Genomic DNA, 263,091 nt, shown 5'->3' with positions numbered 1-263,091 from the left:
TACCGGGTTATTCCAATCCCAGGATTTGATAAGCCTCAATTGCCCCACGAGTCCCTCCTGGTGGAATCTACTTTGAAAAAATATCAGGGTTCCAGTGTATATGCCTCCACCCCTCCTGGCAGAGAGGGAAAAACCATGGATAAATTTGGTAAGCGCCTTTTCCAAAATGCCATGTTAGCCAATAGAGCCAACAACTACACCTTCCACTTCTCCTTCTACATGAAGCATCTGGTGCAACAGCTCTCCTCCTTACAGAAATACCTTCCTGAAAGTAAGGTCCCTCTTTTCCAGCAACATATTTCCAGCCTCCTCCAACTCAGGAAATTCATGGTTCGCTCCATCTACGACTCATTTGAGCTGACCTCTCGTGCATCTGCCATGGCGGTGGCCATGCGACGTTTGGCATGGCTGAGAGTCTCTGACCTGGACATTAACCACCAGGACCGTCTGGCTAACGCACCTTGTCTGGGTGATGAACTCTTCGGAGAGTCCCTGGACTCAACAACCCAGAAACTCTCAGCACATGAGACCAGGTGGGACACTCTGATTAAACCTAAAAAGAAGACTCCACCTGCTCGCACCTACAGACAGCAGTCTTCCTACCAGTGCAGGTTCTCGGCCAGACCTCTCAACCCGCCTCAACAGCAGCCTCGACGACCTCGTCAACAGCATCAATCTCAGGCTCGCTCACAGTCTCACCAACCTGCCAAGCCTCTCCCTCCGTCAAAACCATCTCAGCCCTTTTGACTTTTTCCTCCAGGGCATAGCCAGTCTCCCATCATCATTGCTTCTTCCTCAGCCTATCGGAGGTCGCCTCCAAATCTTCCTCAGCCGTTGGGAGGTCATCACATCAGACCAATGGGTCCTCAACATCATTCGCCACGGCTACTCTCTCAACTTCCAGACTCTTCCACCAGACAATCCTCCCGTAGAGTCTGCTTCTCACTCCTCCCAAACCCCCCTCCTCCTGAGGGAGGTCCAATCCCTCCTTCTTCTCAATGCCATCGAAGAGGTGCCTCCGGCCCAAAGGGGTCAGGGATTCTACTCCCGCTACTTCCTGGTTCCCAAGAAGACAAGAGACCTTCGTCCCATCCTCGATCTCAGGGACCTCAACAAGTGTCTGGTCAAGGAGAAGTTCAGAATGCTCTCCCTGGCCACGCTTTACCCTCTTCTCTCTCAACACGACTGGCTATGTTCCCTGGACCTCAAAGTGGCCTACACTCACATCCCAATCAATCCGACTTCACGTCGCTACCTACGGTTTCAGATACAGCACCGTCACTATCAGTACAAAGTGCTACCTTTTGGCCTCGCTTCATCGCCCAGGGTGTTCACCAAGTGCCTTATTGTGGTGGCGGCCTTCCTCAGGTCTCACAACCTCCAGGTGTTCCCCTACTTGGACGATTGGTTGGTGAAAGCACCTACGTCTCCACTTGTGCTACAAACCACTCATCACACCATCTCTCTCCTCCATCTCCTGGGGTTCGAGATCAACTACCCCAAGTCGCATCTCCTTCCCACACAGCGACTTCAGTTCATTGGAGCAGTTCTCGACACCACACTAATGAGGGCGTTTCTCCCCTCCGACCGTCAACGGACCCTGCTCCACCTCTGTCGTCAGGTGCTCCTTCATCACTCCATTCCTGCCCGACAGATGATGGTCCTCCTGGGCCACATGGCCTCGACGGTCCATATGCTTCCTCTGGCGCGACTCCACCTCAGGACACCTCAATGGACTCTTGCCAACCAATGGTCACAGACCACGGATCTTCTTTCTCATCCCATCTCTGTGACATCGTCTCTTCAGCAATCTCTTCAATGGTGGTTGAACTCCTCAAATCTTTCCAGGGGTCTACTCTTTCATCTACCCCCTCACTCCATGATCGTAACCACGGATGCCTCCCCCTATGCGTGGGGAGCTCACCTGGGAGATCTACGCACCCAGGGACTCTGGACCCCTCAGGAGCGTCAACATCACATCAATTTCCTGGAACTCCGAGCCATGTTCTATGCTCTCAAGGCCTTCCAGCACCTTCTCTGCCCTCAGGTTCTTCTCCTGTGCACAGACAATCAAGTCGCCATGTACTACATAAACAAGCAAAGCGGCACCGGATCTCGCCTCCTTTGTCAGGAGGCTCTCCGCATCTGGACCTGGGCCACAGCCCGCAATCTCTTCCTCAAGGCTGTCTATATCCAGGGCGAACAGAACTCCCTGGCCGACAATCTCAGCCGCATCCTTCAACCTCACAAGTGGACTCTGGACCCTTCAACACTCCACTCCATCTTTGCTCGCTGGGGCACTCCGCAGGTGGACCTCTTTGCAGCACCTCACAACCATCAGCTGCCCCAGTTCTGTTCCAGACTCTTCTCTCCTCATCGTCTGACCCCAGATGCATTCCTGCTCGACTGGACGGATCGGTTCCTCTATGCCTTTCCTCCACTACCTCTGATGTTGCGGACATTATCCAAACTCCGCAGGGACAGGGCCACCATGATTCTCATCGCTCCTCGGTGGCCTCGCCAACACTGGTTCTCCCTCCTGCTTCAGCTCAGCTCCATGGAGCCCATTCCTCTTCCTGTGTTTCCTACTCTACTTACGCAGCAACGTCAGTCTCTACTGCATCCCAATCTGTCTTCGCTCCACCTGACAGCTTGGTTTCTCTCGGGCTGACCTCTCCAGAGAATCTGTCTCAGCCTGTCCGTCGCATTTTGGATGCCTCCAGGAAACCGGCCACCCTCCAATGTTACCATCAGAAGTGGACTAGGTTCTCCTCTTGGTGTCTACTGCATCATCACGATCCCACCTCATTAGCGGTGGAAACTGTACTGGACTATTTGCTCTCTCTGTCCGATGCTGGCCTCAAGTCTACCTCAATCAGAGTCCACCTCAGTGCCATCACTGCGTTTCATGAGCCTATCCTCGGAAAACCTCTCACGGCTCATCCACTGGTTTCCCGGTTCATGAGAGGCCTCTTCAATGTCAAACCGCCTCTGAAGTCTCCTCCTGTCGTCTGGGACCTGAATGTGGTTTATCAGCCCTCATGAAACCCCCTTTTGAGCCTCTTGCCACAACTTCGCTCAAACTTCTAACCTGGAAGGTGCTTTTCCTCATTGCCATCACCTCTGCCAGGAGGGTTAGTGAGATGCATGCACTGGTCACCGATCCACCGTTCACTGTTTTTCACCATGACAAGGTGGTTCTGCGTACCCATCCTAAATTCCTTCCCAAGGTGGTCTCGGCTTTTCACCTCAACCAGTCCATTGTGTTGCCTGTCTTTTTCCCTAAACCCCATTCTCATCCTGGGGAACAGGCGTTGCACATGCTGGATTGTAAGCGTGCCCTTGCATACTACCTTGACCGTACCAGGGCTCACCGCTCGCCCCTCAGCTCTTTCTGACCTTCAATCCTAACCGTCTAGGTCATCCTGTCTCTAAACGGACGCTTTCCAACTGGCTTGCTGCCTGTATCGCGTTCTGTTATGCTCGGGCCGGTCTCTCACTGGAAGGTGCTGTCACGGCCCACAAGGTCAGAGCTATGGCTGCTTCTGTGGCTTTCCTCCGTTCCACGCCCATCGAGGAAATCTGCAAGGCTGCCACTTGGTCCTCAGTTCACACGTTCACTACTCACTACTGTCTGGATGCCTTCTCCAGACGGGATGGACACTTCGGCCAATCTGTGTTACAAAATTTATTTTCCTAATGGCCAACCATCCCTCCTCCCTCTCTGTTAGCTTGGAGGTCACCCATGCGTTAAGAATATGCTGCCTGCTTGTCCTGGGATAAAGCACAGTTACTTACCGTAACAGGTGTTATCCAGGGACAAGCAGGCAGATATTCTTACGTCCCACCCTCCTCCCCGGGTTGGCTTCTTAGCTGGCTTATCTTAACTGGGGACCACGCTCTCCTCCGTCGGGCGGGAAGGCACTCGCACATGCGCGGTGCAGCCAACTAGAACTTTCTAGTTAAAAAGGTCCGTACCGGGGCTCCGTCGGTGACGTCACCCATGCGTTAAGAAACCCATGCGTTAAGAATATCTGCCTGCTGTCCCTGGATAACACCTGTTACGGTAAGTAACTGTGCTATCTGGTTCTCTCCTGCAAATCGAGTTTTCTGCTAAGATCCTGGGAGTTCTTTTTGACTCCTCACTTTCTTTTAAGGATCAGATCAGCTCTGTGATTAAGAAATGTTTTTTTTCAATCTATGCATGTTGAGAAAAGTTAGACACCTTTTTCACCAACACCACTTTTCCATTTTGGTTCAATCGATTATTCTATCTCATCTCAATTATTGTAGTGACCTTTACCTCGGCATCACAAAAATCTGTCTCTCCAGATTACAATTGGTCCAGAATACTGCTGCCAGGCTGATTTTTGGGAAGGGTAAGTTTGATCATGTGACACCATTGGTCTTCAACTTTCACTGACTCCCTGTGTATTTTAGAGTCCAGTTAAGTGTGCCTGTGTTGTTTTTAAAATTATTTTTAGTATTTTTACTCCCTTAGTTTCTTTATCTTGGAATCTTTATAGATTCTCTTTTGCAAGAGGCGATCAACAACTTAAGCTTTCCTGCCCATCTAGTAAAGGTATCAAAAGAACCAAGATTTTTGGCCTCTCTCTGACCTTCAAGTTCACACAACTTTGGAATGATCTTCCACTTTTCCTGAGACGTTCTGGTTCTCTTTCTTCTTTTCGTAAGGCTTTGAAGACTGTTTTGTTTACTAAACACTTTGGTAATTTAATTATTTTTGAGGGGGGTCACGTGATGTCGAGCTGCTGAGCAGACGTCGGTGGGGTAAGCTCCCGATCCCTTTCCCACCATCAGCGTGCTTTGGACCCCGAGAGCCGCGATTTTGCTTCCGCGGTTTGGTGCTTGGATCGCTGTTGCCTTCCACCTGTATTCTTTAGCGGGATTGGGGCTTTATGACCAGCAGATTGCCCTGTCGGGAGAGGGATCGCGGCCGTGCGGGTGACTCCAAGATGGCCGACCGCGAATCTCCCCCCCCCCCCCACCGCTCCCGGCGCCGACCGCGTGGGTATCCGAGATCGTAGCGGAGGTAAAGCTTCTCCTGGAGGGATCTCTAACCATGAAATTGCAGCCAATTGTGGACAAACTGGACTCTGTGGATACTCGCTTGGAACACTGTAGGGCGAGTTTTCCTCCTACCAGCAACGTCTCACTGCCTTGGAGGATCGAGTGCAGCAACGTGAGGGGGACCATCAGCAACTACGGGCTCAGCTTGTCGCCATGGAAGTTAAGCTTGAAGACCTTGAGAACAGGTCCCGCCGGGGGAACCTGCGACTGGTTGGCTTGCCTGAGTCAGTGAAGGATGGTGAGCTCCATTCCTTTTTAGAATCTTGGCTGCAGCGCACTCTAAACCTAACAACAGCGCATGGTCCCCTGAGAATTGAACGTGCTCATCGTTTGGGCCCGCTGGGTGAGCCTGGCTCGAGAGCTCGCACCGTCATACTTAAGTTGTTGAACTCAGCCCATAAACAAGAGATTCTGCGAGCTATTCGTACTTCGGGCCCCCTGATGTATGACAACTCCAGGGTGCTGTGTTTCCAAGATTATTCTCCAGCTTTGCAAGCCAAACGGAAGGAATTCACCCCCATCTGTTCCCAGCTGTTTCGGATGAAAGTTCCTTTTGCTCTGCTGTATCCTGCCCGCTTGCGGATCAGACATGCTGGTCAGACCCGTTTCTTTACTGTGGCGGCTGAAGCTCTTCGATTTCTACATTCCATGCAGGCACCAGACCCGGCTCCTTGACTGCTTTGGATTTAGTTATTCTGTTTTAGGTTGGAGATTGTTTGGAGCACAGAACCCTATGTACTGCCTCAGCTTGCTGCCTCCTGGGGGCCTCAGCGCCTGGCGGCCCGCTCACGCAGTGGCCTGATTGTTGCAGAGCCTTCTTTTTGCTGGCTTGAAGGCCTTGCTATGGAGCCTGGGGCGATGGATTGCTCTGGACTTATTTGGGACATTTTCTTTTCCTTCTTTTCTGGAATGTGTGGATGGCTGGGGGGGGAGTGCCTGTTTGTGTTGGAGGGGATGCTATGCTCTTTATTGGAGGGGGGGGTACTCCCTTCTTGAAGTTGTTGACCGGTTGAGGGAGTGGTGTGCATGAGTCGGATAAGGGTGGGAGTGTTTGAATGTTGGGTGGGTGGTTTTGGTGGTACATATGGAGGCTCTTTTGAGCCATTATGTAGTGTTTTCTAGTGCATTACATTGTTATGACTTGTGGTTGTCCATTTTTGCTGCCCAACCTGCTATTGGACATCTTACGTGTTGTTGGAATTGTTTATGTATTGGTTGGGTGGGATTCAAGGGTGCTTTCATTTTGTGTGTCTATAGGTGGGATTGATCTGAGTGGCGGGGGGTGGTTTCTTGTAGGTATAGTTTGCTGGGAGGGGGAGTTGGGAGCTGATCCACAGGACCCTTGGACCACTAGTGGGTCGCATGAGGGATGGGGAAAGGGTGGTGGGGGGGAGGTGTGGGGGGGTGGGTGGATATGCTGGGGTTTTCTTTTGTTCTTTCTCTTTCCTCTCCTCTTTCTCTTTCTTTTTCTTTCCTACTTCTCTTTTCGTATTCCTGGTGCCCTGTATTTGGCCTTTTATCCTTTGGTGGATGCTCGGGTCTAGATTGAGGTTCTGGGAGCTGGTCGCTGGCTGGGACGGCCTTGCTCTCGGTTTTCTTTTTGGATTTTTGCCTGATCTTTGTCTTTATCCTTTTTCTCATGAAGCCTCTTAGATGTATTTCCTGGAATATAAATGGTGTCACTTCGCCTATTAAACGACATAAGATTTTGAGAGCCTTGAACCGTCAGAGAGCTGATTTGGTCTTCTTGCAGGAGACGCATCTGTCAACGGCGGAGCATGCTAAACTTCAGACCTGGTGGGTTGGCCATCATTTGGGGGCACCTGCGAATAACCGTAAGGCGGGGGTTTTGATTTTGATTCGGAAGGGGTTACCCTTTGTTATTCAACAGCAGTGGACGGATCCTGGAGGTAGGTATATCATCGCCAAGGTGCTATTTAATCGTCAGCCCCTGATTCTTTGTAATGTTTATGCCCCTAACAACTATGACTCTCGGTTTTTCTCCTCACTTATTCGCCTTCTTGGTCAACATTCATTTGTGCCTTTGCTTGTGGGGGGGGGATTTCAATTGTGTTCATGACCCCTTGTTGGATAAATCAATTCCTGCTCCCCAGGATCGGATGCATCCCACTAAGGGTATTTCTTTACTTTGCTCATCCTTGGACGTTATTGATGTTTGGCGGACGCTTCACCCAGGGGAGCGTGATTATACTCACATATCTAGAGCTCATGCTTCCTTATCCCGGATTGATTACTGGCTGACCTCTAGCACTTTGTTTTCTCAGATTGAATCGGCCACGATTGGTTCCTTTGACGTTTCCGATCATGCCATGCTTTTGTTAATCTTGCATTTGGATGTCTCAACACCGGGTTCCTTCCGTTGGTGATTTCCGCTCCGTTTGTATCAGGACCCGAAATTTCAGGAATTCCTGCTTCAAAAATGGTCTGACTATCAACTCCATAATATTGAACATCGGGCTGATTCTACGCTTTTCTGGGAGGCTGCGAAAGCGGTACTCCGCGGTGAGATCATGGCATATTCCAGCCATCAACGTCGTGCTCGGGATAGGGAGCTTTTACAGTTGGAACGTAGGATTGGTAACCTCCGTCGGCTTTATAGTCAGTCTCACGCTTCCTCTTTGCGCTCCCAGCTCTTAGCCTTCCAGTGTAAGCTTCAGGAATTGTTGCATGCTAGAACAGTCAAGTCGCTCGCTTATTATAGATATCAATTTTTTCGCCATGGAAATCAACGTGGGGCGCTTATGGCAAAGGTGGTCCGTCGATCGGCGGGTCGTACTCATATTTTGCAACTTCGATCGGCAGGGGGGGATATGGTCAGGACCGATACCGAGATTAATGCAGTGTTTTTTGACTATTATAGGAAGCTTTATTCACAACAATCTGATTTAATGGAAGGCACGGCATATTTGGATGGCCTTCCCCTTCCGTGCTTATCTGATAGGGCGGTAGCTAAACTTAATGCCCCTATAACGGCTGAGGAGGTAGCAGGAGTTATACAGAAGGGGTCCTTGTTAAAGGCCCCCGGACCAGATGGTTTCCGGATGGAATTCTATAAACTACTTCCTACATTAGCTCCAGTCTTAGCTGATACCTTCACAGCAGCCATTCAGCGGGGTGCCCTTCTGGACTCTCTCACTTCGGCTCAAATAGTTGTGCTATTGAAGCCCCATAAGGATGCGGCCCTCTCTTCCTCTTACCGCCCCATTTCGCTGCTGAATGTGGAGGCCAAAATGTTCGCCAATGTTTTGGCTAATCGATTGGCTTGTGTTCTTCCTGATTTGATTGCTTCCCCTCAGGTGGGATTTGTGCAGGGGCGTACTAGTGTGAAAAACATTAGATCCATATTGGCGTCTTTGGAATTCGTGGAGAGAACCCAACTATCTTCTCTATTGGTCAGCTTTGATGCTGAAAAGGCCTTCGATCGGGTCTTGGAATTTTTTATTTGAGGTTTTAACTCGGTATGGCATAACGGGTTTTTTTCAGGATGCGATTCGGGTGCTTTATCATTCTCCTACAGCTTTTGTCTGGGCCAATGGACTTTGTTCTCCTTCATTCCCCATATGTCGTGGCACGTGTCAGGGCTGCCCCCTTTCCCCATTGCTCTTTGCTCTGTCGTTGGATCCCTTGATCCGTGATATTCAGCTTAATGGAGCTATTTCGGGTATTCGAATTGGTTCTTCCGAATTTAAAATCTCGGCTTTTGCGGACGATCTCCTGGTCCATATCTCGGACCCCGCAATATCTCTTTCCAATCTGATGGCCACTTTTCAAGAATATGGAGACTATTCTGGTTTTAAGCTTAACCTTGATAAATCTTTGGCGTTGGCCACATCCTCGGTTTTGCGGGACTCTTGGCCTGGACCCTTTCCTCTTCAATGGGCTTCTTCCTCGTTTCGATATTTAGGGATTTTGTTGACGCCTCGTACTTCCGCGTTATATCGTTTTAACATTGATTCTTTGTTCTGTTCTTCGGCTGAGTGTTTTGCTCGTTGGTCTCCTCTTCCTCTGTCCTTGTCAGGCAGGATCCATTTGTTTAATATGGTCCTTTTTCCAAAATGGCTTTATACTTTGCAGTTGCTCCCTTTATGGCTCTTGAAACGGGATATTACTAAATTACATTCTATGCTTTCTTGATTCTGTGGGGGGGGACGGCGACCACGGGTGGCGTTGTGTTATCTGTTCGGTGCGTGGGGAGGAGGAGGACTGGGGTTACCACATTTTCGGTTATACAATGCTGCTTGTTTGATGCGTTTTCTGGGGGAGTGGCTTTTGGATCGCCAGGATTTTACTCCAAAATTCTATGAGAAGGAATTTTTTGCACCTTGGCATATTCTGTCCTTGGTGCACACGCCCCGTTCTGCCTTGCCGGCGCCACTTCGGGGGAGTTTGTTGTTGCACTCGCTACGCGTTATTTGGTCTTATGTGTTGGACTCCTGGAATGGTACTCCCTCGATTACTAGATACTTACCTATTCAGGGGAATCTGCAATTCAGCCCCGGCATGGAGACTGCTAGTTTTCGTAAATTGGCATCCCGGGATTTCACGTTGCTTACCCATGTTCTCCAGGCTGATGGTTCTTTACTGTCCTAGGATGCTCTGGTCCGGTCGGGTGTTTTTTCTGTGGGTGACTTTCTTGCGTTTCGGCAACTTCATCATTATGTTCGATCCCTCCCCCGAACTGCCTTGGCTTTTCCTATTGAGGACAGCGGCACTGCTGGATCCCTATTTGGAAGATGGGTTTACAGTTTCTGGTCTTTATAAGGACTTCCATCGATTATTGGGTCTGACTGACCGTGCTGTCCTACACACCCGTTGGTGCCAGGATCTGGGGATAGCACGGGACGCTTTAGATCTCCCTTCCTTGATTGCAAGAATCCCGGGAGTCTCTGTTAATGCAGATCTACGGGAGTGTCAGTTTAGGGTACTTCATCGGGGCTATTTCACGAAAAGTCAGTTATATTATTCGGGTTACACGGATTCTCCTTTATGCCCTAAGTGTCTCCAGCAACCCCATTCGTTTATCCATGCCTTTTGGTCCTGTGTGAAAATCAAACGTTTTTGGCGGCAGGTTTTATCTTATGTGGAGAGCGTTTTGGGCAATGCATTACCTTTCTCTGCAGCTGGTCTCTTGCTGGATAAGTATGAGGCCTTCCGTTTATCTGATTCGGGTCAGCGGCAGTTTATGAGACGGGTGGGTGTCTTGGGGAAGAAGGTAATTCTATCTGTTTGGATTGGAGAAACTTTACCATCCTTTTGGGACTGGAGGAATCGTTTGCATGCTCTGCTGCTGCTGGAGCGTAAAGATGCGTCTTATAGCTTACGACGAAAGCGACTCTTTCTTCGGATCTGGGATTCTTACCTTTTTTCATTATCACCACGGGCTAGAAGTGACATTCTAAACTCCTTGTGATTTTTTCTGAGACCCGGGCTTGTTTTCCATCTTTGAGGGGCGCCAGGTATACTTCTCTTTCTCTTTCTTTCTTTTTTCTCTCTTTCAGTGTTGGAGTTAATCATTGTCTTTGGCAGTGGGCTATCTGAGTCCAGGAATAACTGCACTACAGTTATTCCTGCTTCAGATTAGGGGGTTGGGGGGGGGGGGGGTTTGGGTGGGATTGTTGGATCTACTATTTGGTTTTTGATTGTTTCTTCTGTTGCTGTGGTTATTGCACATTGGCCTATCCTTTGTTATTTGATAATAAAAATTGATTCAACATAATTATTTTTGAGATCCATTCAATATGTTTCTTTTAGCTTAATGTAATTATTGGAAACCGAGTTGAGCTCTCTTAGATTGAAGTCTCGGTATACAAAACCGAATATTAGATTATGTTACCCTTCAATGTTACCTTTCTCTAAAATTTTGTAGTTCTACCCTCGTTTTCTGTATGTCTGTCTATAAAATTTGTTATTGTATGTATAATTAAGTGGTTTTTTTGTTATCCAGATTTTATTATATTTGTAATTTGCTTTGAAATTAATATTATAAGCATTTGCATCAAATTTTAATAAATATGAAACATTGTGGAAATCTTGAAAACCTGACTGGGTTGTGGTCCTCAAGAACCATGATTGCCAACCCTGATCTATATGGTTACTAAAGTTGTTGTGTTTGGGTGTTTTTGTTTGGGATTTTTTTTAGAATAGCTGTTATTTTTACCCAGCACCGATACCATGCTCACTAGTTTATAGTTTCTTGAATCAACCACTGAGCACTTTTTAAAAATTGGTGTTACATTGGCCACTAGTCTTCAGCAATAACTATTATTGTAAATAAGTATCAGCAAATCATATAGAGGAGCAAATAATCAGTAATCAAAACTACCTACAAAAATGTTTGCTAACAACTTTGAATTGGAGGAGAATACCACATGGCTTAACCTTTAGAGAAAAAAATTAATGAAACTTCAAAGCGCCCATAGCAATCTACCATCAATTTATTAATCTGCTCTTACTCATGGAGTCCTGTTATATATCATTGGCTTTTTTTTTTTTTTTTTTATTTATTTATAAATTTCAAATTTACAATTCAAGATGAAATCTTGTACAGAAAGTGATTACATCAAATGAACAAAGAAATAAACCTCATAAATTTACATAGAAAATGAAAATTTTTTTTTTGTATAATCTCTCAAGTCCACAATTATGATCCATGATGTATATTGAACAGAACTAAAAGAAACTTATTTCATTAAAGATAAGCTGTACATGGTAAACTGATATTCAGGCGTCTAATTTATTGAAGCCCTCATTCTTACCCCTTCTCCAGGCGGGACAAGGAGAGAAAGGCCGTTAGCTGGTTTGGCTCAAAGAAAACATATTTCTGGGAATTATAGTGAACTATACACTTGCAGGGATGACGAAGATAAAAAGTTCCCCCTAGAGCCAAAACACCAGGTTTTAATATTAGAAACTCCTTTCTATGTCTTTGTGTATCTCTTGCCAAATCTAGGAACATCTGTATTTTTAGATCAAGAAACTTTTTCTCTTTATTTTTAAAGAATAATCTCAGAAGCCAATTCTTATCCATCGTAATAGCCAAGAAAGATAGAGACATTTGAAAATTTCTCCAGGAATAATAACTTAAGATTGATTAATTTTCCACGGATCTCGACAGTGACTCCAAGAGAAATGTTAAAAAGGTATATGCTGGAGATACTGGAAGTATCGGAAGATTTAATGCCTCCTTTCACCCAGGTCTATTATCTACCTAATAAAACTCAAGATCTTCAAGAAGAAAAAATTCAGGGACCAATTGATGTATCAGCTTTGCTTGAATTATCTGATAAAGAAGTTGCTACACCTGCTACATTGATTGTGACCTTGGCTATTACGATGGATAAGAATTGGCTTCTGAGATCATTGGCTTTTTAATCAAAAGGGCATCGGGAAAAAATAGAACAGAGTAAAAACTCCATCTATTGGAGAAATTCTGTTCTAAAAAACAATGTCCTAAGACGATAACTAGTAATTCCTTCCAAGTCAAAGCAAAAAAAAACAAAAATGAAGCAAACCACAGTTACTAAATATGAAAAACATGGGAGGTAACTTATATACAGTAGGAGTCTACCAACAGAATAAAACAGCTTGCTAGACTAGACCATTGGCCGTATTGCTCTTGTTTCATTGCTGGTTGTACATGCCCATCTGGGCCGTTTGCCATTCTCAATAAATATTTTTTTTTTAAAAACATAAAACAGCTTGCTACTTATCTTCCAATCATTGGAAGTTTCTCACATCATTGTCAAACAATCCTACCATTGCTGTAATTGTCCATACAAAAACTCTCCTCCTTTATATGAGGGAACTCAAAAGAGGGGGACCCCATCTTCCATTACCCCAACAAGGGCCGCTTGTTTTGCATATCATTCAATTCAAACATTTTTGTAGGTAGTTTGATTGTTGTAAAAAAAATTACATATTACTAGTAACAAGTTTGCAATTTCATGTTTTAATTTGTTCAAAAGTCAGGTGAATACCATCTGTTCCTGGTGATTTTGTTACTCTATTACATCTTCTGAATTTACAGTGATTTGCTCAGGATGCTCTGGATTATCACTATCAACAAAGGTTCCATTATGGCAATTAGGGCAGTGTATCTTAAACTGTGTGCCTTGAAGAGATTCCAGGTGTGCCATGAGAAATTCTAGAATTTTACTTTATTTTAAAAAATTCCCTTCATAAGTACACTAGAATAGATGACATGTATGTCACGTATGCAAGGGTCTGTCAATGTTATGAGTGCGTGCATAAGGATACAACTGCCCAAACAAGCTTCATTCATTGACGTGATTGGTCCTTAAAAACTAACGGCAAATAATTTTAGTTTTATATGCAGTAGTTATCCTAACTTGAGCAACAAAGCAGTCAAAGCTTTGTTACCGTCTGGATCTTCTTATCTTTGTGAACTTGGATTTTCAGCTCTGACAAAAATTAAATTAAAAAAAAAAGAGAACGACTGCAGATGGTGGATGATGAAATGCTTGTTGGCTTGTTGAGCCACATTTTGAGTTAATATGCACTCAAAAACAACCTCGCCTATCGCATTGATTAGCAATTCTATCTTTAATTTTACCATTGTTACAATTACCCATAAGTAGCTTAAAGAACTTTAAATAAATAACTCAAATTTAATTTTTGTTGGTTTTTACAATTTTATATTTTCAGTTATATAATGTACTGCGAAAAAACATTTGTTCCATTTAGTGTGCTGGAACTAAAAAAGTTTGAGAGACGCTACATTATGGGGTTGACATCAACATCTTAATCCTCAGTAAATATCAAGCAAAGAATTATGACTTTCTCCCATTTTCTATACCTCCTTGAACTCCTTTAATAATCTCATGAGCTTTTTCTTTTGGATATATTTGAAAGAGATTTTAGCTTTCTCCACGTTCATATAGAAAAATGAAGGCTTATCTAGTCTGCCTATCCATACCATCTGCTATTCCTTCCTGTCCCTTAGAGATTGTGTACTTATCCCAAGCTTTCTTGAATTCAGATACATTTTTCTTCACCAGTAGGCTATTCCATGCATTCATCTTCCTTTCTGTGGAAAAAGTATTTTCTCAGGTTATTTTTTAGTCTGTTCTCTTTGATCTTCATCCTATGCCCCCTCATTCCAAATCTTCCTTTGAGTGAAAAAGCTCATCTCACATGCATTTATGCCACATAGGGGACTTGAAAACGGTTTTCACTGTTTCTGCTATTAGATTTTTTGGTCCCCCTCCTAAAATCCTATTTTTAATTTTTTTTTTTATCAGTGCTGAAACATTTTGAAGTTGTTTTCTGGTGCCAAAATGCTACCATAGCATTAGATTTCATGATTTTTTTCTAAGTTCTCCAACTTCTTCAAAACACCTCATTTTACCTCAAAACAGATAGAGATGGAGTCCTCAGACCTTAATACCCCTATATCATACCTTATTTGTGCTGGATGGGTGTCAGAAGAGCACCCTTGCACAATGCAAACTCTCAAGTGACACGGAGTAATTCCTTGTTTTCATTTTCAGTGTTAAAAGATGTTTTTTGGATACAATTTTATCTTAGGCTGGTAGCTGGGGCAAAACCTTAAGTGATTTGCTCCAGAATTCAAGATCTTATCAAACATTTAGAAAAATCTTTGAAGACTTATTTATTTGATAAATTTGTTTAAGAATTTTCAGTCATGTATCGAACATGCTTTGTATCTCTCTGTGTTTGGCAGATTCTATTGATGTAAACCACTCTGAACTGTTAAGATACTGTGGGTTATAAATAAAATTTTATTATGTGCTGCGCAGCATGGAAAGGAGGGACAGGAGCTTCAGGCATAGCCCCTCTGCAGTCCTCAAGGGCTGGAGAAATGCAGATGGTCCCATCGGGGGAAGGGGGGGAGAAACACCTCCTGGAGCTCCGGGAAAGTAGTACTGCACACCCTAAGGGCATAGAAGCTACGCAGCCTAAGAAAAGGTGGCTACCCCATATTAAGTGGAAAGTAGAGTTGCCCTCTCTGGCCTTTATCCCAGAGTTCATTAATACCATTCCAACTCTTGTATCCCGCAAATGTGAGCTAGGAATCATTGTGGCTTACATGATATTAAAATTGCTACATAAATGTAGACACCTTACAGAAAATTGCATGGAAGATATGCAGGTGACGTGGGAATGGATCAATGCATTGAGGAGAAAAGGTGTGTTTTCAGTGCTTTAATCTCTTTTGGCAGGCTTATGTACAAGGCCAAACTCCACCTGTCGGGTCCACTGGCAAGTGGCCCAGCATACAGGCCCCACTAGAGCCTCAGAGCATTTCTTCTTTGAGAGCGGAGGCTGTTCTGGACTCTGATGGTCCATCTGAAAGGGATGAGAGGTCAAATTTGATTCCTTTACTGGAAATGTCATTCAGGGCTAGATGATAGCTAGCTCCGTGCAGACGAGAAGGGGCATAATTTTTAAAAAGTCTGTCCTTTTTTGGCCTAAGGCGTTAGTTGCAAAAAGTCAGCAGTAGAAAAATGTCCATTCTCGAAAAAAATGTACAAAATGTGGCTTTTTTTGATAAAGGCCTACTTCTATGTCCAGGCGTTTAATCGCCCAGATTGCCAATATGTCTATCTTTATAACATATTCCTGACCAAAATTTCACCCAAGTCCCAAACGCCCAAAACAAGACCTTTTAGGCATAGAAGGGGCCAGTCCTTCGCCTAACACCACGATTCTCTAACCAGCGTATGTCATAAGCACCGGTTAGAGAATCCCCCTATCCACCCCTGAAAGTTTGCTGGCATGAGGAATGCCCAGTCCCTCCTGCCAGACACCTCCCCACCCCCAAAAGATAGGCAGCCACCAGATCCCCTAGCCCAGGGGTCTGCAACCTTTAAGACATAAAGAGCCACTTGGACCCGTTTTCGAAAAGAAAAAAAAACTTGGAGCTGCAAAACCATTATAAAACAAATCTAACACTGCATTTATTGTTTCTTATCTTAATGCTATATACAGGATCACTAAATTGAAAATAAAATCATTTTTCCTACCTTTGCTATTTGGTGATTTCATGAGTCTCTGGTTGCACTTTCTTCTTCTGACTGTGCATCCAATCTTTCTTCCTTTCTTTCAGCCTCCTGTATGTTTCCTCTCCTCCAGACCTCATTCTCTCCCCCAACTTTTTCTTTCTGTCTCCCTGTTCCCCCTTCTTTCTGTCTCCGTGCCGTCCCCCAAGCCACTCGGTTTGCTGCCACCGCAATCGGGGAACAGCCCCCAAGCCACCGCCGTCCCAAGCTTTCCCTGCAGAAGTGTTGCGCTGACCAGCATTCCGCTCCCTGACGTCAATTCTGACGTAGGAGAGGAAGTTCCGGGCCAACAAGGCATTTCTCCTCATTCCATCCAGCCTGAGCCCCATCTCTCCTTGATCCAGCATTTTCCTTCTGTGTCTGTCAGAATTACCATTCCACCTATTTTCCAGCATCACCCTTCTTTGTGTCCATCTCACCTATATCCCTATCTCACCACTTTTTCAGAATCTTCATTTGTCTCTGTCCTTATCTTTACGCCATGTTCACCATTTGCCCTTTCAATGTCTTTATCTCCCCCCACACACTTTTTCAGCATTACTTCTATGTCTCTATTTCACCTCCTCTTCATGTCCCCTCTGTATCTCTATCCTTATTCAGTAGGTCCTGCTTACCCTTTCTCTTCTTTGTGTCACTATCTCCATTTTCAGCTTTCCCCCCTTTTCCTTTGTTACTGCACCCTGTAGCCAGAATCTTTCCACCCTCCCTCCACTCCGGCCCAGCCCAGTATGAAATATTTCCTTTTGTTTCCCTCCCCTCTCTCTTTCTCTCTCTCTTCTGCTCCCTCACCCACGAGTCCTGCATCTGGCCCTCTCCCTTCTACCTGCACCTGGCAACACCCCCCTGCTCCGCGGCTCTCTTCAGCAACTCGTCAGCAGCAGTGATCAAGACAAGCTGCCGACATCGAGGCCTTCCCTCTACGAGTCCCGCCTTTGTGGAAAAAGGAAGTTGAAACAAGCGGGATTCGCAGAGGGTAGGCCCCGACGTCAGAAGCTTGTGTCGATCGCTGCTGCTGAGTTGCCGAAGAGAGCCGCGGAGCAGGGGATGTGGCCGGAAGCAGGTAGAAGGGAGAGGGAGATAGGAAGGCTGTAGATCTCCGGAGCATGACACCGACCCCGGCCAGGATGATTTCTTTTTCAGGCACCTTACAACTCCAGCGTCGCGGGGGAAATAGCCATGCTGAGCAGTGAGCTCAGCACTACACAGATGAAAGCCTTGCTTGCTGATTGGTCCGGCGGGGCGGGGCCGCCGGACCAATCAGCAAGCAAGGCTTTCATCTGTGTATGTGCTGAGCTCACTGCTCAGCATGGCTATTTCCCGCCGCGACGCCGGACTTAAGCTGCATGCCTGCGTGACACACTACCGGAGCCGCAGCAAAGGTGGAAAAGAGCCGCATGCGGCTCTGGAGCCGCAGGTTGCCGACCCCCGCCCTAGCCCAACCAGACCCCCTACCTTTTTTAGTTGAACGGACAGACGGATGCTTCCTCCTTCCAGTAGGCCTGCCTTCACCCAAACAGCAGGCCTTCACTTTCCCAGTGCATCATGGGATGCACCGGGTAGGGGCCTGGGCCTACCTGAATCTTAGGCCTGTCTCCCACGGAATTCTGGGATGCGCTGGGAGTGGCCTAAGATTCCGATTGGCTAGATCCCTTATGCTACCCCCACCATAGGAGGGGCTTAAGGGATCTGCCACTTCCAGCGTATCCCAAAATGCACTGGGAGGCAGGCCTAAGATTATGGGTCCAGGTGCCTAAGGCCCTCTGGTGCATCCCATGATGCACCAGGAAGGTAAAGGCCCGCCATTCAGGTGAAGGCAGGCTGGACGGACAGAGGAAGCATCCGGCTGGCCGGCCAACTAAAAAAGGTAGGGGGGTCTGGCTGGGCTAGGGTGTGGGGGTCCAGTGGCCGCCTACCTTTTGGGGGTGGGGAGTGTCTGGCAGGAGAGACTGGGCATCCCTCCTGCCAGTAACTTTCAGGGGGTGGGGGAGAGGGTCCGGCAGCAGGGACTGGAGCGATCCAGTTGGTATCTAAGACTGCAGCCACGGCCTCCTTCATGGCACATGCCTGTCATTCCAGGCTTCAAAATCAAGACCTAGTGGAGGCTCAGCCCCTGCCACAGCTGGTGTTAACTATGTAGTTTGATTGTTATGGACAAATTGTTTTGTTAATTGTTGTGTATATGCATTTATTTGTTTTATGAATGTACATTTTGTAACCCACCTTAGATAAAGGCGAGCTAAAAATTATACTAAACTACATAGCAGATGTGCTCCATGATATAATCAGAGACATGGGGACATATTCTATCTCCATCTGTCATGTGGGTGATTCAACCTCTAAAGCAAAGCAGGCTCCCGTACAGGGACAGATGCTGTTTGGCAAGGGCCTAGATGATCTTATAACCAGTGTTCAAGATTGCTGGCCAAGATCTTTACCAGACAGCAAAATCCAAGTAGCCAAAACTGGAGGTCTGTATATGTGTTACATTGCTCTCACCAGTACTCCAAAGGAACCTCTACCCATTTAAGGTACCAGACAGAAATTCTCTGAGAACTTGAGAAGGTAAGGTTCACTTTCCCACTCTACAGTGCTAGCCCAAAAGCCACAGTGATGCCAACCCTCCCTTCTGAAGATTGAAGGTCAGCTCTTGGACTATCTGGAGGCATGGGCACAGACAGAGGGGCATAATCGAAAGGAACGTTTAAGTCTGTTTTCATATAAGTCGCAAGTTGTCCAAAGTAAAAAAACAGCTTAGGACACATTTTTGAAAATATGTCCTAATTTTTTTTTTTCATTTCAAAAATCATCATACGTATACGTCCTGCTGATCTGATTGTCCAAGTCGCTAAATCGTCCATCTTTATACCACATTTTTGTCCAACTTTTCGTCCAAGTCAAAAACACCTAGAACAAACCCTGTTGGACATAGGAGGGGTCTGCAAAGTGATGGACTGAACACCCAGACATGGCACCTAAGTAATGGGGTACCTTACAGGGCACTGCTGTGAACTTCACAAAAAGGGTGCCATGTCTTCATCTCACTACAACTCCCTTATAGGTCATGGTGAGCCCCACAAACCACCTCCAGAATCCCCTAGACCCACTTATCTACCACCCCAATAGCCATTATGGCTGCAGGAGCCACTTCTATGCCAGTAAAAAAGGGTTTTGGGGTATATAGGGGAGTGCACATGGTGCTCTGCAAGTGACTGAAACAAAAACCGTGGATACAGATGTTCTGGAGATAATTTATTAAACACTGACATATAAAACCATGAAAATTCAATTTAAAAAGTACAATGATAAAAAATAAAGTGATAAAAATCCAACCGGACCCTACACGGTCCGTGTTTCGGCAAACACGCCTTCCTCAGGGGTCCAATGGTTTGCAAACTCACATATAAAGAATTGGACTGAAAACAGTTTATTGTCTTTAAACATGTGAGCAAAGAACACCGCAGACAAGTTGAAGTAGTACTTTTTTAATTGAATTTTCATGGTTTTATATGTCAGTGTTTAATAAATTATCTCCAGAATATCTGTATCCACAGTTTTTGTTTTTTCTTTCATCGGTGGATTGTTTTCACTGTAGATCATTGGGTCCCCATTTTTCTTTGTTGCTCAGCAAGTGACTACCACTAAGACTCCAGTTAACGGACTGATGTAAATATTAAAAGTAGCAGTAGAGGAATTCTGGAGGACACCATAAAGAAGTTCTTGTGGTTCTGAGCCGTTAACACTGTCCACTATAAAAAAAAAATTAAAAAAAATCTTCTCATGAGGAATAAATATCAGCCAATCTAATGCTAGACTCTGAACACCCACTACACTCAGGGCACAATTTTATAAGAAGCCGCTTTAGGCACCGTTCAGCGCGATTCAGGTAAAATTGGGTGCTGTTTAGTGAATCACGCTACAAAGCACCTATTTTGGAGGCGCCCAATAAATAGGCCAGCTCTAGGCACAACTAAAATGTAGGCGCCCATATGAGCGCGTAAGCACACTTTAGAGTAGCGATTCTGTAACAAGGCGCCTAACACGAAATTATGCCCACGCCTAACATGCATAGTGCCTATTTTTTTGAAGGCCACCTAAATTTTTAGAGGCGTCTTGTTACAGAATCGCTCTTTCATGATAGGTGCCTATGTTTCAATTAGTGCTGATTAAAAAGCTTAATTGAGCTTGTGATTCAATTTAGATAGGCGCCTCCTAAATAGGTGCCTGTTACAGAATTTAGGCCTCAATCTTCACAGAAGGTTGTCATAGTTGACTGTATTGAATACTGTGGATAGAATAAGGGGAGCCAATAACCCTGACCCTCCTTATATTGTCCATCAAGGCCACCATGATTGACTCGGTACTAGAGCAAGCCACACTGCACAACATTGAGCTCCTGGAAATCCCCTAAGGACTCCAATTGCTTTGCAACCTTAGTCTCCAGGACTTTATATATTTAAGTATTTATATACTGCTTTTAGCCTATGCAGTTTACATTCAGGTACTCAAGTATTTTCCCTATCTGTCCCGGTGGGCTTACAATATATCTAATGTACCCAGGGCAGTGAAGGATTAAGTGACTTGCCCAGGGGTCACAAGGAGCAGCACAGGGTTCGAACCCACAACCTCAGAGTGCTGAGGCTGCAGCTCTAACCACTAGACCACACTCTCCAGGTGGTAAGATACTGCTGCTGTCCCTGTCCATAAAGTCATGAAATCATACCCCTGGACATCTTTGCGTGGCACTATTACTGGTAGATTTGTGATGGGCTTAAAATAGGACACCCTCTATCTTTAACAAAGGGATACTGTAATTTGAGTCAGCTTGAACTTCCTGTTTGGAATGATAACCTAATCCACCCTCTGAAATATTCCAAGGCTGCTTCTGGCAAACACTTAAGCCCAGATTCAATAACCAGCGCCGTTGTTGGCGGCCGCCGATCACATATCAATCATGTGACAGCACCGGGTACAGAAGCATGCCTCTGGCAAAGGTAGGCCCTGGAAATGTAGGCCAGGTTTTCCAGGCTTACATTCTGGCACCTACCTTATTGTGAATCGTGCCTCCATAGGCACTTTAGGCTGGCGTTAGCTACACCCACAGTGGCATTCAGCGGCCTAAAGCACCCAAAAGAGATGGTGGAGGAAACTACCATTCTAGGATTTAAGGGAAAATTGGATGCACATCTTCTTGCAGGACACATTGAGGGATACGAATGACTAATGTATGCATCACGGTACGCCTGGCTGAGCCTCCGCGTGTACGGATCACCGGACTGAATGGACCCCAGGTCTGATCCGGTGCAGGCATTTCTTATGTTCTTATGTGATTTTTTTAAAATTTTTTTTTTTTAGGCACTGGTAGGTGCCTTGAAACGCAGTTAAAAAAGTAATTTAAACAATGTTTTATACTGAACATGGGTGCCTAATAAAATCTGTGCCAGTTAGAGAATCTGGGCCTTACTGTATAAAGCAGGCCAGAACAGTATCAAAAAATACAATGGCCTTTTCCATTCTATTCTATTGTGTTCTATTCCAGAAGCTTTATAGCCTGCACTAATCTCAACACTAGATTTAAAGCAGATAACACATCATAAAATTATACAGCATATGTTCTTAATACAGCAAATACAGCAATAAAAGAAAAACTTAATGAAAAGTAGAAGGTCTTCAAAACTTTGTGAAAAACATGATAAGAAAAAATTTTCCTCAGCTCCATAGGAAGATCATTCTATAACTTAGCACCCAGATACCCAAAAGATTTATTAGTTAGGAATTTCAAATTAATAGATTTCACCAAAGGATAGCCCAATTTCAAAATCGCTGAAAGCAAGAATTCATTTGATTAATTGGAAAAGATAAGTAACTTATCAACCCCTCTAGTCCAGAACATCAAAGCAAATTAAATTCCCCACTGCCACCCCCAACCACAATCAATTTCCTTCTTTCCTTCTAATGTTAAGCCCCAGGCATCAAATGTTTCCACAGGTACCTTTTATTTTGTTTGAGAAATAGCAAGCCAATTCTTGACAACCAACTGCCCTTGAATGCCCCCTCCCCTTTATTAAGTCTCTTACTAAAAAAAAAAAGGAAAGCTATTTCTTACCAGGATAATGAGCTTCCAAATGTTTGTCTGTTCTCCTTTGTCTTAATTACCCTTCAACTGTATTCTTTAAACTCCTTCTTCTAATTCATTCCCTAATCTCCACTAATCAAAATTTCTGCTAACTCTCTAATCTAACTTTTTATTTCAATTCATATGCCTCTTGATATAGTTTATAAATCTTTTTATTCTTACTGTGTAAAGGACCTATAGTGGACAAAATATCTTCCATAAACCTATGAACACACCTGGCCATATGTAATAATAATAATAAATTTATTCTTGTATACCGTCCAAAGTTCCAGGCGGTTAACAGCAAAGAAGAACTGTACAATCAGTGAAAGATGCATCAAGTTAAAAAAAATGTGTGATAAGTTTGTTAAATAACTATGTAATTTTCCTCTTATCAAACAAGTGTGTTTTTAAAATTTTTCTATAAGCATTATAAGAATCTGTTTGACAAATAAGCAGGCTTAACCAAGCGTTCAGTTTGCCTAGTTGAAAGGCAAATGTCCTATTCAAAAATTTCTTGTAATGACAGTTCTTAACTGAAGGATACATAAACATTAACTTATTACGAGTATTTTTCAATGAGGTATAAAAATTAAATTGAGAGGCTAGATATCCTGGAGCCAAACCAAAAAGAGATTTGAAACAAAGACAACTACATTTAAAAAGAATACATGCCTCAAAAGGCAACCAATGTAATTGCCGATAAAATGGGCTAATGGGATCATATTTCTTCAGGCCAAAAATTAAACGCACTGCCGTATTTTGTACTAATTGAATATGTTAGACATTTTTCTTAAATGATGCAAGATAGATAATATTACAATAATCGAAGACAGACAGAATTAAAGACTGTACCAAAATTCTGAAAGAAACAAAATCAAAATATCTTTAGATAGTTCTGTGTTTCCAGAGGATCGTAAAACATCTTTTTATCTTAAGGTGGTATGATCCTCATATGTTAGCTGTATATCACATGAAGGAGCAAAAGCCAGAAAAAAAAGTTAGTTGACATAAAAAACAGACTTTATTAATAATAATCTGAACTAATAAAAAAGGGCATTGAGGCCAGATTATTAACAAAGTCAGTTTTTTGTAACAACTATTACTTTTTCTCCCATAATCCTCTCCCTCCCTCACCCAATCCACTGGGTAAGACCGACACAAGTGTATAAAGAAGCCACTGCTTTACATTTCCTCCATGTATCTGTTATCTTGGCTTTATAAACCCACCTTTTATGCACTGTATGTCGAAGTATGACAGACATTTAAGAATGGATTTCTAAAATGGTCTTCAAACAATTGTGAAGGGATTTTCGGTGAGAGTGTATTCTGTCATCTAGTGGCTATAATGCAAATTGCACTCATATCAGCTCAATTTTTGACGTGCATTGAAAGAGCTCTCTAATGCTTTTGAACAAAGCTGAGTTCTTTCTTTCAAAAATTATGTGGTGCCTTATCCATAGATAAAAGATTTATGGGACAAATTAAATTGTTGCCTTATATTTTGAAAGGAGTTTATTGTGTATTAACTAACTGCAAATTATAACATCTCCTCATTTGCCACTTTTCAGGATAGAGCAAAGTATTCTGTAGACTAGGGCTAAAATCCTGTTTACCTCTAATAAGGAGAAAGGCTAACCTAGACCACTTCCAGTCTTGTCTATGATGCTTATGTTTTCAAACTCTGCCTGTGGTGGTGAAATAGATACTAGATTTAGCCTCTAGGGGTATCTGATGCCTTCACATGTAAATTGAACAGTGGATTTAAGGGTGCTGCCCACCTAAAAACCAGTTTCAGTGGGCTATAAATCAGCATTCTATAGATTTTCAATATGGTGTAATGCACATGTCAGATTCTACTTGGTGAATATATTGTAGTAAAAAGGCTCCTTCATATACTTTCATCAGAATTTTAAGGAGAACATGAGGCATTTTCTGATTGCAAATTTATTTACCTTTCAAATATCTGTCCATTCTTTTTTTTTTTTGTAGTATTGTATATATTTGTGTGGGTTTATTGATGTATGCAGGAGTGTATGTGTGCCTGCCTGCCTATCAATGTTTTTTGGTAGGTGACCCTCCCTGCCCTCTTCTCTGCCCCTCCCCCATCCACTCCTTCCCTACCCCCTCTGCCTCAAATGCATGCCCCTTCCCCCTACCTCTTTAACTTTCCCAGCACGAGCATCCACCCCAACCTGCTGCTCACACTATTGTTGGCTCTTCCCCTGATGTCACTTCCTAGGTGCAGGTCCAGGAAGTGACATCAGAGGAAGAGCTGACACTGGCACAAGCAGCAGGTTGGGGTGGCTGCTCATGTCGGGAATGTTAAAGAGGTACGGGGGAAGGGAATGGGCGTGCATGCGTGGTAGTGGTGGAGCAGTGAAGGAGCTGGGGGGGGAGAGGAGGACAGGTGCCGGCACCCCCACTAAGATGGTGCCCAGGGTGGACTGCCCCTCCTTACTCTGCCACTGTTGCTAAATGACCATCAGGCTTCAGATCTTCTGGCCTATAGTTTTATTATTGAGCTACCAAACATGTTTAGAATATGTATTAGCTGTAAATAATGGGTGAGGAAGCAGAGTAAGAACCAGGGAGACCCAGTTCAAATCCTACTGCCTCTTAATTTTCCATTGCCTCAGGTATAAATGCAGACTATAAGCCTTTCAGGGACAGGAAAATCCCTACTGTAGGGATGGAGGTCTGATATGTTCTAATACAAGGCAAGATCAGCATACTGACCTTTCGCCCTTGTGTATGAATACTGAATCATTCCTCATCCCTTCTCCCACGTAGCACCTCGTGACAGACTGCTGAGGCAGCCCCCCTCCCCTTTAAGGAGTATGCATTATAACCTTTGGACTGTCACATGCTTATCTTATTTGAGCTGTCCTTATTTGGAAAGGACATCAGTTGACAGGCATTGCATTGGCATTGCATATGTGCAAAGACTCAAGCTCTGTCCATGTGTTAATCAGGCCCTTGTCTAAGTGCTGAGTTGGAAGATGATCACGAGGTAAAAGCACGAGGTAAAGGGAGGGTGATCACGATGTATAAGCATGTACCTTTCTTTGTATCCACAAATGTAAAAGCATGTACCTTTTGTACCCACCAATCATGAGATGTGTAAACGAAGGAGCTACTATGATGTCATTAGCTTAGAAGCATAATAAAAAGGGACTCGGAGCTAGCCCCTGGCAGCGCCTCCATCCCGACTCTAAGACTGCGTGTGTGTGTTTCTTGTGTGACATCCCTACACCCTACTGTTCCTGAATGTTCACTTTGAGTTAGAACCAATCGTATAGTAAGGGGAGGGGGTAGACCATCCCAAACATCAGCACCTCTCCTTTCCTCCGGCCTCACCCTGTACCTCTTTAAATCTTTGCTAGATGTGAGCAGCTACTCTTATCTGCTGCTTGCGCCTCATTCCTTCTTCTGACATCACTTCCTGTTCACAAAGACTATGAAGTGATGTTAGAGGGAAGGATGAGGCTGGTGCAAACAGCAGGTAAGAGATACAGTTTCTCTAATCTCTCACTGTACGGCAACTCCTCCAGCCCCCTAACCATTTTAGTCGCTCTTCTCTGGACCCTTTCGAATAGTACCGCGTCCTTCTTCATGTACGGCGACCAGTGCTGGACATAGTATTCCAGGTGGGAGCATACCATGGCCCAGTACAGCGGCATGATAACCTTCTCTAATCTGTTTGTGATCCCCTTCTTAATCATTCCTAGCATTCTGTTTGCCCCTTTTGCCACCACCACACATTGCGCGGATGGCTTCATTGACTTGTTGACCAGTACTCCCAAGTCTCTTTCCTGGGGGGGTCTCTCCAAGAACTGCACTGGACATCCTGTATTCGTGTACATGCATCACCTTACCCTTATCCACATTAAACCTCATTTGCCATGTCATGGCCCATTTCTCAAGCGTGTTTATGTCACATTGCAGGTCTTCGCAATCCTCCTGCGTCTTCACTACTCTGAATAAGTTCATATCGTCTGCAAATTTAATCACCTCACTCGTCGTACCAATTTCCAGGTTGTTTATAAATTTGTTGAGCATGGATCCAAGCACTGAACCCTGCAGCACTTCACTCGTGACACTTTTCCAGTCTGAGTATTGTCCATTTACCCCCCACTCTCTGTTTCCTATCCGACAGTCAGTTTTTAATCCACGTGATTATTTCACCCTCGATTCCATGGCTCACAATTTTTCGAAGTTGAACGCCTTCTGAAAATTCATATATATGATGTTGACTAGGTCACCCTTGTCTATCTGCCTGTTTACTCCCTCAAAGAAGTGCAGCAAGTTCGTCAAGCAAGATCTTCCTTTTGTCGAAGCCGTGCTGGCTGGTCCTCATCAGACTGTGTCTGTCAAGGTGATCAATGATGCGGTCCTTTATCAGCACCTCTACCATCTTTCCCAGTACCGAGGTCAGACTCACTGGTCTGTAGTTTCATGGATCTCCCCACAAACCTTTTTCTTGAAGATCGGCGTAACATTCGCCACTTTCCAGTCTTCCATGTCTACCATGTGGGTTCGCTCTCTTTGCTCTTCTTCCTGGATCACCATGCTGCAAGATCACCATCTCAACAACTTCACCATGTGCTGTTCTGTGACGTGGCAGAGGGAAGGCCTCAGTGGGGAATGCCACAAAGCAGCCCATTTAGAGCGCTACCGCTGTTTTAGGAAGCCTCAGAGTGGAGATATGTCAAGTTTCACCAGGATGGGGGTTGCTGAATTGACGAGTCTGATTTTTTCGGTGAATCGAGCAGCACTAGTGTCGGGGATGGAGTCGGGGAGTATCAGGGACATTTGGAGGGAGGCTTTGGGGGCCAATCTTAACTAGGGGCTTACTTTTGGGGTAGGGCTTATATTAGGAGCTAGGACTTATTTTCAGGGTACTTTAGTTTCACTGTTGTTTCAGTTACCCATACATAGCTTAAAGAACTTTAAATAATTCTCCAATTTAATGTTTTGTTGGTTTTGCAATTTTATAATTTCAATTATAATGTGCCGTGAAAAACATTTGCTCTGTTTGTGCTGAAGCTAAAAAAAAGTTTGAGAAACACCGATTTAACTTCTGTTGTTCAGGATGTTTGTGAACATTTCCCTCATGCAGCCTCTAGATGGCAGCATCTTCACTTAGGTTAGTACAGTACAGTACTTTGACAAAATTAATGCGCATAGATTGAACCTGACATAAGCACAAATCTACTGAATCAGCACAAGTTTGAAACTTGTGAGCAATAACACCAACTCCAATACTTCAGTCCTGGCTCCTCTTCACTCATACATTCTTCCTAAGATTTCATAGCTCTATTACCTTAATGAATAAAAGTTTGCCTTTTCTTGTGTTTTGTCATATTTTGGGCAAGAACAAGGCTCTCATTAGAAAATATAAACACCCATAAGGAAAAACTAGTTTATGAAAGACTGAAAAAGAAAGAAAGCTTAAAAACATGAAATCTAGAACCCATAAAAGAAGATATCACTAAGTGCAATTCAGTTGTGTAGCTTTTAAGACTACAAATTATATAATTGGCACTGACGGATCCAACTAGGATTCTCATAGTCCTTGAAACTTTCTTCCCTACAAAGATTCAGATGTGAATCAGAGGCCGACTGAATTTAGGTTTTGGTTAAGGTGTTGAAACTGACCCATAATCCATTTTCTGCCCAGTTTTGGTTTTGACCAAAAAGTTACTGCTCTGGTTTTGGTTTTGACCAAAATTGACTGTGTTTTCAATGGAAGCTGAAAATTTGTGCTTTGTCTCCCGTCCTCTCCTCTGAACAGAAGTTGCCTTCCCTCCTGCCCACTTGTAGGTACCCTCCTAAGCTGCAGACCCAGGCAGTCTAGAGTTGTAGTCAGGGCAGGAATAATCCGCAGTCATTCCTACCCATGCTGGCTCTGCTCTCAAAAATGGCTACCATTACCTCTATTGGCAAATCTTGTAAGAGGTCATGTTATTTTGGAAGTGTGTGTGTGTGTGTGTGGGGGGGAAATCACTCTTGCCCTGACTATACCATTAGAGATTGTAAGGTAGTTGGGGGGGAAGGGGGAGCTACTCTGCATTCTTTTTGTGTACATGTGTAATGCAGTTATAATTTTGGATGGTAGTTTATATGGCAACAGAATGATATAAATAAATGCTTTTGAAACAAAAGTTTAGCAAGAATTTAAATCTAAATTTAGATTGATAAACTCCTTGTGAATTAGCCTCTTGTGGCACAAAGTCAACCATTGTAAAAGCACTGTACCTTTTAGTTTCAGTCTTCATTAGTTAAGTTCCTGGAGGCACAGGCAATTTTGCTTGGAGGTAAAATATGGTCTTTTATTATTTATACGGAGGGTGAATCAAAAATTAAAGGCAATTGTCAAATGCAGCACATGTTCTCGTACATTGACTGTTGGATAGTTCGTCCACACGCAGTTTAGCGCTCAGCCTTTACTTTTGTGGCAGCCAAGAGGTCACAAACGACCCTCCATTGCAAGATTGCACCATCAAAGCACAACATGCAGTAGGAAATTCACAATCGGATATTGAGACAGTATGGACATAGCACCATGAATCAACCAAAGGTTTATGAGTGGGTAAAAAAGCGTGAAGAACAGGTGTAACCGACGAAGGTCATTCTGGTCGCCCATCAACATTACACATACAAGAGTACATTAACAGGGGGGATGCCTTGATTAGAGAAGACCGACAGATAACGGTGTCTCAATTGGCTGCATATTTGGACATTAGCTATGGATCTGCATTTTTCATAATGCATGATGGCTTGGGATACAGGAAAGTCTGTGCACGATGGGTTCCCAAACAGCTTACTGATTTGCACAAGCAACAGCGTGTTGAGGTTGTGACCCAGTTCCTGATATGGAATGATGGAGATCCAAGTATTCTTGAGATGATTGAGACATGGGTACATCTCTGTGATCCAGAGAGTAAAAGACAAAGCAGATGAAGTCAAGGAAGCGGTGCTTACCTGGCTTCGGGAGCAGCCAAAAAACAACTCTGCAGGAATGCAGAAGCTAGTTGAACAATACAACAAATACCGTATTTTCACATAGATAACGCGCACCCGTGTAAAACGCGCACACGGGTATAGCACGCAAAAAACACATATTTATGTACATAAATTTTTATATACCGCGCACACCCGTATACCGCGCATGCTGCCCGACTCTCCTTTCGCACGCCCCGACTCTCCTCTGGAGACCCCGACTCTGTTTTCGCCCGCCCTGACTCTCCTTTCCTCCTTGAAGTCCTGTCCCTACCCTGAAAGCCTGATGCCCCCCCCGACGTCCGATTCACCCCCCCCGCAGGACCGCTCGCACCCCCACCCCGAAGGACCGCTCGCACGCACCCGCACCCCCACCCTGAAAGACCGCTCGCACCCCCACCCAGAAGGAGCGCTCGCACTCCCACCCCGAATGACCGCTCGCACCCCCACCCGAAGAACCGCTCGCACCCCCACAGCCTCACCCCCCTCCCCCATGGAGAAGCTGTCTACCTTGTTTCCGGATGCCAGCGAGCCCAGCTGTTTTCTCTGCCGGCGATCCCGCCCCTTCTCTGAGCCCTGCTGCGCTGCTTTTTCTTCCGGCGGTCCCACCCTTTCTCTGACAACAGAGAAAGGGCGGGACCGCCTGAAGAGGAAGCAGCGCAGCACAGCACAGGGCTCTGAGAAGGGGCAGGACCACCGGTAGAGGAAGCAGCTGGGCTGGCATCCGGAAACAAGGTAGACAGCTTCTCCATGGGGGAGGGGGGGAGGCTGTGGGGGTGCGAGCGGTCCTTCGGGTGGGGGTGCGAGCAGTCCTTCGGGGTGGGAGTGCGAGCGCTTCTTCCGAGTGATGAATTGGGCGTCGGGGGGGGGGGAAACTATGTAAAAAAAATTTTGTACAACGCGCAAGGGTATGCGTGGTTTGTAAAAACCATGTATAACGCGCGCGTTATATGCGAGAAAATACGGTACATCATCTTGCATTGGAACAATGTGGAAAATTGATATGTTCATTTCCTCACAGTTACTTCTATTAAAGACATTAAATATATTTTGCCTTTAACTTTTGATTTACCCTCTTATTATTATATGTATATATTCTGGCTTGGGTGCCATTTGGGTGATTCTGAAGAATTTCCAGGCTCTGTTGGATATGATGAAGATGAAAACTTTTAATCAAACATGTCATGTTTAGAAACTAGTTTCTATGAGAAAGGAACTTACAGTGATTGTTTTCAAGCACAAGTACTGATCAAGCTTATAGTGTTAGTAGGGAAATTATATTGCAATGAAATAAAGTGTATATATTTTAAAAATGGGAAATATATTGCTCGATTATAGTTTTTCATATCATATAGTCCTCACATTCAGTAACATCAATGTGCTTTTTCTATTTTGGATGTTCACACTATAAGATCAGTGTCTGGTCTTCTTTACCCTATTTCAGTAAGCATCTATATCAGTGGTTCTTAAACCTGTCCTGGGTTTTCAAGATATCTCTAATGAGTATGCATAAGGCAGATTTCCATGCCTGTCACCTCTATTATATGAGCCAATCAGGGCCTTAGGACCCTCCCAGTGCATCCCAGGATGCACAAGGAAGGGGAAGGCTCACCACTTTGATAAGGCAGGCCTGCAAGCAGGAGTGAGAAGGCATCCTTCCTGCCAGCCTTCATTAGAAGGTACGGGTGTAGGGGGCAGTATCAAGGGGGGTTCAGTGGGAGGAAGGATGGGAGGTGGTATCGTGGGAGGGGCAGGGATGGGGGAGCTGTGGAAGGGGGATCTGTGGATGGTTTGGTTTTTTATTTAATGGTTGCCAGGGCCTTTACTTTGGGGGAGCTGTTGTAGCCTTACTTTCCTGTCAGTGCCTGAGCCAATCAGTGTTCAGGCACTGACAGGAAAGTAAGACTACAGCAGCTCAGACCCTGTTGGTAAAGTTTGCATGAGGAAACAATGCATTTCCTTGCTGTGTATTACACAGAGTGCTCATTAGAATACTAATGAGCTCCTTGAAATACATTAGCATAGAATACTCGGTGGCTGCTACTGACGATCAGTAGCAGCCACAGAGAACCCTTTTGTGCATCGGCAGGAGAGTTTCCTTGCAAGTAAGACTGATTAACTCATATGTTTTCCTGGTTTTTACTTCTTATGTCATGTCTTATGGGCATCCCTCCTGCTGATGATTATTGGGGTGGCATGGTCTCCGGGGGGGGGGGGGGGGGGGGCAGGCATCACTCCTGCCTCTCTTTTTTGGTGGGGGCTGTCATAACTTTTTTTTAATGGGGAAGCTGTTTTGAAATTGGACAACTTGTTGGCCCCATGGCGACCTACCAGATTTTAAGGACACTTTTAGTGCATCCAGGTCTCATAAGAATTGCCACTGCTGGGTCAGACCAGTGGTTCATCATGCCCAGCAGTCCGCTCTCGCGGTGGCCCCTAGGTCAAAGACCAGTGCCCTGAGACCAGCCCTACCTGTGTACGTTCCAGTTCAGCAGGAACTTGTCTAACTTTGTCTTGAATCCCTGGAGGGTGTTTTCCTCTATAACAGACTCTGGAAGAGCATTCCAGTTTTCTACCACTCTCTGGGTGAAGAAGAACTTCTATGTTTGTACGGAATCTCTCCCCTTTTAACTTTAGCGAGTGCCTTCTCGTTTTCTCTACCTTGGAGAGAGTGAACAACCTGTCTTTATCTACTAAGTCTATTCCCTTCATTATCTTGAATGTTTCGATCATGTCCCCTCTCAGTCTCTTCTGTTCGAGGGAGAAGAGGCCCAGTTTCTCTAATCTCTCACTGTACGGCAACTCCTCCAACCATTTTAGTCGTTCTTCGCTGGACCCTTTCGAGTAGTACTGTGTCCAACTGTTGAGGATGCCCATAGGCATGGTGCCAACTTCTCAAAAGGATTGAAGGTGCTAAATTAGGGTTACCAGATTTTCCCAAATGAAAATCCGGACCCATGGCCATGTCCCCAGACCCTCCTCATTCTGCCCCCCCCCCCCCCCCAGCATACACGCATACGCAGATGCAATGATGTCACTGCGTTGCATACGCGGATGCCCCTTCCCAATGCGATTTTACAAAATGCTTTTCAAAACCTGGACAAGTGTCGGTTTTTGAAAAGCCGTCCGGACCCCCGTCGATATCCTCGAAAAGGAAGACATGTCCGGGGAAATCCAGATGCCTGGTTACCCTATGCTAAACCCAATGGAAATTACCCCTCCCTTGGCACAGTCGAGGGCGCTTGAGCTCCTACTCACCCGCAGAGCTCTTTTCTTAAAACAACTGAGTGCTAAAATCAATAGAAATTACCCCTTTTTTGACCAGTGAAGGAAGCGGTTTGCTCATTATTAGGGGCCCTAAAGCACCGCTGGGAGGTTTTGAATTTGGAATAAAGAAATTAGGACAGCAATCAGCAGCATCGGAACTGGATAACACGGGCGGGGGAGGTGTACGGTTGCAAATTGAGATGAACAGAATGGCGTCAGGTTTATAGCTTTCAAAGGCTGTTAGGGCGCGATTTCCTGTAGTATGCATGCGAATAGGATATTGAAAGAGGTGAATCCAAATCACGGGATGTCTACTTACATATTTCACAAGAATAAACTACCGGAGCGCCGTCTACAAAATGATGGCTTTACTTGCAAAAGTCGGTAAAAGCTGAGGAGCAGTTTGTAGTTTGGGGCTGGATTCGAGGAAGTTGGGGCGTGGTTTAGAGGAGATGGGGCGTGGTTTGCAGCTTGGGGGCTGGGGCAGAGAAGTTGTGGGCGGGCTTCGAGCCTCTCCGTTTGAATGTAGCGCGGGGTCTCTGCGTTTTTAGCGCGCTGGGCGTGGTTCTGCTCTTGCTGTTGTGTGGATCCGAAGCAATTTGGGACCCAGCATTTGGTGACAGTGACTGAGCTGGGAGTAGCCCACATCGGAGGGGGGGAGAGAGAGAAAAGCGAGACTGCAGAGTGCGTGGTGAGTACTTTCCGGCATCCAGGACGGGACCGAGGCAAAATACAGGGCTTTCAAACCTAAGGCAGTGAGGCGGGTCCGAAGGGCTCTGTAGTTTGTTTTCAGCTTGGGAACTTCGGTTTCGCACTTTCTGTCCTCCTTTGCAGTGCATTATCCCTAGACTGGTAGCACTGGGATAGATGTGTTCCCCATCCCCCAAACTCGTTTAGTTAGAAAATACTATTTTTTTCTGATCAAAATGTCTTGGATTTCTAATGATAGCGCCTTATTTTTGATTCATAATACTTTTCGTGGAAAGGGTGGTGAAGGTGATAGAGATTTTAAAAAAATGTATCTGAATTCAAGAAAGCTTGCGACAAGTACGAGGGGCATTCAACAATTTATCTATCTCAGTAGGAAAGAAAAGTGTTAAAATTTTTTTTTTTTTTTTTTTTAATATAGTCCTGTGATAGTGCCATACACCTTATCCACTTTTCCTGCAATGACTGCAACCCCTTTATAAAGAATTATTCTGTTTGATCTTCAAACCAGGACGTCACATTTTCTTTTACATCTTCATCACTTGAAAACCACTGTCCGCAGAGAGATTTCTTCAAAACTCGGAACAGGAAATAATCTGAGAGAGCTAGGTCAGGACCGTAGGGTGGATGGTTCAGTTGCTGAAACCCACTTTCTCAGATGGCGGTCTGCGATGGTTGTGAAGAAACAGCATACCTTAGGTGACCATATGTCTTGTTTTGGATGGGACCGTCCCTTTTTCAGACCCCCTGTCTCGTCCCCACACACAGCTTTGGGACGCCGAAATGTCCCGTTTTCAGGGACAGTGTCCCGAAGCTGTGCTCGGGGACAAATGAACAGGCGATCACTTCCTGTCCCTACCTACCATGAAAAAAAAAAAGCCTCCCTCTTTCCTTTCCCCCAGTCCGCTGCTAGCTTACTTCCCTGCTGCTGCCTGGCTGGCCCAGAGCGTCCTCTCTGACGTTGGAAAGAAGACTTCATGTCGGCTTTAGCAGCAGCAGGGCGGTAAGCTAGCAGTGGACTGGGAGAAAGGAAGAAGGGAGGCTTTTTTTTCTGTGGCAGGGAGGTAAGGAGGTAGGCAGGCAAGCAGGTTGGCTTTGGCCAGGGAAGGAGGGAGAGATGTAGACAGGCAAGCAGGCTGGCTTCGGGGGGGGGGGGGGGGGGAAGGCAGTGAGAGGGACATAGGAAGGAGGCACTGGGGGTAGTAAAGATATGGGAAGGAGGCACTGGGGGCACTAAGGACATGGGAAGGGGGCACTAAGGACATGGGAAGGAAAGAGGGAGGAAATAGAAAGGGACAATTCTTGGGCCTGAGTACAGAAAGAAAGAAAGAAATGAAAGAAAGGATGCACAGTCAGAAGGAAACGTAACCAGAGACTCATGAAATCACCAGACAGCAAAGGTAAGAAAAATGATTTTATTTTCAATTTAGTGATCAAAATATGTCAGTTTTGAGAATTTATATCTGCTGTCTATATTTTGCACTATATTTGTCTATTTTTCTATAGTTACTGAGGTGACATTGCATATTTTAAAGTCATCTGCCTTGACATCTTTGAAACCCCCAAATATAAATGATAAATAATTAATATTTTCTCAGCTTTGTAGTTTTTAAAAATTTTATGGTTACCATTATGAATTAATAAGATACATGAAAAATGAATGGAAGAAATTGGGGGCGGGATTGGGGGTGGGGCTAGGGCAGGATTGGGGGCGGGACTGACAATTAATAGATGTCCCCTTTTGATGAAAAAATAAATGGTCACATTAAGCATACCTGTTGTGAGTGTCCCTTGTTTTTTCTTCTTGATTGACTCTCACAAAGCGATCATTGTGTTGGTATAACTCTCTCCGGTTATGGTTGTCTTGGGTGGCATGAACTCCAGAAGCAAAAGTCCTTCATCATCCCAGAAGACAGTTGCCATGACTTTGCCTACAGATTTTTCTTTCTTTTTTTTTTTTTTTTTGGAGTGGGGGATGACTTGTGCTTCTACTGCATTGACTCCATATTGGACTTGGGGTTTCTGTGATAAAGTCTCATCTCCAGTTACCAAATGAGGAAAAAAAATTACTTGATCATCATGGAGTATCTCCAAATTCTCCTGACAGCACTGGAGCCTCCAAGTTTATTTAAAATTTATTATACCGCTCATCAGTCTGATGAACAGTGTACAATAATAAAATCTATCAACATCATACATACATAAACATCAATGTTAAAACTTAACAGGTGACGACAGGGGGAGTTAGTATAAAAGACAAGAAACCAAGACAAACAGGAACGAAAGGCAAAAGGGAGAACTACAAAATTTTTCTAAGAAAACAAATAAGGGTCGAACAATAGGTGGGGAAATGAGCTCTCTAGGGAGAGAAAGAGAAGATTAGCCCTTAAAAGGGCATTTATATTTCAAAAGCATGCTGAAATAGAAATGGCCTTCTGACATGGCATCAGCATTCTTGGAACCCATCTTGCACTATCCTTGGACATGCCCAACTTTTCATGAATTATTTTCCAGACTGTACATGCTGAGATGCCCATTTCTTCAGTTATTCAGGAAACCTTAATTCATCTGTCAGACAAAATTAAATCCTCCACTTTCTTGCACATTTCTATGGAAGTTGTTTCCACAGGCCATCCAGTGTGAGGGTCATCTTCAATGGCCTCTTTATCTAACTTAAACTGCTTGCTCCAAAAAAATTTACTTTGCAGGATGATGGGGCATAATTGCCATAAACTGCAGTCATGAGTTAATGGATCTCATTTGGCTTTTGTCCCTTCTTTTGTGAGAGATTTTATCACACTGCTCCAAATCCAGCAGCTTCATACTTGATTCTCATGAGGACTCTCCTGACATCCTGTCTGTTGGAATGTTAGACTCGCACTGAGCCACAACTGTGCATGAGTAACCTTAAGTCATGTCACAACATGCACAGACTTGTTTCAACACGCTTGTTACTTTTTCATACATGGGTAGATAAATTATTGAACGCTCCTTGTATGTTTGATCTCTAAGGGAGAGGAAGAATTAGGTTAGGCAGGCTAAATAAGCCATATGGTCTTTATTTGCCTTAATTTTTCTGTTTCTATGATAAATGGGTATTTTTCTGCAGCTAGTAAGTTAATGTAGACTTTAATGTCAAGAGGTCTTAGATTTGGGGTATTTAATCCCTACATCCCTAGCATATGAGGGTCTCACTTATTTGGCTTTTAACCAAAGAATCAGAATGGGGAATGTTCTGTAAAAGACTCATTGCTGATCTATCTGTAAATGTTATCCTTATTGTTTGACATTTAAGGTAAATGCAGTGTTACAGTATGTTTGAATGACACACTTAAGGCCTGACTTTCCTGATAAAGCTGTTTATTTAATGACAAAAGGCTGTGGTTTGCTGTTAGGAATAGTTTCTGACTGGAATGCAGACTGAGTTAGGAAAATCGGTCATTGAAAATAATGGCCCACAGTGGCAAGAGTAGCTGTCTGTGACATTTGGTATGTAAACAAGTCTTTGTAAAGTGTATGCAATCTGTAACCCCCTCCCTCCCCCCAGAACTCTGCTTTGTGAAGATTCAATGGGATACATCACACCTCTCATCTCTCCAGTGATTTGTTACTCTCTGAATATTTGAGATTCAACCCTTCCCTTAAAGAGAAAAGTTAATAAGACCTAAGGATGACTGTTTGGGGGAGGTCACGGAGTAGGGAGGCTTTATAGGAAGTCTGGTAGTGGTATATTCCCACCCCACTAATCTTATGACTCCATGCTTGCCACCTCCCCAGATGGTCATAGCAGTGCTCCCAGGATAGGGCATTTGTGTTGGGATTCCAAACCTGTTCTGTTTTGAGCTATCCACAACAAATGTTCATGAGAGAGATTCACATGCGCTGCCTCCACTGCATGCAAATTTCTGTCGTTCTTTGCAGGAGACCTGATCTGCTGGAGGTCCTCCAGGACAAGCTCAGGAACCTCTGGAACAGGGGCTAGTGGTTCTCCAGTCGCTCAGTGTGACCTCCCTACCTCTTGCTCCAAGTGATTCACATCAATATTTACCTGAAGATTTTTTTTCTCTTCTCCATTGCTGTATCTGAAGATTAGCAAACCCCCCCACCCCCCACACACATCACCGATTCTAATTTTCATGCAAAGCCCACAAAAGATTTAACCCCTTTTTTACAAAGCCGCATGGAAACAGTCCTGAAGCCCTTTAAATCCCTTTGGGGCAGTTATTTCAGCGGCCTGTGCTAAACAGTTTAGTAAGAGAGGCCTTAAATTAGGTATAATGCTACTTTTTTATACAAGGTGTCTTTTTTTTTTTTTTTTTTTTTCACCAAAATGTTTCACATACTGCACTTAGAAAAATCCATTTAGACAGTTTACATTAAAAAAAAAAGTGTTGAAAAGAACTACAATATTTATAATATAGAAGGAGTAAATAATGATAATGGTAGGTCTTGGAGGGCAGGGGGAAAAGAAGGCATTTATTGGAAGGCCAGATTCATCCAATCCTGGCAGAAAAAACAAACTTAGAATGCTTCGGTGAAGAGAGACGTTTTCAGGCCTGTTTTAAATTTATCCCCCTTTTACAAAACCGCACAAGGGGTTTTTAATGCCAGCCAGCACGTTGAATGCTCTGCGCTGCTCTGACGCTCATTGAGTTTCTATGACTATCGGAGCAGCGCAGAGCATTCAGTGTGCCGGCCGGCACTAAAAATCTCTTGCAAGGTTTTGTAAAAAGGGGATGGAGGGGTTAGTGAGAGAGGATTCCAAGCGAAGGTGTAAAGAGAGTGCATTCCAAGGAGAAGGTTCATTGATACTAAATACGAGACTGGATGGTCTCAAAACAAAGTTGTTGTTTTTTTAAATTCTTTATTGATTTTCAAATTTTGACAGTGCAATACAAATATATTAAACATGAGCATTATACATAATGCACTTACAATACACAGAATTAATACATTACCAATCCTTTTTTCCCTCCCTTCCTCACATAACTAACACTGCATATGCATATATTATTGCAATATTATAGATAAACTAGTATTTAAGCCCGTTACATTAACGGGTGCTAGAATAGATGTGTAGACTTTTAGTACAATGGGTCGCTGAAGCGTTTCTTTCTTTCTTACTTTATGTTTTTTTATCTCTCTCCCTGCCTCCCTTTCTTTCTGTCTCTGTCCCCCTGTGTGTCTCTGTCTCTTCCCTGGCCCCCTGTCTTACTGTATCTCTCCCTGGCTGTCTGTCAGTCTTTCTTTGTTTCTGTATCTTCTCCCTTCGCGAATGTGGGGCAGTTGTATGCGGGAATGCGCACTCCTTCCGACCACAGACATACAGAACACGCAGGTAGGAGTGCGCATGCGCCGCTTAGGGTTTTATTATCTTGTCATTAAGCCTGTTACATTAACGGGTGCTAGAATATATGTCTGTCTGTCTCCCTCCCGCTGACTCTGTCTCTCTCCTTGGCCCCCTTTCTCTGTCTGTCTTTCTGTCCCTCTCCCTGCCCCTGTGTTTTTCTTTCTTTCTGTCTCCCTCCCTCCCGCTGTCTGTCTGTGATTTTTCCCCATTTCCCTGTGCAGCAGCATTTCCATCCCACTTCCCTATGCAGCAGCAACAGCATTTCCCTCCTATCCCCCCCCTTTCCTGTGCAGAAGCAGCAGCGGTATTTCCCTTCCCCTCCAAGTCCCTGTATAGCAATAGCAGCATTTTACCCCACCCCCCCTTTCCCTTCTCTTACCGCGATCTGGCCTGCTCCGTTCGGCCCCTCCCCCTTCTTTTACTGCCGTTGTTCTGCTGATCTGGCATGCTCCTGACCCTCCCACCACCGACAAACCTCCGAGCTCCAGCGGCGTAGGCAGCACTTTAAACACGCTGCTTCGCGGCCTTCTACTGCCGATTTCCTCTCCCGCGTCTGTCTCTGATGATGCCATCAGAGACGCGGCAGAGGAAATCGGCAGTAGAAGGGTGCGAAGCAGCGTGTTTATAGTGCTGCCTACGCCGCTGGAGCCGGGAGGTTTGTGGAGGGTCAACGGGCGGAGCGGGGCTGCTCTCCACCACTCAGTTGCTGCCACTGCCCCACAGGGCAGTGGCAATCCCAAATACCTTCCCCTGCCCCCATCCCCCTGGATGTGTAAGAAATCTGTAAAAAGGGAAATGCCTGACACTCATTGCAATTCAACATATACATTTAATGGGATCCATACCTTATTGAATATCATACTAGACCCCAAACACTCCGCATTCATTCTCTCATATTTATACGTGGAACAAATATTTGCCCACCAAAATGTGTCATTCAGTCTGTTGTAACTCTTCCAGTTACGTGTAACAAAGTTTTTGATAGGTTGGTTCTGTAAGACGGTTATGCTGTGAGTTGGATGGGGCAAGTTGGATGGTATTGGTATTTATAGATGTGATAAGTAAGAGGGAGATCCGGAAAATTAAATAAGTCAGAGTATCTTGTGTATAACGAGCAACAGGGAGCCATTGTTCAGAATGGAGTAAAGGAGTAACATGACCAAATTTGTGGACTTTAGTAATTTAAGCACACAACTATAAATAGCTCAAAACCCAATTTATGATGATTCTGTTTCCTGGAAACTTTTTGTAGATGAAAATTACAGTAATCTAGATGCGAGATAATACTAAATCAGAGTTCTAGTAAGGAGCCAACCTTAAAATTAAATTAAAGAGAAACTCAAGAACCTAAAGATTTAAAAAATGTGACTAACTTTATAGTTTTGAGGTGTCAAACTGAGGCTTAAATGTAGCCATTTAATTTAGATAATGGTTACTGTGGATGGGCAGACTAGATGGGCCATTTGGCCTTTATCTGCCGTCATGTTTCTATGACACTAAGCATATGAGCCAGTATATCTGCCTCCATTGTGTTTTTGTAAACCAGGCTATAACGTTTGTCTACCCATAGTTCTATTACATTTAACAATGTTTCAGTTAAGAGCAAATGAAGATGATATAGAAGGAGCATAAATCTAGCTCTTCCTCTTATGTATCCAATTAATGGGCTATTCTTCTGCAATTTGACTTGACTTCTCTAAATATGAAATAGCTGAGCAAAAGATAATGTCAGGTTCGCAAACAACAATGGCATTTTTATTTTCAAACTTCCTCTCCCACAGCTTATTAATTTGCAGTTGGCAGTTTTTGTCCTGAGAAGGAAGCTTTTTTTATTTATTTATTTTTTTTTTAAGAGTAATGGGGGTCATTTTTAACCTAAACTTAGGGCTCCTTTTACGAAGCCGTGTTAGCGGCTTTATCGCATGCAACTTTTTAGCGCGTGCTAACCCCTGTGCTGGCCGAAAAACTACCGCCTGCTCAAGAGGAGGCGGTAGCGGCTGGCAAATTAGCGTGCGCTATTACGCGTGTTAAACTGTTAATGCGGCTTCATAAAAGGAGCCCTTAGTACCCTCTTGGGTGGCAGACGAGTGGAATACCCTCATCTCTGGTTAGCAAAAGAAAGAACTTGATGGGTCTTTGTGGTCTTTAGTTCTTCTGTGTAGGCTTTCCTTTAGAGAAAGCTTAACTTGTGGTTTTCTGCACAAAATTGAGTTAGTCCTTACTGGATTTCCTGCTGCCAGCTTGTATTGGCGAAATTAAAGCGCCTAGAGTCAAATCAATCTCCTAAAATACCATGAACACAAGTAGGGCTGAAGCTGAAATTGACATTTTTTGCTCCTTTATCCTGCATGATTCCAGTGGTTTTCTTCCAAATTATTAAAAAAGGGATGGTTAACAAGACCAAGAATGTTATAATGTCCCTGTATCACTCCATGGTGCGACCTCACCTGGAGTATTGCGTTCAGTTCCGGTCTTCTTATCTCAAGAATGATATAGTGGCACTAGAAAAGGTTCAAAGAAGAGCGACCAAGATGATAAAGGGGATGGAACTCCTCTAGTATGAGGAAAGACTGAAAAGGTTAGGGCTTTTCAGCTTGGAAAAGAGATGGCTGAGGCGAGATATGATTGAAGTCTACAAAATCCTGAGTGGAGTAGAACGGGTACAAGTGGATCAATTTTTCACTCCATCAAAAATTACAAACACTACGGGACACTCGATGAAGTTACAGGGAAATACTTTTTAAACCAATAGGAGGAAATATTTTTTACTCAGAGAATAGTTAAGCTCTGGAATGTGCATTGCCAGAGGTTGTGGTAAGAGCGGATAGCATAGCTGGTTTTAAGAAAGGTTTGGAAAAGTTCCTGGAGGAAAAGTCCACAGTCTGTTATTGAGAAAGACATGGGGGAAGCCACTGTTTGCCCTGGATCAGTAGTATGGAATGTTGCTACTCCTTGGGTTTTGGCCAGGTACCTAGTGACCTGGATTGGCCACCTTGAGAAGGGGCTACTGGGCTTGATGAACCATTGGTCTGACCCAGTAAGGCTATGCTTATGTAACCCTCAAACTTGGCTCTGTTTCTTCTTAAATTGTGAGCCAAGTATAGGACAATTAAGCCATTTTAACATCACTGATGAGATTGGCTCTGAGGCATTATGACATCACAGTCTCAGCTCTGGAATGTTGCTCTCATTGGGGTTCCAGAATCTTGCTATTCTTTGAGATGCTGGAATGTTGCTACTCCTTGTGTTTTGGCCAGGTACTAGGGACCTGGATTGGCCACCGTGAGAACGGGCTACTGGGCTTGATGAACCATTGGTCTGACCCAGTAAGGCTATTCTTATGTAACCCTCAAACTTGGCTCTGTTTCTTCTTAAATTGCAGTAAATAGTCCTGTCCAAGGGTAGACAGCTGGCCTATTTTTGCCCCTTTTTTTTAACCTAGGGGTTCTCTTTATTAAGCTGTGGTAAAAAGTGGCCTTAGTGTGCTTTAGCATGTATTTTTCCTGCGCACTAAGGCCACAGCACTAAAATAGCCAATTTTCTCATTTTTGTATTATGGCCAGGCGGTAATGCTGCCATTAGTGTATGGCCATTTAATTAAAAAGAAAAAAAAAATTCCCAAGCACTTACTAATGCCTATTGTGTAGGCTGTAAGGGCTCACTAGGTATGGAATGGAATCATTTCATCGTGGCCGTGATGGATTGCGCCTCTCCTCCTTGCGTCGGTGCCTCTCGTCCTCCCCATCCCTCCTCTGCTGGTGCATCTCCTCCTCCTCTGCCCCCCTCTGCATAACCTCTTAAAAAGTTCCAGCACATGCACTATTATTCTCTTTTCCATCTGCCAGGGGTTGTAAATTTAAAAGATTTCAACAACGTCTGCTGTCCTTTCAAGCGACACTATGGGATAAGAATTTGACTTAATTATGTCGACTGACTGTTCAATTTCGATGTTTCATTAAAACATTATCTTTTTACTGAATACTTTGAAAATTAGGCATGCTCTGCCTTTCTTCTCATCTTTTGTACTCATAATCTTTTGTGAACCGCATAGAACTGGGCGGTATTTGAGGTATAAAAGTGAGTTTTCTCGTATGTTATCTTCATCCCCTGCTCGACCGGCCTTGGCTCCCTTCTGAAGTCGCCTCCTAGTGGCAGGACCAGGATGTGACTTCAGAAGGAAGCCAAGGCTGGTACGAGCAGGAGGTTTGAAGATGCTGCTCACGCTGGCAAACTTTTTCAAGAGGTATGTGAGGTGTGGGATGCTCTTAGTTTTTTTTTGGGGGGGAGCATACCCTCCTCACAAGAGGTCAGGTGCTGCCATGGGGGAATCATTGTTGCCTATGCAGCGATGAAATGACCGGGTTGAATTGTCCTAGACCCCATTAGGTAATCCTGTGCTAACCAGTTAGTGCGTGGTAATGTAGCCATGATTAGCGCAGAAACGATCACTGTCCTCCTCTCCGATATGCCCCTTTCGAGAAAAAAATATAAATATTTTTTAGCACATGCCTTTCTGACAAGTTACTACAGGACCCTTGATCATGGTACACCATTTTAAGGTGCAGTAAATGTCTGGTAGCACTTAACGTAGCTTAGTAAAAAGGCCCCCAAGTTCTGAGGGGGGGGGGGAGGGACGAGAGAGAGCCATCCCTGCTATGTGGGTCCAGCTCTGGCGTCTCTGTGGTTTCTTCTGCCCTGGTTGTGGGAGGGAGTCTGGTTGTGTTCACTATGGGAAAATAGCACAAGCTCAAAACCTAGGTAAACAAAGGTGAAAATCAAAGCATCCTGTTAGACAGCACACGTGTTTGAACAGCAGGGAAGAAAACAGTTCTGTTAACGGCTGCGGCGGGGAACTGAAAGCAAATAGTGCACATACACGTTCTTTCCTGAGATTCTCACCTTAAGCTTTCCTTTGCTCTCCTCCATAGTCCTTCCTCATACATCACTCGCGGTGTCTGGCCCTGATCTCAGATTCTAGACTTCTGACCATTTGGGTATAAATCATCGATGATACCGTGCGTTAACCTGTTGTGGTTGTTGTCTGCATTTTAATGTGAGGCAGGTGGAAGCTTGCTTTTCTTTTCTGTAAGACAGCCCTGGAGATAATGGATTCTCCCATAGATTGTGTTGAAAGTGTGAGTGGGCATTGCATGCAAGCCCAAAGGTGAAAAAGCTGTGAATGAAATCGAGGGAAACTATCGAGTGTAAAGCTAAATACGAGCTACCAAGGGCTGTGCGTTTGGTTTGTTAAAGTGCCTCCTTGCTACTTCTATAGCTTCTCCAGTTTTGGTCAAGGATTTTGTTCACTGATAGCTTTAAAAAATGTCTGTATCGCATCTCCCTTGTCCATCTTCTCCTCCAGCATATACATATTCAAGTATCTTCTCATATGGCTTATGGTGCAGACTCCATACCATTTTGGTCACTTTCCTCCTTTTCATGTCCTTGGCAAGATACGGCCTCCAAAACTGAACATACACTTCCCCCTCCCCATTTGCGGTTTCTGTCTGCACTCGCGATTTCACATAATTGCGATTTTTTTTCTGGGGAGGGGGAAAATAAAAAAAAACACATATTTTTTACCTCCCTGCCGCCTTCCCGGCCTTACCTAGTGGTCTAGCGGGCTTTCAGGGCAGGAGCGATCTTCCTACGCTCCTGCCCCATGCAGATCGCTATGAGGAAATGGCTGTAGGGAGTTCCCGTCGTAGTCTTGAGAGACTATGGGAACTCACAGCAGCCATTTCCTCATGGCGATCTGCACGGGGCAGGAGCATAGGAAGATCGCTCCTGCCCTGAAAGCCCTCTAGGTGGGGGTGGGTCGGAGCCGGATAATCGCGGTTTTTCGCCATTCGCGGTCCGGCTCTGCCCGTATCCCCCGCGAATAACAAGGGAGAAGTGTCTTACCAAAGAGCTGAAGTGTCTTACCAAAGAGTTATCGCCTCCCTCTTTGCAGGTAGTGATACCCTTTTTATTGTCTGAATATAGGACTGATTTGAGGATGACGTAGTCCGTGAGCTTTTGAAACTGCCTGTGCATGTTACGTGTTGTAATGAGAAGCAAAATGCCTCAGCAGCGTTTGCTTTATCAGTGTATTTCAAATCATGTGCCGCGGCGAGATTCCAGGTGTGTTGCTAGAGGTGCATCGTGTTGGCGAGTCAGCCAGCCACAATTCCCTACCGGCGTATCTATTTCAGGATTAAGAAGCTCGGGGCCCTGTCCGGAGGACCTCCGTGCTGCATGTGTAGACATCGATGTGACGTCGCACAAGCACGTGATGTAATTGTGTCGAGCTGCGGCACAGTAGCGTCCTGCAGAGAGATTCTGGGTGTACCATGAGAAGCGCGTTGTATAGGTGAGTCAGCCGGCGGCCTCTGCTGCTCTCCGGCACCCTCCCCCACTCCCTTTTAGGGATAATGAGCTCAGGACCCCATCTGGAGGGCCTCCGCGCACGTGCGGATATCGACATGATAACGTTGCATGCGCGCGTGACGGCGACATGCCTGCGCATGTACATGGACCCTCCAGACGCGGCCCCGAGTTGAGTGTGCTGCAGCTTGGAAAAGTTTGCGAGACACTGTAGAGCAGTGGTTCCCAATAGAGAATGACATGGTGACAAAATTCATCACCGTTCCCGTCCCCGCGGATAAACGCGGGAAATAATCCCATGTCATTTTTCTAGTGTCAATTTCAACCTCAGTCCATCTACACCAGCATTCTTCAAAGCAAAGCTTGCGGAGCAGTAGTTGTGGCCATTCATACTCTCATTCTTATGTGAGCAAAGGATAATGAAGCCATTGTGACATCACTGATGTGATTGGCTCTTAGGCACTGGTGGAATGAGGCATTATGACATCACAATATCTGCTCTGGATACCAGAGACTGTCATTCTGTAGTGTCTATCTCAACTTCAGTTCTTCTACACCAGCATTCTTCAAAGCAAAGCTTGCGGGGCAGTGGTTGTGGCCATTCATACTCTGATTCTTCCCTCTCTCCTTAAAGAATGACATGAAGATGGTTTCCCGCGATTATCCGCGGGGACGGGAACGGTGATGAATTTTGTCACCGTGTCATTCTCTAGTTCCCAACCCTGTCCTGGAGGACCACCAGGCCAATCAAGTTTTCAGGCTAGCCCTAATGAATATGCATGGAGCAGATTTGCATGCCTCTAACTTCCATTCTATGCAAATCTCTCTCATGCATATTCATTAGGGCTAGCCTGAAAACCCGATTGGCATGGTGGTCCTCCAGGACAAGGTTGGGAACCAGTGCTGTAGAGTGAGATCTGCTTTAATTCAGTCTGGAGAGGGGTGTAAAGGCGTCATCCCTGCAGATAAAGTTGGCGGGTTTTGCTCGCACATCATTGTGTGGTGTCTCTGTAGAACCTGACTGTGTCCCACGCCGTGCTACTGCATGGCTGTGTTGCTCTTGTGGCCCGTCACTTGTGGAGTTGGACTTTATTGTGGAAATCGCCTGTTGTCTCCCTTGGACTGCTTGTGACCTGGAGAGGCTGTGAATTCTTTCCACGGTACATTTGGAGGAGAAGGAAATGGAAACAGCCTGTCATCTCAGCTCTTTATTTGGTTATTTTTGTGCACATTTTTGGAAGACTTTTTTTTTTTTTCCCTGTTCACTGCTTCTTTTGAGTGCGTTTTGAACACACGAATGGGAATATCTAAAAATATAATTTCGTCCTGCTCCGTAATATGTTCTATTTCTATAGAAGTCTTTCCATTTCTAGACCCTGTCTTGAGTCAAGAATGTGTCATGGGGAAAGGGTGAACATCGCTGCAGAGTCACAACCTCCACCATGCAGTTCCAGCTGCCCATCACATCAGCTAGCTTTCATATCTCCAACTATCTCCTAGGCTTTCACTCTGCTGCACTCATAACCTGCCTACCAAGCGGCTGGTTTTTAGCTGTTGCCCAGAAGTCTGTTGCCTTTCAGCCACAGCCAGCTCGCTAACCAGTCTTCATGAAGTGCTCAACTGCTGTACCACGTTAGCCAATCTCTACCAGCACGTAGCGACTCCATTTTTTCCCCCCCTCCTTCCAACACATGCTACCAGAAGAGCTGGTCTATTATGCCAAGCCACCTGCTTGGCAGTGAGTTTGCTGTACTGTGCCCAAAAGTCTGCATATCTCTGTGTTATGGTCCCATGTGAGCGATGTGGGAGTTTGGGAGCTATGTGACTCAAACTTTCTAAGAACTACCTGACATTGGAAGGTTACAGCTTTTCTGGGTATGATGTCATCGAGGAGGGAGTAACTAGAATCGGGACTTAGGCCTCTGTGTCACTGCTTAGGGGATGTTCTTGTACACTGATTGGCTGTTGCCTGTCTTTAATGATTGTCAGGGGTGCAGAGCAAGCTGATGTAAACCAGCTCTCTCCTTACCGCCCCCCCCCAAACACAAACTAACTTACTTCATACATTCATTTTCTATACCATTCTCTTAGGGCAGGGGTAGGCAATTCTGGTCCTTGCGAGCCGGAGACGGGTCAGGTTTTCAGGATATCCACAATAAATATGCATCAGATAGATTTGCATCTCAAGGAGGCAGTGCATGCAAATCCATCTCATACATATTCATTGTGGCTATCCTGAAAAACTGACCTGGCTCCGGCTCTCGAGGACCGGAATTGCCTACCTCTGTTCTAGGGGAATTCAGAATGGTTTACATGAATTTATTCAGGTACTCAAGCATTTTCCCTGTCCAGCCCAGCGGGCTCATAATATATCTAATGTTCCTGGGGCAGTGAGGGGATTAAATGACTTGCCCAGGGTCACAAGGAGCAGCATGGGTTTGAACCCACAACCTCAGGGTGCTACAGTATGTGCATTCCCATAGCTTCTTCTGCTCTTCCTCATATGCAGCTGGATGCTTTGTGTATAAAACTACATTAGCCATGTGATTTCAGTAGTACCGTTCCCCTCTGCTCTTGGACTTTTATTAACTCGCCTGCACCTTCCTTCCTGCCTATCTTGTATTCTCATTGACTAGACACCTTTCTGTAACTGCTAGTGGGGAGTGGTGTTTTGGATTTTTACCTCCTGCTGCTCCCTGCAATTCTCCCAAGTCTTTCATACTCTAGCTCAGATCAGGCACAATGAGGCTGCAGGAAATTGAATTGCCGAAGCCAACAAGCTTTAATTGAGGTCCAGCCTGTGACCATAATGAAGGTGTCTGCTATGAGCATGGGGGAGAGTGTAACACTCGGCACCCTGAGATAGTGGGTTCAAACTAACGCTGTTCTTTGTGACCCTGGGCAAATCACCTCCCCCCCCCAAAAAAAAAAACCAAAACAGGCCTCCTAATGACATCTGTTAAAAACAAGCTTGTAAAGGAAATGGTAAGAAACATTAATGATGAAGGCTGAACATTTTTAAACGATGTGAATAAAATGGGTTTTGCAATTCAGACTGATGTATAAATGTATAAGAACATAAGAATTGCCGCTGCTGGGTCAGACCAGTGGTCCATCGAGCCCAGCAGTCCATCGAGCCCAGTGCCCTAACTGAGACTAGCCTTACCTGCATACGTTCTGGTTCAGCATGAACTTGTCTAACTTTGTCTTGAGTCCCTGGAGGGTGTTTTCCCCTATGACAGCCTCCAGAAGAGCGTTCCAGTTTTCCACCACTCTCTGGGTGAAGAAGAACTTCCTTACGTTTGTACATAATCTATCCCCTTTTAACTTTAGAGAGTGACCTCTTGTTCTCCCTACCTTGGAGGGGTGAACAACCTGTCTTTATCTACTAAATCTATTCCCTTCATTATCTTGAACGTTTCAATCATGTCCCCTTTCAGTCTCCTCTTTTCAAGGGAGAAGAGGCCCAGTTTCTCTAATCTCTCACTGTACTGCAACTCCTCCAGCCCCTTAACCATTTTAGTCTTTCTTCTCTGGATCCTTCAAGTACGGCAACCAATGCTGGATGCAGTATTCCAGGTGGGGGCGTACCATGGCCCAGTACAGCGGCATGATAACACCTGGCTCTTGTTGGTGCCTTGATGAATGTGGGTTTGTTCTGTTATGTGTGATTTTAAAAAAGTTAAACATTATTGAACTTGAAAAGAACCCAAAAGAAAAAGCCGTCGGGTGCTTTGCTTATTACCAATTTATATTGCGGTTTGTTTTAACCCTTACAACTCATGGGCCCCTGAAGAAGGCGTGTTTTCCAAAACACGGACCATGTCGGGTCCCAGGGTTTGTAAAACAAAGGGTGACAATAGTTACCGCATTTTATATTTGGTTTAATAAACACAGCCTGCATCTTGTACATACTGTCTGCAGTTTTTTCTTTTGTTTTGTTTTTTACTTGCTGTTCTTGAATTGCAGACACCGTTGGATTTCCTTGTTGTTTGCCATATGAAACTCTGGTATCATTCTGTTTTTGTCGCTATAAGGTCTATAGGAAATGTCAATAGTGTGGGAAATGCAAAGTTACCTGGGAAATGAAGTCAATTCAAAACAAAGTGCCTGCCATATGATAGACTGCTATGTTTGATGAAACAAATGTTATATATATCAAAAAGCAAATGACTAATTTGTGAAGGTTATACTAATCTTGAAACGGGAAAACCATTTTTTTTTTTTCATATCTTAGTTAAAGAAAGGTGAACTATTTTGTGTAAAAGAAGAAGATATGGAAAAATTATGTCCTTACCTGATCATTTTCTTTCCTTTAGTCACAGCAGATGAATCCAGAGACTAGTGGGATTATGTCCATCAACCAGCAAGTGGAGATAGAGAGCACTGAGTTGTCCTCAGCTATATTGGATGCACAGCCTCCTGGCCATTCAGTATAGGTCATCTCGGAGCATTACATTACATTACATTAGGGATTTCTATTCCGCCATTACCTTGCAGTTCAAGGCGGATTACAAAAGGTTAATTTAAAAAAAACAGAGTTACAATGATTAGCAAGAGAGGTAAGTTGTAGATCTTATAAACATTTAGCGGGTTGTTGAGGGTGAGGTGGTTTGTGAATGAGTTAATAGGTGGTCATAGTGGAAGTTCTTTTGTTATTATTCGTGCAGTAATGGATAGGTCAAATGTCAGTTTTAGAGTTATTAAACGGTCGTGATGTTATTGCTGCTTCAGGAATTTCTTGAAAAGTGTGGTTTTTAATTCTTTTCTGAACGTCCTATAGTCTGGGGTGGTCATCAAGAGGTTGGAGATCTTGTTGTCCAGCCTTGCGGCTTGGGTGGCTAGGAGGCCGTCGTGTAGTTTTGTTCTTTTTACTTCCTTGATTGGGGGGGGTATGAATGGGGAGTGCGTTTTTCTGTGTCTTGTAGTGGGTGCTTGGATGAGGCGATTGTTCAAGTATGATGGGCTGTCTCCGTGTAGGGTTTTAAATAATATGCAGTAGAATTTGAATTGGATTCTTTCTTGGATTGGGAGCCAGTGTGAGTTGATGAAGGCTTCAGTGATGTGGTCATGTTTTTTCAAAGAGTAGATGAGTCTCAATGCTGTATTTTGGATTGTTTGGAGTTGTTTGATCGTAGTTGCAGGGCAAGGAAGGAAGAGGATGTTGCAGTAGTCCAATATACCTAGTATTAGGGATTGTACTATAAGTTGGAATTGTGTTCTTTCAAAGAATTTTCGGACTTGTCTCAGATTTCTCATGACTGCGAATGATCTCTGAATTGTTTTATTTATTTGCGGTTGCATGGTGCAGCATCTGTCTATGGTCATGCCAAGTAGTTTTATGGTGGTTTGGATGGGATATTTGATTGCGTTTATGTCTAAGTTGGTTGTGGTTTGGATCTTGTCATTTTCGAGAAGGATGAATTTTGTTTTGTCTTGGTTGAGTTTAAGTTTGTGATTTTTCATCCAGGTTGTGACTGTTTCAAGTGTTTGGTGAAGTTTGTCTGTCATGGTAGGTTTAGAATGATCGTATGGGATGAGGATGGTGATGTCATCCGCATAACTATAAGTGGTTATGCCCAGATTGTCCAGATGCGTTCCTAGAGAAGCAGTGTAGAGATTGAAGAGGGTGGGGGATAGTGGAGATCCTTGTGGTACGCCGCAGGGGTTTGACCAGGATTCTGACTTTTCTTTGTTTGATTTTACACTGTAGGTTCTGAGTTTTAGGAATCCTTCAAACCAAGAGTATACTTTATCTGAGATGCCTATTGCGTCTAAGATCTGTAGAAGGATGTTGTGATCCACTAGGTCGAATGCCGCAGTTAGGTCCAGTTGTATGAGAAGCATTTTTTTCCCTGTACTAAGGTGTTGTCTGACGGTATCCATAAGGGAGCCTAGTAGTGTCTCTGTACTGAAATTTGTTCTGAAGCCTGATTGCATGGGGTGGAGTAGGTTGTGGTCATCTATGTAGTTGGTGAGGAGTTTGGCTACTAGGCCTTCTATAATTTTGACATATAGCGGAATTGAGGCTATAGGTCTAAAGTTAGCTGGGTGGTTTTGTGGTGCTTTTGGGTCTTTTTGGATTGGGGTGATGACGATTTCGCTGAGGTCAGCAGGGAATGTGCCTTCTGTGAGCGTGAATTGAATCCATTGTAGAATTATGGTGCGGAATTTTACACTCGAGGTGGTAAGGAGATATGAGGGGCAATGGTTGAGGTCACAGGAGGCATGGCTGTATTTTTTGTAGAATTTGTTGAATTCTGACCATTGTATGTTGGGGAATTGAGTCCAAATTCTGTCTGCTGCAGATGCCTCTTTTCCTGAAGGGTGGATTGTGATTGGGTTTTGATGGGATGGGTTAAGGATGAGAGTGGCTCTGGTGTTGGTAATTTTGTTCTTGAAGTGTTCTGCTAAGAGGGTGGGTGATGGTGGAGGTGTGTTCGTGGTGGTTGTGTATGGTTTGGTGTCTGTTAATTCTTTCAGGATTTGGAATATTTTTTTGGAGTCTTGGGTTTCCGTGCCTATGAGATTAGTATAGTAGCTTTTCCTCTTATCCCTTAGTTGATTTTTGTATTGTTTGTTGATTTTTTTCCATTCGGTTTTTGTTTGATCTTGGTTCTTTTTTCTCCATTTTCTTTCTAATCTTCTACACTGTCTTTTGAGTTGGAGTAGTTCATTATCAAACCATTGGTCTGATTTCCTGCTGGTTCTGGTTTTGGTTTGTAGGGGGGCCAGATCATCAAGGATGTTGGTGGACACATTTTTCCAGTGGGAGATGAAGTTTTTTGGGTCGCAGTCTTGGATAGTTTCGTCTACATTTGACCAAAAAATGGTTGGGTCGATATGTTTGCGTGTGGTATATGTGGTTTTTTTTTATTGAGGTGTGTGTTTGGTCATGGTCCAGTTTATGTTGAAGTTGTATGTGTAGTGGTCTGACCATAGGGAAGGGGACCATGTTCCGTTAGGAGTTTGGATTGCTGGATTGGATGGTTGGTGAGTCATGAATGCAGCAATGTCCAGTTGATGACCTTTTTCATGGGTGGTTTGTGGATTTAGGATCTGGAAGGATAAGGCATTGAGGAAGGATAGACAGTTGTTTGCTGGTGTGGAGGTTGTGTCTTCTAGGTGTAGGTTTAGGTCTCCTAGGATGAGGTTATATTCTGCTGTTAATGAGTTTTGGTAGATGAAGTTTTCAAATTCAGGTCTCACTGTGGTCCAGTTTCCTGGTGTTATGTAGCAGAGCAAGCAGTTTAGTGAGTTTTTTAGTGTTGGGTTTGTGAGATGACACGCTAGGAAATCCATTTGCGGGGTGGAAGTTTTTTCAAGTATGTTTAGAGTTAGGGAATTCTTGATTATTATTGCTAGTCCTCCTCCTCTTTTTTTTTCTCTGCAGGTTACTGTTATTTTGTATCCCGGCGGGCATACTTCTTTTATTCTTGGGTCTGTGTCTGAGGTTAACCAGGTTTCAGTGAGGAATAGGCAGTCAAGTTTTTCTGTTTTTATCCAATTTTTTATGTTTTCTGTTTTGGGTCCTAGTGCTCTGATGTTAACATAGGCACATGTAAGGGAGGTCGTGTCAGTCTGGGGAATGTGTGTTGTTTCCGGGTATATGAGTGTTGTGGGAGATGGATGAGATTTTGTTTTCGGAAGTGTTGATCTTCTTCTCCAGGTAACAGTGATGGAGTGTTGAGTGCTGGTGTGGTGGTTCGAGTTTCTTGTTGTGATTATTCTTCTGTTGGGGAGTTGGAAGTTGGTTGTACTGGAGGATGTGGTTGTGGTGGGTAAGTTGTTTGCTGCTGCTTTCCAACTAGAAATGAGGAGGATTATCAAAAGGGTGGCTAGAGTGTGTGTATGCAAGGAGAACTTCATTTTTGATGACTGGTTCGGAGTGTTAGGTAGAAGGAATGGTTCTCCCTTTGAGTCCCAGCTGGATCGGGAGTGGCTGGTTTTTTCGTGCTGGGAGGAGTGGGAGGAGCGGGGATCTTACGCTCCTTACCTTATGTTGGAAGTCGGCAGGAGGTCCTGTGGAGTGGTCTTTGGGGCGTAGGTGTTCCCGGTTCCTAGGTCCGCACGTGCTCCTCTCAGGTGCTCCACGAAGGCGCTCACTAAGGCGCAGGCGCCTTTGTCGTGCGCCTTCCAAAATAAACTCTGTAAACTCCTTTCCCACACATATGATACCTGAAAAAAAACAAAATTCAAAAACTGAAAGAGCAACCACTGGAGAAAAGTATGCCTGACATTCACTCAAGAGCGACAAAAGCTGAAACAGGGTGGGCTCTGGATTCATCTAATGTGACTAAAGCAAAGAAAATTATCTGGTAAAGACATAATTTTTCCTTCCTTGTCATTAACAGCAGATGAATCCAGAGACTAGTGGGATGTAGCAAAGCAGTCCTAACGTAGGGAGGAAAGTAAACACCATGTCCCAAATCCCAACATACTGACGGCCACGTCATAAGTAGCCCCACACCCAGACTACCACTATGGACACCTAGAGGCCAACCAAGATAACTGTGAAAACTTCCATGTTCAATTCATGCCACGCAGCATTCATCCAAGTAGATACTAAATCACAGAGTGAATGTACCCTACAATTAGAAAGAGGCTAACTCTCAGAACACATGTGAGCAGGCACAAACCAGTGCCTGAGTGCCTTATGCTGTGGAAACCACAGCTACAGGGTCCTTCCATGAACAGAATGAGTGTCGTACCTCTAATGATGCACAAAAACTCCTGTCGATTGAATCCGCTATATTTTGCAATGCCCCAAGTCCATGGCAAAGCCATGACATACAGAAAAAAACCACAACAGTATAACAGACCCTCTTCCCCTTGCAAGGATCTAGGGCCTGGAGCCCATAACAAAACAAAAAAAAAAAGTGAAGGATCGCAACCTAAAGAAGAGTCATATCAAACTACTAAACAAAAAACACTCTGAAAAGAGGTGAAACTGCTGAACAACTTCAAGAAGAAATCTACACCCACTAGAGAAAATGAGCGAATCTTGTTTCTACCCCCTACAGCTTAGTCCCACTGAAGATTGCCGAGCTAGACTCCAGCAACGACTAAGACAGCTGGTGGGACTTAGAGAAACCACTTGAACTGAAAAGTGAACACTTGAACCCCCTGAAAAGAAACAAATTCAGCTCCGTGGAGATACGTATGGACTAGCCAGACCATATCCGAAGGGAGAGAGTAGAATGCAGACCATCTACTCTTCCTATGCTATGAAAACGACAAAGTATGAGCTATATAAATTCGCTGAAAAGAAACCGGTATGCTGGAACCAACGGGAACAGCCTCAAGTCCTAGAGAAAATGTGGAGAGAAAGTAGAACTGAGTCTCCCCCAGACTCCCAAGCAAGATATCCAGAAAAGGATGAGAGAAAGATGAGACCACCAGAAAAGTGTGGAACGAATAAATGCAGCCGAACTGCTACAGAAAGAAATATCTCTCGTTTCAACTTCTGAGGCTGGCAGGTCTAATTCAGGCCAGGCCCCTTCCTCTCGTAACAGTCCCCCTGACGAAGTCCAAATGATCGAAGTGGTGGTGGCCTCTTACTGGATAGAGACAGAAATTCAGTTATACCCCCAAGCAAGACGCCAGGCCACCTGAGCATCCTCTCACCCCATAGCCACCAGGAAATACACAGAGAAGATTCTCCTGGCCTTACCTAGGTTGGGTTAAGAAGATCAAGCTCCCAAGTTGAACAAAATTTGCGTAGAACACATGAACCTACATCCAATGCGATATAGAAAATGTAAATCAGAGAAAAAAGGAATATTTGGGCGGAAAAAAAAGAGCTCAGGAATAAGGAATCTGGTCCGAACCAAACCACCATAACCAAAGGATAGAAGTGGAAGCGGTTACACAGGTAAGCTAAAGTAAAAGCCCAAGAGGCAAAAACAGCCTGACTAACACCCCTGACCATACTGTTAATCAGAATCAACGAAGACACTGCCCTGTATCAATGAGAGGGAAGAGAAGAAAGCTCAAAGCCCTCTATATAGTCACCATGATGCCTAGTGAACTGTCAAAAGACAGGAGGTAACAAAGTCTGTGATGAACGAGTAGGGTGAGAGAACACCTCGCAGCCCAGTGATTCAGTGCAAAAGATACGGGAAGTTGGAGTACAATGAACCGAGGCAGCTACTGCTTCTATAGAGGCTGGTAGGTCCTCGAGCCTACTCAGTCTACTCGATAAGGACAGTCTATGACTATCCCAGCATGCAGCGGTCACCAGGAAAAGTGTACTGAATAGACTTATTAGATAAAAGCCAGAAAACCTGAATGTCCCTGACATGCGCTGCCACTCTGAGACCTGTAGCCAGAGAAAGGGTGCCTGACATCATCCGTTCTCTATTTTTCGGATCATCACCAATCGATTCTTCTTATTTCCCTAGACTTATCTTCAGCCTTTGACACTATAGACCACCATCTTCTCTTAAATAGACTCGGATCATTGGGAATAACCGATGTTGTCCTTCAATGTTTCAGTCTTATTTTTCAGAACATTCTTCAAAAGTGATATTTAATAATTTATCCTCAAATATTATTGCAACTAGCTTCGGGATCCCACAAGGATCAATCTTATCTCCCCTATTGTTCAACATATTTTTGGCTGCTCTGTTAACCCTTAGTCAATCAGTTGGGTTTACACCATTTGCTTACGCTGATGTCCAACTTTTGTATCCTTTGTATCCCAAGATCAGCTGAAGAAATTTCAGAAGTCAACATGAAATTGTCAAAAATATCCAAATGGTTACACGATAACAAGTTGGCCCTTAACACATCTAAAACGGAGGTTATGCTATTCCCATGCAGGGAGGGTCAAAAATTAGGAGCTAGTATAAATATAAATAACAGTATGATTAAAGAAGTCACCAAGGTAAAGATTCTCGGGGTCTTTATAGACCAGAAATTGAGCTATTGTGATCAAATAAGTTTACTGGTTAGGAATTGTCTCTATAGGCTAAGGCTGATTAGATCACATTCCTGGATGAAGCATCTCTAAACATCTTAATGCACTCCTAAGTCATATCAAAAATTGACTATTGTAATACTTTGTATAAGAGAATAACTCTTAAAGAAATACGCAGACTACAAATTATACAAAATACGGCAATAAAAATAATCACTAAAAGGAAAAAATTTGATCACGTGACTCCCCTTCTGAAGGAAAAACACTGGTTACCTATTAACCATAGAATCACATACAAAATAGCATTACTCTCTCATAAAATTTTAATGAACAAAGCTCCTGCATTTTTAGAAAGATACTTAATCCCTTATCTAATATAATAAAATCCTAAGTGCACATGCGCACTCTTACCTGCGTGGTTCCGTTTTCCATTTTCCATGATCTGTAGGTCCCCAGCAGGCAAGAGTGTGCATGTGTGCTTCGACTCCCTCCCTCACTGTAAGTTCGCCGCCGTCGTCACCCCCTCCCCCCCGTGCACCCTTTCCCTGCGCACACAAACCCCCATTGACCCTCCCACTGCGAGATGCAGCGGCCGCATCACACTAAAGACACTGCTTCGCGGCCTTCCCGTGCTCTCATGCGGGCGCTGCTGGAGCCAGGAGGTTTTACGGTCGTCTTGCAGTGGCAGGGTCAGTGGGGTCGGCTGCACGGCGGTGATAGTGGCGGTGGGGGAGGAGAGGGTTCTACTGCACAGGGGGATGGTGGCAGGCAGGTTGGCTTTGGAGGGTGTGGGAAGGACAAAGTATGGAAGGCAGTGAGGGGGAGCAGGGAAGAGGTGCTGCTGGACTGGGGAAGCAGGGAAGAGGGACCAGGGGAGCAGGGAAGAGGTGTTGCTGGACCGGGGGAGCAGGAAGAGGGACAGGGGGAGCAGGGAAGGGGGTGCTGCTGGATAGGGGGAGCAGAGAAGAGGTGCTGCTGGACAGGGGGTGCAGGGAAGAAGTGCTGCTGGACCGGGGGAAGCAGGGAAGAGGTGCTGCTGGACCGGGGAAGCAGGAAAGAGGTGCTGCTGAATAGGGGGAGCAGGGAAGAGGTGCTGCTGGTGGGGGAGGGGAAGAGAGTTCTACTGCACAGGGGGATGGTAGGCAGGCAGGCAAGCTGGCTTTGGAGGGTGGGGGTGGGACAAAGTCTGGAAAGCTGTGAGGGGGAGCAGGGAAGAGATGCTGCTGGACCAGGGAAGAGGTGCTGCTGGGCCGGGGGAGCGGGGAAGAGGTGCTGCTGGACCAGGGGAGCAGGGAAGAGATGCTGCTGGACAGAGGGAGCAGGGAAGAGGGGCAGGGGAGTACGGAAGAGGTGCTGCTGAGCAGGGAATTGGTGCTGCTGGACAGGGGGAACAGGGAAGAGGGACCGGGGAGCAGGGAAGGGGGTGCTGCTGGACAGGGGGCGCAGGGAAGAGGTGCTGCTGGACGGGGAGCAAGGAAGAGGTGCTGCTGGACCGGGGGAGCCTGGAAGAGGTGCTGCTGGACCGGGGGAGCAGGGAAGAGGTGCTGCTGGACTGGGGGAGCAGGGAAGAGGTGCTGCTGGACCGGGAGAGCAGAGAAGAGGGACAGGGGGAGCATGGAAGAGGTGCTGTTGCACAGGGAAGTGGGTTGGGGAGGGAAATGCTGCTGCTGCTGCTGCACAGGAAAATGGAAGGGGGAGGGTATGCTTCTGCTGCTACTGCACAAGGAAGTGGAGTGGGGAGGGAAATGTTGCTGGTGAGAAAAGGGGGCTGGGGCTGAAAGGGAAAAGATTGGAGAAGGGGGCTGTGGGGGTAGAAATAGGTTTGGAGCTGGAGCTGGGACTGAAAATAGGGAACATGTGAGAGAAGGAGGCTTTACTAGCTCCCGTTAATGTAACGGGCTTAAACACTAGTATTCCTATAAGATCTTTAAGATCGGAAGAGAAATCACTCCTCCTAGTCCCCTCATTAAGAGTCATCTACTCTAGGAGAGACACGATCTTCTCCGTCACAGTTCCCCAAATCTTGAATTCATTCCCAACTAATATAAGGGAAGAAAAATTACTTGGTAAGTTTAAAAATCTCCTGAAAAGTTGGCTTTATAAGGACGCTTTTAACTGAGTTACGCATATTTTTATATCCCCAGGATACTCATTAAAGTAATAGCAAGATCTATAAGCGAAAATTGAGCGGGTAATCTTTCCCCCATCCTTTTGTTTCACTACCTCGCCCTGTTTGATTTGATTTACAAATTGTACTTAATCCTTTTTTATTTCTCCCTTTTGTGTTGTCTGGTACATAGGTGTTTGAGCAATGTGTGGTTTTATTTTGTTACCCCAATTTTACTAGTTCTTCTAAATCACATTGAATTAAGATTTTGCGATCAAAATCAAAACTTTATTAAACTTGAAACGTCAAACAACTGTGGCTTCACTATCTGAGTCATCAATGTCCATGTCCTGAAGATCTCGAGGCAGATCACCCCGGGAATCCTGAAGGAGACAAACAGAAGACACACCCACCCTCCATTGTGTGTAGGAGAATAAAGGCCCTGCACGGAGGCAGACAGCCAATTGGCACAGTATATACGAACGCTCTGGGTCGAGCGCTTGTAAGGTGTCAGTAAAAGGAGTATAGAGACTAGTGTCCAGAGCAGAGCTGCAGATCACTCGTTTTGAACGGTGTCAGGTCAAAACCGCGAAAGACAAAGGCGCGCGCCGACAACTGAGCGCAGCGTGGAGGTGTGCGCCGAAGAAAATAACTTTTTAGGGGCTCCGACGGGGGTGTGTGGGGGGAACCCCCCCCACTTTACTTTATACAGATCGCGCCACATTGTGGGGGGTTACTGAAAACTTCACTTTTTCCCTAAAAACATGGAAAAAGTTAAGTTTACAGTATAATGAGGGGGGTTACAACCCCCCAAACCACCCACAACGCCGATGCGATCTGTATTAAGTAAAGTGGGGGGGCTCCCCAACAAAAACCCCCGTTGGAGCCCCTAAAAACTGTCATTTTCTTCGGTGCGCGCCTCCGTCTTGTGCTCAGTTGTCGGCGCGCGCCTTTGTCTTCCGCGGTTTTGTCTATGAACTTTTTGAACCATACACCCTTGGCTGACTACTTGACATCGTAACCTCATGACTCCTTCATTGTATGTTCTTCTCTCGTCGTCGAGGCCTGTTCTTAGCTTCTAATTCAGTGTCCCCAAGATGCTTGAGACAGTACAAGGCATTACAGAGAGGAGGAACTAGTCTACTATACTAAGAATGGCACAAAGAACTGGATGGCGTTCAGGGGATTACAGGACTTAAGTGAAGTCTACGAAAGCAGTGCAGAGATGGCCTGAGCAGCTCCTAACTGTAACTGAACTAAAATTTAGCTTTGTATACCAGGTATTCAACCAAAATGGAGCTTGACTCGGTTAACACTCCTCCATACCCAATAGATCCTGTTAGTAGGACACTGAAGTGAGAATTGTGCTATTTGCATGACTCTCTCGTTTGCATGTTTGTTTTGGATACTGTTTGCCCAAAGCTAGCCAGTGTCGTACAGTGCTTTGAATATGATGCTATGTGAATCTTGGATCCGTAAATGGTGTGTGTGTGCATGTGTGTGCTCTTCCCCATCCCATGCTGCAGGAGCTGAATGCTGTGGTTGGAAAGGTTGTCTAAAACAATCATTTCTTTTAGAGATAAAAGCTGAGTTCACTGTTCTCTGTACAGCATGCGCCACCGGACAATGCCTTCTCTATTCCCCATGTAGAATAGCAGTATTATGCCTGTAGTCATGTGACTCTGCCTATTGTATGCTGTTCAATCTAGGACTCATCCAGAGAGGACTCACCCTTTCGTTGCTAGAGACTGCAGTAATTTTGGAAAGTGGAAGGGATCTAACACCACAGGACTTGAGCGTCACGCCTCACCCTCCATCTACTCCAGGTCCCGTTTTCTTTCTCTCTGTTTCTCCAATGAGGAAAACAAGGTTTTGTTCTCTCTAAAGTTTTTCTTAAGCTGTTAGTTCACCCTTCCAGATCAAAGGATTACTTTTTTTCTAGTCTTAGGTATGACTCCCCATGAGGGAATGCTAAAGAGAGTAGGATTCTTCAACTTGGAGAAGAGACTGCTAGAGGAGATATGAAAGAAGTCTATGAAATGCTGAGCGGGACTGAATGGGGAGATGGCAATCACTCGTTTGTTCTTCACGAACGTACAAGAACTAGAGAACATACACTAACGGACTCTTTTACAAAGCCGCGCTAGCGGCCCCCGAAGCCCATAGAGATTTAAAGGGCTTTGGGGCTGTTGCCGCACGGCTTTTTAAAAGAGGCCATAAAGCTGCTAAGTAGCTTCTTTAGAACAAATTGGAGAAAATATTTCTGCAATGTATAACTAAGCTCAGAGAAAGCGGTAAAAGTGGTTAGAGTAGGAGAGTTTTAAAAAAGGTTTGGGAAAGTTCCTGGAAGAAAAATCACCGTAAATGGTTTATTGGACTTGGGGGAAAATCCACTGCTTATTTCTAGGGTAAGCAATGTAAAATTTGTTTTACTCTTCTGAGATCTTGCCTGCATTGGCCACTGTTGAAATGGGATACTGCTCTTTTTTTTTATTTTTGTTTTTTAACCTTCAGTCTATCCCAGTATGGCGGTGCTTATGTACTTAATGTAACGCAGCCCCTCCATGACATGTTTGAACTTTAGTTGGCAGAATACTGCTGAGGTTTTCATTGCTTTCTACAGCTCATAACACCTGGACCCCCAACTAGCTTACATAACTTCTGAGATCCTAGCACACTCGGGCTCTTCCATGCTTTGTCCTAAGGGCTGCCGCGTGAGCGGACTGCTGGGCACGATGGACCACTGGTTTGACCCAGCAGCAGCAATTCTTATGTTCGCATTATGATGCAATAGTGCTGCTGTTTTGTAGGCCGGATTAAATGGGTGAGCCAAAGCAGCGAAACAAAGGACTTAAAGCCTGCAGTTTAATAACTTACACAGTTCTGACCAATCGCATCCCTTTATTTCTCTCACCTTTCATTGCCTACTGCTTAGGAAAATATTCGTATTATAAAACAACACCACAAAAATGAATGTCATCAATAAATGTAACTTTCAGTTTTGTAAATACCAAGCACACAAAAACTCACATTAGTGCACCGAAAACTGTATTTATTAAAAACTGAGGTAGAGAAAACTACTTGCACTCTCACTTTGTCGAAGGAGGTATTTTAGCAGTTTAGGGTATGGGCAGTCTGTATGAGAGTTAAGAGGGTGTGTGCAATTTCTAGTACAGGCCTCATTCCACAGTGAGGCTTGCTGCCATTACTCTGGTCTTTGTTTTTCCAGCTTGTCTCTGTCAGCAAATCAAATAGCTCTGTAATATGTGAAGCTTTCCTCTTCTGGTGGGAGTAGCCAATCTCTTGGAAGTTCTGGATGCCAGAACCTTTTGCATGGGTGATCTGTTGGTGGTGTATGCATGTATTATTGTAAAATGGGGTGGTGTATGTGTGATGAGAAGCTACTTTTTCAGCCTGGAAAGTAGTTTTATAACAGGGTGCCTAGGTTAAGTGAGCTATTTGTTTATAAAATACTCGTGGCAATCCCACAGAGGTTGTGCCTGTATTGTAGGCACAGATACTACACCTGTTCAATAGCAGATTAGTGACGTAGGCATGTAAAATGAAGGGGTTTTATAATCTATGCATGTACTTAACAATGTTGCTCTTGCTCCGCCCAGATTGCCTTCCCATCAGTCCTTAAGTACGTATGTTTATGCCATCACCTGAACTTTTATGCTTGGTGCATAAGAGCCATGTTATGCGTATATATTGCCATGAAGGATAATTTTGTGTAATCACTCAGAAGACACGCTCCTGAGTGTGACCTCTTTAGTGTTTTTCACCGGGCAGTGAGTATATCCTCCAGAGGACTGATATTTGCAGATTGGGATCAACTTCAAGTAGGATGAAAATATCATAGGCATAGGTAAATAGCAATTCAGTAGGGCTCATTGCATAAGATTTAAACATCGTCGTGTAAATATTAAAAAGAATAGGTGATGGCGGGGAGCCCTAGAGACCTCCGCAATCCGGTGACCATGCTGAAGATACTGAGCCCCCAAAGTTTACCATATAAAACCGAAGTGAAAGAAATCCCTTAAACCAGTTGAGTATTTTACCCTCCATGCCCATGTCTGAAAGCGGTTGAATCAAAATTTGATTAACTACATCAAAAGCTGCTGAAAGATCGAATTGGTAATAGTATAGCATATCGATTCTGGGACGATAAATTTTGAATCTTAGAGATCAATGGTGATGATAAGATTTCCGTACTAAAATCAGATTGGAAACCATGTTGCAATGGCAACAGAATAGAAAGTTTTTCTAGACAACTTGATAGTTGTTTAGAAACAATTGACTCAATCAGCTTGGTTAGTAATGGAATGCTGGCGACTGGGCAGTAATTCATCAGAACAGAAGAATCTAGATCGATACCTTTCAGTAGAGGAGTAAGAACTATAAGACCCATGGATGCAGAAGAGTAGCCATTTTCTAAGAAATAATTTATCGTGGTTAACCAGGAAACAGCTTGGTTGGAAATTTCTTGAAAAATATAAAATGGAAATGGATCCAAAGAGCATTTACTTTGTCCTAGTCTATTACGTAAAGTTCTAACCTAATAGGAAATACACTGGATTTTAAGTTAAAATATTAACAAATATTCCAAAGCAGCATTCAGATTCTGGGGCACAAACACACGCATGTGCAGGGCATTCGGATTCCAAAGCAGAGTTCGGATTCCAAGACAAAATTTACTAGAAAAAAAAGTTCAGATTCCAAGTCGTTCGAGTTCTGGAGCATTCGGATTCCGAGGTACCACTGTACTTTTCCCTATGTAGACCTCTGTTAATTCGGTGTCAGGTCAAAAGCGCGCCGGGACAAAGGCGCGCGCAGACAATTGAGCGCAGTGCGGAGGCGCGTGCCGAAGAAAATTACTGTTTTTAGGGGCTCCGACGGGGGGGACATGGGGGGAACCCCCCCACTTTACTATCGCGTCGCGTTGTGGGGGGTTTGTGGGGTTGTAACCCCCACATTTTACTGAAAACTTTACTTTTTCCCTGTTTTTAGGGAAAAAGTTAAGTTTCCAGTAAAATGTGGGGGGTTACAACCCCCCAAACCCCCCACAACATCGCCGCAATCTGTATTAAGTAAAGTGGGGGGCTCCCCAACAAAAACCCCCGTCAGAGCCCCTAAAAACAGTAATTTTCTTCGGCGTTCGCCTCCATCTTGCACTCAGTTGTCGGCGCGCACCTTTGTCTTCCGCGATTATGTCTATGAACCGTTAATTCTGAGGAGAAGCTTTGCTTGCGCTTCCACTTCGAAGATTAGCATAAAGAATTTATATGTACAGTTGCCGCTCCACCTTTTCTTTAGCACTCACCCGATTTTAAAGCTAATAGGCGTGTGCTTTCAAAAATCTACTACAAATGTAAACCCCTTCCCATCCTTGTCACTGGGACATCTCCTTTTGTTCTAGATCAAGTTGCAAGTGTACAAACCATATGCCCATAAGTTCACCTGTATCCTGAGGGGCTGGTGGCTGAAAACCTGACACCAGCATTAGAGGCAATTGGTATCGGACTAGCATGCATTGCACATCACTGTGTGCAGAATGTTCAAAGGGCTGTAGTGCTGGAAACTTGCGTGCCAAAGGTGGCTACAAATTGTATTTCAACGTGCTCAAACAGATGTCAATGAGGTCATTTGGTATTCCCTTCCAATGGTCACAGAACAGTGCAGAAACAAATGCTGCCCTTAATGCTAGAAATTTTCTTTTAGATCGGGAATGGTGTTTAAGGTTTTGACAAGAGGATGTCTTCAGAATTTCTAACTTTAAACTGCCGGTTTAGTTGTCTTTTAGAAGCCGAAAGAATAAATGCTGATAGTGAGAAACAAATGTGTGAATATAAGCAAAACAAAGTGCAAGCACATATTGGCACTATTCTTCTGTGCTTAAATGTAGCTCTGGTCTCCTGCCCCCGCCACATGGCACTGGGCTCCGGCCAGTTCCTCAGGTTTGGGGGGGGGGGTCCAACTGACACCAGGATGTACAAAAAGAATGCTGAATAACAGGTGGTGGTTAGTCGCTCATAGACTCTCCCACTTGAGCTTTGGCTTAGGCCAGACAAATATCCGGTAGGCCAGAGGATGGGCAACTTCTGGATTTCACTCACCCCACCAAACTCTTCACCATCCGCTTGGATAAACGACAGCTCGGTCCAAGGTATAAGTGAACCAAACTGGAACTTTTATTCATAGTTGATTAAAGAACAGTCTTTAAGCTATTTACACTCACTCCGTGAAAGGCAGATACTTTGGTTCCATCACAAAATTTTCCCCTATCACCTCCAATTCCCTTTAGTCTCTACTATTTACAGTCTTGTCAGTTCCATGCCAAATTACTCTGAGAGTCTTCTGGAAAGAAACAAAAAGCCAGGATCACACTCCCTCGGTCTCTTTTATAACCTCCCCCTCCCTCCTGGGAAAAGGGCCTCCATCTTCTCCCATAGATCTCCTCTAGCCATAGTAAAGATTCAGTGACCACCTGAAAAATCCTCCACCACTGCTTTTACAGCAGAGGCAATTTTCAGGGGGTTCACATAAATATGAGGGTTCATAGACAATGGCGCGAAAGACAAAAGCGCGCGCCGACAATTGAGCGCAGCGCACACCACTCTAAATTACAGTTTTTAGGGGTTCCGACGGGGGTTTTTTGTTGGGGAACCCCCCCCCAGTTTACTTAATAGACATCGCGCCGGTGTTGTGGGGGGTGTGGGGGGTTGTAACCCTCCACATTTTACTGTAAACTGAACTTTTTCCCTAAAAACAGGGAAAAAGTTAAGTTTTCAGTAAAATGTGGGGGTTTACAACCCCCCACAACGCCCCCACAACGCGGCGCGATGTCTATTAAGTAAAGTCACGCCCCCCCCCGTCGGAGCGCTAAAAACAGTAATTTAGAGCGGCGCGGCGGCGCGCACTGCGCTCAATTGTCTGGGCGCGCCTTTGTCCCGGCGCGCTTTTGACCTGACACCAAATATGAGCCTTTCAAGTGACAACAGTTTTTGAAAAGCTTATATTTAAAGGTACAGAAGAGTGGCGCTGAGGTAAGCTTGCAGCTCTAGTCTTCCCTGGGCATGCACACAAGAGCTGTTCTTGCTGCGAAACATGTTTCTCCCCCTTGCTCTCGGTTTCATAGCTCTCAGACAATTTGAATACCATTTCCTTTGGGCATTGGAGAGCTGGGTTTCTGCACTGTTCTTAAGCTATAGGGTCTGTTCTGTTGGCTTTAGCACTGAAACGTGTTTGTTTGTTTTTTTCTACTTCGATCTTTATTAAATTTTAACATCTTGCAAAATAATGTAATTCACAAACATATTTGTACATACACTAAGATTCTTAACAGGAACATGTCATTATCTATCCATCCCTCCCTCCCTCCCTCTCTCCCATTTATCTGGCAGGACAATCAGTCAATCACACACACTGTCTAACGAGACCTTCTAATGGGCTCCCTACATCCTTAAATGTGGCCATATTCCCCGATCTTTCAGCTATATTAGCTTCATATCTACAAAATAGACATAGAGGGGCATAATCAAGCTGTTTTTTTATTTTGGACGACTTGCGAGATGGACGTAAACAGAATTAGACGTCCCTTTTTAAGACACATTTTCGAAAGATACGTCCAACTTTTTTTAGTTTTGAAAATCGTCTAATTATACGTCCTGCCGATCTGATCATTCAAGCCACTAAATCGTCCATCTTTATACCACATTTTCGTCCAACTTTCCGTCCAAGTCCAAAACGCCTAGAACAAGCTCTGTTGGACGTGGGAGGGGTCTGCAAAGTGATGAACTGCACATCCAGACATGCCACCTAAATAGTGGGGTACCTTACAGGGCACTGCTGTGAACTTCACAAAAAGGGTGCCATGTCTTCTCCTCCCTATAGGTTACGGTGAGCCCCCCAAACCACCTCCAGAATCCCCTAGACCCACTTATCTACCACCCCAATAGCCCTTATGGCTGCAGGAGCCACTTATATTCCAGTAAAAAAGGGTTTTGGGGGTGTATAGGGCAGTGCACATGTTTAAGTATTAATGCAGTGATTACAGGGGCTAATGGGCATGGGTCCTCCTCTTTATGGGTCCCTTATCCACCCCCAAGACGACTTAAGCTGCCTCTGTGCTGGACGACTAGGCTTTCCTATGCCAGGCGGCCAGGTAAGGATGGTCTGGAGGCTGACTTTTAAAGTTGTGAATAAAATTTTTATGGGGTGGGGGGGTTCGTTGATCACTGGGATAGTATGTTGGGGTCTGTTTTATGTGTTTTCAGTGTTTATCTGGTGACTTTAGGTGGGTTTATGTGACTTAGACCATGTTTTACATGGTCTAAGTCACAATGTCCAAGTTTCGTCTAGGCTCTGTTGTAAAACTTTCGGTTATACATGCTGTATGACTAAGTCTAAGCCAGCCCACGTCCCGCCCAACTCCCGCCCTCGACACTCCTCCCAAAATGCCCCATTTAGCTTTGGTCGTTCAGCGGCACTATGAAGGCCTAGGTCGTTTAGAAATACGTTCTCAAGACCTGTTTTTATTATCGGCTCTTGGACGTTTTTGAGAAATGTTCGTCCAAGTGCCGACTTAGGCCAGTTTTTGGACGTTTTTCTCTTTCAATTATGAGCCCCATAATGTCTCCCACCAAAAATGAAAGTTCAAAAGTGTGAAGTCTTTCCAGTTCCTAACTATTGATTGCCACTCCAGACAGTATCGAGAACAGTTCATATTTGTTTACTGCCAATAAGGTCGCTGAAGTAGTGCGTGTTACACATATCACCATGCCATATGAAAAAGGTATACAAACTTCCAATATACTTTTGTATTTTATTCCACATTTCATGCCAGAATGTTTGAACCAGTGGGTTGAGCATCAGGGCCTGAGTGTACGGTTCTGAGAAAGCTTACGTAGCTTTGCTCACACCGCACTGTGAGCATAAGAACAGTCGTACTGGTCCAGTCCAGATCACAAGTACCTAGCAAAAGCCCAAATAGTAGCACCAATCCATGCTACCGATTCCAGGACAAGCATTAGCATACTCCATGTCTGTCTCAATAGCAAACTATGGACTTTTCCTCCAAGGACTTATCCCAGCCTTTTTTTAAACCCAGCTCTGTTAACTGCTTTTACCACATCCTCTGGCAATGCATTCCAAAGCTTAGCTATTCTCTAAGTGAAAAAAATATTTCCTCTTACTAGTTTTAAAAGTATTTCCCTATAACTTTGAATGTCCCCTAGTCTTTGTAGTTTTTGATGGAATGAAAAAATTGATTTGTTCCTCTTGAGACTACAACCACCCGAAGGAGAGAAAATTATTTTCAGTGTATTTTGAAAGTGCATTGAGTCTTTTAGTGTCAATGTATTAATTTTTTGAGAGTTTTGTTTCTGTATGATTTCAGGGTGTTCTGGGTTTTTATGATGCTGCTTAACTGATGTGAGTTTTAGGATGCTGGATTTCAATACACATGTACAGTGTATGCATGGGGTTAGGAAATGCTCAGTTTGGAAGCTGCTCTCTTAGAAGAACTTATTACAAGAATTTGTGATGTGTTCTACTACCGGAATACTGAAAGCAAGGTACACAATGATTTACCAGCATAATAGTTCTGGTATGTTTTGATCTAAATCTTAATTACTGTTTGAGTTACGTTAATGTCCATGCATGCATTCTATGCTGAGGGTAGAGGATTCCCTCAGACTTGGCAGTCTGTAAATGTTCATAACTTGATTTAAATAGGAACCAGAATTAAAGTGACGGTAAACCAAGATTGATAAGTGTTAAAAAACTACATATTAACAATAAAATGGTAGCATCAAGACATCTGAAGAGAGCATCGTGGGTTAAAAACGGAGTGATAGGGTGAGAGAATCATGAGCAAATGGGCTATTGCTTGTGTGGCATGAGTCAGTGAAGCCCCGAGGGAAGATGTGCACGACACCCTAGTTTGTTAGCCAATGGCTTTGTGGAAGAGAGAAACTCTCATCGGGTGAAGAAAGCTTGTTAATATTCATCTGATGGTTTCACTGAGAGAGCCCCTCCGCCAAGATGCAGAGCAGGCATAATCTTTTATAGCCTAGATTTTCCTATGTAGGTGGGAATAGAGCCAGGGGCTATTTCTTCCTCATTCTGAGATCATCCTGCTCCTCTTTCTGCTTAACTCTCTCCTTCTCTCTCTACCTCCCTTCACTCATCTTGCTTCCTCTTCCAAATCACAAATACAATAAAACCTTGGATTGCAAGTAACTTGGTTTCCAAGTGTTTTGCAAGACAAGCAAAACATTTTATTAACTTTTAACTTGATATACAAGCAGTGTCTTGCAATACAAGTACATACAGTATACACACGTCACATCATCACAACTGAGCCGACGGTTCTCTCTGACGCTGCAAGAGTGTAGTGACTGTTCTAAACGAGCAAAGTCTTGCAAAACGAGTGCATACAGTATACACGCGTCACATCACAACTGAGCCGATGGTTCTTCTCTATTTGATGCTGCAGGAGTGTTGTGACTGTTGTAAATGAGCAAAGTCTTGCAATACGAGTACATACAGTATACACGCGTCACATCATCGCAACTAAGCCGATGGTTCTTCTCTCTCTGACGCTGCAGGAGTTTAGTGAATGTTCAAAGTGAGCGAGGTCTTGCAATACGAGTACGTACAGTATTTTGCATTAAAGTTTTTGGGGAAATTTGCTTTGATATACGAGTGTTTTGGATTACAAGCATGTTTTCAGAACGAATTATGCTTGTAAGCCAAGGTTTTACTGTATGGGGAAGTCTGATTTGTATTTGGGGGGGGGGGGGAGTCGGATCTGATACTTTACTTCAGTTTTTAAAGAGAAAGTTTCCCTTTCTAAAATAAACTAAAGAAAAGTATAAGCCCAAACCTGCACCTACTATTTGTTTGGGTGATTTTTTTTTTTTTCTTTTTAGGCCATTCCACGCATATATGACCAGAAGGGTAATTAACATAAACCAGAGCACATGGAGTGAAAAGGGAAAGTAATCAGAAGATAGGAAAAATACTTAAGAATACCTGATTATTATTCAGTGTATTGCAAACTACTTTGGGTGAATCTCTTCATGAAAACGCGCTTAATAAATCCAAATAAATAAGTTTATTGTGGTCTTGTCTAGTGAGTCTCATGCCAGCTTTCCAGAGTCACTTCTGAGCTCCAGTGGTGGTGGTGATGATTTCTCCAGCTGCACTATTTCTCCTTGACTGCTTTTAAATGATGATGGTTATTTTCATTTAGATATAATTATTTATTTATTATTATTAATTTTTTTTTTTTTTTGCGTTTAGTTGCAAAACATTCCCCTGCTGAAGGGGAGTTATTTATGTTTGACCACTTTTTTGTCACATAAGCCGTTCCTTTTGGATAAGTCTATGGTGGTAGGGTTATCTGTTGTCTGGATTTCTTTTTGAGGACTCTGTTGGTAGTCTGGTTGGCTTTTAAAATTTACGACTTTTGTCTGGGGAAAACTGGACATCTAGTAACTACACTCGCACACCTATCTGGAGTCTTCCTCCCTCCCCTCCTCCCCCCTTGCAGTATCCTGTGCTTGCTCACTCAATGCTGCTGTAACTTTTCGTTCTGTCGGCAGCATGCGTGAACTAAACACGTTGCCTTGGTCAACCCGGAAGCTTTCTCTCTGCAAAAGAAAAGCTTCCAGGTTGACGAAGGCAGCTTGTTTAGTTCACTCACTGCTGATGGCACAAAAAGTTTGCAGCAGCGCCAGATAAGCAAGCACCAGATCCTTGGGGGAGTTGATAAGAAAGATGCTGGACTGCAGGGATAGGAAAGGAAAAAATCTAATCCTAATCTAGTCGTTAGTTTATATACCAGGTCATCTCTCATCGGAGCTCGACTCTGTTTACAAGAAGTCAAGAGACTAGAATAAACATAAAATAAGGAGAAATAAATGATAATAAAAATTAGTTTAGTCTATCATAGAAGGAAATCTTGCAATGTTAGCTTACCTGCAGAACCTACTAATTGTTAATTAGATATTGTGAAAATAGCAGGGTTTTTAAGGTTTTCCGAAATAATTGCAATTGGTCTATCATTCTAATAATACCAGGAAGTCCATTCCAAATCTCTACCAACTTGAAAACATAGGACTGACAAAGTTTCCAAGCAGATTTAATTCCCTTGAAAGAGGGAAACGATAATTTGCACTTCTGTGTATTCCTCAAATAACAGGTTCTATAGGGAATCAGAGGATCAAATATTCCATAAAGAAGTTTGAAAATGAATGGGCAGATAGAGATACCAGACCACGAGAGGAGAGGAAGGGAAGGGAAGGAGAGAGAGCTGTCAGACCCACGGGAGGAGAGGAAGGGAAGGAGAGAGGTTCCAGACCACAAAAGAGGGAGAAGGGAAAGGAAAGGAAGGAGGGGAGAGAGATGCCAGAGTGTGGGAAGGAGAGGAAAAAGATCCCAGACCACAGGAGGGGGAAAGAGAAGGAGGAGATGGTACACAGGGATGGAGGGGTGGAGAAGGAGAAGGGGAGAGCAAGGGAGAAGATAGTGCAGAGGGTTGAGAGGAGTGGGGAGAGGTAAAATGGAAGAAATGTTTATGGATAGATGGGTTAGGGGAGAAGATGGTACACATGGATAGATGGGAAGGAAAGACATGGAAAAGTAGATAGGTTTGAGGAGAAGGCTGAATGTTAAAAATTAATGCCAGAAAATTAGGGAAGAAAATGAAGGAGAGAAAAATAGCAAATAGATAAGAAACATAGTTAAGTGGAAACATAGTTAAGAGCACAGACAGAAGGAAGTACAACCAGGGACTGGGAAAAGATGAATAGAAAAATAAAATACAACTGATTTGCTCTGTACTCATGAATATATTGATATGTTTTCTTTTTCCTTGAAATTAAACTACCTTTGATAGTGCTTGATTCTCTCTCCTTAATTGTGGACTATTATCATAGTACAGCTTATGTTAATATTATATGTAGTATTTCTTAATTGGATATTGTTATTTTCCTTATCAAAGGTATTTTCTTTGATGTTAAATAAAGACAAATTAAAAAAAAAATCACCAGATTTTTAAATTTAGTGATTGAAATTTGTCAATTTTCAGAATTTACATAGAGCTGTCTATATTTTACACTGTTCAGGAAGAAATGTATTTCTTTCTATTTCTCTGGGGTTGTACCGCATGCAGAGCCTGTCATCTTAGGGTTTTGTTTGTATATATTAGGATTTTGTGGTCCTGTATTTGCATAGGGTTTATCTGTATTCTGCACGTATGACCAAGGCCAGGTGTTCTGGTAGGAATGAATGTCGTGAAGTGTTATTAGTGTCATGGCCCCAGGTAGGCTGATATTTGTTGGCAGTTTGTCTGGGTTTTGGAAGGCCCTGAGCTCGGGGCCGTGTCTGGAGAGCCTCTGCCAATGTGCGGATGTCGACAAGATGTGCATGAGTGTGATGTCAATATATTGCCATTCACGCATGCGCGGGGGCCCTCTAGACACAGCTTGGGGATGGAAACACGAGGTTTGTGTGGGTCAGGACCAAGGGCAGAATAGAGCAGGGCTGGGGGTAGAACTGGGCAGGTTGGTGCAGACTGGGGTGAGGCAAAGTGTCTTTTTTTTTTTTTTAGAGGAAATCTGGTAACCCTATATGGTGGGCTCCTACCAAGCTTTAAAAAGAATGGAACTGAAACAGAGGTGGGGCACCCTGTGGCCTGCTAGCCACATGCAACCCACCATTGAGTATTATGCGGCCTGTGAGACCATGGGAAATATACACAGAAAATGTGTCTAACCAGGGTTTTAGCAATTTTAAATATAATATTTTGCAAATATTTTCAGAATAACTTTTTTAGCAGTTTGTTTCCAGTTAAATTTTTACTTATCTTGAGTCATATCATTAAAATGACCACTGGGGAGATTTAAAGATGCTGGCTCAAAAAATCCAATAGGAAACGGAGAGGTCCTGATGTCACATTTTACACAGAGAGTTTCACCAGAACACAGACCATTGAATATCAATATTTAGATCCATCGGCTCTACAGAATTAAGACGATAGATCATCTCTGTTCACATTGAATTAATCTCCTGTTGCGATCTCCTCTTTGTCAGAGGGCTGGAACATGATCAGTCATGTTTCAAATTCGTCTCTGCACAAATACAGCCTTTTTCATTTCCCCTGAAGAAACTGTAGGTGAAACACAGAAACTCTGTAGGGATATATACAGTAAGTGTTGTAATTCATAATGTAGTAAGTGCAACACTGAATGATATTCGATTGAAGATAATATTGAGAAGTGTCTGAAACTGATCAAGTTACTGGAGGTTTTTGACCTATGATTGAATTGAGGTTTGGGTATAGATACTGCAGAAGGGTGTTCATTGGTGCAGTCTGATCCACTCAGAGGCCTTTTTATTTTTTTTTTCCTCCTCTAATTAAAAGATTAAGAAAAAATAAGCTCAAGAATTATGTTTTGGTCTTATTGATTCTACATATGATGTGTGTGGATCCATTTTGGGGGGAAATATAGATGCCCCCTCTGAAAACACATTTTTGAAAAATAAAGCATGCTTAGCACACGGGAAATGGCAAATTACTTGCAAATGCTTAAACACATTTTGTGGTAAGTGCTTTCCCGTACACTGAACATGCATTAGAGCTTAGTGTCCACCAGTAAAAGGGCCCCTTAGATTGTAAGCCCTCGAAGGAGGGCAAAATATCTAGTGTACCTGAATGTAACTTTGTGTTGAATTACTGCTGAAAAGATGCGAGCTAAAAAAATGCTAAACCCTTCTAAACCTTCTGCTTGGGTTTTACTTGCTGGTCTTGGATGAAAGGCAAGCATTTGGATTAATTGCACTGAAATCCATGCATGCTGTTTTAACAGGTGGACACCCAAAAACCCATTGATGCAATTACAAGCAGACATATTTCAGGTGAATAGATCTTTTATTGTAAACAGAGCTCAGTATTCATTAATGGGACCAACCCATGGAAAGGAAGACCTAGAAGAGCCATCAGAAGACAGGGAACAGATTACCCTGCATGTCTTCAGAGACTGAAGGAATGTTAATTGCTACTTGGACTAGAGTCTTATAACCGGCCCTTGATTACCTTGGGAAAACCAAATCTGAAGGTGGAGGTTGAGAGATACTAATTGCTTTGTGTGTGTGTATTAAGTTACCATGCCAAAGCTCATGTTACCTCTTTTTTTTTATTAGTACAGTATTGTATTTGAGACTCCCTCAATCTCTTGCTGTTTTTTTAATTATTTGGAGGCATTTTTTTAAAAAAATCCTTATTCTGGCTGAACTTGCACTGCTTGATATTTTATCAGACAAGCCTGCGTTGAAGAGTTAAGTGAAATGTGGATGAATAATTGCGTGGGGTTGGAGAGGGTTATGGTGACAGTTTGGCATTCCTGAAATTCTCACCTTTATTTTGGGCTGGTTTGGATGGTTGTCTCAGCTTGAAAGTGTCTTAAGTTCCCTGTGATTTTTTTTTTTTTTAAATCTCCTCATTATAGCTTAGGTATTGGTCTGGTGGAAAAATATTTTGATGATTTGGGACACCAGCCAAATATTTAGAAACTATTATGCTATTATGTTCTTTTTATAATATCTTTCTTTTGTTTAAGCATTTTCCCTAGTTCTTTCTTCTTTGATATCTTTCTTACTGCCTTTTGGAAGAAATCTGCTTTTCCCTTTTCTATTTTGGGATATCTTCCCTCCAGTCTCCCTCTGGGCCAACCTCTCTTGCCTATATTCCCATCTTCCAGCATCCCCTTTTCTTCTGGACCCAATGGCAGGGAAGCCATGTTTCAGGTGTCGGGCATAGTTTCACCTTAGACCAGTGGTGGCGAACCTATGGCACGCGTGACAGAGGGGGCACACGCACCATTGCCCCAGCACAGAGTTTGTTACTAGAAAGCCAGAGGGATATGGGGCTGGGCTGCTCCCCTCCCCCTCTCCACACGCTCCTGAGGACATTTCTCACATCACCCGCCCCTCTGCCCAGCAGCCCAATGGGAGCTCTTCCTTCCCTGTCTGGGTTGGCTCACATGCGGCATGAGGATGCAGCACGGAAGGCAGCCTGTTGAGTCTGTTGCGAAGGTGATTCCTGTGATGGGGTTGGAGAGGAGCTAGGTCGGAGGGGAGCATAGCTCACAGCGTGGCATAGCAGAGGGGAGCAGATTGTCGATTCAGGGAATATCCATTTCTTTAGTGTTAACTAATAGTGCTAGCTATTTTTGGTATAGAGATAGATTTGTATTGAGTGCTTAATTTTTTAAAAATTTTGTGTTTGTATCATTGAAAGCTCTGTTTTTGTGTTTTTCTTTTAAGACAAAAGATGTTAATGTATAAGTTGTTTTTTCTAAACTAAAACCTCAGTATTCAGGTTAAATTGCCAAGTTGGTACTTTGTGATAAATAAGTGGGCTTTGGGTTACAGTTTGGGCACTCAGTCTCTAAAAGGTTCGCCATCACTGCCTTAGACCATTGGGCTTTATGGCTGGAATGATTGTTTATTGAAAGCTTCTATTGACTGGGGAGTCAATTCAGAGTGATTTACATGAGCTTCTATAAAGGTGTTACAATACAGAGTTAGTGTTTTCTGAGATGGTTTTCAAAACAGACACATTTATTCCATAATCAATCATTCTACATATATGCACACATTTATACCATAATCATCCTATGTATATATACATATAATACAACACTTCTCTCTCCGTATTTGCTATGATGGGGGGGGTTAACAGAACCGCAAATACAGAAAAACCGCAAATAACTTTTTCATATGTTATTCGCTGTTTTCTATTAAAAACCATCGTGAATATGGTGAAACTGTGAATAACATGGTGGGATACTTGGCCTGTTCCTGAAGGAGAGGCAAAACACATAAGAACATAAGAAGTTGCCCCCGCTGAGTCAGACCAGAGGTCCATCTTGCCCAGCGGTCCGTTCCCGCGGCGGCCCATCAGGCCTAGTGCCTGAACAGTGGTCCCTGATTAATTTTGTAACTTACCTCTAATCCCATCCCTATAATCTACCTCTACTCTTATCTGTACCCTTCTATCCCTTTGTCTTCCAAGTACCTATCCAAAGCTTCTTTGAACCCCTGTAGCGTGCTCCTGTTTATCACATCCTCTGGTAGCGCGTTCCATGTATCCACCACCCTCTGTGTGAAAAAGAACTTCCTGGCGTTTGTTCTAAACCTCTCCCCTTTCAGTTTCTCTGAGTGCCCCCTTGTACTTATTGATCCCCTTAATTTGAAAAATCTGTCCCTGTCTATTTTTTCTATGCCCTTCATGATCTTGAAGGTTTCTATCATGTCTCCTCTAAGTCTCCGCTTTTCCAGGGAGAAAAGCCCTAGCTTTTTCAGTCTGTCAGTATATGAGAGGTCCTCCATGCCCTTTATTAGCTTAGTTGCTCTTCTCTGGACTCTCTCAAGTACCTCCATGTCCTTCTTGAGGTATGGCGACCAGAACTGAACACAGTACTCCAGGTGCGGGCGCACCATAGCACGATACAGTGGCAGGATGACTTCCTTTGTCCTGGTCGTGATACCCTTCTTAATGATACCCAACATTCTGTTTGCTTTCCTTGAGGCCGTGGCACACTGCGCCGACGCCTTCAATGTTGTGTCTACCATCACTCCCAGGTCTCTTTCAAGGTCGCTCATCCCTAGCGCTGATCCCCCCCATTTTGTAAGTGAACATCGGGTTTTTTTTCCCTATATGCATGACCTTGCATTTCCCTATGTTGAAACTCATTTGCCACTTTTTGCCCCATTTTTCCAGTGTTGTCAGATCTTTTTGGAGATCTTCGCAGTCCTCCATGTTATTGACCTTGCGATATAGTTTGGTGTCATCCGCAAATTTAATAACCTCACATTTTGTTCCTATGTCCAGGTCGTTAATGTATATATTGAATAGGAGCGGTCCCAGCACCGACCCCTGTGGAACTCCGCTCGTGACTCATTGCCAGTCTGAGTAATGTCCCTTTACTCCAACCCTCTGTTTCCTGTCCGCCAGCCAGTTTTTGATCCATCGGTGGACCTCCCCTTGCACCCCATGGTTCCATAGCTTCCTTAGTAGTCTTTCATATAGCACCTTGTCGAAGGCTTTTTGGAAGTCAAGGTAAATGATATCTATGGATTCCCCTTTATCCACCTGGCTGGTTACCCCCTCAAAGAAGTATAATAAGTTCATGAGGCATGACCTGCCCTTGCAGAAGCCATGCTGGCTCGACTTTAGCTGCCCATAGTTGTCGATATGTTCCCAGATGCTGTCTTTAATCAGTGCTTCCATCATCTTTCCCGGGACCGAGGTCAAGCTCACCGGCCTGTAGTTTCCTGGGTCTCCCCTTGAGCCTTTCTTGAAGATGGGCGTGACATTTGCTATTTTCCAGTCTTCCGGAATCTCTCCAGTTTTTAGGGATAGGTTGCATATTTGTTGAAGTGGCTCAGCTATTTCATTCCTTAGTTCCTTGAGTACCCTTGGGTGAATGCCATCCGGACCTGGCGATTTGTCGCTCTTTAGCCTGTCTATCTGCCTGAGGACATCCACCTTGCTCACCTCTAGCTGGACCAGATTTTCATCCTGCTCTCCTTTTACGATCTCCTCGGGCTCCGGAATGTTGGTTGTGTCCTCCCTCGTGAAAACTGACGTGAAGAACTTATTTAGCCTGTCAGCTATCTCCTTTTCCTCTTTTACCACTCCCTTTCTGTCCCCATCATCCAAAAGTCCCACTTCCTCCCTTGCTGGTTGCTTCCCCTTAACGTACCTGAAGAATGATTTGAAGTTTGTTGCTTCCCCTGCCAGTCTCTCTTCATATTCTTTTTTTGCTTTCCTAACCACTCGATGACACTCCTTTTGGTGTTTTTTGTGTTCCTTTTGGTTCTCCTCTGTTTTGTCCTTTTTCCATTTTTTGATTGATGCTTTCTTGTCACTTATCGCCTTTTTCACTGCATTTGTTATCCACACTGGGTTTTTTGTTCTATTTTTTTTGCACCCTTTCCTGTACTTGGGGATGCACAGGTTCTGTGCTTCGTGCATTGTGCCCTTGAGTAGGATCCAGGTATTTTCTACGGACTCCATCTTCCTTGCGCTGTCGTTGAGTTTCTTTCCCACCATTTTCCTCATGGCATCATAATTCCCTTTTTTGAAGTTAAGTGCAGTCGTTGTAGTTCTTTTCACCTTTGATCCAATTTCTAGCCTGTACTGGATCGTGTTGTGATCGCTGTTTCCTGGTGGGGCTAGTACCGCCACCTCCTTAGCGGGTCCCCCTAGTCCGTTGAGGATTAGGTCAAGAGTGGCATCACCCCGTGTTGGTTCCGTGACCAGCTGTTCCATGAAACAATCCCTCGTAACCTCCAGGAATTTGGTCTCCCTTATGCAGTTTGAGTGCCCAATACTCCAGTTTATTCCCGGGTAGTTGAAGTCTCCCATCACCACCACACTTCCGCTTTTGCATACCTGCCTCAGTTCAGCCTCCAGATCCTGGTCGATTTCTTCCGTTTGTCCAGGTGGGCGATAGTACAGACCCAATTTTATGTCTGCTCCAGTTCCTCCTGGTAGCTTAACCCATAGTGATTCCAAGTCGTCCGCCCTTACTGTTGTTTCCATCCTGGTTGAAGGTATGGAATCTTTTATATATAGCGCTATTCCTCTACCCTTTTTGTGTGACCTATCTCTCCTCTAGAGTTTGAATCCTCATCCTGTAGAGTTTGAATCACATCCCATTCATTGTCATCAGTCCACCACGTTTCTGTGACTCCAATTATGTCTAGGCCCTTTTTGCTGGCTAGGACTTCCAGCTCTCCCATTTTAGCCCTTAGGCTCCTAGCATTAGTGTGAAGAAACTGCTGGGAATCGGCGATTTCTCTATGCAAGCTGATGTAATTTGGTGGGAGAAGCCAGCAAGCTAAAAACCGTGAATAATTGAAATTGCGAATGCTGAAACTGCGAATACGGAGGGAGAAGTGTAGTATCGTATACTATATTCATAGAAAATCCTACTTATTTGTATGCATAATGCCTGTATCATGTTCTATATTTATCTTAACTAGAATTATCAGGATGTATGTAAATCTATCTGTACTTTGTTTATCATATCCTCAGCAATTCTGGATATCGCTACTGTGTTCACTCTATCGTGTTCCTACTGGGAACTAGCCAGCTATCTCCTCTATGTTGCACTATTTGTTAAAGCAGTCTGTAAAGAGGATGGTCTTTATCCCTTTCTTGAACGTTCCAGTTAGAGGTCTGCACGGGAACTAGGATCGTGGGAATCCTGCGGGTCCCGTGGGGGTCCCACGGGAATCCCCCCTAACCCACAGGACTCCCACGGGGACCCCCCTCTAGGCAATGGGACTCCCACGGGGATGGAAGGCTTTGGAAGCAGGGTTCATCCATATAATATAATGGACACGTCAGCCTTAGTAAAAGAGGGGGTTTATAAGTTAATTACCTGAACAGAAAACAAAAAAAGGGTTCCACCAAAGAGATTCCACAAGGAAAACAGCAGCACAAACACAAAAGAAACTGTGGAATTGATGATCCTGTCAGAAGCAATTGCTGCTTTTTATGGGGATGGGCAGGGATGGAGGTAATTCCTTGCGATCGGGATGGGTGGGGATGGAGAGGATCCTGGTGGGGACGGAGAGGATCCTGACGGGGGGGGGGGGGATTTCTGTCCCCATGCAACTCTCTAGTTCCAGTGTCTTTTCTCAGAGCTTAAGAGTAATTCAGTTCATCCATGAGGTCCTAATGCTACCCTTCCCATGCAGTCTGGGGCTGTATTCTGTACCTTTCAATTCTCCAAGCATATGCTTGCATAGAAATGGTTCAGTTTCCATTGAATCTGACCACACAAACAGCATGGGCACTAGCAATGCAAATTATGTAGATTTCCGAGTTCTCATGTTTGTTATCCTGCCCATTATGGTGTAGCAGGATTTTTTTTTCTGGTTTTAGCTGCTTTATGGTATGTGCACCAGCCTAGGCATTGGGCTTCCCCCTGCAGCCACCAAAGCTAAAAAGATATTTTTTTTAAAAAATGCCAGAAGTTTCTCGCCACACTTATGCAGAGATAGGAAGGGGTTTCTCTAACTCAAACACAGTGATTGCTTCTTTTCCTGTAACTTTTTTAAATGGAAACTTTCCACTTTTCCCCAGCTGGGGTTTATATAATAAGTCCATCCTTCAAGTAACAGCAGAAGAAATGAGTCTCATTGTAGACTAGAGCTTTTTTGCATAATCCCAGCTGCGACTTTAATTAGATTCATATGTGGCTTAAGTGGATACACCTGGCTTTCTTATTCATCAAGGGACAGCTGGACCGAGAATTTAATTTTCATTTCTGTATTGATACTCCATAGAAAAATCCATCCATGCGGACTACTATGGCGTACTCTTAACCAAATGACCTTTTCACTGTTGGAGCCTTGGTTCCTATATTTGGATATTTCACTGTCCAGTAGAGTCCTTGCAGTCTGTTCCTGGCATAGTTTCACATACCACATTCATTCAGAAAAAAATATTTTGGATTAATTTATGATCGAGCCTTCGTGGGAACCAAAGCTGATTTGTTAAAAGCAAATAAACCAAACCCATTAAAAAAATTTTTCTCATCGCGGTCTCCACAAACAGTTCCTTTCCTGTCCCCAAAGTCTAATTCTTCCAGGCTTTGTTTTATATTTTTCTGACAGATAAAATAAGGGGGCGTCAAATTGCCTGCTGCTTTCTTTAGTGCTTCATTTAGATATCGGGTTTCTCAATTCTGAATGTTAGAAATCACTAACCATAGTTTTCTGAAGGAGGCTAATATTGTTCTCTTTAAATATAATACATATAAGGAGAATTATAAGAGGGGGCAAGGTAGGAATAATGAGTATAGGGAGAGAGGGCTCAGATTCAGATTAGAGAATGACACAGGGACAAATTTGTCCCCGTCCCCGTAGAAACTCAGTTCCCCCGTCCCTGCGAGTTTTGTTGCTGTCCCTGCCCCATTCCTGTAAGCTCTGTCTTAACCGCACAAGCCTCGAACACTTATGATTTTAAAGTGTTTGAGGCTTGTGCAGATGAGGACAGAGCTTTCAGGAATGGGGCAGGGACAGGAAAATAACTCACGGGGATGGGAAAATTAGTTCCCACAGAGATGATACACACGGGGGGGTGGGGAGGGGAGATAGAGACAGGATAGATATCACTACTGTGACAACACCAGACAGCCAAGAGAGAAGCACTGAAAATATGTCATGCAGGAGGTGCTTCTGTAGTTCTTGGACTAGTGGTGGGTACATGTACTGCCTAAGGATGCCATCTAGGAAGGGGGAGCAACAGACTGTAGAGGAGAGAAAAATTGAAGCAGGTGATAAATGAAGAAACACAAACGGGATGAGATCCAGAAAAGAGACAGGTCTATTGTCCATTCCCTTGACTCATAGCTTTATTTTTCTCCCTGGATTTACAGGACTGCGAAAAGTCTTGAATGTTTTGAGGAGTCCTATGATTTTACATAATAACATAAGAATTGCTGCTGCTGGGTCAGACCAGTGGTCCATCGTGCTCAGCAGTCCACTCACGTGGTGGCCCTTAGGTCAAAGACCAGTGCCCTAACTGAGACTAGCCTTGCCTGCGTACGTTCTGGTTCAGCAGGAGCTTGTCTAACTTTTTCTTGAATCCCTGGAGGGTGTTTTCCCCTATAACAGCCTCCGGAAGAGTGTTCCAGTTTTCCACCACTCTGGGTGAAGAAGAACCTCCTTACGTTTGTACGGAATCTATCTCCTTCTAACTTCAGATAGTGCCCTCTCGTTCTCTCTATCTTGGAGAGGGTGAACAACCTGTCTTTATCTACTAAATCTATTCCCTTCATTATCTTGAATGTTTCAATCATGTCCCCTCTCAGTCTCCTCTTTTCAAGGGAGAAGAGGCCCAGTTTCTCTAATCTCTCACTGTACGGCAAGATTTCTAGGACTAAGACCCAGATTCTCAATACATTAATGCCGACTGGACAAGGGGTGTTTGTCAGTGTAACAGACTGCTAGAAAGCCTGTGTTGTGATTCAGCAGGAGAGAAGCCCATTCTTTCTCCTGCTGCATCACAAACCCCTCCCCTGCAGCGAGAGAGATGACCACTCTCCCTGCTGCTAAGAAATGCCTGCCGCCACTCAGCAGCAGGCACCCCCTGCAGCGGGAGAGATTCCCACTCTCCCCGCTGCCAAGTGACCCCCCCCTCTTGCCAAAGAACACCTTGCCTCCAACGCCCCCTCCTCCTTACCTCTACATAGATGCACGGAGGGTGGCTTCCTTCCTCCCAGCTGGCCTGCCTGCATCTTCTAAAATGGGCCTTCCCCTCCCCGGTGCATCTTGGGAAGGGCCTTATACAACCTAAGCCAATCAGAGCCTTGGGTCCCTCCCTGATGCAACCCAAGATGCACTGGGGTGGAGAAGGCCCATTTTAAACAATGCAGGTAGGCTAGCTGGGATGAGGGAGGCCGCCTTCCGTGCATCTATGTGGCGGTAAGGGGGAGGGGGCAGTGGAGGGTTGTTCTATGGCAGGGGGAGTCACTTGGCAGCGGGGAGAGTGGGCATCTCTCCCACTGCAGAGATGTGCACAGCTGAGTGGTGGCAGGTGTTTCTTGGCAACGGGAAGAGTGGTCATCTCTCCCGCTGTGGGGTGTGTGTGCGGCTTTTTGGCAGCGGGGAGAGTGGGCATCCCTCCCGCTGGTTTTGTTTTTTACGTGTTTTTTTCGGCACATGTGCCCATCACTATCACCAGTGATGAGCACATGCAAATTTAGCGAATCTTCACTGCTGTCCGCTGACCTCATCTGCATGTGCGATTTTTTTTTTTTTTTTTAGAATATCTCACTTTTTTTGAATTTGCTATCAAAATGGCTGCGTTAGCAGACTGTTGCTTTTTAACTCAGGTTTTTTTTTTTTAATGAGAATCCTGGCTTCAGAGTCCTACCACAGTGTCTGAAGGATTCCACCACTGGAGGGGCTGAAGATGCTTCGGATCTCTCTCTACCTTTCTGGAGGTTTCAAAATTCACAGAGCATTTTATCTTATTTGTAGAACCTCCCTTAGCCTTTTCAGACCTGCCTGGACTAGAGAAACAGCCTTGTGTGCCTGAAGACTGTCACTTGGATGCTTCTAAAAGCTCCAGTATTGAAAGAGGGAGACCATATTCTTACTGAATCACTCTCTGTAGACTCCCTGGTGCTGTGTGTGATACAGGTCAGTAAAAACAGATTTTGAAGTTCCAGGGAAACTAGTGTTACAATAGACCGTACTAATAAACAGTGATTTGGTGATGCTAATAAAACAGCCATGTGAAATGGTTAACATTATAAACCTCATTAAGGGGACAAAAGAAGCTAGTACATTCCTTCCTTTCGTCCTTTTATTTATTTATTTATTTATTTTTTTAATGAACCCACTTGTTTTTATGGAAGCAGCAGGATCCCTGATCTGGTACCTGAAGCTACTAGGCCACAAAAGTCAGGAATATATGTGAATCCTGTAGTCCTAGTATCTGGTTTGAAGCTTTGTAAGGCCTTTTGGTTAGAAATCATACGCTTGTTTCTAATAATTCTATGGGATCCTGGCCTGCAATAAATCATGTTGAGTCTCTCTGGAGGCTGGAACAGACTTAACTCATCATGAAAGAAGTTTGTGGTATGTTGGGAATTCTGTCTGATTATAAGCCCTGTCTGCTTTTTCCTGAGATGCTTTAATAAAGGCTTGTGTAGCATTTATTTTATATTAACCCTTTATTTGGCATTGTTGCTCGGAAGCAACATGTGTTTCTATGGCTCTTAAGGAAGATCTGCATCTCCAAATGCCTGTTACTTGGCACTGGTGCTCTCATAGAAACATGATGGCAGATAACCATCCAGTCTGCCCATCCGCAGTAACCATTATCTCTTTCTCTCTGAGATACCACATGCCTATCCCAGGCTTTCTTGAAATCAGACATAGTCTCTGTCTCCACCACCTCTTCAAGGAGACTGTTCCACGCATCTGCCACCCTTTCTGTAAAAAAATATTTCCTTAGATTACTCCTGAGCCTATCACCTCTTAACGTCCTATGCCCTCTCATTCCAGAGCTTCCTTTCAAATGAAAGGGACTCGACTCATGCACCTTTACGCCACATATGTATTTAAACGTCTCTATCATATCTCCCCTCTCCCGCCTTTCCTCCAAAGTACAGAGATCTTGTTTGTCCCCCAAACACCTTATGACCAAGACCACGTACCATTTTAGTAGCCTTCCTCTGGATAGACTCCATCCTTTTTATATCTTTTTGAAGGTGCGTCCTCCAGAATTGTATATAATATTCTAAATTAGGGCTTACCAGAGTCTTATAAAAGGGCATCAATACCTCCTTTTTCCTACTGGCCATACCTCTCCCTATGCACCCTAGCATCCTTCTAGCTTTTGCCGTCACCTTTTCAACCTATTTGGCCACCTTAAGAACATCACATACAATCACACCCAAGTCCCGCTCTTCTGTTGTGCACATAAGTTCTTCACTTCCTACACTGTACCGTTCCCTTGGGTTTTTACAGCCCAAATGCATGACCTTGCATTTCTTAGCATTAAATTTTAGCTGCCAAATTTCAGTCCATTTTTCAAGTTTTGCTATGTCTTATGTATTTCTCACCTAAAACCTAGGCAAGTTATAACATAACATACATCAAACTAATCTCCATTTATATTAAGTTACGTAAAGCAGCCGTTTTCACCATCTGCCAATTAAAGGGTTAAATAATTTTCATAAAATTCCAACACATAGGAATACAAGAACATTATAATAATGTGTTTTGTCTGCCTTTGATGTGGCAACAAGTGTCTTGTCTGCTGATCAGACTCCTACCATCTACAATGTCCTTCCATCATGTACCGAGCTGCTGAAGCATCTTACTGTTACTGTAACAGATTCATCCATTGTTGCTGGCATTAAGGAGCATTTCCAACATTTAATACACTTTCCTGTTCATCCACTACACAGCTGAGGTTCTCTTCTATACTCATGTCTGAAAGACAATCCAGTTACCTTCTTAGTTGATGTAAAAACATAGGCAACTGAATCTTTGGAAAGGTTGTACCAAAACCAGATCAAATTGGAAGGTTCCATTTGTAATTTCTAAACAGTTGTATGGAATATTGTCCCTTTTTATACTTTAATATAAATATTTAAATATATCATGTGTTTGAGGCGTGTGCAAATGAGGACAGAGTCCGTGGGCATGGGGATACAGCCTGCAAGGACGGGATGGGAACAGACTTTGTTCTTGTGTCATTCTCTAGCCTTGAGCATTTTGCTGGGTTTGTTCAGTGGTAGGTGCGCCCCTGCATCCTACCTTTTACTGACAGCCCCCGTTCCTTAGTGAACTGTGCAGCAATGCTGCTGAAGCCAGTATATATATCCTTAGGTGTCTTATAGAAATCTGTTCCTGATGGGACAAGTTGTCCCACACTGTCTGCTATATCAACATGAAATGGATCTGTGATCTTTTGGAAGGCTATAACATAACTCAGCAATCCAGTTTCAATATTTAATGTAATCTAGATAAGATGAAGATAACTATTATGATAGCAGTATCGTGTAGCATGTTGTACTTAAAGCATAACTGCATCAGAGCTGTTAACTGTTACATCTTGCTCAGGTTGTGCACGTTGAACTGAAGATTATATGTCAGAGGTGTGCACAGTGTTAAAAAAGTATGGAAAATGTAGCTCTCCTAGTGGTCTTAACCTGGATATGCAATAAGTTATCCGTGACCACCTTGATGGTGTATTCATTGAACACTATACTGTAATGCTGGTGTTGGCTAGCAGAAAATTATGAAAATGAAAAATTACTACAGTTGTGTGGTTTTGCTGGTGCTGCCTTCATCTAGCTAAGGCCCCCTTTTATCAAGCCGCGTTATGGGTTTTTTTTTAATCGCCGGCCACTGCAGTAAAAGCGCCAACGCTCATAGAATGCCTATGAGCATCGGAGCTTTTACTGCAGCAACCAGCGATGATAAACCCTAAGACAGCTTGATAAAAGGGGGGTCTCTATATTAGTCTGCATTCATGGTAGTTTTCCTTGAAATTTATTCATCAAGAATTGGGAACAATTTGACCCCAGATATAATGGATTGATTTTATTTTAAAATGTATTTCTCACCTAAAAGTTAGGCGCGTTATAACGTATATAAAACTAATCTCCATTTACAGGAAAAATTATCCCATGTCATCTAATAACATACTTCTAACCCATAAAATAAGACAAAGAATATTTAACCCAAAAATGCCTGCAGAAGTTTTAAGTAAGTTTTGAAAATGGTCAAAATTCCTACATAAGCGCAGAATATCTGGCATCTCATTCCATAATTTTGCCAGAGCTTCTGAAAATGCAGACTGACTTGTAAATAATATATATCCATTTACATGTGCCAGGTTCCCTTTTCCAATTCTGAATTAATGAGTTGCAGGCCTCTGAAAGTCTCTTCTATTGTGAGTTTGTCCTTTCAAGTTCTAAATACATCCTGCTTAATTGAAACTCCTGTTGTTCCATGCCAGAGAGTCATACCTCATTTGAACAATATGAATGCTTGCCTCTTTTAATTTTGTGAGTCAGTTAGCCAGAAAACCACAGCTCTCTGCTTTACTGGTTCCTGCCTCTATGTTCCTGCATGGTCTTTGCATCCAGTGTCTGTGGAATTTCCTCTTCCATCCTACCTGTTATCTTTCTGGGGGTATCTCCAGCCACCTGCCAACAATAACCCTTTTCATACTGATCCTTCTGCACTCCCTCATCTTTTAACATTGCTTCAACATCAGATAACTTCATTTTCAGCCGTGTGTGCTTAGCCTCCCTTTTTTTTTTTTTTTTTTTTTTTTTAGTTCAATTTGTTTATTTAAGTAATAAAGTAAAGGAAAAAAATTACATCATACAACCAAGAACAGCGGGCAGAAAGTGGCATTAGACAATACATCATTGCAGAAAGTAGAACATCCAAAATGTACAGTAATTAAGGCAATATAAAATCATAGAATTAAAGAGATTGTAAGTATTCGTCAATGGGTATCCAAATATCACGTGTTGGAATTTAATTGCAATCATTTCTTGTTGGTATAGAGAAATTGCATGCAGATGTACTCAACTTTTCAGTTTCAAGCTTGTTCCTGTTCATACTGTCTACATTTAGGGGGTAATTTTTATAAAGTATGTGGTAATATAAGTAATGTAAATTGGCTTTTAGGTCAGGCAAAAACGTATGTGTTGACGGGAACACTCGTATTTTAGGTATTGCCAGAATTGTAGTTTGGGCAGAGTATGGGCAGTATAGAGAAGTCCGCATCTTGAAAAAGGGATGAATTGTTGATTGGGGGGGGGAGGGAACTAGGAGCACTTGGAGAATTACTGGACGATGTTGATCCACCGGAATGCTTGTTTAAATATTGATGAGCCAATTTGCATGGCAGAATCGGAGACTGCTAGGAAGATCGGAAAAGACCATGGTAAGCCATTTTGATAATCCGCTGCTAAAATACATGCACGCTAAACTGTCTGGAACCAGTTTAGCGACCGCGCTAAAGACAACCTTAAGTTTTGAGAATCTGGCAAGATAGCTTAACTTTGCTTCATAAGACTGAGAATTTGAATACATTACATTACATTACATTAGTGATTTCTATTCCGCTTGTACCTTGCGGTTCAAAGCGGATTACATAAGAAGAAGCTGGACATTTCCAGGAGGGTACGTGACATTTAGGGTAAGACATAGTTACAGAATGAGTAAAGACTTGGTAACATTGGTAACATTGGATGAAAGCAGTTATATTACATTACATATCAAATCTTTTTCCAGGCGTTGGTAGGTAATATGAATCGGTAAGTTTTTTTTTTTTGTTTTTGGTTTTTTTTTTGGTCGGTTGAGGATATGGTGTCAGGGAGTGGGTAACCTGGTCGGTGTATGTGGAAGAGGAGATTAGGTGTTTTGAATATGCTTTTTGAAAAGTAGCATTTTGATTTCTTTGCGGAATGCTTTGAAGTCAGATAATAGTCATTTGTATTTTTCTGTAATTAGATTATCATCCACAGAAATCTTCTGTAATTATTTGAGGCACATGGGCCCAACCCGACCATGTGCCCAAGGCCCCGCCCCCCAGGAGGGACCTAAGGCTCCCGGGCTTATTCTGATTGGCCCAGGCGCCTTAGGCCCCACCAGTAGGCGGAGCTTTGGGACGGATGGGCCAATCCGGCCTCATTCCGTCGTTGGCTGCCTGCCGGACAGGCGGGTTTGGCTTCCGTCTGTCCAGCCAACTACACAAAGGTACGGGGAAGGGGGGTGGGGGTGTCGTGGGGGTCGGCCAGGGGGGTCGCGGGTCGGCTGGGGGGGCGGTCGGAGGTTCTTGGGGGGGGCGGTCATTGGAGGGTGGGGGGTTTGCATCGAGGGCAGGAGGGCCTGGGATCCCTCCTGCCCGTAATGTAGTGCGAGGTGGGGGTAGGGGTCGCCGTGGCCAGGAGGGTTTGGGCTCCCTCCTGGCCTGAACAACTAGCGGGGGGAGGGGGTCGCCAGGGCCAGGAGGACTTGGGCTCCCTCCTGGCCCGATATTGTCGGGGAGTTGGGGAGTCGGCGGGGCAAGAGGGCTTGGGCTCCCTTTTGCCCCGATCGTGTCGGGGAGTCGGGGGGGCAAGAGGGCTTGAGCTCCCTCTTGCCCCGATCGTGTTGGGGGTGCCGCGGTTGGCTGGGGCAAGAGGGCTTGAGCTCCCTCTTGCCCCGATCGTGTCGGGGGTGCCGCTGTTGGCTGGGGCAAGAGGGCTTGAGCTCCCTCTTGCCCCGATCGTGTCGGGTGTCGTGACCGCCAAGAGGAAGCAGCAGGACACCGGTAGGAGCTTCTACATGATGGGAGGGTCAGGAGGCTGTGGGGGTGCGAGCAGTCCTTCAGGGTGGGGGTGCGGGTGGGAGTGCGTGCGAGCGGTCCTTCGGGGTGGGGGTGCGTGCGAGCGGTCCTTCGGGGTGGGGGTGCGAGCGGTCCTGCGGGGGGGGGGGGGGAATCGGACTCGGGGGGGGATCATGCTTTCAGGGTGGGGACAGGACTTCAAGGGGAAGAGGAGAGTCGGGGCGGGCGAAAGGAGAGTCGGGGTGGCCAGAGGAGAGTCGGGGCGGGCGAAAGGAGAGTCGGGCAGCATGCGCGGTATACGGGTGTGCGCGGTATATAAAAATTTCTGTACATAAATTTGTGTTTTTCGCGTGCTATACCCGTGTGCGCGTTTTACACGGGTGCGCGTTATCTACGTGAAAATACGGTAACAGAAAAAAACCAAGTTTGTCTCACAGGTGCAGACATTGCACATCTTATCCTCCAAGACCAAATTCGTGGCCATTGAGATGCTGTAATTTGATGCTTGATCTCAATGCTCCAAATGTCCCGAAGACCAGTTTTTGGTTTTTTATTTATAAATCCAGATATTAATTTATACCACTGTGCGGCCTGGTGTCCCAGGAAGTCCACCTGAAAGCATAAGAACTCCAAACTATATTGATTAGTGAGATTTTTCCATTCAGGGAACCCCGCCTGAATGGCCTGCTTCAGTTGCATCCATCTAAAACTTTGTGAATTGAGACTATATTTATGTTGTAACTGTGAAAACTCAAGCAGTTTACCATTAGAAATAACATCTTCTAATACACGTATTCCTGCAATCATCCCATATTCTAATACACGTATTCCTGCAATCATCCAATGCTTCCAGATGACTTTAAATCCGCCGATTTGAATCTTGGAGTTCAGCCATATAGTTTGATTTGTTGATTTGTTAATTGGAATAGGTGTTAAATTGCTCACATATCTTATTGTTTTCCATGTGTCAACAAGTAATCTATTTTCTTTATATAATCTAGGCATTTTGATACTAAGTACATGGCATAATCGCAGAGGAAACATGAGGCGCCATTCCAACCAAAACCAATCCGGGATATTATCAACAGACTCTGGGAGGATCCAATACATACCCTGGCGCATAATATAGGATTGATGATACCTATAAAAGTTGGGAAAATTTAAACCCCCCCCCCCTCTGTAATCGTTTTTTGTAGAGATACTAAAGCAATTCTAGCCTTTTTACCTAGCCAAATAAATTTTGTTAGAATACAATTTAACTTTTTATAAAAGGATCCCTGAAAAAAAACAGGTAACATACTCATTTGATAACAAACCACATGCAAAATCATCATTTTAATAGTTTGGACTCTCCCCCACCAAGACAGATGTAAAGGATTCCATTGCTCACACATTTGTTACCTTCTTTAATAAAAAGTTTTCATTCACTTTCATTGTTTCTTCCAACGTGTTTTTTTATCCAAATACCTAAATATTTTATTCCGTCCTCTTTCCATAGAAAGGGGAATGTATCAAATAATCCTTTTGTACAATGGACATTAAGTGGAAGAACTTCTGATTTACTCCAATTTATCTAGTATCCTGAAAATTTTCCAAATTTCTGTATCAATTTTAATAAGCTTGGAATGGTTGTTTCCGGATTTCTCAAATGAAGCAGTATATCGTCTGTATAAGCGGAAACTTTATATTCCCGATCTGAATAAGGAATACCCTGTATCTCCTTCGCTTGCTGAATAGCTAATAACAAGGGTTCTAATACAGTATCAAAAAGTAAAGGAAACAAAGGACAGCCTTGTCTAACCCCCCTCTGCAGACTAAAACGCTCTGAGAAATTATTATTAATATATAATCTAGCAGCAGGGAGAATTGCTTCTAAATTAGACAACATAGCTGTTTTGAAAGCTTATTTTAGAAGAAAAAAAAAATTTTGTTCTTTGCTCAGAAATGTCAAATACTGCCATCTGTGGCTAAGTCCACACAAATGAGAGATAAAGCTATTCTTTATGTAAGTAGGAAGCTTCCATTGGGAGCCATTTTCTACCTTAGTAGCTGGCTTTTTCCCATCCCATCCTCTTGTGTTCTTTTCCTTTCTCTGCCCCATTCCTGCAAGCTCTGTCCTCATCTGCACAAGCCCCATAAAGCCAAGGAGTTGAGGGTACCCACAGTGCTGGTGTCAATGTAGCACTTCCTGACCAATTCCCTCCCTCCCCCCCGAGCTCTGATATCAGGTCTCCTAAAGCAGGAGCAGCAGAAGCAGTGGACAGCCAGCAAGAGGCAACTCTTAGGACAGGCTTTTTGTTGCCAGAGCGCTGCTGCTCTTGCACAGTCAGTGAATCGGAAAGCCCAATTTTTTAAGAAAACGAATCAATTCAATAATACGAATTGGTGAATCGATGCAAATTTGGCAACACTAATGTAAACTAGTCATTTGATTTCTACCTTTGTCACATCGCTATGTGTCTGCCATTTCTAGCTTTCTAAATTGCAATAATACATTCAAACCTTGCTCATCTAGGTCTCCTTTTACATTTATCCACCACCCCCCATTTATATGTTGTGTTTGCTTATTCATACCTAAACTGAGACACATCAGGTCCAAGTTCACTCCTGATATTTTTATGATGATTGAACAAACAATACTATTTGCCCATGTTGATTATTGCAATATAATTTATTTGGGTTGCAAAGAAACCATTCCTGCTTTCATGCTATTAGCTTCCCTTCTCCATGTTCATTTTCCCTATGGTATCAATAGCCTTCCTAGTTTCCCTTAGCTCCTTTGTTAGAGAGTTCCAACTTACAAGCTATTGCCATTCTAAGTAATATCTTGGTTATTTTATTTCAGTTTTGTTCACTAATTTTTCAGTAATAGCTCAAGGAATTACATCCAGGTACACTAGGTTATTTCCATGTCCCTGGATGATACAATCTAATTTTTTTTATCTGAGGCTAAAGAGCAGTGGTGGAATTTGAACTGGCACCCCTAGATATCAAGCCCAGTGCTCTAAATACTAGGCTACTCCTCCACATTCCTTCTCTCCCCATAGCTTTATCTGATAATCCCTTTTCCTTGGTGATATATGTTCTATGTAAAATTCTCCATCAAGTTTCCTGCAAAATGTTATTTGTCTCATATTGATAAATGTTGCTAAATAGCTACTCTTTATCTGTTGCATTGAGACTTACCCCCCTTCTCTTTTCTTTTCAGTGACTTCTAATAATAATGCCTTACCTGGAGGTAGGGGAGGAGATGTGTATTTGAGATATCACACCTATTAAATGACAGGCACAGACCTTAATTCACTTCAAAAGGCTGGTCCATAGCCCTAAAGCCCTTCGTTCCCAGATCTGAAAAAAGTTTTTCTTAACCCTGGTAAGAATAATGGGTTATCCCATCTTTAAGAATGGAGATATCTTATAGGAGGACCAAGAGGCTACATCTTTGCTTCATTGGGCTGATTCTCATCTGATTACTTTTTCAGCAGTGCACATTGCTGGGGTTCAAAATGTCCAGGTGGATTTTCTCAACAGGCATTCTCTCTGTCCTGGGAAGTTTGAAATGGCCTTTCTCCTTGTCATGACTCATTGGGAGGGGATTCGCCTTAAGGATTGGATGACGAGTCAAAATGGTAAAGTTCTCAATTCTTTAGCCATTGTAAGGTTGGAAGGTTTGGATATCCTGGTCAATCTTTTGTTGCAGATGAGGATCTTCTGTGTATTTCCTCTGTGGCCAATTATAGGCTAGATCCTTCAAAGATTACTCTCATCCCAGCCTCATGAGGTACTTGGAAGCTACTAATAAGTTTAGGAAATGACAGGTTAGTAGTTGTTTTTAGTGGAGTTAAGAGATGCAGTGGCTTGAAAAGTCACTGTTGCCCATTTTGCTTAATGAAGTTTTCTTCTGCTTTCATTCTCAAGTGCAGGTTGCCACCTAGAACATGGAGAGCTCACTCAACTAGAGGTGTGAAGACTTACTTCTTGGGTAGATCTTCATGTAGTTTTTCCAATAGATATTTGTAGGTCATTTATTTGGCCCACCCTTCATAAACACTATAGGTTGGATGTTGCTGCCAAAGAACTTGCATTTTTTTTTTAAGCTGAGATGCTTAGAGCTAGAATATGGATTGACAAATTTTTCCTCATCCCCACAGGAACTTATTTTCCCATCCCCATGAGTTCTTTTCCTGTCCCTGTCCCATTCCTGCAAGCTCCATCTTCATCTGCACAAGCCTCAAACACTTTAAAATCATAAGTGTTTGAGGGTTGTGAGGTTAAGGTAGAGCTTACAGGAATGGGACAGGGACAGTGACAAAACTCATGGGGTCAGGGAAATTGAGTTCCTGCAAGGATGGGGTCAAATTTGTCCCCGTGTCATTCTCTAAACTGGAGCTTGTTTCCTCCCCACTTTAATGGATGCTTTGTTAATCCCATTGGTTGTGGACCAATATAATCTGATGGGGATTATAACGAAGGTGAAATTTTGGTCTTGCCTGCTAATGTTCTTTAAGTCCCAGTAGACCAGTCCAGACTTCCCTCTCTATATTACTTTTTCTATTGAGAAGACAATATTTTTGTATTTAATCTGTTAATATTTCCTTTACAACCTTGGTTTCTTCCATTTAATGAGGAAAATTAAGGGAAGTTGTTTACATTGCTTCATTATTGGAAAAACTGCTGAGCTTGGACTGCATAGTTCCCTTTATAGGGCAGGGTTGTAACTGATTGGTCTCTGTCTCCATCTGCTGGCTTATGAGCACACCACATTGGTTCTGGACTGGTTTGATGAGACTCAAAGAAAGAAAATTAGCAGGTAAGACTAAATTTTACTTTACAAAATTGTGTGGCAGTATATACAGTATACATAAGTATGAGGGAGGACAAAGATGGCTCGGCCCAAAATTGGACCAACTGCCCACCTCCATCCTACTGTCCTCTGGCCCCACTCTGCATCTTGATTATTCTAGTAAAGTTCTGGGAGTCATCATTGCCTCTACACTTTCCTTCAACGACCACCTCAACTCCCTAGTAAAAAAATGTTTCTTCAGCCTTCACATGCTGAGAAAAGTGAGATCCTGTTTCCATCAAAAACACTTTGCCGTCCTTGTCCAATCCACCATCCTTTCCAGACTGGACTACTGCAACTCTATCTACCTTAGCCTAACAAAGAAAAACCTTCAAAGACTCCAGCGGATTCAGAATACCGCTGCTAAGCTTATCTTCGCAAAAAGCAAATTTGACCACGTCTCACCGCTTTTATCCAAGCTCCACTTGCTTCCGATTATCTCCAGAGTCCACTTCAAATGTGCCTGCCTCACTTTCAAGATCCTACACGGTATCCTCCCTCTCTTCATTCCTCTTTCTTGGAACTCCTCTAACCCCAATTCTGCCAGATCCACCCAAAAACTGAAACTTTCCTTTCCCTCTCTAAAAGGCGTTTCACTTGTAGGAAAACTAGGTTCCTCCCTCCCTTTCATAATCACTCAGCTCTGGAACAACCTTACCTCCCCTCTTAGGAATCTGAGCTCCCTCCAACTCTTCCGTAAACATCTGAAAACCTGGTTATTCTCAAAAATGTAACTCCTCCTCCCTCTCTGGTTATTCTAGTCCTCTAAATTTTCTCTTCATTTTGCCTCTTCCCTCCACTGGAGTTCCTTTCTACCCTAACTCTTGTTAACCGTGTCAAGCTTTACGAATGTAGAGATGATGCGGTAAGCAAACCTAAGGTTTAGATTAGATTAGATCGTTTTGACAGATTAGGAGTGGAGTTGCAAAATTCTCATAAAATAAATGAGTACACATGTAGCATACATACAAACATTTACAACAACTTTAGCAAAGATGTAAAAGTTTGCATGCTACTACAGCTTAAATCTGTCTTTATAAAATAAGCTCCAGCTGATGCCTGCAGAAGCTAGCAATGGGAAAAACAATATGGAGGAAATCACTGAAATAGTAAAACATAAAATAAAATTTAAAAACCCCTAAACATCCAGTAATCACTGTAGAGCAGGGATCTCAAAGTCCCTCCTTAAGGGCTGCAATCCAGTCGGATTTTCAGGATTTCCCCAATGAAAGCAGGGGAAATCCTGAAAACCCGACTGGATTGCGGCCCTCAAGGAGGGACTTTGAGATCCCTGCTGTAGAGCATTAATCACAGCGTACAAAACATATTGCAAGAAGACTTGACCGTGCACCTAAAATAAAAAGGAACTATCCTCCGTTATGACAAATATACAGTCAGGAGCTGAGAACAAAGCATGAGATGCAATTTAAAATTTTTAGATTCCTAAAGCTCACAATTTGCAGAAATGTTTAAATTGTTTGCTGAGGTCCTACATATTGCACATACACATGAAGAGCTGGCTAGAGTGTGTAAATAGGATAGTTGGTATAAGAGTAATATCTTTAAAACCACAGCTAGTAATAATAGAAATTGTAAAACTATGCTGACAGAATGAAATGCTGATGCACTGAGGTAAGAGAAACTGGAACTAAGGTAAGAGAAACAAAATCTAAAAATTTAAGACTGGGGTATTAAGATTTCTTGGCAAAAGTATATACGCTGATTTTGCTGCTGTCAGTAAAAAGTCATTGCATGCACAAATAAGAGGGGAAAGCATGCGGAACATAGCTGATGGAATTTTTTCCAACCCCTCCCCCCCATATGTACTTGTGTGTCTTTGACTTGGAGGAGAGAGGTCAGCTTGAATGGTGTGATTACAAAACATTCTAGTGACTTGGGAAAGAATAATAAACCAAATGTGATAATATATCAATCTATTAAATGTCACAGACAGTTTGTTTATTGGAAGATTCTATACCACTGCTAAGGATGAATTTTACAATTTAGTTTAACCACAAGTTAACTGTGGGACAGAGCCATGGCCATATTAACAGTATATTGAGTTGTTGGCAAACAAAAATTAGTATACCCCTACTATGGATCCTTTTACTTATTTTCCTAAACCCTCTCACCTTATAGTGCAGGGGTGGATAGCTTTGGTCCTCAAGGGCTGCAAGTGTTCAGGATTTCCCCAATGAAAATGCATGAGATCTATTTGCAAGCTCACTGAGTGTCCCCCTGAGTCTGTACCTGAGGCAAAGATGAAAATTGATTTTCCCAGTTTCCCTGGTTCTTAGCCTTCTGTGCTAACCACTAGTCACTCCACTTGAAGCATGTGTTTGCAGAATCCCCTTTCTTGCTCACAACCTGCTTCTGTCATGTACCCAGAGCTAGGCCCTGCCATTTTTCTCTCATTGCTTCTGCAGAGGGAGCCATAAATGAAGATCATAGGAGGTTTGTTCAAAGGAGAGAAATGGGCAGGGAAAGAGTGCATGTAAGTCTGTTTAGGGAAGGGGGTTATGAGAAAAAGAAGTAATTGGGGGTCTGAGGTAGGGGTCCATAAATTAAGGCTGCCAACTGGTTCCAGATTCACAGGATAGAGTTTAGCCCAGTGCATGCTGGGACTTGTAGCTTTGCTTTTATTAGGGAATGCAATGGAACTACATGGCCCATCATTCAAGAGAGTAAATCCAAGACCAGATCAACCCTGTCCTGCAAATCTGGATCCAGTTGGCAGCCCTACTGGAAATGTATACGTGCCTCAGGCCGATATAGTGTTGATCCATCCTTGGAGCTAGGGGCACTAAACGTTTTCTCTCATTTTGTGTCAATGGGAAAACAGATTAGCACGTCTGGCCCTTAACCAGCACCTGTTTTTCAGACAGGAAAAAAATAGCTATAGTCCAGTCCAATTTTCCATCAGGTGTTGCAAGCGATCAGAGAAGAGGGATTGTTTTAGGAGATATTGGACATGTCTCGCCAACTCAGAGCACTGCAAGTGGTATGCACTATGGACAAGCCCTGCCAAGTATGATTGGGATGTGGAGGGAGTTACCTTGTGCTCAAGACACTATTTGAGTGGTCCAAGGGCCCAGAAAATGAATAACTGCTTTCCTGGAATGGTTTCTTAATTTCTCCTTCAAAGGGAAAAGTATTTCATCTGCGAGTACAGATTTCTAAATTACTTTCAGTTCTACTTCAGCTGTTTACTTTGCTGCTGTCCCATAGCCAGAAACTGAGTCATTTTATAACCGGAGATCTGTGAGGAGGATCCAGTAGTAAACACTGGCAGGAGACGAGAAGCAAAAATTACAGGGAAGTGCATCAGAAAGGAGTTTGCCTAAAATAATAGTTTAATATAGTTGGTGTCTTCCTTTTTTTTTTTTTGGAAAGCTAAAGTTGAAAAGTGCATGCTTATGTGACACAGTGGCATGGTTCCTCCTATTACAAACTTGTGCATGGCTGTGGGGCTGTTTTATCTTGTGTATGTGGTGAGAGGGTGTACCTCCTGGGTATAGAAGTATTCTGGTCCCCCCCTTCACCCCCATGCATTTACATACTTGGGTCTTCCATCCCTCTTCCTCTTTTCCCTTCCCTCTCCCACACTCATTCTTTGCCCTATTTTCCAGCCCCACTCCTCCTTTGGCCTACTGGTAGAGTTGCTGCCTCTGCAGCCAGAGGTTGTGGGATTGAATCCCAGGGCTGCTTCTTATGACCCTGGGCAAGTCACTTAATCCTCCATTTCCCCAGCTACCAAATAAGTACTTACCTGTGTGTGTATATAAACCGCTTTGAGTAGGTTGTTGAACTACAAAAAGTCTCAATTCCTTTCACTCTTCCTCTCTTCTTGTCAATCCCCCCTACCTCGCCTCTCACCTTTAATCCTGGCCGTACAGATCTTGGCTGTTGCCTCTCTTCACACCTCTGATGGCAAGAGATAAGGAATGCCCACTGGCAAGCACCACTCTTTTCCCATGGCTATGGTCTCTTCATTCTTGTGCCGGTGAGCAATGAGGTCCCAGTCAGCACGCATCGTCCCTCTTTGCCACAACCCTTCCTTCCTTGTACTGCTGATGGGGTATAATCCCCGTCACCCTGTTAAATATAGCAGTGCAGCAGAAGTTAGAGGCCCTGCCATAGACTTCTTATGGTGGCAGGGCCCAATTGGTCTGCCATGGCTTAAGAGACAGACCAATTGACCTTCCCCTGCAAGCATTACGGTTTAGGTGAAACGCACTTAAAATTTACAGATGTAGGTTTTAGAGGCTGGTAAGATCATGACCTTTCTAAAAGAGATCCAAATTATGTCAAAAATTTGTGTTTTTGTTTCTTATGAGGGGAGGGGCTTGTCAAGGATGGAGAGCGAGTGTTCCTGCTTTATAGTGCATCTCCATGAGGGAGTCACGTGATGCAATGAGCGGGTAAAGACGGGTGTTTTGCTTGCTCCGTGGCTACCTGGCCATATCGCTTAAATTTCTTGCTTTTGCAGCCGTATTTGGGGTAATTGCTCTCCGGGTGCTTATTCGGATTATATGGACAGATACCTCACACACTCTGAAACTCCTATGTCGGCTAAATCCACCAAAAAAGATCGCGATCGTGTGAGGCCGCTGGAACCTAAGATGGCGGAGGCCATGCCAGCGACGGTGTCTCAGCTGACAGAGGCAGCCGTGAGCGATATCAAGACCGCTGTTGCTGGGGCCGCAGGTAGACCATTTATCTTCTCAAATTACTCACCTTGAGCAAATTTTGTCTGAAGCAGCGATGTGCACAGTGCATCTCCATTTCCATATTGCGCAGGTAGCTAATGCAGGAGCCCTTATTGCCTACAAACTAAGTGGCGGTAAGTGCTTCCATGATGATTTTTTTTATTTTTTTATTCTTTATTTATAATTTTTAGCAATTTTACAAGAAAATAAACTTCTTGTCAAGCAATACAGTACAATTTTAATACTAATACAAGCAAAATAAAAAGTGGTATAATTAATTATCCCTCCTTAGACCACAATTACAAGGGGGGGGTTAAGCAAAAATCAACCAAAAAACTTGAGGCTTATTAAAAGAAAATTATTCAAAAGAAAGGCTATAACATTATACTTTACTTGCTATCTCTTTTAACACTGGGTCAACTTCAAGCCATCTTTTTCAGCTCCAGGAAGGATTTTTAACTGATCAGGGAGAAAAAATACATACAGTGGTACCTTGGTTTACGAGTGCACCGGTTTGCGAATGTTTTGCAAGACGAGCAAAACATTTGCAAAATGATTTGCGAGCGCCCAACCCCCCCCTCCCCCCGCCGCCATCGGGCACCCCCCACCGCAACCTGAAGTCCCCCAGAGTCCTCTTCTTACTTTAATGTAGCACAGGCATGTCGGCCTCCTCTTCTGTGCTGGCCTTGAGCATGTGCGCATGCTCAAGGCCTGCGAGTTCACGTTCTCTCCGAGAATCTCTGATAGAACGTGAACTCGCAGGCCTTAAGCATGCGCACATGCTCAAGGCCAGCACAGAAGAGGAGGCCGACATGCCTGTGCTACATTAAAGTAAGAAGAGGGCTCTGGGGGACTTTAGGGGCGGGGGGGGCCCGATGGCGGCGGGGAGGTGCCGGATCATGGGGGGAAGGGTGTCGGATCGCGGGGCCTTCGGGGAGAGCAGCGCTGCTGGCCTCGGTGGGGGGATGGGAACGTATCAAAGCGAGTTTCTATTATTTCCTATGGGGAAACTCGCTTTGATAAACGAGCATTTTGGATTACGAGCATGCTCCTGGAACGGATTATGCTCGTAATCCAAGGTACCACTTTTAAGTTGTGCATATTTTATAATGCACTTACAAGGATAAGCTAATAAAAAGGAGGCTCCCAAAGCTATTGTTTTCTGCCTCAAAGACAAAAACCGTTTCCTTCTCTCCTGGGTAATTTTTGTAACATCCATATATGCCCATACTCTTCTCATAAAACAAAGATTTTGAAAACCTAAAATATAACTTCATAAATGAGTCCAGGTCCTGTTGAAAAACAAAGGAAATCAGTAGTGTAGTTCTCTCCAGAACAAACAAACCAAAAAAACTGCAGACTTGGTACACGATGCAGGCAGACTTTATTATGACAAATAAATCTTTGATTAAAAACCTTTTACCAGGTAAGGGACCCAACACAGTCCGTGTTTCGGACAAACCTTCGTCAGGGGTCCACTTTTGATAAAAAGGAAAATTATCAAAAGAAAAAAGCCTTGGATAAATAGCTATCTGTAGCCGTCACCACCATTTTCTTTCCCGGCGTAACCTACCGCCCCCTCTGACGCAACGTTACGCCGGGAAAGAAAATGGTGGTGACGGCTACAGATAGCTATTTATCCAAGGCTTTTTTCTTTTGATAATTTTCCTTTTTATCAAAAGTGGACCCCTGACGAAGGTTTGTCCGAAACACGGACCGTGTTGGGTCCCTTACCTGGTAAAAGGTTTTTAATCAAAGATTTATTTGTCATAATAAAGTCTGCCTGCATCGTGTACCAAGTCTGCAGTTTTTTTGGTTTGTTTGTTCTGGATTGTCTTTCACTGCAGACAGTTGGACCTTGGTTTTTTCCTTTGTTTTGGTGTAGTTCTCTCCGCCACCTCGGAAATAGATTATTCCAGGATTGCAGATATATTATTCAAATCTGTCTGAGGAACATGTATCTTCTCTCCTTCCATAAGCTCTGGGGCAGACTTTTTAGGCAATGGAAGGTAGTAAATTTTGTTCAATGGTGGAATATGTTCAGAGGAATAAGATAAAATTTCCATTGCGTACTTTTTAAACATCTCATATGGAGAAATACCCAGAGTTTTAGGAAAGTTCAAAATCCTCACGTTTAACCGTCGGTTGAAATTTTCTATACTCTCTATTTCCGGTGTAGCAAAACATTGTCTTTTATTGCAGCAGTCTTATAAATTTGCAAAATTGTACTTCATTTTGTATTTTAGTTAAAGTATTCTTAGTCTAAATATTAGTTTGCTCAGATTTTTTTATGAAATTATCCAACTTCATCCCCAAGGCTTTTACCTCCTCTGAAGTCTTCCTGGTCGCAATATCCACTTTCTGGAGTGTCTTTAATATGGCTACCAAAGTGTCCTCTATGTCAGGGAATAACTCCCCAGAGCTGGCAAACATCGGCAGAAGCTCATCTGCCATGGATCCTTCCTCCGCAGGAACCTCAAGTGCATCTCCAGCCACTGTGTTCTCCGCTTCCAGGGCAGCAGCGTCAATCGGACAGGGAGGCGGGACATCCTGTGTGAATGAGAGCAAGATCTCCATCACCAACAGGATCAATCGCCCCTGAATCTCTCCCGTAGCAGGGCTAAACTTACCCGTTCTCTGAGCAAGTGTCGCTAGACACTGCTCAATCGTTCGCTGAGTGTGGGCAGCCGCGGGTGTTGAGGTAGGCACCCTGACGCTGCCCTTTCTTTTTGTATTGCGGCATAACTAAAAGGAAAAATTTTCTCCACGAACGAGAGCGTTCTCAATGTGTCTAGCTTAGTGCTGCCATCTTGGCCACTCCCCCTGCTCGCTTCCATGATAAATTTTTTAAAATTGGCCATTAGCACATGCCCATTACTAAACAAAAAATTAGAAAATTTAAAGTTTTTACAGCCACAGTAAAAATGGCCTTAGCACATGGAAATGAGGGTATGCTAAAACCATTTGTTACTACAGTTTATTAAAAGCATCCCTTAATAGGCCCCATACTGTATGTGCATTGTACCCAGTAGCATAACCACAGGAAGGCCAGGGCTCACTCAGTTTGGACTTGGGCCTACCCAAAATTTTATCTCCTTTAGCTTGGCTGGCAGGGCTTCTAAAGCCCCACCAGCCGAAGACCTCCCCACTGAAAGAATTCCTGGCCCAGAGCATTGGCCAGCTGTAGGTTACTCCTGCCCTTGCACATGATCAGTTTTCACGCTTGTGTGAAACTTAGCTTACACGCACAAAGGCTGTTGGCAGTGGCTCTAGGACAGTGCCAGCAGTCGCCCAACATATAAACTCGTTGGCAGAGAGGAGGTCTTCGACTGATGGGGCTTGTGGATCCCCACCAGCACAGGTATGCCGTTTATCTTGGGGTGTGCCAGGAGGAGCAGCAGAAATTTAAATTTGGGTTTCCTTTAGTTGGAGGGGGCGGAGATGAAATATTTGACCCCACCCTAAATCAACTGCCTGGCTCTGCAATTAAGTGTACCTACAACAAATTGTTTGACATAGTTGTGTTTGGAGTTAAATTATATTAAAATGCTACTTTCAAAATGCACTAGAAAGAACAATCCCTTTTTTTTCTTCTTCCTGTATTACATGATCATGTGAGTCTTCTTACCCACACCTCATCTAATACAACCTATTAAAAAGGAAGTTGTGAATAGCTTGCAATTTTTGCTGTGTAGAGTGGCTTACTTAGCCTTAGCAGCTAATTTTTAAATGTAAACAATCTGTATTTACTTAATAGCGTTATTGTACATGAGGGAAATATGCCTGTATAGCTTGCATCAGCCATCTCTCCTGTTGCTGGGGTTTATATAAAAAAACAACCATATGAAACTTTTTATCTTCTACAAGTCCACTTTTATTGGACTTACTTGTTTTTAACCCCACCCTTTTGTTTATACCTTTATATCTTACTTTTCTTTCAGCATTGTAGTTGTCCCCTTCTTTTCCACTCGTACCCGTTTGTCCAGTCGTGTATGTCATTGTTTTTATCTAATCGTGTATGTTTCTTTTGTTAGTTATGTTAAATTATATTATATGTTTCTACCCTATTTTAAAATGTATAACCATCTTGAAATAAATGATAAGGTGGTATATCAAAATTTTAATAAACTTGAAAACTTTTAAATAGTGCTGTCACAATCAGTGTTCCCGCTAAGCTGCGCTGGGGTGCGCTGACGCACAAAATATTACCTCGCAGCGCACAAGTTTCTCGTCACAGCGCACACAGTGTAGAGCACAGTTCTTCAACCGCCGGTCCGCAAACAAAATCTTGCCGGTCCGCGAAGGATTCGGTCCCCGCCGCAACGAAAGGCCGGCGTCAGCTGACTTGCAACTTCCTGTTGCAGTCGCTGTGCCGGGACTCCTGCCTTCGCCGGGACTCCTGCCTTCCACCGCGTTTGCCTCCTGCCTTGTCTCCGCACCTCCAGACCAGCAGCGGCAGCTGTGTATGCTTTTAACTTCGGCACAGAGCTGCCCCTAATCAATAGTTTAGCGCGGTTTCATAAGGCAGCCTCGGGGCCTTTGCTAGGCCGGCCCACATCGCATCATCGAAGCGGGCCGGCTATCAAAGGCCCCGAGGCTGCCTCATGAAACCGCGCTAAACTATTGATTAGGGGCAGCTCTGTGCCGAAGTTAAAAGCATACAGAGCTGCCGCTGCTGGTCTGAACTCTTGGGCCGCTGAAGGAGGGCAAAAAGCAGCTGTCCTGGAGGTTTCCCTTCCTCTCGCCTTTACAGGTTCCTTTTTTCCACCTTTTTTTTTTTCCTTCAAACGGCAACGGGCCCCAGCATCGACATCAATCAAGTAAGTTCCACTGTCAATCAAGCGGTTCTGCTCGGCCAAAGCTTCCCCTGTGACATGAGCCACCCTCAGGGGAAAGAAAGTGACCCACAAAGGTGAGGGGAAGGGGGGCAGATGATGGAAGTTGGGGGGGGGAGAGAGAGAGAGAGAGAAGGGGCAGATGATGGAATGGAGGAGATGAGAGAGAGAGAGAAGGGGACAGATGATGGAAGTGAGAAGAAGGGAGAGAGAGCAGAAGGCAGATGGATGTCAGTTGAGAAGGGAGAGCAGATGCTGAATGGAAGTGGGGAAAGAACACATACTGGATGGAAGGAGGAGATAAATAAAGGGGGAAGAAAATAGTAAGATAATGGAGGGGTGAGGGAAAGGGGTGACAAGCTGTGTGTAGACACAGTGAAAAGAGGGAAACGGGACTAAATAGTAAGAAAGAATTTAATTTAGATGGAGGCAGAAAATAGAGAAGGAAGACCAGAGAAGAAAAGGGAAGAGAGAGCAGAGAATGATCAGATCTGAGTGGAGGAAATGAGAAGAGAGATATGCTAAAAACCACAGGGGGGAGGGAAGGATAGAGATGCCAGACCATGAGGGGAACAGAAGGAAGATGATGGATGCTAGACCAAATTGGGGGGTGGGGGGGGGCAGGAGGAGAGATGGCAGGGAAAGACAGACAGTGAATGGAAGGGGCAGATGCTGGACTGAAGAGACAGAGAAGGTTATCATGCTGCTGTACCGGGCCATGGTACGCCCTCACCTGGAGTACTGCGTCCAGCACTGGTACTTTAAGAAGGACACGGTACTACTCGAAAGGATCCAGAGAAGAGCAACTAAAATGGTTAAGGGGCTGGAGGAGTTGCCGTACAGCGAAAGATTAGAGAAACTGGGCCTCTTCTCCCTTGAGCAGAGGAGATTGAGAGGGGACATGATAGAAACATTCAAGGTACTGAAGGGAATAGACTTAGTAGCTAAGGCAGGGAGAACGAGAGGGCACTCTCTAAAGTTGAAAGGGGATAGATTCCATACAAACGTAAGGAAGTTCTGTGGTAGAAAGCAACATATTTATTTGGCTCATAACTTGCTGGCGCCCGATATTTTTAGCTCACAGTGAAAAAAGTTTGCTCACAACACCCGCCCGCTTAGAGGGAACACTGGTCACAATACCAGCAGTTCTGGACCAGTCACTGATTTTTGTTGCCGAAAGCCAACGCCGCTCTTGGAGAATGGCTCAGCAATTTTTAAGAATCCACTGCAGTGCTCATTTTAATATTGAAGAGCCCATTTGCATGGCAGTATCGGAGACTGCTAGAAAGCTCGCTAAATGCCGAGATAAGCCGCTTTGATAATCCGCCGCTAAAATGCATGCAGGCTAAACCGTTGGAAACCAGTTTAGCGACCGCGTTAAAGTTTTGAGAATATTGACCTAAGTGGGCAATAGGTATGCATGCTGTAGAAGCCTATGTATATTTTTAGCCCCATAGATGTTGCCAATCCCGGGAAATTGCTATTTAGCCCAATACCTGGCTTTGAAAGCTGTCCTCCAAAAAAAAAAAAAAGTGTGTTGTAGAATTCAGCCGATGCAGCCATCCAGTTCAGTAAATTGCTTTGCCCAGTATCTAACTATAATTAGGTACTTAAACTCGTTCAACCATTAAGTGGCATTGTGAGAGTGAGGGCTGAACGCAGAATAAGCTGTCATTAGGGAGCATCCTGCTGTACAGATGTCACCTTCTCAACCTTTTTACACAGGTTCAGCTTGCAAACCGCTATGAGCCCCCCTCCCTCGCTTGGAGGGGAGCACACTTCTTTTTGCCTGCCAGTCTCCCCCCCTCCTCCTCGCCTGCGTGCTTCATATTCCTAGAGGTCCTCCCGCCGAACGGACTCCCAACTCCTCCCCCGTCGCCCAGCCCTCCTGAAATTGGCAGCCTTGAAGCTGTGGCAGGAACCGCTTGTAATGAAATTTGTTTGTGGCTTTCCTCGGCTTCTGAATCTCATTAGACTTCTTGCAGGTCTTTTCTCCTGGACTATGCAGCTGCTTTCTAGGGAAGCCTGCCAGCTCCCGTACTAAAGTTTTCTGCTGGTGCTGGACTCTGTCCTGTAGCTGTGGTCGTTTGCAAGGGCCGTGTTAACCACAGATTGGAAAAGCGTTTCGGGGTTTTTTTTGGTTTTTTTTTTTTTTTTTTGCAAGCTTCCGAGCTGCCCGTTTTCTGGAAAGCTGAACCTGCCCAGCCCCCCTCTCCTCGGGCTGCTTCTGCTGACCTTCCAACCAGGAGCTTGTCTCGCTCAGATCCTCCCAGCTGTGGGACGGGGGACGTGTCTCGAGCGTGGGAGCCTTTCGCGTGTGGTGCTCCGGTCCTGCTGCTCTCGCTCTATAAATTGGTCTGCGGCCCTGGGAGAGCCCTCCGCCTGGAACACGAAGGTAAAGGTTAAAGTTGTAGCTCCTCTTTCGCGGTTTGGGGGAAGTCGGCAAGCTCGTTCGCAGGGACTGTGAGCTCCCTAGGGGGCGTTCGAAGTCGGACCCAAGCGCGCGGATATTTTGCCTTTGAGGTGTGAACTGTAGTCCCGGTTTTCACGTTATGTATCCAGTTTTCTAGGAAACTTATGAGAAGCCTGCTAGTGCGTTTTCGGGGGGGAAGAGGTCCCCCCCCCCTTTATAATGCACTAGAGGTGTGAGTATAGCCCTGGAAACAGGTGTAGGCCACAATTAGTTTCACATTCCCGAGAATCAGTGCTGTTTTCCTTCAGTCGTCTGTTCTATAGCTCAAATAACAAAGCTTTGACCCCTCCCCCCTTTCACCTCTACCTTTGTCACATCTTAAGGATTCAAGTAGGCACATGCAGGCAAACCGGGGGTGATTTGTTTGACCTAAAGCCCTGTTTGTGCCAAGCTCTATAGTAGATAGGCAACTAAGGTGAGGGAAAGGGGATCTAAGTGAAGTGAGAATGTGCCTGTGCCCATTCCCAAGTCCACCTGAGTTCAAAACTCTGAAGGAAACAGAGGTACTAGTTCGGTGCTTCCCAAACTTGTATCCAGTATGACCCAGTTTTAACACTTAGAAATTCATCATGTGACTTTGGATGATGAGGATTTAACCCCCCCCCAAAAAAAAAAAATGACAACTTCATTCTCCTCTCTCTGTTTTTCCCAAAAATGAATTCAGCAGCAGCAGCAGTCAGCATAGACTGTGATTACTGTGAGATCCCAGTACTGTGCACTGGTTTTCAGTTAGAGCGGTGGCAGGACCTGTGAACATGCACTTATTGCCATTTCTGGGCATAGGTCACAGTGGAGGCCCAGAGGAAGGGGAACAGCCTGTTTCTGGGACTCATGTGACATCCCAATCCATAGTTTGGTAACTACTGTCAAAGGCAAAAAATAATTGTGTTGATACTATGGGGCAAATTCTATAAGAAGTGCCCAAAGGTTAGGCGCCAATATAGGTACCGTTCAGCGAGATTCAAGTACAGTTGGCTACTGTTTACTGAATCACGCTGAGCGGTGCCTATGTGAACAACTATTTTGGAGGCGCCCAATAAATAGGCCAGCTCTAGGCACAACTAAAAAGTTAGGCAGCCATGCGAGCGCTTAAGCATGCTTAAGAGCAGCGATTCTGTAACAAGGCGCCTAACATGCATAGCGCCTAAGTTGTTTGGTTTTTTTTGAAGGCCGCCTAATTTTTTTGGAGGAACCTTGTTACAGAATCACTCTTTCTTGATAGGCGCCTAAGTTTCAATTATTGCTTATTTAAAAAGCTTACTTGGGCTTGTTCAATTTAGGTAGGCGCCTATCTAGTTGGGCACCTCCGAAATAGGTGCTAGAGAATGACACGGTGACAAAATTCATCACCGTTCCCGTCCCCGCGGATAACCGCGGGAAACCATCTTCATGTCATTCTTTAAGGAGAGAGGGAAGAATCGGAGTATGAATGGCCACAACCACTGCCCCGCAAGCTTTGCTTTGAAGAATGCTGGTGTAGAAGGATTGAAGTTGAGATAGACGCTACAGAATGACAGTCTCTGGTATCCAGAGAAGATATTGTGATGTCATAATGCCTCATTCCACCAGTGTCTAAGAGCCAATCACATCAGTGATGTCACAATGGCTTCATTATCCTTGGCTCACATAAGAATCAGAGTATGAATGGCCACAACCACTGACCCACAAGCTTTGCTTTGAAGAACGCTGGTGTAGAAGGACTGAGGTTGAAATAGACAATAGAAAATGACATGGGATTATTTCCCGCAGTTATCCGCGGGGACGAGAACGGTGACAAATTTTGTCACTGTGTCATTCTCTAATAGGTGCCTAACATTAGGCACTGGTTACAAAATTTGGGCCTATTTTTTAAACTGAGGGGCTATTTATTAAGATGCAGTTTAACACAATGTTTGCTACGGTACATGTTACTGGATTGCGAAACATGCAGATCATAACACAGCTCAATACTATGCTATTCCATAGGCTCTGTTATTCATTGAAAGTTTTTTTTTTTTTAAAGAAAGGTCAAATGTGGGGTTAATGTCTCCTAGGAGCAAATTAAAGGGCCTGGAGGTTTGACCCTCCCATCTTAATTTCTTAAAAAGAAGAATGGTTCTCACCCAACCCGGACCCATATGCTCAAAAAATTCACCATGCCTTTAACGATCAATGCTAACTGGTTTAGCGTCAAAGTATTTCAGCTATTGATGCCCAAAATGGCTAATCAGTCTTTTCTGTGGTTTGTAGTAACCTCCAATAATTGTATGTAAATGATTACAACTATCTCATTAATATTAAAATACACTCTGACCGATGCCCAGGTGATGCACAAAATGAAGCACCAGCTTTTAATGATCCAACATTAGCACTGAAATACATGTATTAGAAGCATGTATCGGTAGGTCTGGGCCACTATTGCATGTGGAAATTCATAAAAATGCTTTTTATGGGATTGGGGACCATATAATACACTTGTGTTAAAAGCACGTCTCATGCGCGTCTGTTTAAAGCATATACTGGCTGGTCTGGGACTTTTGATTGCATATGGAGCAAAAAGCATATATATCTTGCGATTTCGCGTTTGCATGGTTTGTTAGTTTTCCACCCCTTCTTTTGATGTGCTCATGTGTCACCTTGACCTAGCTACTCTGCGCATGTGTCAGTCACTTTCTCCTATGACTGATCAAATGGGATTACGACAGACAAATCCACAGGATTTTAACTGCGATTTTAGAACATCTGGCTCCCAGACCCTTTCTCCATTTACAGATTCATAAAAAATTCTTTATTTTATCTTATATTTATATACCATTATACAGTAGCTCTAAGCAATTCACATATTAAAAGGAAAAAGCAGTCCTTGGAAATTATAGTACATAGAAACGTGATGGCAGATAAAGGCTAAATGGCCCATCCAACATCCACTATCTCCTCCTCTCCCTGAGAGATCCTGGATTCTGCAGATGGGCAGACTGGATGGGCCATTTGGCCTTGATCTGCTGTTAATATGTTTCTATGAATAGTTGCTAATGACTGCCTTTTGTTTTTCCTTTTGATATATGAATAGCTTAGAACTACAATGGTCATAACGCTATTTAAATGCAGTAAAACATTGGTTTACGAGCAAATTCGTTCCAGAAGCATGCTTCTAATCCAAAGCACTCGTATATCAAAGCGAATTTCCCTGTAGGAAATAATGGAAACTCAGACGATTCGTTCCACAACCCACAAACTTTAATACAAAATACTATACGTCCTTGTATTGCAAGGCCTCGCTCATTTAGATCAGTCGCTACACTCTTGCAGCGAACTATCGGCTCAGTTGGGATGATGTGACGCATGTAGACTGTACTTGTATTGCAAGACATTGCTTGTAGATCAAGTTAAAATTTAATAAAATGTTTTGCTTGTCTTGCAAAACACTTGGAAACCAAGTTACTTGCAATCCAAGGTTTTACTGTATTGTAAAATAACAAATTTTGTAGGAATCTGTAAGTGGAATGAAGGGACTGAGTGGGGGGGAAATGACACTTTTGTGTTAGATTTTAATTCCTAAAAAAAATTTAATACTGAGTCCCACTGTTGAGCCAATCACATCTCAAACAAGCTCACAACCTTTTAATCAGTATAGTATTTATTTTAGGTGCCACCTTCCCCCCCCTATCAACACTTAAGGGACAGATTCTGTAAGAGTTGCATAAATCGGCACCTACATTAATTACCTAAATGAGCTTTAACAAGCTCATAATCTGAAAAAAAAATAATTAATTGGCCGATAGGCGCCTATCCAATTCTATAAAAGGGAGGCCCCTAAATGGTCGTGTTTGGGGGCAGAGATAGAGACAGGCGCCATTAGGCACAATTCTGAAAAGGACTTTGGTGCCTGCAATTTAGGCCAGTAAAACCCTGCCTAAGTTTTGTGATAAGCACCATAAAGCGTGATTCTGTAAACGGCACCTAAGTATGATTGACGCATGGCCAGCGCCTTTTATCAAGGTGCCTGCCGATTTAGGCTCTGTTTGTAGAATCTGGCCCTTAATGCATAATCCTTGGGATCACATACTCTCTCAAAAAGCTGTTTCTGTTTCCCACTTCTTAATGTATACTTCTAAGGGAACCGTTACCCTTTAAATCATTCACTCTCGAGCATATGTACTCAGGCTGATAGGAGGAAGAAGCCTCAGATCCCCGTTTGCCGCCAGAATTTATCTTTGCTTGTAAACTGGAAAGGGAAAATACCTTATTGGCTATTAAAAAAAACCCAAAACAACAAAAACCTCCTTCCTCCTAATGTTTTATGAACTGATACTATCACATTCTAATGAACTTTATGTGCAAATAAAGCACGTTACTTAGGGCTCCTTTTACTAAGGTGTGCTAGCAGTTTTAGCGGGCGCTACACGCTAACGCCTCCATAGAGCTTGCGTTAGTATTTTTCGTTTAGCGCATGGTTTGCGCGCGCAAATCATCAGCGTGCGCTAAAAACGTTACCGCACCTTAGTAAAAGGAGCCCTTAGCTTTTGCATCTATGCTCCCAAATCTGTTTAACGTTGTCCACTGGGCAACATTGTACAGCGCTGCATATGCCATTCAGTGCTATATTTTATTTATTTAATTAATTCAATTTCTATCCCGTCCTCCCGGGAGCTCAAAACGGGTTACAAGCTAACATTCACAGTAGGTTACATTGGACAGTACGTTTGGCAATACAATACCATACAATACAGTAACATAATGACAAGGCTGGGCAGTACAGTAACTTAAGGACCACTTGGGGTGGAGACATTCATAGGAAATTCCTGGAGAGGTATTACAGTAGATTGGGCAAGAGGGTCCCAACTAGTGGTTGTTGGCAGGAGAGAGTTTAGAGCGGGGATCTCAAAGTCCCTCCTTGAGGGCTGCAATCCAGACGGGTTTTCAGGATTTCCCCAAGGAATATGCATTGAAAGCAGTGCATGCACATAGATCTCATGCATATTCATTGGGGAAATCCTGAAAACCCAACTGGATTGCAGCCCTCAAGGAGGGACTTTGAGACCCCTGGTTTAGAGGGAATTGTTTGCGGTTGGACCTTTAGTTGAAGAGAAAGTGATAACTAGTAGTACTGTAGTAGACTTTGGAGTTGAAGACTATGGAGTTGGGATAATGGTCATTATCGGTTAGAATGCTGGGGATGGAGGGGGGGGTTGTTTTCTCCTAAAATTTCCCTGCATCTGTGTAGTTAAATACGGGTCTCAGAAGTATGTTTTCTTTATACCATTCCTGAGGCTTTTTTTTTTTTGCAGGAGAATATTTATTGTAATAATTATGATGGGACCTGTTCTGCTATTTTAATTTAGAAGAAGGATTGATTGGAGGGGAAGTTTAGTACTTATTATGATGGGTTACTTGGTGAAGAGGTTGGTAGAGGAAGAAGTTATCCTTATCCAATGACACACATGATCTGTTGTCTGAACTGTACCTGCTTTCTGTTGAAGAAGGGGCGAAAGGGAGGGGGAGAGAGGAAGCGATGTTGCTGTTCTGTGTGAATGTCTGTCTCCTTATTGGGGGGGGGGTCTGAGATGAGGAATTTTGTGCTGCTTAATCAGAAGTTGAAGGTTGAATGATGAATCCCATTCAAGCAGTGAATACAAATAGTGGACTGCAGTAAGCTGTAAATTTACAGAACTAACGTGGGTTGTTTTTTTTTTTTTTTTTTTTTGGGGGGGGGGTTGTAAGCTGCATTCATGCAACAAAGCTTTCACTTGCGGCCTCTTCTTTGGTATTGGTGATCTTGGAGTCTGTCTGGGTTGGGGAAGTCACACAGGGCAGTCTGTGTATTGGAATGTATTTTCCTGAGGTCTGTGTGTCCAGCCTCCTAGAATTAATTTGTGAAGATGCATAGCAGAAGGGATCCCCTTTGGGTTAGGTAGTAAAGCAGATAGTGGGCTTTATTTGCTCAGGATTCCTGAAATTGGGGGTGTTTGCAATACAGGGGCTGGGCTTCTGACCTCTTCAGCTGACTGGCTTTTCAGCTCAACCGTAAATAGCCTTGGGGTGGTCAGTGGGCTGCCCAGGAAACAGACGTTTGGAATGAGAGAAACAGCAGTAGCAGCACATTTTTCAGAGCTTATCACAGAGGGAATGGCTGGATCTGAATTGCTTCTGACTTTTGGTTTAGAAAGGACCACCTTCCCTAGTCCTGCTACCTCCCTCGCTTACAGCTCTTTACTGAAGCTCTTTCTCCTCTCTACTTGGGATGTTCATATTTCTTTACCTGGTAGAAAGCATGCTATGATAATGTAGATTAAGTTCTGTAGGGTGAAAACTATAAATATCTCTACAATGCTGTGTGTTGCTGGTAGTTAGTACAGTACTTTCCCTGGTCCTTGGTTTGAAGCAGTGGTGTCACAAGATCAAAACGGTTAGAGGCAAAAAAAAAAACCCAACAAAAAACAAATAGTCCACCGTCAGAAAACAGAATTGGAAATAATCAAGAAAACAAAGCAATATGGTAGAAAGCTTTTAATAACATCATATAAAACACAGCATTCCAATTACATCATTTTCAATCTGAAAAAAATCAGATCATGTTGCACCTTATTACCAAAGACTACATTGGTTACCAGTCGAGGCCAGAGTCAGATTTAAGTTTGAATGTATATGCTATAAAGTCTTTAGCACCTGATTATCTTGTGGATCATTTTTTATTCATTAATTTACAGCGCCCGAAACGTAATTGTAATTTGTTTGCTTTTCCATTGGTAAAGAATCGTTTATACAAGAGCTATTTTCAACAACTCCTATCTTTTGAGGCAGCTTCTTGTGATAAAGAGTTTGTAAATCTGTTAGTTAGCTCTGTCTCTTACCAGCAGTTCAGGAAATTTTTGAAAACCCACATATTTAAGAAATTTTTGTAATTTCTAGGTCATTTGTTTTTATTATCACTGTTTCAATTTTCTTTTGTAAACCGCATAGAATGCCTAAGGGTACTGCGATATATACCATATTTGCCGGCATATAGGATGCACATATCAATTAAGTGACATTTTTTATTTTTCACCTCTGAGGTTCTGTTGATTCCTACTGCTAATGTTTTGTGTGTGTTTTAAAATTGAATTGGAGAGTGGAGATCTATTTTTTCTGGTTATTTGGAGTATTTGGCATTTTCAACTATTACATTGGGTCATATTGTATAAAAGCTTAGACACTGATAGGGCAGTGGAAGTGGATGACACCAAAAGGGCCAACATGCTTCTGCAAACCTTGAATGAAAACTAAAATCCAAGAGCAGGAGAGCTATGATCATAGGATTGCTTGCATGTACTGCACTGCTGCTAAGTTTGGAAGTCACCCCCGCACCCCCCACCCTTAAATCCAAGTTTGAAATATTCTTGCTTTGTTCATTGACGTTATGTGGCATTCACTCATGTGAAAGGCTAGCTATCTACCATGTGTAAATATGGATTTTAAAGTCACTACATGTGGATTTCATAGGGGCAGGTTCTGCTGCTACTAATAATATGCTACTCGATGGACCCAGCGCTATATACAATATGGATTCAATTCCCACTGCAGCTCTTTGTGACCTTGGGCAAGTCACTTAACCTTCCATTGCCCCAGGTACAGAACTTATCTTTTGAGCCCACTAGGGACAGAAAAAGTATATGTAAACTGCTTTGATTATACCCACAGGAAAGCGATATATCAAGTCCATGACCCTTTATTCTTTACCCTATCTCTGTCCCTAGTGGACTCACAATCCTGGTGTTTTGTTTTTGTACCTGGAGCAATGGAGGGTTAAGTGACTTGCCCAGGGTCACAAGGAGCTTCAGTGGGACTTGAACCCAGTTCCCTAGGATCTCAATCCCCGCTGCGTTAAACGTAAGGCTATTCCTTCACTCTTGGTGTAGTGAATTTGTAAATTGCATGTACTTCCCATTTTACAAGGGGAATCTAAGAATTTAAAGTAACTTCCCTGTGTCATTTACAAATCTGAATTTCCACAGGATTAAATTGAGGCTTACTGAAAGATTCTCAAAACTTTAACACCGTCGCTAAACTGTTTTTCGGCAGTTTAGCCTGCACACATTTTAGCGGCGGATTATCAAAACGGATTATCTCTGTCTTTAGTGAGGTTTTTAGCAGTCTCCAACAATGGCATGCAAATGTGCTCTGTAACATTGACATGAGCTCTTCGGTGGTTTCTTAAAAATCGCCGAGGCGTTTTCAAAGAGCGGCATTGGTTTTTGGCAGCAAAAAGCAGCGACTGGTCCGGAGGTGCCGTTACAGTTTCAAGTTTTAAGTTTCAAGTTTATTATTTTTCTTGATTAATCGCTTAATCAAATTCTAAGCGATGAACATATTAAATAAAGTCAAATAAGGACAATACAGTACAAAACAAACTTAAATAATAACATTGGGTAAAAACTAATACATACTATTGTATATTCATGACATAGGGTAAGTTAAGGGTTAGAAATACAATTGATAAAGAAAAGTAAAACAAAGGAAAAGTACATTAGGGGAATCAGTTAACATCTAGCTTAACACAGTAAAAGAACATCACTAAATTAAAAACTATTTAATTAAATATTAAAAGCATCTTTAAAAAGAAATGTTTTCAAATTGCTTTTGAATTTTCCTAAATCCTGCTCATTCCGCAGGTAAATGGGAAGATCGTTCCAAGTTTGAGGAGCAGTTACGGAAAAAATAAATTGACGTCTAGTGTTAATAATTTTAAGTGATGGAATGGTTAATAGGTTTTGCTCATTAGACCTCAGGGTTCTATTTGAATGATAAGGAATTAAATGTTTAAATATGAATGCTGGGGTTTTATGAAGAAGAGATTTAAAAACAAGCAGACAGAGTTTGTACGTTATCCGATGATTAACTGGAAGCCAATGTGCATCTATCAAAAGGGGTGTAACATGGTCATATTTTCTAGACTTAGTGATGAGTTTGATGGATATGTTCTGAATAATTTGAAGTCGCTTAATTTCATTTAGCGATATCCCCTTGAATAGGGCATTACAATAGTCCAATTTAGAAATCACTAAAGAATGAATAAGAATGTTTATTGATTTAGGACATAGGAATTTTGCAATAGATCGTATCCTACGTAATCTGTAAAATGTAGATTTAATTATAGTGCTAATATGATCATGGAAATTAAGTTTTGAATCAAAAGTTACCCCTAAGATTTTTATATTGTTAACTATTTGTAATGGTAAGTTTTTTATTGTAATAGGAGCAATAAGAGTAGCTAGCACTTGTACTTTGACTTTGGCTAATGAAAAAAAAATGTGTATCTAATATATTTTAAAGTGGAGGGTAGTAAAATCACGCTTCAATTGAGTTTTTGGGAGAGACAGGCATGTTTCATGTGCACTTGTTAAAAACCAACGTTTCTTCTTGAGCACTTGTATGATATCCTTGTCTTGTGTGTTTCTGGTTGTGGGTCTAGATCAGGGGTCTCAAAGTCCCTCCTTGAGTTGGGTTTTCAGGATTTCCCCAATGAATATGCATGAGATCATTAAAAACAAATTACAAGATTTACCTGAATTATAGTAGTTTTTTTGGAGAGAAAGACTTGTTTTATGCGCGATGGATAAAAGTCTCTCTTGCTGCCAGCGGGAGAGTGTGGGGTGTTATTATTATTTTTTTTAATGGTGTTTTTTTTCTGCGCATGTGCCTATTTTAGTAGTGTTATACTGAGTAGTTAATTTAAATGTTGTTAAATATACATAAATGTTATAAATATATATAAATATGAAGTGCATATAGTACTTATCTTAGTCCATATAAAGTGCATATAGTACTTATCCAGCCCCTAATATATTGGAATAAAAATTTGATGTTTAGGCTGGATGCAAGCATTGGAAGATAACTTTTTGCCAGTTTGTTAGGTCTTACAAAATCTGGCACTTGGGCAGTGGAGTAGCTATTTTTCCAGGTGGTTCATGTGAAATGGCTGCTCCTTTTCTAAATGTCAGCAAATACTTGTGTATTCCTGCATGTCTTAAGTATTTTACCAAAAGATTTGTGTTCAGTGAGCCCTTTGTAAAATACCTCTTAAATTTTGGACACCCCAACTTTGATGTCCTTTTTTTTTACCTAAAACATCCTGTGCTAAGGAGGTTTTCTATCTGTTTGCTTGCTTTTCATGTCTATTCAGATTATACACATCTGTGTTTGTGTGCCAGAACATATCAATAAGTTTTACAAAAATCAGGTCTCTGTATTAAAAATAAAATAAAATTTGAAAGTCATTTGCTTCCAAATGCAGCTTAACTAGAGTTGGACACTGCCTGCAGGCTCCTTGCTTATTAATGATTTACTAATCCAGACTTGTTCCTGCTGAACAGTTAGTTGCTTTTGCTTTCATCCATTGATATTTGTAAATCTTTGAAACCGTACTTAAAAACTGACTATTGAAATGCTCCCCATTGTTTAATTATGAGCCACCTTGAACACAGTTTTTAGTAGACGGATCATAAATTTTATAAGTAGAGGAAAAGTCAGTTTCTAGTACCGTATATACTCAAATATAAGTCAATCCAAGTATATGAAGAGGTAACCTCCCCCCCCCAAAAAAAAAAAAGAGGAAAAAAGGTTGACTCTAATATAAGACAGGAGGGAGTAAATATTCATGTGCCGTGCCAGAATCTGTGCTCTGCCCTGCTCCCCCTCATTTACTGCCCTGCCAGGCTCTCCATCCTGTCCTCCCTCCCGCCCTGCCATGCTCTCCACCCTGTCCCTCGGGTCTCGTGAGAACTTATGGCAGTCATTCGGCAAGCGCTCAGCGCCGGGCAGGAGCACAAAATCTCACTCATGCCCAGTACCCTGGGTTGTAAGAACTCGAGGTGGCCATTCAGGGAAAGGCTCAGCACCGGGCAGGAGCACGGAAAGCTCGCTCCTGCCTGGTACACCGCTGGACCACCAGGGATTCAGAAAGGTATGCGTGGGGAGGTGGGAGGGAGGTAAAAAAAATTGTCAGAGTTGGTTGGGACAGGAGATTGGAGGGATCCCTCGTGTCTCGGTCCTCCCCACCAGGCCATATGGCAGGCTTGGCAGAGGCCTGCAACAAGTTTGGGAGGGGGCAATGACCCAAATATAAGCCAAGACCCCCCATTTCTGGGCCCAAAAATCTCAGCTTATATTCCATTATATAAGGTATATTGGTCCTTTTTTTCCTCCTCCAGTTAGTGCTTTGCAGGAAGAGACTAGACTTTTCAAGTGCTACTCCTGGGGGAATTCTTTGCAAATGTTTGAAAATTCTGTGATTTTCATTTGTATCTTTTTTTATTTTTTTTTTGCACAAAAGTTCCCTGTCTAAGGCCTGAAATTTTCTCTTGTTTCCCTCTTCAAGCTCCACTCTCTCCAGTGGCACAGATGCTTTTGTCTGTTCCCTTTCCCTATCCCCCTGCCCAATGGCACATTCTTTGCTCCTCTCCTTTCATTGTACTACTGGAGCTGGTTCTCCCCCTCCCCAGTAGAGATTGTGTGGCAGGAAGAGGAGGAGGAAGTGAACCTTTGCACATGAGGTCACTTCCTTATCCTCTGCTGGTTTAGACTTGACTGCTTATGTGAACCACAGAGGAGGATTAAGTGACCTGATGAGTAGTAGCTGTTCACTTTCTCCTCCTGCCTTGTGATCTCTGCTGGGGAGGGGGAGAGAGACCCAATGCTGGCACTGAGCAGAATCCTGCATGTTCTATGGGGTGGTCAAATTCTGCACTGCGTGTTTGCACAGAATTCCCCCATAAGTATAAAGTAAAACCAATCTGGGATTGTAGAATTGAAAAATGCCTTTTTAAAAACTTTTTTCTATTTGCTCAGGGCAGGGCTGAAGGTAGTAAGTAATGTAAGCAACACTTCAACCTTTTTGACTTTTTTTTTTTAAATCTTTATTAATTTTCAAATATTAACAGTGCATTGCAAAAATTTTAAAATAAACGAATCAGTAAAAGCACTTTAAATATACAAACATTCTGAAAACAATCATTTCCCCCCCCACACCTCTCATTCATTCATAAAAGTATAACCACATATAGAATTTCAATAAACTAAATACAAGAAATAATGATGCCTTCCCACCTCCCTCCCACCCTGGATGTGTAAGGAATTAACTAAAAAGAAAAGGTACATGACAACTAATGTGATTCAAAAATGATATCAACGGGCTCCACACTAGAGAGTTGCGCAGGGACAGAAATCCCACCCATTCCCACCAGGATCCTCTCCGTTCCCACCCATTCCCGTCAGGATCCTCTCTGTTCCCACCCATCCCCGCAAGGAATTACCTCCATCCCCGCCCGTCCCCATAAAAAGCAGCAATTACTTCTGACAGGATCATCAATTCCACAGTTTCTTTTGTGTTTCTGCTGCTGTTTTCCTTGTGGAATCTCTTTGGTGGAACCCTTTTTTTGATTTCTGTTCAGGTAATTAACTTATAAACCCCCTCTTTTACTAAGGCTGACGTGTCCTTTATATTATATGGATAAACCCTGCTTCCAAAGCCTTCCATCCCCGTGGGAGTCCCGTTTGCTAGAGGGGGGTCCCCGTGGGAGTCCCGTGGGTTAGGGGAGGATTCCCGTGGGATCCCCGTTCCCGTGCAGACTTCTACTCCACACCCTTCTAAATGCATTACTATATCCCAAAAATTCAGCGTTCATTCTGTCATATTTGTAACTGCAACATAAGTTCGCCCACCAAAAAGTATAATTAAGTCTATCATAACTTCCAACTGCGTGTAATCATCTGCATTGCTACTCCCATTATTATTAAGAAAAGCCGGCTTTTATAAAGATCCAAAGAAGGTTTAACATGTAGTAAAGTACCACAAATTATGGCTTCATAAGTCAATGGTATCGATGACCCAAGTACAACATTAATTTATCGACTCCAAAAATTACCAAAAGGACAATAAAATAACAGATGATCCAAAGTCCCTATATCAATATGACAGTGCCAGCATCTATTAGATTTAGAACTGTCTAACTTTTGCAAACGAACTGGGGTCCAAAAAATCCTATGCAACAAGAAAAACCAAGTTTGTCTCATAGATGCTGACGCTGTACATTTCAACCTCCAAGTTCAAATTTGTGGCCATCGAGATGCAGAAATATACTGTTTTATCTCCATGCTCCAAATATCTCTAAGACTATTTTTAGTTTTTTATTCAAGCATTCAGAAATTAATTTATACCATCTGGCGGCCTGATGTTCTAGAAGATCTGTCTGGAAGCATAGGATCTGCAAATTATAGTAAGTTTTTAAATTTTTCCAATCAGGGAACCTTTTTGACATTTAATTATTAAAATCTTTCCGCACATCATATGAAACCTCAACATAAACCTTTCCACGCACCCCCACCCCTACAAACCGCAGACACAGACAAATTTCCAACAAGCTGTTTGCCCAGGTGAAAGAGCTATTTGAAAATCATCCCTCTCTATGCCATAAAAGTATTTACTGATGGCTCTGAGTTGTCTGGCTATCAGGATCTATTGTTGTGCTTGGACTGCAGTTATGTTTTGCCACCCCTCATCTGCTTGATGGGTTAAACTGGCTCTTTTTTATGTATCGCAAGAAATGATTGTATTTATATTCCCAGGTATGTATTGTATGTTTAAATTTTTTTTAATTTAAATTCATTAGCTCATATGAGAAGCTACAATTCCAGAACAAGGCATCAATATGCTTTTATAGAACAACAAATATTAACAATTTAAGAGCTTAAGAAGAACAAGAAAGAGACCCCCCCCCCCCCATTCTTCCCTTTCAAATCTCTCTACTCTTGCATTTCCTTGGCAGTGTCTCACTTTCAGGTTACTCATCAGTGCACTATGAACATCCATTGCCAAAGAGCCCAAGAGAAGGGTCTATACTTAATTCCCCCCCATCACTTTTAGTGGCATGTACTCCATTCTTAACAACTCTCAGAACTTGTTCCTGAGCAAGATTAACCCAGTGTAGCAAGGTGGCATCGCTTAGCTATCAAGCAGGCTTTCTATATGAGCCCATTTCTCATAGGCAAATCAGTTTCCTTAATATCCATAGATCAAGTTCTCCTGTAACATCAGAAACGTATGTCCCAGCAAATTAGTCCAAAAAGCTGCTATCCCAGAGCATCCACACTCACAGTGTTGGAAGTACTTTCCAAATGCCCACATTTTCTATATTGGCTGAATGATACTATTCCCATAATTGTGCGGGTAGGGGGTAAGACATACAAATGATTTAACATCTTAAAATGGACTTCACGTAAATTTGCACTTTTCGGTAAATCCATTCTCCCTTTAACTGCTGTCTGGAAGTTCTATGTTGAATATTACCCACTTAGATTTTGTACCTATTATCCTTTAAAAGGGGAGGTTTGATAACCTGTCATAAAACTCTTAATATTTACCAGTTAAGCCAGGATTTCTATTATGGGCTTAGTGAGGGCACTTGGAGGATGAAATACAGGTTATTTCATTAAGTTTGTGTAAATGTGTGTTAATTCCCTTCCCTTAAGATTATATATTGTATGATTTGGTTTTTTTGTTTGGGTTTTTTTATTTAAAGGACTAAGGCCTAGATTCACTAACATTAGCGACTCAATTGCTGTTGGCCGATTCTCTGGCCGATTTTCCAACAGCGATTGATTCACTATTAAGTTTGCATGCAAATCCACCGATTCAATCGCTTAGTGAGTGAATGAGACATGCTCAGAGACCTAACAATAGTGACAGGAGTAGTGTCACTGCTGTCAGGACTTCTGCTTTTTTTTTTTTTTTTTTAAATGGAACAGATTGTTCTTCACACCATCTGTCCCATTAAAAAAGCCCTTGCCCGCTAGCACTCCTGAGCCACCGTGCCCCCCCGAACCCCAAAAAGATGGCAGGGGGGATGTACTCCCTCCTGCCATGAAAGACCTCCACCCTGCCCCCCCCTCGAAGAAAAAGGCAGGGAGGATGCCCACTCCCTCCTGACCCGAAGGTGCCCCCTCTCCCCCCAAAACAACAGCAAGAGGGATGCCCACTCCCTCCTGCCTGCAAATACCTCCCCCTCCCCCCGAAGAAAAAGGCAGGAGGTATGCCTGCTCCCTCCTGCCACCAGAGGTCCCACGTCCCGGCCCCTGTACCTGCGGCGTTAGGAGCAGGAGGTACTGAAAACACCTCCTGCTCCGTCTCCTCCCCAATGACACTGGGCCTTAGGCCCCCCTCCCCGGTGCATCATGTGATGCATGGGGAGGGGCCTATGGCCCTGATTGGCTCAGGTGCCTTGGAATCAGGGACTTCCTTAGGAAGAAGCAATCGGGTTTTAGGATTGGTAAAACCCGATGCTAAATAGCCAAGCAATGTAAGTGACTCAGTCGCTTGGCTGTTTTGCATGGGGTTTTACTAATTTGTATGGCTGAATCAGAAAATGGGCGATTGAGGGGAAAAACACGCGGTGGGCTGTTTAGTGAATCGGGTCAGTTAGCAGTGATCGTTCCTAAACCTGTGAAAACAGGTTTAGCAACGATCGCTGACATTAATGAATCTAGCCCTAAGTTTCTTAATATTTGATATTGAGGGATGGTATATAAATAGAATGATTTTCTCTTACACTTTAAACCCATGCTAACATTAATGTAAATACTTTGCCTTTTTCTGGTGACAGAACTGCACAGCTTCTATTAAACTGAGTCACCACACAATGGCTGGCTGTTTCCTAATCTGTTAAAGAATAACACATTCTTTGTATAAACCTTAATTTGCTGGTATAAATAGTCATTTTATGAAGTTTTGAAGAGTGTTTAGTTTTACTATGGTGTAGATCAGGGCCCACCCAAAATTTCATCTCCCCAAGTGTAGTTTGGTAGGAATTTCCAAGCCTCACCAGATGAAGACCTCCTCCCCCACTGAAAGAGCATACATGTTGGGTAGCTGCCACCACTGTTCTGGAGTCGCCATCAGACCCACCCTTGTGCTCATGCTCAGTTTTCATGCCTGCATATGAATGCGAAAGCTGGCAACAGCAGCTCCAGGACAGTGCCAGTGTCCGCCTATTGTGTAAGCTGTTTAGTGGGGAGGAGGTCTTCTGTAGGCAGGGCTTGGGGATTCCTTCCAGCGAAGGTATATCATTTTATTTTGGGGGAGGATGCAGAAATTAAAATTTGGGTTTGCTTTAGTTTGGAGGGAGGGCATGGAGTTGACATTTTTGGCCCACCCACTATGTTTGCGGGCCCGTCCAAATGAGCTTTCTGGCTATGCTATGGGCTTTTTCCTGCTTGACCCTCATCATGAGCTTGCTGTTGGTCAGTGGTGCTGCACTCTGATGCTGATTTTATATGAAGGAATATTCATACTTGCGCCTTCTACATTGTGAGAAAGTTCTGTGGTTTATTTTAAACCTTTTGGGGGCATCACTTTTTTTTTAATGGTCACTTTTTCTGAGCAGTGCTTTTCTAATAATGTCTTACAAATTAGCAGAAGTTTTTTTTTGGGGGGGGATATTTTACAGATTACATATTTTTTGGGGATATTTTACAGATTACATATGAGGCTGTTACTGTATAGCTCCAGAAAGCTTTTGGAGCAGATGATTTATTTGGTTTATTTTAAGAGTTGAATTGTGCCTTTTGCAATTGCTAATAAAGATAATTTAAAAAAAAAAAACCCCAACAATAATAATTATTATTATTATAATATTAGTATTATTATTATTGGAAGCAGGGTACTATGAGAGACTATAATAAGGTTTTAAGTTTCAAGTTTATTTAAGATATTTGATATAAAATCGGAGGCACCAGCTATTTTGGAATGGTATCTGAAATTTCATTATATGTGTACCATGGAACTTGCCAAACGGCATGGACACTATTTTTCATCTATTCAAACTTGGGCTGTTATTATGGACAAGATTGATAATTTGGTTTGAGTTTACTGGGGTTGAGGGGATTTGGGGGATTGATGTTGTGGGGATGACTACCTGAAGGAACAACAGGGAGTTTATCTACTTTGGCTGTTTCAGTTTATTGGGGAGGGGTGGGGGATTTGAGATTCAATGTGAGGGATATCTAATTATTTATATTATGTTATTGCTTTTGTGATTCTTGATCCTGTTGTTTTTCTGTTTTGTATCATACTGTGGGGGTGATTATGCTATGATATCCACATTTTGCTTGTATATCGACAAAATTCTAATAAAGATTTTCAAGTTAAAAAAAAAAGATATTTGATATAATCGCAATATCCAAATCCAATGTGATTTACAAAGATTAAAAATAGAAAAAATAAAAAAATCCAACAAACAGGACATTAAAAACAATTATGATATAAAAATGCAATTGAGAAGGAGGGGGTTAAAAAATAGGATTAAATACAATTCCAAAATAAATGAAAAAGGATGGGTAAGGAGACAAAAGGTTAGGAAACATTATTCATTTAATTTCTGCTTAACAGTGTTCCTTGTCCAGATAAATTCCAGAATGAGGTCATATGATTTTAAATGGGTCAGTGAAAGGCGTCCTTAAACAGCCAATTTTTTAGTAGGCCTTTGAACTTATTAAGTAATTTTTCTTCTCTTATGTTGAAAGGAAGCAAGTTCCAAATTTGAGGAGCTGTAACAGAAAAGATTATATCCCTCCTTGAGTAAATGATTTTTAATGAGGGAATTACTAACAGAGATTTTTGACTTTTGTGTTTTTCGGCATTCTAGATGTTTTCTTTCTGTCATTGCTTTGGTATTGTATACATAAGGATGGCACTGTAAAGCCTCAGCAGTTTTCTATTTTTTTCCTTTTGTTTCTATGAGGCTAAGACCCTAAGGCCCCCATAAGATTTTATTAAGTATTGTGTTAAATATTTTATATTATCTTTTATGCCTCTTTCCCAGTGGACTTGACTTTGTAGACATCTTTGTAATTACTGTCTAGTGCAGTGATTCCCAACCCTGTCCTGGAGGAACACCAGGCCAATCGGGTTTTCAGGCTAGCCCTAATGAATATGCATGAGAGAGATTTGCATATGATGGAAGTGATAGGCATGCAAATTTGCTTCATGCATATTCATTAGGGCTAGCCTGAAAACCCAATTGGCCTGGTGTTCCTCCAGGACAGGGTTGGGAACCACTGGTCTAGCGTTCACAAAGGTAACCTCTTGTTCTAGTGCAAGGGTAGGCAATTCCAGTCCTCGAGAGCTGGAGCCAGGTCTGGTTTTCAGGATATCCACAATAAATATGCATGAGATAGATTTGCATCTCAAGGAGGCAGTGCATGCAAATCCATCTCATACATTTTCATTGTGGATATCCTGAAAACCTGACCTGGCTCTGGCTCTCGAGGACCGGAATTGCCTACCCCTGCTCTAGTGCAATGGTGCGTCATTCTCAATAGTAGGGTAATCTCCCCATGCTCACAAGCCATGAAGATGGAATCCATTCTAGGTTTTCAACTCCTCCTCCAGAGGGCACTGCTACCCCCTTCAGTTTTTCATGCAAACTGGAAGGTGTCTTTCTGATCTGCTCTGTGTATTTCTTTATTTTCAGGTTATTGTTTTTTGCAGATTTTGTGACTATTAGTGCACCAGAGCTCCCTATTGCAGGGGAAAGCTCTGCCTGTGTGGAGAAAAACAGACTTGTCTACAGCTGTCAGATTAATACCTTGGGGAGCTGTTTGGCCAGCCTGCAGAAAACTTTGTGGAGCTCGGGGTCCTTATCCCTAGTAACTGAATTTGCCTACTGAATCACAGAGGCTTGAGTGCATCTGCAGGGGGCTTAGCAGGTATCTTCATGGTGCCGACTGCAATTTCACCTCCTTTCCCCCCCCCCCCCAACTTTCACATGTGCAGTTTTGTGGGGCTATCCCACTCTTACAAGTGTAACTTAGTGAATACTGGAACTTTAACATATTAAAGTGCTACATTTAGGTACAAGCATTTGCACCTGCTATTGACATGGCATAAATGGGTTTACCTAAATGTTGGCACATAAATACCAATTTCCTTAGGGTCAGCATCAAATGAATCTAGTTATGCCCATCTACCAGCAGGTGGAGATGGAGTTCAAGAATTTGCACTCTGGCTTAATGGATGGAAAGCCTTCTGGTCAATTAGTGTACTCTGTCTCCAGCAGGCAGATGGATGTGCTCTGATGAGCTCCTGGTCTTTGCTGCTTTGCTCCTGGATGGGCCTAGTTCAGTTGAGCTGAGGGGTGTTCTGGCTGAGCAGCACCAGCTTTAGGGGCTACACCTGGTCACCCCAGGTTCCTTCCTCACCCTCTGTGGGATATACCTGGTCACCCCAGATCCCTGTCCCCCTCCCAGTATATTGGAGTGCATATGTCATTTCCCACATTAAAAAAAAAAAAATGTTTTGCAGTTCTTCAACTTGTATAACTACCAAGAAAGAGGGCTGTTGTACATTTTCCCTAGGGCCCATAGTGGGCTGAGTCATTCGAAGAATAGTCCTAGTTGCTTCAGATTGACCACATCAACTGTGGTGCGTGGATAAAGGCACTCTTTAGAAGGTCTAATATCTCAAACTGCCATTACATTCAACTCTGCTCTCGCAGAGTCCTATTGCCTAGTAGAATTTGGAACATTTTAGGCTTCCAATGTAGCTTTTGATCACACAGCCTTAGCGTGGAAATGTGACTCAGAGGGGGTTATTGCTGCATTCCTCATATTCATAAACCAGCGACTGTCATGAGCTTCATTAAGGTGTGGAATATGTCTTGATGCTGGTGGGCTAAGGAGAATGGAGAGCCGGTAAGCATTCCTCCAGGATGGGCTCAAGAGGGTTAGGCTGTTGGCTCCCTCAAAGTACAAGTGGCAGGACTCTCAAATTTTATGGCTTGAGTAGACAAAGTTATTTTAGCCTCTCCTCCAGATGTCGTCAGAATGTTTGAAAGGAGCATTGCAGCTGTATCTTCCTCTGCGGCAGCTGTTCCTGACATGGAATCTTCTCGGTAAGACTGTCTTCTTGGCACACATTTTCCAACTATTATCGATTGAGCATGGTGGCGTGAGTGAATGTAATTTTTGTGGAATAAGTCCTGTCTGGGGCATTTTCTAGGACCCTCCCATCATATGGAATGCTTTACTACATCCCATTCATCTGCTGTTGATACTAAGGAAGAAAAATTGTCTTAACCTGATAATTTTCTTTCCTTTAGATCAGGGGTGTCCAACCTTTTGGCTTCCCTGGGCCGCATTAGCCAAAAAAAATGTTTCTGGGGCTGGCAAGACGGTAAACACCCGGGGGACAACAGAGGAAAACACTGCATTGCCCTCGACCAGGGCCACACAAAATACTTCACGGGGTCGCATGCGGCCTTTGGGCCGCAGGTTGGACACCCCTGCTTTAAATGCAGCAGATGAACCCAGGGTTTCAGGTAACTGTTGATATGAATTGTGCAGAAAATGTGTTTTTATTTTGTGAGTGTAGACAGGTTGGGTTTCGTATGTTACGTTGTAATTGGTCTACGTTACATTTTACTCTGTTTTTTAATTGGGTTTTTTCTCTTTTCCATGTTAGAAAAGAGTTTATAGCAGTATTAGTGTCAAATGCTTTTATATGAGTACGGTAATACTAATTGACTAGGAGGCTTACCATCCAATAAACCAGAGTGCAAAGCTTGATCTCTAGCTCCACCTGCTGGTAGATGGGCACAACCCACTAGTCTCTGGATTCATCTTCTGTGTCTAAAAGAAAGAAAATGATCAGGTAAGCTAGTATTCTATAATAGAATCTGGACACCCAGAATTTACAAAATTAGCCTTTAGGGCTTGAAAACAAAGCATAGAGGATCCAGAGAGAAACGAGAATTAGCTGGTTGGTGGAGGAAGCCTACCCCTATGTTTTCTACCAGGCTAACAATCAGTGAAAACAATTTTTATAGAAAAGTCAAATTCAAGTACTCTGACAACCAGGACCAGTTCAAGTTATGGACCAGGTGAAGCCCTTAGGTACTGTTTCTAAATATATAGTGCCAAAATAAATTGGTTCTAACTCAAACAGCACGTAGCATGATTCTACAAGGTATGCATACCTTTTATAGAATTGCCTTAAGCGACAGTGCTTCGCATTACTTTCAGGCACACCCATTTAGGCTTCCACTTAGGAGTTTAGTTTGTTTGGTATTTAATACACCACTTTTCAAATTAATCAGAGTGGTTTACAATAAAATCCATGGGAAAGAAAGGAACTCTATAAAAACTGACAGAACAGAGGAAAAATGAGCATAAACATGGAGAAAGGAAAAAAAGCTTATCCTACATAAAGTCAACAGATAAATATTCTATTTTAGAATGTGCACCACTGTCAGACACTCTTGGACTCTAGAGAATGACACAGGGACAAGGTTTGTCCCTGTTCTGACCCCTCCCCCCCCCCCACACACACACTCACTCTCTCTCTCTCTCTCTTAGGGAAGTGCAACTAGGGCAAATGTGCCCTGGCCAAAGAGAGCCCTAAGCCTGCTAGAAGCTAAAGAAGGCACAGCCTGGTAGTGGACTTTGTGGCCCCCATGTATGTCTAACACCAGCTCTGGCAAGATACACATTTCAAATCTAATATATTCTAATCACAAAATAGAAAAGAAAATTATTTTTTCTACCTTTTGTTGTCTTGCCAATTTATTCTTCAAATCATGTTAGTCTCAGGCCCTGGTTTCTTCTGTCTTCTCTTAACTCACTCGCTGGGGTCTCCTGACCATTTAACATTTCTTCTTTCTCCATGTTCACCATCCATTTTCCATCTCTGTGTATGTATTTTTCCCCATTTTCAACATTTCCCTTCTTTATGTCTCCTATACTTCCCTTTCTAGTATTTCACCCTGTGGTCACCTAACTCCTTCATCATCATCATCATCATCATCATCATCATCATCACCACCATTCCCCATGTCTCTGTGCCCTCCCTAAGTCCTGCAACTCCCTTCTGTATTTCTATTCTCTACCATGTCTAGCCATCTGGCACGCTGCTTGCCTCAATTACCTGTTGTGGAAGATTATTCCAGCGATCAACCACCCATTTCTTCACCGAAAGGCTGGTTGATCGCTGGAATAATCTTTCACAACAGGTAATTGAGGCAAGCAGCGTGCCAGCTTTTAAGAAAAGATGGGATTGGCATGTGGGATATCTTCATGGAGGTAGTTAGGGGGTAGGTCATTAGTGTGGGCAGACTAGATGGGCCGTGGCCCTTTTCTGCCATCATGTTCTATGTTTCTATCTTCCTTCTGTCATGACTCTCCTATTGGATCCTTCAGATTGTCACAGTTCTGCTGTTGAATCCTCCAAACAAACAGGATTCAACACTTTTGATCCACCAAGGTCCAGAGATTTCTTAAGTCCATTGGGCGTTTTCAGCTTATAACAACAGTCCTAGGATTTTGGAGATGCTTACTGGGTGTTAGGTAACAGCCAGCATTTATCCCTCTGAGGGTTACTTCTCACCTAAAACCCTTCAGCGGTCAATCCCAAACATGGGTTAAGGTGAGGGAGAAATTGATTAGCGCCTTAATAGGTCCAAATAATAGATGGTCATCCCATGCGATTCTCGAGTCCAAACATTCAATTCTTAATTCAGTAGTCCATGATTTAATCACCCTTTTGGTCCTACAAAAACTATCACATACAAATTAGTCCATATGCAGATTTCCTCCTGGTTTCACTCTAAGTTATCCGGTAGTCATATGAACTAAAACTTTCTTCACAGAAGAACGATACTTCATTATTCCAGTCTTTCTGGATCCCTGTTTGGACTTCTAGCTCAATGGTCATAGGATAAGGAGAGGAATTTACCACCCACACAGAATGCTATTGTGGTTCCCCCTCCCTGAATTGTCTCCTTCCCTGAATCTCCATGTCCATATCTTCTTCTACCTTCGCCTCCTCAGACCAGTCCATAGAAACACTGTCCCCTTCCCCTTGCTCTTCTCACACCATATCCTCCTCTTTCTATTTACTATGACTCAAAGCTTCCCTCTTCCTTAATATCTTGTTTTCCTTGGGCCCTAGATAAAGGGATCTTTTCTCAGAAGTCAGGAGCCTCAAAAGGGGTTTCTACCTCATTTCCAGAACCTGGGGTTGGAAATCGTAAGTTGAATGGATTTTGGGAGTTATATTACGAGTACGCTTGGGACTCCCATGTCTGGCATTGCCCCTCTGTATCCATATACCATCTTTTCATATATCTCCCTTTGTTCAGTTTCTCCTTTCTCTTACTCCCTTACACTAGTGTCAATTGCCCTCTCATTTTCCTCCCTTCCTCTGCTATGTTCAATATTTCACTCCCTCTTCCTGCATCTCTCTTTCCCTACCCTTCTCTCTCCTCCTCCCTGCAGGTCTAGCATCCCTCCCATGGATTCAGCCCCCTTCCCATGGGTCAAATATCTATCTCCCTTCCCTTCAGAGCCAGCCAGACCCCCACCCTTCGCAGGTCTAGCAGCTCCAGAAAACTCCCCTATGGCTAAAGAAAAAACCAAAAACCCTGCAATTCCCATACCTGTGGGTTGGTTCCTCCCTCGAAAATTGGAAGTTACTTTGGAAGGAGTGACTGGGCTGAAGAAAGGCCTGTGAAGTTTTTTTTTTCCTTCCATCCCTGAAGCTCCTAAGGTACTAGTGGTGGGTGGGGAGCTGGGGAGGGAGGTATAGCGGGGCCGACCCACAGCAATCACAATTTTTTTTACCATGGAAGCAAGGCTTTATACTGTTCCCATGAGGTGGTAAAAAGCTTTGCTCCCGCACAATTGGTAAATTTTGCTGGGTTTTCTCTTGTTCCTTACTGTGGTTTACTGCAGTTTACCATGGATCCCTATCCCTGTGTCATTCTCTATTAGACTCTATCCATTTGAGAGCCCATTAGAAGTGAGTGCACAGGCCGAGAATTTGAATAAGAACTGTTGTCAGCAGAGTCTGCTCAATGGATTGTGGCGCCCTGAGCCAACTTTTTCATTGGCGCTCCCCTCCCACAATCTGGTATTTCTCCATCCACTCTCATCCTCCCCCTGCCTATGATCCAGTATATATCCCTCTCTATCAATTCCCCTCTTTTTACTGAACCAGGTGAGGCACTGGTGATTAAAGGGTGCCAAAATACCAGTCCAGCATCTATGTTTCTAGAAGTTTGAAGGTAGACTGAACTAGGACTTTGGTGTCCTTTATCACTGGTGCCATGAGCTGGGGCCTCACCGGGTCCATAGGCTGAGCCAGCCCTGATTGCCACAGTACTTGAATTTGACTTTTCTGTGAGAATTGTTTTCACAGATTGCTAGCTTGATTAAAAAAAACATAGGGCTAGGCTTCCTCTACCAGCCAGCTAGTTCTTGTTCCTCTCAGGTTCCTCTATGCTTTGTTTTCATGCCTCAGATCTCCACCCAGAAACTGACTGCCCCTTCAGTTAGTGATAGCAACAGAGCTTCTCTAGCCTCTATTCAAACCAGAACTCTTCCCACCAGAAATCAAGCAACCAACACACTGGGCCATTGTTTCCTCTCACTGCTTTTATATGTTATGTAAGTAGGTGTTCTAAACTATAATATCTGTCTAGGTTTTAGACTAATAAGGGCCCAATTTAAAGCCCTTACCACATCCTCACTTCTGAATTGTGCCCTGGGTTAAATAGTGGGTTGATTAGGCTTTAATTTAATTCCACTGTTCTAATGCTGGTTAGCTTATTTAATCATTTGTTTTCCACTTGCCACTAAACAGAGTACAACAAAACATGCATAATCCATAAAAATCTGCACAGCACAAAACAAAAAAACCCTCTCCCCTTATCAATTGGGCTTCAGAAAATTCCATAGCAAGGAAACGGTCCTGGCGGTCATTATCGATGAATGCCTGAACATACTAGACAAAGGAAACGACAGGCTACTGGTCCTACTAGATCTCAATGCTGCCTTCGATACTATCGATCACCCCTACCTCCTTGCCAGACTCTCAAAGATTGGAATCATTGATCAACTGCTCCAGTGGTTCTCCTCGTCCCTGAGCCGTAGGATTCACGGCATCCTACTAATATCTACTCTATCGCGCCCAAAGCCAATAAAATATGGAGTACCGCAGGGTGCTCTCCTATCCCCTCTACATTTCCACCTCTATATCAGACCGGTGATAGACACTGCCTCAAAACACCACATAAAGATCCACTCGTTTGCTGATGATATACAACTACACCTGCCACTAGGCTTTAACTGAGATGCCCAACTCTCCAAACTACACGACCGCCTCTCGGAAATAAAAAGCTGAATATCCCAAAATAAGCTGCAACTAAACATGGTGAAAAACAAGCTTCTTTTGTATATGGAGAGGTGACCCTGAATTCACCCATCCGTTGATCTTTTGGGAATCAAACATCCTTGCAGCTAAAGACAAAGTATGCTGCCTTGTGGTGACCCTTGACAGCGACCTTTTGCTCTCTGACCACATCTCCCAAATAGTATCCACCTCGTTCCACTACCTCCGACAACTACAGAAAATCAGATGATACTTCTCGAACCCAGATTTCTCTCAACTACTTTTATGCCTTTGTCCTCTCCCATATGGACTACTGCAACATGCTCCTAAATAGGCTCACAGGAAAAAACCTTCATCGACCTCAGTGTGTTCAAAATGTCGCCATCTGACTCCTGAAGAACCTCCACATACGAAATCTGATCGCCCCGGTGTTGCATGCTGCCCACTGGCTGCTGATCAACCAACAATGTATATTCAAAGGCCTAGTAATGGCCTACAAACTCTTCCATGACATGGTACCGGCCTTTATGGCCTCCAAACTTTCACTCTACAACCCAAACCGACCACTCTGCTCACAAAATGAAAAGCTATTACATGTGCCCTCGGGACACTCCCTTCACCTTGAGAATGCCAGGAAAAGATCTTTATCCCAGGACAAGTGTGCTCCTTCGGGGGCAACCTCGAGGAAGAGTATTCCCTACGTGAGGAGGCACGCTTAGAATGATGTCTCGAAGACGCCGACGAAGTGGCACTGACATGAGACTCTGAGGTAGGCTTCATTGCCGGCACACCTGAGGAGGAAAGAGGAGACTTACCTGAGACCGGAGTAGCAGGAGGAGCCGAGGCCAAAGGGGACTTCGAGGTCGAGGACTTCGAGGCTGATGCACCCAACGAGGGTGCCGAGGCCAAGCTCGAGGCCTGTCCTGAAGGATCCATGGGGCCAAAAAGTTGGAGAATCTTGGCCATCCTCCGACGAATAGCCCACGGTTGCAATGTCGCGCAACATGGACACGACTTAGCGCAGTGCTCTGCACCCAGGCACTCCACACACCAATGATGAGGGTCGGTGATGGAGGTAACCCGGTTGCACTTAGTACAGTTTTTAAACCCGGAACGGGGCTGGGACATAAGACCCCGCGAAGCCAGGCGGCCAGAGCAAGACCGTAGAACCCGGTCAAAAATATACGAACGAAAAAAGAGAGAAATAAAGACAGGGGTACAGCGACTTAACTGAAATTACCAAAAAAGCTGCAGTGCAAGAGGGACAACGAGATCGTGTGAAGGGAGCAGTGCTTCTGGCTCCACGGAAAACATAGAACTGAGGCCACGCTGAGGAGACACATGTCTTAGGTTGGGTGGGAGGGGCACGCGCGCATGCGTGGGCCAATCGCAAGCTTGAAGGTCTTCAAGCAAGTCTGCTTGCGAAAACGTCCACTAGGGGGCTCCGTCGGTGACGTCACCCACATGTTGAGAATATGCTGCCTGCTTGTCCTGGGATTAAGCACAGTTACTTACCATAACAGGTGTTATCCAGGGGCAGCAGGCAGATATTCTTGCAACCCACCCACCTCCTCGTGGTTGGCTTCTTTGCTAGCTATCTGAACTGAGGCCACGCTGAGGAGACGCATGCCCTAGGTCGGGCAGGAAGGGCACGCGCGCATGCGCGGGCCAATCGCAAGCTTGAAGGTCTTCAAGCAAGTCTGCTTGCGAAAACGTCCACTAGGGGGCTCCGTCGGTGACGTCACCCACATGTTGAGAATATCTGCCGGCTGTCCCTGGATAACACCTGTTAAGGTAAGTAACTGTTCTTACTCGCACTACCTACCTTGCTTCTGGAATAAACTTACCTAACCACATGAGATCATTAGAAGGTCTACTGAGCTTCAGGAAGGCAATAAAAGTCACCTCTTCCCATGACCCTCTATGAGATTGTGCTGATCCAAATTCCCCTAACCCTCTGACAAAGTGTCCTGACCCTCAAACTTTAAATGCTAGGTAATTCGTCCCATGCCAGACCATACCATGTTTTCTAATTCGGTGTTTTTCCACACCTTGTCATACTGTTCATCATCTCTGTCCTAATACGCTAGAATATACTTTACTATTCACCATACTTACTATACTGTGTTTGCCATACTATGTCCACCATGCCACAATCAGTCTGTCATTCAATGTTTACTGTACCATGTCATCCTTGCTATGTATGCTTGCCTTACCATTTTTGCCAAGTCGTGTCTCACTTTGTCAGCCATTCTTGTAATACTATGACTGCTTTGCTATGCCCCGCCATTCACCATGCTATGTCTCACTATACCATGTTTTGCCATTTTATGATAGAAAATAGTAAGGTAACTATTGTTTGAAACAGATGGCAAATGTAGTTAAGAAAGCATGGTAAAACAATAGTTATCTTGCTATTTTCTACTATACGATGTCTGAGAGTGTGGTGCAGGGGTTATAACTACAGCCTCGACACCCCGTAGTTGTGGGTTCAAACCTACATTGTCCCCTGTGACTCTGAGCGGCCACTTAGTTCCCCATTGCCCTAGGTATATTAGATAGATTGTGAGCCCACAAGGACAAATAGGAAAAATGCTTGAGCACCTGAATGAATTCATGTAAACTGTTCTGAGCTCTCTAGGGAGAATAATATAGAAAATTGAATAAATAAAACCACCTAATCAAATCAAACACCATCATTTGTATGTCAAGGTAGGACTTTGTTCTTTGCTGAGATAATCTTTCTGGTTTATACTGAGAAGATAAAGGTTTTCTCTTTCCTGGGAGTAATACCCACACTGAACAGCAAGGAATCTGCAACCTAAAGGACAGTGACAAACCAACAGAGGATCGGAGTAAATTTTCATCCTTCTTTAATTCAAAATACAGGGAGATGGTGTTGATGATCTGAGTCTCACAAGGCTGAAATTTTGAACCTGTCTGCTTAGTTTTCCAAGGGGGGGGGGGTGTGAGGGGAAAGGGGATGGGATGCTGACCTTGGGCTAGATTCACTAAAACCGATTCTGTCTCCGATCCGTTCCGATTGCATGCAGGCCGATGAATTCACAAAAGGCCTGCATGCAAACACCCCCCCCCCCCTCACAGCACAGATCGCTAGAGAGCGATCCTGGAGCATGCGCAGACCCTGACAGTAGTGACAGGAGAAGCAGCCCCCTGTCACTGCTGTCAGGGCTTCTACCGGCTTTTAAAAAATTTTTATGTTAATCGGGCAGATATTTTGTGTGTATTACACACGCAAAATAACAGCTCAGAAAAAAATAAAAAAGCGCCCCCCCGCGAAGTGCCTCCTTCCTCCCAAAACCTCTAAAAATTGCCCCATGCACTGATGCCCCGCCGAACACAAGGCAGGAGGGATGCCAACTCCCTCCTGCCATCTCAAATACCTCCCTGTAGTAGGCTGGCCGGGCCCATCCCCTCCCCGTACCTTTAGAATTGTTGGGAGCAGGAGGGATGCCCAGTCCCTCCTGCTCCTCAGGCCTCCCATGATCTTCGGGAGCAGGAGGAAGTGCAAAGTCTTGCTACTCTGCCGCAATACCGGCCTTAGGCCACGCCCCAATGCGTCATCTGCAAAAACAATGGCCAATCAGGGACTTCCTTAGACTCCTCCCTAAGGAAGTCCCTGATTGGCTGAGGCACCCCAGGTCCCTCCCAAGGGAGGAGCCTGAGGCGCCTCAGTCAATCAGTGCCTTAGGCCCCCTCCCCGTGCATCAGATGATGCATCAGGGCGTAGCTTAAGGCTGGTATCGTGGCAGAGCAGCAGGAGCATGAGGACTTTGTGCTTCCTCCTTCTGCCGAAGATCACGGGAGGCCTGATGAGCAGGAGGGACTGGGCACCCCTCCTGCTCCCAATGATTCTAAAGGTACGGAGAGGGGGTGGGCCTGGCCTGGCCAGGTGGCGCTTGAGATGGCAGGAGGGAGTTGGCATCCCTCCTGCCTTGTGTTTGGTGGGGCATCGGCACGGGGATCAGTGCGCAGGGCATCGGCGCAAGGGGGGGGCGGGTTAAAACCTTGGGCTGGCAATTTTTACAGAATATATAAAAAAAGAATAATTCCTTTTTTATGTATTCTGTAAAAATTGCCAGTCCGTGCTTTTAAAGGGCAGAGACGATAAGAAGTGAAGTGACTGGTCCTCAGCAGTCGCTTCACTTCGGATCGGCAAGCCCAATCAATCTTCCTTTTTCAGGTTAGTGAATCGCATCCCTGTCTTTACTTTACAAGCGTTTCTCTTCATTTGCATGCACGGATTCGAAACAGATCGCAGGCGAAGTTAGTAAATTGGGCCGGAGGGAAATCTGGTCACAAAGGGGTCACAAACCGATCGGTACATGATTGGTTTGCTTTGTGAATCTAGCCCCTTGTCCATTTGCTTTTACACCTGGCCTCTTTGCTTTCACACCTAGGGTCTTTAGTGCTTCCACTGCTGTGTGCTGGGAGGGGGAGTGTGCTGGGAGGGGGAAATGGGTAATACAATTAAGAGAAATTCCAGGGACGTGGAAGAAACCTGGGGGAGAGAGAAGAGAGAATGCATGTCTGTAAGGAGTGCCCTTCCCAAAAATATGCAGCTCCACAGGGCAGTGAGACAGGCTGTTTAAATGCACATTTGAAATGCCAGAGGTGGAAAACTGATGTGGTGTTGGATGCATAACCTTGATACACTTCCCTTGCTTGTAAATCTTAGCAAGGGTCTTTTGAGAAATGAGGTCCTTTTGTCAAGCAGAGTAAGAGAGCCTTTTTGAGCACGTTTCAAGAGCCGCAGGCTAGCTTGAACTTCCACTCCTTAAGTCAACCATGGTAACTCTGAGTAGAAAGCAGTCAGCAATAGCTCAAATTCTGTTAATGGCAATTCGGAGTGACCCTTTAGAAGCAGCAATGTGGTCTTAGCCTTGTAGGTTTACCAAAGAGGATCTCAAAATCCCTCCTTGAGGGCCGCAATCCAGTCGGGTTTTCAGGATTTCCCCAATGAGTATGCATTGAAAGCAGTGCATGCACATAGATCTCATGCATATTCATTGGGGAAATCCTGAAAACCCAACTGGATTGCGGCCCTCGAGAAGGGACTTTGAGACCCCTGGTTTACCAGATGTACCGGGCTATCGAAATTCAAAGGAATTGTATGTGATGGGGGTAGGGGAGGCTGATTATGCACAAACCAGGTGAGAAATTTTGGAGGCTGCTGTTTAATGATCTAAGGTAGGGAAACAGAAGAGTTTTAGGCTGCACAGAGCGGCATAACAAGCAGGAAAAAGGTGGCAATAATTCCCCTGTACAGGTTATCAGGGAGGCCTCTCTGGAATCGTGTTCTGTTCTGAAGGATGTGTCTCAGTAAAAATACAAGTGGGTGGGTGGGGATATATTTTTTGGTTCATTTCTTGATCAAATTGTTGGATGGGAGGGGAGGGATATTTATTATCTTCTTTGTTATTGATTGAATTTAAGTGCTTATTTTGTAATGGATGTATGTATAATTTATGGCACTTTGTATTAGTTTTGAAAATTAATAAAGATTTATAAAAAAAAATGAAATAATAAAATACAAGTGCTGTTTCTCAAATTACTTGTATGTATTCCTTTATGCACTGTGTTTAGAATGAAAAATGAATATATATAAAAAGCTCAAAGCAGTCCAGATGAAAGCAACCCAAATGGTGTGAGGTCTACCCTTCTTCTTTGAAGCTGCTTTCAATTCCTAACGCCAACCCATTTGCTAGCACCCATCTGTCTTGCGTTCCCTTCGTAATTCCCCATCTGATCACTGTGTATAGATGCCCCTTTTTGTCCAGTTTGTCTGTCATAACTAGATTGGAGGGCTCTTTGCGCAGGGACTGTCTATTCCATGTTTTATGTACAGTGCTGTGAAAGCCTAGTAGCACTATAGAAATGATATGTAGTAATAGTACCTTGAAAGACACAGGAGACAAAACTTGAATATCGCTCCTGGGGGGAATTCTGCACAAAAAATTTAAATACAGGCAGTCCCTGTCTTATAAACGTCTGACTTATGTCGGACTCGTACTTACGAACAGGGGTCCTCATCCTACCTTTGGTGTCCCAATGTGCCCCTCCCGCCATTCTGGCCGGCTCCCTCCTCCTTCAGCCACAGTCGTTTCTCTTTATAAAGCTATGGGTAGCGGCTCTTCCATGCAACCCGCAGCTGACCTGGAAGCCTTCTCTCGAATGTCAGAAACTTCCTCTGACATCAAAGGGAAGGCTTCCGGGCCAGCTGCGGGCTGCCTATAGGAGCTGCTTCCCACAGCTTTATGAAGAGAAGTGACTGAAAGGAGGGAGCCGGCCAGAAGGTAAACACCCACGGGAGGGAGCCACAAACTTCTAACACAGAATGGAGGGAGGGAGAGGAGCTTGTTGGGACATGGGAGGAAGAGAGAGGGGCGCATTGGGATGAGGAAGGGAGAGAGCACAAATTTCAAACAAAAGATGGAAGGAAGGAGGGGACATGAACTTGGGACACAAAATGGAGGGAGGGCAGCATGAACTTGGGCCACAGGATGGAAGAATGGAGGGAGTGAGAGAAAGAGATGGTAAGGTGGGAGAGGGAATAGAAAGGCAGAATTGGGTATCTGAGTGAGGGGGAAGGAGAGATGGTGCACATGGGGAATGAAGGAGGAGGGGAATTGTTGGGCATATAGTAGGAGAGGAATGAGGTAGAGATGAGAGGGATAAAAGTTGGATATGGTGGTAGCAAGGGAACAGTGGGATGAATGCAAAAGGATGCAAGAGGGGCCTAAAGGAGGTGGAGAAGGTGGAAAGAATACTAGGATCCGCGTTACTTATAAATTCAACTTCGTTCTTAACATGTATACTGCATGTATTCTATACATAGTTTTTTGAGGGGATTTTTAACGTTCTACCTTATTCTGCTGTTTTTTTGCACTTGTATCTTTTTTTGCATAGAAATTCCTCTTCATACATGCTTATCTCTTCCATACCCTGGGCCTGACTCCCCAGATTTCTCCTTCCTTAGTCTAGAACCTGCTCCTGGCATTCTTATTTCTCACCCAGCTTGAGCCCCCTCCCTAGGTTTGATGTATCACTCACTCCTCTGACCCCTGGCAAGTTCAGTCCACATTATTCTTTAGGGTGGGCATCCTAGCTTCTCTCTCTCCCCTTCACACTACACCCTGAGCTTTTTAAAACCCCTCTTTACCACCTGAAACCATCCCCCCCAATACACACAAAATCATGGTTCTATTCCCCCTTCTTTGCATACCCTACCATAGCTTTCTCACAATAACGCCTTCCTGTTTCCTCTATACCTTTCTCCCCCTGGTTCACACACATGTTCCCACACCACATTAGTACATTACAATCTCAGTGGAATTGGGTTCTTAATGCCGGAAACATAAGATACAGGCAACAGAGAAGTTCAAAAATTCCTCATCTCAGTGATTGAAAAGCAAGAACAGCAATAGGTTTATTGTTCCTTATGCCTCCACATCTGTCTTAGGACACTATCTGGTGTGCTGATTATCAGAAGAGGAGGAGAAAATGTGTGTTATGCCATTCCATGTCATCCTACTTTGCCACTTTGGTGCTGAAAGCAGAAATTGAATTATGCATAACACCATAGACCCCCTATGGTTCAAATTCTGCGTTCTGTACTGGGTGACGGAAGAGTGCAGACACACACCTCTGCTTGACATAAGAACTGGGGAAGGGGGTTCATATGGCTTGAGGGTATTGGGGGATGGGGATGGAAGATGAAGGGTTTGCCACAGAGGAGGAATGGAGGGGAGAGCAACAGCACAAGCCATCACTTGCCTCCTAATCTCTGTGCAAATTATGCAGTTCGTCATAGCATAGAGTTCTCCTATAACTAGAAATAAATACCTGAAGGAGACGAGGGACAGGAAAAAAGATACAGGTATTTAAATACTTGAAAGTCGAAAACCTTTTCAAAGGAAGGAAAGCTGCAGAATTAGAGGTCACAAGGAAGTAGATTCAGGGGCAAGGAAAGAAAATATATTTTCACAGAAGGTATGGTGAGTGCATGGCATGCCTGTGCAGGTGAGCTAATGGCGACAAAACAGTGTGGGATACATAAGAACATAAGTAGTGCCTCCGCCGGGTCAGACCACAGGTCCATCCCGCCCAGCAGTCCGCTCCCGCGGCGGCCCAAAACAGGTCAAGACCTGTCTGAATCATCAGAAGGGGCTCCCTTGCCACCTTGGTTTCCCATTTAAGTCCTGCCTTCCTATCGAAGTCCTAGCCCTCCGGTCTTGCACATGCACGACCAGGTTAGTTTATACTCATTACCTGATTTACTTCCTATACTTGTGTTACCTCCCAGTTCCTCCCTCAGTATCCCACGATCCCTTTATCCCTCAGGAATCCATCCAATCCCTGTTTGAATCCTTGTACCGTATTCTGCCTGATCACTTCCTCCGGTAGCGCATTCCAAGTGTCCACTACCCTTTGGGTGAAAAAAAACTTCCTTGCATTTGTTTTGAACCTATCTCCCTTCAGTTTCTCAGAATGTCCCCTCGTATTTGCTGTCCCCTTCAGTCTAAAGAATCTGTCCCTATCCACCTTCTCTATGCCCCTCATGATCTTGAAAGTCTCTATCATATCTCCCCTGAGCCTCCTTTTCTCCAGAGAGAAGAGCCCCAGCCTATCCAGCCTCTCGGCGTATGAGCAGTATTCCAGCCCTCTTACCAATTTCGTTGCTCTCCTTTGGACTCTCTCAAGTACCGCCATGTCCTTCTTGAGGTGCGGCGACCAATACTGAACGCAGTACTCCAGATGTGGACGTACCATCGCTCGATACAAAGGCATGATGACTTCCCGTGTTCTGGTTGCTATGCCCTTCTTTATGATGCCCAGCATCCTGTTGGCTTTTTTCGAGGCTGCTGCGCACTGTGCAGATGGCTTCAGTGATGCATCCACCAGCACACCCAAGTCTCTCTCGAGTCTGCTGTCTCCCAACAATACCCCCCCCTAATTTGTAGCTGAACAACGGGTTCTTTTTTCCTATATGCATGACCTTGCATTTGTCCACGTTGAAGCGCATTTGCCATTTGTTTGCCCAGTCTTCCAGCTTGTCCAGGTCCCTTTGTAGGTCCTCACACTCCTCCCTGGTCGTAACTCTGCCGCACAGTTTGGTATCGTCTGCGAATTTTATAACCTCACACTTTGCCTCCTTAAGTAGCCGATACAGAAGAGAAAAAACCAAAACAGAAACTGCAGACCATGTGCAAGATGTAGGCACTGTTTATTACAATATTAATGCAGTATGGTAAATATACCACCTTATTACCAACCAGTGGACCCAACATGGTCCGTGTTTCGGACAACACCTTCCTCAGGAGTCCGTGGTGGATAAGGTATATACAAACCGCATTGACCAAATCAAACAAATGTCGTTCCGGCTCCAAAGTACAGTGCAGCACTGCGTCGCTATCGCATCCCTGAGGAAGATGTCCGAAACACGGACCGTGTTGGGTCCACTGGTTGGTAATAAGGTGGTATATTTACCATACTGCATTAATATTGTTATCCCAGGACAAGCAGGCAGCATATTCTTAACGCATGGGTGACGTCACCGACGGAGCCCCGGTACGGACATTTTTCACTAGAAAGTTCTAGTTGGCCGCACCGCACATGCGCGAGTGCCTTCTCGCCCGACGGAGGAGTGCGTGGTCCCCAGTTTCTTCGTTTCTGCGGAGCGAAGAAGACGCATGTGGTTTCAACGGCCGTTGAAAACTTCCTTTTTGCCTTCCTGCTCACGTTATTTTCTTGTTTTTTCTCTTTTTCCCTTCGGGTTTCTTTTTTTGTTCTAAATAGTTAAAAAAAAATTTTGTTTTTTCTTTATTTTTCAGGCCGGCCCCGGCGGGGCCTGTTGCCATCATACAAGCCTCCGGCTTTGATTTTGCAGAGGCCATGTTTCCCTTCATGCCCCCTCAACCGGGCTTTAAGAAGTGCCAGCGGTGTGCACGCCCGATCTCTCTCACTGACCCACACAATTGGTGCCTACAGTGTTTGGGTCCAGAGCATCGGGCTGACACCTGCACCCGCTGTGCCACTCTTAAGAAATGCACCTTAAAAAATCGGCAGATCCAGCAGAACATCCTTTTCGGTACCGGATCTGCTATGGAAACTGCCGCGACGTCGACGGTACCGCAAAAGACGGCACCGACCACTTCGACGACGCCCGATCCTTCCTCGGGGTCGCTGGCACCAGGTAAGCCGGCTAAGAAGCCTTCCACCTCCCTTGAGCGCCCACCTGCCACAGTGGCGACGCTGGTCCTCCCGGCCTCACGCCGACCCCGCAAACGCTCCACCCCGATCTCGGTGAGTGCCTCGTCATCGGCCTCCTCATCGCCAGGGCGTGGAGCAGCACCTATGGAACCGAAAAAGAAAAAAGCGGTACCGGTGCCACCCCTGGATGACCGCATTGCGGCCATACTCCAAGACAAATTGCAGGAACAGCTGCAGCAACAACTCCAGCACCTGCTACCGACCCTATTGGCACCACTTCTTTCGGTACCAGACCGGCCCGAGCCTCGCACCATCCCACCGGTGTCCACCCCCTCGGTGCCACTCAACACTTCCATGCCAATCCTCTCGGCTGAACCACTCCGTTCTCGTTCTGTGGTACAGACCCGCTCTGAAGCCGATCCTCCTCGGGACCAGGAAGGGCACCGGTCTTCCCGGGACCGAGAACGACACCGCTCTTCCCGGGACCGGGATCAGCACCGGTCTTGCTCTCCCGGTACCATCTCAATGCGCTCTGACAAGTCTCTTTCTAAGACCCGCCACACTGAGCCTTCCACCCCGACATCTCGGCGTGCGCACACTGACATCAGGGACCCGGACTTATGGGAAGAATCCCCTCCCGGTACCGAGGAGGACGCATCGTCCACAAACGAGGAACCCTCAGTGACCGATGCTGCTTCCAAGCCTGAGCAATCCTCTTTCACCAAATTCCTCAGGGAAATGTCGGCGGCTCTTTCTATTCCTTTAGAGTCCGACTCCAAAAAGTCCCAGGCCTTTCTGGATGCCTTAGACTTTGAACAACCTCCCAAAGAGTTCCTCAAGTTACCCGTCCATGACATACTGCGGGAAACTTTTTATAAAAATTGGGAAAATCCACTCACTGTCCCCGGAGCTCCTCGTAAACTTGACAGCCTATACAGGGTCATCCCAATTCCGGGTTTTGACAAACCTCAATTGCCCCATGAGTCTCTCCTCGTTGAGTCTACTTTAAAGAAAACTCAGGGCTCCAGTGTTTATGCCTCCACCCCTCCTGGCAGAGAAGGCAAAACGATGGATAAGTTTGGCAAACGCCTTTATCAAAATGCAATGCAGCCAACAGGGCGAATAATTACACATTTCACTTCTCATTTTATATGAAACATCTTGTGCAACAACTATCCGCCCTACAAAAATACATCCCTGAACGCAAAGTTCCACTCTTTGAACAACAAATTTCCAGTCTCCTTCAACTGCGGAAATTCATGGTGCGCTCTATTTATGATTCATTTGAGCTGACCTCCCGAGCATCTGCCATAACTGTTGCCATGCGGCGTCTGGCCTGGTTGAGGGTATCTGATCTTGACATCAACCACCAAGACCGCCTAGCTAACGCACCCTGTCTTGGGGACGAACTTTTTGGGGAGTCCCTGGATTCGACCACCCAGAAGCTCTCAGCACATGAGACCAGATGGGACACTCTGGTAAAACCTAAAAAGAAGGCTCCACCTGCTCGTCCTTATAGACCACAATCCTCTTACCAGCGCAGGTTCTCGGCCAGGCCTCTCAACCCGCCCCAACAGCAGCCTCGAAGACCTCGTCAACAACAACACACTCAGGCTCGCTCTCAATCTCACTAACCTGCCAAGCCTCTTCCTCCGTCAAAACCATCTCAGCCCTTTTGACTCTTTTCTCCAGGGCATAGCCAGTCTTCCACCATCATTACCTCTTCCTCAGCCAATCGGAGGACGTCTCCAACTCTTCCTCAACCGTTGGGAGGTCATCACATTAGACCTGTGGGTCCTCAACATCATCCGCCACGGCTACTCTCTCAACTTCCAGACTCTTCCACCAGACAACCCTCCAATAGAGTCTGTGTCTCACTCCTCCCAGTCCCTTCTCCTCCTAAGGGAGGTCCAATCCCTCCTTCTTCTCAATGCCATCGAAGAAGTTCCCACAGACCAAAGGGGTCAGGGATTCTACTCCCGCTACTTCCTGGTTCCCAAGAAGACAGGAGACCTTCGTCCCATCCTCGATCACCGGGACCTCAACAAGTGTCTGGTCAAGGAAAAGTTCAGAATGCTCTCCCTGGCCACGCTTTATCCTCTTCTCTCTCAACACGACTGGCTATGTTCCCTGGACCTCAAAGAGGCCTACACTCACATTCCAATCCATCTGAATTCCCGTCACTACCACCGATTTCAGATTCAGCACCGCCACTATCAGTACAAAGTGTTACCCTTTGGCCTAGCATCATCGCCCAGGGTGTTCACCAAGTGCCTTATTGTAGTGGCGGCCTTTCTCAGGTCTCACAACCTCCAGGTGTTCCCCTACTTGGACGATTGGTTGGTAAAAGCACCTACGTCTCCACTTGTGCTTCAAGCCACTCAGTACACCATCTCCTTCCTCCATCTCCTGGGGTTCGAGATCAACTACCCCAAGTCGCATCTACTTCCCACACAGCGACTTCAGTTCATTGGAGCCGTTCTCGACACCACTCTCATGAGGGCGTTTCTCCCCTCCGACCGCCAACGGACCCTTCTCCACCTCTGCCGTCAAGTGCTCCTTCATCATTCCATTCCAGCTCGGCAGATGATGGTCCTCCTGGGCCACATGGCCTCGACGGTCCATGTGCTTCCTCTGGCGCGACTCCACCTCAGAACACCTCAATGGACTCTAGCCAACCAATGGTCACAGACCACGGATCCTCTTTCTCATCCCATCTCTGTGACATCGTCTCTTCAGCAATCTCTTCAATGGTGGTTGAACTCATCCAATCTTTCCAGGGGTCTACTCTTTCATCTTCCCCTCACTCCATGATCATAACCACAGATGCCTCCCCCTATGCATGGGGAGCTCACCTGGCAGAACTCTGCACTCAGGGACTCTGGACACCTCAGGAGCGTCTACATCACATCAATTTCCTGGAACTCAGGGCCATGTTCTATGCTCTCAAGGCCTTCCAGCACCTTCTCTACCCTCAGGTTCTTCTCCTGTGCACAGACAACCAAGTCGCCATGTACTACATAAACAAGCAAGGCGGCACCGGATCTCCCCTCCTCTGTCAGGAGGCCATCTGCATCTGGACCTGGGCCACGGCCCACAGTCTTTTCCTCAAGGCTGTCTATATCCAGGGCGAACTGAACTCCCTGGCAGACAATCTCAGCCGCATCCTTCAACCTCACGAGTGGACTCTGGATCTTCCCACTCTCCGCTCCATCTTTGCTCGCTGGGGCACTCAGGTGGACCTCTTTGCAGCTCCTCACAACCATCAGCTGCCCCAGTTCTGTTCCAGACTCTTCTCTCCTCATCGTCTGGCCCCGGATGCATTCCTGCTCGACTGGACGGATCGGTTCCTCTATGCCTTTACTCCACTGCCTCTGATGTTGCGGACGTTATTCAAACTCCGCAGAGACAGAGCCACCATGATTCTCATCGCCCCTCGGTGGCTTCGTCAACACTGGTTCTCCCTCCTACTCCAGCTCAGCTCCAGGGAGCCCATTCCTCTTCCTGTGTTTCCTACTCTACTTACACAGCAGCATCAGTCTCTACTACATCCCAATCTGTCCTCGCTCCACCTGACAGCTTGGTTTCTCTCGGGCTGACCTCCCCAGAGAATATATCTCAGCCTGTCCGTCGTATTCTGGATGCCTCCAGGAAACCGGCCACCCTCCAATGTTACTAGCAGAAGTGGACCCGGTTCTCCTCTTGGTGTCTGCTTCATCATCACGATCCCACCTCATTGGCGGTGGAACCTGTACTGGACTATTTGCTCTCTCTCTCTGACGCTGGCCTCAAGTCGACCTCAATCAGAGTCCACCTCAGTGCCATCACTGCGTTCCATGAGCCTATCCTCGGAAAACCTCTCACGGCTCATCCCCTGGTTTCCCGTTTCATGAGAGGCCTCTTCAATGTCAAACCACCTCTGAAGCCTCCTCCAGTCGTCTGGGATCTGAATGTGGTTTTATCAGCGCTCATGAAACCTCCGTTTGAGCCTCTTGCCACAACTTCGCTCAAATTTCTTACATGGAAGGTGCTTTTCCTCATTGCCATCACCTCTGCCAGGAGGGTTAGTGAGCTGCATGCACTGGTTGCCGACCCACCTTTCACTGTTTTTCACCATGACAAGGTGGTTCTGCATACCCATCCTAAATTCCTTCCCAAGGTGGTCTCGGAATTTCACCTCAACCAGTCCATTGTGTTGCCTGTCTTTTTCCCTAAGCCCCATTCTCATCCTGGGGAACAGGCGTTGCACACACTGGACTGTAAGTGTGCCCTTGCTTACTACCTTGACCGTACCAGGGCTCACCGCTCATCTCCTCAGCTCCTTTTGTCCTTCGACCCTATCCGTCTAGGTCGTCCTGTCTCCAAACGGACGCTTTCCAACTGGCTTGCTGCCTGCATTGCGTTCTGTTATGCTCGGGCCGGTCTCTCACTGGAAGGTGCTGTCACGGCCCACAGGGTCAGAGCTATGGCTGCTTCTGTGGCTTTCCTCCGTTCCACGCCCATCGAGGAAATCTGCAAGGCTGCCATTTGGTCCTCAGTTCACACATTCACTACTCACTACTGTCTGGATACCTTCTCCAGACGGGATGGGCACTTCGGCCAATCTGTATTACACAATTTATTTTCCTAATGGCCAACCATCCCTCCTCCCTCTCTGTTAGCTTGGAGGTCACCCATGCGTTAAGAATATGCTGCCTGCTTGTCCTGGGATAAAGCACAGTTACTTACCGTAACAGATGTTATCCAGGGACAGCAGGCAGATATTCTTACGACCCACCCACCTCCCCGGGTTGGTTTCTTAGCTGGCTTATCTTAACTGGGGACCACGCACTCCTCCGTCGGGCGGGAAGGCACTCGCGCATGCGCGGTGCGGCCAACTAGAACTTTCTAGTGAAAAATGTCCGTACCGGGGCTCCGTCGGTGACGTCACCCATGCGTTAAGAATATCTGCCTGCTGTCCCTGGATAACACCTGTTACGGTAAGTAACTGTGCTTAATAAACAGTGCCTATATCTTGCACATGGTCTGCAGTTTTTGTTTTTGTTTTTGCTTGCTGTTTGTTTACTGCAGATTCCGTTGGATTTTCTTTTCGGATACAGAAGAGAACCTCCAAATAGCAATAAAATGGGCCCTAAGAAGGCAGCTTTATTTCTAATAATAATAATAATTTATTCTTATATACCGCCATACCAAAAATTCTAGGCGGTTCACAACAAACTGGGCAAGTACATAAAATACAGATGAAATAATAGTGACTCTACAATGATTGGATTACCCTCAGCTCAGGTTTTTGTTTTTGCTCACAGCCATTAAACTTGGAGTTTGCCTGACTTGCTAAGCTTTAGGTTTAAACTTCTTATTGAACAGTATAAACCTCTTAAAGCTTTATATTCAAGAAAAATATTTAAACCTGAAGCTTTATATTTGTTTAGATCTGGTTTCTAAAGAATGAGATTCTGATTCTAGTTTTGCTTCAATACGTGTCTTCCCTCTCTCCCCTTTTCTGCCAGTAGTAGCAGCCTTTGCCTCTGAGGCCTGAGTGACTGGCTTTCAGGAGGCAGCTGGAAATCTTGTTCACTGCAGGATTTCCTACAGTACCTGGAAGTAAAGATTAACTGACAGTTCCTGGTGATACTTTTTTTTACTGGACTAAAGTACGGTAATAACTTAGCCTGAAACTGGTTTGACGAGATGCTTGGTTCTTTCCCTCCATGGCAGCTTGGTTCAGTTAACCCTGGAAGTCGCATTCCTCCCACAGGCTGAATCACAGACGGAATACAATATTTCTTTCCATTCATAACATGGAAAGGAAACATTCTCTAGGACTAAAGTGAAAGAAGTGTCAAATGAACCCTTCTTTAAACGCCTTTCCCCTTATCAATGTGTAATCGGCACTGCCTTGGAGACTTCAAAAATGTGTTTTACACTAATGTACTCATCTGTTGGGAGGACTGCATTGAATTTACTCTTTGTTGTCTAATGGAAGAAAGAAGATCCCCTTCTTTGTTATGGTTAAGGCCTGCTTGACATTAAAGATGCATCTAGCCAATCTGTCAGCCCAGTTTTCCAGACACCAGAGTAAGATTTTTCTGTCAGTTTGGTCTTCTTATTTAATAATAATAATAATAATTTTATTCTTATATACTGCCAAAGCCATAGAAGTTAGAGGCGGTTCACAGCAAGAAGTGCTGGACAATCAGCGACGAGGTTACAATCAAAGTCAGCAAAGAGTTTACAATCAAAGTCAGCAATAAAATCTTACATAATGAAGGAATATGAAAGCTATGTAGTTCATTAGGGTTACTGGTTGAGTAAGCAGAGCCTACCTCCTACTGTCAAAAGTCAAATAGTAAATGGATGCGGAAGCCAGCGGTACCCTTATTATCTGTTACTTGAGGTCAGGTGGGGGGTGGGGGTTTGGGGAACGGGGGGATTTCAGTGGGGTAGCTTTTATTTGGCCAAGTCTGGGTTATAAGAACCCAAACCTGGTCTCTGATTGTTTAACCTCTGCTGTATCTGTTAGGTTTTGCTGTATTCTTTTATTACATGAAAATGATATATCTGTTTGTATTGCTCTTTGCTTTGTTTCTTGAATAAATCATCTAGCCCAGGGGTAGGGAACTCCGGTCCTTGAGAGCCGTATTCCAGTTGGGTTTTCAGGATTTCCCCAATGAATATGCATGAGATCTATTTGCATGCACTGCTCTCAATGCATATTCATTGGGGAAATCCTGAAAACCTGACTGGAATACTGCTCTCGAGGACCGGAGTTCCCTACCCCTGATCTAGCCGATTTAATTCTTGATATATTGCTTTAAGAGCCATCTGAGGTCTGTCTTCCTCTTAAGTTTCAAGTTTAAGCGGTTTGTACAAAATAAAAAAAGTAAAATAGGATAACATACAGGACCTACTGGAACGATAGGATTAAGGTAAAGAAGTATATTATAAAATAGATAAGAAAGGTTTGGAAATGTGTGTGCAGGTTTCATGGCATAGACGCCCATGAGTCTCCCTTTCTGCCTATAAGATTTAATAGGGATTTCTTACCTGGCATGGAGGGATCAAGGTTTGCGTGCTGGGAGGCAAGGAGGTTGAAATTTTTGTTTCATCTGGTACAGGAGGATGGCACAATGAAATCTTTTGAATAGCTGTGCGTATATGCAGATCAGGTTATGTGGTTTCTTCAAAGAAATAAAACTTGTGTTTTTGACAGGCAGGAATTACTGTCCATGGCCCATACCTTTTGGTTCTCAGATGAAAGTACCCCTCAAATTCTATGATTGGTATTTGAAGGATGAGACTCCCTTGCCTGACCATGCTAAACTTCAGGCTTCTTGGTCCCAAGATCTTCAGGTGATATTGCCTGACGGTATTTTGAATGCTTTGAATAAATTGCCCACTTTGAGGAACTAAATGTACTTTTGGGAAATGCATTATAAACTGTTATTCCAATTGTGTGTGTCCTCTAGATGGGCATGCTGTGCCAAGTTTAGACCCACTGCAACTTGTGACAAATGTGGCCATCCGGATGCCATCCTGGGCCACATGTTTTGGTCTTGTCCGGTAATCCAAGCCTTCTGGACTAGACTTTTTCCTATATTGGCAATATTTGGAGGACTATCCAACCTTTGTCTACATTGCCATTTGGGGAGCTTCCATCTCATCATTCCAGACAGCTGGGCACGAGCTCCTTTTTACGATGATCTATTTTGACTGCATTAAAATGCATCTTACGCAGATGGCTGGATCCGGAGGCCCCTACTATCTCGTTGTGGAGGACTCAGATGATTGGCCTGCTGACCTGGGAACGCAGGGGTGTTCTTGACTTCTCTACTGTACAGGACCTGTGTTTCACGGCCACTTGGGGCCTTCTGGAACACTATGACTTCTGTGGCCAGGAGCTGTATCTTGAACTGTTGATTGTATTGTACTTCTCATGCTCTCTAGTTTTCCAGTTAACTGTTCTGAATATTCAACGGTGGTCAGGGATTCCGGGCAGGATGGGGGTTCTTGTTATATTGAAAAATTGTTCTTTTATGAGTCTAGTAATATTTCCTGTTTGTTTTCATTCTGTATTCTGTTTCTTGCTCAATAAAAATCATTTAAACATAAAATAGAAAAGAGAGCCATAGAGGGGAAATACAAAAGATCCACCGTGCTGGTCCCATGTTGCCTTGAATTTCTATCACTTGTTTGGTCTTCAGTGTTTCTTGTGAGAAGCTAATCCATTAGTCTACCACCCTTTCCATGAAGAAATAGTTTCTGGTGTTACTCTGAGTTTTTAGCCCTTGCCAGCCTCTGATTGTCTCTTTGGGAATGTCATTGGAAAATTGACATCTTATGCATTTTGCAAACTTCCCCCCCTTTTTACAAAACTGTAGTGGTAATAACTCCGATGCTCATAGCTGGCACTAAAATCCGTGCTGCAATTTTGTAAAAAGGGAGGGGGGGTTATGATGTGTCTGTTGTGCCCTACAGTCTCTGCTCCCCTTTGAAGTAGATGTATTTAGTAAAAGTATGTGCCGATGCATACTTGGTTGGTTTGGGTGCCTAAAAGAGTTTGGATTAACATGAATGTAAACTCTTTTGCACTTGCAAAATTTTTTGTGTGCAAAAAACTTGAATGTATGGAAAAATATAAAAATTAAGACATTGCATTACATTAGGGATTTCTATTCCGCCATTACCTTGCAGTTCAAGGCGGATTACAAAAGAATTATCCAAGATGTATTACAACAAGAACTTACAAAAAAAAAAAAATTGGTCATTTTCAAAAAGAGTAAGAAATGGGTAAGGTTATTTGTTTGGGGTAGTTGCTTTAGTGAGAGGTGGAGTTTGAACTTGCGGTATTATTTCTTTTTTCAGAGTTTTCTTGAAGAGTATGGTCTTTATTTCTTTTCTAAAAGTCTTGTAGTCGAGGGATGCCGTCAGTAGATTGGCGATTTGGTTGTCTAGTTTGACTGCACACAAAGAATACAAAACCTTTATTTAAAACAAGGCAAACTAAACTTTTTTTTTTTTTTTGGGGGGGGGGGCGGGCTGGCTGTGCCTATTGCTAATATTTAAATTCTTAACTGTCCTTTCAGAAGGCTTTTCATACAGGCCCAGTACCACTTTGGTAGTTCTCTGGATTATCAGTATTCTTTTGGAGACTCGGCTTCAAGAAATGGATCCGGTCCAGGTGTTTACAGAGGGGATTGGGGTGGTCATATAGCAATGCACTGTGATAATATATATAATCCTGTTTCTTCCACTGGAAAGCTTTATTGCAAGGAATGGTATCTGTTAGGCCTGATCTGGTCTCTTTTACCAGGACTGGAGTTATTCTGCCCAGGAGTTCTTAACCTCTTTAATTGAGCAATGAAACCCTCACATACTTTTCCTAAACCACAGGTCTACTAGAGACTACCAACAAGTACATATACAGTAGAATCTCAGTTATCCGGCACCTATGGGGATTGGTGGTTGCTGGATAACTGTTTTTCTGGTTGCCTAAAAGTTACTGTATAATGCAGTACTGTATAAGAACATAAGCAGTGCCTCTGCCGGGTCAGACCATAGGTCCATCCTGCCCAGCAGTCCGCTCCTGCGGCGGCCCAAACAGGTCATGACCTGTCTGAATCACTAGAAGGGGCCCCCTTGCCACCTTGGTTTCCCATTGAGTCCTATCTTCCCATCGAAGTCCTAACCCTTCGGTCTTGCACATGCACGAGCTGGTTGGGTTTCTATACTTATTACCTGGTTAGCTTTCTATACCTATGTTACATCCCAGCACCTCTCTCAGTATCCCACGATCCCCTTATCCCTCAGGAATCCGTCCAATCCCTGTTTGAATCCCTGTACCGTACTCTGCCTGATCACTTCCTCCGGTAGCGCATTCCAGGTGTCCACGACCCTTTGGGTGAAAAAAAACTTCCTTGCATTTGTTTTGAACCTATCTCCCTTCAGTTTCTCCGAATGCCCCCTCGTACCTGTTGTCCCTTTCAGACTGAAGAATCTGTCAATATCCACCCTCTCTATGCCCCTCATGATCCTGAAGGTCTCTATCATATCTCCCTTGAGCCTCCTTTTTTCCAGAGAGAAGAGCCCCAACCTATCCAACCTCTCGGCGTATGGGCAGTGTTCCAGCCCTCTTACCAGTTTCGTTGCTCTCCTTTGGACTCTCTCAAGTACCGCCATGTCCTTCTTGAGGTACGGCGACCAATATTGAATGAAGTATTCCAGATGTGAACGCACCATCGCTCGATACAATGGCATGATGACTTCCCGCGTCCTGGTTGTTATGCCCCTCTTTATGATGCCCAGCATCCTGTTGGCTTTTTTCGAGGCTGCTGCGCACTGCGCAGATGGCTTCAGTGATGCATCCACCAGCACACCCAAGTCTCTCTCTAGACTGCTGTCTCCCAGCAATCCCGCCCCCAATTTGTAGTTGAACAACGGGTTCTTTTTCCACGTTAAAGCGCATTTGCCATTTGTTTGCCCAGTCTTCCAGCTTGTCCAGGTCCCTTTGCAGGTCCTCACACTCCTCCCTGGATCTAACTCTGCCGCACAGTTTGGTATCGTCTGCAAATTTTATAACCTCGCACTTTGCCTCCTTATCCAGGTCATTGATAAATATGTTGAAGAGTAACGGCCCCAGCACCGATCCCTGTGGCACACCGCTCGTGACTCCCCGCCAGTCAGAATATTGTCCCTTTACTCCGACCCTCTGCAGTCTACCCGACAACCAGTGCTTGATCCATCTGTGCACATCCCCTCCCACCCCGTGGTTCCACAGCTTCCTAAGCAGCCTTTCATGTGGCACCTTGTCGAAAGCCTTTTGAAAATCGAGGTAAATGATGTCTATGGGTTCCCCATTGTCCACCTGACTGCTTATTCCCTCAAAGAAGTACAAAAGGTTTGTTAAGCATGACCTTCCCTTACAGAATCCGTGCTGGCTTGTTCTCAGTAGGCCATTTCTCTCGATGTGCTCGCAAATACCATCCTTGATCATAGCTTCCACCATCTTCCCTATAATTGAAGTCTGGCTCACCGGCCTGTAGTTCCTGGGGTCACCCCTCGATCCCTTCTTGAAGATAGGTGTGACATTCGCCAGTTTCCAGTCCTCTGGTACCTCTCCAGTTTTCAAGGATAGGTTGCAAACAATATGGATTGTGCCCGCTATTTCTTGTTTTAGTTCCTTCAGAACCCTTGGGTGGATCCCGTCTGGGCCCGGTGATTTGCCGCATTTTAACCTGTCTATCTGTTTGAGGACATCCTCCTTACTTACCTCTATGTGTTCCAATTTTTCAGCCTGTTCCCCACTTATGAGCTTCTCTGAATCCGGTATGTTAGATGTGTCTTCTCTCGTGAAAACCGACGAGAAGAACGTGTTCAACCTCTCAGCTACCTCTTTATCCTCCTTAATCACTCCCTTCCTATCCCCATCGTCCAACGGCCCCACCTCCTCTCTCGCTGGTCGCTTCCCCTTTACGTAACTGAAGAATGCCTTAAAGTTCTTCGCCTCCCTGGCCAGCCCCTCTTCGTAGTTCCCTTTTGCTTTTTTAACCTCCCGGTGGCATTCCTTTTGGCATTTTCTGTGCGCCTGGTGATTTTCCTCCGTTGGGTCCTTTTTCCATCTCCGGAAGGATACTTTTTTGTCATTTATTGCCCTCTTTGCCTCTGTTGAGATCCAAACCGGGTCCTTTGATCGCTTGTTCTTGCCGCCTTTCCTGAAACTGGGGACGTACATTCTTTGTGCTTCCTGCAGGGTGTCCCTGAATAGGGTCCAGGCGCTTCCTACAGTCTCCATCCTAAGGATGTTTCTGAGCTTCCTCCCCACCATTTCCCTCATAGCAGCATAGTTCCCTTTCCTGAAGTTGAGCGCAGTTGTTGCGTTCCTCCTTACTGTGGGTGTCCCCCTTTCTAATGTGAATCTGATCGCATTGTGGTCACTGTTGCCTAGTGGTCCTCCCACTTCTACCCCTCTTGCAGGCTCCCCTAATCCATTTAGGATGAGGTCAAGAGTAGCACTCCCTCACGTCGGTTCCCTGACTAGTTGCTCCATGAAGCAGTCCCTCACAGCGTCTACAAATCCTGTTTCCCTAGCGCAGTTGGAGTGACCCGTACTCCAGTCAATCCCCAGGTAGTTGAAGTCCCCCATCACTGTTACACTTTCAGTCCTGCATTCCTGTCTCAATTCCGCTTCCAAGTCATGTCCGACTCCTTCTGGCGTACCAGGTGGGCGATAGTACAGCCCCAGTTTTATGCCTGCACCCTTGTTTCCCGGCAATTTGACCCATAGCGATTCCAGCCCCTCTGCCTTCGTTGCCATATCCATCCCGACCGAGTAGATAGATTCCTTTATATATAGTGCTATGCCTCCCCCCTTCTTGTGGGTCCTGTCCCTCCTGTAGAGCTTGTACCCCGGCAGCGCCACATCCCATTGATTCTCCTCTGTCCACCATGTTTCTGTAATTCCAATTATATCCAGGTCCTCCCCCTTGGCCACGACCTCTAGTTCACCCATCTTGGCCATGAGGCTTCTTGCATTTGCGTATAAGCACCATAGGTCCCGTTGTTTTTCCTCCACCTCTGTATTTACCTGGGCCGCCTCCCCTTGAATTTCGGGCAGTTCTCCTGTTCCCTGTGCTTCTGCTTTGCCCTCAGCCTTTACCCTCGTAGTTTTCGGTTTCCCCACATTCCCGCCACCCCACTTCCCCGCTTTTCCTCTGGGTTTTCTAGCCCTACCGGCCCCCTCCTGGGCTATCATCCCTTGAGCCTCCATTTGATCCCCCTCGCCTTGTGGCACCTCTATATTGCCCTCAGCTTTTGCCCTCGTGCCACCCAGTCCCCTTGTGTCTCCATGCCCCTTAGTCTCCTCCCAGCAAGCTCCCCTTACCTGATGTTTCCCTCGCTGTCTGATCATAAGATCCACCGGTCTCTCTACTTCCTCCTTGCAGTCAGCCCGTTCAGCATCTGTTCTGGATACTGTTGTCCGAAGCGTCAACATCAGATCAGCTGTCGGCTTTCCCCCTCTCCTCAGTTTAAAGCCCTCTCGATCTCCTTCCTCACATTGGCTGCCAGTAGTCTAGTTCCCGCTGTGCTCAGGTGCAGGCCATCCCGCCGGTAGAGCTTACTCTTTCCCCAGAAGGACGTCCAGTTCCTCACAAAGTGGAAGCCCTCCTCCTGGCACCATCTCCTCAACCATGCATTCACAGCCTGGAGGTCTGCCTGCCTCTTTGCATCTGCTCTCGGTTCTCGAGAGTGTCTGCCATATCTCAGTTTTCTCCCTCCCTCCCGTCCTGAGGCACCTGCGCAGCAGCGGTCCTGAATCGCAAACCCCCCCTCCCTCCTCTCTTACACAAAGTGTCAGCCAGTCAGCAGGAGGCAGCGCTCAAAACAGGCTGCTCGCAACCAGCCCCAGCAGGGCCGTTCCTCTGATGCATGACACCTGTTTTGAGCGCTGCCTCTTTCTGACCAGCAGCCGCGTCGGGTAAGGAACAGAGAGGGAGCAAGCGAGGGGGTTTGTGGCTCAGGACTGCCGCCTGCTTCTGCTGCGTCAACGCTTGAGGGAGGGAGGGGATGGTTTGCGGCTCAGAATTGCTGCTACGCTGGTGCTTTGGGGTGGAACGGAGGGAGGTTCAAGACTCGGGACTGCCACCGCTTCTACTACCGGGGCTTGAAGGAGAGAGGGAATTCGCAACTTAGGACCACTGCCACTGGTACTTTGGGGGACTTCCCCTTTGCTCCAATTAACTGAGAGTCTATTGTACCACTGTTAGCTGCTAACAATGCCAACATGTTGCTATCATTACAGTACTACATTTATATTACCAAAGAATTCATGCTTAAACTACAATGCTACATAAACTGTACATAATATTGAATAATGTGCCTGTATGAATTCTAAGTGAAGTCCTCAGCCTGAGAAATTTACCCAACTAGTTATTATTACTTGGTCAAATTCCTTTCAAAACTGTCTAGAAAGTTTTCAATAAATTACTTCAGATTTCAAGACCCTTCTCTGCACGCCATTTGACCTCTTCCACACCCCTAATTTAAGAAGGTCTGTGCTAGGCAGTTCTTGTGGATGACTGACTGTGAGCAGAATTACAGTAGCCTCATTGCATTCCAGCTCCTTTTCTTTGGGAGGTCTAATGGTTGATTGCAGACAGTCCAGCTCAGCAGTTACATGCCAAGGAAATGAGTGGGCAGTGGCTTTACAGAAAATGTATTTATTTTAAAAATTTTAACACTTAAACAGAATGCTCTGAAAAGCAGAGTGGTCAATTTAGAAAATATTTCAAGGCAGATTGCCATTTCCTTCTCTCCGCTGTCAGTTATTTTGCAGATGACTTTCTTGGGGTTTTTTTTAAATTCTTTATTAATTTTCAATATTTTCAATAAGTGCAATACAAATTAAATAACATTTTATATTTAAGACAGCACTTAATATTCTTTCAAGATACAAATCAATCTATATCCCTCCCCCCACCATATCCCATAACTATTATAAATTTTTTATTTAATAATCAAATCTTCAAAAAGCTCATTATGATATACATTTCATATCCATAAGAGATAATAAGCACTAATAAATAATCCAATACATTAATTTTACAAGAATTCAGAGAATCATTTAAAATATTATTTAAATATAAATAAATAAAATAAGTGTGATCTTCAGACAACCAATTTACCCATGCAAACAGCTTTGAAAGTCATCTGCAACAGGGATTGCAGATGACTTTCAAAGCTGGTTGCATGGGTAAATTGGTTGTCTGAAGATCACGCTTATATATTACCAGTATTGTAGGATTCCATAGAACTTGCATGTTTAGCCAAAATGAAGGGAATATGTTTTGAGTGGAGATTAGATATTAATCCTCAGAGACTGGAAAATAATGTGCACAGATTTGAAACTACGTTGAAACTTTGGCAGAAAATGCAGATGGGAAATACCTGAGGGTTCTTTGTACTCATGGCAGTCTTCCAAGGAAATATACTTACCTACGAGTGCTTTCCCCTCTGAAAATTAGGTATAAAGTCCATAAGTATTTTGCACCTTGATTTCCAAGATTTCCCCTTTTATGACAGTCTTCCTTTTATATGACTGAGGTTTGTAGCATAATAAATGACAGCAGATAAAGACCTGAATTGTCCATCCAGTCTGCCCATTAGTTATTCTCATTAAAATACATGATTAAATTAACTTGTCTCTTCTTTGATATTTCTGGGCCTAGGCTAAAAAACACCTGGTTTTGTCCTAGGTTCCAACTGCTGAAGTTGCCATCTAAGCTCACTCCAGCCTATCCAACCATCCCATTACTTGCAGGATATCTACTGTAAAGTCTGGCCAGAACCGTCCTCATGTTCCAAGTTAGTGGAGTTCTCATTGATGCCCTCCCCAGCCCATCCTACGCAGAGTCACCATATACGAGACACAAACCGTACAAGTCCAATACTGGCCTTAGTTCTTTAATTTATACCATTTGTTTTCTAATTAGAGATCATCTGTGTTTATTCCACACTTTTTTTTGCTGGTTTGATTGGTATTTGAATCATAATTCAACATCCACCTTTTTTAAAAAAAAAATCTTTATTCATTTTTAAGCCATACATAAGTGCAACATATTATACAATCATATTACACTACAAAAGCACTTAAAATCAATCAAATTGTAATCTATGACAAATAGATATATCACCCCCCCCATACTCATATTCAAAAATTGCACTCAAATTAAAGAATTAAAAAATATTTTCCAACCCTCCCTCCCTGGATGTGCATGACCAAAGGGCAAAATCAACAATCACTCTTTACAAAATTTTGTCAATGACTCCCAAATCTTCAGAAACATTTTGTAATGTCCATGTTGTATAGCCATAATACGTTCCATTTTAAAAACGTGACACAGAGACTCCCACCAAAAGGTATAGTTCAATCTATCCCAGTTTTTCCAGTTCCTTAAAATAAGCTGTATGGCAACCCCTGTCATAATAAAGAGAAGTTTATTATTATGAGATGATATTTGGCTTTTAGCTCTCATCAAAGTGCCAAATAGCACAGTGTCATATGTTAGTGCCACTGGATTTTCCATTACTTTGTTTACCTGATCCCAAATAGATCTGCAAAATTGAAGTATCGAGGGACAATAATATAATAAATGATCTAATGTCCCAGATTCAAGATGTTAGTGCCAGCATCTATTAAACTTGGAACTATCTAACATCCACCTTTTAAAGCACTGCCGTTATGATAGTATGGAAGGAGTTAGACTGCCCCAGAAATGGTCAACCACAAGGCAGAATATACAAAATACAGTGGTGCCTCACACAACGAACTTAATTCGTTCCAGGAGCAAGTTTGTTATGCGAAAAGTTCGTTATGTGAAACGCGTTTTCCCGCAGTGACTAACGACTGCCTGCAGTGCCTGCACGGAAGGATGCAATACATCGGCAGCGATCGTGGAAGCTCGGGCGACTTCGTTGTGTGAAACGAAGTTCGTTGTATGAATCATGAAATGAAGTTCGTTGTGTGCAGCGTTCGCTGTGCGAGGCGTTCTTTATGCGAGGCACCACTGTAGTTGTTTAACTTAGGAGAAAATGTCTGACTACCCGTTATGCAGTCCTAGCAGTGTCAAAACAAGATGTTTTTCAGGTTGTGATCCCTTTCTTTGTAACAACTTAATTATCTGCAAGAGTGTCAGAGACATTGCTGAATACCGCCACAAAGTGGATCTATGGAAAGAGCAAATTCGATCATGTGACTCCTTTGCTTTTCTCTCTCCATTGGCTCCCGGTTTATTTTAGAATTCAGTTTAAGTGTTTATGTATTGTTTTTAAGATTTTACATGGTATCTTTGCTCCTCTTGTTCCTCTGCTATGGAATGTTTATAGATTTTCATATGCGAGAGACATTCATCGATTTAAACTTTCTCTTCCTTCTAGGAAAGGAATTCAAGGAGTTAAGAATTTTAGCAGCTCTCTAGCGTTTAAATTTCCCCAACTATGTAATGAACTTCCCCTAATTTTGAGGTGTCCCAGTTCCTTCCAACTCTTCCGTAAACTTCTAAAAACTTTTTATTCGCTAAACATTTTGAAAACTAATGCTTGAATTTCATTTTACTTAATTTTTATTATTAAACGCGTCAAGCTTCCTTTGGTTGAAGACCCAGTATATAAGGTTAAGTTTTAGTTTAGTTTAGGGCCAGAAGGAAAAGTTTGTCTTTTTGTGGATGATATGAAAATAACCAACAAATTGGACACCCTGTAGGAAGTAGAAACCATAAGAAGAGATCTCCAAAAATTGGAAGAATAGTTTGAGGTCTCGCAGTTAAAATTTAATGTGAAAAATGCAGAATGATACACTTGGGGGGTGCAGAAATCCAAATGATATGTACAAAATAGCAGATGAGAGCTTGATAAAGACAACTGAGGAGAGCGACCTTGGGATGTTGGTGTCTGGAGTAGAAGCTTACCAATTTAAATTGATTCACTTTGACTGAATCAATTCAAATTGATTTGTTCTTGGGAAAAAATCAGACTCACTGATTCAGTGCAGGCCCATAAGAGGGTGCTCCGAGGACCACCGTCATCATGGTCTGGGAACTTATCTGAAGCGGCAGCCTTCAAAACGCACTACTCATGCCGGTGTCAGGCCTTCCTCTCTGCCGGGTCTTGCCTTCGTGGGAACAGGAAGTAGGCGGGACCCAGCAGAGAGAAAGGCCTGATGCTGGCAAGAGCAGTGAGTTGTGAAGGCTGCTCTACCAATGGTGTGTGTGTTCGGGGGGTGATGAAGAAAGAGAGGGGGGAAGGGAATAGGGGTGAGTTATTAATGCATGGATGGAGGGTGCAGGAATTTCACTGCCAGGCTGACTAGATGATGGCTGACTGTTTCACCTCCATTCATGGATGAAAAGATACTTGTGACAGAAATGGACTGTGTGAGACTGATCAGCCCTCTTGTACTCCAAAATACCTGGCTTGTGTTCATGAGACTGGGAAATTTCTCTGTTAAGTTTCAAGTTTTCAAGTTTTATTAGGATTTTATATACCGCCTATCAAGGTTATCTAAGCGGTTTTACAATCAGGTACTCAAGCATTTTCCCTATCTGTCCCGGTGGGCTCACAATCTATCTAACGTACCTGGGGCTATGGAGGATTAAGTGACTTGCCCAGGATCACAAGGAGCAGCTCGGGGTTTGAACCCACAACCCCAGGGTGCTGAGGCTGTAGCTTCAACCACTGTGCCACATGTCACTAGCTGAGATTTGTTATGTCATCCAAATACTAATGGATGGATCTTACTGTATTATGTATCTTGGAGGCTAGCGATATAGGCCAGAATGTAGTGAATTTGCTGCAATGAAAGAAAAAAGAATTTGTCTTTCTGTGAGGAATGAATGGGTTGTTGGAGCAACTTTACCACAGTTAGGTAGAGTTAGTTTTCTAACTGCACTGAGGGATAGACTTTGAAGGTAGATGACTCTGCTTCTAAGGAAGGGTGGAGAGTGGGTATTAGGTAGAGGAGAATTCCTCTGGAAAGAGTTGGAGGTGAGGGAATGCTGGTGCAGGATTGAAAAGTAGAGAAATGAGGTAGAGATGCATAGCAGTTTGTGATAGAGGGTGAGCACTCGGCAAAGGCCATGATAAGGAGAGGTGAGCTGGAAAGCCTTTAGATATGGACAATGCTTGTAATGAGGAATGGATGTGGTGGGGGAGGTGCCTGCTTGTAGGTAAGGGCTAGAGTGGTGGATCTTCGCGTGGGGATGGGTGGCTTAATGGTGACCAGAGTTAGGATGACCAGAGAGGAATATCTGGATTTGTGGACAGCATATGTTTTCATGTACGATTCGCAGGATGTTTATTCCCCTGCGTTTTGCTCCCACTGACTTGTCTATCTCTCTCAATTAATTTAGCATGATGGTTTACATGGATAATGTTGAAGACGTGGTTTGCTGTTCCACATCAATGTACTCCATTCATATGTCTCTGCAGGAGGACAAATACCATGTGCAACACCAAATATGCCAAAATGAGTTCACTTCCCAGTGCCTAAATAATTCATTAATTACAAAAAAAAAATAAATAAATAAAATTACCAAGTCTAATAGAGAAAGAAATGGGCAGGAGAGGAAGGATTTACTGCCCCTGCTCCCTACTTTCTCTGGTCAGACTACATTTAGCGTGATACGAGATATTTGGTTGCTATTTCTCCTGCCTCCACACAGAGTTTGCCTTGATTTTTCTAAGTTGGTTTGGGGAAAATTGTCACATCTGCTATCTTTCCATTTCGCACTGTATGGAGATGGCTTCTTGAAGCTTTTTCCACATTAGGTTTTGTCTGCATGTTTGTTTCAGATATTTGGGCGCTTGTTCTACATGAAGGTCAGTCTGTGTTTTTGTGTGCGACTGAGGTGCGGCATTCATCAGCGTATAGCATGTAGGGATCTATAGAAGTTAAACTTGTTCTGTGTTCCCATTTGCACCTCCTAGTAGCAGGTATAGTATTGTTCTGGCTTGTTGTCACATTCTCAGTGTTGCCTTTTCATAGGTAGGGTTGTGTCTTTCTGAGTCCTGACATGCTGTGTCTGTTTACAGAAGAGGTGGTGTAGCAGTTCTGTTGGGGTGCTCTCCTAGTCTGGGTAGGTTTTAGGCTAATAAAGAACCTAAGAAAGAAGAACTGATGGAATGATAAATATTGGATTATTGTAATAACAGTGTTAATAGCCAAGATTTCTTTCTTGTTTAGGACCTTGGCGCTTATCCTTTGTAGTTTCTCTCTGTCTGCTTTCCGGCGGGTGGGGCTGGGTTGCATCTTGACATCCAGTTTCCTGTGAGCGGAGGAGGGCTGACTGGATACAGGTAAGGGCAGTGATGTCATGGCACTCCACACCACCTGGGTTATTGAACTGGGAGTTTCCACGAGAGGGAAACGGGCTGCTGCAGGCTTAGGGCAGTGAGTCAGACAGGGGAGAGGCTCCCAGCGCCTGCTCTAGGAACTGGTGGTGCAGACAGAGACAGGAAAGATGTTCCCGCTGGAGGAGAAGAGTCGCTTCGAGGGACTGAATAAACGGCTCTCCAAGCTATTTGGTAAGGAAGCAGTTGTAAAAAATGAATGCAAGCTGTGTTACTGCTGAGGCAAAGCTTAATGAAGTTGATCCAGTTCACAGAAAAAGCTTTGGGAAGTCTGCAGAAAAGTCGTTAGGTCAGGGAAGTGGTGGGAGAAACCGACTCTCACCTGATTCTAGGGATAGAGATATAGAAAGGGGATGGATAGAGAGCTCTTTTGCTTGTGTGTTTGAAAGCCAGCGAGAGGTCATCTGCTGTTAGTCTCATATCTGAGATTTGGTGCAGGTCAGCTGGGAGTTGGTGATACTAGAGGCTGTTTCTGTGACTCGCATGTTGGTAGTTCAACTAGCTGGATTTAGAGCAGAGGCGTATGCGAATACACGTGTGAGCTTGATTTGGTTTCAATACTGTTTCTGGTCTGTCTGTTCTGGAAAACGCAACTTATTAACGTTCCTGAAGTTGAGAAATAAAAAGAAACAAGTACAGATTGGTTTGGTGTTGTCTTATAATGGACAGACTGTCCCTGTAGCATATGTTCAGTACTCAGTTGGTGACATGCAGGAGGACTCGAACGTCCAGGAGGTTCTTCCAATCCACTTATACCGCCCATTCTCCCTGTGATGTACAGCTGAAAATTAAGTAAGCACGAACCGGGATAGTGCTGACGGCCCAGAAGAATGGGGAACGGAGATGGCTGTGAAAATAGCTGTCATTCCCTTCTGCACATGCCTGTTAGATTTAAGAAAATATTGCAATGTTCATTTTATGCTTTATATCAGTAACGTATATAAAAAAAGGCAATTTTCAAAGCCATAATCCCCTAATAAAAGGGCTTTAAAAATTGCAGACCATGTATGCCAGCAAAAAAGCGAAACACCACATATTTTTCTGACAACACTTTGTGGAGATGTTCCTGGATTAGGTTAAGTGGAAGGAGGGGAGGGGCACACAAGAGGCCAACACAGGTAGCTCTTGCATTTTCCCAACTTGTGTGCATTATTTTTTAAAAGTAGCTGCATGTACTTTGGGCAGTTCCCAAAGGGGAAGTCTGCTTATAATGTGTTTGCTTAATAAATTTTTCTCCTTATTTTAATTGCTATTGGCAAGACTGTAGCCATTGACTTATTAATGCACTTCACTTAGAGACTACTTTCTAAGCAAAACATCATATTTTTTTGAAGGCTAAACTACTGTAAATAGCTTCCCTGCCTTGCCATCAACAGCAGATGAATCCAGAGACAAGTGGGTTGTATCATCAACCAGCAGGTGGAGCAAGAGAATACTAAGCTGAGCTCTCTCATGTAGAGGATGGTACGCTCACTGGTAAGCTAGTATTCTCCATCTCCAGCAGGCGAAGGATGGATTTTCTCTTGCTCCTGGTTTCTGCTCTTGTGCAGCGTGGCCTGCAAGACATGACTCATGTTTTTGCTTTGCTGATTTAGTTGAGTGAGGGGACTAGGCTTCTGGATGTCTATTGCACGGTATAGCTGGTGATGCTAGTTCCCTAACCATCCCCGGTGGCCCCATTTAGCATGATCCTGCACTTCTTCCTCACTCTCCACATCTGGATAGGGTGCAGGATGTCATCTCTCTTCTCTCCATTTTTGAATGTGGAGCATGGCGCTGCCTGTACATTCAACAGGGCATGGTCTCAGAATGTGGAGCTCAGCTCTACTTAGCGGTACAGCAGGGCACTGACTCTAGAGGTAGACACTAGCTTCCTTGACTGTTCTCTATAGCTCCAGCTTTAGATATAGAGCGTGACTCTGGCTGGTCAGCATGGTTCCCTCTCTGTATGTTGGACACATCTCCTCCTGTCTGGTGGGCATGGCCCAATCTCTGGAGGCTGAATGGAAAGTGCAGCCCCTGCTAACTGGTTGGTCTGTCTCCATTTCAGGATGGTGAGAACATCCACACCTACTGGTTTGATGCAATGGCACATCGTCATCTCTGGATGTAGAGTGCAGCTCCACCTGCCTTCTCGGCATGGCTCCATCTTTAGATGTAGAGCGCGGCTCCACCTGCCTTCTCGGCACAGCTCCCCATGCCCAATTGCCGCATCTCTATCTCTGGATGTAGAACACCATGTCGAGTGCTTCCAGATACCTGGTTGGCGCAGCTCCATCTCTCGATGTGTGTCGCTGATTTGGTTGCCTGCTTGACACACACCGCCTTTGGATGTCGTGCATTGATTTGTCGCTGGAGACGGTGTTCAGTGACATAGTAGAGCACAGCTCGGTCACTGGCTGTCGAGCATAACTCTGTTTCTGTATTCTGTGAACTGCTCCATTTCTGGGGGCAAGCTCAATCCCTTTCTGGCTGTTAGACATATTTGCTGACTTGTTATGCAAGATTCCTTCCTTGGCTGTTGAAGACGTATCCATGGTGCATCTTCAGCACTAGGAGGGCATACGTGCCTTCGTCCCTGGAGTCTGCTGGGATTTTTGTCTCTGCTCACCCTTTGTGTCTCAAAGATACTTCCTTACCACTTCTGGGTGCTCTGGACACCTAGGTGCAGTTGGCTCGGCCTTGAACTATGTTAGGCTTGTCCTATTGGTCCAATTCTTTGCTTTGGTTAGCACAGGTTTTGCTTTTTGGAGGCTTGCTGCTCATCTTCGACTCTCTTTCAGTGCAGCTGCTGAATATGTCTGGGGTAGTGCACTTTTGATTAGACAATCCATTGTTGTTTCTTGGAAACAGCGGTTCTACTTTGGCCCATCCCTCAAGTCTTGGAGGGTTGGTGGATTGTATGACTTCATATCTTCTTTTATGTACTTTTCTCTGACCCTCCCTACTGAGGACTGCTTTGACACATACTACTATTACTAATTATTTCTATAGCGCTACCAAACGTACGCAGCCTGTACAGAGTCACAAAGAAGAAGAAACATTCCACTTGTCTATGGATTCATTTGCTGCTGATGACGAGGAAAGAAAAACTGTTTCTTACCTGATGATGATGATTTTCTTTCCTTGAATCACAGCAGATGAATCCAGGGTCCTGCCCTTTATGTTCCATTTTATTCCTTTGTGTTCCCCTTTACTTTCTAGAGTTTGGCCCTATGGACTGCTTGGATTTGGCCTGGTTTGGCTGCCTGTAGTGTGGCAGGGTGAGGAGGGCGTTCCTTGCTGACTGGTCTATTTAGTTAATCCTAGTTAATGCTAGTTTACCAGTTAGCGTACCATCCTATGAGACAGAGCTCAATTAGTGTTCTCTATATTCGCCTGCTGGTGGATAGACAGAAGTCATTTGTTTCTAGATTCATCTGCTGTGAATAAAGGAAAGAAAATTATCAGGTAAAAAACATAATTTTTCCTTTAGAGAACAGGTAAAAATCCATGAATAGAACTGCATGCAGACAGTCCTTTTTGGTTTTGATTTTTTTTTTTCAAATACAATTTTGCAAATTGCATCTAATAACAATATAGCAATTAGGGGGTTATTGAAAAATTTGGCAGGATAGTTGATGTTATCTCTTAGGAGCCTTCTGGATAATATTACACTAGGAAGATTATAATGATATTGTTTGCTATCAATTTGATTTTGTTGCAATGTACAGACCACAACCAAAGATGATCTGTGGCCTGGTTGTGTTTAATGTTTCTGCTGATATATAAATAAAGGTTTAAAGAATAAAATACCAGCTACTCTAGTAGGTAATTTGGCCACCATCTATGGCAGAGTTCTAGTCTACTACATTTCAAAACTTTCTCAAGTCAACCAGCCCATGAGCCTCAGTAACAGTGATGGTTAAGATTGTACCACCAAATCTGCCACCTGATTTTTTTTTCTAATCTAATTTTGGATTTAGCACTTGGCTTTTTCACTTGTATCTCAAGGCACATTTCTTTTAGAAACAATAAGTATATCTCTGTCCCTGCTGGTGGGGTTGCAGTCTGTACCCGAGACAAAGAGTGTTAAGTGAGCAGCAGTGGGATTTGAACCCTGGCTTCCCTGCTCTAACCACTAGGCAGTGTGGAAGGGCTGTGGCTCACTGGTAGAGCTGCTGCTTCTGCATCCAGAGGTTGTGGAATCAAATCCCAGTGCTGCTCCATGTGACCCTGAGCAAGTCACTTAATCCTCCCGTGCCCAACGCTTTGAATGGCCAAAGCCACAAAAAGGTGGTATACAAGTCCCCATTCCCTCCATGCTGCTTATTAGGGTAGCTTTCTACCTAGGCCCCTTCTCCTTGTTGAGTACTTTGAGGATACCTCTGTTGAATTTGGGTGATAGGAAGGAGAGAGGTAGATGTGTGTGCCAGTAAGGGTCACACAGACAGTGCTGGTCTGTGGATCCACCCATATTATCATTGCAATGGGGACTCTGCTATAATCAGCATGTCCAGCCAAGGTTAAGAACAAGAGGTTAGAGGCCATAAACTGCTGCTGGTGGTACACCATTGAAAAAAAAACAACAACTGTGAGGAGCATACATTATTTAAGCTCCTGTGTCCAGTAGTGGAAGAAGTAGGGGGACAGATCAGCCCAAACTAATACATGCTGGTTCCAGACCCAGTATTAAAGCCCCACGTCAGGAATTGTCAGTAGTAGAGAAGTCAGAGCTGCCACTGCTTGCAGATCTAAGCCCAGTAGTATTGGTTAAAGCTGAGCCTGTGTTGCTGGTTCAAAATGTAGGTCATTTGGGGAGGAAGCATGTGCCTTACCCTGCTTGTTGAGGCTGGCTCTTATTTATGTATTTAGCAAAGCAACAAAGTCAAGTGGCAGCTTCCTCACGTACTGAGTTTGTTTTCATCAGATCAGCCCTACATTTAGTAAGAGGAGAGGATAGCTCAGAACGGTTTACATGAGTTTATTCAGGTACTCAAGCACTTTTCCCAGCGGGCTCACAATCTAATGTACCTGGGGCAATGTGGGGATTAAGTGACTTACCCAGGGTCACAAGGAGCAGCGTGGATTTGAAACCACAACCCCAGGGTGATGAGTCTGTAGCTTTAATCACTGCGCCATTCTCTTGATTTGACAGCCTCAGCAGGAAAGATTGGCAGCACGTGGTCTTTGTATTTGGCCGAATCCATTCTTTAACCAAAGGGTATTTGCATATGCATCCTAGTGAGGCAGGCAACTCCATAGAAGGTGATGTCACCAGTGAGGATACTGGTTGGTAAATCAGGCAGTCATGAAAGGATAAATGAATGCAAGCGAGATCTTCCAGACAGGATTGTAGGTCACCAACAGAGATTCTGGGGTGATGGCAGCAAAGACTCGTATTGGGACCTAGAAAAGGTAAGGCTTGGTATATATGAAGGGGAGGCAAGATGAAATAAGAATTCAAGAGGCAGAGGAAATGGAGAAATGGGAATAAGGCAGAGGTAGATAGAGGGAAGGATGTGGGGCAATACCTGCCACTGCCTCATAACAAACTCGTTAAACGGATGGTATTATAGGGAAGGGGTAAAACGCGGACCTGACGTCAGAGCCAGAAACTAACTACAAGCGGCACAGACCTGAGATTTTTAAGGACGTGCGGGTTTAGATCTGCGAGGTCCGTCAGGTCCGTGAGGTCTGCGTTTTACCCCTTCCCGGTATTATCTCTTTCTCTCTCTGATTTGTACCCTTCAGTTTGTATTTTGTATTGTTTGTTTGACAGGCTGCATCAGGGTCATGCAGCTATCTCTAGGTGAAATATGGCCACGTCGGGCACTGTTTTATTTCATCTGTTCTGGATAAATATTCTGCTGTTCTCACTGCATAGCGTGTTTTGGTCTGCTATCTATCTGCTCTTCAGGGTGGTCAAGCAGTGGTATAGCCAGACCTAGTAGTTTGGGTGGCCCATGAGTTCACTGGATGGGCCTTTTCACACACACACATGTGACTGGCAATGCCTCTTGCTCTTAATCCCTTCCTGGTGTACCTCAGAAGCGGTCCCAGCGATTTATTCTTGCTACCTGCAAACTTTCATCTGCCACATCCCACCCTCGTTGACATCACTTCCTTATTGGTGGAATGCGGCAGATAGAAGTTGCCAGGCCGCTAGAGTGAATCTCTACAGCTGCCTCCTGAGGTACACCAGGGAGAGGATTCAAAGATGGTGGCAGCTGTTGTGCTGCCAGTGGAGAAGAGGGAGAGAGTGGGTGGATCTGAGTCAAAATGGGTGGGCCTGTGTTCACTTGTAGCTGTGCCACTGCATCTGGGGTTGTTAGGTAAAAAGTGCAGGATGCAATGAAGGGAACATCTGAGATGAGAAATGATTGACAGTAGATAAGTAGTGTCTGTTTATCCCCTCAGTGCACCTACTAAGGCAGGGATGCATATGTTCAGCCCTCGAGTGCTGTAAACAAGCCAGGTTTTCAGGATATCAATAATGAATATGCAGAAGAGAGATATGCATGGATACCACGTCCATTGTTTGCAAATCTCTCTCATGCATATTAAGAACATAAGTATTGCCTCTGCCGGGTCAGACCAGGGGTCCATCGTGCCCAGCAGCCCGCTCCTGTGGCAGCCCTCCAGGTTTGACCTGTAAGTTCCCACCACCTGAATTGTTTATGCCCTAATCCTGAAGTACCCTGTATAGTACCCCTCTATCTATACCCTGTAATCCCTTTCTCCTTCAAGAAGTCATCCAAGCCCTTTTTGAAGCCCATTATTGTCCTCTGTCCTATCATCTCTCCTGGAAGCGCATTCCAGGTGTCCACCACCCTCTGAGTGAAGAAGTACTTCCTAGCATTCGTCTTGAATCTGTGTCCTTTCAGTTTTTCCGAATGCCCTCTTGTTTTTGATGTCCCCGCTAGCCTGAAGAATCTGTCCCTCTCCATGTTCTCTATACCTTTCTTTATTTTTTTTAAAGGTCTCTATCATGTCCCCTCTAAGTCTCCGCTTTTCCAGGGTAAAGAGGCCTAGTTTCTCCAGCCTTTCAGTATATGCAAGGTTTTCCATGCCCTTAATCATTTTTGTTGCTCTTCTCTGGACCCTCTCGAGCATCACCATATCCTTCTTAAGGTGCGGTGACCACCTTAGATATCCTGAAAACCTATGGCCCTTGAGGTCTGAACTCTTGTCTCCCTCTCCTAAGATATTGTGATGCAGAAGATCCTTGACTGGTTTTGCTCAGCAGTTTTGTAATCCCATTTCTTATCCTATTTTGTGTTTTGACTCTTAGAATCCCAGAGACTTTCAACAGTTTCATCCTCCAGCAACAATGAGAGAATCTCCAACTCTGCTTCCCTCAATACAGATGTCTCTGACTCAGAGCACCCCATGAGCCTCATGTCCACCACCTCGTCTGACTTCCCACAGGACGGCCACTGCATCTCAGAGAGCAACGGCGTGGAAGTCGGCATGTCACAACCACCTAATGGCTTCAAGAGCCGAAGGCTGGATCTGCACCTGCAGTTACTTCCCAGTACGGAAGAGACCTTACAGATGGATTACAGGGATACTAACACTGTCAGATCTCCTAAAAGTGGCCAGGCACCCAAGTTGGGGAGTCACCGGAGTTTAAAAGGCTCTAGATCTCTCTCCCCCTTTGCCTCCAAGGTCACTGTAGCCACTCATAAGCTAAGTTACATGGAGCGTGTAGTCCTGGAGCTTGTGGAGACAGAGCGGACGTACGTCCGAGACTTGCGAAGCATTGTAGAGGTGAGTTGTAATCCCTGTATGTTTACTTTTTCTCCTAGTGAAGCTTCTGTGAGAATAGAGCATCTGTTAATCTTTCACAGATCCCCTTATTGCCTTGTCACATGTGAGAAGGAGATGCACAGCTCTGTTGCAAAATGTTTGTTTATTTATTTGAAAAATTTATATTCTGCTTTATCAACATTTCTGGGTGGATTCCAACAAACATGCATAATTTGTAACAAACAAACACATTAAAACAGCAATTACTTAATCAACTTCAAAACAATAAAGAATATATAGGAAATCAGCATTGATATACCTCCCCAAACAAAAATGTTTTCAACAAAATCTTGAAACAGTCAACATCACCAAGCCCTCGCAAGCTGGAGTTAGTAACTCATGGTACACAAAACGCCCTAAAAAGCACTGGCTCCATTTTAAATAGTGAGATTTACATGAACAATTTTAGAACACAACAGAGCATGTTGGTCACTTTAGCTGTTGTCTATGTGAATGTGTCATATATTATTATTGGTGGCTTTTTCCCTCTTATCTGTGTCATTTTGAGTTGTGGATAAGCAGTCGGTTCCTCAACCTGGACTTTGGAATATGTAGTACATGTTTGTAACTTTTCATGGAGGTGGAGCATCTCTCGCTACTGACAATGCCCGCAAGAGGTGACATTTCTCTCAACCAGGCCTCTATCTACCTTACTGAAGCCATTCTGTTGTGTAAGAAGGAAGTGAATGGCGCTCTGACTATAGTGGCTTTGGGGCCTGTGAGAGCAGAAGATTTTTTTTTTTCCCCTGCTCATTTTGCTTCCAGTTTATTCACAGCCACAGCTGAGATCTGGCACTGAGTCTTCATTCACAACTACCTGGAACTTTTGCTCTTTAAATTATATATCTGTTCTCTTTTTCTATCTTCTCTCAGCTCACCCCTATAAAACAAATGTATAGTTATTGCCATACCAGGCTCTTTTCAGAAATTTGCAATTATGGGCCGTAAATTTGGTATGAGGCATTACCGTGGCGTGGTAATAGAACTTCACCCCCACCTGGACTATGAATATTGTTTCTATTGCATTTTGACTCTGGCTTTCATCTAGTGCAGAGGTCTCAAAAGTCCCTCCTTGAGGGCTGCAATCCAGTCGGGTTTTCAGGATTTCCCCAATGAATATGCATGAGATCTATGCGCATGCACTGCTTTCAATGCATATTCATTTGGGAAATCCTGAAAACCCGACTGGATTGTGGCCCTCAAGGAGGCACTTAGAGATCCCTGATCTAGTGGTACAATCAGACTGCTGAACACAGTCCTTGGTTCCTTATCCCATTAGACCAGTCAGGACCTGTTGTTATTTACCCCCCCTATCAGCAGATGGAGGCAGAGACTTGGATTCCAGTGACATCAATATTTATTTAGAGCAACCCGATATACCACCAAATGTACAGAAGCACTGCTAAGCAGTTTATAATTATTAAAAGAAAGAGTTAGAGGGAAGAGAGGGAAATAAAGCAATATATTACAGGAAGTATGTGTGGACTTTGTGCAGGTATAGGTCATAGAAACGGAATCAGCTGAGGTGAAACAGTCAGGTCTTAATTTATGTTTTGCTTGTTTTTGTTGTTTTTTTATTTTAATTTAGAAGGGAGCTCTGAAGGTGCAGTCCAAGGTAGGAGAAGGCTGTGTCCTGTGAAATTTCTAGATGGATTTGTGAGGGGAAAGTAAGGACAGAAGCACAATTTGGGAGGGTATGAAAAGTAAGGCATAAGTAGGTCAGAGAGATTGTCCTCTGCCTCAGATTATCTTTTCAATACAAATATGATGGACTCTTCAATTTTAAGATGTGCTGACATAGGAAACCAGTGCTCAGAAATAAGTCAAGGGGTGACATGATCAAAACATTATGTGTTAATCAACAGTTTGACAGAGGTAGATTGAACGAGTCGGTGCAGCCAGGAACATTCTAATATTTTTCTGCCTCCAGCAGATGATGTAGGTAGATTGATGTAGCAGTTCCTGTTTTGTTTTGTTTTTGGGGGGGGGTTGGCTTTTTGCCAGACTCCCCAAGCCTATGGTTACTGCCCTTGGCTCTGTGGCTGAAGTTTTTCTAGGATTTGAATCATTGACTGCTTGGTTGAGATAAAGGAGAGCTGTTAGTTCCTCCTCTGCAACTCAGGGCCTCTTTGTCCTGGGCTGTATTAGGGCCCCATGGATCCATATAGCAGGAGAGGTTCTACCCTCTCCCCCGGAGCTCGACAGCTTAAACAAAAAGGAACAGATGGCCAGAATGGTCAGCTGGGGCACATCATTCTTATCCAGCTTGCTTAAGCAGGTGGCAGACTTGTTGTAGTTGGACCTAGAACAGCTGTTTCTCTCTCTTTTCAGGGCTGGAGGAGGGCTGCATGTCTGCAGGTGCATTGATGTTTAGAGATTGTGTGCTCTAATGGAGCCTGTGAGCCCTGTTGCTCAAGCATGGTGCCATCCCTTTTGCCCCATATGTAATGGAGTTGGTTACACATTACCCAGAAAAACTGCAGGAAGCATCCAGGGTGGAGAATGAAACGGGGACAGGTTCCCGCGGGAATGGGAAAAATTGCAGCTAGTTTACTATGGGAATGGGAGCAAGACCTTTTACCACCCTACAGGAGCAGTAAAAAGCCAAGCAGTCCGCTCTTGCAGCGGCCCCTAGGTCAAAGACCAGTGCCCTAACTGAGACCAGCCCTACCTGCATATGTTCCGGTTCAGCAGGAACTTGTCTAACCTTGTCTTGAATCCCTGGAGGGTGTTTCCCCCTATAACAGCCTCCGGAAGAGTGTTCCAGTTTTCCACCACTCTCCGGGTAAAGAAGAACTTCCTTATGTTTGTACGGAGTCTTTCCCCTTTTAACTTTAGAGAGTGACCACTCATTCTCTCTACCTTGGAGAGGGTGAACAACCTGTCTTTATCTACTAAGTCTATTCCCTTCATTATCTTGAATGTTTCTATCATGTCCCCTCTCTGTCTCCTCTTTTCAAGGGAGATGAGGCCCAGTTTCTCTAATCTTTCGCTGTACGGCAGCTCCTCAAACCCCTTAACCGTCTTAGTCAATCTTCTCTGGACCCTTTCGAGTAGTACCGTGTCCTTCTTCATGTACAGCGACCAGTGCTGGACGCAGTATTCCAGGTGGGGGCGTACCATGGCCCAGTACAGCGGCATGATAACCTTCTCCGATCTGTTCATGATCCCCTTCTTAATCATTCCTAACAGTGCAGTAGATGGTATATTGATATACATTTATACAGGTGCATCTTTAAAGTAAAAATAAAAAATTGACAAGTTTTTTTTTAAGACCTATGAATGAAAAAGTCATTAAAGGTAGCTGTTAAAAAAGGTCACAAGAAATTTCTAAATGGCCATATATATTGACTGCAGAAATCATTTTCCTCTTATTTTAAGTTGCTTAAGGGCATCTTTTTACAATTTTGCTGTTGCAGATGGGTGTCTGACCTGTGATTACAATTCTTTTTTTATTTTATTTTATTTTTTTTATTGAGTTGTTGACATTCCAGTTTCCTGTCAGTCAAGAAAGTGGGGTAAAAACCCAAGCCTAGGATTCTGTATAAAGACCCAAAATACTGGGAACATCCCATGTGAGCATATGAAAACACACATTTCACCATAGTGATCTGCCCAATGTACAAAGCTGTGCTGTCCTAAGGAAGCAGAGGGTACAAAGCATGTGCTTGGCCTACTGTTTTGCTTGTGGTATGTCCTGAATAAAAAGGCCGGGGGTGAGGGGGTTCCTGCTTATCCTATCCTGAGCTGGTTAGTCTACACTAGTAGGTTTCAATGATTGGATTTATTATTTTTAATTGGGGGAGCCAGGTACTAGAAATTACCTTTATGAAAATTTTGAAGCACTGTTTGATTCATTATTCAAAAATAGGATTTTAAAACTGGTGCTTGGCTAAAAAATGCTTTTTGAAAAAACAAAACCTGCTTGAGCTTTCCTAGACATAAATGTATTCGTCATTCTTTGTACCTGCTGTTGAAGTATGATGTCACATTATACCTGTAGGGGGTACTCATAGGTTACAAATAGTGTATTTCTAACCCTATTTCCTTTTGTCTCCCGTCTGTGTGTCTCATTTATCCCTTTTTAATATGCCAATTATTAGTTGATGTTTTTATGTAATCGTTTTCTTTTTGTAAGTATTAATGGTATTGTTAATGGCATTTTTATTATGTTCATGCTCTTTTTTTATATATTGTAAACTTGCTTAGAAATTAGATAAGCGATTAAATCAAATTTTAATGAAACCTTGAAAAGAAAACTATAGAGACCAATAAGCACTAAACCTAAAAACTCTTCTCTGTTCTTAAGTCTTACGGTATAACTCATTCAAAAATTACCATAAAGTGCTAGAAGGAAAAAGCCTCAGAACCCCACTCTTAATTATCTAAAATTGTCAATTGGCTTAAAGTGCAGTTACTTCAAAGGCAGAGAACAAACTTTCCATGTGCCTGGCAAGCAAAAGTAAGTCTGATCTGTGCTCAAGGTGCAGCAAAACTTCAAAACAAAAATATGGTCCCACCCAGACAGTGGCCAGTGTTTCGCTGCAGTGCTGCATCAGGGAATCAATCGTATGACCAAGCTCTCTTATCTGTATAGCAGCACTATCTTTCTTCGGGGCTCATAGGTTCCCCAGCACTGATGCAGAGTCCTTGGTTACCTGTGGAATTTTGGATTTCATATAAGGTGGCGTTAGTGATATTCAAGATTCAGTGGCTCTCTCTGCTGCAGCCACTCTTGGAAATTCATATTCTACACTCTTGTCAATAGGATGAATTCATTTTGTATGAATGAGGGCTGTTTCCTGTTTTGGGCCTACCCTGTGGAATGCTCTTTCTCATTGTTTGAAGGGTATAAGTGATCTTTGTGACTTTAACGGCAGTTGGAACTCAAGCACAGTACAGGGTAAAGCTTTGGATTCTTGCCCAGAAATAGCTAAGAAGAAAAAATTAAAAAATTTAAATTGAATCAGGTTGGGCAGACTGGATGGACCATTCGGGTCTTTATCTGCCATCATCTACTATGTTACTATGTAATTGCCATTTCAAGACTCACTTGTTTCAAGTACTTGTTGATGAGTAAAGTGTTAGGGTTCTTGTTAAGTGTTGCAGCTAAGCACTGCCTGTGTGAAGGCTCTTTGTTGTTATAACTGCTGTGGTTTTATTGTATTTGTTATGGGTGTGTGTTTGATTTATTTGTGCCCTTGAAACGGTGTGATTTGACGAGCAGTAAGCATTGTAGCTAAATAAATAAATATGCAGAGACATCTGCTTGCTGAGCTAATGGTGCTAGTGAAGTTTGCTCATTGCCTTTTGGTTGACACCTACCTTTTTAAAAATGTTTGCATGCCTCCTCTTGTCTGCATGGTTTCACGCTGAGTTATGAGAAGAATCGGATAATAACTAGAATAGCTCTAGACAAAAGAGATCTGGAATTAGACCAAGAAGGAGGAAATGGAGCGCAGAGGAGTCCAAAGGATCATCAAATGCAGTCGGTGATTCAAGTGCACGATCTCGGCAGCTGTGCTCCGGGAGTGGCGTTTGCTGTCTTATGATGACTTGCATTATGTAATGTGCAAGTCATGGCAGAAGGACCTGATCAGATGTTTTGCTCTGTGTATGACAGGATTACCTGGGAAAGATTATAGACACGGCCCAGGAGCTCCCTATGGGGCCGGAGCAGGTCAGCGCACTCTTTGGGAACATTGAAGACATTTACGAGCTGAACAGGTAAGCCCTGAATTCTCCTAATAGTGTTTGTCGTAGTTAGTTTTAAAGAGCCTCAGGTTTTCCACACCACTAGTACAAAAGTTTCTTCATGCCGCAGAAATCTGCCCTTCACCATTTGCACACTTTTCTACTCTTCTGTCCACATAGCTGCTCACCTACTGCTTCATGGCATGTTGCTCTGCCACCTACCAAACTCCCCATCTGTGTAAGGTCCTACCTCCTAGCCACCTACCCATTGCCCCATGTTGCCACCTACCATTGGCTCTTGCCTCTTTTCAGCCACCCACTGTCCCATGTCACTGTCGGCACGTGGCTCACGTCTCCTGCCTCCTTCCAGCCACCTGTCTACTGTCTCATGTCACTTTGTCTGCACTCCCACCTCTCTCCACCTGCCCATCATCCTGTGTCACTGTCTGCCAATGGATGCCTCCCCTTACTGACTTGGTTCCTGTTCCACTGTTTTCTCCCTCACCTGCACCTTCCCCCAATTCCAAGCTTGTCCGTGCATCGCACAACCAATGGTGTTACAAAATAAAGGCAAGAGAGAAAATCGCCTACAGCGGAGGCTCAGAATTTGCAAACTTACCTCCTGCATATGCATTGTAGGTGTTCTGAAACCCGAGGACAGGTTTGGAAGCTCTGAGGTCAGCATTGTGTCACATGGATGCCCCTGGGCAGAGCAGGGATATTCAAATAGAGCCATGATGGATCTTTCCTTGGTATTGAGAACTAAATTTGGCATACAGAGTTTTCTTGTAGAACTCATTGCTATAGGACAGTGCTTCTTAACCCAATGAATATACATGAAATATATTTACATGGACTGCCTCCATTGTATGCAGAACTATTTCATGCACATTCATTGTGAATATCCTGAAAATCTGACGGATTGGGTGTGTCCTGAGGACAGGATTGAGAACCTCTACTAGAGGATATTGTGAAGTTAAATTGTATAACAGGGTTAAGAGGGATTAGACAAATTTATTAGACTATTCAGTTACAGATTATTTAAGCTAACGGGGGCATCGCCTGAGTTTAGGACATCTAAGACATGACTGCTGGAAAATGAAGGTGCCCACAATCCCAGGTGGGCACCTTTCTTTTAAACACCCTCTTCTTGCCCTTGTTGGAAGCCAGATGTTGGTGTGACCTAGCTTGGCAGTGCTTATGCCAGGGGTTCCCAAACCTAGGGTTACCATATGACTCCAGAAAAAAAAGGACGGCTTGAGCGATCCGGGGTTTACTTCCATTGCTTTCAGTGGAAGCAAACCCCAGATGTCTCAATCCGCCCTTCTTTTTCTGGAACCATATGGTAACCCTACCCATACCTATCCTAGGGGGAACCCCAGCCAGTCAGGTTTTCAGCATATCCACAATGAATATTCAGGAGAGATTTGCATACCAAGGAGGCAATGTATGTAAATCGATCTTCTGATTATTAATTGTGACTGACTGGGGTTCCCCCAGGATAGGTTTGGGCTTATTCTCTTGTGTCACACTGTTCCTTACACCATGTGAGGTGGTTACTAACCTTTTCAGTCCTGCCTCTCTATTGCAACAGCCAAAGCAGCACTGAAGGAAGGGAAACCTTGCAACCCCCTACCTATTGCCATGTCCAACCTTGTATTCAGAGATGGTGAGGCCTGTGTGTGTGGCAGCACTTTAGTTCTGGAGACTGCCTGCATTTGAGTCTTTCTAAATTGTTCCTCTCTTTGTTTTTAAATATACCTCTCTACCCCAGCTCTGGGATTGTTCCCTTGTCAGAGGTTGGTATTGGCTCGTGCTGGTCAAACTTCACCTGGCTTTACATGCTTGATATTTTCATCTCTCTTGAAGTGTCTGCTTGTGTGGCCTAACTGAGGAGATTTTGTGCCTTGCAATGATAAATTTTTTTTTCTTCTTCTGAGCTAATGATTTGAGCTACAAATCCTTCAAGTATAGTCACACTGCATGCTTAAGTGGGCACGATGAATTGCAGTGGTTATTGTGACACAAACATTTTGTGTATATCTAGTCGAGAGGAGCTTGGGGAAGAGCAGTCTGGCTTTTAACAACTTATTTCTATCGCTTAGTGAACTCCTGCAGGATCTGGACAGCTGTCACAACCACCCTGTTGCAGTCGCAAATTGCTTTGTGGAAAAGGTACGGCAAAATGCAAACATTGTACATTTTACTTAGGGCTCCTTTTACTAAGCTGCAATGAGCTGGCGTTAGTTCTAGCCACGTAGCGCGGGTTTAGCACGCGCTAAAAACACTATTGCAGCTTAGTAAAAGGAGCCCTTAGTTCCAGGATAGTAACTGTGCTCCCCTGGCACTAGGTCACTACAGAGAGCACGCCCGAACCTCTGATGTCTGCTCTATACACGTTGCTCACATTATTGGAGCAGACATTGCTGCACAGCACATACCTGTGAGTGGTGGCAGTTGCTAATGTTATTGATAGTTTTATACAGTAAATGTAGTAGACGGGACACCGGATTGTGAACTGTGCAGTAGAGAATGGCACGGTGACAAATTTTCCCCCGTCCCTGCAGGAACTCATTTTCCCATCCTGTCCCCACGAGTTCTTTTCCTGTCCTTGTCCCATTCTTGTAAGCTCTGCCTTAACTGCACAAGCCTCAAACACTTACGATGTGTTTGAAGCTTGTGCAGATGAAGGCAGAGTTTGCAGGAATGGGGCGGGGACAGGAAAATGAGTTCCCGCGGGGAAAAATTTGTCCCCGTGTCATTCTCTACTGTGCAGCCCTGCTTCTTCCACCCTCCCACCCCTCGTCACTAAACTTTCACTGTGCTCAGACAGTGAAATGTTTAAGGCACTTTATGGCACAATATAATTAATGGGACCTTTTATTCAGCCATGGTAGCCAACGTATTTGGTCAACTGTAATATTATAATTAAAATACTTATGTTTAATGCTGCTGAACAAACCTATAATGTGGTCACCACCAGCCATTCTCCATGAGGCACTGATATTGAGGCATTGATATTCAGCCACTATACCCCTCTTTTACAAAGGTATGCTAACTGATTAGCGCGCGTTAACGCGTCCATAAACTAACAAGCACGCGTTAGCATTTAGTGCGTACTAAATCGATTAGCATACCTTAGTAAAAGAAGGCCTATACAGTGGAACCTTGGTTTACGAGCATAATTCGTTCCAGAAGCATGCTCGTAAATCAAGTTACTCGTATATCATAGCGAGTTTCCCCATAGGAATGAATGGAAACTCGCTTTGATTCATTCTACCTCCTTCCCCCCCCACCCCCCGAGGCTTCCGGTGCTGCTCCCCGCTCTAACCGGCATCACACCCCCCGAATCAGCATCACAACCCCCCCCCCCACGAACGCCCCCCTGCGAGAACCGCATCGCACCCCCGTGCTGGAAGCGGCATCCGCCCGCCTTCCCTTCCAAACATGCTCCTTACCCCATCTGCTGCTTGTGCGAGTGAAAGCTCTCGCCTCTTACCTGGGCTGGGCCTTGAGCATGCGCAGATGCTCAAGGCCCAGCCCAGGCAAGAGGCAGGAGCTTTCTTTCACTCGCACAAGCAGCAGATGGGGGTAAGGAGCATGTTTGGGAGGGAGGGAGGGCAGATGCCGCTTTCAGCACGGGGGTGTGATGTGGTTTTTGCGGGGGGGGGGTTGTGATGCCGGTTCGGGGGGTGCAATGCCGGTTAGAGCAGGGGGAGGTGTTCGTGTATTGGAACATGCTGTTTTTGCGAGATAAAAGTTTGCTAAGTGTTTTGCTCGCCTTGCAAAACACTCGCAAACCAAGGTTCCACTGTATTGGTTTGCTGATTATCTGTACAGTGGGTGATTTTTGCCAATAAATAAATAGCTGATGGCTTCCACCCCAACTTTGCTTTAATTATTTAGAAAATAACAAACCAATCAGAGTGATTTTCAGCCAGTGCTATTCCTTCAGGATTTTATAAAGTTGAGTACAAAATTGTGTGCACCAGTTAGAGTAATGCCTGTTACTTAAGGCTGCCAATTGCACCCATATTCGCATGGCAGGGGGATTTACTCCATTGCAAGCAGGGATATGTGGTTCTGATTTCCCCATTGCATTCCCTAAGAGAAGCAAGACTACAAGAAGTACGCTACCTCTTTTTATTTGTTTTTGTTTTAATTAAAAATGATGATTTGGAGACAGTACAGTAATAAATTCACAACAAGATTGAATTAATACTTGTGACTTCATGTGTTGTGGAGAGGGATAAGAGTAGAAAAGTTATTCTTGTGCTGAGAATTGAGCTGCTAATTGAAAATTTACAAGAAATAATTTAAAGTTGATAAAAGGTATTTTTTGACGATCCCGAGATTTATTTTTTTTTCTTCTTTTGCACGTTTTTTTTGTTTTTTTTTACTGATCAGTGGTGTGTGGTCAGGGCCTTGAGGGGATTCGCTCCACCCCTAAAGGCTCTGAGGGTATTGCTCTGAATTTTATTGGTTAAGAAGGCAACAGGCAGATGCTGCTCAGCCAATCAAATTCAGATCAGTACTGTCAGAGCCTTCAGGGGGGTTTGGAGAATCCCTAGCCAAAGAGCCCTGCTTTTTTGTTTGTTTGTTTACTTTTTGTTTGATGTAGTTTGGTTGAGCAGGCTGCTCAAACTGAGTCAAACAGAAAGTAAACAATCAAGACTGTAGAGCTGGTAATTCATTGAATCCCCTGAAAGCCCTCACTGCACACCACTGTGTCTGACCAATGAGTACAGCTAAGCTGAAAATTATAAGACTGCCCTGATTGCATATTCTAATTTGTATTTTTGACCAAGGTCTTTCTCCACATTTTTTCTTTTAATTTAGCATTAAATCTCAGTATCCATAATACTCTGTGTGATAGATACTTTTCTTGAGATTTTTTTTGTTCTTTCTACTAACCTTGATAATTAAGAACATAAGAACATAAGCGTTGCCTCTGCCGGGTCAGACCAGGGGTCCATCGTGCCCGGCAGTCCGCTCCCGCGGCGGCCCCCCAGGTCCATGACCTGAAAGTGTTCCCTACCTAACTTAAAATACCCATACCCTGTTCACTCAATGTCCTGTAAGGTAAATCTCTATCTGTACCCTGTTATCCCTTTCGCTTCCAGGAAGTCATCCAGTCCCTTTTTGAACCCCAGAATTGTACTCTGTCCTATCACCTCTCCGGGAAGCGCGTTCCAGGTGTCCACCACCCTCTGAGTGAAGAAGAACCTCCTTGCATTTGTTATGAATCTGTCTCCTCTCAGTTTTTCTGAATGACCTCTTGTTTTAGTTGTCCCTGCTAGTCTAAAAAATCTGTCCCTCTCCACCTTCTCTATGCCTTTCATGATTTTATAGGTTTCTATCATGTCCCCTCTCAGTCTCCGCTTCTCCAGGGTAAAGAGCCCCAGCCTGTCCAACCGTTCGGCATATGAAAGGTTCTCCATACCCTTTATCATCCTCGTTGCCCTCCTCTGGACCCTCTCGAGTATTGCCATGTCCTTCTTGAGGTATGGTGACCAGTATTGGACGCAGTATTCCAGATGTGGGCGCACCATTGCTCGATACAGTGGCAGGATAACTTCTTTTGTTCTGGTAGTGATACCTTTTTTGATAATGCCCAGCATTCTGTTCGCTTTTTTTGAGGCCGCTGCACATTGCGCCGCCTGCTTCATTGTGTTATCCACCAATACCCCCAGATCTTTTTCTTGGCTTCCTTCCCCGAGTACCCTCCCTCCCATCGTATAGCTGTACATGTAGTTCCCCTTCCCTATGTGCAAGACCTTACATTTCTCCACATTGAAGCTCATCTGCCATTTTTTTGCCCACTCACTCAGTTTGTTCAGGTCGCTCTGCAGTTCTTTGCATTCTTCAACCGTTCCGGCCCTGCTGGAGAGTTTTGTGTCATCCGCGAATTTGATAACTTCGCACTTTGTCCCCGTTTCTAGATCATTAATAAATATATTGAACAGCAATGGTCCCAGCACTGACCCTTGCGGAACACCACTTGTGACCCCTATCCAGTCAGAGTAGTGCCCCTTTACTCCTACCCTCTGTTTCCTGTCCGCCAGCCAATTTTTGATCCATCTGTACACGTTTCCTTCCACCCCGTGACTCCACAGCTTCTTCAGTAAGCGTTCATGGGGCACCTTGTCAAAGGCTTTTTGGAAATCCAGATATATAATGTCTACTGGGTCACCTTGGTCCAATTGCTTACTTATCCCCTCAAAGAAATGCAGTAGATTTGTCTGGCATGATCGGCCTTTACAGAAACCATGCTGACTCGATCTCATCAGATTATTTTTTTCTATATGCTCGTTGATACCTTCCCTGATCATTGATTCGACCATCTTCCCCGGAACAGAGGTTAAACTCACCGGTCTGTAGTTTCCCGGGTCGCCTCTCGATCCTTTTTTGAAGATCGGTGTAACATTCGCTATCCTCCAGTCCTCCGGGATTACCCCTGTTCTCAAGGACAGGTTGCAAATATGCTGCAGTAATTCTGCTGTTTCGTCTCTAAGCTCTTTTAGTATTCTCGGGTGGATCCCGTCTGGGCCCGGAGCTTTGTCCGTTCTTAATCTATCTATCTGCCTGAGAACGTCTTCGAGGCTTACCTCCATGCATGATAGTTTCCCCTCCTGATCTCCCCTGAAGATTTTTTCCGGTTCTGGCACACTGGATGTGTCCTCTATTGTAAAGACCGACGAGAAGAACTTGTTTAGCCTACCAGCCACCTCTTTTTCCTCTTTCACCACTCCCTTCCGGTCACCCTCTGTTGATTATTCTGTTGATTATTTTATCAGGAAATTTCTGTAGTATCGCACACCGAAATGGTTGTGTGTATGTGTAAGTACATAGGTTGGAAACTAAAACTGTAAATGAACCCCCCCCCCAATCCCTGACCAAGAAAGCTTTCCCCCCACCCCACCCCAGCTGGCTGTCCTTCCCCCATCCCACCTGTAGGCTCTTTCCTGATTTACCTTAGGAAGGCCTGGTGGTTTACTGGCATCTCTGAGGACAGGAATGAATCCCACTTATTCCTGCTCTGTGCCACTGCTCCATCACAGTGGCTGCCTAGACTTCCCATGTCAGCCTTGTGAGACTGCCATTGGAAAGTCCTGGCAGCCATTGAGCAATTGGAGCTAGCAAAGGCAGGAAACTCGCTGCTGTCTGTGGTTCCAATCTCAAAATGGCTATCGGGACCTCCAACAGCAGCTACAAGAGGGATTTGTTCCTGCCCCCGAGGACACCACTAAATCACCAGGCCATCTTAAGGTAAGCCCAGGGAAGGCATAGGGATGGGATGGGCGCACAGAAAGGAGAGAGTTTTGGGTTATAACCGAAAATGCATATGTATTTACACTGAAACCTGATCCAGTTTTGGTGCTGAATCCAAAACCAAAATTTGGTCGTCCCTTAACTGGGGTCACCATATGAGCCTATTTTATAAGGGCCATATTTGCCTGAAATGCCTCTTTGGACTTGTTACACAGGCATCTCTGTACATTTCAGCACACTTCTGCTGTGCACTAGTATTATGGCTTACGCCCTATATATAGCTTTAGAACGGATAGTTCCTACTCCTTGGAGCTTAGAGTCTAGTTGAGACAGGCAGACAAAACACACACAGAACAACAAATAAGAAATGTAAATTAAAAGAAGACAAAGAACAGTGTAGCCCAGGATATCTGCTAGCTGTACAGTGTTTGTTCACCTGCAGAATGTCAGTATTGAAAATTTTTTTCCCCAGTCTTCCCTGTCCTAAACTAGGCTTGTTTTTTTTGTTTTTTTTCTCTCCCTCTCTGCACATGCTAACACACTGTTGAAGCCTTTTTCTTTATTTGCAGAGCCAAGATTTTGATGTTTACACACAGTACTGCACCAATTACCCGAAGTAAGTGCCAATGAATAAATACAGAAAACTCTGGGAGCATAAAAAGGGACCGTGGACTGGAAGTAGGCATGAAGGAGTCGCTTCTAACCTGTCTCAACAGGAGCGAGATTGAGAGAGAGGTGATGAGGTGGGAGGCTCCTAAAGAGGGTGTGTGTGTGTGTGTGCTGTCTAGTGTTAATAAAGCTGTGGAAAAGATTACTGGCTGGCTTTTTGGGTGAATTTTCATTTTGGGTATTTTCCAGTAAGGAGAGGCAATGCAGTGGAAAGTAGAACTCAGATTATGAATCAGATTCTGTTTCATAGGCTGAAAAAGGGGACGGGATAGATGTGTGATCAGGATCATATATGCAGAAGTGAATGATAGAGGATCCTGACTGCTTCCCCCCCCTTCCCGTCTCCATACCCTTCTTCAGCTTTCCTATGGCATATAATACATTGCTATGGCATATAATAAATTGCTGCTCAGTTTTTTATGGGCCTCGTTCCAGTAATAACTGCCACCTGAGAAAATTTGAGCATAGAAAGGCACAAACAGGGTGTGAGAGAAGAAGTTTGGCTAATCACCAGGAGCTAGATGCACTAACGTCAACGATTGTCTAACAGTCGTCGCTAAACCAGTTTTAACTGGTCTAGCAACGATCGCATTTGTCAACCCAATGCAGAAAATGGCTCAAACTGTATGGTTTTCTGCACAGTCGCTCTTTCTCCAATCCAACTATGCAAATAAGGTCATTAATATTGAAATGCCATGTAAACTATAAGAGCGATTGTTGCTCTAACATGGTTTCTTGATGCACAAAAAAAAGAGATCACTTTTAGTGATCTGAAAAAAGCGACTGGTCAAGACCAGTCACTTACCTGTCCCACCGATACTAAAATATTTATAACATGCCAAACCTTTTTTTTTTTATATATATATGGGCACAGATGTTGTGTGTGTGTTATAATATCTGCCCTATTAAAAAAAGAACCCACCAACGAGGTACCACCAACAAGGCCCCTCCTGACAAACCAGCATCGGGGACCATCCCCCTCTCCCCCCCCGGCAGTCAAAATCAGCAGGAAAGATGCCCACTCCCACCGGCCATGCAGACCTACTCTCACCCGCAAGAAAAAGTTGGCAGGAGGGATGCCCACTCCCTCCTGCCAATGGAGGCCCCCCCCACCTGAACCATCCCCTACCCTCTTCCTGCACCCACCAAAAAAGGCAGGAGGGATGCCCACTCTCTCTTGCCACTGGATGCTGTCCCAAACACCCCCCCCAGAACCTTTGTTTGAAGAGAGCAGGAAGGAGGCTTGGTTCCTTCAGCTCGGAGGCCTGCCGATCCAAAATGACGAGGCTTCTCTTCCTCGGTGTATCATGTGATGCATGGGGAGGGAATCTAAGGCCCTCATAGGCTCAGATGCCTAAGGCCCCTACCCTTGGGAAGGGCCTTAGGCCCCTCCTTGTGCATCACATGATGGACCAAGGACTGGAAGGTCTGCCATTTTAGATCGGCAGGCCTCCGAGCTCGGTCGAGCCTCCTTCCTGCTCTCTTCAGACAAAGGTACCGGGGGGGGGGGGGTGTTCGGGAGAGCATCTGGTGGCAGGAGGAAGTGGGCATTCCTCCTGCTTTTTTTTGGTGGGTGCGGGAAAAGGGTAGGGGATGGTTTGGGTGTGGGGGGCCTCTGTTGGCAGAAGGGAGTCAGCATCTCTTCTGCTGAATTTTTTTTTTTTTTTCTCCTCGCACACAGGGTGGGGGAGTTGGCAAGGCCAAAGGGAGTGGTCATCCCTCCTTCCGATTTTTGCTAGCACGGGGATGGGGGGATTGGTCCTCGGTGCCGGTTTGTCAGGGAGGGCCGTTATCGACTGGGGAGGGCTTTTTTCTTTTTTTTAATGGGGCAGATATTGTGCCCATTAAAAAAAAAAAAGTTTCTGCCCCAAACAGCTGAGTGGCAGGAGGCTTCCTTTGTTCTCAGCTGTTAGGGCTTCCCCTACTAGCTCTGCGCATGTGTGAGTCACTCTCACAGTGATCAGTCACACGGGAGAGACGGGAATTAGATGAACTTCCACATGAATCATTTGCATGCAAAATTTTTAGTGCATTAATAGCTCTCTTAGAATTGGCCAAAAATTAGATCGGACTGAACCCACGCGGTCTTACCAATCCTGTTTAGTGCATCTAGCTCCAGGTTCTGTTATTAACTACAGAGCTCAGCTATGGCCACCACCCAGATAATATAGTAGAATTTAGCTTTCTGTTAGTCTGCCTGGGTAAACCAGCATCTTCCCAAAGATAAGTGTCTTTGGATGAGAAGATTTTCTTGCTGCAGTGCTAGTGAGGCAATGAGTCACTTGTTGCAGTAGAACATGTGTTGAACAGTATTTTTATTTTGGGAATCCTATATATTTTGGCTTAAGTCTCCCCACCTGTGAATATCTGCCATGTCTTAGTACGTACATTGGCTCTTGGCTTTCTTTGGTACCCGTCATCTATAAGAGTTGCCTGAAATTTTCAGACTCTGGCAGTACCATGTTCTGGATGTTCCTGTGCTCATGATACCCACAGCTGTTAGCCCAGCTGTTTCAACAGCACTGGAGTTCTCTTTCCCAGCTGTGCATGGTTTTCTCCCTGCTGGTCTGCTCTCTTGTCTCGTATCTCACCCTTCTCATCCTGGGTTCCTGTTCTCTTGCAGTTCTGTGGCAGCTCTGACAGAGTGCATGAGGAGCAAAGAGCTGGCCACCTTCTTTCGGGAGAGACAGGAGCAGCTCAACCATTCACTCCCGCTAGGCTCATACCTTCTGAAACCTGTCCAGAGGATCCTCAAGTACCACCTACTCTTGCAGGTAAACGGCTGTATCACAAGTTCATATTCATCTACTCTGTGCAGAACTCCTGCTGGAATAAAGCACAGACTGACTCCATTCGCCTGCACCCTCCTGAATTCACTGGCACAACTGCCAGTTTAGAGAAATGCATATAGAGAAAACCAAAAAAACTCTATGGAGTGACGATGTTCCCAAATGGACTTTATTTGAAAGTATCAAAGTTCCAAAGGTACACTAAAATCATCCACATAAAATAATAGCAAATCATCCACATAAGAGCCTTAAAGGACCTAGTCCACTAGGGATACAGGACCCAACATGGTCCGCGTTTCGACAAAAAGTCTTCTTCAGGGGTCCCTGGGGGTCCTATAAAGGTGAGTACGTGGGAAACAATTGTGTGGTGAACTGGAAGTGAGACACTGCTTGCATTTGCAATGGAAAGTGTCTCACTTCCGGTTCACCACACAATTGTTTCCCACGTACTCACCTTTATAGGACCCCCAGGGACCCCTGAAGAAGACTTTTTGTTGAAACGTGGACCTTGTTGGGTCCTGTATCCCTAGTAGACTAGGTCCTTTAAGGCTCTTATGTGGATGATTTACTTTTATGTGGATGGAATTATTTTATGTGGATGATTTTAGTGTACCTTTGGAACTTTGATACTTTATCAAATAAAGTCCATTTGGGAACATCGTCACGCCACAGAGTTTTTTTGGTTTTCTCTGGATTTTCTTCTTTGTGGATATTTTGGGGTGAATTCCTTTTGCTTTTTAGAGAAATGTATATGGCAGGTCCACTTTCAGTGGTTCATCCTAATTGTGACAAGTTTGCATAGGGAAGGCGAGAGCGGGGAAGTGAGGTGCATATTGTGTATATATGACTGGTATGGTATTGCTGGAAAGCCTAGAGAGTATTTGTGGTAATATTGCATATGGGGTGGCGGGAGGAGGTGGTGGTACATAAGAATATAATCAAATGAATTAAATCAGGTGATCAAAATATATATCACAACTTTGCAATCACCTTAACTTTTTATCCTAATAAATCTCCATAAATAAATATGTATATGTGAAAAGCTCAGACCCAACAACCAACCTCTAGTGATCAACACGGAGCAGGTTGTTAATGAGACCATCACAGCTAATCACCATCTCATACCACCGCATACTGAAATGAATCTTATACTCTAAAGTATCTGCCTGTTACTTATCTTTGGCGGTGATGCAGCTGTGACCTGTCCAACAACTGCTCCAGTCTTGTGATGATATAACTTAAATTAATACTGTCTCACATTTCCCTCGACCCCCCCCCCCCCCCTCAACTCGAGTTTCACGAATTGGACTTCTTCGGGAGGTGACACCATTCGCGGGACTCCTGCACCCAAATCAACTGACAGCGCAAGAGAGAACACTAGAGGTTGGTTGTTCGGTCTGAGCTTTTCACATACACATATTTATTTATTTATGGAGATTTATTAGGATAAAAAGTTAAGGTGATTGTGAAGTTGTGAGGTACATAAGAATAGCCATATTGGGTCAGACCAATGGTCCATCTAACCCCCCAGTATCTTGTTTCCATAGTGGTCTATCCAGGTCATAAGTACTTGGCAAAAATTCAAATAGCAGCAACTTGCCATGCTACAGATCCCAGGGCAAGCAGTGGTTTCACCATGCCTGTCTCAATAGCAGATTATGGACGTTTCCTCCGGGAACTTGTCCAAACCTTTTTTTTTTTTTTTTAATTCTTTATTCATTTTTAAAACTTCAATTGTGCACAAGAGATGATGCATTTACATAAAATATTAACATTACAGCACAATAAACTTAATAGAATAAAGACAAGACTTATTTTCCCCCACCCATTTTCCAATTGACCAACACTTCATAAAAATACCTGTAAACAACCTATCTATACCTCTTAACCAGTGCCAAAACAAGCCCCCCTCCCCCCTACTCCTCCTCCCTAGGGCCGTGACAGACGCCTGAAATGTAGACAGCCTACATTTCAAATAGACATGGCTGCTCAGCTGATGGTGGGAGGGGTTCAGAAGTTGCAGGATAGGGGGGAGGAGTGGGCATCCCTCTTACCCTGCTGCTGCGGGAGGGGTTCGGGGGCAGGAGGGAGTGGGCGATGAGCTGATGGCAAGGGATCAGGCACGATTCTCTAACCGGCACTTGTGACATGGGCACTGGTTAGAGAATCTAGGCGGTTAGGCATTTCTCTCTGTTAGGGTAGACATGATTCTGTATAGCATGCTGATGTGCGTTTCTCAGCTACTTCTTAGGTGAGACCAAACCACTATAGAGAATTTCCCTCTTTCTGCCTATTTCACTATTATGTTCTCTGTGTGTCGCTGTGCCATCCTGGCTCATAGCTCACAAGTCATGAAGATTACAAAGGATCCTGTGGCCAGTGCCCATAGCTATATGGTTTATTTTTCTTAATATTCTTCCTTTCCTGCAGACATAATGATGCATCTGAACTTAGTCCTGCTGTCCTTCCATCTAAGTGACAAAATAACCTGAACCTCGTGTTCACTATATGTAATGCAAGTTACAGCATCTGGTTTTCTGTGTTTCTGTTCAGGAGATAGCGAAGCATTTTGATGTGGAAAAGGAAGGGTATGAAGTGGTGGAGGAGGCCATCGACACGATGACAGGAGTGGCCTGGTACATCAATGACATGAAGAGAAAGCATGAACATGCCATTCGGCTGCAGGTACAATTGACGGCACGTCAAGTGTTGGCTGCAGTGTTGGCTTCCTTTGCCAGGTTGTCTGTCATAACTATAGAAGCTTTAGGTTTTGAAATCAAATCCCAGCATTTTCTTTGTTGGAGCGCTTAAGATAGATTAAAATCTGGACTCTTTTAAGTATGTTGTTGATAGGTGATGGTATTTGGGTGGTGACAGCTCTGCTCTTTCTATCCATCTAGGAAATTCAGTCCTTGTTACTCAACTGGAAGGGGATTGATCTGACAGCCTATGGTGAGCTGCTTCTAGAAGGGACATTTCGTGTTCAGCGGGCCAGAAACGAAAGGACTCTGTTCCTTTTTGACAAAGCCCTGTTTATAACCAAGAAACATGGGGATCATTTTACCTACAAAGCACATATTTTGGTACGTAACTAATCCTTTGTGGCCTCTTCCTCATCCATCTAATTTTGTGTTATGCCCAGAGAAGGTGGCGGTATAGGCAGAGTATGAACCTGTTTGGCCTCCTCATTCATGCTATACTCAGCACAGCGAGAGGGACTAGGCCAGTTCATTTATGCCAGTGTGAAATGGGAGAAAGCTTTACTCACCCACCTTAAGTTCACCAGCAGAAGGTGAAAAGGTATTACTTTACCTGATTTGTTACATGGAAACATGCAGTTGTCGGCACTCTTATCCTCTAGTCTCCCCATTGATAACCTCCTCCTATGCTGCCACAGGTCTCAACTGATCTGTGGTCTTCGCTCTCCTAACTCTTAGGTCCCTTAAGGTCTATCTAATGCATGCTTGAAGTCTGACGCTGATTCAGCTCCTACAGCTGCAGGTTGGAAACCTGTTCCAGGTGTCCATGACCCTCTATGAAGACATATTGTCTCATTTTTCCTTTTGTGTTCCCCTCTCCATGTCCTTAATTTATTTCATATACAACATTTTATATTGCATTTTACCAGAGAAGTCAAAACAAGGCAAGTTACAATATCATGTGAACCAACCGACTATCAAAACCTGGCAGTTATAATCACAATAGTCATCATTACAGTCCTTGACAAACTATCAGCTTTGGTATTATGCTACTACTTGAAAGGGTCCAGAGAAGAACGACTAAAATGATCAAGGGGCTGGAGGAGAGTGAGTACAGTGAGAGATTAGAGAAACTGGACCTCTTCTCCCTTGAAAAGAGGAGACTGAGAGGGGACATGATCGAAACATTCAAGATAATGAAGGGAGTAGATAAAGACAGGTTGTTCACCCTCTCAAAGGTAGAGAGAACAAGAGGACCCTCTCTAAAGTTAAAAGGGGATAGATTCCGTACAAATGTAAGGAAGCGCTTCTTCACCCAGAGAGTGGTGGAAAACTGGAACGCTCTTCCGGAGGTTGTTATAGGGGAAAACACCCTCCAGGGATTCAAGACAAAGTTAGACAAGTTCCTACTGAACCAGAACGTACACAGGTAAGGCTAGTCTCGGTTAGGGCACTGGTCTTTGATCTAAGGGTCGCGATATGAGCGGACTGCTGGGCATGATCGACCACTGGTCTGACCCAGCAGTGGCAATTCTTATGTTTTTATGTACTATTTATCATTTCTAAAGTGCTGAGAGGCGTACGCAGCGCTTTGCATTTAACATGCAATAGATGGTCCCTGCTCTGAAGAGCTTATAATCTAATTTGGACAGACAGGACATATTGGAGAGTTGGGGAGTTTCTTGCAGAGAGAATGATAGGATCCACATAAGCAATTTTATGGTGAGTGGGAGTTAGGAGTTGAAAGCAGCCTCGAAAATGTTTGATTTGAAAACTGCTAGAGAAGAAGCTTGGCATAATGATTCAGACAGTCTGTTCTATGAATATAGTCCAGCAAGATAGAAGGGTTGGAGTCTGGAGTTGGCAGTGGAGAAGAAAGGAGCAGATAGGAGGAACTTGCCCGATGAATGAAGTTCACAGGAGGGGGGTGGGGGGGGAGGGACATAGCGAGAGATAAGCATGGATATTGAGGGGCTGCAGAGTGAGTGCACTTGTAGGTTAGTAAGAGGAGCTTGAACTGTATTCGGAAATGAATGAGAAGCCAATGAAATGACTTGAGGAGAGGAGTAGTGCGAATATGGCGGCGCTCATGGAATACAAGTCATGCAGCAGAATCTTGCACGGGTTGAAGGAGAAAGAGATGGTTAAGCAAGTTGCATTAGTCTAAGCGAGAGTGTGTTCGGAGAGGTCAGTTTTTGGTAATGTAGAGGAAGAAGCGACAGGCTTTAGCAGTTTGTTGGATCTGAGCAGAGAAGGAGAGAAAGGAATCAAAAAGTTACCCCCGAGGTTGCTAGTTGATGAGACAGGGAGGAGGAGAGTGTTGTCCACAGAAAAAGAGAAGGGGGGGGGGAATGGGTTTAGGTGGAAAGATAAGGAGCTCAGTATTAGCCATATTCAATTTTAGATGGTGGTGATGACATCCAGGCAGCAATGTCGGCTAGGCAGGCTGAGATTCTGGCCTGGATTCCTGTAGAAATATCTGATGCAGAGAGATAGATCTGGGAGTCATCAGCATACAGGTGATACTGAAAGCCATGGGAGAAGATAAGTGCACCGAAGGAGTGGGTATATATGGAGAAAAAGAGAGGGCCCAAGATATGGAGCCTTGAGGTGCTCCAATTGACAGTGGGATAGCAGTGGAGGAGGATCCACCTTTGCATACACTTGTGCGATGGAAGAGATAGGAAGAAAACCAGGAGAGAACAGGGCCCTGTAATCCCAGCGAGGATCAACAGTATTGAAGGCAGCAGATAGATCAAGAAGGATAAAGATAGAGTAGAGGCCATTGGATCTGGTCAGGAACAGCTCATTTGAGACTTTAGCAAGGGCAGTTTCTGTGGAATGGATTGGGCAAACCCCAATTAAAGTAGGTTACAAATAGCTTGAGGTAAAAGGAAGTCCAGGCAACGGTGGTGAACAGCTTGGAAAAGAAGGGGAAGAGAGAGATGGGGTGATAGTTGGAGGGGGATGTGGGGTCTAGTGAGGGCTTTTTGAAGAGAGGTATAACTACGGCATGTTTTGAAGACATCAGCAGTTGCAGTGGAGAGGAGAGTGATATGTTGAGGATGTGACAGGGATGATGGTGGGAGAGACAGCACTGAGTAGGTGGATGGGAATTGGATCAGAAAAGCAGATAGTGGGTTTGAAGGAAGAGGAGGGAAGATGTGGAGTTTCATCTTCAGTGGTTTCAGAAAAGGGGGCAGGGATTGAAGGGGTGGTTGGCAGTGGACAGCTGAAAGAGGGATTGGTGGGAGTTGACCTGGTTGAAAACTCTTGTCATACAAGTCTGTCAATGAAGCCATCTTCTCCCATAATACCATTCTGTCCTCTGCTCCAGATTGTTCCTCCGATTTCATGTCCTGTAAGGTACAGCAACCCCAGCCCCTGATCATCCGCTACCTGTGCTCCTCTGCTCAATCTGCTGAACATCTTTTGGTTTAAATCCCACACACAAGCTGACTCCATACACTTAAAATTCCTACTGACATCCTTCCAGTCTGCCCTTTTGCTAAACAAGAAACTACTCATTTAACTAACTCTGCTAGCTCTAATCCTTTGCCACACTCAAAGTGCCCCCTCTCTCCAATCTCACCTTCAATTCCCCCCAGATGATGACAGAGTTCTTTTATGACAAGGTTCACAAGATTCACCTTGAGTTCTCAACCTAACTTAAAAGAATATAAATATCCTGTTTCCCCGAAAATAAGCCCTATCCCGAAAATAAGCCTTAGCATTATTTTTAAAGATGCTTCTAATATAAGCCCTACCTCAAAAATAAGCCCTAGTTAAGATCGACCCCTGAAGCCCTCCTCCCCAAATGTCCCCGACACTCACTGACTTCATCCCTGACAGTAGTGCTGCCTGATTTGCTGAAAAAGTCAAACTCGTCGATTCAGCAACCCCTGCTGCTTTAGGAGGCCTCGGAACGGAGGTATGTCAGTCTCACGGTGGGAGGGTTGGTGGGGTTCTGCTGCACAAGTGGATGAGTGAGAGGGAAGTAATGATGCTGCACATGGGGGGGGAGAAGAGAAAGGAAAGAAGAATAATTGGAGTAGAGGAGAGAAAGGGAGAGATGATTGTTGTACATGAAAAAAATGACTTCCCCAAAAATAAGCCCTAGTGCATTTTTTGGACCCAATATAAGACACTGTCTTATTTTCGGGGAAACACGGTATCAATCAGTCATCCACTACCCACTAACTATGGATTTATATGTAAGTTTGAACAGAGTTCTCATTCCATGAAAAAGCCTTATTAAGCAGGATATCGATAAATTGACTGCAATATCCTGTTTCCTCTGTCCCTTCTATCTTTTGGAACTAAAGGTATGTCTGTAGCCTTCCAGGTCCCTTGATAATTTACTGTGGGGGGCTTCTGCCTTTGCAGTGTTCCAATCTGATGCTGATTGAAAGCAGCAAGGACTCTCTGTGCTTCAGTGTGACCAGTTACAAGAACAACAAACAGCAATACAACATGCAGGTAGGAGACTGCGGGAATCTGAGAGACCTCTTTTCTGTGGTCATCCAATGGCTGATGCTGGTGGCACATTCTCTAAAAAAATCCCTCCCTTCCTTTTACTGAAGGCCAGAACAGTTGAAGAAAAGCGACTGTGGACTCACCACATAAAGAGGCTGATCCTGGAAAACCATCACGCAATTATTCCCCAGAAGGTAATGCTAAGGGGGGAAGAGGGTGGGAGAGGAGATGGGCAAAGAGTTGTGTGTTTTCTCATTTATAATCCACATCACCAGACGCTGAATGAGGAGAGGGAGGGGTACCGAAAACAAAAAGTATCTATATAAGGACATACATTATCAACACTATAATAAATTAAGTACCAAAAATGCAACAAAATACTAAGTTTCTAATGTAAATCAGGTATGTTGGGATCCGATGAGAGACATTGAAGGCCTGTTTCCATAGTCTTCCTCACTGCTGCTGATGCACTTCTAGGACTCCATCCCCAAGCAAATAAGATGTCGTAGCTCTCACTCCTAGAAGAGAACTGCCATTCCTAATTTACATTTACCATTGCGTTACTGTATATATTCTCACAACTCGCTTACCTCTCCTAGTTGACTTCTTAGCTTTGTTACTGAATACCACGCGCACCTTCTTGCCCGAAGTTGGCTCGCGGTATTGCCATTGTATAAAGAGTTAAAGTGACAGTGCACTTAATAGTGTCTTTACTGGGTTCCGTGTACGACATCACCCACATGTGAGAATATATCCCTGCTGTCTTCGGAGAGCACCTGCTACAGGTAAGGATCTGCTCTACCTGCATGCATTTCATTTTTGCCCTCCCCCTCTGCAGTCAGCATTGTTTCTGCTGCCTCATTGGACTCTTCTGTTTTTACAGCTGGGGCTGACCCACCAATGGTGTAGTCAATGGGGCCCTTGGTTCCCTTCAACTCAGTGCCCCACCCCCTCACCCCTTTCAGAAATTGTCACGCTAGGTGTTCTCTGAGACTCTGTTCTGAGACCCCCCTCCCTTTTTACTAAACCTCGATAGCGGTTGATAGCGCAGGGAGCTGCGTTGAATGCTCTGTGCTGCTCCCGACGCTCATAGATTTCCTATGAGGGTCAGGAGCATTCAGTGTGGCTCCCTGTGCTAATAACCGCTGTCGCGGTTTAGTAAAAGGGAGGGTTAATTTGTTGTCAAAGCATGTTACTTTAAACTTAGAGCAATTTGTCAGTCTTTTTTTTTTTTTAATTCTTTATTCATTTTCAATATTTTCAATAAGTGCAATACAAATTAAATACATTTTATATTTAAGACATCACTTAATATTCTTTCAAGAAACAAATCAATTTATATCCCTCCTCCCACCCTATCCCATAACTATTATAAATTTTTTATTTAATAATCAAATCTTCAAAAAGCTCATTATGATATACATTTCATATCCATAAGAGATAAATAAGCACTAATAAATAATCCAATACATTAATTTTACAAGAATTCAGAGAATCATTTAAAAATAAATCCACCCTCCCTCCCTCCCCCTGGATGTGCACATAATATATCAATAAAAATCAAATCTACAATAGATCAACAAAAGACGTCAATGGACCCCATATTAGCTTGAAAATTTTTATATTCCCTAACGATTCTGCAATCATTTTTTCATATCTGTATATCAAGCATAAATTTGCCCACCAGAATGTAAAGTTAAGACGGTCCCAATTTTTCCAATTACGCATGATCATCTGAACAGCAGTACCTGTCATAATTATGAACAGTCGACCTTTATATTTATCTAACGGATCCCTGATATGCAACACAGTTCCACAAATAACTACTTCATAAGATAAAGGGATTTTAGATTCTAAGATATTATTAATATGTCCCCAAATCGACTTCCAAAAAATCAGTATCCTAGGACAATAAAATAGTAAATGATCCAATGTACCTATATCTAGATGACAGTGCCAACATCTATTAGACTTAGAGTTATCCAATTTATTTAATCTAACCGGGTCCAAAAAGAATGATGCAACAAAAAAAACCATGTTTGTCTCATAGATGCTGACACTGTACACCTCATCCTCCAAGACCAAATACGTGGCCATCGAGACGCAGAAATATACTGTCCAATCTCGATGCTCCAAATATCTTTAAGAGCATTTTTAGGTTTCTTATTCATAAAATCATATATCAATTTATACCACCAATTTATACCCGTCTTATTGTCAAAAGAGAGCCTGGAAAAACTAATTTTTGCATTTGTAATAAGCAGATTAGATTAATGTACTGTATGTGGTCTTCCCAAAGTTGATCTTAAAAGGTTTCAGTTGACCAAAATAAAGAGGCACAGCTGATTACTTTTAAGGAAAAAACTGATCATTTCTGTCTTGAAAGACCTATCTAATGTACCTGGGGGTTTTAGGTAACGTGCCCTGGGTCACAAGGAGCAGCATGGATTTGAACCCACAACCCCAGGGTGCTGGGGCTGTAGCTTTAACCACTGCACCACACTCTCCCCCTAGTATTTGTAGACACTTTTGGATTGATGTTGTTTTATTATTGGTGTGGTACTTTGTGATAAAATGTTCAAAACCGAAGGGGTGGGAGGGTGAGAAGAAGGAGATGAGTTTTGGGGAGGGGGAAAATGGAAAAAATTTGAACTCCTGTTGTTTGTCTTTATGTAACCTTTTTTTTCTTGTTCTTGGTTCAATAAAATTGTTTAATCATAAATACCAGCCGCTGTATGAGACCTTTTGTATTCTTTTCCAACCCAATGGAATGTTGAAAAGTTTATTCATAAATGGCTGAAAAAATTCCCATTAGAGTAGGAGCAAAATAACTTTCCAACAGTTTTTAAGAAGACAAAATTATGGCTGACAGAAAACTGGTGAAAAGACATGTTTCAGCCCATAGTGGTCGGAGATTTTAAAGCCGCTGACAGCTGCAAATAAAATTAAGCCCTGATACTCCAGTGTCAGACCATGTCTAGGCACCAGCATTGAATATCTGGGGTCAGCTGCTGACTCAGATGTTATGCAAGTGCTGGCCGATTTTTCTTTTTTCAGTGCCAGCACTGCCTAGCTAAGTGGGCAAAGATAGAGCTGCCTTTTGTTTGGTCCTATTTTATCTTGCCATTAAAGATGGATATTTAGGGGTTTTAGAGAGTATACTGGCAGAGCAACCAAATTAAATTCTCCTCTGGCCCTCTTTCCTGATCTGGCCATGGCTGACTGTGTACTCCTTAGGCCAAATGATTTGCCTGTCCTTGCCTAAAGCCTCTAGTGTGGGGGTGGTAGTGAAGATTTTAAGTGAGTTTAAGGATATTCTTTTAATCTAAACTCTCGTGTTAACCAGTGCAAAGCTGATAGTCGGTGTTACCAGTATGGAAAGATTTGTTCTCCTTTTGAGAGGGTAGGGAGTGATGAGGTCACTGAGATAGTGGAGGTTATCAGTTAAGGACCAGTTGGCTTGGTGTGCCTGCACAGCTGTAACCTTGCTTTTTAATCTTCCTTACATACCATCACCATGTGTGACTCCTAGCTGTCAGCCAGGCAAGTTTGGCTACCTGTAGGAAGTCCTTATCCTTTGTGCCAATTGCTGGTGAAAGCAGGAAATCGGTCCTAAATATTTTGTGCCATTGGATGAGACTCTCGGAGACAGTACATTTGTGTATAAAATCTGCAAGTACTTCTTCCACACAGACTTTACACCAGTGCATTCAAAAGGAAATATTTCCCATTGAAAATTGCTTCTGGAATTATTGAAGTATCAAAATTATTTGTGTAGATTTATTCCCTGCCACAGAGTTGCTGCCTCAGTATGTATATCAGCCTTATACAAGTATCAGTTAAATATGCATAATTTTATGTATGTGTGGTGGGCAATTATAAAAATCCCTATTTCCATCCATAAAACCCTTTGTATAGAAATACCTTTGAAAATTGTCCTTTATAGAACTTGGAAAAACAAGCTCTTATATTTAGCTGGAAGAACATATATATTTTGAGAAAATGCTGTGGGAGATTCACTTGAATATGTTTTGATTAATGATGCTCTTTCTGCCTCATGTGTTCTAGTAAAATGTCCCTACTTTCTTTATTGTAGGCCAAAGATGCCATCTTGGAAATGGATGCCTTATGTAAGTGTTTTGTCAGCAAGTTAAGATGTGTGTTTTCAGTAACCCTCCTTTCCTGTCAGTTTTCTGTTATATAATGCAACTGCTTCCATTTTGTGACGTCTGATGGAAGCAACTGTTACCATCTAGGCCAGGCCAGGGGTAAGCAACTACGGTCCTCAAGGACCACAGCCCAAATGGGTTTTCAAAAGCGCCATAATGAATATATCTGAGACTGATTTGCATGTATTGCTTTCGTTATATGTGAATAAATCTTGTGCATATTCATTGTGGCAATCTTAAAAATGCAACTGGGTTGTAAGCTTGGAAGACCTGGGTTACCCATCCCTGCTGTAGGCCATTTGTCCCTGGTCAAATAGTGGAGGAGTGGCTTAGTGGCTAAAGCAGCTGCCTCAGCACCCTGAGGTTGTGAGTTCAGTCACCCCTGCAGCTCCTTGTGACTCTGGGCAAGTCGCTTAACACTTCATTGCCCCATGTAAACAACTTTGATTGTGTAAATCACACAAAAAAGTGGTATATCAAGACCCATCCCCCTTTACCCTTTAAAAAATAAAATAATAAGGCTAGAAGGAAAGCCATTAATGAAGCCTTGAGATACCAACAGAACCCTACCTTTCCTCACTCCCTTTTGACTGGAGCACCTAGCAAATTGTTAAACTGGGAGGGGGGGTCAGAAATGAAGAGACTTTGGGCTGCACAGAACTTGGGCAGGAAAAGTTGGCTAAGTTGCCTAAATGCACCTGCGTTTGGTTTTAAATTTTAAGATAATGCCAACTGTGTGTGTGTGGTGGGGGGGGGTTACCTTTTCTTTTACCTCTTTTTTAATTAGCAATTAAACTTGTGTTTATTGTGAAGATGTTATAAAATACATACAGCCAGTGATATAGCTTGGTTCTACAGATGCCAGAAAGTAGCAAACATGTGGCTGGCACTTTGATTCTATGTGGTTGGGATTTGCTTTTTCTTCATGTGTTCAGAAGATCAATCGCTAGCACAGCTCCCCTCCCCCAATCCCTCCTGTCAGGCTGAAAAGACCCCAGATTTTGAGCTCTTTTTCTTCTGCTGCTGCTGCTTTTCCCTGTTGGCTCATCTGATCATGGCAAAAGAATCCCTGATCAGCTGAGCTGGCAGGACTCCCCGAAGCCACCAATTTTGACGGCTTTGGGGATTCCCCTGCCGGCTCAGCTGCAAAGGACTTTTTAAAAAACTTTTTTTTTTTTTTTTTTTTTTTAATAATTCTTTATTGATTTTTAAACAAGAACAGTGTTATATAAATAAAAGAACAGTATATTATTGCATTCAGTCATAACACTAATATCTATATAGATAACAGAACTATCCTTCAATAATTACATTATTTTGCATATAGTAATAACATAAGAACCAAGTAAATAATATAAAATGAAACCAAGTTACCTAAAATATCATTATCAATAATTCCTCCCAACCCCCCACCCTCCCTGGATGTGTAAAGATAAATAAACAAAGAAAAAAGTAAGACAAAATGCAGTATTATATTTGTACAAATGTAGTCAATGGGCACCAAATTTTGTTGAATATTCCACTAAGTCCCCTACACTCCGCATTAATTCTTTCATATTTGTATATAGTACACACATTCACCCACCAGAAAGTATAATTTATTCTATCATGATTCTTCCAATTACTTGTAATCAATTGAATGGCTATACTTGTAAGAATTAAAAATAGACGACTTTTATACTTATCTAAAGTGGGTTTAACATGTAAAATTGTTCCACAAATTATAGCCTCATATGTTAATGGAATATTTGAATCTAAAACTAGATTAATTTGTCCCCATATGGATTTCCAAAATATTAATATAAATGGACAAAAATACAACAGATGATCCAGAGTCCCTATGTCAATATGACAATGCCAGCATCTATTAGACTTAGAACTATTTTATGTAATCTAACTGGGGTCCAGAAAATTTTATTTTAATGGTCTCAGCTGTTGTGTGTGTGTTGTCTGCTCACACAACACACGCGCAGCAGCCCCAGAGCTGCTAGAAAATTTTCGTGCAAATATTAAGTGCTGGTGGTGCATTCTCCTTTGTGCATCGCTAGGATCACTCATTTAAATACTAATGAGCTCCTAGCAGCCATGGAGAACCCTTTTCTGTATCAGGAGGATAGCTTTCCATGCCAGTAAGAGTGTTTTAATGACTCTTATTGCCACATCAAGGCCTGAAATGGTACTTTTAGCATGGGGAGAAACAGCAGATGTGAGCTCCTGGATCAGGGTCTTTATGCTGCACTGTTGATCTGCCTTAGGTTTTGGAACAGAAAGATCTTCCCGTACACAGTTGCTCCACTTGCTAATCTTTCTCATATCTTACACAGTATAAAATCTCTGTACTGTGGACAGTGCCTACAGAAGTGGTGGTCCGTTCACTAATAAAAAGATTGTGTCCTCTTAATCTTCTTATTTTAAGTGCTTCCAACCGAAGAATTTTAATTTGTCGCTGTCTCCTTTTTACTCCTGCTTTCAGACTCAAGTCGTTACAAATACAGTCCTGAAAGGGTAAAAAAAGCAATGTCTATGGATGAGCAGACGTTGCTGGTGCCTCAAGGTCGCAGGCAGTCAGGTAAGCAGAAAGGGGAAAAGTGTTTATGGTAGAAGCACAGGGGGAGGGGGGTCACAGCTCAGCCTCCATGTCCATACCTTGCACCGGATGGGGTCCGTGATTTTTTTATGGAGGGGAGCTGGGGTGTCAGTGCTGTACTGATGCCTGGTCGCTACCAGAGCTTGTATTGATTGGGGGATGGGGGCATGCCCCTGTGCTCATGGAACAGGTGCTTGCATACTCAGACCTAATGCTATGGGGAGGGGGAGGATGGTGCCCAAAGATTCTGAGACTGGAGGCTTATGGAGCTACTGTTTGCAAGGGACAGTGCCTTTAGGGGGAGATGGAGGAGAACAGTGCCTGTGCACTTCCCAGTGCTGGTGCTTTGCAGTTGGGGTGGGGGCATTGTCCTTGTGCCCATGGAGCAGTGAGTGCGTACTTATAGAGTTGGTGCTTGCATGCTCACAGAGCTACTATTTGGGGACAATTGCATTTTGCAGTGCTGTGTTTTGGTGCCCAGGTGTTCCTGGTATTGTTGCTTTTGGGGTGTGGGGGGGAGGGGTGAGTACCGTACTCCTGGTATTGGTATGACACCTGAGTATTTCTAGGGCTGGGCTGGCTGAAACTCTTCTGGAACCGTATCTTGCTGAAGGAGTGGGATGTTGGGAGAGGCTGTTGGAGCTGATGGGTGCATGGGTTCTAAACACTTCAGTCCTGGTGATCTGGAGTAGAGAATGACACAGGGACAATTTTTTCCCCATCCTCGCAGGAACTCAATTTCCCCATCCCATCTCCGCAGGTTTTGTCGCTGTCCCTGACCCATTCCTGTAAGCTCTGTTTTAACTGAACAAGTTTTGAACACTTATGATTTTAAAGTGTTTGAGGCTTGTGCAGATGAGGACAGAGCTTGGAGGAATGGGCAGGGGCAGGAAATGAACTCGCCAGTACGAGAAAATGAGTTTCTGTGGGGACGGGAAAAAATTTGTCCCTGTGCCATTCTCTAATCTGGAGCCAAGGGAGGATGGGTTCAGAGCCTTTCTGTAGCTCATGCAGAGCCCTAGAGCCCTTTCATGGCAGGAAGTGCACTTTATTCTAATGTGGCGTTTGCAAGGTGGTGAGGGGAAGCTCTGTTATAAAAAGCATGACATGATGAAGGTCCTGGTAAAAGGCCGCAGCCACTGTGTGAGACGCGGGCCAGGACTAAGAACTTGCACTTGATGAAGAGCAGGTGACTGGCACCTTATTAATTGTAGTTGTATTATGAATCTAATGGGTTTTCCATGTCCTGCTCGTAGAACCCGTTCGTTACAGGCTCAGTGCCATCAATGCAAAAGAGACCATGTACTTCCAACCTCAATATGATGGTTCAACGTCCAGAAGTAAAGGCCGCAGACAGTCTGGTGTGAGATCAATTCAGTTCATTAATATAGCGGCTGACACTGGTGGGGGTTCGCTATCTCCAATCTCAAATATTTGGTAGAGGTTGGTGGGCTAGAAGGGTGTGGTGGTGCAAATTGACCGTTGATCGAAAGTGGATGTGCATGATTGGGACCTGGTTTGGCTGTGATTGGTGCTCTCTGAACTGAAGCAGGGGTGCGGTCGAAGGGTGGAGGGTTAAAAGATGGTGATGGTGGGGGAGTAATTCTGTCTTTTAGGGCAGCAAATGTTAGTTTTAGGAAAGAAAGGATCTCCTGTCCTGAGACAGGAGTTGTAATGTATTTGATATGGAGGGAATACAGACAGATGTTATTTTAAGTAACTCTCGCTTTTGATTTGTTTTTCCTAGAACCAAGCAGGAACATCCTAAAACATCTGGGTGAGAAGGGTAAGCGATATTTCTCCACTGTACACCCCAGAGATCTGTTGATCAGAAGCCCCATACCTGAGACTTTGAATGACCTCTCTCTTTTGAGACAGGGATACCAGAGTGTAACATGGCCTTGAAACTAGAGGCTGATGCACAGTTGAAGTCTGCCTACTGCTCCTTTTTTCTTAAGAAAGCTTCTTGCTTTTGAAACTTTTTGATTTAATGACTAGGACGGTTTCATCGCATTTCCTCGTGCTACATTTAGTTTAAATCTCTGATTTGTCTTTCTTGAGTTTGTTTCTCTCTCCTAAGGAGCAAAAAAAAATCTTCCATTAGTGATGGGCTGTTTTCTGTGTCCGCTATTCCCTGGCGCTTGATTCAGGGTGCGGCCCTTGAGGCTGAGCCCCAGCACATCTACCAGAAGGTTGCATTTAAGTAATATGAAAGCCAGCCACAGCCGGGGTCACTTCACAGCTCTCTGAAATCTCTTAAAAGATTAACACTTGCGTTGTATTTCTGAACACAGTGATTCTTAAATCTTTAAGAACCACCAGCAACATTGGTTTTCATGGTAATCGGACTTTTAGAGCTAACACATGCAATTGTGTTTCATAAATGTTAAATATGAATTAATGAAAACCAAATCTGTTGGCGTTCTCAAATAATCTTGGGAAGCCACTGCCTTCATGGATTGTTGGCATAGATCTTTTGAAGGCTGATGCCACATCTGTTCTTTTGGTGATTTGTGACTGGTGAACTGTGTGGTAGTGGGGTTGAGTTCAGACCACTTTGTTCCAACTTGGCACTGGACTTTCACAGCCACAGTGCACACACATTGGAAAATGTTTCCCCAGCCACAGGCTGCCTTAGGGGAGCTTTAGAGCAGAATAAATTTTGGCGCAGAGCAGATAAGGAGTTAGCAGGAGTATGCGAGAAATTTAGTTTTGTTGATTCACTGACACTTGTGTAAATCATTTTAACTTGAGTTCTTGCTAGTGATTTTTTTTTCCAGTGTAAGGGACAAGGATCTACATGACCTGCTTTTATTTTATCTAATTACTGTTCTGTTCCTTTATTTCATATGCTGTGACCCTGGCAGTGAACCTTAAGGTAAGAGAAATGGCATGCAGCCAGTTTTGGTAAAGGCTTTGTGAATGCCACCGTCTGTCACTTTTCCCTCTTGAAATGTTCCCTTCTGCTTAGCTCCTGTCCATCCTTGTAGATAGAGCTCTGGTTCTTGCTTTTTTAGTGTATTGACCGTTTTTAGTGTATAGAGCCGTTCGAGTTTTGAATTTGACACTGAAACAGATCTGAAATCTGGATTTGTGTTTCAGTCAAAAATGCCTGTCCATTTATGATGGAAATTAAGACCATGCCCCCCTCCCCCGACAGAGATCCCATTCCCTCCCTATGTTTGCAGCCATTCCAAAAGAGCTGCCATGGAAAGTCATGGCTGCCACTTTCACAACCAGGGCTTTTAAATGCTAGGCCTGGGGAGGGCCTTTGAGGGGGGGGGGTACAGGACAGAGTTAATGAGTGGCCTGAGGAGGTAACAGGTTTTCTATCGGTAAGGGGAGAGGCTGGCTCAGGGGACAGACTTGGGGGGGGGGAGTTGGTGAGGGCCACTGTTCTACTTCCAGCTGGAACCAAGTGACAGGTTTCAGCTGGAACCAAAATCACTGGTTTCAGTCGGCCTCCATATCTATGTGTATGTTCATGAACATATTTCTAGCCGTAGGAGAATCTTAGAACAGCCATGACAGGAAATACAGCTTTAGTCTTGTTGCCAGTGTGGAGTATGCTTTGAAGAGAATGAATGATGCTGGAGTATTGATACCAATATGCTACTAAAAGACCTCTCTTTCTTACCTGTATACAGCATTCAAGCAGTGACAGAGCACTCTTGGATACCAGGGATCTCCTGCAGCCCAGTACCGTCACTCTGGTTTCTAGTCTTGGGCAGCCTGAGATTGAGCAGGAAGATGTGGAGGAAGAAGATTCTTTGGAGAACCTGAATCTGAATGACAGCAGGAGGAAGGGAACAGGGGCAGAGCAGGCAGCCTCTGAGGAGGAGGAGGAGGAGGAAGTTCTCATAGGAGAAGATCAGGTAGCAGACTTTGCCAGCTCCCTGCTGGCTGCCATACACTGCTGGCACTGTAGGGCCCAGGCTTTGCTTTTCACACAGGGCACTTCGGTGAAGGTTGGTCTCTGTCTTTTATCTTTTCTACACTCATGCTAAGCCTGGCTGTTCATCCTCCTCCTAATTTTAATCTTGTAATTCTTCCCTGGCTGTTCTGTGCTTGGCAATAGTTGTGGTTAATCCCAGAACTTGTAGCCCTAAACATGCATGAACTGCTAAGCACCCAGGTCTGTTTTGGGGTAGTTCATTCCATCTACACCAGTGGTCTCAAACTTGCGGCCCAGGGGCTACATGCGGCCTGCCAGGTATTATTTTGAGGCCCATAATCACAAAAGTAAAATAAAACAGTTTCTTGATCATATGTCTCTTTAGCTATAAATGACAATATTATTATTAAGACTTAGCCAAAAGGAAAGAGTTTTATCTCGTGCAAAATTGTCATTTCTTTAATAAGACATTAACTTTTTTTTCTGAGGCCCTCCAAGTACCTACAAATCCAAAATGTGGCCCTGCAAAGGGTTTGAGTTTGAGACCACTGATCTACACCTTCAGGGGTAATTTCAAAAGGTCTTTTTTTGTTGTATAAAAGCAAATGTTCTATATGCAAAAGAGGACGTTCATAAAATTGCACAGGGTATACACAGAATGAGTGTACCTACTTTTACATGATCTACCAGTCAGCAAGCCTTGGGGGGGGGAGGGAGCAGAATTGCAGTGTACACACCTGATAAAATATGGGAGAAATGCACAAATGTACCTCTTCAGAACAGGTGTAACATTGTGCACTTGCAGATTTGTGTGCTTCTGGGACTTGTCCTGTGTTGCCTTATAAAAGAGAGAACAAATGAATACCATCCAAAAATAAGAGAGATGTCAGAAGCAATCCAAAATTCATTTACAACCTCTGAATGAATAAAATGCAATGATGTGCTTGAGCCTGTCCAAATGGAAAAAAAATAAAATTTCTGCATCGTCTTAAATTGAGGTGCTGAATAGACAAACATTTCCTTGAATTTGGTTTTTGTTACCAATTATGTTCATGGAAGATGAAGTCTAAATGTAATGAGTGTGAGTGATCTAAGGATTGTTAATTAAAACCTTAGAAAGGTGGAAATAGCACAAATGTTTTATGTTGATACAAATATATGTACTGTAGTCTCTTTTATAACAGTCCACTAATATTAAAGATTTATGTTGAGGGGTATTCTATATTATATATGAGAGTTTTGGGATTGGAATTTATAAAATGGGTAGAAACAAGTAATTTTTTCCAACCATTACATAGGTTCCCAGTTATAAAATGTTCGCCATAACACATATCTTGAAAAATGTGAGATCTGTGTTTACATTCAGCTGATCAGAGGTGACAATAAGGAAAACTTTTTATGGGACAAGAGTTCATTGATACACAGCTTCAAGTTCAAGAAGCTTATGTCCTCATTCCGAAGTCCTATCTCCATTCCCATCCCACCCCCTTGAGTTCTGTCCCTGTCCCTTCCAGGGCCGAATTAAAGGGTAGGCCAAGTAGGCACGTGCATGGGGCCCGCAAATGTCAGGGGAGCCCGCCAGTGTGGTTCTAGGGGAGGGCAAACAGGGCAGCTGCCCTGGGCTCCACAGTTCCAAGGGGTCCCGCGGTCCGGGCATTTTTTCCCTTTTTTGGCCCATTTCCCTCCCTTCCTTTCACCTTCATGAGTGCCTTTTAGTTTCAAAATCAGTGTTTTCTTTTTCAGATGGGTCCTGGTTCATAAGCCATTCTCTAAAGTTGCACATGGCTGCTCGGCCTAAAGCTTCCCCCCTGACGCAGCTTTCTGTTTCAGTCTGAGCGGCTCGCGTAACCTCATCAGAGGGGAAGCTTTGGGCCAAGCAGCCGCTTGCAACTTAAGAGAATGGCTGCCAAGCTGGGGCCTGTCTGATAAAGAAAGCGTTGATTTTGAAACTGAAAGATGACCTCGAAGGTGAGAGGAAGGGAGGGAGATGGGCCAAAAAGGGGAAGAGGTTAAGTGGTGCTTGAGGTTTATCTTGTGCCATCAGGAGCATGTAGGAAAGCAGCAGCAGGGAGTCGAGGGGGCAAGATAACTCGATGGAATTGGGGTGGAGGGAGAGAGAGAAGGGGACCTGACACTCGATGGAATTGGAAGGAGGAGATAGAGAAGGGGGCAGATGTTGGATGTCAGTTGGGAGGGGAGAGAGGGGAAGCAAATGCTGAATGGAAGTGGAGAAATAGAACACATATTGGATGGAAGGAGGGGATAAAGCAAAAGGACATATGTTGGATGGGGGAAGAGGATAGAGTTGGTGAGATACTGGAGGGGGTGAAGGAAATGGGTAGCAAGCTGTGGTAGACACAGTGAAAAGAGGGAAACAGGACTGGATAGTAAAAAATAATTTAATTTTGATGGAGGCAGAAAATAGAGAAGGAACAATACTAGAGAAGAAAAGGAAAGGGAAGAGAGGAGAGAGAGATGCCAGAGCATGGGGGTAAGGAGATAGAGGTACCAGATCTGAGCAGAGGAAATGAGAAGAAAGAAATGCTAAAAACCACAGGGGGAGGGATGGAAGGAGAGAGATGCCAGACCATGGGGGGAACAGAGGGAAGAAGAGCGCTGCATATAATGCAACACCACAGAAACAGTGATGCATGTCCCATAATACTGTACAAAATATAAAGATAGCAGATGTAAATTTGAAAAAGAGAAATAACAAATCACTTTACAAATAAAACAAAAAATGGAAAATAAGATAATACCATTATATTGGACTAATACATTTTTAATTAGCTTTCAGAGGTCAAAATCTCTTTCCTCAGGTCAGTAAAATATACTGCTGTTACAGTATCCTGTCCTGACCTGAGGAAGAAGAATTTGGTTTCTGAAAGTTAGTCAAAAATGTATTAAAATGAGTCCAATAAAAGGATCACCTTAGTTCCATTTTCTATTTATAAATATTTATCAGCATATCTATAATACTACTTTATCCTAAAGCAAAAAAATTAATAAAATAGAAATTTTTTTTTCTATCTTTGTTGTCTGGTTTATGCTTTCCTCATCTTCTTGTCATTCTCTTCTTTCCATCCATCCACTGTCTGCCTGTTTCATATGGCATCTGCTCTCTTTCTATGCCCCTTCCGGAAACTGTCTGCCTCCCCTTTCCATCACTCTTCCCTCTCCCTCCATTGCTCTTGTATCCATCTTCTTCTCTCTTAGGATTACTTATTCCATAATGGGTGAAGGTGTTTCTGTGTTTGTGCATGAAAGACATGGTTTTCTGTTAGTGTTGATCAACATAATGGAAAAATAAAGTGTGCAGACAACAAAGGTGGAAAAAAAAAAGATTTTTATTTTAAATGTATTACCTGGAATATGTTAGCTTTGGGATATGTTTAAAGATTAGCACAAATCTTTTATATAATCGCTCTTGTGCAAGCAAAACTCTGTATATTGAAAATATGAAACGGATGTAACTCCCACACCCTTTTCTATAGACTCACACTTGTCAAAAAGTTTCTTCAATATTCACCAACCCTCAGAAGTGCCAACTTTTCTAACTGCCTTAGTTGAATTGTTTTTAAAGTTATTTTTAAACATTTTGTAAACAACCATTTCTAAGGTACTTAGCTTTTAACTTTTTGCCTTCAGGTAGTCAATTTGTAGGGACATCTATGCCGACATGTTTCACCCGAGTTTTTTCAAGGCTCATATCCCTATATTAAACAGACAATAGAAGCCTTGTAACAGATATAAAAATGCCAACAAAGTATTTTAAATAGTTCCTTAGTTCTACAAGCTTTCGCCATCTCATACAACCACCAAGAATATACAGTGGTACCTCGGTTTATGAGTGCACCGGTTTGCGAGTGTTTTGCAAGACGAGCAAAACATTAGCAAAATCGGCGCCTCGGAAATCGAGTGCGCCTTGATTTGCGAGCGCCCCCCCCCGCGAACCGGCACCCTCCCGGGTGCAGAGGCTACACTGAAGTAAGAATAGGATTCGGGTGGGTTGGGGGACCTCAGGTCGCGGCGGGGGGCGCTCGCAAATCGAGGCGCACTCGGTTTCCGAGGCGCCAATTTTGCGAATGTTTTGCTCATCTTGCAAAACACTCGCAAACTGGTGCACTCATAATCCGAGGTACCACTGTATATTCTTTTCCCCTTGTTTCTAAAGGATGGAAATGTCCAGTTAGCTCTTTTGTAATCCGCTTTGAACTGCAAGGTATAGGTGGAATAGAAGTCCCTAATGTAATGTAATGTAATAATTACACCTTAGACTCCCAGGCTAAATATCATATAAGAGTAAGCCACTCTAATTCTAAATTTAAACCAAACGATTCCACAGAATTTAATTGGTAAATCCATTTTTGTTTCAGAAAATTTAATCTTTCTTCTTTGTTCCCACCCTCCCACATTCCTGTGATGTTAGCTATAATCCTCCATTGGATTTGATCTATCGTATGTCCAAACTGAATCCAATGTTGGACCAGGGGGGGCCATAATATTCCCCATAGAAATCCTAGACTTATGTTCAGTAAGCCTGGTCTGGATCGGGAACTTAGTACGCCCAACATATACTCAGGGACACGTGCATATTATTACATATACTACCCAATCAGTTTTGCAATGTGTATTCTCCTGAGCATAAATTATTCTTTTAGTCTGCCAACAGTGACCCTCAATTGTTTTAGCGCACCATTGGCAATGTTGACATCTCACATGTGTACCCTGTCTATCCCCCAAGATAACTTGGGAATTGAGTACTTGCCCAATAGTTCTTCCACTTGTGTATTCAAACATAGGGAATTCATTCATGCCCCTCAACGATCTCAAAAGAGGCCAGTAGTGTCTTATAGCTGTAATGACTACCTTAAGTGCATCAGAAAAAGGTAGAATACATATTAATTTCCTTACATTCTCCTTGTTCTGAACTCCCCTTTTCCAAAAGTAATAGTTCACGTTTAGCCCGCAAGTATGCTTTGTGTATGGACCTCAAAATATAACCATATTAAGTTTAAATAAGTAACAACCTGGATATGCACTCTTCCCCAATACACCAAGAAAGAAAAACATGTTAAAAGGACACAGAAATTAAGTGCACTAAATACGATCATATCTAAACAACATTACTAGAGGCTTTAAGCTTCCCATTGTAAATAGTAAAACACTTGTTACTTAAAGAAGAACAGAAATGTATCTTTGCTCCTTATGGTTTAAACAGAAAAATGGACCTATAAGTATTTTATGAGTAGTTTTCTGCACAGATGCTAGCTTTCTTGATTTATTCTAAGATTGGCAGCTAGAGTCCCCCTCCCGTTTTTACTTTTTTACAAGTTCCTTGACGCATGTTAAAATCTGGTCTTATTTATTCTTTTATTTTTTCAATTGTCTTTTTTTTTATTTTTGTTATCCTGTTCTTGGGGTTTGTTTGGCATTTAATGTTGATTTGTGTAAACAAAATGTTTTTTTTAATTTTTGGGGGGGGTAACTATTATTTAAATCCATAATTTTTAACTGCCATGTTGCTCCTCCCCTTTTTTGTTGGACCTTTTAAAAAAGTTGGCCTGATTACGTACCTCTCCGTAAGCACACTAGCATCTTTCTGGCTTTTGCCATCACCTTTTCAACCTGTTCGGCCACTTTAAGATCATCACATACTATCACACCCAAATCCTACTCTTCATTAAAATACCTTTGCCTGAAGTCATAAAAGATACCCTGTTTAAGAATTGAGAAAATTCTTTCTGTCCTAGCTCCTAAGGTGAGGGGGGTGACCTGATCTGTTTGGAGATTAAGATTTAAGAGGTGGCTGATTGAATTAAAAAAAAACACATAGACACAATAACAACTTTGTCTAAACCACAAGCCACTACTACTTCTTTCTCCTATAGAAGGTTCTCCCTCCTAGATGTTCTCTACCTAAAGCAAACTTTCCCTCCAGTCCTGTTGGATTTCACCAGACTCTTGGTTGTTCAGTGTTTAACCTTTTCCAGAGGCACGATCTTGGCAGTTTGGGAGTCCCACATGTGAGAATATTATGCCTGCTTGTCCTCAGAGAAAGCAAAGATACTTACCTGTAGCAGGTGTTCTCCGAGTCATATAGTCTCAGAACCTGCCCATCAGCTTTTTTACTGAACTGTTGGTCCTGCATGCCAACGGTGGGTGGGAAGACACTTACATACACACAGTGTGGGTACTGCCTCAAGACTTAAAGCGACAGTGCACTTGGCAGTGTCCATATTGGGTTCTGAATAGGACATCACCTACATGTGAGAATATATGCCTGCTGACCTCAGAGACTTCCACCTCCTACAAGTATTTTTGATTTTTGTTCACTAGACAAAGACTGTTTCTATTTCAATAGGAATATAGGAATGTCAGTCTTGAGGCACTGGGTTTATGCACCTTCACCCACAGGGTGTGTATAGAGAGCCTCATCTGTATTTTTCCACTCCACCGTCCTTCTCACTGGGCTGTTCTGTACGCCTCAGTTATTCTTTCACACGTGAGATAGAAGGAGCTTGTCTGTTCTGCTTGTGTTTATATTTTTTGGGGGGTATTTTTATCATCCCATTGAGAGGCTTTTTTGGTGCTGCAGAGGCTCCCAGTCTCGGGACATCTCTGGCTGTAGGAGAACACAGACTTTCAGATCAGAAATAAGAACATAAGCAGTGCCTCTGCCGGGTCAGACCACAGGTCCATCCTGCCCAGCAGTCCGCTCCCGCGGCGGCCCAAACAGGTCAAGACCTGTCTGAATCATCAGAAGGGGCTCCCTTGCCACCTTGGTTTCCCATTTAAGTCCTGCCTTCCTATCGAAGTCCTAGCCCTCCGGTCTTGCACATGCACGACCTGGTTGGTTTATACTCATTACCTGAAATCTGTAGCCAAGGGGCCACCTACATTGCAGGGCACTTGCTTGGCCAGGCTGCACTAATAGTTCAGGAGCTCAGGGACTGATTTGCTTGGGAGCAAGGCTCGCCCCAGGTTCTGTCTGTGGTGGGTTTGAGTGCAGGCTGAACAGCTTTATGTTGGTTCTCCAGGGCTGACTGTGTTTCCTCCCCCAGCATGTGCTCAAGTTCGGTGAGGGGTTGAGGTCTCAGTCCCACCGAAAGGACCGAGAGGCAGTCGGAAGAAGCAAGCAGCCCAGTTTCCAGGCTTGCCTAAGGCAGAGGTTCTCCCCTTCAGCTGGCTGCAGTGCCAGTCTATGCAGCTCCCAGCACAAAGGACTGACGGCCCATAAAAGAAAATGGGGGAGGGGGGAGTGTCTTCAAAAGTGTTTTTTGGGGGAGGGAGGTTATGGGGTAAGAGCCAGGGTCCCCACCCCTAAAATTATTGGGTTTGTACCCCCAGTGTAGCTCCCATGGGCTGTTTTTAGTGCCAACATCGCTGCCATGAAGGACATCTTGAATTTCCTGATTTTTGAATAAAAGCCTCTATCTGCCTCAAAACACCTCAATTTTGCTCAAAATCGGATTAGATGAACTCCTCATGCCAGGATTTGCGGTGGATGGCAGGCCAAGGACTGTCCATGTTCTGTGTGCCTTCCCTAGTCCTTCTGGTGGTTTGGGTTTCCAGACAGTCTGGGTCCCAGATCAGAAACCCTGGTCAGAGTTGGGAAATGCCAAATATGCGGCCCCAGCAAAGGCAGTCGCATCATTACCGAGAAATCCCAGGAGGAGATAGAGGAGCCCTCTGAACATCCCACTCAGGATTTTACCCCAGAATTTATCAGCATGATGTATGAAACATACCTGAATTACAGTGGCCGCGTTAACCCCTTGGAGACCTTGGCAGCTGTAGTGCCAGGGTTTTCTACTACTCAGCCCCACAGCAAAGTCTGATTAAGACTGAGAAGAAGAGAATTTGGTTTCAATGCCGTTACTCTCCCAGTTGGTATTCCTCATTAGCAGGTGATACATTTGGAGATATCAGAGGCCAACCTGATAGTGGCCCTGGATCTGGGAGAGGACCCGACAGTGCGCAGGCTTTTTAAGCCCTCAGTGCTATTAGAGGTAATCACTGAGTCTATCTCAGAATTAAAGAAAGAGCAGACCCAGTCTTCTGTAGCTCATACTTAGGTGCTTTCCCTTGCACCCGGATATCACTAAGATGCTAACAGACCATTGGGATACTCCAGAGGGTCCCTTTTGGGTAGCAAAAGCTATGACAAAGCTGTATCCCATGGATGCAGAATTCCAATAGCTTTTTATCTTGCTAAAAGTGGATTCCCTGGTGGTGCAAGTTACCAAATGTACCTTCCTCCTCAGCGAAGGGGGAGTCTTATTAAAGGACATGCAGGATTGCAGGCTGGAATTTGTCCTTAGGAGACAATTTGAAGATGTGGCATTAGGATTAAAGGCAGCTGCAGCGCTGTCCTACTCAAAGTTAGCAGGGGAGAATGATGTCAATACTCAATTCCTGTTGAAGGGAGTGGATTATGTGTTATGATTTGTTCAGAGTATGCAGCAAGGACTTTGCATATGCTATCTCCGCCCATAGAGTGCTGTGAATTAGACAGTGGGCATGACAAATATCGAAGTTGCAAGCTCTATCCTGCAGGGAACCTTTCCTCAGAATATTGGAGATAGAAATAGTACTATGTACAGTCCTGTCTCAGCTTTCATGTCAACCAGGACGTCCAGTTGCCTGCATGTACACCTTTGGAATCCAAGAAGACAGAGAGGATCATGAAATTGCTAGATGTGCACAGTGTGTTGCTGCAGTATCTAGAAGTGACTGGATTTTCGGCTGTCAGATCATCTCTTTGTGTTAACAGGCAATAACCGCTGGAGTCAGCCAGCTTCAAAAGTGACCATTTTCAGATGGATTTGAAAGGCCATTTAGTTGGCATATATTGGGAGTGGTAAGATATCTTTGACTTCCCTGGGGGCCCACTCTACTAGGAGTGTTGCTTCCTCATGGACAGAATACAAGACAGTGTCCACTTGGTCCTTTCTCCTTGCTTTTACAAAATTTTACAGGGTGGATGTAGCAGCAATATTGGATACCATTTTTGGAGCTTCAGTGCCCACAGCTGCAAACAAGAGAGAGCTCAGAAGACCTTCCAAAGTATTTAGATCAATGCTGTCTTGTTAAAATGTTTATTTTATTTTTATTTTTCCTCTAACTCTACTTTTCACTTCTCTATTACCCTCCAGGTACTTTAGTTAGATTGTGAGCCTTCGGGACAGTAAGGGAATTTTTCAAGTACCTTTCTTATTTCTAATCTTAATGTATATTTTCTGTAAACCGCTTAGAACCTAACGGATGTAGCGGTATATAAGAAATAAATTACATTACATTACCTGTTCAGGAATTTTGAATTTTCCACCAGCAGCATCTACCAAGAATTGTCAAGGCTCAAAGTGCATAAAGCCATGGGACCAGATAATTTGCACCCCAGATTCTTAGGGAATTGAGAGATGTCCTGGCAGAACCATTAGCCGCGCTCTTCAATCTTTCCCTGGGCACGGGAAAAGTTCCACTAGACTGGAAAACAGCTAACGTCATTCCGCTCCACAAAAAGGGATGCAGGTTAGACACTGCAAATTACAGACCGGTAAGTCTCACGTCAATAGTGTGCAAGCTTATGGAAACATTGATTAAACACAAATTAGACACAGTTATGGATGACGAGAGACTGAGGGATCCACACCAGCATGGATTTACTAAGGGGAGATCCTGCCAATCCAACTTGATCAGCTTCTTCGACGGGGTAACAAAAGAACTGGATAAAGGAAAGTCCCTGGATGTGTTGTATCTGGACTTCAGCAAGGCTTTTGACAGCGTCCCACACCGTAGACTTTTGAACAAGATGAGTTCATTGGGGCTAGGAGAAATATTAACTGCATGGGTTAAAGACTGGCTCAGTGGTAGACATCAGAGGGTGGTGGTAAACGGTACCCCCTCTGACAAGTCGGAAGTGCACAGTGAAGTACCGCAGGGCTCGGTCCTGGGCCCAATCCTATTTAATATCTTCATACAAGATCTGCCTCAGGGACTTCGGGGGAAAATTGCATTATTTGCCGATGATGCTAAATTGTGCAACATAGTGAGCGGAGATACCATGCCCGACGCTATGACACAGGACATACTTGTTCTGGAACACTGGTCTACTCTTTGGCAGCTGAATTTCAATGCCAAAAAGTGTAAGATAATGCACCTTGGTGGCAGAAACCCATGCAGAATCTACACTCTGAATGGTGAGACCTTAACCAGAACTGTGGCAGAACGAGATCTGGGAGTAATCATTAATGAAGATATGAAGGCAGCCAATCAGGTGGAGAAAGCCTCATCTAAAGCTAGACAAATGCTGGGTTGCATCCGAAGAAGCTTTGTCAGCCGAAGGCCCGAGGTGGTGATGCCGCTGTACAGGTCCATGGTGAGACCACATCTGGAGTACTGTGTACAGTTTTGGAGGCCACACTATCGGAAGGATGTGCTAAGAATGGAATTGGTTCAACGATTGGCCACCAAGATGGTCTCAGGGCTCAAGGATGTCCCTTATGAAGAACGACTAGGTAAGTTGCACCTTTACTCTCTCGAGGAACGCAGAGAGAGGGGTGACATGATAGAGACGTTCAAATACGTTACTGGCAGCATTGAGGTGGAAGAAGATATCTTCTTCCTTACAGGCCCTACGGCGATAAGGGGACATCCGCTGAAAATCAGGGACGGGAGATTCCATGGTGACACTAGGAAGTACTTCTTCACCGAAAGAGTGGTTGACCGTTGGAATAATCTTCCACTTCAGGTAGTTGAGGCCAGTAACGTGGCTGATTTTAAGATCAAATGGGATCAACACGTGTGCTCACTTCAAAGAGGAGCTTAGAGGGGAGGGTTATTTGAGTGGGCAGACTTGTTGGGCCGTAGGCCCTTTTCTGCTGTCATATTCTATGTTTCTATCTTTCCCACCCTAGATTCCAGGGACCGCTTTGTTACATCCCATTGGTTCAAGACTGGCATTCTTATTGAACTAGAAGGGAAGATTATGTACCTACCTTGTTAATCTTTCTAGGAGCTAGGAATATCAGTCTTGAAGCCCGTCCTGTCAGGTGATTCCAAGCCTGACAGTCTGTCTCAGATTTGTCTGTAGCACCAGACGTTTTTCTTCTTTCTGTGGACTCTAGCAGGAGCTCATATAAAAGAGGCTCATCTACCTCAAGAATATAGGATGTATCCGCAAGAACCCCCATGACTATTAGCACAGGCTGCACGTGACTCAAGTAGGTGAACCCATTTTGTTATGGGTTATAAAGTGTTCAACGTTGTTATTGTTCTTTGTAGAGTTATGAGCACAACAGACTTGTATCTTGGGGAGAGTCCCCAAGCCCATCCCTTTTTTTCTGTTTATTCTCCAGGGCTGACCAGCTGCTTTGATATGAACGGAGGAGTACAAGACAATCCAGGAAGAAGCAAGGCAGAGCAGAAAAATGCAATTAAGGCTGTCTACATACACCCCACGGGTGAAGGAGCATAAACCCAATGGTTCAAGACTGACATTCATATTTCCTAGAAAGAAGACTGGGTTAGGTATATTACCTTCCCTTCTTATATTGCTCTTTTAGTTTTACCATAAGTTTCGCTTTAAAGACATTTGATATGGTGTCTTTTGTTTTTGTTGCCAGTGCCTAAAGGTATCCACTCTGTAAGATGAGACAAATAGCTGACATCCCTCCACCCCTTTTTTTTTTTTAAATACATTTTTTGTCAGTGTGACTTGCTAAGCATGTTGCCATTTACCATGTTTCCCTGAAAATAAGACAGTGTCTTATATTAATTTTGGGTCCAAAAAACGCACTAGGGCTTATTTTCAGGGATCTTATTTTTTTCATGAACAACAATCATCTCTCCCTTCCTCTCCTCCACCCCAGTGCTTCCTCTTTCCTTTCTCCCCCCCCCCATGTGCAGCATCTTTCCTTCCCATGTGCAGCAGAACCCCGCCGACCCTCCCACCGTGAGACTGATACATCTCCGCTCCGAGACCTCCAAAAACAGCAGCGGTGGCAGTGCTTTGGAAGGGCTGCTTCGCGGCCTTCCCCACCAGGATCTTCCCTCTGCCACTCATTGATGATATCATCAGTGATGCGGCAAAGGGAAGGCCAGAAAAACAGCCCATTTGGAGCGCTACCTTTGGAGGCCTTGGAGGTATGGTATGTGATTCTCACGGTGGGAGGATTGGCAGAGTTCTGCTGCACAGGGGGATGGAAGGGAGGGATAGAAAGATGCTGTACAAGGGGATGGGTGAGAAGGGAGGAAAGATGCTGCACATGGGGGGGGGGAAAGCGCGGCCGCTGGCAAATCGGGCAGCACTAGTGTCAGGGACATTTCAGGAAGGGCTTTGGGGGTCGATCTTAACTAGGGCTAATTTTGGGGGTAGGGCTTATATTAGGAGCATCTTTAAAAATCATGTTAGGGCTTATTTTAAGGGTAGGTCTTATTTTTGGGGAAACAAGGTAGATGCTGTAAAAGCTTCTGGTTGGTTTGTTGTACCTTCAGGTGAGAAGTGGCCTAATGGTAGAGCTGCTGTCTCCTTGAGCACCTTGAGGTTGTAAGATCAAATCCCAGTGTTGCTCCTTGTGACCCTGGACAAGTCGCTTAATCTTCCATTGCCCAAGGTACAAAATATGTAAAGTGCTTTGAATGTATAACCACAAGAAAACAGTATATAAGTCCCATTCCCTTCCCATTTATTGTTAATTCCATTTTTTGTATGTATATATATATTTTTTTTCTTTTTAAATATGTTTCTAGCTTGATTGTGAGCAAAAGGATAGCCATGCAGGTTTGGGCATTTAGTCCACCTGGGAGTAAGGTTCTGTTGGAATAAACTATTTTTTAATAGGATTGCTGATTTTAACACACTGGTTTTTATACCTTAAGCTTACAGTGGTGCCTCGCATAACGAACGCCTCGCACAGCGAACGCTGCACACAACGAACTTCATGTCATGATTCATACAACGAAGTTCGTTTCACACAACGAAGTCGCCCGAGCTTCCACGATCACTGCCGATGTATTGCATCCTTCCGCGCAGGCACTGCAGGCAGTCGTTAGTCACTGCGCTTAACGCGTTTCACATAACAAACTTTTCGCATAACAAACTTGCTCCTGGAACGAATTAAGTTCGTTGTGTGAGGCACCACTGTATATATATTTCCCCTTTTATTTTGTTTTTTTTAATTCTCTAGCTGCCATTTTGGATTCTAGTCAGCTTAATGATATTGTATTTAAATTTTGTAGTTTTAAAAGTTATGCCTGATGCAGTCATCAGATGAAACATGGACATAAGTTTTTGAAATTTGCCTTAAATTAGTGGCTGATATTTTTAGTTTCTCATATTTTACATTAAGACATTTTAGTGGTTTTATTTATTTATGTCATATGGTTAGCCTCTGTATCCTGTTGTGCAGAGGTTTGACCTTGCTCTTTTGTATACTAATAATCCATTTGGGGCTAAGATAGGCCTGGTATTGTTTCCTGAGGATCCAAGCGAGTCACTATACTTGCACATTATTTCCAGCTATATTTAAATGCTGGAAAAGGGAAAGCAGTTCAGGAAGTCACGGATTCCATTCTTTGGGAGTAATACTCAAGATCTGTTCTGCTCCCACCTTTTACAATACCAGATGAAAATTAAAAATGTGGACATTACCAGAGCTTGTATCTTAAGGTCCATACTGACTACTGCTTGCTCCTACCCCTCACCATTCCCTCGTTTGCTACAGCTCAACATATCTTAAACTAGTTCAAGACAACTTGAGCTCTCTTTTCATAAAGGAGAGGTGTACATGGAAGCTTTTGTTATGTTTTCTCTTCTGTTTTGTGTTCAGAGTAAGGAGACTGGAGAGCAAGAAGTACCAAAAGGGTTTAAGAGGCAAAACAGTCAGTCTTCAGGAAATGCAGAGAAACGCCGCAGTGTGGAATTGCTTTTTGCCCCAGAAATGGTGAGTATGGGACACAGGCTTCCAGTGATATCAGGCCACATTGAAAACTGCCTCCTTATCTAATCTGTTTATAAAGCATCTGGGGGTGGGTTCAGATGGTGTGAAAGTGTTGTAATACAGAAAATACTGTCCAGAAAGTATGAACACAGGGCACTCGTATGCTGTCCTGTGTCAGTCAGTTGCTCATTTGATTAATGGTTCAATCTTAATGCTGTTTCCAGGAAAGCACTCTGAGGTATGTGAAACAGTAATTTCAAGCAAGCTTGGAAAAGGACATTTGATCTCTAAGAGAGGGGCAGATTGGCTAAGCCATATGATCTTTATCTGCCTTAAGTTTTCTATGTTTGACATAACAAGTAAATTATATATTGCAATGTCAGCTCTCTTAATGTCATCTGAAGTGGCAAAACTCTGGCACACCTTCCCGTTTGCAAAACAAAACAAAGAAAAATCCAACAAATCTGCAGTGAAGGGGGCAAAAAGAAATGTACAAGGTACAGGAACCTTTATTAAAAGTCAATAAAATATTATCTTCCAAAGGATGGTTCTCATATACATTGGGACTGGACCCAACATGGTCCGTGTTTCGGAGAAACACTCCTTCCTCAGGGATCTGATAATTGGCATAGTCTGTGGGTATGAAATGCTCATGGGGAATGCAACAGTGTGGATTGTTTGAAAATTATCTGACTGAATCTTGCTGCCCAGGAATATCTTAGCACAAAGTAGTTGTAGGAATACATATCAATATATCATATAATTTTCCTTGAGGTCTTTAGTAAAAACTTAGCCATCAAATAGTGCTAACAGCCAGGCAATGATTGCTCTGGAAATTCTTAGCTTGAGAAATGTGAGGACATGGAAGGGTTACTGAAAGGATGATGATGCTAGAATAACATAACAAATTCACTTATATACCGCAGCAACCTCTCAGTTCAACGCAGTTAACAACAATCAAGAGACTGTACAAGCACAGTGTATTTATGATCACATTCAGAAGAATTTGTCCATTAAGCATTTTTCTAAAGCAAAGATAGAAGGTAGAATTTATCAGGACAGAAAAGGGTTTATCCCATGATCCAGCTTGAAAAGATAAAATTTTATGGAAAAATCTTTTGTATATGCAACCTTTAACAGTAGGAAATGTAAATAATCTAAAATGCCAAGAAAAAAATGTTTTCTGTCAGTAAATTTAAAATGATCAATGATATAATCAGGTATAAGGCCAAACAATATCCTGTAACAGATATAACCTAACTTGAATAATTTTCTTGCCTCAACTGGGAACCAACGTAGCTTCCGTTAGAATTTAGTTACATGATCAAATTTTTTTCAAGTTGAAAATCAACCAAACAGCCGTGTTCTGAATGATCTGCAACCCTTTGATATTCTTTTTACTGGAGGCTAGATAAATGAAGTTACAATAATCCAGGGAGCTCAAACTCAATTGTACCAGTAGTCTAAATGAGAAAGGATCAAAATATGCCCTAATCGATCACAATTTCCATAGTATAAAATAAGTTTTCTTAACTAGTGCATTAATTTGAGCATCGTGTGATAGATTTTTGGTCTAAATAAACCCCTAAAATTTTTATAACTGGAATAATAGAGTATGTAATGCTGTTCAGCTTTATAGTGTTCACTGTGATCTTACTGCTTTGTTTTTACTGTTTTCACAGGAAGGTGCAGAGGCACAACTGGTTCTAATGCAGGAAGATCACCTCTCAGAAGAAATCCATTCTGACCTGGTGTCATTTGACCTCCCAAAACCAGTTCTAGAAGGCAAAAAAGGTGATACTGAGAATGGTCTATATGCTGATGTGCATGACCCTCTAGAGCATGCAGAATCTGAGAGCACGGAGGACCTCAAGCCTTCAAGCAGTGAAGATGAAGATGAAGAGGCAGCCATCCGTGAGGTTGAGACAATCCTTCCTCCATCTGTTCTGGACCAAGCCAGTGTCATCGCTGAAAGGTTCATAAACAGTCTTTCCAGGCGGAGCAGCTTAGCTCTAGATGATGGGAAATTTATTAGTTGCCTCACACCACGACTGACCAGCAGGTGTGCCAGTGCCCCGAGCCTGGATTGCATTGAGAAAACTCCATGTCATAACAATTCCTGTGATATTCAAGCCTGTGTACCAGCAGAAGTCCCCTCAGATCCTGTAAACAAGACGGAAGGCATCTCACCTTTCAATGAGGCAGCATCTCCTAGCTTGGAGAACATGGTTGAAGACAAATTTACATTTAAGAAAAGGGAATCCATCTTATCCAGACAAGACAGATTGTTGATCGATAAAATCCGGAGTTACTATGATCATGCAGAGCACAATGATGCTACCTTCAGCATTAAACGGAGAGAGAGTTTGTCTTACATCCCAGCAGGTGTGGTCAGGAATTCTGTTTTTAAGTTTAACAGCCTCCCTAGGTACGACTGTAATGGGGATTTTTCTGGAAGAAACAGAATAGACAGCACATCAAACAACTGTAGTATTATGGGTGCCAGTAAAGCTGTCTCCAGGGCATCTTCAGATGATGCCTCTAAACCTTCCACTTTAAAGCAGGACATGAGTGCCTACTTGTCTAGAAGTGCTGCTGTGGAAGAAGGAATCCCAGTTGAGGACATTGAATTTAAATCCCCTTCGAAGATGATTGAAATGTGGGAGGAGCTGGAAAGGGCAGGTAGTGAAACTTGGACAAAAGACTGTCTGTTTCTTACATCAGCAGGCAGAGAGACTATAAAACCAACCCTTATTCATCGAGAGGATAATACGTCCAGAAACAGCTCTGTGAATGAAACCAGTGACAATGGCTTTGACTTGCATGAACCTCTTCTCATCCTTGAGGACAGTGACCTCAGTACAATAACAGAGGAATCCTTAGTGTCCTCTCCACAAAGTACTTCCCCCAGCCAGGCAGTGCTTGGTAAACTAAACTGTGACCTTGACCAGAACTTAAGCACCTTAAAGAAAAACCTACCCTTAAAACTTCCTCCCAAGATTATCCAACTAGCAAATGGCTTGGGTGGAGATATGACAGAGAAGATGAAGAACAGGGTCTTCCAGATGGCACGGCAGTACAGTCAAAGGATAAAAAGAAACAAGCCTGTGGTCCAGAGACGATTAAAAGAGCTTGAGGAGGATTTGAGGAAGATCAGCCTGCCTTTGCTTCAAGAGGAGAAACAAAAACCCACTGTGAAAAGTAAGTATTGAGTTTGCAGAAAGCACTAGCTTCTATACCAGGAATGGACAACCTCAGTCCTCGAGAGCTACAACCCAGTTGGCTTTTCAGGATTTTCCAGTGAATATGCATGAGATTTGTTTGCATACAATTGAGGCAGTGCATGCAAATAGTTTCATGCATATTCATTAGGGAAATTCTAAAAACCTGACTGGGTTGTGCAAGCCTTTGAGGACTGAGGTTGCCCACTCCTGTTCTATAGTGTAGCATTTAGCTTTGATCCTAGAAGTGGTGGTTGTCCTTCATCAGGAGAATATTCATATGAAGTACAAAATACCAGTCTCTGGAATTTTAGCGCTAATTTAGATCTGGAGTTAATGAAATTCCAAGCCAGATTTTTTTTTTTAAGACCAACCAGCTCTTCACAGTCCTCTTTCTTCACTAGCTGATATTGATTCTAGTTTTCTCTGCCGACAGACAGCATTGAAAACACTGATTCTTTTCTATTTAAAGCAGTGGTTCTCAATCCTGTCCTGGGGACCCCCCAGCCAGTCGGGTTTTCAAGATTTCCCTAATGAATATGCATGAGAGAGATTTGCATATAATGGAAGTGACATCTATGCAAATCTCTCTCATGCATATTCATTAGGGATATCTTGAAAACCCAACTGGCTGGGGGGTCCCCAGGACAGGGTTGAGAACCACTGATTTATAGGTAAGAGTACAGTAAACCCAAACCGATAAAGCAAGTATACAATACTATTGTCTTCCAAATAAGATTTATAGTAACCTTTGGCTTTTACAAATCTGGTTTGTAGGGAAGGAGACATATTGTAACATGCCGTCAGTCTGTTGTAAATAAGATTTACACCCATCAAACAGGATTCTGTAATACCGTTAGAAGCTGGAACTTGTACAGCTGATGATCTGTAAAGCAGAGAGCTTGCACCCGTAGTGCTACTGTTCATCACATTTTTATTTCTTTTCCAGGTAAATTAAATTTGGCGTTATCTCTTCCCGGCTATGATCATGTGACTGTTCAAGAGCATAGTCCCCTCTCCAGTTGTTCACCCAGGGAAAAATCACCAAAAAGGTTTTCCTTCAGCCCCTCCTCTCATAGTCCAGGAATTTCCCCAAACAGATTGGACTGCAAGAGTCCACACAGCCCAGCCAAGACGGAGAAATTCCACTGGCCTGATGTGCAAGAACTAAGGTCAATGTATGCTTCCAAAGCAAGTGCTAGCCAAAAAAAGCCACTTCCTGTGAACAGGAGTCATTCTGTGCCAGAGAAGATAGCAGAAAAACATTTGGAAGAACCTTTGGAAGGGCAAACCAAAGCAAAGATCGGTCATTCCTATAGTATGAATGTGAGGCAGGCGGCCACCTTGGCTGACCAGAGGACCAAGCAAGGTGGGCAGTACTATAGCAGCAAAAACCAAGAAGAGCCAGAGGCATCTGAAGGATCTTCAGTAAATTCCAGCCTTAATGGTGGCATCTCAGAAAGCCTCCAGAACCATAAGACAAGAGGGTCCTACTATATCAGTGCAGAAACTTCTCTGGAGAACAATAAAAGGGTCATTGTTATGGAGAAGCTGCCTGTTATAGAGGATCAACTGGACAACAAATCTGCCAAAGAAGTCCGTGATGGCTATTTAGAGATAAGACTGCCCACATGTCAGGAAACAACGTCAATCAAGGCTATTGTTGACCAATATAAGTCCTATCAAGAGTCTGAGGAATCCCGTCAAGAGGAGGAACTTAAAAACAGATTTTCTGACCCAGAAGACATCCCACAGCAGATGCTTTGGGAAAAGACAGCTCAGGGCCACGTGAAAAACCTCCGAGAGAAATTTCAGACTTTAAGTTCAAGCAGCTGAATGAACTTAATATGACGAGTGAGTAATATCAACAGAGGACAATGGAAGCACTGTTGATGGTTTTCTACCTGCCTACACAACTGTAAAGTCTTCCAGAAAATCTTGACTGCTTGATGGTAGTACTGAGAGTCAGATGTCTCTCACTCTTCTTATCAGGGGTCATGGCTTGGAAAGAACATGCCAGCAATAAAGGTGCTGCTGTCATATTTCTTGATTAGAAAAGCACTGATTTCAGATTTAGCTGCAAATCTGACGTTACTGAAATATATTATTGGGGAGGAATAGTAGTAATTGCAAAGCTGATCTTTTTGTTTAATTTAAACTAAGTTAGGATCCTTGAACATATTGGATAATTTCCCAGCTAAATATTTAATTGATAAGTGAAAATCTTAGAACCCGATAACAGTGAATACCACACTGATTAGAAAGATGGAAAGAAAAGGACTTTGCAGGTCTTTGTTTACTTGAAGAAAAAAAAAAAAGAGATTTTCTTAAAACATCAGATGTTCTAATGAATTGCCCCCAGTTTATTTTTCATCTAACAAGAACACTGATCAGCTTACAAGCCCAGGGGCCCTGAGTGCTTCAGAATTTGGCAATCCTGCCGAAATGTTCCCAGGAAGACCTTTACTATTTGATGAATGAGTCCCACAGACCTACAAACCAATGTGTACAGTTCACTTATATACATAGACTACAGTATAATAGAATAATTTATTATCTTTAAGATTTTCAGAGCTTGTTTTTTAATATTTTCAAAACAAATGAATTGACCCTGTGATGGTACTGTCATGACTTGTTTGCTGAAGCTGTCCAACTTGATCTGTTCTGTAAATACATTTCAGTTTATAAAAACCTGTGTAATAACATAACACAGACCAGTTGCCTTGCTTTCTTGGTGCAGGTATGACACTTTTTGCCTCATGCCAATGATTTTGAATCACATTGAGCCAGGTGATGAAATCCGTTATTTCTTATGAGATGAGGGTTGGTGGCGGGTTGCCTTTGTGTTTTGGGGGATTGTTTTATTTTTTTGACTGGCATTTTCCTTCTCTCTTCTTCCCACTCAAAACCAGAGCAAGATCTGATACCATGAGCCTCTCTTCACACCTCCTGGAGATCCCCCACCCCGTCTTCCAACATACCTAGCCTGATCATTGTAGTGACGCTTCTAAACCCTGCTACCCTGTACAAGGACCTGTCTGAAATTCTGCAATCGTGAGCCCAGACCCTGGTCACTAGATATCACCCTTACTGTAAATAGGGTAAAGGGTGATGGGACTTGATATACCACTTTTTCTGGGTGGTTTACACAATCAAAGCGGTTTCTATGGGGCAATGAAGTGTTATGTGACCTGCTCAGAATCACAAGGAGCTGAAGGGGGAATTGAACTTGCAACCTCGGGCACTGAGGCAGCTGCTCTAACCACTAGTCCACTCTGCTTGACCATGGCACCCCATATCTTGCTTTCTGAAGAGATCACACTAGGGACCCCTAGGAAATTAGCAGCACGGCACCTGTCATCCAGGTGCTTTTTAATCTCCTCTTGCAGGGACAATAGTAAAAAAATAAAATAAATCACTTCTACCTGAAGAAACTCTGTTTGACTGCTGCAATTCCTGACAAGTAGTAGGTTGTATAAATGTTACCTGGCACATTTAGACCTTCCAGCTAATTTTTTGATTGTTCCAGTATTTTTTTTTTTTATCCAGTGTTCATCATGGCAGCTATAGATAGATTTTGAATCCCCTGGTTGAAATTGTCATTGACTTATTACCAGTCCTTTTCCTTTTCCATTGTTACTCATTCCCTCATTTCAGCTTGTGTGGCATTTGCACAAATACAAATAAGGAAGTGGTTTTGACCGAGAGCTTGTTCCTCTGCTTTTATCGGCCTCATTCTATATATAAGAACAGCTATAATTCATAGGTTAGGCACATGAAACTGATGTAGGAGGTCGTCTCCTATCATGTAACCATGAGAAAAACCTTCAAGAATATCAGGGCCCAGCTTTCCTTATCTAAAGGACTTGCCAGCAAATGAGAATATTTCAGAGCATGATTATTGCCTTGCTTCTTGTGAGGCTTTCACCAACTAAAACTAAATGGAATTTGGATCTTATGGAAAGCCCTAACTACCAACGGCCTCTTTTACAAAACCGCACAGCAACAGTCCCGAAGCCCTTTAAATTGCTATGGGCTTCGGGGCCGTTTGCACAGCCGCTAGCACGGCTTTGTAAAAGAGGCCGTAAGTGTCGTCACAGAAGTGCACTTTGTGTGAAAAATAATGCAAAAAGCTTAGAAACATGCAAAAGCACCAACGTTCAGGCATATTTTCATGTAAAATGCATTTTTAAGTCACTTCACAGTAGTAAACTGCACAATATTTATGTACATGCAAAGTAGTAGCTCATTAATACACAAATATTTGATATAGAACCATTCTAGACTTGTGTTGTGGCTAAAGACTGGATTCATTTAAAACCAAAATAATCTGGGAAGAATCCCATTCTGGTTGTAAGGTAGAATTTTATTTTTTTTTGTCTTTCTAAATTCATATTTGTACAGCTGGTGTGTATATAACCAAGGATGTAAAAAAAATTTTCTGTGGGAATCGTTTTCAATAAATCACTACTTAATATATAAATATGAAAACATGCAAAAGAATATGGACCCATTTTCCTTGAAAAAAATTACTACAATGCTAGGTTTTTTTATGGAACTTGGGGGGGAACTTTTTTATACAGTGATGTGAAAAAATTAAAGGGCCAGTTGGCTTCAACTCTTTAGTGGCTCTCTAGGCTCACTGTCCCCCTCCTCGGCATTGCTGCTGGGCTATAAGTTTAAAATCTCTCTACCTATCCTCTCTCTGGCTCCCTGATTCATCACAAGGGGCCAGGGAGCTGATGAGGCAGGTGCTATTCCCACTCACTCTACACCAGTGGTCTCAAACTCAAACCCTTTGCACGGCCACATTTTGGATTTGTAGGTACTTGGAGGGCCGCAGAAAGAATAGTTAATTTCTTCTTATTAAAGAAATGACAATTTTGCATGAGGTAAAACTCTTTATAGTTTATAAATCTTTCCTTTTGGCTAAGTCTTAATAATAATATTGTAATTTATAGGTAAAGAGACATAGGATCAAAATGGTTTTATTTTACTTTTGTGATTATGATAAATATACAGAGGGCCTCAAAATAGGACCCGGCGGGCCACATGTGGCCCCCGGGCCGCAAGTTTGAGACCACTGCTCTACACCATAGGCTGACAGCTTAAAAATGATGTCAACTGATCCCTAGTGCTACTCTAGATTTCCAAATAAGAGGCAGGCTTGGGATGAACCATCAGGGAGCACTAATTTTTTTTTTTTAATTCTCACATTTTGGATCTATTAGCTAAATTTTACTGAAAACAGGTAGTAACCCACAAACATTTTTTCAGGTTATAGTAGTAGTATACATGGGGATAAAACAAAAAAACAACAACCCAGGACCCTCCAGCATTTTTCCAAATAACCCAACAATGTTTACTGCAGGAGAAATTTCTACCTGACATTTGAAATATTTCTGAGTAGTGTATATACTCGACTATAAAACGAGACTTTTGGGCCAAAAAATAGCCAAAAAATGGGAGTCTCTTCCCCTCTCCCATTGCAGGCCTCTGCCAGGCCTGCCGTGAGACCTGGTGGTCCAGCCGTGAGCCGGGACAGGAGGGATACCTTCTGTCGCCTGTCCTGGCCGACTCTACTAACTTTTACCTCCCTCCCCCTCCCCAGTTGTACCTCTTAAATCCCTGGTCTAGCGGTGGGCTAGGACCGCAAAGATGCCTGCCGCCCCTGTCACAGCCAATTCTAAGAATTTTTATCTCCCGCCTCCCCTGTGTACCTTTAGAATCCTTGGTGGTCCAGTGGTGAACTGTGGCAGGAGCAACCTTCCTTCACTCCTGCCCGTGTAGAGCCACTAGCTGATTGGCTGCCATGAACTCGCTTAAGTACATAGAGCTCAGGGTGCTGTGATTATTCACTCATTAAAAGCAAGAAAACATTCAGTTACTCAGGTTATCATACTGTCTATTGACATTTTAGGTCCTTCAACTCTCTCCTTGTGCAATATGACAGAATAAATAATGTTCCTAACTTAATTTGTTTACTATCATATAGCTATAAAATAAATATGATTTTAATGGTCATCCCACACACATCAAAGTTCCTGTGATATAGAGTCATTTTAGACCTGTGGCTAAAGACTGGATTCATTTCAAACCAAAATAATCTGGCAAGAATCTCATTCTTGTTATAAGGAAGATTATTTTTTTTTGTCTTTCTAAATTCATATTTGTACAGCTAGTGTGTATATAACCAAGGATGTAAAATATTTTTTCTGTGGTATTCATTTTCAATAAATCACTACTTAATATATAAATCTGGAAGTGTATTGTCAAACCTGGTGTCTTTATGGAACTCTTAGCTCATTCTACCTTATTCAAAGTTCCATATGTCCTCCTGATTGCATCAAAAGTTATACACAAGTATAATCTTGAAGCAGCATTAGAGCCCGTAATGTATACAACTACATAAGAGCATAATAGAAACATAGGAACATAAACATGATGGCAGATAAAGGCCAAATGGCCCATTTAGTCTGCCCATCCCCAGTAACCATTATCTCTCTCTCCGAGAGATCCTACGTGACTATCCCAGGCCCTCTTGAATTCAGACACAGTCTCTCTCTCCACCACCTCTTCCAGGAGACTGTTCCATGCATCTACCACCCTTTCTGTAAAAAAGTATTTCCTTAGATTACGCCGGAGCCTATCACCTCTTAACTTCATCCTATGCTCTCTCATTGCAGAGTTTCCTTTCAAATGAAAGAGACTCGACTCATACACATTTATATTACGTAGGTATTTAAACATCTCTATCATATCTCCCCTCTCGCGTTTTTCCTCCAAAGTATACAGATTGAGATCTTTAAGTCTTTCCATTTTAGTAGCCTTCCTCTGGTCTGACTCCATCCCTTTTATATCTTTTTGAAGGTGCGGCCTCCAGAATTGTACACAATATTCTAAATGAGGTCTCACAAAAGTCTTATACAGGGACATCAATACCTCGTTTTTCCTATGGCATAGAAACATAGAAATAGACGGCAGATAAGGGCCAAGCTCCATCCAGTCTGCCCACCCTAATGTCCCTCCCCTACCATTGCCCTGTGAATAGATCCCTCCTCTTACTTTGCCCTGTGAATAGATCCCACGTGACGATCCCATCTGGCCTTAAAATCAGGCACGCTGCTGGCCTCGATCACATGTAGTGGAAGACTATTCCAGCGATCAACCACCCTTTCTGTGAAAAAGAATTTCCTGGTGTCAGCTCGTAGTTTCCCTCCCCTAATTTTCCACGGATGCCCTCTTGTTGTCGTGGGACCCTTGAAGAGGAAGATATCTTCCTGCGTCTCTATGCGGCCCGAGAGATACTTGAACGTCTCGATCATGTCCCCCCTCTCTCTGCGCTCCTCGAGTGAGTATAGCTGCAATTTGTTTAACCGTTCCTCGTATGGGAGATCCTTGAGTCCTGAGACCATCCGAGTGGCCATTCTCTGAACCGACTCCAGTCTCAGCACATCCTTGCGATAATGCGGTCTCCAGAATTGCACACAGTATTCCAGGTGGGGCCTCACCTCTCCCTATGCACCTTAGCATCCTTCTAGCTTTCACCATCACCTTTTCAACCTGTTTGGCCAGCTTAAGATCATCACATACAATCACACTCAAGTCCTGCTCTTCTGTCATATACATAAGTTCTTCACTCCCTAAACTATACCGTTCCCTTGGGTTTTTGCAACCCAAATGCATGCCCTTGCTTTTCTTACCATTGAATTTTAGTTGCCAAATTTCAGACCATTCTCCAAGCTTCACCGGGTCTTTCTTCATGTTATTCATACCATCCGGCGTGTCTATTGCAGATTTTGGTAATCACTGCCATACTGTAGACTACGGGTGCCCAAAAGATCGATCACGATCGACCAGTAGATCACGAAGGCAATGCGAGTCGATTGCAGAGTCCATCCCGGACTCCGTGATAGATTCGCTTTGCCTTCTTGTTCTACCTACATCCCGATGCCGTAAACAGGATGCAAAAGCGTCAGACCCAATCAGCCTTCCTCTCCCCAACGTCAATTCTTACGTTGGAGAGGAAGTTCCGGGCCAGCCAATCACTGTCTGGCTGGCCCAGAACTTCCTCTCCGATGTCAGAATTGACGTCGGGGAGAGGAATGCTAGTCAGCCCGACGCTTCTGTGTTGGGAAGCAGGGAGAGCTTGGAACGGCGGTGGCTTGGGGTCCTGTTCCCCAATGGCGGCAGTGGCTTGGGGGAGGGCAGGGAGAAAGAAAGAAAGGGGCAGGCAGTGAGATAGAAAGAAAGAAAGGAATTAAACTAACCATTGTTTCAAACAGTTTACAAATTATAAACAGAAAGATACTGGGAAATACAAGTTTCTATCTATAAAAGTATCCTCTCTGCAACACCCAGCCTCTGTTTCTGAAACATCACCCCTTCCCTCTGGACTCTGTAAGGCAGATAAACTGTCTTTTCTCTCTCATTAATTGTAATGTTTGATGTATCTCTATGAATCTTGCTTTTCTGTAATATTAAGCTTATTTCTGCACAATATATATATATTCTTTATGCAAGCACTCTTAGTGGTCTTTGTCAGTAATTTTACTTCCTACTGAATCTTTAACGAGGGTATCGAACCCGGGATCTGGCGGATTGTAAGGCCGCTTCAACATTACCCCTCCAAACCTTACATTTGGGGGGGGCTAAACCTTACAACTGTGAGGCAGAATTTATTTGCCTTTGAAAAGTCAATTTTTATCAAATTTGGGCTTAAAATAGAACTTCATCCTCTGAAAACAGTTACTGATAGATTTAGTGCAGATGTGTTCAGTTTAGTAGCATGGCATAATTCTAGAAAGTATTTGTCATACATAGGGCTTATGAGTGAGCAAGTTTATTCATTCAGTTTTCATGATGAAGTTAATTTTAGCACAAATGTTATATTTGAGAGCCCTCTACAGGAACAAGTGGTATTGGGAATGGAAACTTGCTTTCAGGCTTTGACCTTCTGCGGATGGAAGATTTCCTTTAATTAGCTTGGGTCATGGGAAGCTTCTCAGTGAGGGCTGAGCAGCTCTTTTGACCCAGTGTCTCTCCAGGGGCTTGGCACGCACCAAGGAAAGTCCAGAACAACCCTCATGAAATGCTAGCTCTCAGCATTGTGCCTGGCTTCACCCCAAGGAGCTCTACCTTCAGGCCTGGCATTTTCAGCATGCTTATGTGCCAGCCATGCTGAGATAATGAGACATTAATATTCATCACTCATGTTAAGGAAATGGTAGGATTTAATTTTTTTATCAGTATTTCATCTGACTAATGATTCATCAGATGTTCTGTATCCTTTTCATAAAAGGAGAAAAGATAGAGTGAAATTCATAATGCAAAATTGGGTTTTCTCTCATTTTGAGTTCCTAATCATGTTAAAGAGAACTCTTTATGGGGCTTATCTTTAGAGAAAGATATTAATGAACTGTAGCAATGTAATTAATCATTTTGACTGAAGGCTACAACTGTCTCATTATTTTCTCAAGGACAGGTTTCATTAGAGCTCTTTTCCTAAAAGTAGGCCCCCTTGTGAAGAACCGTTACGGGTCTCTGCTTCTAAAATTAAAGGGCCTGTGGGCCAAGTAATCAGTTATATATGGGGAGCTTTACTCAAGTAGGGGTGCCAATAGTTTTGCATAATCCTCATTTCTGCTCTAAGGGGAAATTCTGTATAGGATGCCGGTCTCAGCAGCCGCCTAAGAAGCGGCTGAGAATCTGAACTCCTCACAGTATCCCAACAGGAGGGATGCCCATTCCCTTCTGAAGAGCTAGGCAGGAGAGTTTGCTCACTCCCTCCTGCCACTGAACCCCCTGCAACTCCCCTCCAGTAGACCCCCTGGCACCCCTGAGCACACACACACCTTTCCAAAAAGTCCAGCTGGAGGGATGCTTACATCCTGCAGCTGGCAGGCCCACCACTCCAAAATGAAGGGCCTCCCCTTCATGGTGCATTCTGGGATGCACCGGGAAGGAGGCTTAGACTCCGATTGCCTAAGGCCCCTCTTATTTCAGAACCATAACAAGAGATCTTGTGGGCTAGAGGAAGAAGGTGTTGCTAGAGATTAGGTTTTCAGTTACATGTCTGGAATATGCACTTGTCTGAATAAAAAAAAAGGTTTGGAAAAGGAAGAAGACTGAGATAAGAGTAATAGGGATTGCTATTGATGCGATCTGCCAATTGAGGTCTGCTCTAAGCCTAAAATTTGAATTAAATGACTTACCAGACTCAATAAGGGTGTTTACATGGGGTGGGGAAGACCAGGTTGGATTTTCCAATAACTAGATTAGGCAGCTACTGCAGTGTGATTGACAATGTCTGGCCAGTGACCTTTCCTGCATAGTCACATCCCTATTGAAGGTTGCCTATCCCGTGTGTTATCATTAGGGCTGGATTTATGGTGCTTACTTCTTTAAACAGATTCAGAGGGTGAGAACAGCAATCCTTCCTTATAATCTGAATAGTAAGGGGGGGTGCTTTGAGAGTTGGCCATAGTGCTGTGGTGCCTGTTTTGAAGTGGTACCAGCAGACAGCCCTAAGAAGTGAGAAGGCTCCTTTTTAACCTACATACTTGGTACCTCCAGTTTTGAGCACTCTAGGTGGTTGCTTGATTCTGAGTCTGGTTCAAACAGGGGGCAAGCTATGCTGACAGAGAAGCCCCTCCCCCATCACATCAAATCATACCAGCACCTAAAACCATACCTTTGGAAGGAAGAGCCTGGCAATTTTTTCTCTCTCTCGCAGGACAGCCTGAAAATGGCCTGTAATGCTGGGTAGACAACGTCCTCCTCTCTCCCTCCCTAACATGCTCTCCTATCAAGAATTGTAGTTCCCTCTCTTATTCTCTTTGTCACCCCGCTATTATCTTCTCTGCAACTTTACCTAAGATGATTATTGAATTTTAAACTTCTCAGATGTCTCTCTATGCATGGTATATCGCATTTGAAAGAAACTTGGAACAACTTTTTAACTGTTTGGTACACCTGGAGGTGGAGTAAATCTGCTATAAGCTGAGATTCAGTGGTGAGTACAATAGGAGAGACCTTCAGAGAACAATTAAAACAGCATAAGTCAGCCCCTGTCATAACAGTATACTGTATATAACAACAAACAAAAAATTAAATGGTTCTTCTATTGGATAAATATACATAAATTGAACAGGAACTGAAATGAATTGAAGTATCAAATGAACTGAAATGAATTGAATTGAAGTACTTATGATATAGAAGCACATTTAAAGCACTTTAAAGCATCAGTGCACTTTATTTGTACAGCACAGCTTTCCTGTTGGTTTCGAGTATCAAACTGACTTGTGGACTTTCGTAGAGAATATATGAATCCCATACCATAGAATCAAGAGTTTTTATACTAGAACTTTTTATCTATTAGATTATTTAAATAATAACAAATTAATAAATAATGAAATAAAATTGGAGATTATTTAAATAGTGAGATTCATAAATTATAGGAAGCAGCATATTAATATGAATTAATTTGGCAGGGAGGTGGGGCTCAAGCTGGTGATGTCATAAGGAGTACAAGACAAGATGGTTTCTTTCTCTCGAATAAATCCCAGAATGGGAAGATTTACTCCATTACCTGAGGCTTGTCTCTGCATATAAACCTTAAATTTGTATTTAACTATTTAATGATTTTAGTCTATAGTCTACAGTCCTTTTTGATTTTTCAATGGTTTTCAATTTATGTAAAACAGTATATATGCCAACTAATGCAGGCAATCAAAGAACAATGTGAAGGTGATGTAAAATATCATACATTTTAAAAAAAATGAGAAGAAAGAAGGGCCTGTGCCTGTTGGACATTATTTTCCCAAGCCAGATCTTTCCCGTAGTTACCTAAAGATATTGCAGCTGATATGATCAAAGGAGCAGAAAGACAAGAGTGGCCTGAGAGGGTTCAGATATAACATTCCTCCACTGGGGGAGTGGCCTAATGGTTAGAGCAGCTGCCTCAGCACCCTAAGGCTATGAGCTCAATTCCCACTGTAGCTCCTTGTAACTCTGGGCAAGTCATTTAACACCTCAATGCCTCATGTAAGACATTTGATTGTGTAAACCACAGAGAAAAAGTGGTATATCAAGTTGGGAACTATGGATGGTAAGTCTGACTTCTGTGGGTAAGTAAATTAATGGAATCGTAAAGTTTTTGGAATCAAATGGATTACAGGACCTGAGATAATATAGATTCACTAGAGGCAGGTCTTGTCAGACAAATCTGATCAATTTATTTGGGTGACCAGAGAATTGGTAAGAGGGAGAGTGCTAGATGTGGTGTATAGAGATTTTAGCAAAACCTTTCATATAGTTCCATATAGGCAGCTAATAAATAAACTGAGTGCCCTTGGCTAGGAACTGTTTTGAGTGGAAGGAGGGTAGTGGTAAATGGAGCGTACTCTGAAGAAAGGGGTGTTACCAGTGGTGTGCTGCAAGGTTCAGTTCTTGGGCCAGTAACATTTTTAAAGTGATATTGTTGAAGGGCTGTCTGATAAAGTTTGCATCTTTGTGGATGATACCAAAACCTTCAACAAAGTTGACCCCCCTAATGGTGTGGATAGCATGAGTAAGGACCTAGCAAAGCTTGAAAAATGGCCTGGAATTTGGTAACTAAATTTAATGCTAAAAAAAAATGTAAGAGTCCTACATTTGCCCCAAGGCCACAGTAGTTTAGGGGGTAAACTTTTGGGCATGAAAGAGGAATGGAACTTGGGTGTGATTGTATGTGATGATCTTAAAGTGGCCAACGAGAAAAGGTTATGGTGAAAGCTAGAAGATGTTTGGGTGCATAGGGAGAGGAATGGCTAGTAGGAAAAAAAGAGGTGGTGATGCCCCTCTATAAGATCATGGTGAAACCTCATTTAAGATATAAACAGAATGGAGTCATTCCAGAGGGCAGCTGCTCTAATGGTTAGTGGTCTTCATCATAAAGAGTATGGAGGACAGACTTAAAGATCTCAATATGTATTCTGTGGAAAAAAAGCAGGAGAGGGGAAATATAATAGAGATGTTTAAATACCTAATGGCATAAATGCACAGAAGGTGAGCCTCAACTGAAAGGAAGCTCTGGAATGAGGGGTATAGTCATGGGGTGGGCCTGGCCCACTCACCAAAAGCTACAGGCTGCCAGCAGCAGTTCCTACACACTGCCGATGGCTGACCCAGAAGCCTTACCTCTAATACATTTGCATCAGAGGGAAAGCTTCTGGGTCAGCCGCTGGCAATGTATAGGAACCTCTTCCGGCAACCTGAAGAGAAACAGAAATGCTAGATGGGCTGGGGGTGGTGGGAACCTATCACTCTCCACCACAACTGTGCCTTATAACTTGAAACATGCTGATGTTACACGATTCAAAAATCCCTCACTAGCCCCTACCTACTCATCATTCTGTCTTCCTCTTCTTATCCAAGCTACTTGAACATACTGTCACCACTGTTGTCCTGACTTTCTTTCATCTCAAACTACCCTTGACCCACTTCAATCAGGCTTTCGCCCTCTTCATGCTACAGCAACTGCCCTTACAAAAATCTCCAATGACCAGCTTCTGGCCAAATCCAAAGGCATCTACTCCATCCTCATCCTTTTTTATGTATCCACAGCTTTTGATACGCCATCCTCGCTTGGATTTCAGGGCTTTGTTATCTCATGCCTTTCTTTCAACCTATTTATTCAGAATTGTTACATTTGTGGCCATGGAGGGATAAATCATTAGAGACTTCAAGCTATTTTTCAGCTATCACGGTGAACATTGCACCACTTGTCAAGAGGCCCAGGAAGTGACTTCAGAAGGAGCTGAGGCTGTTGGAGATGCTGCTCGCACCGGGCAGAGAGAAAGAGCAATGGTAGTGCCCAGGGCGGTCCTTCCCCCTCCCTCCTTGCCATGCCCTTCTTATTGATTTAAATAATAGGTTAGATTTCATGGTGGTAGCATCCAATTTTTGAAGACTAAAGGGTTTATGTATTTGTTCCTGCAAAGCCAGATTACAAAAAAAGTGTTTATCTTCCAGCCAGTTCCACACAACACAAAAGGTAATGGCGGCCTGGAAATCCTAAACCCCAACCCCATTGGGGTGTGTGTACATATACGAAGATTCTTTAAAAAGTTTCCACACTTTCATATTTTCACAAGAAATGGTTGGGGCAGGAGAAGTGGTGAGAGGCAAAACAGGGCGATTATGTGGATCAGTGATGTAATTTGCTTTTGAGATATTTAATAAAGTGTTTAAAAAACCAAAAGTGCAGAAATGTTTTGAAGATCTCTTGTATATTATACAGTGCCAGGCCCATCTTCATTTTTCCTTCCATAAAAGCTTACTCAATATCCTATTTCATCTATCTAAATCCTCCCCTTTTGATGATGACAAGAAAATGTTGCAATACATGGAGCTATTTCAGCAATAATATCATTTTCACAAGTTGTATCTTTCCAACGAATAATTACAGCTTATGACTCATATCCTGCACTAGCAACCCCAGATTGACTTGGTAGAACTTGTTTAAATCCTAGATAATTAAACTTATCCTTAGCTCATTTTAAGGAGAAAACCCTCGGGTACTTTCAATTTCTATCCAGTGTTGAATTTAAATGCTAACCATTACATTACATTAGTTTCTTTTATTCCGTGTGATGGAGTGAGGATATTTGCTGTATCAGGAGTTTGTCTTGACATATTTCTTGAACAGCCTGGTTTATATTTCCCTCTTGAAGGTTCTGTAGTTTGGTGCTGAAATCAGTAGATTGTAGATGTGGCTGTCTAGTTTCGCTGCTTGCATGGCAAGTAGTCTGTCTGTTGTGTATTTTTTTTTTTTACACTGAACCACTGCATTTAAATTTATACCCACATATTCAGTGCCAGTCAACTCCCATATCTTTGCTGAATATCCAAGTATAGACAGCAGACATTAGCTAGGTAGTGTCTGTCAGTACCCAGCTATAAATTGGGTAAGTTAGGGCAATTGTACTGCTATTGTAATTTTTACCCAGCTTGTTATCCAGGTACTGCTGCTCAGTACCTGGATAACTTCTGGACCACTGCAGCAGTACCAAGAAAGGGCCCGGGTGGTCATAGATTTTCTGCACTATTATCCAGGTAATGCTGCTGAAAATCCTGGTTTGGCTCCTGTGGACAGCACTTAATTGGATAATAGCTGCTTGTATCTGAATAAGTGCTGCTGAATATAGGGCCCCAAATGTATCTTCACATATCATCCACATCACAGCTATGTAAACTTGAGTACAGAAAGAAAATGCAGTTTGCTAAAAGACATGCAAAACATTAATGTAAAGGCCTTCTGACTGACTCCAAGATTTCTTTAATTCATGCTACCTGTAGACTAGAATCTTGCCTTTTTCTGCTCAAGCATATCATGAAAGTCAGCAAAAGATCTTATTTAAAGACTTGTTTTAACAAATATGAAAGCCCTGGCATACATCTGTACTCTCCTTCAAACATGAAAGCTGGTAAAACACATAAACAAAACGTTTGTACCAGCAATGAAAAAGGTGTATACTAATCCACCCTTATTGAGAACCGTGTTTCATGATCTTGATCGGTGGGAGGTCCTATGATTGTCATGGATGGGGAGGATTAGTGCCCTGCGCATGAATGTTTTGCGTTTTTATACCTGTTCTCCTGTTTGCCTCTTTCAGTCCCCAAGCAATTTTTGCTCCGGCTTCAGCGCCAGGCTTTTACTTATATCTGGAATCATAAACCGCCACGGGTACGAAGGGAGCGTATGTATTGGGGTAGGCAGCATGGCGGTATGGGAGTCCCAGATTTTTTGAACTATTATTATGCTGCCCAACTACAGGTTTTGTTTCACTGGGCTTTTCCATCCTGTCATTGGGTCTCTTTGGAACGAGAGTTGCAACCTACTTATCCCCTGGCGACATTGCCGTGGCTTCCCTTCGAGACTATTCGTGAAGCTCAGCAAGGGGCTCCTTATGGAATGGCTTGCACTTTCCAGCTGTGGGGTTAGATGCACCGGACTTGGTTTCCACGACAATGCTATTTTTATGCTACCCCTATTAGATATGCCCCGGGGTTTCTACCTGCCCGGGATTCAGGGATTTTCTGATGCTGGGAGAATGGGGGACTTAGGGTGCTGGGTCAGCTGCTTCTTCAGGGCGAGCTGATCCCCTTTGCAGCTTTTCGGGATGTCTATGATCTCCCGGCGGCAGATGTTTTTGCCTACACCCAACTTCGGGATTTTTTGTGCAGGAGGGTGCTTCCGGAATGGGAGGGGGCGGACTCTGCCTTTCTTCAGGTGTTCCGTATGGGCTCAGCGATGGGACTTATTTCCCACTTGTAAAAAGCTTTATTATATAGCTGCCCCCAAAGTTCCATCCTTTGAGCATAAATGGGAGATTCTCTTGGGAACATCTTTATAGTCAGTTGCTGAGGGTATCGTTAGCCACTCCATTGGTTGAGCAGGGATACAAAATGTTATTTCAGTGGTATTATACTCCTGAGAAATTATATCGGTGGTTTGCTCATGGAAATGGCCACTGCTGGAGAGGTTGGGGGGGGCGGGGCGGGGACTTTTGAGCATATATGGTGGGATTGCCCTAGGGTGGTTCTTTATTGAGAGATGGTTCAACAATTTGTGTCTGAGGAATTGCATACTCCGGTCCCATTGCATATAGATGTTTTTTTTATTTAATTACCCTGCTCAGGGGTTGGACAGTGATCCCACCCATTTTGTGGCTTTGGTCGTCTCAGGGGCCAGTTTATGTGTGGCCCAGTTTTGGAAATGACCTGCTCTCCCTGCAGTCGGACCTTCTTCTTAAACTGGATGATATCTATCTAATGTTTAAACTGACTGTTTTACGGACAGATACCTGTGGTTCTTTTAACCGTGTATGGAGTGCCTATGGTAAATGGAGGGGCCTAGCATAGCTGACTGGCCTTGGCCAGGGGTAGCCGCTTCCTACCTGTTTTGAGCTGGAACAACACTTGGTTGGGGGGAGGAGGGGATTGTTTCTGTAGGGGAATGATTTATTGTTCTTGCAGTTGGCATTCAGCCTGTGTATGCTTTTTGTTTTGCAATGACCATGGTTGGAAATATTAGGCAACATTGGCCCTTAGGGTTTAGATGATTACCCTCTTATTACATATACTAAGGGTACCACCATTGGCCAGTTGTTAAAACGTCGCACATCTCCTCATACTCAAATAGGTTCTCACTCTCCTTGTTCCCAGTGTCAATGGGAACTATAGTGGGCAGCGTTTGGTGTGACCCATGTACAGGGCGGATTATTCAAGCTAGACAACACACCACATGCAAATCGGCATTGGTCATCTATGCCATCATCTGCCCTTGCCCCCTGGTGTATGTGGGTCGCACCAAGCATGCAGTGAAGCTGAGACTTAATGAACATAAGTCCAGAATAGTCACGGGTAACCTGTCAGCTCCTCTAGTCCAACACTGGCTATTGAAACATCATGCGGTAGATCAAATTAGGTGGAGAATCATTGATACTCTATGTATACAAGGGATAGAAGGGGATTTGGAAGCCAAGTTGAATTATTTGGAGCAAAGATGGATACACCGTCTAAATACAGTTATTCCTCATGGTTTAAACCTTGAATTGGAATGGTCATCCCTTTTGTGACATTTCCCTGGGAGTGCATCCCCTTCTCATTAATACGATGGGAGGATAGAAATCATTAATTGAAATTTTGTTGTTAGATCCCTCCTGGGCGTTGGGGTGACGTAGTGGTTTGGGCTTTCAGCCCTCCCCCTTCACACCTCACTTCCGGGACCAGGGAGATTTAAAGACATTCTTACCACGCCGCGGCCATCTTGAGAACTTAGATCGGGTGGTCACGTTGTGAACAATTAGCAACAGAAAGGTATGAGTATATAGTTACATTACTAGTGTGAATGTTTTTCAATATTATGCTTAGCGTTTCCCTCACTAAAGCTAGTTTTTCGTTGTAGGGATAGTAGCCCTGAGGAAACCCCCTCTATGGGTGAAACATGTTGGCTTGTATATCCCTTGTCAACCACCATCCCGGTTAAGCTAAGTATTGATTTAATGACTCTTCATCAATATTTATTATTTTAAGTAAATATAAGAGTAAATTAAAATAATTCATTCTAAGATGATATACTAGTTTTGCACTAACACCGACCCAGTGACGATTAGGTGCATAAAGCCAGGGGATATGATCTTTTGATCCCTTGGTGGCATCTCTGAGGGCCGAGAAGAACTATCATAACTGAATTTTCCATACAAGGTATCTAGGGTGGCTTAGAACACCACCTACAGTTACATTTGGTATTTACCTTGCATAAATTATCAGTTAAGCCTACCATCCAATTAATAAAAGCTAAACATAAGAGTAATTTTGTGTCTTATACAGTTTATATGAATGTTATAAACTACATACCCTCTCATTTTCTTCTCTATTTTCACAAGGGCTACATTTAAAAAAATTTAATTGTAATTAACTGTACAATTAAAGGCATGTCATAGCCAGCAGTGGATGGGGGATGTTTCCTCCCCTCACATTAGGTATTATATAGTTGCTGGCAGGAATGCCACAGCCTCACCAAATAAATCCACTGCCAAAGCCACTGCTTCCCTCTCACAGTGCCTCAGGCACAAGGAAATCAGCATCAGAGTGCTTCCAGCCTCAGGCACCAGTACTCCCCAAGAATTGGAGGCTGGAACCATGTAAGAGATGACATTTTATGAAGTGGTACTGCTGCTGAACAAGGAGGGCCATTCTTTTTGCTATGCCAGAGCTAGACAAATGGGTCAGGCTAGGTAGGTTGGGGAGCAGACCTTAATCTTCCGCTGAATGGGTTGCCCTCATTGCAGCTCTTTAGGACCCTGGGAAGAGATGAATTTGTCAGCCATAGCACAGGGCTGTATAGGTCATCCTGAAAACCAGAGTAACTGCTCCTAAGTTGGTTAAGATAACTGAGGCAGAGTTATATTGAACAAGAAGACAGTTGGCTAGATCACAGGTGTGTGAGCTAGAGGGACCAGCTGAGTGCAGTATGGCAGCAGCCAAGGTACCAAGAAGGGTCCAGTGCTACAAGCAGCTATCTAGCTTTGAGTTGTACTGGTAAGCACACCAGCTCTACCCCAGAAGATCCCAGTGCAATTGTGTAAGGAACAAGTCTCTCTTGGTGCAGTCTGAGCACACTGGAAGGTGATTTTAAAAGAAATTCTAGAGTTTTGACTCCTGTTTTCCATTTCCTAGGCAAGAAGTGTTCAGGCTGTTTTGGATTAATTATACTATTTTGGTAGTCTAGACAGGCAGAATTTAATCCAGGTTCCAGCATCTGGTCTGTGTGGCTATGACACAAGTTTATATCTCTTGCAGAATCAAGTTGGCTGGTTGAGATGGCTGAGGAATATTTTTATTAAAAATTGAAGTGGTAGAGAATCAGGACATCAGTTGAAGCTAAGATCATTGGAAATTTTATCATCGATACAATATACAGCAAACAATATTGAGACAGAGAACTGGTAGTGGTAAAGAGAAAGGAATAGTAAGTGAGAGACTAACTCCACTGCAGCTTTTCTACCTCATTGGGGATTTTCGTCTTTTTTTAATTTCTCCTTTGAGTTTTATAAGGAATATGTAAATTTATTTATGTACACAATGTGGTTATATAAATGGTATTTATAAATATATGTTATTTAAAAAGCTTGAAAAATTGATTATTTGACAATAAGATATTAGAATTTGCCCAACAGGCTTATTGATATAGTCTGGCAGAATCAAGAGACACTTATAGCTGCCCTGTTCTAACCACCAGTGGTATTGAAAATCATTTTTAATCTGTACCTTAACCACACAAATTAAGTGATAGTAACATCTTCAGTTCTTTGCTAACTAAACTTTAGATGGCCTTCAGGCCAACTAGAAAACACCAGCTTTTAAGAGTACCTGAAGAAAGAACAGTTAGGATGGGAGGACATAAGAGAAGTGGAAAACCAGTGTTCTAAGCTGAAAGGAGCGATAAAAATGGCTACAGACATTATGTGAAGAAAGAGAAAAAGGAAACTGATATGGCAGAGAAAATAAAGGCAAAAAAGAGTTGATGTTCATGAAATATAAAAAAGACCCAAGAAGAGGACTATCGGGTGAAATTGAAAGAAGCCAAGAGATACAAGACTGGCGAAGGCGGAAGAACAAATGGCTAAAACTGTAAAAAAAGGGAGAGATATATTAATGAACGGAGGAAGATGAAAAATGGAATTACTAAACTAAAAGATGCTGGGAACTGATATGTGGAGAGTGATGAGGAAAAAGCAAATGTGCTAAACAAATACTTCTGTTCTGTGTTCACGGAAGAAAATCCTGGAGAAGGACAGATTGTCTGGCACAGTTACACGAGAAAATGGAGTAGATTCTGTGCCATTCACAGAGGAGAGTGTTTGAGCAACTTGAAAAACTAAAGGTGGACAAAGCGATTGGACCAGACAGGATCCATCCCAGGATACTGAGGGAGCTCAGAGAGGTTCTGGCGGGTCCTATTAAAAGACTTGTTCAACAAATCTTTGGCAACAGGAGTGGTTTCTGGGGTTTGGAGGAGAGCGGATGTGGTCCCTATTCACAAAAGTGGTCACAGGGACAAAACGGGATGAGCCTCATTTCGGTTGTTGGAAAAATAATGGAAGTGTTGCTGAAAGAAAGGATAGTGTACTTCCTTGAATCTAATGGGTTACAGGATCCGAGGCAACATGGCTTTACAAAAGGTAAATTGTGCCAAATGAACCTGATTTAATTTTTTTGATTGGGAGCTGGATCGAGGACCTATGATAGATGTAATTTACTTCAATTTCAGCAAAGCCTTTGATATGATTCCTCATGGGAGGCTCTTGAACAAACTTGAAGGGCTGAAGTTAGGACCCAAAGTGGAGAACTGGGTTAGAAACTGGCTGTCGGACAGACATCAGAGGGTGGTGGTTAATGGAAGTCGCTCAGAGGAAGGAAAGGTGAATAGTGGAGTTCCTCAGGGTTTGGTGCTGGGGCCGATCCTGTTCAATATGTTTGTGAGTGACATTGCTGAAAGGTTAGAAGGAAAAGTGTGCCTTTTTGCAGATGATACCAAGATAAGTAACGGAGTAGACACCAAAGAGGGAGTGGAAAATATGAAAAAGGATCTGTAGATTCAAGTTTTTTTGAGGAATATAATAATAATTATTTATTGAAAAATTCTCTGCATTGGTCATTCCCAGTACTTCTTGAATCTGCCCAGGGGGAGGACCATCTGACCACACCAGAGGTAAATTTGACTGAATTTCTAGAGGACACACAGGATGTGATTCAGACTCGGTCCACCCTGGTAATAACATGCATGAGCGAGATGGATAAAATATTGATAATGAAACTTTATTTTAAAAATAGATTAATGAAATTTTGTGGGGATTTGGTCAGGATTTTTCCGGATGTATCCAGAACCACACAACTGAGGAGGAAAGAGTTTTTGAAATTGAAGGACAGAGTGTTGGCACTGGATGCATCCTTTTACCTGAAATTTCCTTGTAAATGTATGATTAAACAACAAGATATCGAATATTCTTTTTGGGATCCAATACAACTACAACAATTCTTAATTGCAAGAGAAAAGAAATAGAAATGAAATTTGTTTCACCTTACTGAGGAAAATGAGAATAAATACAAATAGTATTCCAGTTTTGGAGAATGACTCCGGGTTCATTAACATGAACCCAGAATCATTATCCTCTATATTTCTTGAATTTATTTTATTAGAAAATAGCAAGATAACTCCCCATTAATGTGGGCTTGAAAGAAGCTTTGTATGTATGATTTGATTATGTATTGTTTTATGTGATTTTCCTTCTGTATTGTTGGATATTGTAAAGTATTCAAAATTATAAATAAATAAAAAAAAGAAAAAGGATATGCAAAAGTTAGAGGAATGGTCTAATGTCTGGCAACTAAAATTCAATGTGAAGAAATTCAGAGTAATGCATTTGGGGATTAATAATTGGAAGGAACCATATATGCTGGGAGGAGAGAGGCTGATATGCATGGATGGTGAGAGGAACCTTGGGGTGATCTAAAGGTGAAAAAACAGTGCAACAAGGCGGTGGCTGCTGCCAGGATGCTGGGCTGTATAAAGAGAGGCGTAGCCAATAGAATGTGTCGATGCCCCTGTACAGGTCGTTGGTAAGGCCCCACTTGGAGTATTGTGTTCAGTTTTGGAGACTGTATCTGACTAAGGACGTAAGAAGACTTGAAGCGGTCCAGAGGAGGGTGACAAAAATGATAGGTTTGCACCAGATGTACGAGGAGAGACTGGAAGCCCTGAATATGTATACCCTAGAGCAGGGGTGTCAAAACTCAATCACATAAGGGGCTGAAATATGAAACAAAGACTAAGTTGCGGGCCAAATTTTTAATTAAGATACTTAGGGGTCCTTTTATTAAGGTACACTAATTGATTTAGCGTGCGCTAAATGCACACCTTAATAAAAGGACCCCTAAGTGACTAAGGCTTATTTCTTAGCAGAAATAAGGTTACAACGTCTCCAACTCCACACCGGCTCTGTGGTGTAAACAAAATAAATATTGTAATCACAAAACAGGAAATAAAATTATTTTTTCTACCTTTTGTTGGTCCCAGGCTCTGGTTGTCTTCCGATAATTCGCTTGCCAGGGTCTCCTGCCCATTTGTCATTTTCTTCTCTCTCTGTGCTAACCATCCATCTTCCATTTCTGTCCTCCCCTTCCCTCCCTCAGAGGTCTGGCATCTTTCCTTTTTTTGTGTCCATATTCAGAGCTGTAGCAATGGGTCCCACCATCTGTCCTTTTCTCAAACTACCATTTCATCCAGAATCTCTCCCTCCATCCCCACCACCCCAGGGTCCACCATCCCTCCATTTCTCTTCCCAATTACCCTCCTATCCAGTATCTCTATGCCCCCTCCACACCATCCCTCGTGTCCAACTTCTCTCCCTTTCTGTTCCTTCCCTCTCTCCATCCCATTGCCCACCATCTCTCTTCCTCTTCTGTTTTATTTCTTACCCACCTCACCCTCCACTCAGTCCAGCATATGCACATCTGGACCCCTCCTTCTCTCCCTCCGGGTACTTCTGCAACAGGGCCCATCACCGTCCTGAAGGCCTGCATGTTTTCCCCCTTCTTCTTCCCAGTCTCACCTTCAAATTTAGCCTGCTATTCCTACCCTCCCTCCATCCCGGCTTCCTGATCTCCTCTGGTCTGCCGGCACAAACTGTTGCCACTGCTGCTCTTCACTCGCGTCTGCCTTCGCCTGTCTCCTCTTCAAAGCAGCCTGCTGAGGATCACTGGCTGGCTGTAGCGAACCTCACAGGCTGCACGTTACCTCTGATGCGGTCCCACCCCTCCTCTGACGTACAGGATCGTGTCAGAGGTAACGTGCTACCGGAGGTCAACAGCGGCCTGCGAGGTTCGCTACAGCTGGCCAGCAATCCTCAGCAGGCTGCTTTGAAGAGGAGACCAGGTGAAAGCAGACGCAAGTGAAGAGAAGCAGCAGCAGCGGTTCGTGCTGGCGGGCCAGATATAGTATAAAGTTGAAAATGTCTGGCGGGCCAATTTTAACACATCATGGGCCAGAGTTTGACATGTCTGCCCTAGAGGAAAAGTGGGACAGGGGAGATAACGACTCAGATGTTCAAATACTTGAAGGGTATTAACGTAGAACAAAATCTTTTCCAGAGAAAGGAAAATGGTAAAACCAGAGGACATAATTTGAGGTTGAGGGGTGGTAGATTCAAGAGCAATGTTAGGAAATTCTACTTTACGGAGAGGGTGATGGATGCCTGGAATGCGCTCCCGAGAGAGGTAGTGGGATGAAAACTGTGATGGAGTTCAAAGAAGCGTGGGATGAACACAGAGGATCTAGAATCAGAAAATAGTAAATATTGAACTAAGGCCAGCCTTTTGGTTGAGGATGGGCTGGAGTAAGATTTGACCGAGACTTCGACAGTTGGAACCCAAGCACAGTACCGGGTAGAGTTTTGGATTCTTGCCCAGAAATAGCTAAGAAGAAAAAATTTAAATTGAATCAGGTTGGGCAGACTGGATGGATCATTTGGTCTTTATCTGCCATCATCTACTATGTTACATATGTGTATTATCAAGAAACAAAAGTATTTTATATAAAAGCAGAAGATCTAAGAGGTGCACAGGTAATTTAAGTGTAATATCACAAGTAGCATACTTACCATCTCAGTCTGAAGGGCTAGCACATTTCAAGTTTACTTATCACACACGCAGGCAGTTTTAAATAGTGAAAAGGGATTTATTTTATAACTAAAGAACACAATTTCCCTATGGAATCACTGCTCCTTATATGGAAGAGACATCATTACGACATGGTCACACAGACCAGCTCTAATGATGCATATCACATGTCACAGAGCAGTATTTATTCCCTTACAGCATAAGATCCAACAGAAAGTCAAAATAGTTGTGGATTAATCAAGTATGAATCCAATCCCTCCAGACCAAGTCCGTAAATACAAGGGCTGTCTTAGGTATTCTAACACATGAAAATTAAACCAAACCTCCCTTCCACAACATACAACAAATAATCTCAGATTAGCATCATTTTCAAAGAAAAGTCAGGTGAATAAACCAAGAAAACACAAAAGGATTCTTTTACATAAAGTTAAGCAAATTCTCTTTAGACATAATGGTTTATTCTAAAACTTACTTGTTTCCTATTAAACATTTTGCTAAATCAAAAGGTTTCCAACAAAAACATTTTATATTTTTTGGCTTAAAGGGAATATACAGTAGTGCTTTTTTATTGCAGAGCCTGCATTAACTCAGGCAAAGCATATGAGCACGTTTGTACCTTCTGGAAAAATCTTTAAATGACTTTCAGTATCACCCTGGAAAAATAAAACTAAATCAGAAATACACAAAAAATGCATGCAAAGGTGTCTTTTTAAATGTATAACAGGATTTTTAAGTTTTGAGATAATTTACTGGATTTTAAGACCATGAAAGTTACCTGCTTCCAGTGACAATTTTTAAATTGTGCTAAAAGTTGCACCTAAAATCCAGCATCTTATCCACGGTGCCATGAAAATTAATCCTCTCGCCTCCCTGTTGGAAGTACAGCAGCTGCAGTTCGGCCTCTCAAATCCTCCCCCCACCCCACTATGCAGCTTCAAATTGCTCTTCCATACATCTGGGGGAATTCTACACTACAGCACATTGCTGAATTTACAAAGAGTTCTCCTAGGGTGCAGAATTTACATCTATGCTGGCAGTTGGAGCTCTGGTTCAAACTCCACAGCTGCCATAATCTTTACACATGGTCCAATTCTTCCAGTGTGCAATCAGCATGGTACAAGTTTCTGCTTTTCTCACAAGGATCACCTTGCTCATACACTGCAACAGCCACACAATGCAGAAACTCCACAACAGAACTGTGTCTCTACCAACGGTAATAACTTTCAAACAGAAGCTGGAAGAGGAACAGGAGAAACGGGGGGACAAAAGGGCTAAAGGAAAAATGGCAGGGGAAGAGCTATAGAAAAGGAAATAAATAATTATCCCTTGTGTCCTACAACTTATTTATTTTTTTTTTTTTTTTTGGGGGGAGGGTGGAAAGGAGAGGAGGAAGAGCATGCATAGGAGAATTGCTAGACAGAGGTTAAGGGGGCCTGCTGAAGAAGAGATAACTACAGCGAGACACGATACAAAACCTGACAGCAGAAGGTAAACCCAGTGCAAATTGTAACTTGTAAACTGTATATATTATGTATGTTTAACCTATAACCTGTTCCGAGGGCTGTGGGGAAAACAGGATAGAACATGAATTAAATATAAATAAATAGGGAGATGGCCCATCTTCCCCAAGTCATTGTCCTCACCTAAGACGGCACTGATGTAATGTGGGGTGAAAAACTGAGCTAACGTTTTCATTTGACAATCTGGGCCCAAAGGGGAGTTTGCAGGTAGCACCAGGTTCCCCCCTCCCCCCATCTGCAATAGGGAGGATATGCTGGATTGGTGTAGTGGGGTGCGAGTGAGCTGGGAAGCATGTCTGAGAGAAAGACCTGTTCGCTTGGGAGGGAATGTGTCAAGATTTTGTCCATTTATGGCCCCAACGTGGGTCAAACCAATTTTGGCCCTTTTAGTCCCCAAACTGCCTACAATTAAACATGACAGCAACTTATAAATCAAGTATATAAAGAGGTATTGTTCTCGATGCACTAAAGTAAAAAGGCCCAATCGATGCCCCATTCAAAGGGATGGGAGGACCTCAAATACTTCATAGGCCACGAATCCTTTCCTCTATCAAAGCCAGCCATTTTCTGAGGCACAACGTGTGTGTGTGTGTTTGGGGGGGGGAGGGAAGGAGGGAACAGGTTGCCCTCACTCGCCTCGATAAAAATTGCTATGGAGGCCACAGTGATTTGCATTTACTCCTGCCCTGACAGCCTCCTGGAGTGGTGGTGTCCGACGCTGGTGATAAATGCCAGTGTGCCAGCAAAGTAGGGGGTACTGTTATCTTCCAGCATAGCAGTAAAGGACAGAAGCGAGATCACCTGAAGTGAGGTGTGGGAGGGGGGCAGGGAGACTGTGGTGAATGGTTTTATGCTGCACCTGAGGTGGGGGTTTTTGCTATCAACTTTGCCTCGTTAGACACATTAGTAAAGTTCAGTCAATAAAGTCAACAATAGACTGCCTTTAGCATACAACTCACTAAACTGAGGGGGGGGGGGAATAGTCTTAGCATATTTATCCTCTTATTTTGTCTTTTCTAAATTTTAAAGCTGAAAGGTACTTGGCAAGTCAGTCTGAACAGTTGATGGATAAGGCACCAAAAACTATATTTGACTGTATGAGTTCGACCAGACTAACTAGACTAGGATTTAGTATCTCTGTGATACCCTCGCCCCCTAGAGTTACAAAGCTACACATGCAAATTACAGAATGTAACTGCCCTCAGTCAATATTCTACAACATCAAAGGGGTGGGGGGCATGTCAGGCAATTACAGCATATATATTACAGAATGCTATCATTTATGCACCTAACTGCCTTCAGTTAAGTACGAGCAGCTACACCAGTCACTGAACTAGTGTAAGTTATCACAGCTCAAATCAGGTATAGTGTGCACACAACTGGTATTATAAAATGATTGTGTGCATTATCATGTCCCCTAACTTTTAGGGGGTAATTGGGTGCACAATTCTCATACAGGTCGTAGAAATTTTGAAAATCAGGCTAGTTAATTAGGGCTTTAGGACAGAACAGACACCCACTTGGCTATAGGCGGCTGTTCAATCGCTCTAGAACAGAATTTTAGAATACCGTACTGACCACAACATAACCCCGAATCAGACAGAACAGATCGCAGGATATCACTGCAGAAGCAAAGTATCTCAATTACATTTTCCAGAAGCAAGTGGACTGACCCGAGTGAGACTGGTAAAAAGTTGATTTGGATTAACTGTTTAATGGTCATGTAGATAGTTTCACTCTGCCCCTTACACTATAGTGTGTTAAGTCAGTTCTCCCAAACTGGCAGTAAAAAAAGCAATGTTTCATCACTATTAAAAACATACTGTAATCTGAGCAAGAGGATAACTGTTCTAATCCTCAGCCAAAAATCTCCCCATCAAGACACAGTTCTCAGCCAGTGGTAGCAGCAGAGCGCTTAGGTTAGCAAAACCACCAGAAATCATCAATGCCCCTTTCTAGAGTTTCCAGCAAGATCCACCAACAGCGACTTCAGCAAAAAGTTTAAACCTCAGTGCCAATGGCCCTGCATTCATGTTGGAAATGATATAGAACTAAAAACGGAGAAAAATACATCAGATCCATACTTTTGGAACCAAGAACAGATGCATGGCAGATAGGGTGTGTTCGGTGCATCTCGGCAATACTGCTCCATCATTGATTAGCTTTACTTTTCTTGCTCTTGCTTTTCTTGTCTTTCTTCTTCAACCCGTCCATGTTTGCTCGCAGGAGGTTAGAATAAGCCTGTGGTACAAGACGACAGTCAAAGTTTCTTGTGCATATTAAATAAATCAAACGCCTAACTAGATGAACACATCATGCATTCAAACAGTCCATGTCATCACATAAGGCCTCACCCTAATTAAAGATAAACTTCAATGCAGCAGGCTCTCCCACACAAAATAGTTTGATTAATTCACAGTACAGGCTACTACTAAGGCAAGTCCTTTTTACTGCAAACATTGAGGATTTTTCTAAGATTGCATAAGGTTAAAGCAGTAGCACTAGGGGGTGTTTGATACTATTCATCCATAATGGGAAGGAGCTTTCTACAATGCAGGATGATGCCAGGATATTCAATGAAAGTCATTGAGTCATTGAGTGCCAGAACACCTTGCAAGTAATAATAATTTTATTTCTTATATACCGCTATATCGTGAAGTTCAAAGCGGTTTACAATAAAGATACATTTTGTCAGTACATGGGATACAAGTACATTCAAGGTATCGCAGCTGTAATTTCCAAGACTGAAACACACGATACTGATCAAAGAACCAAGTGCATTAGAACTCACCATCTGAAATTTATTTACTTCTTTGGAACTGACCTGTGTGGGGGGGGAAAAAGTGAAATGGTTAATTTGTACAAAGTGTTCATCACACTAGTCATGCAGTACAACCCAGCACACAAGAGACATCTATCATGGCTGTTAAGAAGCCCTACATGGTACATGACAGGAGGACATTCCTCCTCTCTTGTTAAGCCAACATTTGCAGTACTTAAACCTATTTTCCCCTCTTCTCCAATGAAAAGTAGCAGCCATGCAAGCCTTCCCAAACCTATTCTAATGCACACCTCCTGAGAACTCTGGCTGTTCCTTTCCCAGAAGGACCCTGGTCTGTTAAGACTAGCTTGAGGATGCCTCTTAGAGGCAACAGTTTGCTCTTGAATACATTCTTTGAGCTACAGACCAAATGCAATAAGAATGTCTCCTTCAAGTTCCCTTACCACTGTACTAATCTTTTTCTTCCCATCTGTAGCTCTCAGGAGACACTTGTTATCTGCAGGCTCAAAGTTCTCTGGATGGCCTTTACGAGGGACTGGTTTTGTTCGCCCATCATCTGTATGGCAGATATTCAAAATGTGTGTTTAGTAAAGCAGGATAGTAAGTTTCTCATAAATCATGCAGAATATTCCTTAGTTAGAATAAGGCATGTTAAGACGGGGAAGGGGGTGGCAGTTTTCAAAAGAACTAAGTCATTTACCCCTAGATATTACATCCAGATTCAAAAATCGGGGGTTCCTTTGAAGTAACAAAATGGCATTAAACCATTTAATCTGTATAGGAAGGGGTGGTGGTGGTGGTGTTTTTTTGTTTTGGTTTTCAATAGAAAAGAACAAGTTTTGGAAGTCCAAATTATTTTTTCCTGACATTTCCCTCTCCTATACTGTACACCTAATCAGGATGGATTTGATTTAAATCACTAGTCAGAAAGATTTTATTTAAATCATGGTTTTCTATAGAAGGATTTTTGCTGTGAAGCAGCATATTCTCTGCAGACACAAATTCTGCGATATCTTCTAGATAGAAAAACTGCCTGCGACATTATGAATGGATTAATGGAATTCATTTACCAAAAATTTTAAAACTGCATGATTTTACAGCCTCTTGCTACATAATTACAAAATACTTATTTTATAATGAACTAGCTGATGCCCCGGCGTTGCACGGGTATTTAATTATAGCAATAACACTGTAAATGGATTCAAATAAAGATACTTTATAGTGGTGAATGAAATTATTTTTTTACAGCTTAATAAAAAGTACAATATTCAAATTATAATGTGAAATAGTTGTATTGTATTCATTTTGTCAAATAACGCAAAACGTGATTATAAACATTTTTAGTTTCACCTCCTGGAGCAAGAACATATAAATTCTTGGGTGAACCCACCCTTGAGCAAGCAACATAGAGTTGTGGGCCACGAGACCCCCAGAACATATCACCCCAGGTAGTGAGGGATCTGCATACCAAGTTTCGTTCAAATCGGTCAAGCCGTTTTTGAATTACTGTGAGAATGGCAGCTTTTTACATATTTTCCATTGACATGAATGGGTGAAATCTGATTTTCTGTTTGTAGCTCCGCCCACGTGTGCAGGTGGGCCGCGAGACCCCCAGAACATATCATCCCGGGTAGTGAGGGATCTGCATACCAAGTTTCGTTCAAATCGGTCAAGCCGTTTTTGCGTGATCGCGGCACATACATACATACATCCGATTTTATATATATATAGATAAGCTTCAAATTATAATGTTCCTTAAATGGAAATATATCTTTAGATTATTTTAAATAAAGTGGGTTTCTTTTTGTTTTTTTTTAAATAAGATCTCAGCGTCTGAGACAGAATACTTAAGAAAATAATAGCCACACTGGGTCAGACCAATGGTTCATCTGGCCCAGTATCTTGTTTCCAGTGTGGCCCATCCAGGTCACAATAATCAGCAGCAATACTCCATGCTACCAATCCCAGGGCAAGCAGGAACTCACGGCAGCCATTTTTATCGATGGCTCTGCACGGGGCAGGAGGGTAGAAGATCGCTCCTGCCCTGCTTCTCCACTAGACCATCAGATAAGGTGTGGGTCAGTCAGCGCAATTTTCCACATTCGTGAACTGGCTCTGCCCCTAATTCCCGTGAATATTGAGGGAAGAGAAATGTATTTACATTTAGTGAAGAATAACTGAAATCAGTAACTAGTTATATGGGATAAATTTATTTATTTATTTATTTTTTACAGTAACTAGCACAGCACTAAGACACTTGTGTGTCTAAGTCAATCCTGTTTGTCAACAGAAAAAAAAATCTACAATCTTTCATTTACTTGCAACAATGGGGTGAGTTCTGTACTGAAGCGTTTCGTTATCTTGGTATTCCCTTTGGCCTGTATAGAGACTGGATAAGTCCAATCTTTAGAATGAGCAATTCACCCAAAATATAATACCGTATGACTTAGTATTCCTTGCATCAGCCAATAATTGAATTGGCAAGAGGATGTTCATCATTTTATAAGCAGTCTTGCTGTTTTTCAAGCTGTCAATAGCATGGCAAAAATTCCCCCCCCCCCCAAAAAAAAAAAATATATATATATAAATAAATAAATTCTACCTACATTTCTTCAGGGTGACATACACGCTGCCTGTGGTCCGGCATTTCTGAAACAGCCTTGTCAACTCTGTCAAGAACTACAAGAAATTTAAAAAAAAAACAACCCACAAAAAAGGTTCATCAGTTCAGTTAAAAACAAGCAGTCTAAAAATTCAGTTTGGGGCCTCAAAGTCCCTCCTTGAGGTCCGCAGTCCAGTCGGGTTTTCAAGATTTCTCCAATGAGTATGCATGAGATCTATGTGCATGCATTGCTTTCAATGCATATTCATTGGGGAAATCCTGAAAAACTGGCTGGATTGTGGCCCTCAAGGAGGGGGAGAGGTGAAGACAGGACAGTATCACTATAAGCTAAAGCTAAGTGATGTTCCGTTTGTCATTAATATATAGAAAATTTTAAGAAAAACCAAGTTAAAAACAATGAGAAAAAATTTGAAAATGAGTTCACTATGAATAATTAATAAAGGCTGGACCGACGAAGAGTAAAATAATCGGTGTTTTATACCCGATGGTGGTCTGAAGGTCCATACATTTCAGAAATATAATCATAATAGTGTCTATCAGAATATTTATGGTTAGTCCTTAGTGTGAAATCAACTAAGACAAATATAGTACATGATTTGATTGATTATACAACAGAGGCTCCTGTACACTAACATTAAGTAAACATGGCCCAATATGAATTTGGAAAGAATAGGGAAAAGAAAAGAAAAAAAACCACCCCTATATCTGTATGGTTTGAATGTGTACTATGAATTTGTCTTGTCTAATGTCTGTTGAATGAAATGTCCTTTGTCTTCCTTCTCTAGTTTTTCCTGTCCTAGATTTGGCGTTCTTTTTTTATTTCCACTTTGATGTTAAAGCGAAATGCGGTCTAAAAATTCTAACAAACATAGATCCATGGTGCAACCACACCAACTGCTGCATGCACTTCCTGCCCTGAATCAAGAAGATGCAACCCATCTTTGGGGAAAAAGGTGACAAACATTGAATCCAAAACGTTGAGAATGCTTATGGACCCATGACATGAAAAAAGACCAGTCTCAAAAGAGTTACATACTTGAACTTCTGTAACTTATTTCTCCCCCAGCTCGTAAAAGGATAGGGACTGTTGTATTACAAACAGTTTGTTCTGTTGGGTGAAAGACTAGTGCTGCCTGATTCATGGGGGGGGGGAAATTCATTTGATTTGGCCTACTGAATTGATTTTTCGATTTGAATCACTTTTCCTGCAAAATCGGGTGAATTTTTTTTTTTTTTTAAACAGCTTGGAGGGTTTATTTTTGTAACCTCTTCACCCACCCCACCTCCCTTTGCCCTCTCCAACCCCACACCAGTGCTGTGGTGTAAACAGGGGGGGGGGGAGGGGGAACAACAACAACAACAAAAAAAAACCCAAATAAACCACCCCGACTTTTCCTCTCTGTTAAATCCTAGCTCATGCTTGCCAACACTAGCTCTGGCAAGATTCACATTTCAAATCTGACATATTGTAATCACAAAATAGAAAAAAAAATTATTTTTTCTACTTTTTGTTGTCTGGTCATCTTATTATTCAAATCATGTTGGTCCCAGGTTCTGGTTTCTGTTTGTCTTCTGTTAACTCGCTCACCAGGATCTCCTGCCCATTTGACATTCATCTTTCATCTCTGTACCATCCCTTCCACTGCCATATCCAACATTTCTGGTTTTCCTCCCACTGTCTAACATCTCTCTCTCCTCCACTGCCTTGTGCCCTGGGTCAAACCTCTCTATTCTCCTCTATGCAGCATCTCTCCCTTCTTCCCCTCCATTATCATGTGCAACATTTCTTTTTCTCTCCCTATGTCCAACATTTCTCTCTCTTATCCATGCATACCTCCCTCCCCTCTACCATATGCAAAATTTCTTCCTCTCACCCCTTTCTACCTGTTTACTCCTGGCAGAATTCTGTGAAAAAAATTCAAAATTCTGCACCCAAAAATCAGCAAGTGCTGCAAGTTTTTGTCAAAATTTAAATATTTTTGCTAATTATCCATATTCCATTTAAATAGTTAAAATAAAATGCTTTTCTTCTCCCTTTGTTGTCTGGATATTTTTCTATCATGTTGGTTCCAGTTTCATATTTTCCTGACGTCTGCTAATTCTCCTTCAAGTGGTTGCTATCCATTTCTCTTTTCTAATCTCTCCTGTCTATACCCTCACTACACCTGACTCAGACATGGTAATCATTTCTTTTTAGCTCTTTTCCGCCTCTTTCTTACCCTTTTCCTCTTTTCAGCTACCTATCAAATTTCTATTTTCTCACCCATTCTCCATCTCATTCCTTCCTTAGCCCTCCATTCCCTTTTATTTTCAATGTACCTCCATTACCATATTTCTACCCTCTGTTACAGCTATCCTCTTATCCGTTTCCTTGCCACCTTCTTTCAGGGTTCTACCATTCTCAGCATTTTCCTTCCTTGACCTCCACCCCTCCCTTGTAGCCTGACATCTCCCTATCTCTTCCCTGCTGCACTCTCCCACTATCTTCCCTCACTCCCATTTCCAGGCATCTCTCCATATTCCATGCTGATCCTGGATCCAACATCTCTCTCCCCCTTTCATCTACCCCCATGTTCAACACCTCTCTCTCTCTCTCTCTCCCCCTTTCTTGTGCCCTATGTCAAATCTCTCTATCCCCCTCCCTTCCTCTCCTCCATTAAGTACAATTTTATCCTCTCCTCTCACCATGCATATCTGCTTTCCCTCCCCCTGTGCCACCAGCTTTCCTTCCGCTCCTCCTCTGTTCTCCAAGGTTTGCTTTTTTAGGTTTTGGTATTGGCAGTGACTCACACATGCTGCCGATACTGCGACACAGCCGGCGCAGCGAGATTCTGCACGGGAAAAGGGAATTCCATTCCTCCCTAATATTCCAAAAGACAGGATATCAGGAAAGTCATCATGCGAATCATAGAAACATAGAAGATGACGGCAGAAAAGGGCTACAGCCCATCAAGTCTGCCCACTCTGCTTACCCATCCCCTTTCTATGCCCTAATGACCCAATTTCCTTATCTTGACCCTCGTAGGGATCCCACATGGGTATCCCATTTATTCTTAAAGTCTGACACGCTGTCTGCCTCGATCACCTGCACTGGAAGCTTGTTCCAATGATCAACCACTCTCTCTGTGAAGAAATACTTTCTGGTGTCGCCATGAAATTTTCCACCCCTGAGTTTGAGCGGGTGCCCTCTTGTGGCCGAGGGTCCCTTGAGAAAGAAAATATCATCTTCCACTTCGACACTTCCCGTGAGGTACTTAAATGTTTCGATCATGTCTCCCCTCTCCCTACATTCCTCAAGAGTGTAGAGCTGCTCCGGGAGGAATACAAGATGGCGGACGCTATGTAGCTGTGCTCGGCAGGCTTAGCGTTTTTTCTTCATTTTAATAACTGGAAACAAATACTTACTTTAACGGAATGCCTCATACGAAGAGGAAGGGGAGTGTGAGAGCGGGGCACTTGCCGCTGCTCACATCGTCTCCTGCCCAGCAGACAATTCAGCGGTTTTTGCAGCCGCTGAGCCCAGCCGACGCGCAGATATCCCCGCGGCGGGAGAGTCCTGCGTCGGACCTGAGTGAGGGAGCACTCGGGTCTCTGGATCTGATGACATCTCTATCTCCATTGCATCTCTCTGCGCCCCCATGTCCAGCAGAGGCGCAGAGTGTTGAGCTTGGCCCCGAGGGAGAGGAGCTGGAGACCCCGGAGCAGGCAATGGGAGGAGCTACTGCCCTAGCTGGAACGCTGGGAGGAAGGGCTGCCGAAGGAGAAGGAGTACCAACAAGCACCCCAGCAGTGACACTGGAAATACTTTTGGAGGCTATCAAGAGACTGGATGTGAAGGTGGAGAAGACTGCCTCAGATGTTGAGGTAATGGTTAAGAAAATGGATAACTTTTCTGAAAGTTTGTTAAAAGTCAAGCAAGAGTGCATGGACAAAATACAAACTGAGTCAGCTTCATTGAAAAATTCAATTACCACTATTATTAAAGAACAAAATTCCACTGCCCGTAAAATAGAAATGATTGAGAACTTTAACAGAAGATTGAACCTGAGAATTTTAAATTGCCCAAGGATTTTGGCAATATCACCTATTGAGATTTTTAAAAAATTTCTGGTAGAATGTTTGAATTATCCGCAAGATCAGATTCCGCCTTTAAATAAAGTATACTTTTTACCTACTTCAAAAAGAAATTCAGATATACCTAAAGGTGAGAATTTGGTCACTGATAAAGACTTGCAAAACCTTACGGCAATATTAGAGGAATCATCTATGGAAGTTAAAGAGAGAGGAACTTTAATTGTTAACTTTATCTTTGAACAAGATCTTAATGCAGTTATGAGGTTATTCTTTAAAAAGTCTGGATCACTTTTTTGTGGTCAACGTTTATGGTTATATCATGATGTAACTAGAATAACCCAGGAAAGACGGAAAATGTTTTTGGGCATGAGAGAAGAGACAAGGAAGCTAGGTGCTACTTTTTTGCTAGCTTATCCATGCAAATGTGTTATTAAGTTTAAAGATCTGAAATATGTGTATTTTGCACCAGAACATCTACGTTCCTTTTTGGATCTCAAGGGTTTATCTAGTGGAGGGAGTGTAGCTTAAATGAATTGCTGGGTTGTAGCGTTTAAGCCTTTACTTTTTTGTTATATTATTGTAATATTACTCCCTATAATATCTTTGTTTTCTTTTTCCTCCTCCTAATTTGAGGTCTAAGGAAGAGTTAAGTTTCATATATATATATTTATTTTAAATATTGTAATGTTCAATGATGTTTTTCTTTTGGAACATGATTCTGTATTTCTAAACCAAGTAGTTATACTTGTAAGTATGTTAAATTCAATAAAAATAAAGTTTAAAAAAAGAGAGTGTAGAGCTGCAATTTGTTCAGTCTCTCTTCGTACGAGAGACCCTTGAGCCCCGAGATCATCCTGGTGGCCGTCCGTTGAACCGATTCAATTCTGCGCACATCTTTACTGTAATGTGGCCTCCAGAATTGCACACAGTACTCCAGATGAGGTCTCACCATGGCCCTGTACAACGGCATTATGACTTCAGGCTTTCGGCTGACGAATCAAGTAAGAAACTGCTAGATTTGGAGCACCGTTCAGTGATAACATTTCTCACAGAAGAGAAAAAGCCAAATGAGATCTATGAACACATGACTGCAGTTTATGGTGAGTCTGCCTCATCATCCTCCAAAGTAAAATTTTGGAGCAAGCAGTTTAATGTGGGGTAGAGTGTCCATTGAAAGTGACCCTCACACTGGATGGCTAATAAAAGCAATTTCCACAGAAAAGCGCAAGAAAGTCAAGGATTTAATTTTGTCAGATAGATAAATTAAGGTTTCCTGAATAACTACAGAAATGGGCATCTCAGCAGGTATAGTTTGGACAATAATTCATGAAAAGATGGGCATGTCCAAGGTTAATGCAAGATTTGTTTGCCTAGTCGCTCCCTCAATCCTTCACCAGCATCAGTAAGTAATCCTGTATGAAGATATTGCAACACACTACACTTCCCCCTCTGAATTCACGAATTCTGTATCTACGGATTTGCTTATTCACGGTTTTAAACCCAAGAACCCATTTAAATTTTTCAGGCTATTTTAAGCCCTGTAAGCCCCCCCCCTTAAGCCTTACCTGGTGGTCTAGCAGGTTTTCGGGGCAGGAGCGATCTTCCCAAGCGCCTGCCCCATGCAGATCGCTCACAAGAAATGGCTCAAGAGACTATGGGAACTCAAGGCAGCCATTTCCTGTGAGCTATCTGCACATGGCAGGAGCATGGAAGATCGCTCCTGCCTGAAAACCTGCTATACCACCAGGTAAGGCGTAAAGGGGGGGGGGGTTTCAGAGCTTAAATTAGCCAGGGGAAGCAGGGGTTAGGGGCAGAACTGGCCCGAATATTATTCATGGTTTTTTAATATTCGTAGGCCTGCTCGGCCCCTAACCCCCGCAAATACGGAGGGGGAAGTGTATATGTAAACCCTATATTGTTAACACTGTGAATGTAAACACTGTAACTCCTGAGCTCTTTGGGGAGGATGGGATATAAAACTAACTAAATAAAAGTCATGCCAACTGTCTTCTGGGATGATGAACTTTTGCTTCTGGAGTTCATGCCACACATGACAAGCATAACCGGGAAGAGTTATGCCAACACAAAGATCACTTTGTGGGGAGTCAATCAAGAAGAAGAAAAAAAAAATGAGAAAAAGTCACAGCAGGTGTGCTGCTTCTTCAAGACAATGCACCGGTGAATATGCCACGACAATCACAGGCTGCCATCTGAGAATGTGGGTTTCAGCAGCTGAACCAGCCACCCTACGGTCCTGACGTGCCTCCCTTGGATTATTTCCTGTTCAGAGTTTTGAAGAAATCTCTCTGTGGACAACAGTTTTCAAGTGATGAAGATGTCAAGGAAGATGCGACATCCTGGTTTGAAGGTCAAACTGAAGAATTATTTTCAAAGGGAAAAGAGGACAAAGTGTATGGAGCTATCAGGGGACATAAGAATAGCCTTACTGGGTCAGACCAATGGTTCATCAAGCCCAGTAGCCCGTTCTCACAGTGGCCAAATCCAGGTCACTAGTACCTGGCCAAAACCCAAGGAGTAGCAATATTCCATGCTACTACTGATCCAGGATTATACTGAAAAAAAAAAATTAAAACTTTTTCTTACTGAGGTAGATAAATTATTGAACATCCCTCATACACATCACAGAGACTATATAATCTCTGGCGACCATAACACAGGACAAGTAACTTCCTCATGTAGATAAGGAGAACAAGTGAGCCCAAATCCAAGGGTTTGAAGTAGAAGGCAGTTGCTTGTGTCTGTAAGTGTGTAGAGTAGATCATACCCAAGGTTGTGGTCAATCCTAAAAAGCACCAAATTGGGAAGCCTCAAGCAAAATGTCTGAAGAAAACCTTCCTCAGTTTGGGAAAGGAACACTAGAAAAATTTAAAGCAAATCAGATTAGTCTAGAAAAGCCGACATTCTTTTACCGATTTGAGTGCCAGCTTGAGCATCCATAAACTTAAGGATGATATACTCATGGGCACTCTAAAAGCAGCTAAATGAAAAACCACCTGCCTGCATAAACTTAGTATCTGGAGTTTTCAATACCTTGAAGTAGACTACTATGAAAGTATGAAGAAAAGGCTAGGCAGTCAAGCAGCTGAGCATTACAGCCAACACCCCAAAGAAGAAATAAAATTAAGGAAAGACTAAATTGGATAAAGACCAAGACGACTGTAGCATGAGGACTGCTATTATGGCAAACCTGGTAGAGAATGGGAAACACTGCAATAATCTTATGATCACTACCTGCTGGTCAGAGAAGAATGGCACTATTACTGGAGAAGTAAGCATAAAGACCAGAGATTTGAAATATTTATTTTCTTCTACCCAGTATATCTGGTTGCAGCACTTACCCCTTAAACCCAAAGCAGGGTTGACAGTTTTTGATAAGATCATCAGATCTTCTAGATTTGTTTTTAAGATGTCTTGGCAGTAAATTCACATTTGTTTATTATTAAGAAGGAACCTAAAGGCAGCTCCGTTTTCACCATCAAGGGTAAATATGACAATTAGACCTCCATCAAGCTCAGTTGCATCCCAGAGGATCAAACAGACAAAAAAGTGGATCCTCTTCATTCTAAAAGTTAAATACTGTACTACATATTTACAGACTCACAGAAAGGTGTTGGTGCAGGACTGTATTTCAATTCAAGAAAGCATGGAACAGAAATGCAGGATCTCTTAGGGAGAGGAAGATATTGCGTATGATCTGGATGGGTCATATGATTTTTGTCTGCTGTCATTTTTGTGTTTCTATGAAAAAACAAGGGATCCACCTCTTCCTCTCCTCTCTGGTCTTGCATATAAGCACCAGACAGTCGGCCCAATCCTACACTCCTCCTCCTCCTCCGCAAGGTTTAATTGAAATGGAGTCACTAATGTAATTCTACCAGTGTTTGCTATAAGAAAGATGTAATAATTCACTGAAAGCCAGCAGCGGAGTCTTACAAAACAAAGTACCTTTCTTATTTCTAATCTTAATGTATATTTTCTGTAAACCGCTTAGAACCTAACGGATGTAGCGGTATATAAGAAATAAATTACATTACATTACATTACATTACATCCGAAGAAAACTTCCTCCTCTGCCCACCCAAACACAGCTACATTCAGTGACTGTTATTTTGCTGGCTGGAACCTAATGCCCATAAAGAAGCCTTCAGGATAAAGCAAAATACTTTGAACATCTAGTAACAAACTCCGATAAAAAAAAAAATCCAAGGACGATAACGTTGTCCTTTATTCTCCCGAACTTTAAAAATGACTAACCAGTTAAGAGCTAAAAAGATCTTACTTCACAATCCCGGAGGAAGAGAGCATTGAGGCCCCCGCTTTCTCCCCCCCAGCGGTGACCAACTTTTGCCTAGGATTCGCCGGGTCCTCGAACCTCATGACTCAGCACTGCGAAAACTAAACGTTACCGTCAGGATCTCTCTCACCTGCTCACTTTCCAGCAGCACCATCTTCCCCGAATGCTGAGTTATAACTTCCGCGCCGACACCGGAAACTAGTCAGCGGAACTGAGCGCTTTATGCACCTTCTGCGCAGGCGCTGACGGACGCTGGCGTGAGCGAGGCACGTGTTTGTAGGTTGTCGCGTCGCTTCTTTCAAACTAGATTTTCCTCTGCTATATTTCGTTATTTAAACAAGATGTTGCAAAATCTGAATGTGGAGTTTGTTTACTTTTTTTTTTAACTTGAAGCGTTTTGTGAAAAATGGTCTACAAACATAAATAATTGATTTCCAAATTCTTTTTTTATTTAGCAATTAATTTTTGTCTAGCAAAAAAGAGTCTACCCAATCTTACTCTGGTGACTATATTTAACTTTGAAATACCTGTAGTCACTTTAGAAATGTGATCCCGTCCCTTGCTGCCTTTTGTGAAGCTATATTCAGGGAAAAATGCTTGAGTACCTGAATAAATTCATGTAAACCGTTCTGAGCTCTGGGAGAATGGTACAGAAAATTGAATAAATAAATAAAATAAATATTCTCCCTGGAGTGTGATCAATTCAGTCCCACAGTAGGTGACTCCCAAGGTAGGAAGGTAACATGGTAATTTGAAACCAAGTGAATAAAGCCAAAAATTGTTACCTTCAGAGGAGGAGGAGGATATTTGATACCTCATGTCGCAGAATCTAAAACCGCTTGTCCAAAGGAAGAATCTGACCAGGAAGCAGTGTTGATGCAGTAATGCTTAGAAAATGTATGAAGAGATGCCCAAGTAGCAGCCATATAGATGTCTCGTAGCAACCGATCGCTGGAGATGGGCTCTTGTGGCAGCCATGTCTCTTAATGAGTGTGCTGTCACATGCAGACTATGTTGCAAATCTTCTGTAGATGTTGATAAGTAACAGAAATGAATCAGCTGAGTAATCCGGATAGAGTAGCTTTGACTACCAGCTTAGGAAAGGCAGAGAAATTATAAGACTGGAACAACTGCGATGGTCTGTCCGGGGACGTTGTCCTTTGCAGGTAAATTGAAAGCACCCTAGCACAATTTAGGGTATGTAAACGTCGTTCTTCCATCACATGAGGAGGAGGGCAGAATGTGGGCAGAACAATAGACTGATTGAGATGAAAAGGAGAGACCACCTTTGGCAAAAAATGCGGATGGGTGCGTAACAACACCTTGTCATGAAGAATTTGAGTGTACGGCTTGTACCACACCAGAGCCTGTGTTTCTCCAATACATCTGGCGCACATAATGGTCACTAGAAACAAAACTTTCCAGGAGAGGTATTTGGTGGAAGCAGTATACAGAGGTTCAAATGGTGGGCCCATTAAGGCAGACAATAACAAATTTAAATTCCACGCTGGAGTCGTTTTTTTTTCAGTGGAGGATGTAAACGTAACAGACCCTTGAAGAAAATCTTTATAATAGGGTGCTGGGTCAGAAATAAATTATCCATGCTATCTTGGAATACAGAAATGGCTGATAAGTGAGCCTTTACCAAATTGAAAGCCAGACCCCCTATTGATAGAGATGCCAGATACTGGAGTACTTGCGCCAGCATTGAAGAAGCTGGTGAAAATCGGTGTCAAATGCACCACTCTTCATAAGGGCGCCATTTATAGGAGTAGGCCTGCTTTGTTGCTTCCGAGCGTGATGATTGCAGAATATGCAAGACCTCCGGAGTGAATAATGGGTGAGTAGTTATAGAGGCTGGAGCATTCATACTGTCAATTGTAGCATGCTCAAGTTGGGATGTAGGAGAGGACCCTGGTCCTGGGTTATGAGATCTGATACCAGGGGCAGCCGGTACGGGTTTGCTTGAGCCCTTCTGATGAGAGTGGGAAACCACACTTGTCTGGGCCAGTTTGGTGTTATGAGCAGAAGATGCGAATTATCCTGAACTGCCTTCTGTATGGTTTTGTTGATGAGAGGGATTGGAGGGAAAGCATACAGCAAACCTACGGCCCATGAAATTTGGAATGCGTCTGGCGCTTCTTGATCTGGTGCGAAAAACTTGGAGCAGTATCTGCTGCATTTGAAATTCTGAGGGACGCAAACAGGTCTATCTGGGGAGTACCAAATTGACTGAACAGGTCTTGAGTAATCGTGATCTTCAAGGTCCACTCGTGAGGTTGTAGCTGTCTGCTGAGACGATCGGCCAGATGATTGTCTCTCCCCGACAAATACACTACCTTCATGTGTGAGTGGAAAGAAATTACTGTCTTCCAAATATATAATGCTTCTTGGCACAACTTTCTGGAACCCATGCCTCCTTGTTTGTTGATATAGAACATTGTCACCTAATTGTTTGCACCTGAATTGTTTGATGTTGTAAGTGCACTTGGAAGGCTTTCAGAACTAAGGTGACCGCATGGAGTTTCAGAAAATTTATGTTGCATTGCTGTTGCTGCACCGACCCTATGTAGTCCATCGACCAACGTGGGCTCCCCATTTCTTCTTTGAGGCATCCGTGTTGAGAACCACTGTATGCTGCGGGATCTGGAATGGCATCCCTGCCCTTAACGTGAAAGGTTGAGTCCACCATTAGAGATTTCTGAAAACCTGCGTGAGCTGAATTTTTGTTGTCAGAGGCTGTGAGTGTTGATCTCAGTGATCTCTGAGAAACCACTGCAGATGTCTCATGTGCAGCTTCGCGTGAGGAGTGATGTGGACCATGGCTGCCATATGCCCTAACAGTACATGTCATGCCATCACCTCCTCTAAAACAATGAGCTCAGTGATAATCAGTTGAATTGCCAGTGCTCGTTCTTGGAGAAGGTAAATTTTTGCATCCTGTGATTGTATGAGAGCTCCAATGAACTGGATTCGCTGAGATGGCTTCAGGTGCGATATTTTTGTGTTTATTAAAAACCCCACCTGCATGAGGAGATGTAATGTCGTTTGGGTATGAGTGTAATTTTGGTCTGGGGGCTCAGAAAAAGCCAACAAAGAAAAAACTTCTGACATAATAAGCCTGCCGCACGTCTATGTTTAACTTCTTAGAAAAACGCTGCGCTGCCCTGCCGCTGGTCCTGGCATCTTCTCTCGACTGCAGCCCACCCTCTCTGATAACTTCCTGTTGCCGCTAGGGCTTGCCACAGTGGAGAAAAGACACAAGGTCCAGCGGCAGGCGATGCAGTGCTTTTCTAAGAAGTTAAACGTCGACATGTGGTGGGCGAGTGAGCGGGGGGGGGGAGGAGTAGATGCCGGCAAAGGGGCATGGCAGAGAGTGCTGACCAGTAGGCACGCTGGTCGGTAGCAATGTGCCGCTTCCAGCCTCACAAGAAGTGGGTTTCCCCCCCCCCCCCCACAGGATCACCCACAGGACAGGCAAGTTTTTGGGAGGCCATGGCCCCTGTGGTCCACACTCCTCCCCCCGTTCCGACGGCTATGATAGAAGGGACTTTTAACAAGTATGACTTATGGAATCAAGGCTTTTTGGTTTCATGTTTACTCTTTAAAATATTTCTATGATTGCTTTTCACATTGACAGTGTAGGGTAAGTTATGTTAAATCAGTGAAAAATAAATCTTTTAATATATTTTGTTTTGCATCTTTTTGAAAGCATAACTTACACATCCTACAAGGGTCTGAAGACTTTTACAAGGCATTACATAACCCATATATTAAAACCATAACCAAGCCATTCAAAACCTGACAAAGGTTCTCCATTCTGCCCAGTTACCAGGAAAAGCTACCAGTTGATGATCTGCAAGCTCAGTAATTTAGTATCTGTCTTATATTCCAAGATGAGACAAGATATGAAATTTCATACTTTTCTATCTCTTGCCTCCTTTAGCATGAACACAATAATAACATTTTAGAAAGCTTGCTTTTTTATCAGACAAAATGCAATTAAATACGCCAGTTAAAGGATCACTATCCCTGCAAACATTAGCCATGTCTCCCTGTTATATATAAATTTTCCATAGTTCTGTATTGGAGAAGCACCGCAGGGTAACAATAAAATGAGAAATTATACAACCAATAATTTCTGTTTTGCTAAGTGGGATGCAAGGGCTCTCTCATGAACATACCTGAACATCACCTTGTTTTTGTGGTCTATATTAAGGCGTCTTTAACCTTTTGATTAGATCTTCAATCTGATTTGAATTAGAGAATGACACAGGGACAAATTTGTCCCC

General features: G+C 43.5%; 2 protein-coding genes across 9 annotated transcripts; one reads left to right on the top strand and one right to left on the bottom strand.

Annotated features, from left to right (window-relative positions):
• Window positions 1–33,048: 33,048 nt before the first annotated feature.
• PLEKHG3 (pleckstrin homology and RhoGEF domain containing G3) lies at window positions 33,049–221,968 on the top strand. Of its 8 annotated transcripts, none has more exons than XM_033952109.1 (20): window positions 33,049–33,229; window positions 91,098–91,262; window positions 167,329–167,807; window positions 173,470–173,573; window positions 175,646–175,715; window positions 181,382–181,428; window positions 184,105–184,255; window positions 186,824–186,955; window positions 187,171–187,353; window positions 191,356–191,448; window positions 191,553–191,639; window positions 195,542–195,575; window positions 198,088–198,183; window positions 199,458–199,562; window positions 199,949–199,987; window positions 201,069–201,079; window positions 201,849–202,076; window positions 215,929–216,042; window positions 217,722–219,240; window positions 220,210–221,968. In XM_033952109.1, the coding sequence occupies exons 3-20, from the start codon at window positions 167,427–167,429 to the stop codon at window positions 221,094–221,096; spliced, it is 4,281 nt and encodes a 1,426-aa protein (XP_033808000.1). In that variant the 5' UTR covers window positions 33,049–33,229; window positions 91,098–91,262; window positions 167,329–167,426; the 3' UTR covers window positions 221,097–221,968. The 8 variants fall into 8 exon arrangements, with proteins under 8 accessions (XP_033808000.1, XP_033808001.1, XP_033807999.1 ...); XM_033952110.1 differs by lacking the exon at window positions 91,098–91,262 and adding an exon at window positions 59,700–59,816; XM_033952108.1 differs by lacking the exon at window positions 91,098–91,262.
• A 21,953-nt stretch (window positions 221,969–243,921) lies between these two features.
• Window positions 243,922–259,017, bottom strand: SRP14 (signal recognition particle 14). Its single transcript, XM_033952875.1, has 5 exons — window positions 258,930–259,017; window positions 250,394–250,466; window positions 248,231–248,343; window positions 247,797–247,829; window positions 243,922–247,246 (listed from the first exon to the last, which is right to left on the bottom strand). The coding sequence occupies exons 1-5, from the start codon at window positions 258,951–258,953 to the stop codon at window positions 247,157–247,159; spliced, it is 333 nt and encodes a 110-aa protein (XP_033808766.1). The 5' UTR covers window positions 258,954–259,017; the 3' UTR covers window positions 243,922–247,156.
• Between the last annotated feature and the right edge of the window lie 4,074 nt (window positions 259,018–263,091).

Source organism: Geotrypetes seraphini, chromosome 7, assembly GCF_902459505.1.
Source record: "Geotrypetes seraphini chromosome 7, aGeoSer1.1, whole genome shotgun sequence".
Taxonomy (NCBI): domain Eukaryota; kingdom Metazoa; phylum Chordata; class Amphibia; order Gymnophiona; family Dermophiidae; genus Geotrypetes; species Geotrypetes seraphini.
This window is presented reverse-complemented; position numbering and strand designations above follow the sequence as displayed.

Bases quoted from the DNA above. Each gene is read 5' to 3' on its own strand.
- SRP14 (XM_033952875.1), bottom strand. From the start codon at position 258,953: ATGGTGCTGCTGGAAAGTGAGCAG. The intron at 250,467-258,929 runs GTGAGAGAGATC...AATTTCTTGTAG, and splicing joins TGCTGCTGGAAAGTGAGCAG to TTCTTGACAGAGTTGACAAG. The intron at 247,830-248,230 runs GTAAGGGAACTT...CCCCCCACACAG, and splicing joins AGAAAAAGATTAGTACAGTG to GTCAGTTCCAAAGAAGTAAA.
- PLEKHG3 (XM_033952104.1), top strand. From the start codon at position 160,166: ATGTTCCCGCTGGAGGAGAAGAGTCGCTTCGAGGGACTGAATAAACGG. The intron at 160,230-167,328 runs GTAAGGAAGCAG...TTTGACTCTTAG, and splicing joins ACGGCTCTCCAAGCTATTTG to AATCCCAGAGACTTTCAACA. The intron at 181,429-184,104 runs GTAAGTGCCAAT...GTTCTCTTGCAG, and splicing joins TACTGCACCAATTACCCGAA to TTCTGTGGCAGCTCTGACAG.